The 279,020-nt window shown below is 42.7% G+C and overlaps 4 protein-coding genes, 1 long non-coding RNA gene and 5 pseudogenes across 6 annotated transcripts; 5 read left to right on the plus strand and 5 right to left on the minus strand.

The window, feature by feature from the left end:
* Positions 1 to 960: 960 nt before the first annotated feature.
* LOC115117588 (serine/threonine-protein kinase STK11-like) lies at positions 961 to 57,237 on the minus strand. Its single transcript, XM_065005564.1, is given in 12 exon segments — positions 961 to 2,601; positions 3,257 to 3,481; positions 7,080 to 7,270; positions 11,532 to 11,589; positions 14,408 to 14,535; positions 21,673 to 21,739; positions 21,742 to 21,808; positions 21,983 to 22,115; positions 30,489 to 30,578; positions 36,166 to 36,249; positions 55,168 to 56,168; positions 57,010 to 57,237. Coding segments are annotated over 10 exon segments (1,296 nt in total). The 5' UTR covers positions 55,452 to 56,168; positions 57,010 to 57,237; the 3' UTR covers positions 961 to 2,601; positions 3,257 to 3,287.
* Positions 57,238 to 65,708: 8,471 nt separating this feature from the next.
* Positions 65,709 to 72,419, minus strand: LOC135562705 (uncharacterized). Its single transcript, XR_010460060.1, has 3 exons — positions 72,338 to 72,419; positions 65,966 to 66,054; positions 65,709 to 65,862 (listed from the first exon to the last, which is right to left on the minus strand). It is a non-coding gene; the product is annotated as an uncharacterized LOC135562705 (long non-coding RNA).
* A 5,585-nt stretch (positions 72,420 to 78,004) lies between these two features.
* LOC115115278 (SURP and G-patch domain-containing protein 1-like) lies at positions 78,005 to 88,570 on the minus strand (annotated as a pseudogene).
* Positions 88,571 to 88,699: 129 nt separating this feature from the next.
* On the plus strand, positions 88,700 to 90,964 carry LOC135562996 (E3 ubiquitin-protein ligase RNF126-like). Its single transcript, XM_065005565.1, has 6 exons — positions 88,700 to 88,784; positions 89,508 to 89,566; positions 89,701 to 89,761; positions 89,881 to 90,119; positions 90,262 to 90,333; positions 90,462 to 90,964. The coding sequence occupies exons 1-6, from the start codon at positions 88,710 to 88,712 to the stop codon at positions 90,514 to 90,516; spliced, it is 561 nt and encodes a 186-aa protein (XP_064861637.1). The 5' UTR covers positions 88,700 to 88,709; the 3' UTR covers positions 90,517 to 90,964.
* LOC135562994 (SURP and G-patch domain-containing protein 1-like) lies at positions 89,286 to 110,082 on the minus strand (annotated as a pseudogene).
* A 928-nt stretch (positions 110,083 to 111,010) lies between these two features.
* LOC115101537 (SURP and G-patch domain-containing protein 1-like) lies at positions 111,011 to 123,276 on the minus strand (annotated as a pseudogene).
* On the plus strand, positions 111,806 to 114,048 carry LOC135562995 (E3 ubiquitin-protein ligase RNF126-like; annotated as a pseudogene).
* Positions 123,277 to 123,330: 54 nt separating the features above from the next.
* LOC115102711 (E3 ubiquitin-protein ligase RNF126-like) lies at positions 123,331 to 127,840 on the plus strand (annotated as a pseudogene).
* Positions 127,841 to 134,834: 6,994 nt separating this feature from the next.
* On the plus strand, positions 134,835 to 200,910 carry LOC115102712 (potassium/sodium hyperpolarization-activated cyclic nucleotide-gated channel 2-like). Its single transcript, XM_029622943.2, has 8 exons — positions 134,835 to 136,009; positions 145,304 to 145,727; positions 157,972 to 158,133; positions 174,754 to 174,972; positions 196,872 to 197,018; positions 197,095 to 197,335; positions 197,643 to 197,807; positions 199,333 to 200,910. Exons 1-8 carry the CDS (start codon positions 134,835 to 134,837, stop codon positions 200,406 to 200,408), a joined length of 3,609 nt encoding a protein of 1,202 aa, XP_029478803.2. The 3' UTR covers positions 200,409 to 200,910.
* A 62,095-nt stretch (positions 200,911 to 263,005) lies between these two features.
* Positions 263,006 to 277,036, plus strand: LOC115102713 (spindlin-1-like). 2 transcript variants are annotated; one of them, XM_029622944.2, is made up of 5 exons: positions 263,006 to 263,133; positions 264,079 to 264,120; positions 264,715 to 264,980; positions 271,776 to 272,009; positions 273,820 to 277,036. In XM_029622944.2, exons 2-5 carry the CDS (start codon positions 264,101 to 264,103, stop codon positions 274,023 to 274,025), a joined length of 726 nt encoding a protein of 241 aa, XP_029478804.1. In that variant the 5' UTR covers positions 263,006 to 263,133; positions 264,079 to 264,100; the 3' UTR covers positions 274,026 to 277,036. The 2 variants fall into 2 exon arrangements, with proteins under 2 accessions (XP_029478804.1, XP_029478805.1); XM_029622945.2 differs by lacking the exon at positions 263,006 to 263,133 and adding an exon at positions 263,177 to 263,726.
* Positions 277,037 to 279,020: the final 1,984 nt, after the last annotated feature.

Below are 279,020 nucleotides of genomic sequence, written 5' to 3' on the forward strand. Positions count from 1 at the left end.
AGACCTTAAAATATTGGGTACTGGTACTTGTTACATTGTTGTTAAGGGATTTTTTTTTAATCTACAATGGCTAATTGTGTATACATTTCAATCAGGATGAATTAAAAGACTTATGTTACTGTACATGTATGAATTTGCGCTGTTGATCTCAGTATTGAATATAATGTAGTCAGGAGTTTAGTACAATGACGGTCTGTTCCTTTGTACAAAGGAATGAACTATCTCCAGACTGTCTAGAATGCTAATCTACACTGACTGACCTTGGCTCTAGGCAAGGCTTGAGATCTATAGAGCCTTTCTACCAGTGTCAAGAAGAGACGGAACATTTAGAAAACGCTGACGTCATTTTCAGTTTATAACCTGTGGCAAAATGTGTATGAACTGAGTACTCTCTTGAATTAAATGCTGTTACCTGACTTAAGACCAGGGCTCTGTCCATTCTTAGAAAATATAGGGTCTTACAAACCCTTCGAATGCATTGACAGAGTGTTTAATTTTGATTGGGAATTGAAACAGAGGAATTTAGAATTCCTTCAACAATTGTTCATTTTATTCTGCAAAACAAAGTGTGAATTCCTTGGTACTGCTACTGGGACCAGGGTTCGAGCTGTTGAACAAAAAAGTCCCCGTCTATGTATAGAAAGAAATATCTGTACAGAGTAGAAACGTTTTGTAATGCCGTGATTCCTAGACTTCCAGGGACTAAGCAATGTACATATTTCTTTGAGAAAAAAAGACAGAAAGAAGAACGTGTGTTCACTTCACTTGAGTCATTGTATAAATTCAAGGTGGCTTTGCAGGGGAGCAGACTGAACGACAAAACAAAATAGCGATGACAGCAATAGATGACTGGTAAACCACAGAGGATGCAGGGCAGACATACACATTGTCAGAGATGCCATCAGCACAATCATGGGAATGGGTTCATTCCAACAGTTAAGAAATAAACTAAGAATGAGGTCAGAAAAGCAGGAATTCTTTATTAATCAAAAGGTATATTGCTGAGGTTTCCCCACTGAGTTTTGCCTGGTCTGGGCTCTGCCAGAGATTCTCTCAGTGCTGGGCTGACGTAGGCAGTGTTTATCTCTCTCCATCTTACGCAATTAGCTGCCCCCATCAGGCCAGCACTAAGAATAGATTACAGAGCAGGTGAGCACGGGGAGGGAGGAGGCGCAAAAGAGAGAGCAGAGGAGATGAGTTGGAGGGATGGAGAGAAGGGGAAAGAGGGGGATAGAGGGAAAAGGAGATAGCAGGTAAGTCAGAAGAGAGGGAAAAAGAGGGAGAAAGACAGGAGAGGAAAGTGCAGGTGAGTCAGACCAGAGAGCAAGGGAGAAATGGAAAGATTGAGGTGGAAGAGAAGTTTCCAGGGATGTGATCAGGGAACAATAAGACGATCAGAGGGGGAAAAAAGGCTAGCAGTGCATCTTTTAACACACAGATGCCCGACAACATATTACTCCAGTTTTTCCATGGTCTGAAGAATCCCATTTTACATTTTCTGATCCCCTCTTCAGTTTTAAAGTTTCGAATCGCCCTCGATCTCCCTTCCCCCTCCATGGAAATGTAGTGTTCCCACTAACATCGTGTTGGTGTGAAATAAAACCACAAGGTTTATTCATATCTATAAATAAAACCCTGCAGTATAATGACCACGTGCACCGTCAGAAAAGAAAAAATGGGAGCCAGAAAACAAATAGGGTTTGGTTGGGACATGTTTTACATAAATAATTAAAATATTTATTGGAAAAAAATCAAAACAAAAACTAATGGAAACAACACCCCCCCCCCCCCCCCCCCCAACTCACCATCAGCGATGGTTGTCAAGGTTTTAGTCCATTTGTCTGTCCTTAACCAAGTAGTTTTCCTTACTCAAAGCTCCGTACAGCATGCAGTTTTACATGGGTAGCACTACCATCATCGTCATCATAGTTTAAATATATACGTGTTCTTTATCAACGTCATTCTTTTTACACATCACAATGTGCATCTTTAAAAACTGCAGTTAGGTTCTGTAAAATAAGAGATGGTCTATAAACTAAAACAAACTGGGGCAGGACTCAGAAAAGGTGGGTCTCACACGGCCAGGCCACACCTCCTTTGGGACAACCAGACAACGGAGGGAGTGAAGGGAAACACAAGCACTTCACACCAAGACCCTCGAGGGTAGTCTGAGCAGTCTCCATTTCTCTCCTTCTCCCCCTTTCCCGCTCTCTGTCAAGCGCATGGCATCCTTGAAGAAGAGTTTGTAGCCGAATGGTTCAGGAGGAAACGTGGGGCACCACATCAGCAGGCTTCTCTTGGCAATGGCCAAGCACTCCAAAAACAGAAGGACGGGAAAAGATGAACCTGGGAGGACAGAGCGAGGGAGAGAGTTAAAGAGAGGAAGGGCAAGCTTCATTTAGTTCATTTTATTGTACGAGACTATGGCATGACAAATAGGACTATTTATGACATACAGCGACTTAAAAAGGATAATTAAGGGCACACTTTTCCTTATATGAGCATCAAAGGCTTATTTGTCAAACCCGCACGCACACACAGTGATCGAGACTTCCCTCTGCCTCCAGCAGCACAGATAAAGCAGCTGAATGATGGCAGACCCTACATGGAGAATGAATAGGGGTTATTTAGGAGAGAGCCGGGGAGGCGGGATCACAGAGAAAATACAGCTGACAGGGAGAGGTAGCGACGGACAGAGAGGGAAACAATATCCTGCCTGCACCCCACTCCATCTAGACCAACGTGAGTCATCTCTAGAACAAATTAATACAGACACTGCTGCACATCCTACCAAGTAGCCCTGCAGTCTGTGTGTGCTCGCAAGAGCTTTATGACTGCTAGCACAAAGGCTAAATGTGTGAGTAAAAGAGAGAGAGGCTTTGTTAGAGGTATGTGTGTGCCATCCTAATGCAGTTGTGAGGTGTGTGTGTGTCCACATCCTTTCTGAACTTCCGTCTCTGAGAGGATGCCTAGGGAGCAGTGTGATGGAGATGACTCATACAGAAGACAGCTGAATCTCATCAGTTTCTCTCCTCCCTTCCCTCACTGTCTGAGGATATGTTTTCCACTCTCCTCCTGTAACTCCCTCCACCGGTCTTCATTTCCCTCCCTCTAGTCTCCCTCAGTCTTCCCTTCAGAAGAAGTCCCCCCCCCAGCACAAATGTCTCATTCACAATCCCCTCCATCACTCAGAGGAGTAAATGCTTTTTGAGAGAGTGCAAAAAATATTACACCTACCACATCCAGAATGACATACCCTTCTCACCAGGTGAGTTGTTGAGGTGCAGTCATTGCTGTTTGCAGTTGGAGAGCTTGCGTATCTTGCTGGCTGTGGATACTCCTTTGCGGGAGGGGTTGGATGAAGACGAGGACCTGCACTCTGGCTTGGCCTTGCTCTCTGTTCCATTCACACAAACAGGCTTGGCCTGGGCCCGGTTCCGATCCACCTCACCCTCGTCTAAGTCCTCCTCTGGCACCTGGCCTGTTGGACAGAGAGAGGGAATAGAGACTGGTCAACACAGAACACTGACAGTCACAAACACATAGTTAGACACACACAGAGAGACATATACAGACCAAGAGCGCTTCTCGTTGCAGCGCATTGTTTTGTAAACAGCTGATAGGCATTTTCCTAATATTTGAGACTTGTTTTATAGATTTTTTTACCTGTTACATTCTGAAACTGTCGTAGTTGTACTGAGCCACGTAAAACTATGGAGGCCCATCCCCACCACAAAAAAACATTAAAACTATTTTATCAGGATATGTTTTTTATTTTGTAACATTGTGTGGTGATTTCAGAGGTGGCAACACAGGTCCCACAGAGGCCGGGGGATGGGAATTGTTTTTCTAGGGCCCAGAGTTTCCTGGTGTGGTACTAGGCTAAACTAACAAACTCAGGACCCTAGCTGTAGGGTATGACAGTAATCAATCAGCTGAAAAAAAAAAACTGACGGGCTATGATGGGACCAGATTATTTGTGTAATCAGGTCATATGGTTTAAAAAATTCCTTGCTCATTAGAGATGAGTAATGTAAACATTATATGAAGTGGCATTGTTTAAAGTCGCTAGTGATACATTTATTACATACATTTTTCCATTATTAAAGTGGCTGGAGTTGAGTCAGTATGTTGGCAGCAGCCACTTGATGTTAGTGATGGCTGTTTATAGAAGCTGTTTTTCAGTATCTCGGTCCCCGCTTTGATGCACCTGTACTGACCTCGCCTTCTGGATGATAGCGGGGTGAACAGGCAGTGGCTCGGATTGTTGTTGTCCTTGATCTTTTTGGCCTTCCTGTGACATCGGGTGGTGTAGATGTCCTGGAGGGGAGGTAGTTTGCCCCCGGTGATGTGTTGTGCAGACCTCACCACCCTCTGGAGAGCCTTACGGTTATGGGCGGTGCAGTTGCCATACCAGGCGGTGATACAAACTGAAAGGATGCTCTCAATTGTGCATCTGTAAAAGTTTGTGAGGGTTTTAGGGGCCAAGCCAAATTTCTTCAGCCTCCTGAGGTTGAAGACGCGCTGTTGCGCCGCCTTCATCACACTGTGTGTGTGGGTAGACCACTTCAGATCGTCAGTGATGTGTACGTCGAGGGACTTGAAGTTTTCCCATCTTCTCTACACATCGATGTGGATAGGGGCGTGCACCCTCTGCTGTTTCCTTAAGTCCACAATCAGCTCCTTTGTTGACGTTGAGTGAGGTTATTTTCCTGGCACCAATCTCCCAGGGCCCTCACCTCCCTATAAGCTGTCTCGTCATTGTTGGTAATCAGGCCAACTACTGTTGTGTCATCTGCAAACTTGATGATTGAGTTGGAGGTGTGCATAGCCACGCAGTCATGGGTGAACAGGGAGTACAAGAGGGGGCTGAGCACGTAAGCTTGTGGGGCCCCTGCGAAGAGGTGTTGTTTCCTACCTTCGTTTTTAGTCGCAGTTTGCTTTTACCACATGTAATGATTTTCAAAATATCGATACAAATTTCAGCCACACCCGTTGCTGACAGGTGTATAAAATCTAGCACACAACCCTGCAATCTTCATTGACAAACATTAGCAATAGAATGGCCTTACTGAAGAGCTCAGTGACTTTCAACTTGACACCGTCATAGGATGCCCCTTTTCTAACAAGTCAGTTCATCAAATTTCTGCCCTGGTCAACTGTAAGTGAAGTGGAAACATCTATGAGCCACAACGGCTCAGCCTGAGAAGTGTTAGACCACACAAGCTCACAAAATGGGACCGCTGAGTGCTGAAGAATGTAAAAATCATCTGTCCTCGTTTGCAACCCACACTACAGAGTTCCAAAACATCTCAAAGCAACATCAGCACAAGAACTGGAGCTTCATGAAATGGGTTTCCATGGTTGAGCATCAGCACACATGCCCAATATCCCCATACACAATGCCAAGCGTCGGCTGGACTGGTGTAAAGCTTGCAGCCATTGGACTACAGAGTGGAAATGGCCCCTTAGCTCCAGTGAAGGGAAATCTTAACGCTACAGCATACAATGACAATCTACACAATTCTGTGCTTCCAACTTTGTGGCACCAGTTTGGGGAAGGCCCTTTCCTGTTTAAGCATGACAATGCCCCTGTGTGCACAAAGCGAGGTCCATACAGAAATGGTTTGTCGAGATCGGTGTGGAAGAACTTGACTGGCCTGCACAGAGCCCTGACCTCAAACCCATCAAACACCTTTGGGATGAATTGGAATGCCGACTGCGAGCCAGGCCTAGTCGCCCAACATCCGTGCCTAACCTCACTAATGCTCGTGGCTGAATGGAAGCAAGTCCCCGCAGCAAAGGGGGACCAACTCCATACTAATGCCCATGATTTTGGAATGAGAGGTTCGACGAGCAGGTGTCCACATACTTTTGGTCATGTAGTGTATTATTAGATAAAGTTAATCACCGCCATTCAAGTTCTCTGCGGCTCCATTGAACAATTTGATTTTTGTAGGTCATCATACTTCAGTGGCAGGGAATACGGCGGTTATATTATCAGTCCCTTTGTTGCCAAGCAAGACTAATGAAAATAAAGAGAAAAGTCTAGCTAACAAAATCAGAATTCTTCAAGCACTAGGTTTAGGTCCTCTTAAGCCATTATAACCAAGACTCAGGAAAGATATGCATTTATTGATTTTCAAGTATAACAACTGTCCAAACTGTGAGGCTTGCCCAACCTACAAAATGTCTTTAGTGCAGTAAGTTAATGGAGGTACTATGTTATATTTCCAGTTGAATGGTCCCCCCCGAGCTTTGAACGTTTAACAGTCTAAACTGGTAGCATCAACTTAAAAAAGGACATGGTTAAGCCCAGTCTTTGTGGCATACAGTATTCGAAAAACAACTGAAACATGTAAAGAGAAGGCTGCAACACTGTTCCCCCACAAGCCTTTTAAAAACAAACTATAGGCACGTGAAGTTGTGACGACCCTCCCACTCTGTCTGCCGTATTCTCTCTTTGTTCTTGTTTCCTTATTAGGATGCCGGTGGGCGGAGTTGGGAGGGTCGTCAGCTTCATGGGAAACACCTGGGCCAGGTGTCTCCCAGGATAAATAGACCTCTTCCACATTCATGGAGGAGACTCTCTCCATGCAGACACCTTTGTAGATTGTGTTGTGGTTCTTGGTGGCCTTTTGTTTGTTTGCTTTGGCACCTTTCAACACCCTGCATTATCACATTCATGCATGCAAAACACTCACTTACACTACTGATTACTGATTACACACACCATTGTATATTTTCTTTAGTTAATAAATATATATTTTTCTACTCCTTATCTCCACGTTGTCTCCCTTTGTTACGGGCTTTGAGCCGGTTCGTGACAAAGTTCTGATCTATTTTGCTTCCTACTGACTGTAGTCTGAACTCTCCATGCCTTTCCTGAGCCCGCCACCAATCCATGTGTGTGTCTGTTTCTATCTCGCTCCCTCTACCTGGCACAGGGAAGTCATATACAGTGTCTTCAAAAAGTATTCACTCCAACTATTTCCACATTACTTTGCGTTACAACCCAAATTTATTTTTTTTGTCACTGGCCTATAAAGTGGAATTATGTAGGGCTCCTCCCTTCTTACCTGGCACAGTAAAGTCCTGAGTGTAGATGATTGTGTCCTCCTGGTCGTAGAGCTCGTCGTCGTCCTCCGTGTACCCATGCAGGTCCTCCAAGTAGGGCACCACCGTCATGCTGCGCCACACGTCCCGGCTCTCCGGGCTGGCAGGGATCGGCACCGGTGGTTCTGTTGGCGGGTGTTTTTTACGTACCCAGCTAAGGGCAGAAGGCAAAGTGGGTGGTGGTGGTGGGGGGGGGGGGAATTGTATGACTAATTACTAAACACATCTTGGCAAAAGGTAAGCCAGTATAGCCCGATACCTCTCCAATAGGCTGACCCACATGTTTGTATCACAACTTAAGTCAGTTTTCATATGCCGACATTTAGCTACATTTTAATGCAACCCAACCAGATATAGAAAGTGTATTTCAGTGTGTGACGGGGGGGGGGGGAATTCATGTATGCTTCACTGCTTATATACCCAGCACCATGCTGCTATAAAGAGTTTAAATGAGGCACCAGAGTCAGTTGTGGGGGGTGTGATTAGGGTTTCTTTCTCGCCCCTCTTGTTCTCTCCCTAGGGTTACTTTCTTTCCCTAGAAAAAGGATGACGTATTAGTAACCATGGAAACTGAGTCATCAAAGTCATTGGAGTTTATTTTAGTCAAGTGTCAGAATGCACTTTGAAAATACTTCTCTCTTCCGGTCTCTTTCACACACAGAAAAGGAGAAAATTGATTTCAGCTTGCCTGTAGACCAGCTAGTGTTGAAATATTGAATAAAATGATACTTGATCTTACTCTGCCGATTGTCCGTGGTGTCGGTCCTTCAGCTGATAGAAACGTGAGGCAATATCTACAAGAAAGTATTGTTTACCTTTTCAGAGCACCGGTACAAATGAAGAAATTGCAATTACCTGGAACATGCCCAAAACCAAGAAAACATCTGCAAGACTTCAGTGAGTATGCATGGTTCGCATGCGTGTACTTCAGTATTGTACATGTGTTTTGCTTATGACTGTAGGCGCATCTTGATTGCCACACACATAGACCCACTTTTGAAATCGGTGTAGTATTACTTTCCTGTTGATATATTGATCTCAAATTTTGACCAGCTGAGGGACCAGACAATCAGCAGATTAAGTTTAAATATAATTTTTTTAAACATACATTAGATAAGTTGAAGGCACATTTGGTAACTAGACTTCAGCATGCTTTGGCCAGCCTCTCTCCCTCTATTCTTCCTCTCCCTCCATACAGTTTATACTAGAAGTCGACAGATTAATCGGTAACCTGCCTTTTTGGACGCCGATTATGGCCAATTACATTGCAATCCACGAGGAGACTGCGTGGCAGGCTGACCACTTGTTACGCAAGTGTAGCATCAAAAGGACCTTGTGGCTGCAAGGAAGCTTTAAACTTATCTAATTAAAAACAAAACAATGAATTTTCACATAATCACTAGTTAACCTAGTAATATTATCAACCATGTGTAGTTAACTAGCTTGTTTCGCATTGCATATAATCAATGCGGTGCCTGTTAATTTATCATCGAATCACAGCCTACTTCAACTTCGCCAAACGGGTGATGATTTAATAAAAGTGCATTTGCGGAAAAAGCACATACGTTGCACAAATGTACCTAACCATAAACATCAACGCCTTTCTTAAAATCAATACACAAGTATATATTTTTAATCCTGCATATCTAGTTAAAATAAATTCATGTTAGCAGGCAATATTAACTAGGGAAATTGTGGCACTTCTTGCGTTCTGTGCAAGCAGAGTCAGCAGCAGTTTGGACCGCCTGGCTCGTTGCCAACTGTGTAAAGACAGTAATTCATTTGCCAGGATTTTACATAATTATGACAACATTGAAGGTTGTGCAATGTAACAGCAATATTTAGACTTACGGTTGCCACCTGTTCGATAAAATACGGAACGGTTCCGTATTTCACTGAAAGAATAAACGTTTTGTTTTCGAAATGATAGTTTCTGGATTTTATCATATTAATGACCAAAGGCTCATATTTCTGTGTGTTTATTATATTAGAATTAAGTATATGATTTGATATTTGATAGATCAGTCTCACTGAGCGGTGGTAGGGAGCAGCAGGCTCGTAAGCATTCATTCAAACAGCACTTTACTGCGTTTGCCAGCAGCTCTTAGCAATGCCTGATGCACAGTGCTGTTTATGGACTTCAAGCCTATCAACTCCCGAGATTAGGCTAACAATTCTAAAGTGCCAAATAGAACATCCAATGGTCAAAAAGTATATGATATACAAATGGTATAGAGAGAAATAGCCCTATAATTCCTATAATAACTACAACCTAAAACTTCTTAACTGGGAATATTGAAGACTCATGTTAAAAGGAACCACCAGCTTTCATATGTTCTGAGCAAGGAAATTAAACGTTCGCTTTTTTTTTTTAAATGGCACATATTGCACTTTTACCTTCTTCTCCAACACTGTGTTTTTGCGTCATTTAAACCAAATTGAACATGTTTCATTACTTATTTCAGACTAAATAGATTTTGATGTATTATATTAAGTTAAAATAAAAAAGTGTTCATTGTTCACTCAGTATCGTTGTAATTGTCATTATTACAAATATATATATATTTTTTAAGTTGGCCAATTAAATCGGTATCGGCTTTTGTTGGTCCTCCAATCGGTATCGGAGTTGAAAAATCATAAATCGGTATACTTTCCTAGCCCACTGATGTCATCGGAGCATCTTGTCGGTATCAACGAGCATGCAACAAATAATAATATTAAGCATATGTTTGGAGGTCTAATAATTTCAAGGCTATTAATTTCAGAGGAAAATACAATCGTATGCACACGCACACACGTCACAAGGATGAAATAGACCGTATTACAGGGCTTGAAATAAACTTTTTTTGGCCAATTTGGAAAAGTAGGACAGATTTCTGACTTTTCCAAAAGCTCAAGTTTCTTGTCCCCCAACAACAAATGGTCCAACACCGTGAGCCAAAAAGGTGACTGAAAATTTGAATTATTATTACTGATATCGACTTCAACGCAAGGTAGCCAACTAAGACATGTGTGTTGATCTATTTGTATGCTAAAATATTCTGTTTTCATGAAGATCTTGACAACATAGAAGTTACTTGTCAAGTAGGCTATTCTAAAAATATTTCCGTTACGGCCAGTATTGCATAGTGGAGAATTCCAGCTTTCCAATGGTGTCAGAATTATTTAACGACACCAGATTTTCAGCACTTGAGACAGTTTACAACCAGAGTGTGCAGCATTGGTTTCATCAACTGCACACTCGTAACAACTGAGTGTCTGCCATTTGCAGTTATACACAAGTGGCGGTGGAAGGTTTTTTAGGACATCAGACATGACAATGATATTAATACATGCGAATAGCTAAATAGTTAACTAGCAAGATAACCAATTCAAAACATTGTGTAGTTTGGCTGGTTATCTTGATAGTCTGTTGTAATATCATTATTTTACCTGCTACTGCAATGTCTCTCTCGCTCTCTCTTTTGGCAATGGCCCACACCCAGGTGATGCACACACCATTACTTTTTCATTGCTGACCAAACATTTGCTACAACTGGTCAACTAACTCACTAACTAGCAATGAATATCAACAAATGTGCACACTTTGATCTAGACTAACTGACAATAAAACCCATCTTGCGACTTCATATCATTGAAAGACCGCTCGTGCCTATCAGTGCTGGCCTACAATAATTCTACTCCGATAAGCTCTGGAGAGATTGGGAGGACAGTGCGCAACACATTGCATCCAGAGGACACTATGATCGAATTGTGATTGGAGCAGCCTAATTGTTTGATATTGTGATTGAGTGATTTATTTGATTTGTTCATTCTGACAACTTAAAATCTATAATTTGCTTGTCCCAAAGAAATGGTACTTTCCCTGGACAAGTGTTATTGTCGAGCCTGCTTATTGCATACTAATAAAAACAAAGATCTATGACTTCTCGGTTTCTAGCGTACCATTACTTGTTTATTTCATTTTGAAGCATCTAGACTGCACCATAAGGTGTGCTAACATTCCTATTTTCTGAAGAAGATATCTACATTTTATATCTGAACTCTCCCCAAGGCAAAAAATCTAATTGTCTGAGGTTCTTAGAGAAACTCATAGCTTGAGATGTGTGATATAAAGTGCCCATCATCCCTTTGCCTCCTCAGGTCTCAGGCAGTCTGTCTTTGATGCTGGAGCAGTAGAACCAGAGAACCACAACAGAATTATTCTAATTCTCTGTGTGGAACACTAGAACAGTCTGGATGAACAGTGACAGACTTCACAGCATAGCTGAGGGCAAAGAGGGCACATGGACTGGAGTATTGTCAGGATTAATTCCATTTCAGTTCAATCGAATCAGAAGATGAATGGAATCGAACTGAAGACTTGGAAGGTGTCATTTAGGCTATTTTCAACATGGATTACTTCAGTCACTTACTTGTGTTGCCTTATGTGCTGTATTGAAAACCTCTTGACAGGATCATATTCAAGCATTCCTGGAGAAGACAAAGGAGCTAAATGTAAGAACACAGGAGTGGAAAAGGGAGATAAAAAAGGGAGAAATAGGAATAATTATAAAGAAGAAGAGTACACATTTACAGTGCATTCGGAAAGAATTCAGACCTCTTCCCCTTTTCCACATTTCCTTACGTTACAGCCTTATTCTCAAATGGATCACACACACAATACCCCGTAATGATGCGAAAACAGAATTATACATTTTTGCAAATTTATTAGCTTACTTAGATACATTTTCAGACCCTTCGCTATGAGACTAGAAATTGAGCTCATGTGCATCCTGTTTCCATTGATCATCCTTGAGATGTTTCTACAACTTGATTGAAGTCCACCTGTGGTAAATTCAATTGATTGGCCATGATTTGGAAAGGCACACACCGGTCTATATAAGGTCTCACAGTTGACAGTACATGTCAGAGCAAAAACCAAGCCACGAGATCGAAGGAATTGTCCTTAGAGCTTCAAGGCAGGATTGTGTCGAGGCACAGATCTGGAAGAAGTTTGGAACCACCAAGACTCTTACTAGAGCTGGCCCGCCCAGTCAAACTGAGCAACTGGGGGAGAAAGGCCTTGGTCAGGGAAGTGATCAAGAATCCGATGGTCACTGACAGAGCTCCTCTTTAGAGATCTTCAGAAGGACAACCATCTCTGCACCAATTAGGCCTTTATCTCAGAGAGGCCAGACGGAAGCCACTCTTCAGTAAAAGCACATGACAGACCGCTTGGAGTTTGCCAAAATGCACCTAAAGTCTCTCAGACCATGAGAAACAAGATTCTATGGTCTGATGAAACCACGATTGAACTCTTTGGCGTGAACGCCAAGCGTCACATCTGGAGGAAACCTGGCACCATCCCTACAGTGAAGCATGGTGGTGCCAGTATCATGCTGTGGGGATGTCTTTCAGCAGCAGGGACTGGAAGAATAATCAGGATCGAGAGAAAGATGAACGGTGCAAAGTACAGAGAGATCCTTGATGAAAACCTGCTCCAGCACGCTCAAGACCTCAGACTGGTGCTAAGGTTCACCTTCCAACAGTACAATGACCCTAAGCACACAGCCAAGACGATGCAGGAGTGGCTTCGGGACAAGTCTCTGAAAGTCCTAGACTGGCCAAGCCAGAGCCCAGACTTGAACCCGATCAAACATCACAGTAGAGACCTGAAAATAGCTGTGCAGCGATGCTCCCCATCCAACCTGACAGAGCTTGAGAGGATCTGCAAAGAAGAATGAGAGAAACTCCCCAAATACAGGTGTGCCAAGCTTTTAGCGGCATACCCAAGAAGACTCGAGGCTGTAATCGCTGCCAAAGTTGCTTCAACAAAGTACTGAGTAAAGGGTCTGAATACTTATGTAAATTTAATATTTATTTGATTTATTTGACCTTTATTTTACTAGGCAAGTCAGTTAAGAACAAATTCTTATTTTCAATGACTGCCTAGGAACAGTGGGTTAACTGCCTGTTCAGGGGCAGAACGACAGATTTGTACCTTGTACCAGATTTGTACCTTTCGGTTACTAGTCCAACACTCTAACCACTAGGCTACCCTGCCGCCCCAATACAATATCAGTTTTCTATTCTTAATACATTTGCAACCATTTCTAAAAACCTGTTTTGATTTGCCATTATGGGGTATTGTGTGTAGACTGATGAGGGGAAAAAAAACAATTTAATACATTTTAGAATAAGGCTGTTGGGTAACAAAATGTGGAAAAAGTCAAGGGGTCTGAATACTTTCCGAATGCACTGTAGGCCTGCCTAAGTTACGGTATTAAGACTAAACAGGATGGGCTATTAGGCCTACAGCTTGATGGTGGTTATACAAGGCTGCTCTAATAAGCCTATTAATGATAATGACATTACTTATTATTATAATGATGATGATCATAATAGTAATTATAACAATAAAGAGAAATATCAAACCAATTTCTGACTATTTTTAAGCTTGCATTGCTTTGACTAAAAAGAAGTTTAACAAAGGGGAAAAAATACTTCTGTTCTGAATCTAGTCTCGTTCACAAAATGCGTGTGGGTCTTTTGCAAAAGCTATGATGAGCTTGCAGACAAACCTCATCTGCATCAGAGATAAACCTTTGACCTGTCCTACACTACCCATTGCCATTAAATTAATTGCCTAAACCCTTCAATATCAATCAGATCAACTTTGAATGTCAGAGGAAAACACTACTGTATACGCACGCACACGTGAACTTACACACACCCCGGGGATGAAATCATTTTTAAGTATCTAGACTGTACCACAAGGCATGCTAACATTCCTCTTTCTGAAGAAGATATCGCCCTTATAAGTCTCCAAGGCCAAATCTCATTGTCTGAGGTTCTACCATATGCGTAGTCCACTTCTGTTCCTATGTCAATTGGAAAGTGATAGCGGCAGGGTTGTTCAGAGGAATTTCAATAGAGTGTATGATAGGTTACAGGCCTCTGATGCAGAGGAGACAGATGGAGTCAACGTCATGGTGCCATCTACTGGACAAGCTCAGAAAATACCACAGGGCATTTCTCAATGTATTCCAGTGATTCCCCTAACACACAATGGTGGCCAACTCCTGTCTGGGATAGATAGCGGGTGCAGGCTTTTGTTCCAGCCCAGCACTAAACATTCAATTTTAGGCCATCAGTAGTTGAAATCGGGTGCATTTGTGTTGACCTGGAAGAAAGCTCTCACTTTACTCTCCATGACCGGAGTAAGCCACTGACTGACTAGCGGCTGTGTAAAGCCTCGAGCTAAATCAACCTTTAATTCAGAGATGGTCTTCATCATGGTCATCCTCACCTTGCAGTAGGCCTGACAGGGCAGGCCCGCACTCTTCTGGAACACTGTAGTCTCCCTTCCCAATGTTCTCAAATAGCTTATAGATGTTGTCCCCTTCAAACGGATAAAGACTCGTCGTAATGTTGTATCTACGGCATGGAAAAAGGGAAACAGGCAAGACATCACATATGAGTTTGAGACGTCATATCTGAGATCTGTTAACTTGCATGGTCTATGACCTGGTATAATTACCTCTCAAAATGATAATACAAAGAATGCCGTTGAAAATACACAGTGTAAAAAACATTAAGGACCCCCCTGCCCTCAGAACAGCCTCAATTCATTGGGGGAATTTGTATTTCATGGGATCCCCATTTGCTGTTGCCAAGGCAGCAGCTACTCTTCCTGGGGTCCAATCACATTAAGGCACTTACATCACACACAAAAGACAAACAGTAAATCATAACAATATTACACCACTACAATATAATACCACTGTGCGTGTGCTAGTGTGTGTGCTTGTACCAGTGTGTGTCGCTTTAGTCCCCGCTGTTCCATAAGGTGTATTTTTCTCTTTAAAAAAAAAATAAAACATCTGATTCTACTGCTTGCATCAGTTACTGGATGTGGAATAGAGTTTCACGTAGTCAAGGCGCTATGTAAAACTGTGCGTCTCCCATAGTTTGTTCTGGACTTGGGGATTGTGAAGAGACCTCTGGTGGCATGTCTTGTGGAACATGCTTGTTTGTAGATTAAATTTAGATTTTGTAGATTAAATAGACAAGCTCGGTACATTCAGCTGGTAAAAACTTCTTACAAAAACAAGTAGTGATGAAGTCATCTCTGCTCCACTTTAAGCCATGAGAGATTGACATGCATATCATTAATGTTAGCTCTCCGTGTACATTTAAGGGCCAGCCGTGCAGCCCTGTTCTGAGCCAATTGTACATTTCTTAAGTTCCTCTTTGTGGCACCTGACCACACGACTGAACAGTAGTCCAGGAGCGACAAGACTAGGACCTGCAGGACCTGCCTTGTTGATAGTGTTGGCAGAGCAGCGCTTTATTATGGACAGACTTCTCCCCATCTTAGCTACTGTTGTATCAACATGTTTTGACAATGTCAGTTTACAATCAAGGGTTACTCCAAGCAGTTTAGTCACCCCAACCTGCTCAATTTCCACAACATTTAGTTGAGGTGTAGAGCTGAGTGAATGAGTTGTCCCAAATACAATGCTTTTAGTTTTTAGAGATATTTAGGAATAACATATTCCTGCCACCCATTCTGAAACTGCAGCTCATTAAGTGTTGCAATAATTTCAGTCGCTGTAGTAGCTGATGTGTATAGTGTCGAGTCATCTGCATACATATATTATTTTACTTAAAGCATGTCATTAGTAATTATTGAAAAAGTAAGGGGTTAGACCACTGCCCTGGGGAATTCCTGACTGTACCTGGATTATGTTGGAGGCTTCCATTAAAGAACACACTGTGTTCTGTTAGCTGTCTAACTCATTATCCAGAATAAATCAGGGGGAGTAAACCAAAACACATGTTTTTCCTGCAGCAGACTGATCGATAATGTCAAAAAGCCACACCGATGTCTAACAAGACAGCTCCAGCAATCTTTTTATCATCAATTTCTCTCAGTCATTTGTGTAAGTACTGTGCTTGTTGAATGTCCTTCCCTATAAGCCTGCTGAAGCCTGTTGTCAATTAAACATTTACTAAATCATTTTAGTCAATTAGATTCTTGCTACGTAAGCTTAACTTTCTGAACATTCGAGACGTGTAGTCCACTTGTCATTCCAATCTCCTCTGCATTAGCGTAGCCTCTTCTCTAGCCTGTCAACTATGTGTCTGTCTATCCCTGTTCTCTCCTCTCTGCACAGACCATACAAACGCTCCACACCGCATGGCCGCGGCCACCCTAATCTGGTGGTCCCAGCGCGCACGACCCACGTGGAGTTCCAGGTCTCCGGTAGCCTCTGGAACTGCCGATCTGCGGCCAACAAGGCAGAGTTCATCTCAGCCTATGCCTCCCTCCAGTCCCTCGACTTCTTGGCTCTGACGGAAACATGGATCACCACAGACAACACCGCTACTCCTACTGCTCTCTCTTCGTCCGCCCACGTGCTCTCGCACACCCCGAGAGCTTCTGGTCAGCGGGGTGGTGGCACCGGGATCCTCATCTCTCCCAAGTGGTCATTCTGTCTTTCTCCCCTTACCCATCTGTCTATCGCCTCCTTTGAATTCCATGCTGTCACAGTTACCAGCCCTTTCAAGCTTAACATCCTTATCATTTATCGCCCTCCAGGTTCCCTCGGAGAGTTCATCAATGAGCTTGATGCCTTGATAAGCTCCTTTCCTGAGGACGGCTCACCTCTCACAGTTCTGGGCGACTTTAACCTCCCCACGTCTACCTTTGACTCATTCCTCTCTGCCTCCTTCTTTCCACTCCTCTCCTCTTTTGACCTCACCCTCTCACCTTCCCCCCTACTCACAAGGCAGGCAATACGCTCGACCTCATCTTTACTAGATGCTGTTCCTCCACTAACCTCATTGCAACTCCCCTCCAAGTCTCCGACCACTACCTTGTATCCTTTTCCCTCTCGCTCTCATCCAACACTTCCCACACTGCCCCTACTCGGATGGTATCGCGCCGTCCCAACCTTCGCTCTCTCTCCCCGCTACTCTCTCCTCTTCCATCCTATCATCTCTTCCCTCTGCTCAAACCTTCTCCAACCTATCTCCTGATTCTGCCTCCTCAACCCTCCTCTCCTCCCTTTCTGCATCCTTTGACTCTCTATGTCCCCTATCCTCCAGGCCGGCTCGGTCCTCCCCTCCCGCTCCGTGGCTCGACGACTCATTGCGAGCTCACAGAACAGGGCTCCGGGCAGCCGAGCGGAAATGGAGGAAAACTCGCCTCCCTGCGGACCTGGCATCCTTTCACTCCCTCCTCTCTACATTTTCCTCCTCTGTCTCTGCTGCTAAAGCCACTTTCTACCACTCTAAATTCCAAGCATCTGCCTCTAACCCTAGGAAGCTCTTTGCCACCTTCTCCTCCCTCTTGAATCCTCCTCCCCCTCCCCCCTCCTCCCTCTCTGCAGATGACTTCGTCAACCATTTTGAAAAGAAGGTCGACGACATCCGATCCTCGTTTGCTAAGTCAAACGACACCGCTGGTTCTGCTCACACTGCCCTACCCTGTGCTCTGACCTCTTTCTCCCTCTCTCTCCAGATGACATCACGCGTCTTGTGACGGCCGGCCGCCCAACAACCTGCCCGCTTGACCCTATCCCCTCCTCTCTTCTCCAGACCATCTCCGGTGACCTTCTCCCTTACCTCACCTCGCTCATCAACTCATCCCTGACCGCTGGCTACGTCCCTCCCGTCTTCAAGAGAGCGAGAGTTGCACCCCTTCTGAAAAAACCTACACTCGATCCCTCCGATGTCAACAACTACAGACCAGTATCCCTTCTTTCTTTTCTCTCCAAAACTCTTGAACGTGCCGTCCTTGGCCAGCTCTCCCGCTATCTCTCTCAGAATGACCTTCTTGATCCAAATCAGTCAGGTTTCGAGACTAGTCATTCAACTGAGACTGCTCTTCTCTGTATCACGGAGGCGCTCCGCACTGCTAAAGCTAACTCTCTCTCCTCTGCTCTCATCCTTCTAGACCTATCGGCTGCCTTCGATACTGTGAACCATCAGATCCTCCTCTCCACCCTCTCCGAGTTGGGCATCTCCGGCGCGGCCCACGCTTGGATTGCGTCCTACCTGACAGGTCGCTCCTACCAGGTGGCGTGGCGAGAATCCGTCTCCTCACCACGTGCTCTCACCACTGGTGTCCCCAGGGCTCTGTTCTAGGCCCTCTCCTATTCTCGCTATACACCAAGTCACTTGGCTCTGTCATAACCTCACATGGTCTCTCCTATCATTGCTATGCAGACGACACACAATTAATCTTCTCATTTCCCCCTTCTGACGACCAGGTGGCGAATCGCATCTCTGCATGTCTGGCAGACATATCAGTGTGGATGACGGATCATCACCTCAAGCTGAACCTCGGCAAGACGGAGCTGCTCTTCCTCCCGGGAAGGACTGCCCGTTCCATGATCTCGCCATCACGGTTGACAACTCCATTGTGTCCTCGTCCCAGAGCGCTAAGAACCTTGGCGTGATCCTGGACAACACCCTGTCGTTCTCAAATAACATCAAGGCGGTGGCCCGTTCCTGTAGGTTCATGCTCTACAACATCCGCAGAGTACGACCCTGCCTCACACAGGAAGCGGCGCAGGTCCTAATCCAGGCACTTGTCATCTCCCGTCTGGATTACTGCAACTCGCTGTTGGCTGGGCTCCCTGCCTGTGCCATTAAACCCCTACAACTCATCCAGAACGCCGCAGCCCGTCTGGTGTTCAACCTTCCCAAGTTCTCTCACGTCACCCCGCTCCTCCGCTCTCTCCACTGGCTTCCAGTTGAAGCTCGCATCCGCTACAAGACCATGGTGCTTGCCTACGGAGCTGTGAGGGGAACGGCACCTCAGTACCTCCAGGCTCTGATCAGGCCCTACACCCAAACAAGGGCACTGCGTTCATCCACCTCTGGCCTGCTCGCCTCCCTACCACTGAGGAAGTACAGTTCCCGCTCAGCCCAGTCAAAACTGTTCGCTGCTCTGGCCCCCCAATGGTGGAACAAACTCCCTCACGACGCCAGGACAGCGGACTCAATCACCACCTTCCGGAGACACCTGAAACCCCACCTCTTTAAGGAATACCTAGGATAAGATAAAGTAATCCTTCTCACCCCCCCTTAAAAGACCTAGATGCACTATTGTAAAGTGGCTGTTCCACTGGATGTCATAAGGTGAAAGCACCAATTTGTAAGTCGCTCTGGATAAGAGCGTCTGCTAAATGACTTAAATGTAAATGTTAAATGTTACTGTTAAATAGCATTGTATCTGGTCAGACAATTGTTCCAAAAGTTTACAAAAACGTTGGTAATAAGGCTGATTGGTCAGCCTTTTGAGCAAGTAAAGGGGGCTTTACTAGTCCTGGGTAGCGGAATAACTTTTGCTTCCCTCCAGGCCTGAGGGCACACACTTTCTAGTGGCTTATATTGAAGATATGGCAAATATGAGTGGCAATATCGTACGCTATTATCATCCAAATTGTCAGATGGCTTGTCATTGTTGAAAAACAACAATCATTTTTTCACCTCTTCCACACTCAATTTACAGAAATGAAAATTACAATGCTTGCCTTTCATAATTAGGTCAGTTATACTTGGATGTGTAGTGTCGGCGTTTGATGCTGGCATATCATGCCTAAGTTTCCCAATCTTGCCAATGAAAAATCATTACAATAGTTTGCAATATCAGTGGGTTTTGTGATGAATGGACTCTACAGGGTGTCGAAAGTGTTTCACAGGTATGCTAGCCCATGTTGACTCCAAAGCTTCCCACAGTTGTTTTAAGTAAGCTTGATGTCCTTTGGGTGGTGGACCATTCTTGAGACACACTGGAAACTTGAGTGTGAAAAACCCAGCAGCGTTGCAGTTCCTGACACATGGTGCGCCTGGCACCTACTACCATACCCTGTTCAAAAGGTACTTAAATATTTTGTCTTGCCCACTCACCCTCTGAATGGCACACTCCATAGCAGTGATTGAATACCCATACTAACATACTGTATACTACATACTTAGTAGGACCTGCCTTGTTGATAGTGTTGTTAAGGCAGAGCAACGCTTTATTATGGACAGACTTCTCCCCATCTTAACTGAGTATATACTACAAGTACATTTTTGTATACTGTAAATGAACATTATGCTTTCAGTTGAGCGTATTAGCTCCTCACATGTCTACCGGAAGTTGATGCTGTTGCTATGCAACCTTTTGCTAGCTAGTTAGCATAACAAATGACTAGTTAAGACATTTTATCTATTCAATCTGGAGTGCCAGAGTACGCTCATATTCAGAGCGTTGTCAGTTTGCAAATTCAGAGCCTTTCCCTGTCGGAGCGCACACACTGGACGCTCGGGCTGAGAAGTAGAGTTTATTTGAGCATTCTGACCATACAATGGCAGTCAAGCACCCAAGCTAACGTTGGCTAGCTTGCTAGCTACTTCCAGACACAAACGAGACCACTCTGACCATTTTACTCGCCCTAGCAGAACTGGTAGTTTCATGTTATCCTGGTAACATGTTGGTGACTGTGCTGCTGGCAACAATTTAATTACTTTTCCCCCAACGTTTAGTGACACCGGCTATATTCAACGGGTGTTGAGAGCTCATAATTTAATTATTCTGCGCTCTGGTACACTCAGACGAGAGTCCTCTGAAATTGTAGTAGATAGCCAGAGCAAATTTACGAAAGCAACCGAATGTCAATTGCGAACACACACCGACTATAAAATTTAGCTAAGCAAAGAATGATGGGAATAATCAAGTCAATAAACGTTGGGGAGTTAGCCTATAGTTAATATACTGCCAAGTTCGATGTATAAGTAGCCAACTAACGTTAGCTAGCTAGCTAACAACATACCAATACATCCTGCTGTAACACTATGTGGTTCGTAAGGACAGCGCAGCTAACAAATTGTCAGCCAATAGCCAATAAGGTAACCTGTTTTAAAAGGCATTACTTTATTACATTGCTCAACATTCTTAACATCTGTCATAATTAGTTAAAGCAACTCATTTGTATCCGCTCTCGTATTTCGACTGCCTATTTTCCGATATATTCTTCAAATCTGGAAACGATGTGAAGCCACGACCATTTCCTGAATTATGGGCCCTATAAAGTACGGAAATAGTGTCCTCTGCGTGTATACTTCATATTTTGGCGAATTTAGTACGACATCCGGGAACTTTTGGCATACTAACTATATCCATACTATGACCAAAAAGCATACTAAATACTCAATTCATGTCACAAATAGTATGGTTAGTGCAGTTAGTACGAACATTCGAACACAGTTCATGTCTTAATTGCCTAAAGGCTTAAAAATACTTATTTAACCAGTTTCCTCCCCTTCATCTACACTGATTGAAAGTGATTTAACAAGGGACATCAATAAGGATCATAGCTTTTACTTGGACTCACCTGGTCAGTCGATGTCATGCAAAGAGTAGATCTCTTGTACACTCAGTGTATGTTGGACAGATAGGTAATCAAAGCGCTCGGTGGAGCTATTTTCATTACCATTGATTATCCTTCCAGATCAACAGAAGGTGCTGAGCTAGGGGTCAGGGTGGACTTGGACATTGCAATGGCTATTACTCACAGTGTGATGCCTGCGGACCAGATGTCCACTTTGAACCCTGAAAAGGTGTCCAGGCCATTGGCGATCTCGGGGGCTGGAACGCCGGCGAGCCCTGACTCGTACGACACGTGTCATCCTCTGCAAACGGGTGCAGAGCCTAGTGTGGGGGGGGGGGGGGGGGGGGAGAGCAAGAGATAGGGAGAAAAGGCTCAAACTCAGCACACTCAGAGGGAAGAATGATGTCTGCATAATATAGTTAAGAACATGCATATCCCTAACAATAGGTAATATACAGGTAAAGGTGACTGAGGTAAGTGAGATGACATCTCACCTCTGCCACGCCCAGGTCGGAGATCTTGAGTGCCCCGTCGGTAGTCAGAAGCAGATTTCCTGGTTTAATGTCCTTGTGAACGATTCCCTGGCTGTGCAAATATTCAAGGCCATCTAACAGCTGTAAAAAGTACCTGAGAGGGAGGGAGGGTTAATAATAAAATCCTACAAGACAAGTCAGTACACCACATTAGCTCTACGGTGAATCCTAACTTGAGATCTGTGCACCCCACAAACAACTTGATATTTTGCATAAATCAAAACATCAGTGCATAATTTACACGACACAAGTGTGAGCTCAGCCATACACGATGTATTGATCCAAGCAATCTAATAGTTCTTTTAATCAAGTGTGACTATAAATGAGTGTTTAAAGGCCCAATGCAGCCGTTATATATCAACTCATTTCTGGGTAACAATTAACCCTCATACAACCGACTGGGGTCATTTTGAACCCAGAGGCATATTTTATATCATAGCCAATAGGTGGTTTATTCAATTCTTCAAAATGTTAATGACCTTGTCAATGAACTTGTTCTTAATAAATATACATAAATTGCTTAGTGTTGCTGTATAAAGACTTCAAATGAAATAAAAATCCAGTCCTTTGGGGTCATTTTGACCACAGCCAAAAATGTTCTCCTCGGGCCTGAAAATTAGAGCCCGGTACTGACACCACAAGCTGACATCACCAATAATATATGCAGAAAGAGCTGGGGAACCTGGGCATGATTCTCCCCGTGGTGTCAGAAATAAACTGCTGACTACCACCCTGTCTCAGGCCATAGACATCACTGCTTTTGCAGAAACAATCAGCCTCATCATGGCCATGAATTTCTCTGGCCCAGCCTGGTGAGCTGAAGCCCGAGCCCAGGCCCAGTCCGACATCATAGAAATGTAAATGAGCCCAAACAGCCTGATTTCTAGAAAACAGTATATTGATTTAAACTGGTGTTGAGAACAATGAAGTGGGCAGCAGTGGAGTGAGGAGACCAGGAAACCGCCAGTCTTAGAAAAGCACAAAGAGAGGAAACAAGTTGCTAGAATGTTATGTAACTTAAGTGGATTTTGCTCTTTACTCAAAAAAAAGCCTGTCTGATAATCAATGTGATTTTGTTTCACTGAATCTCCGTCTATATATTTAGTTAGGCTAATTGATCTCTGGCTGGGAAAATAAGTTGAGGTGGTAGCTCATTTATTAATCTGCTTACAGTGCATTCGGAAAGTATTCAGACCCCTAGACTTTCTCGAAATTGTTACATTTTAGAATAAGGCTGTAATGTATTAAATCATTTCCCTCCCCTCATCTACCCACAATACCCCATAATGACAAAGCAAAAACAGGGTTTGGGAAATTTTTGCAAAAAAATACAAAAACATATTTACATAAGTATTTAGACCCTTTACGCAGTACTTTGTTGAAGCAGATTTGACAGAGATTACAGCCTTGAGTCTTCTTGGGTATGATGCTACAAACTTGGCACACCTGCATTTGGAGAGTTTCTCCCAAATAACTAAGGGAGAATGGGAAGGGATGTGGTATTCTGCAAGTGAAGCTAAACCAGGCTACACACCGCCTAATAGATATATATATATATATAGCACGGCCCTGCAAGAAATGGAAGCCAATTTAAGAACTATTGCAGCTAGGTGATGGTTTTGTTTTGTGTCAACGACATTTGGACTAGCTGAAAGGGACACTTTCCTGGGGATTGTCGCCAGTTTTATTGACGGAAACTATCAAGGACACGCAGTGTTGTTGAGCTGCGAGCACATACAAAAACACCACACAGCAGAGGCCATTTAACAAAAATAGTGGACTGGAATAGTGGACTGGAACGTGCAGCGACAATTAATACGAGTGGTGACTGACAGTGCAAGCAACATGGTCGAAGCCTTCAACCTACCTTGTTTTGAGGAGACCAATGATGATGGACAGGAGGAAGATGAGGCATCCGATATGGAGGGCACACCACCTGCGATCTCAGTTCCAAACTGACCATATAGCCAACAATGTGGACATGATGGTAAACCAGTACTTCAGAGTCAAATATCCATTTACGGTGCCCAATTCACATGCTTCAGTTCGCAACAAAGGATGCCATTAACATGCATGATGGGGTTAGCGGACTGATCCAGAAACTGGAAAAACTTCTGAAAGGTGTTAGGAAGTGTACATTGAACACAGAAGAAAGTGACAGATTGGGAGTGCATCCCACAACAGCATGTATGACAAGAACAGCCAATTACGCATGATTGAGTCTGTATAAAGATGTTCTAAAGAGACCCACTGTGGCAAAACAAACTGAAGTCTACCTCTGATGATGCAAAACTCACCCTAAACGAAATGAGTTGGCTACAGGTCCTGGTGGAGGTACTGACAGCACAAGCTGACCTCACCGATAATATGCAGAAAGAGATGGGGAACCTGGGCATGATTCTCCCCGTGGTTTCAGAAATAAACCGCTGACTACCGTGTCTCAGGCCATAGACGTAGCTGCTTTTGCAGAAACGATCAGATAACGTTTCCACTCAGTACAGGGGGTATTATAATGATAAACATCTTGTCCTAACTGCCATCCTGGACTCCAGGTTTAAAACTGAGCGGGTGATAAGGGATGAGCTGGTGCGTAACCAGCTTGGAGAGATACGCAAACTCCTTGTGAAGGAAACAGAGGCTATCAATGTGCCTCCGGCAGGTGCATTTGCCGTACCAGCAGCACCCAAACCTGCCCTTGAGCAAAACAAAGTGCCCAAAAGACCGCACATGTTCAGCTCGTCATTCAGCAGCAGCGGTCCCTCTGTACAATCAAAAGCAGAGGTAAAGGAGTACATAACGGTCATGAGAAGAAACGCAGACGTTATCACCTTTTGGAAAGACATCTCCTCATCCCTTCCCTGCCTGGCAAGAGTGGCTGAAGGTTTCTTAGCATCCCCAGTGGCTCTGCAAGCACAGAGAGGGTATTTTCCGCTGCTGGCCTACTCTCAAGGCACCATCGCATAAGCCACAGACTCTGGCCAAAATCATGTTTCTCAAAAGTGAATTCAAAGGCACGGTAGACTGAGCCAAATAAGGAATTTTTCCATTTCATTTAATTCTAAGTAAGACACAGCCTATATGTGCAATTTATAGACTAAGGATTTAATACAACAAAGTGTTTAAATGCTGAGGAGCTTAATGTTCCTGCCAGCTTAGTTCGTCACACTCGCTTCAAAGTATTTATTTGTAGTCTATAGCATTGATATAGACTAATAATATAGCCTAAATAATTCATTTTCATTGCTTCTTAGGCCATCTGTCTGGCTCATGACCTATTTAGAGTGTTTATGTGCTGCGTAATATGACATATAGCTTTTTTGAAATGATGAGTGCAGTCACCTTTATTATTTATGCAAATACTTTCCATTTAAAATCATATGGTTTGCTTTCAAAACTTCAAACCCAAAATGGTAGGTCCACTTAGTCAAAGATAAATAGGTGTTGGTTAAATGGTGATTTTAAACAAAACATTTCTGAAGCTAATTTGAAGCGAGTTTTTCCCCCCTTCCTGTAAGCGTGTTAACGGTTTTTAGCGGAGTGGCTGGAAAGGATGTTGAGCTCAACTCCGCTCAGATACTGTGGCTAGGCTGTATCGGCATTAATAGATGCCATTGGAATATGGGCTTCTCCTGATTCTGAGATGAGCTGTCTGTGGTGGTCTTGTGGATCATCATTCTATCGAATGCACTCCAACCTATTCATATTGCAATATGAAACATTTCAATGATCAGAAAAAAAGCTTCATCATGGCCACAAATTTCTCTGGCCCAGCCAATATCGGAATCCTGACGCCGCTAGTGCCTGCTGCTCAGAGAGAGCAGTAGTGAAAGGTGCACAGACACGCACAGTTAAGAAAGATTCACACAGCACCGCAAACCCAAAACACAGTATGAGGCCCAGCAGCAGTTGGGCCCCATCGGGTTCGGACTGAGAATGAGAACTCTTATACGTCTGCTAATGGTATACAGTGCATTCGGACAGTATTCAGAACCCTTGATTTTCTACACGTTGTTACGTCAAAGACTTATTCCTCATAACTCTACCCCTTAAATGATAAAGAAACTAGTTGAATTTTTTACAGATTCAAAAAAATATATATTTAAAAAACTGAAATATCACATTTACATAAGTATTCAGACCCTTTACTCAGTACTTTGTTGAAGCACCTTTGGCAGCGATATCAGCCTCAAGTCTTATTAGGTATGACAGTACAAATCTTGGCACACTTGTATTTGGGGAGCTTCTCCCATTCTTCTCTGCAAATCCTCAAGCTCTGTCAGGTTGGATGGGGATTGTCGCTTCACAGCTTTTTTCAGGTTTCTCCAGAGATGTTCGATTGGATTGAAGTACAGGCTCTGGCTGGGCCAGTCTAGGACATTCCGAGACTTGTCCCGAAGCCACTCCTGCAATATCTTGGCTGTGTGCTTAGGGTCATTGCCCTGTTGGAAGGTGAACTTTCGCCCCAGTCTGAGGTCCTGAGCACTCTGGAGCAAGTTTTCATCAAGGATCACTCTGTACTTCCCTCTTTCCCTCGATCCTGACTAGTTTCCCAGTCCCTGCCACTGAAAAACATCCCCACAGCATGATGCTGCCACCACCATGCTTCACCGTAGGGATGGTGCCAGGTTTCATCCAGACGTGACGCTTGGCATTCAGGCCAGAGTTCAATCTTGGTTTCATCAGACCAGAGAATTGTTTTTCATGGTATGAGAGTCCTTTAGGTGCCTTTTGGCAAACTCCAAGCGGGCTGTCATGTGCTTTTTACTGAGGAGTGGCTTCCATCTGGCCACTCTGGCAAAAAGGAAATGATTGGTGGATTGCTGCAGAGATGGTTGTCCTTCTGGAAGGTTCTCCCATCTCCACAGAGGAACTCCGGAGCTCTGTCAGAGTGACCACCGGGTTCTTGTTTACCTCCCTGACCAAGGCCCCTCTCCCCTGATTGCTCAGTTTGGCCGGGCGGCCAGCTCTAGGAAGAGTGTTGGTGGTTCAAAACTTCTTCCACTTAACCTGTCTACGACCCCGTTCCGCTAGCGGAATCCTTCGCCAACAGCCAATGAAATTGCAGGGCGCCAAATACAAAATCAACAGAAATCTCATAAATCAAATTTCTCAAAATATTAGGCACCATTTTAAAGATACAATTCTCATTAACCCAGCCACAGTCGGATTTAAAAAAATGCTTTACAGCAAAAGCTCCACAAACAATTATGTTAGGTCACCACCAACACACAGAAAAATCCTGCCATTTTTCCAGCCAGAGAGGAGTCACAAAAAGCACAAAGAGATAAAATTGATCACTAACCTTTGATGACCTTCATCAGATGACACTCATAGGACTTCATGTTACACAATACATGTATGTTTTGTTCTGTAAAGTTCATATTTCTATCCAAAAATCGTATTTTACATTGGCGTGTTACGTTCAGTAGTTCCAAAACATGCAGTGATATTGCAGAGAGCCACATGAATTCACAGAAATACTCATTATAAATGTCAATGAAAATACAAGTTTTAAACATGGAAATATAGATACACTTCTCCTTAACCTGTTACTCCTACCCCCTACTTTTTCGAACATTCTGTTAAAAATCGCGCAACATTTCAGCGCCCTGCTACTCATGCCAGGAATATAGTATATGCATATGATTAGTATGTGTGGATAGAAAACACTCATACGTTTATAAAACTGGCTAAATCACGGCTGTGACTATAACAGAACGTGCGTTTCATCGAAAAGTGCAGGAAAATCTGATCACTGAAAATGGAAAAATATATCCATGCGCCACTTCAACCCATTGATAAAGGTGAACCACATTAAATGGGGCCCCTTTGGCAGCGATATCAGCCTCAAGTCTCAACTCGAGGTTGCAATTACCTACAGCTTCCACACGATGTCAACAGTCTTGTCATTTGCCTAGTATTTTTTTCTTGGTCAAACTGACGCAAGGCAGAGCCTTTCTTCCGGTCTCTGACCGGATATTTTGGTTGAGATTTACCCGGACATTATTTCCAGACGTACAGCTATAGAATATACATCGCCTCGTGATCAATTTACATTTGATCGCTTATTAACGTTTACTAATACCTAAAGTTGCATTACAAAAGTATTTCGAAGTGTTTTGTGAAAGTTTATCGTCAACTTTTTTAATTTAAAAAAATGACGTTACGTTATAAAACGCTATTTTTTTCCTTGATCACACAGTCTTCATAGATCGATATCTAGGCTATATATGGACCGATTTAATCGAAAAAACAACCCAATGGTGATGTTTATGGGACATCTAGGAGTGCCAACAAAGAAGATGGTCAAAGGTAATGAATATTTTATATTTTATTTGTGCGTTTTGTGTAGCGCCGACTATGCTAATTATTTTGTTTACGTCCCCTGCGGGTCTTTTGGGGTGTTAACATGCTATCAGATAATAGCTTCTCATGCTTTCGCCGAAAAGCATTTTAAAAATATGACTTGTTGCCTGGATTCACAACGAGTGTAGCTTTAATTCACTACCCTGCATGTGTATTTTAATGAACGTTTGAGTTTTAACGAGTACTATTAGCATTTAGCGTAGCGCATTTGCATTTCCAGATGTCTAGATGGGACGCCTGCGTGTCAGATCGGAGCAAGAGGTTAATGCAACCGCTGTCAGATTTTTAAAAAACTTTACGGAAAAAACATAATCTGAGAACGGCGCTCAGAGCCCAAACCAGCCAGAGAAATATCCACCATGTTGGGTAATCAACATTATTCATAAATAGCATTATAAATATTCACTTACCTTTGATGACCTTCATCAGAACGCACTCCCAGGAATCGCAGTTCCACAATAAATGCTTGTTTTGCTCGATAATGTCCATCATTTATGTCCAATCGGATTTGGTAAACAAATCCAAATGCGCGATCTGGTCCATTCGGAAGAAACGTTCAAAAAGTTATATTACAGGTCGAAAAAACAGTGGGATATTGGTTGAGTTCAAAAACTACAAACCTCAGAATTCACACTTCCTGTTTGGATTTTTTCTCAGGTTTTTGCCTGCCATGAGTTCTGTTATACTCACAGACATCATTCAAACTATTTTAGAAACTTCAGAGTGTTTTCTATCCAATACTAATATGCACATACTAGCATCTGGGACTGAGTAAGAGGCAGTTCACTCTGGGCACGCTATTCATCCAAAAGTGAAAACGATGCCCCCTATCCCAAAGAAGTTAAGAATGATGGAGGCCACTGTCTTCTTGGGGACCTTCAAAGCTGCAGAAGTGTTTTGGTACCCTTCCCCAGATCTGTGCCTCGACACAATCCTGTCTCGGAGCTCGAAGGACAATTCCTTCAACCTCATTGCTTGGTTTTTGCTCTGACATGCACTGTCAACTGTGGGACCTTATATAGACAGGTGTGTGCCTTTCCAAATCATGTCCAATATACAACAGGTGGACTCCAAACAAGTTGTAGAAACATCTCAAGAATGATCAATGGAAACAGGATGCACCGGAGCTCAATTTCAAGTCTCATAGCAAAGGGCCTGAATATTTATGCCAATAAGGTATCTTTTTCATAAATTTGCAAACATTTCTAAAAACTCGCTTTGCCATTATGGGGTATTGTGTGTAGATTGATGAGGAAATTGTTTTAGTGAATCCATTTTAGAATAAGGCTGTAATGTAACAAAATGTGGAAAAAGGGAAGCGGTCTGAATACTTTCCGAATGCACCGAATGATGCCGTATAATGAGTACATACAGTGCCATAACTGTAATGACAGAAAAGTAAATGCTTCATGTCAAACGATTTCGGACAAATCCATAAAAACACCAACCATGATAAAGGGTTAAACATAAGTTAAATAAACTTGTGAATTTGATTGAATATAGCCATGATCCCACCTTCCCCATATCTTAACGTAATGACTTGAAACAAATTAGCAGATTAACAAGTAAAAAAAAAACAATGGATAACCCTATTTACATGTCTAATGAAGTTTTAATGAGAATTAAGTTGATATTTTGCTATGACTGTTGCTTTTTCCAACAGTTTCTTCTTGGGGTCAAAATGACTCCAGTTGGTAATCCATGTATGTTCAATATGGTGGTAGTATGAGGGTTAAGTACCTTACTGTAATAGAACTCTAAGAGCAATGGGTAAAAATTACTTTTAGCAAAAAAACTCAAGCAATAACAAAACAGTCTTCGCTTTATCAGCAATGGAGAGCTCTGCAGTCCAGGGCCTAAACTTTGTCTTGGAGTAGACTCTGCACAGAAGCTCAGACTAATAAAATAAAAATAAAAAGAGGGAGAGAGAGATGGTGCAATTGAACAAGAATGGGGGGGCTAGAGGCAGAGAGAGAGATGGAGAGAAAGATGGCAAAATAGATAAAGGGCGGGCGAGAACAATAGAGAAATGGTGAGCAAGAGATAGCTGTTGAGCTAGGGAGCTGCCGAGAAAAAGAGCGCGAGAGAGAAAGAAACTTACCCGTGAGCTTGAAATACTGGAAATCTTTTCTCTGGGACGCTGTCCAGCATTTCTTGCATCCCACATACGCAATACTCCATCACCATATACGTAAGATGGGCAGTCAAGGGAATACTCAAAACACAACAGCGCAATGAGAAGCATTTACACATTAAAAGTTCCATATTAAACAGCCATTAAAATACAACAGAAAGGGAAAGACATTTTCCTCTTAACAGAATGCATATAGGTAACAGGGACGGCAGGTACCCTATTAGTTAGAGCGTTGGGCCAGTAACCGAAAGGTTGCCGAATCAACTCCACGAGCTGACAAGGTAAAAATCTGTCCTTCTGCCCCTGAACAAGGCAGTTAACCCACTGTTCCCCAGTAGGCCATCATTGTAAATAACAATTTGTTCTTAACTGACTTGCATAGTTAGATAAAAGGTTAAATAATTTATTTATTTTTTAAATTAAGAAACACTGTCTCAGAGTGGGAAATTGATTAAATATGGCATTTGTTTTACTTTAGGTGAGTTTCTCCAAGGCTTTGAACCAGCAGCAACGCGGGTTATCTTGGAACTACAAGATAAATTGATAAGGCAAAAACTAGATATAAACCAATTAGATATTATCTTCAAGAAAACCTAGAGGTCAGGGATGGGCAACTTTGATGGGGGTCACAAAAAAAAGAATCTATTCTACATATTTTGCCATGGGCTGTAGAGAAAATGCTGCAGTTTTAAAGCAAGTTTGCGGCAATTCTACACATTCTGCCATGGGGCGAAGAGAATATTTTGTAGTTTTATATATATATATATAGCGAGAGAGAGAGAGAGGCCTGGGGATGACGCAGAGCTAACTGCGAAGTCATGTCTGCGTCAGGAGTCTCTCCACTGCTGCAGGGTAGAGAAGGGAACACACACACTAGACACACTAGACCCTACATCGGGTCAGATACCCACAGTTCCCCACAATTAACCCACAAATAAGTGTATACTAGCTACAGCTTCTCAATATGGATAAACAGTACTATGGCCAATTTTTTCTCTCACTTTTATAAGCCCAGTTATGGTACATTGTTAACTAATTAAAAATACATAAAGCTGACAAATAAAAACTGTATAAAATATCTAGATGAAAAGTCTTCTCCAATTGCATTCATCTCTCTACTCAGCCCATCTGCCACCCTTTTTATTTGTCTTGATGTGAATCATTGCTAGTGAAGCACAGCAATTGTATCAAATGTATCAACAAAGGTCCAGCTGAAGCTGTTGCTTGCTAACTTGCAACATTGTATCAACTAGCCTATTCCTGGCCCTTGTAGTTTCCCCATGTCAGTGAGTTTGGGACAGACAGCGGTCTTTGAGCAAGGGAAAAGTGTTCAGGTATTATTTCCACTGGAGATATGGGATGATCAGATAATGATTGGTCTTTTTTACCGAGACTTGGTGATTGAGGCCGGGAGAATGTCGGAAAGATTTTTGAAATAATGTGAGGAACTATTATGATTCGCAAAAACTCAGCTTTTAAATGGTGGTTGTGGTGAGTTAAGAATATCAGAAATCAGATATCCCCAAATTGGCACTTTCCTACATTTTCACTCAGCAAGCCAGGTACTTCTATGCATGCTCAGGCACACGCTCCCTCATCATGAACAGGACAGTGAAACCAAACATGCTCATATGGAGCACTCAAAAAAAGACAATTAAAAAACAAACTTGTAAACAACGGTCATTAAAATAAAACTTGTCTCTCACAAGTGTAGCTTGAGAACGGTCATTTACTGTAATTAGTACATGCTTTGTTTTGATCCCGCGGACTGGGATATGTTACGGGTAGCCTCTATGAATAACATTAACGAATACACTGATACAGTGACTTTGTTTATCAGGAAGAGTATAGGAGATGTTGTACCCACTGTGACTTAAAACCTACCCTAACCAGAAACCGTGGATAGATGGCAGCAATCACGCAAAATGGAAAGCGCAATCCACCACATTTAACCATGGCAAGGTGACTGGGAATATAGCCGAATACAAACAGTGATGTTATTCCCTCTGTAAGGCAAACAAACAAACAGGCAAAATATCAGTAGAGATAAAGTGGAGTGGCAATTCAACGGCTCAGACACGAGAAGTATGTGGCAGGGTCTACAGACAATCACAGACTACAAACGGAAAAGGGAGTGTGTTGCCAGGAAAATAACCTCTCACTCAATGTCAGCAAACAGCAAAGCTGATCGTGGACTTCAGGAAACAGCAGAGGGAGCACGCCCCTATCCACATCGACAGGACCACAGTGGAGAAGGTGGAAAGCTTCAAGTTCCTCGGTGTACACATCACGCACAAACTGAAATGGTCCACCCACACAGACAGTGTGGTGAAGGCAGTGCAACTGCACCTCTTCAACCTCGGGAGGCTGAAGAAATTTGGTTTGGCACTTACAACCCTCACAAACTTTTACAGATGCACAATTGAGAGCATCATATCGGACTGTATCACTGGTACGCCTGGTACCTCTCCAGAGGGCGGTGCGGTCTGCCAAATGCGTCACCGGGGTCTAACGGCCTGCCCTCCAGGACACCTACAGCACCCGATGTCACAAGAAGGCCAAAAAGATCAAGGTCAACAACCACCCGAGCCACTGCCTGTTCACCCCGCTATCATTCAGAAGGCGAGGTCAGTACAGATGCATCAAAGCGGGAATTGAGAGACTGAAAAACAGCTTCTATCTCAAAGCCATTAGACTGTTAAATAGCCATCAGTAGCACCTTAGAGGCTATTTATCTGCCAAAGGGTGCTCTTTCAAGAGTTTACATAGACTTGAAATCACTGGCCACTTTAATTATGTTTACATATTTTGCATTACATCTCATATGTATATACTGTATTCTATTCTACAGTATTTGAGTTTACGCTGCTCTGACATTTCTCGTCCAAATATTATTCCATTCCTTTAGATGTGTGTATTGTTGTGAAATTGATATCTATTATTGCACTGTTGGAGCTAGAAACACAAGCAACACGCACAATAACATCTGCTAAACGCGTGTTACACTAGAAAAATTCTACAAGCTCTGTCAAGGTGGTTGTTGATCATTGCTAGACCATGAGTCAAGACCTGCAAGATGTGGGACAGACAAACTGGCAGCCATTTTCAGGTCTTGCCATAGGTTTTCAAGTATATTTAAGTCAACACTAACTCAGGAACATTGACTGTCTTCTTGGTAAGCAACTCAAATTGTAGATTTGGCTTTCTTTTTACATTATCGTCCTGATGAAAGGTGAATTGATCTCCCAGTGTCTGGTGGAAAGCAGACTGAACCAGGTTTTCCTCTAGGATTTTGCCTGTGCTTAGCTCCAATCCGTTTCTTTTTTATGCAGACTCCTCAGATTGGCCCCATAACATATCACTTTGTATTCAGAACAAAACATGAATTGCTTTGTCACAATTTTTACAGTATTACTTTAGTGCCTTGTTGCAAACAGGATGCATGTTTTGGAATATTTGTATTCTGTACAGGCTTCCTCCTTTTCACTCTGTCAATTAGGTTAGTATTGTGGAGTAACTACAATGTTGTTGATCCATCCTCAGTTCTCCCCTATAACAGCCATTAAACTCGAACTGATTTAAAGTCACCATTGTTGTCATGGTGAAATCCCTGAGCGGTTTCCTTCCTTTCCAGAAATTGAGTTTTTTGTAGTGTTTTTGTAGTGACTGGGTGTATTGACACACCATCCATAAGGTAATTAATAACTTCACCATGCTCAAAGGAATATTCAATGGCTGTCATTAAAAAATAAAAACGATCTGCCAATCGGTGCTCTTCTTTGCTAGGCATTGGAAATGGGGGGACTTTACAGATAATTGTATGTGTGGGGTATAGAGATAGTCATTCAAAAATCATGTTAAATGTCCTTGCAACATATGTGACTTGTTTAGCATATTTTTACTCCTGAACTTATTTAGGCTTGCCATAAAAAAGTTGCTGAATACTTACTAACTCAAGACATTTCAGCTTTTTATTTTTAAGACGTAAAAAAAAAAAAAATCCACAGGCCCAAAGCATGATGTTTCCACCCCCATGCTTCACAGTAGATATGGTGTTCTTTGGATGCAACTCAGCATTCTTTGTCTTCCAAACACAACCAGTTGAGTTTTTACCAAAAAGTTATATTTTGGTTTCATCTGACCATATGACATTCTCCCAATCTTCTTCTGGATCATCCAAATGCTCTCTAGCAAACGTCAGACAGGCCTGGACATGTGTCCCCCTGCTTAAGCCAGTACGTCTGGCACTGCAGGATTTGAGTCCCTGGCGGCGTAGTGTGTTATTGATGGTAGGCTTTGTTACTTTGGTCCCAGCTCTCTGTAGGTCATTCACTAGGTCATTCACTAGGTCCCGTGTGGCTCACCGTTCTTGTGATCATTTTGACCCCACGGGGTGATATCTTGCATGGAGCCCCAGATCGAGGGAGATTATCAGTGGTCTTGTATGTCTTCCATTTCCTAATAATTGCTCCCACAGTTGATTTCTTCAAACCAAGCTGCTTACCTATTGCAGATTCAGTCTTCCCAGCCTGGTGCAGGTCTACAATTTTGTTCCTGGTGTCCTTTGACAGCTCTTTGGTCTTGGCCATAGTGGAGTTTGGAGTGTGACTGTTGTGGACAGGTGTCTTTTATACTGGTAACAAGTTCAAACAGGTGCCATTAATACAGGTAACGAGTGGAGGACAGAGGAGCCTCTTAAAGAAGGTCTGTGAGAGACAGAAATCTTGCTTGTTTGTAGGTGACCAAATACTTATTTTCCACCATAATTTGCAAATTAATTACTTAAAAATCATACAATGTGATTTTCTGGATTTTTTTCACATTTTGTCTGTCATAGTTGAAGTGTACCTATGATGAAAATTACAGGCCTCTCATCGTTTTAAGTGGGAGAACTTGCACAATTGGTGGCTGACTAAATACTTTTTTGCCCCACTGTATTAGCCACACACCCTTCCCCTTCTTTTAAATAATACTCAAGACACATCTTCACACATATTTTAGTCACTTTTCACAGACAGCTAATCAGCTAGGCCTATTGTCATGCGCCCTGCCCAAATAGAAATAGGCAAATACGCACTATTTTTTAAATAATGAAAATAATATTTTATTCCTAAATCATGCTCTCTGGTGAAATATTTTGAATGAGTTCATTAATTTCTGTATAGACAGGAGTAATTATATACATTTTGGCAAATGTATTTCAATGTACTTTAGGGGAAGTTACTTGACACCCCCGCCTATGAAATACCTCGTATGCCATTTCTCTCCTCTTCTATTAGTTTTCATATCAACTTTCTTTCGTTGTCCAGAAGCCAAGTCCTAGTTGTTACATCTTCAGATTCCCCGTTTCTATGTTCCTAAATAAGATTTTTATATATGTCACATATGAACCGCTAGCAGAATTGCTTTTTGGCAAATGTTTGAACATTTTGTATTATTGGTTTCTTCATTAGAGGAGTTATATGTTCTGTTAAGATGCATTACAATAGTCTAAATGTGATTTGTCATTCTGAGCACAGTGGGTGGACGCCCTAAATGGGATACAATCCAATGCCGATGGTCAAATTTAAATCTCCCAGGTCACGTTGGCCAGTGTCACATTTTCCTAACAGAAACCCTGGCGTGCACAAACACAGAAGGATATATTTTTTGCTTCTCTTCATTGTACAACACATCCACCAAATGGATCACATTTTTGTGCTGGAGTCTCCGTAGCAGCTGGATCTCCCTGAAACACAAACAAACCAACAGACAAAAAAGGTTAGAGATGTTACAAATGAAACTCCCTCACAGGCATCACAACTGAAACATTGGTGAAATTGAAAAATCAACAAATAAATAGCACATCGTAAAATAAATGATGCGTAGACTTCAGGGGGAACGAAGCATTAAGGTGAATATAACAGCATAATAAAGGGTGAACGACACATTGGGGTGGCTAAGCTCATTGAGACAGCTCTATAAACTGGCGCTGGAGGGGGAACTTTAAATCACCCCAAGCACCACCATGTCAAACCCCCAGGAGACTCCACATTCATCTGCTACAGACTAGCCAGCCTGCCACTAATGACTACAGCAACTACATGAAGGGAGCAAACACAAACGAGGCAGGCCAAAAGTGTTAGTGTATTTATGCCTCAGTCTACGTCACAGAGAAACATCCCCTTTCAAAACAAGAGTCCTTGTTTTTAAAACGACTGGGTTTGAATTATCCATGTCATTCAACTGGATGGGAAGGAAATCTCGGCTACATTTGAAAGTGCATTTTCATGAGTAAATGTTCTCATAGTAGGCTAATCTTAAGTGTTGTACAATAATAGGTTAGTTACAGAGGGGCTGAACTTACTGATTTGGCCTAGTTTTTCAGCTTGGTCATTAATAAGAAATGAAGAAGCCATGACCGAAGCCAAACGAGGGTCGTCTTTGGGGCGGGGGGGGGGGGGGGGGTTAATGTGGGTTTCGTACGTGGCAAGAGTTTATACATTCTCTCTGCCAAAACAGTACACAGTCACAAACTACTCTAGATAACTTGAAACCGTCTAACCAAGTCCTGTCTTGAAGTCGCAGAGCAAACTTCTTTCGGCTATTAGCTTCAGCCAACTGGGGTTCCGACCGTGGCAAAGTTGGTTTGACATTGGATAGCCCATCTCTGGGACAAGTTACGGTTAAAGGGTTGGGAAATTTCCGGAAATTTTCCATGGGAAGTTAAGCCCGGGAATTTTTCTTAAATTCATCAAATAAAGTTAGCTTATAACAGTGAATCTTTTTTGTGGGATACACAAGGCAGCATATTTTGGTTAAACTATCCCCAATTCAATGGATTTGCAACCCCTCTGCATGCACATTGCATTCTTCCATCACATGTACAGCTAATTCTCAAGCTCTTACACACTAATGAGATGCTATTGAGCCCACACTACTACACTGTCTGAGCCAAGGACTTCATGCTTTCTGATAAGTTTTGATTACAATATTGGGTGGGGTGAATATATTTTATGACACACATTTTTTGTTAACTAGTAAATAGTAGCCTACAGCAAAGTGTGTTTAAATAATTTCTAACTTGTTAACAATTTCTGCGAGTTCGTTTTTGATAACGTGGGTTTTAGCTCGTTTGAGCCTGCTAACTGAGGAGTGTTAATTCACCTGTTTCCATACAGGTTTAATTTTATAACATTAATTTTATAACATTAATTTTAATCTAACTGTTTAACTATTTATCTGTACATGGAATTGTATTTTGTTTTACTCATTTTTTCTAATCTTTACAGGAAAATGCCATTGGCACTATCTGATGTGTGGAGACATATCACTACAGCTAATGTAATAGGAAAAGCTGTGTACATTTGCAAATGTTGTGCTAAATCATATGTGAATAATGCAACAAAGATGCAGAATCTGGCCAAGTGCATGAAGTTCCCTTCGCGCTCACAACAAGCAACTGACAAAAGTATGTGAAAGGTCATCAAGTTATAGCAGCAATCTACCTCACCAAGCAAAGTGAGAGGAATAAGAGAACCACATTGAAACTGGCCAGCAACACCCGCTGGGGTGGTGTTGTCATCATGCTTAACGGTCTCCTGGAGGGGAAGGAGTCTCTCCAAGAAATGGCATATCACAGTCTGCCGATATGGACAGCCCCATCAAGAGGATCCTCCTGGATGATGTATTTTGGGAGAGTGGTAAAAGCAACCTGAAACCTATAGCAGTAGCCATTGCACAGATTGAAGGAGACAATGCCACCCTGTCTGATATTCAGACTCTCCTTGCAGATGTAAGAGAAGAAATCCATACAACCCATCCCACTTCACTGTTGCTCAAAACAGAGGAAACTGCAGATCTGAAAATAATCAAAAAGCGTGAAAACTTCTGCCTGAAGCCCATACATGCCGCAGCGTACATGTTGGACCAAGCATGTTGGCGAGAGCAACCTGTCTGGTGCAGAGATCAACAAGGCCCGACAGGATGCTCTCGATTGTGCATCTGTAGAAGTTTGTGAGTGCTTTTGGTGACAAGCCAAATTTCTTCAGCCTCCTGAGGTTGAAGAGGCGCTGCTGCGCCTTCTTCACGATGCGGTCTGTGTGGGTGGACCAATTCAGTTTGCCGAGGAACTCCAAGCAAGGGCCTAAGTATGCAATATGGCAGTCGTGCCAACATATCTCATCAGCCACCTGGTGGAAGGGACTTTGTGGATCTGATGCTCTTTCCCGTTGCCTCCATCATCCTCTAAATCCCACCCAACATCAGCCGCCTCAGAGTGCAACTGGTCCTTGTTTGGGAACGCACACACCAATACAAAGGTTGAATAATTGGTGGCCATCCTGGCAAATTTGAGGCTTTTTGAGCTTGACAACGAGCCATCCTCAACAAGGTTGGAAAGTGACAGTGAAGATGAGGCCACAGAGTCTGATGTTCAAGAGGTGGACATTGAGGAGGTTCAGGGAGAAGACATGGAGGCCTGAGAGGAAGACAACCAAGCTTTAGTTTAGACTATCATTTTACAGATGTATGTTGAAAACATTTTTTGGGAGATGTGATGGATCATTGGGGATTATTCAAGATTGTATTTATTTTGTTGTTCAGTGGAATCATCCCATGTGAAGAGTCAACTCATTTAATTAAAGTTACATTCCTAACTACATTTTTATTTATATTGGAAGGACTTAACCATTTGCAATTATGTCAATTGTGATAAGGTAAAAGGTTTATGTTTCTGTCTCCATATGGTAAATATATATGGCAAATACATCCATTGGGAAAAAAACCCCTACATTTAAAATGATATTAATATTAATTCCCATGTAAAGTTTCCACCTCGGAATATTTCCCAAAATGTGCAACCCTACGGACCTTCAATAAATTACAATGTAAATGGGACAATATTTTCATGGTGCACATCTTTTAGTTGTATCATTAAATGCTTTCAATATTTGTACATAAATGTATAGTTATTTTGAAGTTGTAAAATGTATAGTTGTTTTGAAGTTAATTCGTGGAAATTAGGCACTATTGACCTTATAAAATATTGTCCCATGTACATGTGTAATTTACTGATGGTCCCTAAGGCTCCAAAAGGATATGGACTGTCAAACCAAATTGACCATGGGCATTAAGATTCGAGTCTCCTGCAGCTGCGCTCTGAATTGATGATTACTTTTGCTGCCAGCTGTGTGAATGTGTGCAGGATTGAAATAAACACAAGAAAAAAATAAACTGTTACAGTACCCTTCATTTCATGACAAAAAAGTATCTCGTAAATCTCAGTTTAGGACGAGACTGACTTTATGACCAAAATTATTCTATTTACACGTTGTAGTCAATTTTGGCACTAGAATACATGTTTCTGACTCAGACGCCACATAGGCAGTTATACTTTTTAGGGGCAGTCAGTCTTTAAGCCAGTAGTTCAGTGCACAGCGTTGGGGTGCCTGCATTCTGCACACAGCTTATTGAAAACACCATGTAGGGCAGGAACGCGCACACACCCTCTTTCGCTAGTCTAAGTCGCCAGTCTCTCACACACAATCTACACACTGTACTGTAGCTCTCCCTCTGTGGTGTGCCCGTTTCACTCACCATACTAGCCTGCAGTCACAGGCTGGCCCAGACCTTTGCTATATACCCAACAATTACTGCCTGCATCACAACTGACTGAGTCAGAGAGACATCCCGCCTGCAAGCAGCCACACACACAGCAAAAGGGACAAACACTGCTGCAAGGGATAATGCATACATGCCAGACCATTTTTTTAAAAGTCAGGGAAAAGAAAGCTGCTTTAATCATACTAGTACAGAGCAACACAAAAATGTGTTATTGTTTTGGGATACCATCTTCGATGTAAATATAGGCCTATGTTTATCAGAATTGTGGTCACTTCACTTCCTAGTACTGAAAAGGCAATTGATAAACCTTTGCTGCATCATCACTCTCATTCAAGGGTAAAAACATTCCGCATTCAAGTTCAACAAGAGCAGTTAGCAGCACTGCTGTTCTCTAGGACAGAAATTAGAGTGTCAGCTTTGTGACGTCTAAAGCACTGGACTGTGTCCGCTGCGTAGTGAGAGTATCTGCTCTGCAGTGGATCAAATGTCTCTGTGGGATGCTGTCCAGGAGGACGGAAACCTGCATTTTTACAAAACAGTTGTGCCTGTCTGCTGTGAAGGAGGAGTTTGTCTTTTCGGACAAATGAAATGGTTCAAAATGGGAACATTTTGCCTACCTCATACACAGGGCTTCTGAATCAAGTGCACCTACTGCGAACAGCGCAACACACACACACAAAAAGAAGAGCGCAAGCCTTTATAGTTGGCTTTTCGACAGAAATATTAGGTGATCGACTAGGAATGCCTTGAAGATCGACCGGTTGGTGACCACTCCTTTACACATATAGCTTAAACTTGGCCTTAGCTACATTCTACAGCTGCCGGTGCACTAATTCTAGGCTTATTCATTATGATGACAAACTTCTTAAAATGTTACCTGCTAGAAGTCAAATGAAATCAATGGACTCAAAGAACGTGACCCCACACACAAACACACCTCCCCATCTCCCCACTCAGGAGTGTGCGTGCGGCATTCCAAACCATGGCTCGGAATTTCGGAGGCATCGCCCAAGCAACAGGAATGGTCATTGCGCAACAGCAGAGTGTGAGGGTGTCCATCCCCGTGGCAACCCCGGGCAGTGAAAGCAGGAAGTGTTTGGCAGACAGGAATGTTAAGCGATGGCTGCTGTGAGTGTGAATGGAGAGAGAGAGAGGGGCTCAGGGTAGTACTGTACTATGGCATCCAGGGCCAGGCCTTATAAGGCTAGGTATGGCTCTCACACATGCTTAAAAAAAAAAAAGATATGCACAGTCTGTTGGTGGGCCCAAACATATTACAGATACTGTTCCCACCAAAAGTGTGAGAAACTCAGGCATGTGCACAACAGCACATAGGACACACACTGGTGTGCTTAGTACTAGACCGTAATAATTAGAGGGTGTGAGTACAATACAAGACAGAACATTGCATCACTGCAAATCAATGCCCCATCCACAACAAGGCTGGTAGCCTAGACAGCAACACTAACATAATCAAGTCAATTTAAAATCACATTCGAAATGGGCTAATTGCATCTAACCGAAATAGAACTTGCAACAAAAATCAATAGAAAAATGTACAGAGAACGTGTTCTACAAGCAGCCTAAACTGAGTTGTTCCTCCATCTCTCTAAATACTTCCCACGGTGAGAACTCACTCATTTGACAGTTGCATTAGCTCGCTCCTCTATATTTAGACACGCCTGCAGCTCATCACAAGATTATTAAATAAACTCCACTGTGTGATTAAAACCTCAGCTGTGGTTCGAAAACAACTGCCATTTTATAGAAAGAGAGAGATGGTTACAGTAAGGCATGCATGCATTTTATCATATGGTGGCCCCAGCAGGAATCAAACCCACAACCCTTTGCATTGCAAGCGCCACTGACGGAGTTACACAGGACTGTGGACGATGTGGGTCTGGGTCATCCAGTTCATGACACCTATTCAAGTGATCATGGTGATGCTCTGAACAAAACCAGGAGTGCCAAGGGCTTAGCCTATGGTAGAGCAAAATATTTAGGTTAAGTGTACCTATAAAAACAACCAAAATCTAATTTGACATTTCTAACATATACTGCCCTAATTCTAGTAATAAGAGATAATGAAAAATGACCCTCTTGAATTTGTATGACTTTACCATATAACACACACTATCGTTCAAAAGTTGGGTCACTTAGAAATGTCCTTGTTTTTTAAAGAAAAGCACATTTTTGGTCCATTAAAATAACATAAAATTGATCAACAATACAGTGCAGACATTGTTAATGTTGTAAATGACTATTGTAGCTGGAAATGACAGATTTTGTATGGAATATCAACATAGGCATACAGAGGCCCATTATCAGCAACCATCACTCCTGTGTTCCAATGACAGGTTATGTTAGCTAATACAAATGCATCATTTTAAAGGCTATTAGAAAACTATTTTGCAATTATGTTAGCACAGCTGAAAACTGTTGTGCTGGTTAAAGAAGCAATAAAACGGGCCTTCTTTAGACAAGTTGAGAATCTGGAGAATCAGACTTGATTAGTGTAGTGTTAGCTAGCTACATAGTTGTCTTTGCTGTCTTCGTATCCAAGATAATTGTGTAGTTTAGAGTGTGTAGTTTTAGAGTGATTATCTTAATTTACCGAGGTTAGCTAGCCAGCTATTTGTCGTCCTTAACGTAGGAGACACTGCTAGCTAGCCAACAGCTAGCCAACGTCTACCGAACAGAACTTCCGCACTCAACAACCCGGTCGCATTTCGCTTCGCTCCACAGGTAGTATCACATTTTTCATTTCATTTCATTACAGTACAACGGCTTGATTTGTTTGATCGTAGCTAGCTACATAGCTAGCTACATAGCAGTCTTTGTATCAAAGATAATTGTGTAGTCTAGAGCGATTTCCTAGGTTAGCTAGCCAGCTATTGTCGTTCTTTTAACGCAACGTAACGTAATCAACACTGCCAGCTAGCCAGCTAGCCCCGAATAGCAGCACAGTAGAAACTATTACACTCAACGGAACGACTTGATTAGTGTAGTGTCAACAACGCAGCCACTGCCAGCTAGCCTACATAGTCAACAACGCAGCCTCTGCCAGCTAGCCTACTTCAGCAGTACTGTATCACTTTAATCATTTTAGTCAATAAGATTCTTGCTACGTAAGCTTAACTTTCTGAACACACGAGACGTGTAGTCCACTTGTCATTCCAATCTCCTTTGCATTAGCGTAGCCTCTTGTGTAGCCTGTCAACTATGTGTCTGTCTATCCCTGTTCTCTCCTCTCTGCACAGACCATACAAACGCTCCACACCGCGTGGCCGCGGCCACCCTAATCTGGTGGTCCCAGCGCGCACGACCCACGTGGAGTTCCAGGTCTCCGGTAGCCTCTGGAACTGCCGATCTGCGGCCAACAAGGCAGAGTTCATCTCAGCCTATGCCTCCCTCCAGTCCCTCGACTTCTTGGCACTGACGGAAACATGGATCACCACAGACAACACTGCTACTCCTACTGCTCTCTCTTCGTCTGCCCACGTGTTCTCGCACACCCCGAGAGCTTCTGGTCAGCGGGGTGGTGGCACCGGGATCCTCATCTCTCCCAAGTGGTCATTCTCTCTTTCTCCCCTTACCCATCTGTCTATCGCCTCCTTTGAATTCCATGCTGTCACAGTTACCAGCCCTTTCAAGCTTAACATCCTTATCATTTATCGCCCTCCAGGTTCCCTCGGAGAGTTCATCAATGAGCTTGATGCCTTGATAAGCTCCTTTCCTGAGGACGGCTCACCTCTCACAGTTCTGGGCGACTTTAACCTTCCCACGTCTACCTTTGACTCATTCCTCTCTGCCTCCTTTCCACTCCTCTCCTCTTTTGACCTCACCCTCTCACCTTCCCCCTACTCACAAGGCAGGAAATACGCTCGACCTCATCTTTACTACATTTACATTTAAGTCATTTAGCAGACGCTCTTATCCAGAGCGACTTACAAATTGGTGCATTCACCTTATGACATCCAGTGGAGCAGCCACTTTACAATAGTGCATCTAAATATTTTAAGGGGGGGGGGGGGTGAGAAGGATTACTTTATCCTATCCTAGGTATTCTTTAAAGAGGTGGGGTTTCAGGTGTCTCCGGAAGGTGGTGATTGACTCCGCTGTCCTGGCGTCGTGAGGGAGTTTGTTCCACCATTGGGGGGCCAGAGCAGCGAACAGTTTTGACTGGGCTGAGCGGGAACTGTACTTCCTCAGTGGTAGGGAGGCGAGCAGGCCAGAGGTGGATGAACGCAGTGCCCTTGTTTGGGTGTAGGGCCTGATCAGAGCCTGGAGGTACTGAGGTGCCGTTCCCCTCACAGCTCCGTAGGCAAGCACCATGGTCTTGTAGCGGATGCGAGCTTCAACTGGAAGCCAGTGGAGAGAGCGGAGGAGCGGGGTGACGTGAGAGAACTTGGGAAGGTTGAACACCAGACGGGCTGCGGCGTTCTGGATGAGTTGTAGGGGTTTAATGGCACAGGCAGGGAGCCCAGCCAACAGCGAGTTGCAGTAATCCAGACGGGAGATGACAAGTGCCTGGATTAGGACCTGCGCCGCTTCCTGTGTGAGGCAGGGTCGTACTCTGAGGATGTTGTAGAGCATGAACCTACAGGAACGGGCCACCGCCTTGATGTTAGTTGAGAACGACAGGGTGTTGTCCAGGATCACGCCAAGGTTCTTAGCGCTCTGGGAGGAGGACACAGTGGAGTTGTCAACCGTGATGGCGAGATCATGGAACGGGCAGTCCTTCCCCGGGAGGAAGAGGAGCTCCGTCTTGCCGAGGTTCAGCTTGAGGTGATGATCCGTCATCCACACTGATATGTCTGCCAGACATGCAGAGATGCGATTCGCCACCTGGTCGTCAGAAGGGGGAAAGGAGAAGATTAATTGTGTGTCGTCTGCATAGCAATGATAGGAGAGACCATGTGAGGTTATGACAGAGCCAAGTGACTTGGTGTATAGCGAGAATAGGAGAGGGCCTAGAACAGAGCCCTGGGGACACCAGTGGTGAGAGCACGTGGTGAGGAGACGGATTCTCGCCACGCCACCTGGTAGGAGCGACCTGTCAGGTAGGACGCAATCCAAGCGTGGGCCGCGCCGGAGATGCCCAACTCGGAGAGGGTGGAGAGGAGGATCTGATGGTTCACAGTATCGAAGGCAGCCGATAGGTCTAGAAGGATGAGAGCAGAGGAGAGAGAGTTAGCTTTAGCAGTGCGGAGCGCCTCCGTGATACAGAGAAGAGCAGTCTCAGTTGAATGACTAGTCTTGAAACCTGACTGATTTGGATCAAGAAGGTCATTCTGAGAGAGATAGGGGGAGAGCTGGCCAAGGACGGCACGTTCAAGGGTTTTGGAGAGAAAAGAAAGAAGGGATACTGGTCTGCAGTTGTTGACATCGGAGGGATCGAGTGTAGGTTTTTTCAGAAGGGGTGCAACTCTCGCTCTCTTGAAGACGGAAGGGACGTAGCCAGCGGTCAGGGATGAGTTGATGAGCGAGGTGAGGTAAGGGAGAAGGTCTCCGGAAATGGTCTGGAGAAGAGAGGAGGGGATAGGGTCAAGCGGGCAGGTTGTTGGGCGGCCGGCCGTCACAAGACGCGAGATTTCATCTGGAGAGAGAGGGGAGAAAGAGGTCAGAGCACAGGGTAGGGCAGTGTGAGCAGAACCAGCGGTGTCGTTTGACTTAGCAAACGAGGATCGGATGTCGTCGACCTTCTTTTCAAAATGGTTGACGAAGTCATCTGCAGAGAGGGAGGGGGATTCAGGAGGGAGGAGAAGGTGGCAAAGAGCTTCCTAGGGTTAGAGGCAGATGCTTGGAATTTAGAGTGGTAGAAAGTGGCTTTAGCAGCAGCGACAGAAGAGGAAAATGTAGAGAGAAGGGAGTGAAAGGATGCCAGGTCCGCAGGGAGGAGAGTTTTCCTCCATTTCCGCTCGGCTGCCCGGAGCCCTGTTCTGTGAGCTCGCAATGAGTCGTCGAGCCACGGAGCGGGAGGGGAGGACCGAGCCGGCCTGGAGGATAGGGGACATAGAGAGTCAAAGGATGCAGAAAGGGAGGAGAGGAGGGTTGAGGAGGCAGAATCAGGAGATAGCTTGGAGAAGGTTTGAGCAGAGGGAAGAGATGATAGGATGGAAGAGGAGAGAGTAGCGGGGGAGAGAGAGCGAAGGTTGGGACGGCGCTTTATTATGGACAGACTTCTCCCCACCTTTCTATAGAAGGTCCCACAGTTAACAGTGCATGTCAGAACAAGAACCAAGCCAGGAGGTTGAAGGAATTGTCCGTAGAGCTCCGAGACAGGATTGTGTTGAGGCACATATCTGGGGAAGGGTACCAAAAAAAAATGCAGCACTGAAGGTCCCCAAGAAGACAGTGGCCTCAATCATTCTTAAATGGACAAAGTTTGGAAAGAGCAAGACTCTCCCTAGAGCTGGCCGTCCGACCAAACTGAGCAGGGGAGAAGGGGCTTGGTCCTGTCTCGGAGCTCTACGGACAATTCCTTCAACCTCCTGCCTTGGTTATTGTTCTGACATGCACTGTTAACTGTGGGACCTTATATAGAAAGGTGGGGAGAAGTCTGTCCATAATAAATCGCTGCTCTGACCAAGGACCCGATGGTCACTGACAGAGCTCCAGAGTTCCTCTGTGGAGATGGGGGAACCATCCAGAAGGACAACCATCTCTGCAGCACTCCACCAATCAGGCCTTTATGGTAGAGCGGCCAGATGGAAGCCACTCCTCAGTAAAAGGCACAGGATAGAACGCATAGAGTTTCCCAAAAGGCACCCATGAGAAACAAGATTCTCTGGTCTGATGATTGAACTCTTTGGCCTAAATGCAAAAAGTCAAGTATGTGTTTTAATCAAATCAACTATATTCACTGAGCTTGTCTGATGCTTTAAGCCAGTGGTCACCAAACTACGGCCCGCGGGCCGGATACGGCCCGTCAGCACATTTGGCCCGGCCCTCTGAACAATACCAGAGAAGCTATCGAATTTTTTTCCTATTTGGCCTCCAGAAAAAAAATCCTAGGCCCGGCCCTGTCAAAGAGAGAACGGAATAATGGCGAAAAGGTTAGGTAAGAGAAAAATTGATTCAGAATGCAGGGTATTTAACCTGCAGTGGACAAACGATTTTTTTTTGTTCAATGCAAAGAAAAGGCTGTTTGTCTCATCTGTCAAGAGACGGTGGCGGTATTCAAAGAATACAATCTTCGCCGACACTATGAATCCCGTCACAAAGACAAGTACGATAGCTTGCAAGGCCAAATACGAGCAGACAAACTCTCAAAGCTAAAAAGTGGACTACTATCTCAGCAGAATACATTTGTACGCCAAGCTCAGCTGAACCAGGCATCCGTTCGGGACAGCTTTCGGGTTGCTAAACTGATAGCAAGAAGCGGTAAGCCTTTCACTGACGGAGAGTTTGTTAAGAAATGTATGGATGCTGTCGCGGAGGAGGTGTGTCCCGAGAAGAAAGATGCATTTAATGCCGTAAGTCTGTCGGCGAGTACAATCACCAGACGCGTTGAAGAAAATCGGGAGTAATGTATATGCCCAGCTGCAGCAGAAGACGAAAGAATTTGACTTTTTTTCATTAGCACTGGATGAGAGCACGGACGTGCAAGACACAGCGCAACTGCTCATTTTTATTCCCAGCCTTCATATCAGTTTGAGTTGGCTGAGTTACAGAACTGTGATGTTCTGAAATACGCATTCAAGCCCAACAGTCTCATTGACTTCTATGCCGCCCTCCCAAACGACACATATCCAAACATCAAAAAACACGCAATGAAAATGTCCACAGTTTTTGGCAGCACGTATATCTGCGAGAAAACCTTTTCTTGCATGAAACTGCTGAAAACCCCGATGAGATCAAGATTGACAGATGAACATTTGCATCAGTGCTTGAGACTGGCTGTAACTAGAATGGAACCTGATATTCAACTTCTCACCAGCCAGATGCAGGCCCACAGTTCACACTGATGAACATACATAGGTAAGCTCACTTTTCTGACTTGAATGAGTCATTCTGAGCATAAACAAATATAATCATAATAAAATCTACTGGGATAAAATCCATCTTTACAACCATACTGGTAGTGAAATGTATTGTGCTGTGTAGGTGCTGTATCACTTAGTTCAGTTTCTCAACCTGCTTCTTTTGTGGTTTTCACAGGGAAGTTGATGAGAGAGAGCTGCAAACAGCGGTGTCTACAAGCCTACTGGAACCTACAAAAGGATTATAAGGAAGGAACACAAGAACTTTAAGAGACTGCTCATATGTGTCAGAGAGATTCTGCTCTGACAACTGAGCTGAACTTTTATCTGTTAAGATTGTGCATGGCACGACAGAAAGTTAATGTTCCATGGCTTTTTTTTCTATGAAGAACCCAGAGAGAGTTATTTAGTTATTATTTATTTCCTGTTTTTTCTGTGAAGAACTCAGAGAGGGTTATTTAGTTATTATTTATTTCATTAATAGTGTTATTATTTGTTTCCTGACTTTTTTTCTGTAAAGAACCTGGAAAGGGTTATTTGGTTATGTGTGGCTTTCTGGAAAACAATAAATTTTTTAAGCTCCCCTACGATCGTCACACTTTTTCTGTTACAAACTGACACCGGCCCCCCATCAGAGAAGGGAAAAGTTATGTGGCCCTCACAGGAAAAAGTTTGGGGACCCCTGCTTTAAGCACACTATGATTAAATAATTAAGGCACACAAATGACTAGAGGGAGTCCGACCAGCAATTGATTTGATTGTGCCGGGCCAGAGTCATATTTGCTGCACTGCTAAAAAATATGTTTTTGAAGTGTGACTGACTAGCGCCCGTTGTCACCCTCTCCTCCCTGCTGCAGCAACCACCACAGAACATTTGTGTTTCCCACACTGTCCGTGTTTCTACATATGCAACATAACTACAGCCATTTCTGACTAAAAAGTTCAGCTACCAAAATTCCTGATTTGTTTAGAAAAAAAACATTCCCTACTCACTCAACCCTTGCTCTCTTTACGTGGCACATGTATGCATGTGACCAAAGACCTATTTGCATGGGACTAGCATTACTAGAGAACGTTGGTTATGTTATTATTACTTCAGAAAGTCCGTTATTCCAGAGGATGATTCGGACGGGATTCGTTTTTTCCAAACTGCCCCCTGTAATTCTTTAAGAATACAGACAGACATACAGTTGAAGTCGGAAATTTACATACACCTTAGCCAAATACATTTAAATTCAGTTTCACAAATCCTGACATTTAATCCTAGTAAAGATTTGCTGTTTTAGGTCAGTTAGGATCACCACTATTTTAAAGAACTTGAAATGTCAGAATAATAGTAGAGCGAATGATTTATTTTAGCTTTTATTTCTTTCATCACATACCCTGTGAGTCACACACTCAATTAGTATTTGATAGCATTGCCTTTAAATTGTTTAACTTGGGTAAAACGTTTTGGGTAGCCTTCCACAAGCTTCCCACAATACATTAGGTACATTTTGGACCATTCCTCCTGACAGAGCTGGTGTAACTGAGTCAGGTGTGTAGGCCTCCTTGCTCGCACACGCTTTTTCAGTTCTGCCCACAAATTTTCTATAGGATTGAGGTCAGAGCTTTGTGATGGCCACTCCAATACCTTGACTTGGTTGTCCTTAAGCCATTTTGCCACAACTTTGGAAGCATGCTTGGGGTCATTGTCCATTTGGAAGACCCATTTGCGACCAAGCGTTAACTGATGACTTGAGATGTTGCTTCAATATACCCACACAATTTTCCTTCATCATGACGCCATCTATTTTGTGAAGTGCACCAGTCCCTCCTGCAGCAAAGCATCCCCACAACATGATGCTGCCATCCCCACAACATGATGCTGCCATCCCCACAACATGATGCTGCCATCCCCACAACATGATGCTGCCATCCCCACAACATGATGCTGCCATCCCCGTGCTTCACAGTTGGGATGGTGTTCTTCGGCTTCCAAGCCTCCCCCTTTTTCCTCCAAACATAACAATGGTCATTATGGCCAAGCAGTTCTATTTTTGTTTCATCAGACCAGAGGACATTTCTCCAAAAATAATGATCTATGTCCCCATGTGCAGTTGCAAACCGTATTATGGCTTCTTTTAATGGCGGTTTTGGAGCAGTGGCCTCTTTCTTGCTGAGCGGCCTTTCAGGTTGTGGATATAGATACTTTACTTGTTTCCTCCAGCATCTTCACATGGTCCTTTGCTGTTGTTCTGGGATTGATATGCACTTTTTGCACCTAAGTACATACATCTCTAGGAGACAGAACACGTCTTCTTCCTCAGCAGTATGACAGCTGCGTGGTCCCATGGTGTTTATACTTGCGTACTATTGTTTGTACAGATGAACGTGGTACCTTCGGGCATTTGGAAATTGCTCCCAAGGATGAACCAGACTTGTGGAGGTCTAAAAAAATATATAAAAAAATCTGAGGTTTTGACTGATTTCTTTAGATTTTCCCATGATGTCAAGCAAAGAGGCACTGAATTTGAAGGTAAGCCTTGAAATACATCCACAGGTACACCTCCAATTGACTGAAATGATGTCAATTAGCCTATCAGAAGCTTCTAAAGCCATGACATTTTTGGGAAATTTCCAAGCTGTTTAAAGGCATATAGTGTATATAAACTACTGACGCACTGGAATTGGGATACAGTGAATTATAAGTGAAATAATCTGTCTGTAAACAATTGATGGAAAAATTACTTGTGTCATGCACAAAGTAGATGTCCTAACCGACTTGTCAAAACTATAGTTTGTTAACAAGAAATGGTTGAAAAACCAGTTATAATGACTAACCTAAGTGTATGTTAACTTCAACTGTATGCACACACACGCACCAGTCAAAAGTTCACACCTACCCTTTCAAGGGTTTCTTTATTTTTTACATTGTATAATAATAGTAAAAAGACATAAAAACTATGAAATAACACATATGGAATCATGTATTAACCCAAAAAAATTAATATGTCAACCAGCTTCATGAGGTAGACTCCTGGAATGCATTTCAATTAACAGGTGTGCCCTGTTAAAAGTTAATTTGTGGAATTTCTTTCTTAATGCGTTTCAGACAATCAATTGTGTTGTGACAAGGAAGGGGTGGTATACAGAAGATAACCCTATTTGGTAAAAGACCAAGTCCATATTATGGCAAGAACAGCTCAAATAAAGCAAAGAGAAACAACAGTCCATCATTCCTTTAAGACATGAAGATCAGTCAAAATCGGATCATTTCAAGAACTTTGAAAGTTTCTTCAAGTGCAGTTGCAAAAACCATCAAGCGCTATGATGCAACTGGCTCTCATGAGCAACGCCACAGGAAAGGAAGACCCAGAGTTACCTCTGCTACAGAGGATAAGTTCATTAAAGTTAAAGCCCAAATAAATGCTTCAGAGTTCAAGACACATCTCAACATCAACTGTTCAGAAGAGACTGTGTGAGTCAGGCCTGCATGGTGGAATTGCTGCAACAACAAAAAAAACACGAATAAAAGGACGCCAATAAGAAGACGTGCTTGGGCCAAGAAACACGAGCAATGGACATTAGACTGGTGGAAATCTGTCCTTTGAGTCCAAATTTGAGATCTCCTGTGTCTTTGTGAGATGCAGAGTAGGTGAACAGATGATCTCTGCATGTATAGTTCCCACCGTGAAACATGGAGGTGTGATGGTGCTTTGCTGGTGACACCGTCAGTGATTTATCCAGAATTCAAGGCACACTTAACCAGCATGGCTACCGCTGCAGGCTACCGCAGCAATACGACATCCCATCTAGTTTGAGCTTAGTGGTAACTAATCATTTGTTTTTAAACAGGACAATGACCCAAAACACCTCCAGGCTGTGTAAGGGCTATTTGACCAAGACGGAGAGTGATGGAGTGCTGCATCAGATGAGCTGGCCTCCACAATCACCCGACCTCAACCCAATTGAGATGGTTTGGGATGAGTTGGCCCAGAGAGTGAAGGAAAGGCGGCCAACAAGTGCTCAGCATATGTGGGAATTCCTTCAAGACTGTTGGAAAAGCATTCCCCATGAAGCTGGTTGAGAGAATGCCAAGAGTGTGCAAAGCTGTCAAGACAAAGGATGGTTACTTTTAAGAATCTCAAATATAATTTGATTTGTTTAACACTTTTTTGGTTTCTACATGATTCCATATGCATTTCATTAAAAATCAATGTCCTCCAAATCAGAGTTTCACAATTAATGGCACCCATAAAAATGACTATAAATAACATCTACCATAATTAAGCCAGGATTTAAATTCCACTTAAATAAGTTAAACTCTTAAGCAACTATTGAGCCATTACATCACTTCCTGTTTTACTCGGGTATAAAAAATAAAAAAAACGAGATAACATGCATGCAATATCTCTTTGTCATCCAACACCATGAAGAAAACAAAAGAACTGACAGAGAGAACAAAAGAGAGAGATGGTCGTTGACCTTTATAAATCTGGTAATGGCTACAAGAAGATTCACAAACGACTGAATGGACCACTGAGCACCGTCAGGGCAATTATTTCAAAATTCTAAAGATATGGAACAGTTGAAAACCTCACGGGTAAAGGACGCATTTGCCCCCCAGGAAGGGAGGAGGATGGTGAGAGAAGCAACAAAATCCCCAAGAATCACAGTGAAAGAATTGCAGGCCTTGGTGGCGTCTTGGGGTCACCAGGTTTCAAAAAGCACCATCAGACGCCACCTCCACAACCACAGGCTGGAAGTGTTACCAGAAGAAAGCCCTTTCTGAACCCAAGACACAGACGCCAGCGCTTGGAGTTTGCCAAACGTCATTTAAATTTTAACTGGAAGAAGGTGCTCTGGTCAGATGAGACCAAAATTGAACGTTTTGGTCAGATACAGCATTGGCACATTTGGCGTCGAAACAGAAATGCCTACAAGGAGAGGCACCTCATACCCATGGTGAAATATGGTGGTGGGTCAGGGATGTTTTGGGGGTATTTTAATTCCAGAGGTCCAGGGGCACTGGTTAAGATTGTGCCATCAATGAATTCCACCAAGTATCAGGCCATTTTGGCTGACAATCTGGTTACCTCTGCCGGAAGGCTGGGCCTTGGCCATAGGTGGACTTTCCAACTAGACAATGACCCAAAACATACCTCAAGATCCACACAGAAATGGTTCTGTGACAACAAAATAAATGTTGTGCCAAGGCCATCTCAGTCGCCGAACCTCAATCCAATCGATAACCTGTGGGCTGAGTTGAAGAGGGCAGTTGATCAGCGCAAACCCAAGAATGTGAAGGATCTTGAAAGGATCTGCATAGAGGAATGGTCCAAAAATCCCTCCAAATGTGTTCCTTAGCCTTGTCAAACATCACAGGAAAAGACTCCATTCCGTTATCCTTGCCAGAGGTGGTTGCACTAAGTACTAAATGAGGAGAGGCAATCATTATGAAACCTTGATTTTAGTGAAATGTAATTTGTATTAAATAATTGTATGATTTGGGTTGGTTCCATTGAAACATTAATAAAGTACAGTATTTCTCAAATGTTGGTATTTTGATTTTCTCTATAATTATATTGTTTATATATTTTTTAAGTATAGTTTGTGCATTGCCAGTCAGGGGTGCCAGTAATTTTGGAGCCCACTGTGTGTGATATATATAAATAATTATTGCTACTGCCCGACTAAAGAAGTCTCGGTCGACCAACAGCCTGTAGACCAAACAATCAAACCAGCCGACGAAATGGAGTCAGCCCTAAAACAATATTGAAGTAGTTGGCAATATCAGTGGGTTTTGTGATGAATGAGACATCTGATTCAATGAACGAAGGAGCAAAGTTTGCCATTTGCCCAAGATTTCATTTAAGGTGCTCCAAAGCATTTTACTATCATTCTTATATAATTTCTCTTTGTTTCATAGTATAGTTTCGTCTTTTTACTTAATTTAGTCACATGATTTCTCAATTTGCATTACATTTGCCAATCGGTTGTGCAGCCAGACTTATTTGCCTCATCCCTCAACCGTAACCTTTTTAAATTACTCATCAATCCACAGGGATTTAACAGTTGTTATACCTCAGTGGGCTTACAAAAGGGGGGGCAGGCCCGGCAGTTACACATCCCTGCTTTAAACATACGGCGACAATTTCAGAATAACCGTCTTTTCCTGGAAAATGCCTATACATTTTGGCGGTTTCAAAAACGTCACTCGGCTATGAGTGTTGGGCTCAACGAGACAATTCTGTTTATACTGACCTGCTTGGAGGGGGCAACTGTCAGGCGAGTGTAGTGCTCGACCTCCGGAGGTAGTGGTCTAGATGTGACAAATTCACATTACCGAAAAAGGTCTGGCCGAGGGTATTTTCTCAAAATCTCTAGGAAATCTCTCGTAGTCAGAAAAAGCCCTATGGTGCTGCCATGTAGGGAAAGGGACTTATTTGAATAGGAGAGCGAAATGCAAATGAAGATCCAAAGTGTTGTTGTGCACTTTAGACAGGGGGGACGATGGCGAGTCATATATAGGGAAAACAGTTCATGAGACACTGTAGGTGTGAACACAGTAATAGACTATGCACACGCTAATGATAATCAGAGACACAATCTTAAGCGTTACCCAGGCAATCATCCTATAGCAGTGACATTTAAGCAATAAGGACTAAGGGGGTGTGGTATATGGCCAATATACCATGGCAAAGGGCTGTTCTTTTACACACAACGTAATAAGGAGTGCCTGGACACAGCCCTTAGCTGTGGTATATTGGCCATCTATCACAGACCCCCAAGGAGCCGTATTCCTATTATTAACTGGTTACCAACACATTTAGAGCAGTAAAAATAAATGTTTTATCATACCTGTGGTATACGGTCTGATATACCATATGCTGTTAGCCAATCAGCACTCAGGGCTCAAATAAGCCTGTTTATAATAGTTAATAAATACTTGAGCTTGACAATGCATGACCAAGAGTGTAAACCAGAGGGAAGAAAAGAGCAAAAAGAAAGATAGGGAGAGAAAAAAAATTAATAAAAATCCACCACCACACAAACTACCATCCCCCAAAACTTACTTCTTCACATTAGCCTCTCCGTTGGGGATCCGCCTCAGCTTCTTCTTCTTGAGGATCTTGACGGCCCTGCGACACAGCGTGTCAGAGTCCAGCATCTCCTTCACCTTACCATAGGAGCCCTCCCCCAGCAGGTCTCCCATCAGGTACTTCCCAATCAGCTTGGCCCTCTTCCTGCGTGGCTGGTAGATCACCTCGGTTGAGTCGATGCGGTGAATGAACGTGTCCATGCCCATCAGCTCATTCTCAGTCAGATAGTCCAGGTGCTGCAGCTCCCCGTCACTCATGTTTAAATCAACTTAGTTAGAGCTTAGTCACTGCAATGTGCTCTAGACAGTCCAATGCAACTGCACCAAGCCTTTGGCCTGGCTGTGTGTCGTGGTGGCTCAGGGATACAGTTCAATTAGAAAAAATTAAGGGACATGGGAGGAGGTGTGGCCAGGTCTGGGCATTGAGAGAATCTGTTGACGTTGGGATAGAGTAGGTCTGTAAACATGAAGGGGTTCGTTTTGGTTGGTGGGAAACTGTAGGCTAGCTGTAACAGTTACCAGAGAGGTGTAGGGCAGTTAGCTAAGACTCAATGAGTTCAAGGTCCAGGATGAAAATATTTGTGGAGAGTTCAGGCTGTGACAGGTGCTACTGAGCAGAGAGCGGGATCTCTGGCCGAGATTACATTTCACTGCTTAGCTCCATGTCACCTCCATCTGTGATCTGATATGGGATGGTGACAGGCAGGGGGAGAGGTAAATGGTCCCGTTTCAAACCCAAGCCCTGTACTTCGGCCATAGGTCCTGGTAGCGATCCATGGTCTCTACTTCAGAGAGGGCACCATCGGTTTGCCTTGATCTAAGTCCAGATGCAATAGCTAAATACTCTAACCAAAATGAGTCCTTTCAGTCTTTAGTTTCGTTATTACTGCTCTGAATCCTATATTTTTTGCCAGCTCTTCTAGTGAGTCCACTAGCCTTTCTCAACTGGCAACTCAGGATTATGTTCCAGGGAACCTGTGGGTGAATAACGACATCAACAGTCAAATCTCTCAGTCAAATCTCTCAGTAATCAGGTGGGATATTAGCCTAATTTTCATTTTGTAGAAAGCGAGTGACTACTACAGGATAGGTCCACAAGGCTGGCTGGCTATGCGTTTTACGCTACTTCTGCCCGGTCTGCTGTCAAAATACTAAATCATAAGATCAGCGTTTCAGAACGCAAGCAAACAATGAAAATCGATTATGAAATGTTCTTGTCAGACAACTGGCTGTCGCACGACTCAGTAAATGCGTGTCGCACATAGAAAAGCTTGCAACCCAAAAATCTGCGCATGCTTATTTTGTGTTCCAAAAAAAAAGTCTGCGCATGTTTATGTGTTGGCTTGAGCTAGCTAACTAGTGAACGTTAGCTAGCCTCGGGTATTTTGCTGTTTGTTTCAGTACAGTACCATAGTTGCCTTCCTCAACTGACGAGGGTAGTTTTCCAAACAGATAGTTTCGGTGTGACTACACCGGGTAACATGCTTTTAACACCTCAACTCCTATCGTTCCGAACCCCAGCACAAATGTAACGTTACACTTTCATTCAACTAGCATTTCTGTAGCTAGCTAACGACGTGCTAGATAACGTTAGCCATTTAACTCGGATAAGTAATCGGTGTTTATTTAGTTTTGTAGGCTATGCTCAGAATCAGATAAAAAGTTACTAACAAACAAGACGAGTACAGTAACAGTAAGTTAGCTACGTCATCCCTACAGTGTTTACAAACTGCAAAAAGCTACAGTAGTTAACGGCTAACGTTAAATACAGATGGTAGGTTAGCTAAACGTCGGCATTTTGGTAAACAAGTCTCACCTTTACATTCAGACTGAATCGAAGTCGATGGATGTCCTGTTAGTTATGTAGTCTTCCTCTGTATTTTTTTTATTTGTGTCTGTTTGCACAAATATGTGAGGTTTGCTATTTTTTATGCAGCTGCTATCAGGTTGCCGCCATGTTGTTGCTCCAGATGAATGAAAGCCAACCTCTCACTTTGCGGTCAACGCCGAGTCAAAACGGGGCGTGGAAAAACGAAATTGCCGTTGTTCGTCTTTCGCTTCTGAATTTTACAAACTAAAATCGACTTGTTTTCTCATTTTTTGTGTACACCCTATGCACTTTTGGAGTTTTGATTGGAGATTTAACTTCAACATAGGGTGGGAGTTATTATCAGATTGATTACACCTGTCAAATAATCTCAGATCGCCACAAATGCATAGATTTTAGGGAATGATTAGGGATTGACCCCCTCTATGCAAATTTAGTTTTTAAAGACCATTTTTAAGATCAATTGTTGAACTGTAATTTCTCAAGTTGTCATATTCAATAACACTTTCAGATAAAAAAAAGGTAAATCTATGTAAAAAAAGTGGGATACAAAAGTCTGTCTACCTCTATTTTTTATACAGTATGTTTGTGTTTATTTACACTTATCATCTGTCATTTCAAGGTTCTATGTTCAGGTCTCAAATGGTTAACATGGTTAAAATGGTTAACAGCTCGCTACTGTGATCCAGAGGATTTTAAAAGCTATTACATGTAATTGAACTTAATTAAATTAGCATTTTTCTGAAATGTTGATAAGAATGCCAAAAATCTTTGTTTATATTCATGAAAGCACACATTTCTTTGGTTATCAATACCTTGGACAATATGGATAGCCGTGGGCATGAAAAAAAAACACTTGTTATTTTTGGCCCAAGAAACAGGTGCGAAGAGTCTGAATCAGAATGATATCTCCTGAAATAAACTGTAATCAATAGACACAATTCAATATTAAGATAATTGTGTCATCGCTACAATAACTTATGACATGTGACCTTTCCTATAATGAGAAGTTGTTCAGGGGTCCGGTCCTCAGTGCTGAAACAGCAGCTGCATCTACTGATCACATAGAGGGACCTGATCAGTGATCCTAGATCAGCAATGTTGCCCTGACACTTTGGGGGGAATTCATACCTGAGTTAAGCGCACTGAAATTGAATGGAATTCCCTTTTTATGCACTTGTCTCTTTGCATATTCTGACAATTAACTTAAGCATGAGAATAGCATGCTATTCACCCGTTATTCGATTTGGGTGGCGATCAAAGAAATTAAGGTTATGGCGGAGGAGTCTACAGATATTCTGACCTAGACTTAATTTCCTCATAGTTCCACCACCTTACGCGCGATGAAACAATGAATAAGGCCAAGCAACTTGTCACTTCTACTTTATTTTTTCAGATAGATATAACACTATTCTCCATGCACTGTAATTTACAAATTGATAAGAGCTATCGATAAGAGCAAGGTATTTGAGTAAGCTATTTAGTTAAGGGGATTCTAAATATAAATGGCAATTGTTTTAGATATATTTTATCTTATGATCGCTGGAGACAAATATAACTTGCAAGGATGACATTTGGAGACCCAAGCTATAGGCTTCTGTAGCCATGCACAAATGACAGTATAGCGCCAAATCTACTGAGTTGATTTAGGATTTCTATAATATTTTATTTACATGGCCAGACTTTTCACTTTATTTTTTACAATTTGTATCATGTTAAATATTAGCCACAATCGGTAGCCACAGTCAGTTATACCCACATACATTTACAACTGTTGTTTTAGTGTTAGTTTCCTTACATTTTGCATCATTCCATGACATAGTTAGTTTAGCTTTCTTTCATCTGTCACGTTCATGTTGTTGTTCCTGAGGATTGCTAGCGCTAGTGGATCATATTAGGCTAATTTATTACAAGTTGTGCTATAATGTTGGACATGCAGCCTATTTGTATCATTATGGAATGCAGACCATACATAACAGTTTAAACCTGGAGCCTGGTGCACGGTTCATAACTGCTGGACTTGAACCGTAGTCATCACAGTTCCATGATTAGAGCGGATTATTAGGGTTGATTTAAAGGACTACTGTTGAACCCCTATTGTGCACTTTTTTCACCTTCCAATATTCATTGGATTGAACAATTGAATAAGGCAACTTTCAGGATGAATCAAACCACTGTATATTTTGATTCACCAATATATTGTGTACGTAAAGGCTGTCCAAAACAGTTTTGTATTATTATTCATAAATAGTTGCCTAACTGTAAATAACATACAAGATCAGAGTCTTTTTAAATCCAGGTGGTGCTAAAAAGGAAACAAAAATATAAGTGTATTTAGGTCTACATGGCTTTCTTTCATTCTTTCATTAATATTCTGAACCGTTCTCTCCATATATTCCAGTGAGTCTGGTGAGAAATTTCAAATTAAAAGGTACACCAAATTTCAAGGGATTGCTTTAGATAAATGTACTGAAACCCCTACTGGATGCAAAGAGCAACAGGAGATGCAGGAGATGTTTGACATGATCATGAAGCATAAGCGTGCCATGGCAGAGATGCAGGTGATGTGGGAGAAGGCGGTGAGGGACCACTCCCACGAGTACGACAGTGATGAGGAAGTGGACCAGCAGGCTGGCACCTGGGAGCACCGCCTACGGCACATGGAGATGGAGAAAACGCGTGGTAAGATTCATGAAGACAATGGCCATGTTCGAGATCATCAACACCGTGATGTATCATTGGTAAATTCTGACTGACTGATCTATAAATAATATTGAGTAGTTATTTATGATACAAGGAGATTTGTAGCTCAGTCAGTCTCAACTGACTACTAATGTGTGTTAAAAAGTGAAAGGACTTTTGAATGTGAGGTTTGATTCTTGAAAATATCAGTTTACTACGAGAATTTTTGTTTAATCAACGACTACTTTCAGAACATTTTGTCAACAATTCATTAATGAACTCTGAGAGATACTTCTTCATATTAACCTGGCCTCGTTCAATCTGAATGTTCAAAACGTTGCAGCCCGTCTGGTGTTCAACCTTCCCAAGTTCTCTCACGTCACCCCGCTCCTCCGCTCTCTCCACTGGCTTCCAGTTGAAGCTCGCATCCGCTACAAGACCATGGTGCTTGCCTACGGAGCTGTGAGGGGAACGGCACCTCAGTACCTCCAGGCTCTGATCAGGCCCTACACCCAAACAAGGGCACTGCGTTCATCCACCTCTGGCCTGCTCGCCTCCCTCCCACTGAGGAAGTACAGTTCCCGCTCAGCCCAGTCAAAACTGTTCGCTGCTCTGGCCCCCCAATTGTGGAACAAACTCCCTCACGACGCCAGGACAGCGGAGTCAATCACCACCTTCCGGAGACACCTGAAACCCCACCTCTTTAAGGAATACCTAGGATAGGATAAAGTAATCCTTCTCACCCCCCCCCCCCCTTAAAAGATTTACATTTACATTTTACATTTAAGTCATTTAGCAGACGCTCTTATCCAGAGCGACTTACAAATTGGTGCATTCACCTTATCTTTTAAATATCCCTTAAATATCCCTTTATCCCTTAAAAGATTTAGATGCACTATTGTAAAGTGGCTGTTCCACTGGATGTCTTAAGGTGAATGCACCAATTTGTAAGTCGCTCTGGATAAGAGCGTCTGCTAAATGACTTAAATGTAAATGTAAATGCAAGGTAAGTCTGAATACCAACTACTGAGAAGTGTGTTGGAAAGGTGTAAATATCCTAAGTCTGAATCAGGCCCCAAGTGAATACAGACTTAGCTCTTCCTTGAATTGTATGTGTGTAAGTAAGTGGGGGCACAGATACAGGTGTGTGTGGTGGTCTGGCTAGTCATTTGTTAATGGGCTGTAGCCTCAGGCCTTTGCCTCTTAAATCTTTATTTTTTGTGCAATCAAAAGGAATATTCAGACCAGACCTTCAACTGTGTGGTGAAGAATCCAAAGCCGTGGATCGGACAGTGAGGAGACAGGATGTTCTGGTGCTCACCTCTCTTAGAGGCTTTTATTTACAATATTAACAGGTGCAGGATTAATTGACCACTACACTTTGTACAGAAAATAACAATCAGGACTTGAAAAAAATCAAAGATATTCTCAGTATAAACTATTGCCTATTGCCTATTACTCAAACTCAGCCTGCTTTCCCCAAGGCATAAAACAAACAAAACAACAACAACTGAGTACCTAAATACTATTTCCAGGAACTCCCTTCAAGCTAGGAATGTTCCATCTTGATAGCTCCAAAGCACATTTCTACCATAGATGCGTAATTTCCCATGGACATATACCATCCTAAACTACAGTTTTACATTAACATACACTTCAATAACTTGTACCATACTTTCTTCTTTAAGTCACACAATACGCATTCATTAAGTTATTCACCCCCGGGATAATTCATCACTTTGTTTATTCCAGCCAACTGATAAATGTTCCCCAATGATTCGTAGACTAATTTACGTCAAGCGTAATGCACACTTCAACTTCAACAAGGAAGTAATTTAGCGCAGCGCTTCAGACAAACACACCAGGTAGGTTAAGTGATATGGTTATACTCTACCAACACTTCGGTCTTTATTATAATAATATATTTCACATTGCTAGAGCATGTACTTTTAAAGGGGCAGATTTATACACGATAGAAACATGGTTAACAAGTTACATTGTTTTATGCACAACAAACACTCGACTTTGTCAAAGTACGGCATTGTTGGCAAACCGAATGGGCTATTCAATACAACATTCTCTTTTTTTCAGGATTCTTGGCTATACTTTGAAGAGAAACAATAAAGAATATTTCTCCAACCAATAATTTAAGTGTCATTGTCTATAAATCATGGACATGCGCCCCATGCCAAACTGTATATGTTTAAGATGGAGTGAGTAACAGGAGTTGGGGGCTCAACATTCAGGGAATTTCATGAATTTTGACATTCGCTCAGTACTTAAAAGGTTAATAGACCTCTCACATTACTGCCATCTGGTGAATAATAATTGCACAACACGGGTTATTCAGTAAATACACCGCAATTCAGCCATTTGAGATTTGATGTAGGATTAATGATACTAACTTTCAACTATTGTCAGATTAGAAATATATTGAATAACTTGTGTATACAGTACCATAAGTAGAATAATACAGCCTGTCACATGTTTTTATACTTAATCCTAAACGCTTTACCTTAATTTTAAAACCGGCCTAAAAAAATTGACATGCTTGCTGAAGTGGATGGTGAATGCATTTGGCCAGTAGTGAATAGATGTGTGAAGACAAAGTAACATCTTGAAATCTCATTTTGTCTTAGCTTGTAACTTATAAAATATTACATTAGATTTGATTTTGGATCAATTACATGAATGTTAATTTCTTATCAAGAGAAGGAGGGGAGGGAGTTTCTTCAACTAAACCTATGTACACCCATCTATCCACTCTTTCCCCCCCACACCCCTCCATACAAGTGCCATCTGTCAACTATAAGTAAAAGCCACACTTGAAGAAAATGTATACATTGAATTAAATGGATTTAATCAAAGGGTAGTTGAACAAGAGCAAGCAAAGTTTAGTATGAGGGATGAAGTAATTGATTTTGGCAGCATGGGATCAGTGCCAACAGCAAAACAACTTCCCTTAATATATCATGGAGAGAAAGAAAGAGATGATCGGCTATGAAAAGCCAACTGACATTTACTCCTGAGGTGCTGACTTGCTGCACCCTCGACAACTACAGTGATTATTATTATTTGACCATGCTGGTCATTTATGAACATTTGAACATCTTGGCCATGTTCTGTTATAATCTCCACCCGGCACAGCCAGAAGAGGACTGGCCATCCCTCATAGCCTGGTTTCTCTCTAGGCTTCTTCCTAGGTTATGGCCTTTCTAGATTGTTTTTCCTAGCCACCGTGCTTCTACACCTGCATTGCTTGCTGTTTGGGGTTTTAGGCTGGGTTTCTGTACAGCACTTTGATATATCAGCTGATGTAAGAAGGGCTATATAAATACATTTGATTTTGATTTGAAAGCATGGGGCAGTTGAATTATTTAAATTGTGTAAGAGAGACAGTATTTAAAGACCCATGTAACAAGTAAATAGCCTGATTATGTGGACAACCATTCACAGGCAAGCAATCTGAAAGCGTGTAAGGGTCATCTATAGGTAATACCACACAACATTAGATAATTGAAGAGACACCCCTTGAGAGCATCATGCCTAACAGGAAGTGTAAAGGAGGTTTCCTAACAGGATGTGTAAAGGAGGAGGAGCGTCTCAGCTGAAGTCCAAAAATTCTAATATGTTGTGTCCAGTTGTCCCTCAAACAGGCCTGCGGGTGCCATCAACCAGCATACATACCATCTCTGAGTGAACTGAGGATTGTCAAGATAGAGAGGGAAAGTTAACTGTTAATTTGTGATATATGTTAACATACTGTATGTGACTTGCTCTATCATAAATCAGTCACATTGACCCTAAAAACACATTTGGATTTTTATACAGTGCTGAAAAGAGGCAAATGTTAGCTTTCTAATGAAACCCACACGATCTCTCTACTCCAAATATCAAGTGAGTTGCGCACCGCTACATGCTGAGTGTGATTTTGAGAAAAACGCAGTCAAAGTTTGCAGTTACTTAAGACATTTATTCAAATAATGACTAGCAACTATTTACTTAATACAAAACTGCAGACATAGTGTCTGTTGCATAGTTGTCCGCAAACACGTATATGTGTACATTTGCACGTGTATGCGTGCACACATACGTGTGTACACATACAAGCATCAGAATGTATTGGTTACATTCACTTATTTGCACATGTACAGTACATGCAGATACATATGTATGACATCGAAAAACTCACACCGCACATGTTCATGCCATGATACAGTATGTGCGAGGACTACACGCAGTGTGCACGTGTTTGTGTTCATGTGTACGCGCACATGCATGTACAAATGTCCGCACCCCGTGTAGTCCTTGCACATATGGTTCTGGCCCTTGCCCTGTTGTTTTTCCATGTCAGATTACATTCGAAGATAAGACTAGGGAGGATAAATACATAAGAAATTCCCACGTTAAATAACGTCTCTTATAAATACATGTAACAGAAAAAGTGTACAGCCTATACTCAAACACATTTTTTCCCTGGGTACAGCATACAGTATGTAGATGTACCTAAGCAACCCTCTCACAAACCCAGGACCTGCATTTTTATGAACACTGCACAGAGTAAACATCTGAAAAGAGATAAAACAGGAAAGGGGATGGAGGGGCTGAGAGCTAAACAGGGTCAGAGTAACCTCTGTTCTCTCTAAACAGCAAATCAATTCGAAATGTTAAAGAAAATATGACCACACACACACACACACGTCACCAGAGAGTAATGACTGATGGCCTATTTGGATCCGATTCGTGTGGGCATTGGTTAGTCTTTGCCGCTGGCCCACTTGCTTGAGATGTTGAATGTTGGATTTAGGAAAACACATCAAAAAGTTTTGTACCTGCGCCACACAGAGGACTTGGTCTAAAATGTCAGTAGCACCTGGATGTCTGCCCTCTTAATTCCAGGGATCCATCTTAGGAGCGACATCGCGTGAACATCAACGTTTTTGACATAGTGAACAATTCGCTGAATATCCTCATAAGACATCACCCTTTTACTGGCGTGACGACGACCACCACACCTCTTCTTCCTTGAAGCCACGCCATTTTCCTTACAGAATTTAATCACTGCAGTCAGCTTATCTGTAAAAAAAATACACTTTTTAAAACATGCTTTTAATATGTGCTGAAAGGCACAATGTATTCGCTGCTCTTTTTCCTATTCATGATACAGCCTACTATTTATTACTCATTCTTTCCTCTTCTGGATAGGACCTCTCAATTTCTGCCTAAAATGACATACCCAAATCTAACTTCCTGTAGCAAGGATATGCATATTATTGTTACTATATGAAAGGGACCACTTTTGAAGTTTGTGGAGATGTGAAATTTATGTAGGAGAATATAAAACAATAGATTTGGTAAAAGATAAAAACAAAAAAACATGAGTTTTCTTTTTGGGAATCATTTAGATGCTGTCCACAACAGGGCAACAGTGTGTGTGTAAAGTTTTAGACGACACAGTATTTACAATTATAGTATTTAGAACACCTACAGTCCTCTACACCAGATTGTGCTGCTGATGCCAAGTCCCATAGCTTTCTCTTTCTGCTGTGAAGCAGAGGGTAACAGCACAAGTAGTGCAAGGGATAGTATCTTTTTTTGTGGCATAATGTGTGCTCTTTTGGCCCCGAGGCAAATTCAAGTTTGCAGTTATGTATTTTGGCCGGGCGGGGGTGGGTGTGGAGCCAGAGACTGCAGCAGGGGTCAGACTGGAAGAACCAGTTCCTACGTTTGAATGAGTGGGGGATGGAGGACTTGAATGTGGTCTCTGGCGTTGGCTCCCAGAGGTCATCTGAGTCTCTACCTCTACCTCTTTTTAAATTAAGTTAGAAATCAAGTTTACTATTACTTATTTTATTTAACCTTTATTTTGTCAGGGGGTGAGCCCTGCATCAATATATCAAATACACAACACATATATAAAAATATAATATATTGAGTATGTGTCACGTTCTTTCAAAATCGAACCCAGAAGCAGACCAGGACAAGGAGAGTAGGAAGAAGGTGAGTATTTATTTACAAGTGAATGTGAATGGGTAGATATATCCAGGTGGCGTAGCGGGCAGCGGTGGTGAGTTGATGGGAGTAAATAGGTGGATCCAATGGGGAAGCGGAATCCTCCGACGACCAGGCGGGAATGGGGTAAATGATCCGGGTGAGTAACTAAAGACAGAACAAACGGAGGTAAGTTTAAGGCACGCAATACGTAAAAAAATAACAAAACAAATTCTATCCAACTTGAGGCTGATACTATGGCACAACATACTGTTCATGGCTAACGATCCGGCAGGGAATGGATGTCAGGTCAGAGCTTTTGAAGGGGAGAGGTGATGATCAGGACAGGTGTGCAGATTACTGATGGGATACAAAAAATATCTAGTTAACAGAAGAAAGGAAGACAAAATAAGGACAGAAGAAAAAGGAAAAGAAAAAGGACAACAAAGTGAAACCTCTAAAGAAACAAGAGACCATAATACAAGAAACAGCACTATAGAGAGATAGAACAACAACAACGCAGCCACTGCCAGCTAGCCTACTTCAGCAGTACTGTATCATTTGAATTATTTTAGTCAATAAGATTCCTGCTACGTAAGCTTAACTTTCTGAACATTCGAGACGTGTGGTCCACTTGTCATTCCAATCTCCTTTGCATTAGCGTAGCCTCTTCTGTAGCCTGTCAACTATATGTCTGTCTATCCCTGTTCTCTCCTCTCTGCACAGACCATACAAACGCTCCACACCGCGTGGCCGCGGCCACTCTAATCTGGTGGTCCCAGCGCGCACGACCCACGTGGAGTTCCAGGTCTCCGGTAGCCTCTGGAACTGCCGATCTGCGGCCAACAAGGCAGAGTTCATCTCAGCCTATGCCTCCCTCCAGTCCCTCGACTTCTTGGCACTGACGGAAACATGGATCACCACAGATAACACTGCTACTCCTACTGCTCTCTCTTCGTCCGCCCACGTGTTCTCGCACACCCCGAGAGCTTCTGGTCAGCGGGGTGGTGGCACCGGGATCCTCATCTCTCCCAAGTGGTCATTCTCTCTTTCTCCCCTTACCCATCTGTCTATCGCCTCCTTTGAATTCCATGCTGTCACAGTTACCAGCCCTTTCAAGCTTAACATCCTTATCATTTATCGCCCTCCAGGTTCCCTCGGAGAGTTCATCAATGAGCTTGATGCCTTAATAAGCTCCTTTCCTGAGGACGGCTCACCTCTCACAGTTCTGGGCGACTTTAACCTCCCCACGTCTACCTTTGACTCATTCCTCTCTGCCTCCTTCTTTCCACTCCTCTCCTCTTTTGACCTCACCCTCTCACCTTCCCCTCTACTCACAAGGCAGGCAATACGCTCGACCTCATCTTTACTAGATGCTGTTCTTCCACTAATCTCACTGCAACTCCCCTCCAAGTCTCCGACCACTACCTTGTATCCTTTTCCCTCTTGCTCTCATCCAACACTTCCCACACTGCCCCTACTCGGATGGTATCGCGCCGTCCCAATCTTCGCTCTCTCTCCCCGCTACTCTCTCCTCTTCCATCCTATCATCTCTTCCCTCTGCTCAAACCTTCTCCAACCTATCTCCTGATTCTGCCTCCTCAACCCTCCTCTCCTCCCTTTCTGCATCCCTTGATTCTCTATGTCCCCTATCCTCCAGGCCGGCTCGGTCCTCCCCTCCCGCTCCGTGGCTCGACGACTCATTGCGAGCTCACAGAACAGGGCTCCGGGCAGCCGAGCGGAAATGGAGGAAAACTCGCCTCCCTGCGGACCTGGCATCCTTTCACTCCCTCCTCTCTACATTTTCCTCTTCTGTCTCTGCTGCTAAAGCCACTTTCTACCACTCTAAATTCCAAGCATCTGCCTCTAACCCTAGGAAGCTCTTTGCCACCTTCTCCTCCCTCCTGAATCCTCCCCCCCCCTCCTCCCTCTCTGCAGATGACTTCGTCAACCATTTTGAAAAGAAGGTCGACGACATCCGATCCTCGTTTGCTAAGTCAAACGACACCGCTGGTTCTGCTCACACTGCCCTACCCTGTGCTCTGACCTCTTTCTCCCTCTCTCTCCAGATGAAATCTCGCGTCTTGTGACGGCCGGCCGCCCAACAACCTGCCCGCTTGACCCTATTCCCTCCTCTCTTCTCCAGACCATTTCCGGAGACCTTCTCCCTTACCTCACCTCGCTCATCAACTCATCCCTGACCGCTGGCTACGTCCCTTCTGTCTTCAAGAGAGCGAGAGTTGCACCCCTTCTGAAAAAACCTACACTCGATCCCTCCGATGTCAACAACTACAGACCAGTATCCCTTCTTTCTTTTCTCTCCAAAACTCTTGAACGTGCCGTCCTTGGCCAGCTCTCCCGCTATCTCTCTCAGAATGACCTTCTTGATCCAAATCAGTCAGGTTTCAAGACTAGTCATTCAACTGAGACTGCTCTTCTCTGTATCACGGAGGCCCTCCGCACTGCTAAAGCTAACTCTCTCTCCTCTGCTCTCATCCTTCTAGACCTATCGGCTGCCTTCGATACTGTGAACCATCAGATCCTCCTCTCCACCCTCTCCGAGTTGGGCATCTCCGGCGCGGCCCACGCTTGGATTGCGTCCTACCTGACAGGTCGCTCCTACCAGGTGGCGTGGCGAGAATCTGTCTCCTCACCACGCGCTCTCACCACTGGCGTCCCCAGGGCTCTGTTCTAGGCCCTCTCCTATTCTCGCTATACACCAAGTCACTTGGCTCTGTCATAACCTCACATGGTCTCTCCTATCATTGCTATGCAGACGACACACAATTAATCTTCTCCTTTCCCCTTCTGATGACCAGGTGGCGAAACGCATCTCTGCATGTCTGGCAGACATATCAGTGTGGATGACGGATCACCACCTCAAGCTGAACCTCGGCAAGACGGAGCTGCTCTTCCTCCCGGGAAGGACTGCCCATTCCATGATCTCACCATCACGGTTGACAACTCCATTGTGTCCTCCTCCCAGAGCGCTAAGAACCTTGGCGTGATCCTGGACAACACCCTGTCGTTCTCAACTAACATCAAGGCGGTGGCCCGTTCTTGTAGGTTCATGCTCTACAACATCCGCAGAGTACGACCCTGCCTCACACAGGAAGCAGCGCAGGTCCTAATCCAGGCACTTGTCATCTCCCGTCTGGATTACTGCAACTCGCTGTTGGCTGGGCTCCTGCCTGTGCCATTAAACCCCTACAACTCATCCAGAACGCCGCAGCCCGTCTGGTGTTCAACCTTCCCAAGTTCTCTCACGTCACCCCGCTCCTCCGCTCTCTCCACTGGCTTCCAGTTGAAGCTCGCATCCGCTACAAGACCATGGTGCTTGCCTACGGAGCTGTGAGGGGAACGGCACCTCAGTACCTCCAGGCTCTGATCAGGCCCTACACCCAAACAAGGGCACTGCGTTCATCCACCTCTGGCCTGCTCGCCTCCCTACCACTGAGGAAGTACAGTTCCCGCGCAGCCCAGTCAAAACTGTTCGCTGCTCTGGCCCCCCAGTGGTGGAACAAACTCCCTCACGATGCCAGGACAGCGGAGTCAATCACCACCTTCCGGAGACACCTGAAACCCCACCTCTTTCAGGAATACCTAGGATAGGATAAAGTAATCCTTCTCACCCCCCTTAAAAGATTTAGATGCACTATTGTAAAGTGGCTGTTCCACTGGATGTCTTAAGGTGAACGCACCAATTTGTAAGTCGCTCTGGATAAGAGCGTCTGCTAAATGACTTAAATGTAAATGTAAATGGGATACAGGTGCGGGTGAACATCGATCTCCCAACAAGCTAATTCGCCCGGCAACCAGACAGGGTGCGTTCCAGGACACCGGAAACACACTCCAGGACAGAAACACAGGCAAACACAGACTCAGGAAGCGGGATTCGTGACAGTATGGGGAACACAATCATTATAATTAAATATGTGGGCAAATAGGCAATAAGACATAAAAAAAACAGCCACAGAATGTCATAGCCAACATGACATACACATAGGCTATGCTAATACTTTGTATGCCTCAGGTCTATATATACACAGTGCCTTCGGAAAGTATTCAGACCCCTAGACTTTTTCCAAATTTGTTACGTTACAGCCTTATTCTAAAATATTTTTTTCCCCTTATCAATCTACACACAATAACCAATAATGAAGCAAAAAATATGTTTTTAGAATATTTAGCAAATGTATAAAAAAAACAGAAATACCATATTTACATAAGTATTCAGACCCTTTACTCAGTACTTTGTTGAAGCACCTTTTGGGGTCTTCTCAGGTAGGACGCCACAAGCTTGGCATACCTGTATATGGGGAGTTTCTCCTATTCTCCGCAGATCCTCTCAAGCTTTGTCAGGTTGGATGGGGAGCATTGCTGCACAGCTATTTTCAGGTCTCTCCAGAAATGTTCGATTGGGTCCGGGCTCTGGCTGGGCAACTCCTGCGTTGTCTTGGCTGTGTGCTTAGGGTCATTGTCATGTTGGAAGGTGAACTTTTGCCCCAGTCTGAGGTCCTGAGTGCTCTGGAGCAGGTTTTCATCAAGGATCTCTCTTGACTTTGCTCCATTCATCTTTGCCTCAACCCTGAATAGTCTCTCAGTTCTTGCCGCTGAAAAACATCCCCACAGCATGATGCTGCCACCACCGTGCTTCACCCTAGGGATGGTGCCAGGTTTCCTCCAGATGTGACATTTGGCATTCACACCAAATAGTTCAATCTTGGTTTCATCAGACCAGATTGGTGGAGTGCTGCAGAGATGGTTGTCCTTCTGGAAGGTTCACCCATCTCCACAGAGGAACGCTGGAGCTCTGTCAGAGTCACCATCGGGTTCTTGGTCACCTCCCTGACCAAGGCCCTTCTCCCCTGATTACTCAGTTTGGCCGGGCCAGCACTAGGAAGAGTGTTGGTGGTTCCAAACTTCTTCCATTTAAGATTGATGGAGGCCACTGTGTTCTTGAGGACCTTCGATGCTGAATAATGATCACACAGACATCTGCGTGATCACACAGACATCTGCGTGATCACAGAGACATCTGGAGCAGCTGGAACATGCATGCTTTAGTGTTGCTTGCCTCATAGCATAAAATGCATTTAACTTGTCTGGTAGGCTCACGTTACTGGGCAGATCGCGGCTGGATTTCCCATTTTGTAGTCAGACCAGAGAATCTTGTTTATCATGGGTTGAGTCCTTTCAGTGCCATTTGGCAAACTCCAAGCGGGCTGTCTTGTGCCTTTTACTGATGAGTGGCTTTCGTCTGGCCACTCTACCATAAAGGCCTGATTGGTGGAGTGCTGCAGAGATGGTTGTCCTTCTGGAAGGTTATCCCATCTCCACAGAGGAACTCTGGAGCTCTGTCAGCGACCATCAGGTTTTCGGTCACCTCCCTTCCACCCCGATTTCTTGGTACCCTTCCCCAGATCTTTGCCACGACACAATCCTGTCTCGGAGCTCTACGGACCATTCCTTGGCTTCATGGCTTCGTTTTTGCTTAACATGCACTGTCAAATGTGGGACCTTATATATTCCAAATCATGTCCAATCAATTGAATTTACCACAGGTGGACTCCAATCAAGTTGTAGAAACATCTCAAGGATGATCAATGGAAACAAGATGCACTTGAGCTCAATTTCGAGTCTCATAGCATAAGGTCTGAATAATTATGTATGTAAGGTATTGCATTTTTTATTTTTTTTAACTAAATTTGCAAACATTTCTACACTTTTTTGACTTTGTCATTATAGGGTATTGTGTGTAGATTGCTGAGGAACTTTTTTTATTTAATCCATTTCAGAATAAAGCTGTAAATTAACAACGTGGAAAAATTCTAGGGGTCTGAATACTTTCCGAATGTACTCTGTATATATAGAAATCAAAGATGATTATTTATTTTTTATATGCAACCATTTAAACTCATTTATTCTCATTAGCATGAGAAGCAAAAACATATTTGATCTAAAAGTGGATATTTTCCTTCCAAAAACATTTCTTCCGCGCTGGAATCAGAACTGTGCTCACTCAGAGTCCTCATCCATTAGTTCTGTGTCACTCTCCCGGTCAATTTCTGCAATAATGTCATCCAAATTTGTATACTTGGACTTCGATTTAGCTTTTCCACTCTTACATGCTGACCACACCGCTCGCGTCGTGAAATAAATTAGCAAAATTAATTTACACATAAATGTTATTCAATCATTGCACCAACACTGATCGCGTGTGTCAACGAGCGTCTGCGTAGGTCCACACTCCAATCCAGTTGGTAGTGGTAATGCACATTAAAGTTGGTTGCCAACTGCCATATAAAGTCCAAAGAAGAAGAAGAAGCCTGAAGAAGGCGAGATTACTAGAAACAAACGTTTACCCTTTTATCTGTGGATTAATTGTTGGAGTCGAGGGCATTTCAGGTAAAATAACAACCAAATGTGTATATCCCAGGACAAATTAACTAGCAACAGCAAGATGGCTAGCTAAATTTCCATAAATATTTAATTATTTTCTGTCCCCAAATTAATATAGTTAGCTCAGTTCGTTTTGATATTTCAACCTGCGTGTTCTGATGTGGAAACTGGTCTGGTGTGGGTGGACAAAATAAACATACGTGTGAGCGGTCTGGTCAGCATTTTAGTAGCCATGTTTTACCTTTTCAGTTTTGAGAAAAGATTGAAGAAGATAATTAACTGCTGTGTAACATAAACTACGGTGCGTCCTGTTTGCTTTCCCCTTGAGAATGAACACTGTTGCGCACAGCTCTAGCTTGATGTCTGTTTGTCGTACAAAGGGCATTCACATACTACTGTAAAGCTGAGCTCATTGGCTATCTAGCTAGCTATGTTTCAAAATGACAGGTGGTCATTGGACCAAGACACTGTCAATGAAGTGAACACCCCTCGTCTCATTGGTGAGTAATGATGGCTGACCTTCATGGGCTAATTGATGTGTTGTGTAGCCAATACATAATGTAGAATGATGAAACACGTTTGGTTGCCTTCTAGAGTGTCTGCGGATTGCACAGAAACAGAACTTGACCGGATTGACTAGAGTTTTGCAGATTAGATTTCTTAAATAGTTTTGTTGAAAGAGTCGGAATTAATGTAAAACGCTGTCTACAACATGGATCGTGTTAGGATATAAAAAAATGTATTCTATCAAACAAAACTGTGCTACATTTTATCTCTGGGACCCTCAGGATGACACATCAGAGCAAGATTACTGAATGTAAGTACATTATTTACCGACACAAACCTTCACATTACCGGTGAATGTATCAAACCAGTTGCCTTGATAAAAGCATTTTGTTGTTGTGCACTATCCTCAAACAATTGCATGGTATTTTTTTTTTACTGTAAATTGGACACTGCAGTTAGATTAACAGTCATTTCAGCTTTTTGACGATATAAAACATTTCTATGTCCTGGAAAGTTGGCTGTAGTTTACAACTCCATTCTAGTCAAATAACACATATTGAGCAACAACTGTCCTGATTTCGAGACACTGATCCAGTTGGGGTTAACTACCACATAACATTTTTAATACTGTTGCAGCCCCAACAGAAACCATAAAGTTGTATTCCTCTTTAAGAAAATGTACATGTGTAGGAATTTGAATGTTTCTCTGCAGATTTGCTGACTATCAAAGAAAAATGATGTCCTCTGATGTTTCCTTTTTGTTTTCTCCTTTTTGAGCTGATTGTTTCCTTGCAGACGTTCATGGAACCAGCTATCTTGGCAATGAGCACTAGATGCTTTTCATCTGAAAAACAAATAACAATATACAATTCTTTAACATTCAGTCATCGTCATAATCTATTCTAGCCAATACATTTTCAAGTAATATCAACTCACTTTTTGTAACACTCACAAACTACTTATAACCTGCACTCATTAAAATGCATGGGTGAACACAGACACACACACAAACAGTACACAGCTAGTAACACGTCCCATAAATTACTAGCTACATAGCTAGCTAGGTTGCATGGGCTACACATACCCCACTTCTCTCTCTTTCCCAAGCCACACATTCACTCACACACACACACTTGGCTTTAATAGACTTGCTAGCTGTGCCTCATCACACACATACATAAACTCAGCCACTGACAGATAGACAGACACAGAAACACGCACACATTACTCACTCACAGCCAACTAAACTTGATTAATAGTTGAATGGCAAGCACTTACCATTGGTGAGTTCATTCATCTGGTCACGTCTCTGGACTATCCACTAGCTAACGTAAACTCACCCCATTCCGTACAAATGTGTGAACTATGTTTCTATTCAAGCGTTGATTGACATGGTAATGGCTCTATAGTTTTGGAGAAAAGTTGAAAAGACGGACCCTCCGTTACATCGTGGTGTGTCATGTCGTAACGTACAGCACGCATAAAGCAACTATTTCTGTCTTACAATCTCTCTCCACCAGGTGTAGCACTTCTCTCATCGTTTAAAAACAAGAAATGGACGGTGACGGGGGTAATGGGGGATACCTAGTCATTTTTTTGCGTCAGCATTGCATGCGATCATCATTCTCAAAGCCTCTGCCTGGAAAATATATTTCCTGCACAATTTTTCCCCTCATAAAGCTCTTTTGTGGAATAATTCAGACATAACTGTAAGGAATAAGTCATTGTTCTCCTCCAGCTGGCATGAAAGGAATATTGACTTTGTCCTTGATATTTTCGACAACAAGGGTAATATTCTCACATATGAACAATTTATAACATTGAAAGATTTTCCAATACATTTCAGAGTTTATTTCTGTGATCAAAGCCGTTCCCAGTGGTCTAACTACACTTTATGAAAAGTCATCTTAATTTTGGGAATGATCACAAAGTTTATCCAGAACTCAGATTGGAAGGTGTGGGCTTACTTGAGAAATCTTGCTGTAATAAATATATAAGACAAATTCTTCATTCACAAAACCAACTTACTTGTAAACTTGTAAATTTGTGTCCGAATTTTGGGAAAACCTTGCACGGTACTTATTTACCATTATGAACACTGCCTATAATTTTAACATAAAATATATAATATGTTACTATTGCAATGATAACAAAACCACTAAAATGATTGTTATTTTTTTCATTCTTGTTGCCAAATACTTTCTACACAAACAAAAATTCCAAAATTCTACACCAAAATTACCTATTTTTCTGATTGAATTTAATTATCTTATTAAAACACTAACCCTAGTGAATAACAAAAAGAATAACATCTTCATGAATCATTATAATAAGATATTTTCAGAGTGAATATAATTGCACTTAAATTGTTTATTTTTTGTATTTTATTTTATTTATATTTTTTGTATGTTTGAGCATTGTTAATACCTGTGTTTGGTTTGCTAGACATGTTTGATGTAAGTTGATTTTTGTATTATGAATAAAATACATTTATTTAAAAAAAAATATATATATATTTTTTTTACTTGTAAAAAAAGATATATATAAAAAAAAAAATCAAAAAGCCTCTGTTTTACTTCTAAGATCACTTTAGCACCGCCCTTAAAAACCCGACACAAACCTTCAAATAGGTATGTAATGACACATTATATACACTCTTTGCAGTGTTTTATTTACATTTTAGAGGCGATAAGGTGATAAGTTGGACAGATCGAGTGGAGAAAAAAAACAGTTTTCCCACACGACATCTCTCCTCCTGACTATCACACCTTAGTTTAGCATCCTCACCCGCCATTTTTTTAAAGACCCGACGGGGCTCATTGCCTGCTTGAATTATGCAAAAACGGGCAGCGTTTAGGTCATGTCATTTATTTTGTTGGAAAGGGGAGAAATTGTGCTTTACAATGGTTTTGACATTACAGTTGATCTGGAAGTATTACGTTTTTGGGGCGCTAAAATAAGGGCAATTGTACGGACCAAGGCGATGTACGAGTTTACGTTACTAACTAGCATGACTATAGCCAGTAACCAGGTAGGGCTAGCTAGTCTGCCTGCTAACTAGTCAGTAGCCAGCTAGTGCTAGCTAGCCAGGTAGTGATGGCTAGCTCTTCAGCTAGTGTAAACCAACTTTGTTCAGTGTTTGTTCTATTGGTATGCCAACTTCATAAATTAACACTAGTAAAAAAAAAAAAAGATCTTCGAACAGTCTAATAATTTCTTTATGCTGTAAAATCGTTGTGCTGCCAACCTGAATAAATGTTATTTATTTTCTGTTTTTCCATGTCCAATTTTGTCACAATAAGTAAGAAAACAAGTAGATTTCCAATTTTCAGTTTTTCAATTTCAGAAATGAAAAACAAGCTATTTTACGTATTCCACTCTGTTTTGACTCGTAAATCAAAGTAACAAAAGGTACACAGAAACGGTCAACATTGTCCCAGACTTTTTTTTATACTTCACACCCGCTGCCTTCACAAAATGTACTTTGTCTTTTAATATGTCCTAGAACCAATTTGACGGTTTACACAAAAAACAATTGAGGACTGAAATACATTTAACAATTTAGGACAGATTTAGGGACACAAATATGCACATATCAAAGGCACCACAAATAAAATAAAAACTCCCAAAGAAATAGCATGTGATCATGTAGGGTGTAATCTATTAATTCTAACACACTGAAAGGTCTGCATAATTCAGAAATAAAAGTAATCACTGAATTTTAAATGAATGGACACAGACATTTAAAAAAACAAAACAAGGGTGCTTTCATTGCTGTTGATGTAATCCTTGAACGTTTTACATAATCCACAACATTTTGCCCCATGTCTGGTCACAGGAGTGCAGTCAGTGGTGCTGACCTGACTGCATACTGGCCAACCCTGCCCCACTACACAAGTATCCAGCTACCTCAGCTTCAGAGGCCAACACTTGTGTTGCCATTGGCTGATGTTGCGCTCCAGAGGGTCTCTTTTGCTTAGCTGGCTGATCTGTGTTATATTTAACTGGTGTTAACCCCCAGGGAATGGCAAATTGAAGCTCTGATTTCAGAGATCTGTTACCCTCATTAAATGACTGCCGTGGCTGTCAAACCCTGGGGGTGATAATGGAGGGGTTAAGATACCCCCTCCCATACCTGTATGTATTGGGTATGACTACGAGGATGAAGTTGCAGGTTTTCGAGGAGACCCTATCAGGGTTACGAACTCTTCAACCCCCAGAATAAGATGGGCATCAGGGCCACGTTCAGTAGCCAAATGTTGGAGATAGAAATGGCACGAAGAGCCGATGCGATTCCTTATTCTACATAGCATATTTCTACCTGAAAGTTCCAAAATGTTGCCTATTGCTGAACGTGCCCCAGGTGTACCTCTAGTACACATTATACAACACTAATTTAAACTATTGCTCCTTGCACCTCTGCAATGCCGTACAATAATGCAAATGTGCTATTTGCAATAACAAACATGCTACTTGCTCGGTGAAATAAACATATTCACTAATAGAAGTAATATTTTACACATACTGTGTAATGGACTTTCACTTTATCTTGTAGATAAATATCTTTACTTTACTTTATCTAAACTGTGGAATTGGAGTTTGTCAGAATTGAACAAAAATATTAACTCAACATGTAACAATTCCAAAGATTTTACTGAGTTTTACAGGTCATTTAAAGAAATCAGTCAATTGAAATAAATGTATTAGGCCCCAATCTATGGATTTCACATGATTGGGCATGGGTGCAGCCATGGGTGAGCCTAGGCCCACCCATTAGGAAGCCAGACCCAGCCAATCAGAATTAGTTTTTCCCCACAAAAGGGCTTTATTATAGACAGAAATACTCCTCAGCACCCCTGGGCTGGCGTGGTTACACGTGGTCTGCGGTTGTGAGGCCGTTCGGAAGTACTGCCAAATTCTCTAAAATGATGTTGGAGGCAGTTTATGGTAGAGAAATTAACATTACATTCTCTGGCAACAGCTCTGGTGGACATTCCTGCAGTCCGCATGCCAATTGCACACTCCCTCAAAACTTCAGACATCTGTGGCATTGTGTAAGTGTGACAAAACTGCACATTTTAAAGTGGCCTTTTGTCCCCAGCACAGGATGCACCTCTGTAATGGATCATGCTGTTTAATCAGCTTCTTGATATGCCAGGTGGATGGATTATCTTGACATAGGAGAAATGCTCAATAACAGGGATGTAAACAAATTTGTGCGCAAAACATGAGAGAAATAAGATTGAATATGGAACATTTCTGTGATTTTTTTTACATCAGCTCATGAAAAATGGGACCAACACTTTACATATTGCGGTTATATTTTTGTTCAGTGTAAAATTGGTTTCCACAAGTCAACAGAGGGCAATGATCAGCGACAAGCATACTCTAATACTACACATTCAAGACAATTATTTTTTTTATTGTTCGCAGTGAAGCATTTTACATTCGTTGCTTGAATTTACGATGTGTTAACACTGTGTTCAAATCTTTGAAGGGTGATCAAACAACCATAGCAAACCCATGTACAGAAAGAACTAACTACAAAGCCATTTATTACCAGTCAAATTATGTATTTTGGTTACGGTCATTGTCAAGTATCATCTTAAACATGTGAAGAAATTAAAATCCAAACAAAAAGATAGACATCACAATACAGAGAGGACAGGTAGTGTTGATAGGTCGTTCTGTGTTTTGAATCGTGACTGTAAAATCAGATAAGCCATCACAATTATACCCTAGCCATCCAATTGATCAAATATGATACTTTGATTCTGCAGCTGCGTAAGAACATCAACTGAGTCTTAAGACAACTTAAATCCGACAAATCCGTCCCTCTTATTCTCCAACCTAAACAATTTATCAACAACTATAAAATTCCACACAATCTAGAGGAAATTACTATTACTGAGTGTCCTACAGTTTGTTCCCACAACAAAGTGAAGGGCATAACTGGGCCATCATGCCACTGTCGGTGGTTTAAAAAAGTAAATTTGACAGTCGGCCAAGTTCAGGCCTCTTCATCAGTAGTATGGTCTCCTTGGATTGTTCTGAAAACAGAAAAGACGTGTTACCAAAAACTCTTACCGATGCCAGGTCATCTGAACAGAACAGCTTGCATATTATGTAGTAATTACCAGTGGGTTAGGCCTGAAGCGGTAGGCTAGCATCATCCTCTTTCTGAAAGCATCATACTCATCATCCTGTCCTGAGAGCTCAGCGGGCCGGTCCACGCCAAAACCTGCCCCGTCAATAGCCGTGATTCCCCTGGAGAAAACCAAACCACAGCAGCTGGTTAGCTGTGTATAAGCTGTGTAGAAGACCTTGTATCAGCCAATAGTGTGCGTGTTCATGTTCAGTTTTTACATGTCTTTGTGTGACTATGCCTGAGTCCAAGTGTGTATACTATGTGTCTGTGAATTCGACAGTCCCACACCTGTGGACAGGGGCCTTGATGCCCTGTCCGTCAGAGCCAAGACCATCGCCCTCCTTCCAGCCCATCTTCATGAGCATCTGAAAACCGAGGTTCTCCACCGTTAGCTTAAAATCCTTGTACTCCGAGTAGTCTGGGTCGCGGCCTTCCTGCAGAACACCACAAAACCCAATGCAAGAACATGAGATCATGTGAATAGAGTATGTGTTCCCCAAATGGTGGTTCACCGGTAATTCCTTTTTGGCTGAGGCTAGGCAACGAAGGGGTCAAGGGTTAAGTGGCAAAGAGAAAAGTTGGGGAGAAGATTTGGAACTGACCTTGAGTGCCTTGAAGGTCTCCATGAACTTCTCCAGCTCCTCTGGAGGTAGGAAGTCACCAATGAAGTGCTTCCCCTTTCCCATGTCAGTCAGCGACTCCGCCCACTCTGGAGGAAAAGACAAGTAGCCATTTACGTCAACACAAAATTACGTCAGGGGCGCGTTCAGCAGAACACAACGTTTTGAACATTCAGATTGAACGAGGCCAGGTTAATATGAAGAAGTATCTCTCAGAGTTCATTAATGAATTGTTGACAATGTTCTGAAAGTAGTCGTTGATTAAACAAAAATTCTCGTAGTAAACTGATATTTTCAAGAATCAAACCTCACATTCAAAAGTCCTTTCACTTTTTAACAAACACATTAGTAGTCAGTTGAGACTGACTGAGCTACAAATCTCATTGTATCATAAATAACTACTCAATATTATTTATAGATCAGTCAGTCAGAATTTACCAATGATACATCACGGTGTTGATGATCTCGAACATGGCCATTGTCTTCATGAATCTTACCACGCGTTTTCTCCATCTCCATGTGCCGTAGGCGGTGCTCCCAGGTGCCAGCCTGCTGGTCCACTTCCTCATCACTGTCGTACTCGTGGGAGTGGTCCCTCACCGCCTTCTCCCACATCACCTGCATCTCTGCCATGGCACGCTTATGCTTCATGATCATGTCAAACATCTCCTGCATCTGGGGTGAGAACAAAGGCACACATGCATGTGCAGGCCGGACACACCTCAGTCAAGGTTTCAGAGACGGCTGAGAACGGACGCAACTGAGCCCATCTTGCCTTGTTAGAGGCTAGGTTTGAAGTATGCTGGGCACTCCCATACCAAACTATGCCCAAAACACTAAAATGATTAACACTGCCAAGTCCCCAACAATTCAAACAGTGAAAGTACAATTTGCTGCCATTGTGTATTGTGCTCTGTCTGTCGGTCATGCAGTACCTCCTGTTGCTCTTTGAGCTGTTTCTTCTGGTCATCTGAGAGCTCTGTTACCCCAACCAGGCCCACAGGCTTTCCCTTCTTATAGCCCAGATCTCTCAGTTCATGAACTGAAACACACACCCCGCATGGATGGACACAACACAGGGCCAGGATAGACATACCTTACAAACACTGTTTTTAGTCTAAGATATACTAAAACAACTGTCTTTCCGTTGTAATATTTCTTAATTTTTGGGATTTGCGTGTATTGTTTTGTGTTGTTAGGTATTACTGCACTGTTGGAGCTAGGAACATATTTCGTTACACCCGAGATAACATCGGCAAAATATGTGTAAGTGACCAATTAAATTTGATTTGATTTCTGTGTGATACAAGAGAGGCTGTGTACTATGGTGTGTGTGGGTGTACCAGAAAGACACGGGCTGGGCTCTGGCTCTTCCTCCTTGGGGATGATGATGGGTGGCAGCGACAGATCCACCTTGTCATCCTCTGATCCCCAGCGGCTCTTCCGCTTCCTCTTAACCATGGGGGCCTTGCTACTTCTTCTTTTATCTCCAGACCCGGCTCGAGCTTCACATGTCCCAGCAGGTTGGGGTACTGAGAAGGTGAGGGAGGATAGGTCAGGGAAGAGCAGCTGGCCTCGTGAACCCCACTCCGGGCTCCTGCTTGATTGGGGGCTCTGGTCCCTTTTGGCCTGGCGGTACTCCTCCACCTTCTCCTTGTAGAAGTGATGGGCGGGGCTTTGGAGGTCATAAAGAAAACTGAAAAGAGGAACAAGAAATAAGCCATCTTTAACGGTATTTCGTCCACTTTACATGTTAGGTTTTTTTAATAATGTATGCAATACTATGACAAATCAATTTCTTCTTGGGGATCAATAAAAATGCAATTGGATCAATGCATTAAAACACTCATTACAATATCCGAGACTGTCACTAACCTGAAGGCGGGGTTGTCTTTGTTGTGCTGGGCGGCGATGGCTTCCACCTCGGGCCTCCGTCAGCCACAAAACTGGCCAGCTTCTCGGCCACCCTCTGGGTCTCCTCGTCCACTGGGGGGGAGACTTTAAGCAGCCTATCAGTACTGGGGCTCAACTCACACTACTACCGTACTGTACTCAACTGGCCCTCACACACCAGTCTACAGCCAGTAGGGGATAAGAAGAGGGAGGAGGAGCAGGGGGACATGGTGGTGATTGGGGAAGTGGATTTGATATTAAAATATAGGCCTAATTTTTGAATAAATAACCCCATGAACAGTGGGCATGGTAAATGAAGTCTGTCGTGAAGGACTTAGTAGTTTTCAGTAAATAATTGTGTCTGTCATTTGAAGTGTCGGCCCTCATCGCTTGTGTGTGCAATGGTACCTTTCAAAATAAACTAAAACTCTCCAAGGAGGGCAATATACAGTACCAGTCAAAAGTTTGGACACACTTACTCATTCAAGCGTTTTTCTTTATTTTTTAATTATTTTCTAAATTGTAGAATAATAGTGAAAACATGAATAAACACGTATGGAATCATGTGGTAACCAAAAAAAAAAAAGTGTTGAATCAAAATATATTTTAGATTCTTCAAAGTAGCCACCCTTTGCCTTGATGACAGCTTTGCACACTCTTGGCATTCTCTCAACCAGCATCATGAGGAATGCTTTTCCAACTGTCTTTAAGGAGTCCCACATATGCTGAGCACTTGTTGGCTGCTTTTCCTTCACTCTGTGGTCCAACTCATCCCAAACCACCAGGGTAGCCTAGTGGTTAGAGCGTTGGACTAGTAACCGGAAGGTTGCAAGTTCAAACCCCCGAGCTGACAAGGTACAAATCTGTCGTTCTGCCCCTGAACAGGCAGTTAACCCACTGTTCCTAGGCCGTCATTGAAAATAAGAATTTGTTCTTAACTGACTTGCCTAGTTAAATAAAGGTAAAATTAAATATTTTTTTGGGGGTTGAGGTAATGTGTTTGTGGAGGGCAGGTCATCTGATGCAGCACTGGAGGTGTGTTTGGGGTCATTGTCCTGTTTAAAAAGAAATGATAGTGGGACTAAGCGCAAACTAGAAGGGATGTCGTATCGTTGCAGAATGCTGCGGTTGGAACCAATTTTTTTAAATGACTCAATAGGCCATAGGACAAATTTCAACAGGTGTAATGTTCATTTGCTCGTGTTTCTTGGCCCAAGCAACTCTCTTCTTATTGGTGTCCTTTAGTAGTGGTTTCTTTGCAGCATTTCAACCACGAAGGTCTGATTAACACAGTCAAGTAACACAGTGTTACTTGACCTCTGAAGCATTTATTTGGGCTGCAATTTCTGAGGCTGGTAACTCTAATAAATGTATTCTCTGCAGCAGAGGTAACTCTGGGTCTTCCTTTCCTGTGGCGGTCCTCATGAGAGCCAGTTTCATCATAGCGCTTGATGGTTTTTGTGACTGCACTTGAAGAAACTTTCAAAGTTCTTGAAATTTTCCGACTTTGACTGATCATCATGTCTTAAAGTAATGATGGACTGTCGTTTCTTTGCTTATTTGAGTTGTTCTTGCCATATGGACTTGGTCATTTACCAAATAGGGCCATCTTCCGAATACCACCCCTACCTCGTCACAACACAACTGATTGACTCAAATGCATTAACAAGGAAATAAATTCCACAAATGAACTTTTAACAAGGCAAAGCTTTTAATTGAAATGCATTCTAGGTGACTACCTCATGAAGCTGGTTGAGAGAATGCCAAGAGTGTGCAAAGCTGTCATCAAGGCAAAGGGTGGCTACTTTAAATGATCTCAATTATAACATTTTGATTTATTTCAAACTTTTTGGGTTACTACATGATTCCATGTGGAATATAGTAAAAATAAAGAAATACCCTGGAATGAGTACGTTTGTCCAAACGTTTAGACTGGTACTGTATGTATGCATGCATGTATGCATACATACATACATACATACATACATACATACATAACACACACAAAAACAGTGCATTCGGAAAGTATTCAGACACCTTGACTTTTTCCACATTTTGTTACATTAGACTTATTCTAAAATGTATTAAATAAAACATTTCTCATCAATCTACACACAATACCCCATAATGACAAAGTGAAAACGGGTTTTTAGAAATGTTTGCAAATAAAAAACAGATACCTTATTTACATAGGTATTCAGACCCTTTGTTTTAGACTTAATTGAGCTCAGGTGCATCCTGTTTCCATTGATCACCCTTGATGTTTCTACAACTTGATGCGAGTCCACCTGTGGTAAATTCTATTGATTTGACATGATTTGGAAAGGCACACACACCTACATAACATACAGTTGACAGTGCATGTCAGAGCAAAAACCAAGCCATGAGGTCGAAGGAATTGTCATTAGAGCTCCGAGACAGGATTGTGTTGAGGCACAGATCTGGAGAAGGGTACCACAACACTTCTGCAGCATTGAAGGTCCCCAAAACACAGTGGCCTCCATCATTCTTAAAAGGAAAAAGTTTGGAACTACCAAGACTCTTCCTAGAGCTGACCACGCGGCCAAACTGAGCAATCAGGGGAGAAGGGCCTTGGTCAGGAGGTGACCAAGAACCCGATGGTCACTGACATAGCTCCAGAGTTCCTCTGTGGAGATGGGAGAACCTTCCAGAAGGACAACCATCTCTGCAGCAATCCACCAATCAGGCCTTTATGGTAGAGTGGCCAGACGGAAGCCACTCCTCAATAAAAGGCACATGACAGCCCACTTGGAGTTTGCCAAAAGGCACCTAAAGGACTCAGACCATGAGAAACAAGATTCTCTGGTCTGATGAAACCATTCCTACAGTGAAGCATGGTGGTAGCAGCATCATGCCATGGGGATGTTTTCAGCAGCAGGGACTGGGAGACTAGTCAGGATCGAGGGAAAGATGAACAGAGCAAAGTATAGAGAGATCCTTGATGAAAACCTGCTCCAGAGCACTCAGGACTTCAGACTGGGGCGAAGGTTCACCTTCCAACAGGACAACGACCCTAAGCACCCAGCCAAGACAATGCAGGAGTGACTTCGGGACAGGTCTTTGTACATCCTTGACCAGCCAGAGCCCGGACTTGTGCAGTGACGCTCCCCATCCAACCTGACAGAGCTTGAGAGGATGTGCAGAGAATAATGCAAGAAACTCCAAATACAGGTGTGCCAAGCTTGTAGCGTCATACCCAAGAAGACTTGAGGCTGAAAATTGCTGCAAAAGGTGCTTCAACAAAGTACTGAGTAAAGGGTCTGAATGCTTATGTTAATGTGATATGTTTTACATTTTTAGTACATTTGCAAGAAATTCAAAAAACCTGTTTTTGCTTTGGCATTATGGGGTATTGTGTGTATATTGATGAGGGGAAAAAACGATTTAATCAATTTTAGAATAAGGCTGCAATGTAACAAAATGTGGAAAAAGTCAAGGGGTCTGAATACTTTCTGAAATCACTGTGTGTGTATATATATATTAGTGGTCGACCGATTAATCGGACTGGCCGATTTAATTAGGGCCGATTTCACGTTTTCATAACAATCGGAAATCTGTATTTTTTTTATACCTTTATTTAACTAGGCAAGTCAGTTAAGAACACATTCTTATTTTCAATGACGGCCTAGGAACAGTGGGTTAACTGCCTCGTTCAGGGGCAGAAAGAAAGATTTATATTGTCAGCTCGGGGGATCCAATCTTGCAACCTTACAGTTAACTAGTCCAACGCAATAACGACCTGCCTCTCTCTCGTTGCACTCCACAAGGAGACTGCTTGTTACGCAAATGCAGTAAGCCAAGGTAAGTTCCTAATTAGCATTAAAATGATCTTATAAAAAACTATCATAATCACTAGTTAACTACACATGGTTGATAATATTACTAGATATTTTCTAGCGTGTCCTGTGTTGCATATAATCTGACTGAGCATACAAGTATCTGACTGAGCGGTGGTAGGCAGAAGCAGGCGCGTAAACATTCATTCAAACAGTACTTTCGTGCGTTTTCTCAGCAGTTTTTCGCTGTGCGTCAAGCATTGCGCTGTTTATGACTTCAAACTTATCAACTCCCGAGATGAGGCTGGTGTGACCGAAGTGAAATGGCTGGCTAGTTAGCGTGCGCTAATAGCGTTTCAAACTTCACTCGCTCTGAGCCTTGGGGTGGTCGTTTCCCTTGCTCTGCATGGGTAACACTGCTTCGATGTGGTGGCTGTTGTCGTTGTGAGCCCAGGGAGGAGCGAGGAGAGGGACGGAAGCTATACTGTTACACTGGCAATACTAGAGTGCCTATAAGAACATCCAATAGTCAAAGGTTAATGAAATACAAATGGTATAGAGGGAAATAGTCCTATAATAACTACAACCTAAAACTTCTTACCTGGGAATATTGAAGACTCATGTTAAAAGGAACCACCAGCTTTCATATGTTCTCATGTTCTGAGCAAGGAACTGAAACGTTAGCTTTCTTACATAGCACATATTGCACTTTTACGTTCTTCTCCAACACTTTGTTTTTTGCATTATTTAAACCAAATTGAACATGTTTCATTATCTACTTGAGGCTAAATTGATTTTATTGATGTATTATATTAAGTTAAAATAAGTGTTAATTCAGTATTGTTGTAATTGTCAATATTACAAATGCATTTTATTTTTTAAATCTGCCGATTAAATCGGAATCGGCTTTTTTGGTCCTCCAATAATCGGTATCGGCGTTGAAAAATCATAATCGGTCGACCTCTAATTAATATATATATATATATATTATACACACACACACACGAAGTCAGAAGTTTAAATGCATTTGGCTAAGATGTATGTAAACTCAGTTTATCCAATTCCTGGCATTTAATCCTCATAAAAATTCCCTGTCTTTGGTCAGTTAGGATCCCCACTTTATTTTAAGAATGTGAAATGTCAGAATAATAGTAGAGTAATAATACTCAATTAGCCTATCAGAAGATTCTAAAGCCATGACATCATTTTCTGGAATTTTCCAAGCTGTTTAAAGGCACAGTCAATTTCGTGTATGTAAACTTCTGACCCACTGGAATTATAAGTGGAATAATCTGTCTGTAAGCAATTGTTGGGAAAATTACTTGTGTCATGCACAAAGTAGATGTCCTAACCGACTAGCCAAAGCTATCGTTTGTAAAAAGAAACTTGTGGAGTGGTTGAAAAATGAGTTTTAATGACCCCAACCTAAGTGTATATAAACCTCCGACTTCAACTGTATACTTCACATGTATAAAGATAGATTGAATGGTGTTATTTTCATCTGCAGTCTTTGGAGCTGAGACCAAGCATATATGTGAGAGAGCGTAAGAGAGAGAGAACCGATATAGGTAATCTTACCATTAGAACATGACTGCGTCTCAGGTTTTGGGTTATCCTTTCGTAGTTCAGCAACTCTCTTTCGGTAATAAAGATAGTCCCGGCTGTTCTTATCATACAAGAATCTGTAAAGTGGAAAAGGAACATATCTTTATATCAGGACAAAAAGAGGCCACATTACATACAACACATAATATAAATTCGACATACTGTTAGTTCAGCCATACAGACTTACGAGAAAACAGGGTTGTCCTTGTAGTTTTCCTTGGCCTTCCTCTCTAGCTCAGGCCCTCCCTCAGCCACAAAGGCTGCCATCTTGTCCAGGATAAGTCGTGTGTCTGGGTCCTCTGGGGGAGAAACTTTAAGAGGGCTATGAGTACCTTTACTGTAAAAGGCTATGCAGACTCAGGAAAAGCACTAATCTCAGACAAGCAGCTACTCTGTCACTAGAATACACAGTCAATGACATGGGTGAAATGACAACAACAAGTAGCCTAGTACAGAATCCGACCAGCACCCAGGCTACTGGCAGTCCTTAGATGTCTAAAACCAGATCACTGATTACCTTTGATCTCTAGGAAGCTTAAATCATCAACATCCTCCTCCTCATCATCATCATCATCATCTGGGGAGCTGAATATGCTAGGCCTTTGGGGGCGAAGCAGGGTCTTCTTTGACTGGGAGTAGTTCTTAAACTGGTTCAGCATGCTGCTGATGCCTAGACCGGGACGTTTGCCAATGAGAATGCTCTTCTTCTGGGGCTGAGACACTCCTGACGACAGACTGGGGATGGATGAAGATGGGGCTTTTGTGTCATTGCTGGAGCCTGGAGAGGGTACAGAATTGGGTTAAGACTCACTGCAGTGCTTCCTTAATTGTTTAATGAATCCAGAAGAAACAAGTAATTCATAAATTATTACTGTGTTATTGTTTTACTTCATAATTTCTGTACCATCAAAATAAAGCCCTAACACATTTTCTATTGAAACCCATTAAGACAAAAGAGCTACCCATCTCACCAGAGTCGGGGCAGGGTTTGTCCTTCTGCAGCTTCATAAACTGCTGTAAGAAACTTCCGTCATTCACATACTTGTTATTGTTCGAAGACGGACCCTGTAAACTGGGTAAACTGTGGGGATAAGAAGTCAAAATGAATGGCTGTAGTCAACCAGTCAAGTGGACCAATCAAGTACTTCCAGCTGGGATTAAGTATAGAGGTAGACCTATTTGTAGTGTTTCAGAAACCCAGGTCTGCTGTACCTTGGTGGCAGTGGCCTGTTGGGAGTCTGAAGGCTCTTGGTCTTGGCTTGCTCTGCCATCTTAGCCTCAATCTCACGCTTCTTCTGGGCGATCAGCTCCTCCTGACGGAGAATGTTCACACTCATCCTGTTCTTCTGAGGTGGCCGAACTTGTTGTTCCAGCCTCCTCTCCCTGCAGTGGGAATAAAAGAGACAGTCAGCAGATGAGTTTGGAACACATGTTGTCTGTGTGTACTGTTACCAATAATGTTAGTCACAAGAGGGGATCGCTCTTTGAGAGTATTTTAGTAAAGTCACAAACGTGTTTGTTGCCACAGACAAGAGAAGCAGGCCTGGGTTGGTAAAAACGGGTTAGGTAGTTTTAACTAGCTCGGGTGGCATCAACTCAGGTATTATTCTAGTAAGAAGTAGCTACCAAACTACAACCAATTCTTTCACGAATCTCACATATGCAGTTGATGCTGATTGTGGCAACAAATATGTTTGATGAGTTTTGATGCATCATCAACAAATCCTGTTGATGGGCGGTGGTAGCTAGCTACAAGAACCGGATTTGATGGGGCAATAGTTTAGCAATATTGGAATACATGTTACTTTAGCTATATACAGGTCTATCATTTCAAATATTGCATATTATTGCGAAGTTTTACCTGTATCTCCGGACTCCATAGCTGCAGCTAGCTAGATCTGTATTCGCTGTTATGAGCTAGCTGTTGCTAAACTCGTTTCCGCTTCCGGTCCGTCTTGCAAATCGAACCCGAAGGCAGCGAGTTATGTCTGTTGTCGCTACCCTTACACGTTCCGTCTCGGTTGTCTGGTAAAGAATCAGAAGATGGCTGAAGCTCCCCTACGGCCCTGTCGTTTTTTTTGTCACCAATGTTCAGCAGAGATCGACCCTCGTCTCCCGGTAAGCATTCCATAGAGGTTTTTGTCGTTTAGAAAAGAAAACCATGGCCAGCTAAGTGGGGTTTACGTTATTTCATTCACGATTGCCTCTGACTGAAGCGTGACAGCTAGCTGACGCTAAACGTTGGGTTGTAGCTAGAACGTTCACGTTGACAGGTGTGTTTTTGTCATTTGACAGCTGATTTAATTTATAATCTAGCCAGCTACCAAAATAGCGTGTAGTTTGTCTGTTAGGGTGTTCCGAGACCATGCCTCCGTGACTTGTTGGATTAGTTGAGGCGCTAGCTAAATTAGCTAAATGAAAAAGCTAACCAGTAAATGCTCTTCCAATGACAGCGTGTCTATCTGTTCATGATTCTGACAGCTTGCCAGATAAACAGGGACATTGGTCCCTAGCCCCTCCAAAAGGTAGCTTCGTTTGGAATCCAAGAGAGATAAAATATCTCCCATTAGCAATGGATCATTGAATAGATCATCAGCTATTGTTAAAATGATCAAAGTGTGAGGTCAATAGCCAACTTTTAATTATAAAACAAAAAAAATTCAAGCCACATCTGGTTGAAGTTAGCTAACGATCTTAATTCCCCGGTACTAACATAGCCTCCATAGGTATGTTTTTGTTTTGTTTTGCTTTAGATCAAATAAAAACATGAAAGTGTATGAGACTGACTGATGCAAATGTATGATTATGTTATAAATACGATTTATCTCTGCCTTCCTGCAGGACTACACCTGTCCACAGTGTGAATCTGGCTTCATTGAAGAGCTATCAGAGGAAAGAAGGTACAGTATTATCTGCTTGTCTATCAGAGTTCGAAACACTTTCAGCAGCAATTCTCCATTAACAGTACTGTCCGTGTCCCACATTGGTTCATAGTTGAAGATAAGATGAGACCACTTCTGATATTTCTTTCCAGCACTGAAAATGAGTCCACATCCATTGCCTCCACCAGCGATCAGAACCGTCCGACTTTCGAGGTTAGTGACACAGAACTGATATGTTCCTCAACTCAACATTTGTTCCTCATGAATTTATGCAGCTTGGTTGGACTTCAAGGTAGTGACCGTATGTTTTTCCATTTGTCCTCCCCCCTCAGATTATGGACCACCAGCACATGTTTACATTTCCGCCCGGATACGGACAGTTTTCTCTGGGGATCTTTGATGAGAATTTTGACCTCCGAACGGGGATGCCGACGGAAGACAACCGCGAGACGGAGAACCGGCGGGAACGGGAGATGGCATCACGGCAACGGTACAGTGCCCGGCAACCACGGGGACGACACATCCCACGGCGACAGGGACAGAGACACGAGGGAGTACCCACTTTAGAGGGGTATGGAACATTTTACAGCTTGCTTGCCCTTTTAAGAGGAGATGTGAAAGGAAGGATGCTTGCTTGTTTAGCGACATGGTTCAGTTTCCTTGAGGAAGGAATTCAGGAAATGACTAAGATGTTTCTCATTGTCCCTCTGCAGAATCATCCAGCAGCTAGTAAATGGAATCATAGCACCCACAGCCATGGCTCCAAACATTGGAATGGGACCATGGTATGTGTTATTATATAAATACCCTCATACTCTATGTTATTATATAAATACCCTCATACTCTATGTTGTGTCTGTGAACATACTAGTTGCTTTGTGTTTCTAGTAATTTCTTGGAATATTCTTGATAGGGGCATGCTACACTCAAATCCAATGGACTATGCTTGGGGTGCCAATGGCCAATGACTCCGCCCACTCTGGAGGAAAAGACAAGTAGCCATTTACGTCAACACAAAATTACGTCAGGGGCGCGTTCAGCAGAACACAACATTTAACATTTACATTTAAGTCATTTAGCAGACGCTCTTATCCAGAGCGACTTACAAATTGGTGCATTCACCTTATCTTTTAAGGGGGGGGGGTGAGAAGGATTACTTTATCCTATCCTAGGTATTCCTTAAAGAGGTGGGGTTTCAGGTGTCTCCGGAAGGTGGTGATTGACTCCGCTGTCCTGGCGTCGTGAGGGAGTTTGTTCCACAATTGGGGGGCCAGAGCAGCGAACAGTTTTGACTGGGCTGAGCGGGAACTGTACTTCCTCAGTGGGAGGGAGGCGAGCAGGCCAGAGGTGGATGAACGCAGTGCCCTTGTTTGGGTGTAGGGCCTGATCAGAGCCTGGAGGTACTGAGGTGCCGTTCCCCTCACAGCTCCGTAGGCAAGCACCATGGTCTTGTAGCGGATGCGAGCTTCAACTGGAAGCCAGTGGAGAGAGCGGAGGAGCGGGGTGACGTGAGAGAACTTGGGAAGGTTGAACACCAGACGGGCTGCAACGTTTTGAACATTCAGATTGAACGAGGCCAGGTTAATATGAAGAAGTATCTCTCAGAGTTCATTAATGAATTGTTGACAATGTTCTGAAAGTAGTCGTTGATTAAACAAAAATTCTCGTAGTAAACTGATATTTTCAAGAATCAAACCTCACATTCAAAAGTCCTTTCACTTTTTAACAAACACATTAGTAGTCAGTTGAGACTGACTGAGCTACAAATCTCATTGTATCATAAATAACTACTCAATATTATTTATAGATCAGTCAGTCAGAATTTACCAATGATACATCACGGTGTTGATGATCTCGAACATGGCCATTGTCTTCATGAATCTTACCACGCGTTTTCTCCATCTCCATGTGCCGTAGGCGGTGCTCCCAGGTGCCAGCCTGCTGGTCCACTTCCTCATCACTGTCGTACTCGTGGGAGTGGTCCCTCACCGCCTTCTCCCACATCACCTGCATCTCTGCCATGGCACGCTTATGCTTCATGATCATGTCAAACATCTCCTGCATCTGGGGTGAGAACAAAGGCACACATGCATGTGCAGGCCGGACACACCTCAGTCAAGGTTTCAGAGACGGCTGAGAACGGACGCAACTGAGCCCATCTTGCCTTGTTAGAGGCTAGGTTTGAAGTATGCTGGGCACTCCCATACCAAACTATGCCCAAAACACTAAAATGATTAACACTGCCAAGTCCCCAACAATTCAAACAGTGAAAGTACAATTTGCTGCCATTGTGTATTGTGCTCTGTCTGTCGGTCATGCAGTACCTCCTGTTGCTCTTTGAGCTGTTTCTTCTGGTCATCTGAGAGCTCTGTTACCCCAACCAGGCCCACAGGCTTTCCCTTCTTATAGCCCAGATCTCTCAGTTCATGAACTGAAACACACACCCCGCATGGATGGACACAACACAGGGCCAGGATAGACATACCTTACAAACACTGTTTTAGTCTAAGATATACTAAAACAACTGTCTTTCCGTTGTAATATTTCTTAATTTTGGGATTTGCGTGTATTGTTTTGTGTTGTTAGGTATTACTGCACTGTTGGAGCTAGGAACATATTTCGTTACACCGAGATAACATCGGCAAAATATGTGTAAGTGACCAATTAAATTTGATTTGATTTCTGTGTGATACAAGAGAGGCTGTGTACTATGGTGTGTGTGGGTGTACCAGAAAGACACGGGCTGGGCTCTGGCTCTTCCTCCTTGGGGATGATGATGGGTGGCAGCGACAGATCCACCTTGTCATCCTCTGATCCCCAGCGGCTCTTCCGCTTCCTCTTAACCATGGGGGGCCTTGCTACTTCTTCTTTTATCTCCAGACCCGGCTCGAGCTTCACATGTCCCAGCAGGTTGGGGTACTGAGAAGGTGAGGGAGGATAGGTCAGGGGAAGAGCAGCTGGCCTCGTGAACCCCACTCCGGGCTCCTGCTTGATTGGGGGGCTCTGGTCCCTTTTGGCCTGGCGGTACTCCTCCACCTTCTCCTTGTAGAAGTGATGGGCGGGGCTTTGGAGGTCATAAAGAAAACTGAAAAGAGGAACAAGAAATAAGCCATCTTTAACGGTATTTCGTCCACTTTACATGTTAGGTTTTTTAATAATGTATGCAATACTATGACAAATCAATTTCTTCTTGGGGATCAATAAAAATGCAATTGGATCAATGCATTAAAACACTCATTACAATATCCGAGACTGTCACTAACCTGAAGGCGGGGTTGTCTTTGTTGTGCTGGGCGGCGATGGCTTCCACCTCGGGGCCTCCGTCAGCCACAAAACTGGCCAGCTTCTCGGCCACCCTCTGGGTCTCCTCGTCCACTGGGGGGGAGACTTTAAGCAGCCTATCAGTACTGGGGCTCAACTCACACTACTACCGTACTGTACTCAACTGGCCCTCACACACCAGTCTACAGCCAGTAGGGGATAAGAAGAGGGAGGAGGAGCAGGGGGACATGGTGGTGATTGGGGAAGTGGATTTGATATTAAAATATAGGCCTAATTTTTGAATAAATAACCCCATGAACAGTGGGCATGGTAAATGAAGTCTGTCGTGAAGGACTTAGTAGTTTTCAGTAAATAATTGTGTCTGTCATTTGAAGTGTCGGCCCTCATCGCTTGTGTGTGCAATGGTACCTTTCAAAATAAACTAAAACTCTCCAAGGAGGGCAATATACAGTACCAGTCAAAAGTTTGGACACACTTACTCATTCAAGCGTTTTTCTTTATTTTTTAATTATTTTCTAAATTGTAGAATAATAGTGAAAACATGAATAAACACGTATGGAATCATGTGGTAACCAAAAAAAAAAAAAGTGTTGAATCAAAATATATTTTAGATTCTTCAAAGTAGCCACCCTTTGCCTTGATGACAGCTTTGCACACTCTTGGCATTCTCTCAACCAGCATCATGAGGAATGCTTTTCCAACTGTCTTTAAGGAGTCCCACATATGCTGAGCACTTGTTGGCTGCTTTTCCTTCACTCTGTGGTCCAACTCATCCCAAACCACCAGGGTAGCCTAGTGGTTAGAGCGTTGGACTAGTAACCGGAAGGTTGCAAGTTCAAACCCCCGAGCTGACAAGGTACAAATCTGTCGTTCTGCCCCTGAACAGGCAGTTAACCCACTGTTCCTAGGCCGTCATTGAAAATAAGAATTTGTTCTTAACTGACTTGCCTAGTTAAATAAAGGTAAAATTAAATATTTTTTGGGGGTTGAGGTAATGTGTTTGTGGAGGGCAGGTCATCTGATGCAGCACTGGAGGTGTGTTTGGGGTCATTGTCCTGTTTAAAAAGAAATGATAGTGGGACTAAGCGCAAACTAGAAGGGATGTCGTATCGTTGCAGAATGCTGCGGTTGGAACCAATTTTTTTAAATGACTCAATAGGCCATAGGACAAATTTCAACAGGTGTAATGTTCATTTGCTCGTGTTTCTTGGCCCAAGCAACTCTCTTCTTATTGGTGTCCTTTAGTAGTGGTTTCTTTGCAGCATTTCAACCACGAAGGTCTGATTAACACAGTCAAGTAACACAGTGTTACTTGACCTCTGAAGCATTTATTTGGGCTGCAATTTCTGAGGCTGGTAACTCTAATAAATGTATTCTCTGCAGCAGAGGTAACTCTGGGTCTTCCTTTCCTGTGGCGGTCCTCATGAGAGCCAGTTTCATCATAGCGCTTGATGGTTTTTGTGACTGCACTTGAAGAAACTTTCAAAGTTCTTGAAATTTTCCGACTTTGACTGATCATCATGTCTTAAAGTAATGATGGACTGTCGTTTCTTTGCTTATTTGAGTTGTTCTTGCCATATGGACTTGGTCATTTACCAAATAGGGCCATCTTCCGAATACCACCCCTACCTCGTCACAACACAACTGATTGACTCAAATGCATTAACAAGGAAATAAATTCCACAAATGAACTTTTAACAAGGCAAAGCTTTTAATTGAAATGCATTCTAGGTGACTACCTCATGAAGCTGGTTGAGAGAATGCCAAGAGTGTGCAAAGCTGTCATCAAGGCAAAGGGTGGCTACTTTAAATGATCTCAATTATAACATTTTGATTTATTTCAAACTTTTTGGGTTACTACATGATTCCATGTGGAATATAGTAAAAATAAAGAAATACCCTGGAATGAGTACGTTTGTCCAAACGTTTAGACTGGTACTGTATGTATGCATGCATGTATGCATACATACATACATACATAACACACACAAAAACAGTGCATTCGGAAAGTATTCAGACACCTTGACTTTTTCCACATTTTGTTACATTAGACTTATTCTAAAATGTATTAAATAAAACATTTCTCATCAATCTACACACAATACCCCATAATGACAAAGTGAAAACGGGTTTTTAGAAATGTTTGCAAATAAAAAACAGATACCTTATTTACATAGGTATTCAGACCCTTTGTTTTAGACTTAATTGAGCTCAGGTGCATCCTGTTTCCATTGATCACCCTTGATGTTTCTACAACTTGATGCGAGTCCACCTGTGGTAAATTCTATTGATTTGACATGATTTGGAAAGGCACACACACCTACATAACATACAGTTGACAGTGCATGTCAGAGCAAAAACCAAGCCATGAGGTCGAAGGAATTGTCATTAGAGCTCCGAGACAGGATTGTGTTGAGGCACAGATCTGGAGAAGGGTACCACAACACTTCTGCAGCATTGAAGGTCCCCAAAACACAGTGGCCTCCATCATTCTTAAAAGGAAAAAGTTTGGAACTACCAAGACTCTTCCTAGAGCTGACCACGCGGCCAAACTGAGCAATCAGGGGAGAAGGGCCTTGGTCAGGGAGGTGACCAAGAACCCGATGGTCACTGACATAGCTCCAGAGTTCCTCTGTGGAGATGGGAGAACCTTCCAGAAGGACAACCATCTCTGCAGCAATCCACCAATCAGGCCTTTATGGTAGAGTGGCCAGACGGAAGCCACTCCTCAATAAAAGGCACATGACAGCCCACTTGGAGTTTGCCAAAAGGCACCTAAAGGACTCAGACCATGAGAAACAAGATTCTCTGGTCTGATGAAACCATTCCTACAGTGAAGCATGGTGGTAGCAGCATCATGCCATGGGGATGTTTTCAGCAGCAGGGACTGGGAGACTAGTCAGGATCGAGGAAAGATGAACAGAGCAAAGTATAGAGAGATCCTTGATGAAAACCTGCTCCAGAGCACTCAGGACTTCAGACTGGGGCGAAGGTTCACCTTCCAACAGGACAACGACCCTAAGCACCCAGCCAAGACAATGCAGGAGTGACTTCGGGACAGGTCTTTGTACATCCTTGACCAGCCAGAGCCCGGACTTGTGCAGTGACGCTCCCCATCCAACCTGACAGAGCTTGAGAGGATGTGCAGAGAATAATGCAAGAAACTCCAAATACAGGTGTGCCAAGCTTGTAGCGTCATACCCAAGAAGACTTGAGGCTGAAAATTGCTGCAAAAGGTGCTTCAACAAAGTACTGAGTAAAGGGTCTGAATGCTTATGTTAATGTGATATGTTTTACATTTTTAGTACATTTGCAAGAAATTCAAAAAACCTGTTTTTGCTTTGGCATTATGGGGTATTGTGTGTATATTGATGAGGGAAAAAACGATTTAATCAATTTTAGAATAAGGCTGCAATGTAACAAAATGTGGAAAAGTCAAGGGGTCTGAATACTTTCTGAAATCACTGTGTGTGTATATATATATTAGTGGTCGACCGATTAATCGGACTGGCCGATTTAATTAGGGCCGATTTCACGTTTTCATAACAATCGGAAATCTGTATTTTTTTTATACCTTTATTTAACTAGGCAAGTCAGTTAAGAACACATTCTTATTTTCAATGACGGCCTAGGAACAGTGGGTTAACTGCCTCGTTCAGGGGCAGAAAGAAAGATTTATATTGTCAGCTCGGGGGATCCAATCTTGCAACCTTACAGTTAACTAGTCCAACGCAATAACGACCTGCCTCTCTCTCGTTGCACTCCACAAGGAGACTGCTTGTTACGCAAATGCAGTAAGCCAAGGTAAGTTCTAATTAGCATTAAAATGATCTTATAAAAACTATCATAATCACTAGTTAACTACACATGGTTGATAATATTACTAGATATTTTCTAGCGTGTCCTGTGTTGCATATAATCTGACTGAGCATACAAGTATCTGACTGAGCGGTGGTAGGCAGAAGCAGGCGCGTAAACATTCATTCAAACAGTACTTTCGTGCGTTTTCTCAGCAGTTTTTCGCTGTGCGTCAAGCATTGCGCTGTTTATGACTTCAAACTTATCAACTCCCGAGATGAGGCTGGTGTGACCCGAAGTGAAATGGCTGGCTAGTTAGCGTGCGCTAATAGCGTTTCAAACTTCACTCGCTCTGAGCCTTGGGGTGGTCGTTTCCCTTGCTCTGCATGGGTAACACTGCTTCGATGTGGTGGCTGTTGTCGTTGTGAGCCCAGGGAGGAGCGAGGAGAGGGACGGAAGCTATACTGTTACACTGGCAATACTAGAGTGCCTATAAGAACATCCAATAGTCAAAGGTTAATGAAATACAAATGGTATAGAGGGAAATAGTCCTATAATAACTACAACCTAAAACTTCTTACCTGGGAATATTGAAGACTCATGTTAAAAGGAACCACCAGCTTTCATATGTTCTCATGTTCTGAGCAAGGAACTGAAACGTTAGCTTTCTTACATAGCACATATTGCACTTTTACGTTCTTCTCCAACACTTTGTTTTTTGCATTATTTAAACCAAATTGAACATGTTTCATTATCTACTTGAGGCTAAATTGATTTTATTGATGTATTATATTAAGTTAAAATAAGTGTTAATTCAGTATTGTTGTAATTGTCAATATTACAAATGCATTTTATTTTTTAAATCTGCCGATTAAATCGGAATCGGCTTTTTTGGTCCTCCAATAATCGGTATCGGCGTTGAAAAATCATAATCGGTCGACCTCTAATTAATATATATATATATATATTATACACACACACACGAAGTCAGAAGTTTAAATGCATTTGGCTAAGATGTATGTAAACTCAGTTTATCCGAATTCCTGGCATTTAATCCTCATAAAAATTCCCTGTCTTTGGTCAGTTAGGATCCCCACTTTATTTTAAGAATGTGAAATGTCAGAATAATAGTAGAGTAATAATACTCAATTAGCCTATCAGAAGATTCTAAAGCCATGACATCATTTTCTGGAATTTTCCAAGCTGTTTAAAGGCACAGTCAATTTCGTGTATGTAAACTTCTGACCCACTGGAATTATAAGTGGAATAATCTGTCTGTAAGCAATTGTTGGGAAAATTACTTGTGTCATGCACAAAGTAGATGTCCTAACCGACTAGCCAAAGCTATCGTTTGTAAAAAAGAAACTTGTGGAGTGGTTGAAAAATGAGTTTTAATGACCCCAACCTAAGTGTATATAAACCTCCGACTTCAACTGTATACTTCACATGTATAAAGATAGATTGAATGGTGTTATTTTCATCTGCAGTCTTTGGAGCTGAGACCAAGCATATATGTGAGAGAGCGTAAGAGAGAGAGAACCGATATAGGTAATCTTACCATTAGAACATGACTGCGTCTCAGGTTTTGGGTTATCCTTTCGTAGTTCAGCAACTCTCTTTCGGTAATAAAGATAGTCCCGGCTGTTCTTATCATACAAGAATCTGTAAAGTGGAAAAGGAACATATCTTTATATCAGGACAAAAAGAGGCCACATTACATACAACACATAATATAAATTCGACATACTGTTAGTTCAGCCATACAGACTTACGAGAAAACAGGGTTGTCCTTGTAGTTTTCCTTGGCCTTCCTCTCTAGCTCAGGCCCTCCCTCAGCCACAAAGGCTGCCATCTTGTCCAGGATAAGTCGTGTGTCTGGGTCCTCTGGGGGAGAAACTTTAAGAGGGCTATGAGTACCTTTACTGTAAAAGGCTATGCAGACTCAGGAAAAGCACTAATCTCAGACAAGCAGCTACTCTGTCACTAGAATACACAGTCAATGACATGGGTGAAATGACAACAACAAGTAGCCTAGTACAGAATCCGACCAGCACCCAGGCTACTGGCAGTCCTTAGATGTCTAAAACCAGATCACTGATTACCTTTGATCTCTAGGAAGCTTAAATCATCAACATCCTCCTCCTCCTCATCATCATCATCATCATCTGGGGAGCTGAATATGCTAGGCCTTTGGGGGCGAAGCAGGGTCTTCTTTGACTGGGAGTAGTTCTTAAACTGGTTCAGCATGCTGCTGATGCCTAGACCGGGACGTTTGCCAATGAGAATGCTCTTCTTCTGGGGCTGAGACACTCCTGACGACAGACTGGGGATGGATGAAGATGGGGCTTTTGTGTCATTGCTGGAGCCTGGAGAGGGTACAGAATTGGGTTAAGACTCACTGCAGTGCTTCCTTAATTGTTTAATGAATCCAGAAGAAACAAGTAATTCATAAATTATTACTGTGTTATTGTTTTACTTCATAATTTCTGTACCATCAAAATAAAGCCCTAACACATTTTCTATTGAAACCCATTAAGACAAAAGAGCTACCCATCTCACCAGAGTCGGGGCAGGGTTTGTCCTTCTGCAGCTTCATAAACTGCTGTAAGAAACTTCCGTCATTCACATACTTGTTATTGTTCGAAGACGGACCCTGTAAACTGGGTAAACTGTGGGGATAAGAAGTCAAAATGAATGGCTGTAGTCAACCAGTCAAGTGGACCAATCAAGTACTTCCAGCTGGGATTAAGTATAGAGGTAGACCTATTTGTAGTGTTTCAGAAACCCAGGTCTGCTGTACCTTGGTGGCAGTGGCCTGTTGGGAGTCTGAAGGCTCTTGGTCTTGGCTTGCTCTGCCATCTTAGCCTCAATCTCACGCTTCTTCTGGGCGATCAGCTCCTCCTGACGGAGAATGTTCACACTCATCCTGTTCTTCTGAGGTGGCCGGAACTTGTTGTTCCAGCCTCCTCTCCCTGCAGTGGGAATAAAAGAGACAGTCAGCAGATGAGTTTGGAACACATGTTGTCTGTGTGTACTGTTACCAATAATGTTAGTCACAAGAGGGGATCGCTCTTTGAGAGTATTTTAGTAAAGTCACAAACGTGTTTGTTGCCACAGACAAGAGAAGCAGGCCTGGGTTGGTAAAAACGGGTTAGGTAGTTTTAACTAGCTCGGGTGGCATCAACTCAGGTATTATTCTAGTAAGAAGTAGCTACCAAACTACAACCAATTCTTTCACGAATCTCACATATGCAGTTGATGCTGATTGTGGCAACAAATATGTTTGATGAGTTTTGATGCATCATCAACAAATCCTGTTGATGGGCGGTGGTAGCTAGCTACAAGAACCGGATTTGATGGGGCAATAGTTTAGCAATATTGGAATACATGTTACTTTAGCTATATACAGGTCTATCATTTCAAATATTGCATATTATTGCGAAGTTTTACCTGTATCTCCGGACTCCATAGCTGCAGCTAGCTAGATCTGTATTCGCTGTTATGAGCTAGCTGTTGCTAAACTCGTTTCCGCTTCCGGTCCGTCTTGCAAATCGAACCCGAAGGCAGCGAGTTATGTCTGTTGTCGCTACCCTTACACGTTCCGTCTCGGTTGTCTGGTAAAGAATCAGAAGATGGCTGAAGCTCCCCTACGGCCCTGTCGTTTTTTTTTGTCACCAATGTTCAGCAGAGATCGACCCTCGTCTCCCGGTAAGCATTCCATAGAGGTTTTTGTCGTTTAGAAAAGAAAACCATGGCCAGCTAAGTGGGGTTTACGTTATTTCATTCACGATTGCCTCTGACTGAAGCGTGACAGCTAGCTGACGCTAAACGTTGGGTTGTAGCTAGAACGTTCACGTTGACAGGTGTGTTTTTGTCATTTGACAGCTGATTTAATTTATAATCTAGCCAGCTACCAAAATAGCGTGTAGTTTGTCTGTTAGGGTGTTCCGAGACCATGCCTCCGTGACTTGTTGGATTAGTTGAGGCGCTAGCTAAATTAGCTAAATGAAAAAGCTAACCAGTAAATGCTCTTCCAATGACAGCGTGTCTATCTGTTCATGATTCTGACAGCTTGCCAGATAAACAGGGACATTGGTCCCTAGCCCCTCCAAAAGGTAGCTTCGTTTGGAATCCAAGAGAGATAAAATATCTCCCATTAGCAATGGATCATTGAATAGATCATCAGCTATTGTTAAAATGATCAAAGTGTGAGGTCAATAGCCAACTTTTAATTATAAAAAACAAAAAAATTCAAGCCACATCTGGTTGAAGTTAGCTAACGATCTTAATTCCCCGGTACTAACATAGCCTCCATAGGTATGTTTTTGTTTTGTTTTGCTTTAGATCAAATAAAAACATGAAAGTGTATGAGACTGACTGATGCAAATGTATGATTATGTTATAAATACGATTTATCTCTGCCTTCCTGCAGGACTACACCTGTCCACAGTGTGAATCTGGCTTCATTGAAGAGCTATCAGAGGAAAGAAGGTACAGTATTATCTGCTTGTCTATCAGAGTTCGAAACACTTTCAGCAGCAATTCTCCATTAACAGTACTGTCCGTGTCCCACATTGGTTCATAGTTGAAGATAAGATGAGACCACTTCTGATATTTCTTTCCAGCACTGAAAATGAGTCCACATCCATTGCCTCCACCAGCGATCAGAACCGTCCGACTTTCGAGGTTAGTGACACAGAACTGATATGTTCCTCAACTCAACATTTGTTCCTCATGAATTTATGCAGCTTGGTTGGACTTCAAGGTAGTGACCGTATGTTTTTCCATTTGTCCTCCCCCCTCAGATTATGGACCACCAGCACATGTTTACATTTCCGCCCGGATACGGACAGTTTTCTCTGGGGATCTTTGATGAGAATTTTGACCTCCGAACGGGGATGCCGACGGAAGACAACCGCGAGACGGAGAACCGGCGGGAACGGGAGATGGCATCACGGCAACGGTACAGTGCCCGGCAACCACGGGGACGACACATCCCACGGCGACAGGGACAGAGACACGAGGGAGTACCCACTTTAGAGGGGTATGGAACATTTTACAGCTTGCTTGCCCTTTTAAGAGGAGATGTGAAAGGAAGGATGCTTGCTTGTTTAGCGACATGGTTCAGTTTCCTTGAGGAAGGAATTCAGGAAATGACTAAGATGTTTCTCATTGTCCCTCTGCAGAATCATCCAGCAGCTAGTAAATGGAATCATAGCACCCACAGCCATGGCTCCAAACATTGGAATGGGACCATGGTATGTGTTATTATATAAATACCCTCATACTCTATGTTATTATATAAATACCCTCATACTCTATGTTGTGTCTGTGAACATACTAGTTGCTTTGTGTTTCTAGTAATTTCTTGGAATATTCTTGATAGGGGCATGCTACACTCAAATCCAATGGACTATGCTTGGGGTGCCAATGGCCAATGACTCCGCCCACTCTGGAGGAAAAGACAAGTAGCCATTTACGTCAACACAAAATTACGTCAGGGGCGCGTTCAGCAGAACACAACATTTAACATTTACATTTAAGTCATTTAGCAGACGCTCTTATCCAGAGCGACTTACAAATTGGTGCATTCACCTTATCTTTTAAGGGGGGGGGGTGAGAAGGATTACTTTATCCTATCCTAGGTATTCCTTAAAGAGGTGGGGTTTCAGGTGTCTCCGGAAGGTGGTGATTGACTCCGCTGTCCTGGCGTCGTGAGGGAGTTTGTTCCACAATTGGGGGGCCAGAGCAGCGAACAGTTTTGACTGGGCTGAGCGGGAACTGTACTTCCTCAGTGGGAGGGAGGCGAGCAGGCCAGAGGTGGATGAACGCAGTGCCCTTGTTTGGGTGTAGGGCCTGATCAGAGCCTGGAGGTACTGAGGTGCCGTTCCCCTCACAGCTCCGTAGGCAAGCACCATGGTCTTGTAGCGGATGCGAGCTTCAACTGGAAGCCAGTGGAGAGAGCGGAGGAGCGGGGTGACGTGAGAGAACTTGGGAAGGTTGAACACCAGACGGGCTGCAACGTTTTGAACATTCAGATTGAACGAGGCCAGGTTAATATGAAGAAGTATCTCTCAGAGTTCATTAATGAATTGTTGACAAAATGTTCTGAAAGTAGTCGTTGATTAAACAAAAATTCTCGTAGTAAACTGATATTTTCAAGAATCAAACCTCACATTCAAAAGTCCTTTAACTTTTTAACAAACACATTAGTAGTCAGTTGAGACTGACTGAGCTACAAATCTCCTTGTATCATAAATAACTACTCAATATTATTTATAGATCAGTCAGTCAGAATTTACCAATGATACATCACGGTGTTGATGATCTCGAACATGGCCATTGTCTTCATGAATCTTACCACGCGTTTTCTCCATCTCCATGTGCCGTAGGCGGTGCTCCCAGGTGCCAGCCTGCTGGTCCACTTCCTCATCACTGTCGTACTCGTGGGAGTGGTCCCTCACCGCCTTCTCCCACATCACCTGCATCTCTGCCATGGCACGCTTATGCTTCATGATCATGTCAAACATCTCCTGCATCTGGGGTGAGAACAAAGGCACACATGCATGTGCAGGCCGGACACACCTCAGTCAAGGTTTCAGAGACGGCTGAGAACGGACGCAACTGAGCCCATCTTGCCTTGTTAGAGGCTAGGTTTGAAGTATGCTGGGCACTCCCATACCAAACTATGCCCAAAACACTAAAATGATTAACACTGCCAAGTCCCCAACAATTCAAACAGTGAAAGTACAATTTGCTGCCATTGTGTATTGTGCTCTGTCTGTCGGTCATGCAGTACCTCCTGTTGCTCTTTGAGCTGTTTCTTCTGGTCATCTGAGAGCTCTGTTACCCCAACCAGGCCCACAGGCTTTCCCTTCTTATAGCCCAGATCTCTCAGTTCATGAACTGAAACACACACCCGCATGGATGGACACAACACAGGGCCAGGATAGACATACCTTACAAACACTGTTTTTAGTCTAAGATATACTAAAACAACTGTCTTTCCGTTGTAATATTTCTTAATTTTTGGGATTTGCGTGTATTGTTTTGTGTTGTTAGGTATTACTGCACTGTTGGAGCTAGGAACATATTTCGTTACACCCGAGATAACATCGGCAAAATATGTGTAAGTGACCAATTAAATTTGATTTGATTTCTGTGTGATACAAGAGAGGCTGTGTACTATGGTGTGTGTGGGTGTACCAGAAAGACACGGGCTGGGCTCTGGCTCTTCCTCCTTGGGGATGATGATGGGTGGCAGCGACAGATCCACCTTGTCATCCTCTGATCCCCAGCGGCTCTTCCGCTTCCTCTTAACCATGGGGGGCCTTGCTACTTCTTCTTTTATCTCCAGACCCGGCTCGAGCTTCACATGTCCCAGCAGGTTGGGGTACTGAGAAGGTGAGGGAGGATAGGTCAGGGGAAGAGCAGCTGGCCTCGTGAACCCCACTCCGGGCTCCTGCTTGATTGGGGGGCTCTGGTCCCTTTTGGCCTGGCGGTACTCCTCCACCTTCTCTTGTAGAAGTGATGGGCGGGGCTTTGGAGGTCATAAAGAAAACTGAAAAGAGGAACAAGAAATAAGCCATCTTTAACGGTATTTCGTCCACTTTACATGTTAGGTTTTTTAATAATGTATGCAATACTATGACAAATCAATTTCTTCTTGGGGATCAATAAAAATGCAATTGGATCAATGCATTAAAACACTCATTACAATATCCGAGACTGTCACTAACCTGAAGGCGGGGTTGTCTTTGTTGTGCTGGGCGGCGATGGCTTCCACCTCGGGGCCTCCGTCAGCCACAAAACTGGCCAGCTTCTCGGCCACCCTCTGGGTCTCCTCGTCCACTGGGGGGGAGACTTTAAGCAGCCTATCAGTACTGGGGCTCAACTCACACTACTACCGTACTGTACTCAACTGGCCCTCACACACCAGTCTACAGCCAGTAGGGGATAAGAAGGGAGGAGGAGCAGGGGACATGGTGGTGATTGGGGAAGTGGATTTGATATTAAAATATAGGCCTAATTTTTGAATAAATAACCCCATGAACAGTGGGCATGGTAAATGAAGTCTGTCGTGAAGGACTTAGTAGTTTTCAGTAAATAATTGTGTCTGTCATTTGAAGCGTCGGCCCTCATCGCTTGTGTGTGCAATGGTACCTTTCAAAATAAACTAAAACTCTCCAAGGAGGGCAATATACAGTACCAGTCAAAAGTTTGGACACACTTACTCATTCAAGCGTTTTCTTTATTTTTAATTATTTTCTAAATTGTAGAATAATAGTGAAAACATGAATAAACACGTATGGAATCATGTGGTAACAAAAAAAAAAAAAGTGTTGAATCAAAATATATTTTAGATTCTTCAAAGTAGCCACCCTTTGCCTTGATGACAGCTTTGCACACTCTTGGCATTCTCTCAACCAGCATCATGAGGAATGCTTTTCCAACTGTCTTTAAGGAGTCCCACATATGCTGAGCACTTGTTGGCTGCTTTTCCTTCACTCTGTGGTCCAACTCATCCCAAACCACCAGGGTAGCCTAGTGGTTAGAGCGTTGGACTAGTAACCGGAAGGTTGCAAGTTCAAACCCCCGAGCTGACAAGGTACAAATCTGTCGTTCTGCCCCTGAACAGGCAGTTAACCCACTGTTCCTAGGCCGTCATTGAAAATAAGAATTTGTTCTTAACTGACTTGCCTAGTTAAATAAAGGTAAAATTAAATATTTTTTTGGGGGTTGAGGTAATGTGTTTGTGGAGGGCAGGTCATCTGATGCAGCACTGGAGGTGTGTTTGGGGTCATTGTCCTGTTTAAAAAGAAATGATAGTGGGACTAAGCGCAAACTAGAAGGGATGTCGTATCGTTGCAGAATGCTGCGGTTGGAACCAATTTTTTTTTAAATGACTCAATAGGCCATAGGACAAATTTCAACAGGTGTAATGTTCATTTGCTCGTGTTTCTTGGCCCAAGCAACTCTCTTCTTATTGGTGTCCTTTAGTAGTGGTTTCTTTGCAGCATTTCAACCACGAAGGTCTGATTAACACAGTCAAGTAACACAGTGTTACTTGACCTCTGAAGCATTTATTTGGGCTGCAATTTCTGAGGCTGGTAACTCTAATAAATGTATTCTCTGCAGCAGAGGTAACTCTGGGTCTTCCTTTCCTGTGGCGGTCCTCATGAGAGCCAGTTTCATCATAGCGCTTGATGGTTTTTGTGACTGCACTTGAAGAAACTTTCAAAGTTCTTGAAATTTTCCGACTTTGACTGATCATCATGTCTTAAAGTAATGATGGACTGTCGTTTCTTTGCTTATTTGAGTTGTTCTTGCCATATGGACTTGGTCATTTACCAAATAGGGCCATCTTCCGAATACCACCCCTACCTCGTCACAACACAACTGATTGACTCAAATGCATTAACAAGGAAATAAATTCCACAAATGAACTTTTAACAAGGCAAAGCTTTTAATTGAAATGCATTCTAGGTGACTACCTCATGAAGCTGGTTGAGAGAATGCCAAGAGTGTGCAAAGCTGTCATCAAGGCAAAGGGTGGCTACTTTAAATGATCTCAATTATAACATTTTGATTTATTTCAAACTTTTTGGGTTACTACATGATTCCATGTGGAATATAGTAAAAATAAAGAAATACCCTGGAATGAGTACGTTTGTCCAAACGTTTAGACTGGTACTGTATGTATGCATGCATGTATGCATACATACATACATACATAACACACACAAAAACAGTGCATTCGGAAAGTATTCAGACACCTTGACTTTTTCCACATTTTGTTACATTAGACTTATTCTAAAATGTATTAAATAAAACATTTCTCATCAATCTACACACAATACCCCATAATGACAAAGTGAAAACGGGTTTTTAGAAATGTTTGCAAATAAAAACAGATACCTTATTTACATAGGTATTCAGACCCTTTGTTTTAGACTTAATTGAGCTCAGGTGCATCCTGTTTCCATTGATCACCCTTGATGTTTCTACAACTTGATGCGAGTCCACCTGTGGTAAATTCTATTGATTTGACATGATTTGGAAAGGCACACACACCTACATAACATACAGTTGACAGTGCATGTCAGAGCAAAAACCAAGCCATGAGGTCGAAGGAATTGTCATTAGAGCTCCGAGACAGGATTGTGTTGAGGCACAGATCTGGAGAAGGGTACCACAACACTTCTGCAGCATTGAAGGTCCCCCAAAACACAGTGGCCTCCATCATTCTTAAAAGGAAAAAGTTTGGAACTACCAAGACTCTTCCTAGAGCTGACCACGCGGCCAAACTGAGCAATCAGGGAGAAGGGCCTTGGTCAGGGAGGTGACCAAGAACCCGATGGTCACTGACATAGCTCCAGAGTTCCTCTGTGGAGATGGGAGAACCTTCCAGAAGGACAACCATCTCTGCAGCAATCCACCAATCAGGCCTTTATGGTAGAGTGGCCAGACGGAAGCCACTCCTCAATAAAAGGCACATGACAGCCCACTTGGAGTTTGCCAAAAGGCACCTAAAGGACTCAGACCATGAGAAACAAGATTCTCTGGTCTGATGAAACCATTCCTACAGTGAAGCATGGTGGTAGCAGCATCATGCCATGGGGATGTTTTCAGCAGCAGGGACTGGGAGACTAGTCAGGATCGAGGGAAAGATGAACAGAGCAAAGTATAGAGAGATCCTTGATGAAAACCTGCTCCAGAGCACTCAGGACTTCAGACTGGGGCGAAGGTTCACCTTCCAACAGGACAACGACCCTAAGCACCCAGCCAAGACAATGCAGGAGTGACTTCGGGACAGGTCTTTGTACATCCTTGACCAGCCAGAGCCCGGACTTGTGCAGTGACGCTCCCCATCCAACCTGACAGAGCTTGAGAGGATGTGCAGAGAATAATGCAAGAAACTCCAAATACAGGTGTGCCAAGCTTGTAGCGTCATACCCAAGAAGACTTGAGGCTGAAAATTGCTGCAAAAGGTGCTTCCACAAAGTACTGAGTAAAGGGTCTGAATGCTTATGTTAATGTGATATGTTTTACATTTTTAGTACATTTGCAAGAAATTCAAAAAACCTGTTTTTGCTTTGGCATTATGGGGTATTGTGTGTATATTGATGAGGGGAAAAAACGATTTAATCAATTTTAGAATAAGGCTGCAATGTAACAAAATGTGGAAAAAGTCAAGGGGTCTGAATACTTTCTGAAATCACTGTGTGTGTATATATATATATTAGTGGTCGACCGATTAATCGGACTGGCCGATTTAATTAGGGCCGATTTCACGTTTTCATAACAATCGGAAATCTGTATTTTTTTTATACCTTTATTTAACTAGGCAAGTCAGTTAAGAACACATTCTTATTTTCAATGACGGCCTAGGAACAGTGGGTTAACTGCCTCGTTCAGGGGCAGAAAGAAAGATTTATATTGTCAGCTCGGGGGATCCAATCTTGCAACCTTACAGTTAACTAGTCCAACGCAATAACGACCTGCCTCTCTCTCGTTGCACTCCACAAGGAGACTGCTTGTTACGCAAATGCAGTAAGCCAAGGTAAGTTCCTAATTAGCATTAAAATGATCTTATAAAAAACTATCATAATCACTAGTTAACTACACATGGTTGATAATATTACTAGATATTTTCTAGCGTGTCCTGTGTTGCATATAATCTGACTGAGCATACAAGTATCTGACTGAGCGGTGGTAGGCAGAAGCAGGCGCGTAAACATTCATTCAAACAGTACTTTCGTGCGTTTTCTCAGCAGTTTTTCGCTGTGCGTCAAGCATTGCGCTGTTTATGACTTCAAACTTATCAACTCCCGAGATGAGGCTGGTGTGACCGAAGTGAAATGGCTGGCTAGTTAGCGTGCGCTAATAGCGTTTCAAACTTCACTCGCTCTGAGCCTTGGGGTGGTCGTTTCCCTTGCTCTGCATGGGTAACACTGCTTCGATGTGGTGGCTGTTGTCGTTGTGAGCCCAGGGAGGAGCGAGGAGAGGGACGGAAGCTATACTGTTACACTGGCAATACTAGAGTGCCTATAAGAACATCCAATAGTCAAAGGTTAATGAAATACAAATGGTATAGAGGGAAATAGTCCTATAATAACTACAACCTAAAACTTCTTACCTGGGAATATTGAAGACTCATGTTAAAAGGAACCACCAGCTTTCATATGTTCTCATGTTCTGAGCAAGGAACTGAAACGTTAGCTTTCTTACATAGCACATATTGCACTTTTACGTTCTTCTCCAACACTTTGTTTTTTTGCATTATTTAAACCAAATTGAACATGTTTCATTATCTACTTGAGGCTAAATTGATTTTATTGATGTATTATATTAAGTTAAAATAAGTGTTAATTCAGTATTGTTGTAATTGTCAATATTACAAATGCATTTTATTTTTTAAATCTGCCGATTAAATCGGAATCGGCTTTTTTGGTCCTCCAATAATCGGTATCGGCGTTGAAAAATCATAATCGGTCGACCTCTAATTAATATATATATATATATATTATACACACACACACACGAAGTCAGAAGTTTAAATGCATTTGGCTAAGATGTATGTAAACTCAGTTTATCCGAATTCCTGGCATTTAATCCTCATAAAAATTCCCTGTCTTTGGTCAGTTAGGATCCCCACTTTATTTTAAGAATGTGAAATGTCAGAATAATAGTAGAGTAATAATACTCAATTAGCCTATCAGAAGATTCTAAAGCCATGACATCATTTTCTGGAATTTTCCAAGCTGTTTAAAGGCACAGTCAATTTCGTGTATGTAAACTTCTGACCCACTGGAATTATAAGTGGAATAATCTGTCTGTAAGCAATTGTTGGGAAAATTACTTGTGTCATGCACAAAGTAGATGTCCTAACCGACTAGCCAAAGCTATCGTTTGTAAAAAAGAAACTTGTGGAGTGGTTGAAAAATGAGTTTTAATGACCCCAACCTAAGTGTATATAAACCTCCGACTTCAACTGTATACTTCACATGTATAAAGATAGATTGAATGGTGTTATTTTCATCTGCAGTCTTTGGAGCTGAGACCAAGCATATATGTGAGAGAGCGTAAGAGAGAGAGAACCGATATAGGTAATCTTACCATTAGAACATGACTGCGTCTCAGGTTTTGGGTTATCCTTTCGTAGTTCAGCAACTCTCTTTCGGTAATAAAGATAGTCCCGGCTGTTCTTATCATACAAGAATCTGTAAAGTGGAAAAGGAACATATCTTTATATCAGGACAAAAAGAGGCCACATTACATACAACACATAATATAAATTCGACATACTGTTAGTTCAGCCATACAGACTTACGAGAAAACAGGGTTGTCCTTGTAGTTTTCCTTGGCCTTCCTCTCTAGCTCAGGCCCTCCCTCAGCCACAAAGGCTGCCATCTTGTCCAGGATAAGTCGTGTGTCTGGGTCCTCTGGGGAGAAACTTTAAGAGGGCTATGAGTACCTTTACTGTAAAAGGCTATGCAGACTCAGGAAAAGCACTAATCTCAGACAAGCAGCTACTCTGTCACTAGAATACACAGTCAATGACATGGGTGAAATGACAACAACAAGTAGCCTAGTACAGAATCCGACCAGCACCCAGGCTACTGGCAGTCCTTAGATGTCTAAAACCAGATCACTGATTACCTTTGATCTCTAGGAAGCTTAAATCATCAACATCCTCCTCCTCATCATCATCATCATCATCATCTGGGGAGCTGAATATGCTAGGCCTTTGGGGGCGAAGCAGGGTCTTCTTTGACTGGGAGTAGTTCTTAAACTGGTTCAGCATGCTGCTGATGCCTAGACCGGGACGTTTGCCAATGAGAATGCTCTTCTTCTGGGGCTGAGACACTCCTGACGACAGACTGGGGATGGATGAAGATGGGGCTTTTGTGTCATTGCTGGAGCCTGGAGAGGGTACAGAATTGGGTTAAGACTCACTGCAGTGCTTCCTTAATTGTTTAATGAATCCAGAAGAAACAAGTAATTCATAAATTATTACTGTGTTATTGTTTTACTTCATAATTTCTGTACCATCAAAATAAAGCCCTAACACATTTTCTATTGAAACCCATTAAGACAAAAGAGCTACCCATCTCACCAGAGTCGGGGCAGGGTTTGTCCTTCTGCAGCTTCATAAACTGCTGTAAGAAACTTCCGTCATTCACATACTTGTTATTGTTCGAAGACGGACCCTGTAAACTGGGTAAACTGTGGGGATAAGAAGTCAAAATGAATGGCTGTAGTCAACCAGTCAAGTGGACCAATCAAGTACTTCCAGCTGGGATTAAGTATAGAGGTAGACCTATTTGTAGTGTTTCAGAAACCCAGGTCTGCTGTACCTTGGTGGCAGTGGCCTGTTGGGAGTCTGAAGGCTCTTGGTCTTGGCTTGCTCTGCCATCTTAGCCTCAATCTCACGCTTCTTCTGGGCGATCAGCTCCTCCTGACGGAGAATGTTCACACTCATCCTGTTCTTCTGAGGTGGCCGGAACTTGTTGTTCCAGCCTCCTCTCCCTGCAGTGGGAATAAAAGAGACAGTCAGCAGATGAGTTTGGAACACATGTTGTCTGTGTGTACTGTTACCAATAATGTTAGTCACAAGAGGGGATCGCTCTTTGAGAGTATTTTAGTAAAGTCACAAACGTGTTTGTTGCCACAGACAAGAGAAGCAGGCCTGGGTTGGTAAAAACGGGTTAGGTAGTTTTAACTAGCTCGGGTGGCATCAACTCAGGTATTATTCTAGTAAGAAGTAGCTACCAAACTACAACCAATTCTTTCACGAATCTCACATATGCAGTTGATGCTGATTGTGGCAACAAATATGTTTGATGAGTTTTGATGCATCATCAACAAATCCTGTTGATGGGCGGTGGTAGCTAGCTACAAGAACCGGATTTGATGGGGCAATAGTTTAGCAATATTGGAATACATGTTACTTTAGCTATATACAGGTCTATCATTTCAAATATTGCATATTATTGCGAAGTTTTACCTGTATCTCCGGACTCCATAGCTGCAGCTAGCTAGATCTGTATTCGCTGTTATGAGCTAGCTGTTGCTAAACTCGTTTCCGCTTCCGGTCCGTCTTGCAAATCGAACCCGAAGGCAGCGAGTTATGTCTGTTGTCGCTACCCTTACACGTTCCGTCTCGGTTGTCTGGTAAAGAATCAGAAGATGGCTGAAGCTCCCTACGGCCCTGTCGTTTTTTTGTCACCAATGTTCAGCAGAGATCGACCCTCGTCTCCCGGTAAGCATTCCATAGAGGTTTTTGTCGTTTAGAAAAGAAAACCATGGCCAGCTAAGTGGGGTTTACGTTATTTCATTCACGATTGCCTCTGACTGAAGCGTGACAGCTAGCTGACGCTAAACGTTGGGTTGTAGCTAGAACGTTCACGTTGACAGGTGTGTTTTTGTCATTTGACAGCTGATTTAATTTATAATCTAGCCAGCTACCAAAATAGCGTGTAGTTTGTCTGTTAGGGTGTTCCGAGACCATGCCTCCGTGACTTGTTGGATTAGTTGAGGCGCTAGCTAAATTAGCTAAATGAAAAAGCTAACCAGTAAATGCTCTTCCAATGACAGCGTGTCTATCTGTTCATGATTCTGACAGCTTGCCAGATAAACAGGGACATTGGTCCCTAGCCCCTCCAAAAGGTAGCTTCGTTTGGAATCCAAGAGAGATAAAATATCTCCCATTAGCAATGGATCATTGAATAGATCATCAGCTATTGTTAAAATGATCAAAGTGTGAGGTCAATAGCCAACTTTTAATTATAAAACAAAAAAAATTCAAGCCACATCTGGTTGAAGTTAGCTAACGATCTTAATTCCCCGGTACTAACATAGCCTCCATAGGTATGTTTTTGTTTTGTTTTGCTTTAGATCAAATAAAAACATGAAAGTGTATGAGACTGACTGATGCAAATGTATGATTATGTTATAAATACGATTTATCTCTGCCTTCCTGCAGGACTACACCTGTCCACAGTGTGAATCTGGCTTCATTGAAGAGCTATCAGAGGAAAGAAGGTACAGTATTATCTGCTTGTCTATCAGAGTTCGAAACACTTTCAGCAGCAATTCTCCATTAACAGTACTGTCCGTGTCCCACATTGGTTCATAGTTGAAGATAAGATGAGACCACTTCTGATATTTCTTTCCAGCACTGAAAATGAGTCCACATCCATTGCCTCCACCAGCGATCAGAACCGTCCGACTTTCGAGGTTAGTGACACAGAACTGATATGTTCCTCAACTCAACATTTGTTCCTCATGAATTTATGCAGCTTGGTTGGACTTCAAGGTAGTGACCGTATGTTTTCCATTTGTCCTCCCCCTCAGATTATGGACCACCAGCACATGTTTACATTTCCGCCCGGATACGGACAGTTTTCTCTGGGGATCTTTGATGAGAATTTTGACCTCCGAACGGGGATGCCGACGGAAGACAACCGCGAGACGGAGAACCGGCGGGAACGGGAGATGGCATCACGGCAACGGTACAGTGCCCGGCAACCACGGGACGACACATCCCACGGCGACAGGGACAGAGACACGAGGGAGTACCCACTTTAGAGGGGTATGGAACATTTTACAGCTTGCTTGCCCTTTTAAGAGGAGATGTGAAAGGAAGGATGCTTGCTTGTTTAGCGACATGGTTCAGTTTCCTTGAGGAAGGAATTCAGGAAATGACTAAGATGTTTCTCATTGTCCTCTGCAGAATCATCCAGCAGCTAGTAAATGGAATCATAGCACCCACAGCCATGGCTCCAAACATTGGAATGGGACCATGGTATGTGTTATTATATAAATACCCTCATACTCTATGTTGTGTCTGTGAACATACTAGTTGCTTTGTGTTTCTAGTAATTTCTTGGAATATTCTTGATAGGGGCATGCTACACTCAAATCCAATGGACTATGCTTGGGGTGCCAATGGCCAATGACTCCGCCCACTCTGGAGGAAAAGACAAGTAGCCATTTACGTCAACACAAAATTACGTCAGGGGCGCGTTCAGCAGAACACAACATTTAACATTTACATTTAAGTCATTTAGCAGACGCTCTTATCCAGAGCGACTTACAAATTGGTGCATTCACCTTATCTTTTAAGGGGGGGGGGGGGGTGAGAAGGATTACTTTATCCTATCCTAGGTATTCCTTAAAGAGGTGGGGTTTCAGGTGTCTCCGGAAGGTGGTGATTGACTCCGCTGTCCTGGCGTCGTGAGGGAGTTTGTTCCACAATTGGGGGGGCCAGAGCAGCGAACAGTTTTGACTGGGCTGAGCGGGAACTGTACTTCCTCAGTGGGAGGGAGGCGAGCAGGCCAGAGGTGGATGAACGCAGTGCCCTTGTTTGGGTGTAGGGCCTGATCAGAGCCTGGAGGTACTGAGGTGCCGTTCCCCTCACAGCTCCGTAGGCAAGCACCATGGTCTTGTAGCGGATGCGAGCTTCAACTGGAAGCCAGTGGAGAGAGCGGAGGAGCGGGGTGACGTGAGAGAACTTGGGAAGGTTGAACACCAGACGGGCTGCAACGTTTTGAACATTCAGATTGAACGAGGCCAGGTTAATATGAAGAAGTATCTCTCAGAGTTCATTAATGAATTGTTGACAAAATGTTCTGAAAGTAGTCGTTGATTAAACAAAAATTCTCGTAGTAAACTGATATTTTCAAGAATCAAACCTCACATTCAAAAGTCCTTTAACTTTTTAACACACATTAGTAGTCAGTTGAGACTGACTGAGCTACAAATCTCCTTGTATCATAAATAACTACTCAATATTATTTATAGATCAGTCAGTCAGAATTTACCAATGATACATCACGGTGTTGATGATCTCGAACATGGCCATTGTCTTCATGAATCTTACCACGCGTTTTCTCCATCTCCATGTGCCGTGGCGGTGCTCCCAGGTGCCAGCCTGCTGGTCCACTTCCTCATCACTGTCGTACTCGTGGGAGTGGTCCCTCACCGCCTTCTCCCACATCACCTGCATCTCTGCCATGGCACGCTTATGCTTCATGATCATGTCAAACATCTCCTGCATCTGGGGTGAGAACAAAGGCACACATGCATGTGCAGGCCGGACACACCTCAGTCAAGGTTTCAGAGACGGCTGAGAACGGACGCAACTGAGCCCATCTTGCCTTGTTAGAGGCTAGGTTTGAAGTATGCTGGGCACTCCCATACCAAACTATGCCCAAAACACTAAAATGATTAACACTGCCAAGTCCCCAACAATTCAAACAGTGAAAGTACAATTTGCTGCCATTGTGTATTGTGCTCTGTCTGTCGGTCATGCAGTACCTCCTGTTGCTCTTTGAGCTGTTTCTTCTGGTCATCTGAGAGCTCTGTTACCCCAACCAGGCCCACAGGCTTTCCCTTCTTATAGCCCAGATCTCTCAGTTCATGAACTGAAACACACCCCGCATGGATGGACACAACACAGGGCCAGGATAGACATACCTTACAAACACTGTTTTTAGTCTAAGATATACTAAAACAACTGTCTTTCCGTTGTAATATTTCTTAATTTTTGAGATTTGCGTGTATTGTTTTGTGTTGTTAGGTATTACTGCACTGTTGGAGCTAGGAACATATTTCGTTACACCCGAGATAACATCGGCAAAATATGTGTAAGTGACCAATTAAATTTGATTTGATTTCTGTGTGATACAAGAGAGGCTGTGTACTATGGTGTGTGTGGGTGTACCAGAAAGACACTGGCTGGGCTCTGGCTCTTCCTCCTTGGGGATGATGATGGGTGGCAGCGACAGATCCACCTTGTCATCCTCTGATCCCCAGCGGCTCTTCCGCTTCCTCTTAACCATGGGGGGCCCTGCTACTTCTTCTTTTATCTCCAGACCCGGCTCGAGCTTCACATGTCCCAGCAGGTTGGGGTACTGAGAAGGTGAGGGAGGATAGGTCAGGGGAAGAGCAGCTGGCCTCGTGAACCCCACTCCGGGCTCCTGCTTGATTGGGGGGCTCTGGTCCCTTTTGGCCTGGCGGTACTCCTCCACCTTCTTCTTGTAGAAGTGATGGGCGGGGCTTTGGAGGTCATAAAGAAAACTGAGAAGAGGAACAAGAAATAAGCCATCTTTAACGGTATTTCGTCCACTTTACATGTTAGGTTTTTTAATAATGTATGCAATACTATGACAAATCAATTTCTTCTTGGGGATCAATAAAAATGCAATTGGATCAATGCATTAAAACACTCATTACAATATCCGAGACTGTCACTAACCTGAAGGCGGGGTTGTCTTTGTTGTGCTGGGCGGCGATGGCTTCCACCTCGGGGCCTCCGTCAGCCACAAAACTGGCCAGCTTCACGGCCACCCTCTGGGTCTCCTCGTCCACTGGGGGGGAGACTTTAAGCAGCCTATCAGTACTGGGGCTCAACTCACACTACTACCGTACTGTACTCAACTGGCCCTCACACACCAGTCTACAGCCAGTAGACGAGGGAGGAGGAGCAGGGGGACATGGTGGTGATTGGGGAAGTGGATTTGATATTAAAATATAGGCCTAATTTTTGAATAAATAACCCCATGAACAGTGGGCATGGTAAATGAAGTCTGTCGTGAAGGACTTAGTAGTTTTCAGTAAATAATTGTGTCTGTCATTTGAAGCGTCGGCCCTCATCGCTTGTGTGTGCAATGGTACCTTTCAAAATAAACTAAAACTCTCCAAGGAGGGCAATATACAGTACCAGTCAAAAGTTTGGACACACTTACTCATTCAAGCGTTTTTCTTTATTTTTTTTATTATTTTCTAAATTGTAGAATAATAGTGAAAACATGAATAAACACGTATGGAATCATGTGGTAACCAAAAAAAAAAAAGTGTTGAATCAAAATATATTTTAGATTCTTCAAAGTAGCCACCCTTTGCCTTGATGACAGCTTTGCACACTCTTGGCATTCTCTCAACCAGCATCATGAGGAATGCTTTTCCAACTGTCTTTAAGGAGTCCCACATATGCTGAGCACTTGTTGGCTGCTTTTCCTTCACTCTGTGGTCCAACTCATCCCAAACCACCAGGGTAGCCTAGTGGTTAGAGCGTTGGACTAGTAACCGGAAGGTTGCAAGTTCAAACCCCCGAGCTGACAAGGTACAAATCTGTCGTTCTGCCCCTGAACAGGCAGTTAACCCACTGTTCCTAGGCCGTCATTGAAAATAAGAATTTGTTCTTAACTGACTTGCCTAGTTAAATAAAGGTAAAATTAAATATTTTTTGGGGGTTGAGGTAATGTGTTTGTGGAGGGCAGGTCATCTGATGCAGCACTGGAGGTGTGTTTGGGGTCATTGTCCTGTTTAAAAAGAAATGATAGTGGGACTAAGCGCAAACTAGAAGGGATGTCGTATCGTTGCAGAATGCTGCGGTTGGAACCAATTTTTTTTAAATGACTCAATAGGCCATAGGACAAATTTCAACAGGTGTAATGTTCATTTGCTCGTGTTTCTTGGCCCAAGCAACTCTCTTCTTATTGGTGTCCTTTAGTAGTGGTTTCTTTGCAGCATTTCAACCACGAAGGTCTGATTAACACAGTCAAGTAACACAGTGTTACTTGACCTCTGAAGCATTTATTTGGGCTGCAATTTCTGAGGCTGGTAACTCTAATAAATGTATTCTCTGCAGCAGAGGTAACTCTGGGTCTTCCTTTCCTGTGGCGGTCCTCATGAGAGCCAGTTTCATCATAGCGCTTGATGGTTTTTGTGACTGCACTTGAAGAAACTTTCAAAGTTCTTGAAATTTTCCGACTTTGACTGATCATCATGTCTTAAAGTAATGATGGACTGTCGTTTCTTTGCTTATTTGAGTTGTTCTTGCCATATGGACTTGGTCATTTACCAAATAGGGCCATCTTCCGAATACCACCCCTACCTCGTCACAACACAACTGATTGACTCAAATGCATTAACAAGGAAATAAATTCCACAAATGAACTTTTAACAAGGCAAAGCTTTTAATTGAAATGCATTCTAGGTGACTACCTCATGAAGCTGGTTGAGAGAATGCCAAGAGTGTGCAAAGCTGTCATCAAGGCAAAGGGTGGCTACTTTAAATGATCTCAATTATAACATTTTGATTTATTTCAAACTTTTTGGGTTACTACATGATTCCATGTGGAATATAGTAAAAATAAAGAAATACCCTGGAATGAGTACGTTTGTCCAAACGTTTAGACTGGTACTGTATGTATGCATGCATGTATGCATACATACATACATACATAACACACACAAAAACAGTGCATTCGGAAAGTATTCAGACACCTTGACTTTTTCCACATTTTGTTACATTAGACTTATTCTAAAATGTATTAAATAAAACATTTCTCATCAATCTACACACAATACCCCATAATGACAAAGTGAAAACGGGTTTTTAGAAATGTTTGCAAATAAAAAACAGATACCTTATTTACATAGGTATTCAGACCCTTTGTTTTAGACTTAATTGAGCTCAGGTGCATCCTGTTTCCATTGATCACCCTTGATGTTTCTACAACTTGATGCGAGTCCACCTGTGGTAAATTCTATTGATTTGACATGATTTGGAAAGGCACACACACCTACATAACATACAGTTGACAGTGCATGTCAGAGCAAAAACCAAGCCATGAGGTCGAAGGAATTGTCATTAGAGCTCCGAGACAGGATTGTGTTGAGGCACAGATCTGGAGAAGGGTACCACAACACTTCTGCAGCATTGAAGGTCCCCCAAAACACAGTGGCCTCCATCATTCTTAAAAGGAAAAAGTTTGGAACTACCAAGACTCTTCCTAGAGCTGACCACGCGGCCAAACTGAGCAATCAGGGGAGAAGGGCCTTGGTCAGGGAGGTGACCAAGAACCCGATGGTCACTGACATAGCTCCAGAGTTCCTCTGTGGAGATGGGAGAACCTTCCAGAAGGACAACCATCTCTGCAGCAATCCACCAATCAGGCCTTTATGGTAGAGTGGCCAGACGGAAGCCACTCCTCAATAAAAGGCACATGACAGCCCACTTGGAGTTTGCCAAAAGGCACCTAAAGGACTCAGACCATGAGAAACAAGATTCTCTGGTCTGATGAAACCATTCCTACAGTGAAGCATGGTGGTAGCAGCATCATGCCATGGGGATGTTTTCAGCAGCAGGGACTGGGAGACTAGTCAGGATCGAGGGAAAGATGAACAGAGCAAAGTATAGAGAGATCCTTGATGAAAACCTGCTCCAGAGCACTCAGGACTTCAGACTGGGGCGAAGGTTCACCTTCCAACAGGACAACGACCCTAAGCACCCAGCCAAGACAATGCAGGAGTGACTTCGGGACAGGTCTTTGTACATCCTTGACCAGCCAGAGCCCGGACTTGTGCAGTGACGCTCCCCATCCAACCTGACAGAGCTTGAGAGGATGTGCAGAGAATAATGCAAGAAACTCCAAATACAGGTGTGCCAAGCTTGTAGCGTCATACCCAAGAAGACTTGAGGCTGAAAATTGCTGCAAAAGGTGCTTCCACAAAGTACTGAGTAAAGGGTCTGAATGCTTATGTTAATGTGATATGTTTTACATTTTTAGTACATTTGCAAGAAATTCAAAAACCTGTTTTTGCTTTGGCATTATGGGGTATTGTGTGTATATTGATGAGGGGAAAAAACGATTTAATCAATTTTAGAATAAGGCTGCAATGTAACAAAATGTGGAAAAAGTCAAGGGGTCTGAATACTTTCTGAAATCACTGTGTGTGTATATATATATATTAGTGGTCGACCGATTAATCGGACTGGCCGATTTAATTAGGGCCGATTTCACGTTTTCATAACAATCGGAAATCTGTATTTTTTATACCTTTATTTAACTAGGCAAGTCAGTTAAGAACACATTCTTATTTTCAATGACGGCCTAGGAACAGTGGGTTAACTGCCTCGTTCAGGGCAGAAAGAAAGATTTATATTGTCAGCTCGGGGATCCAATCTTGCAACCTTACAGTTAACTAGTCCAACGCAATAACGACCTGCCTCTCTCTCGTTGCACTCCACAAGGAGACTGCTTGTTACGCAAATGCAGTAAGCCAAGGTAAGTTCCTAATTAGCATTAAAATGATCTTATAAAAAACTATCATAATCACTAGTTAACTACACATGGTTGATAATATTACTAGATATTTTCTAGCGTGTCCTGTGTTGCATATAATCTGACTGAGCATACAAGTATCTGACTGAGCGGTGGTAGGCAGAAGCAGGCGCGTAAACATTCATTCAAACAGTACTTTCGTGCGTTTTCTCAGCAGTTTTTCGCTGTGCGTCAAGCATTGCGCTGTTTATGACTTCAAACTTATCAACTCCCGAGATGAGGCTGGTGTGACCGAAGTGAAATGGCTGGCTAGTTAGCGTGCGCTAATAGCGTTTCAAACTTCACTCGCTCTGAGCCTTGGGGTGGTCGTTTCCCTTGCTCTGCATGGGTAACACTGCTTCGATGTGGTGGCTGTTGTCGTTGTGAGCCCAGGGAGGAGCGAGGAGAGGGACGGAAGCTATACTGTTACACTGGCAATACTAGAGTGCCTATAAGAACATCCAATAGTCAAAGGTTAATGAAATACAAATGGTATAGAGGGAAATAGTCCTATAATAACTACAACCTAAAACTTCTTACCTGGGAATATTGAAGACTCATGTTAAAAGGAACCACCAGCTTTCATATGTTCTCATGTTCTGAGCAAGGAACTGAAACGTTAGCTTTCTTACATAGCACATATTGCACTTTTACGTTCTTCTCCAACACTTTGTTTTTTGCATTATTTAAACCAAATTGAACATGTTTCATTATCTACTTGAGGCTAAAATGATTTTATTGATGTATTATATTAAGTTAAAATAAGTGTTAATTCAGTATTGTTGTAATTGTCAATATTACAAATGCATTTTATTTTTTAAATCTGCCGATTAAATCGGAATCGACTTTTTTGGTCCTCCAATAATCGGTATCGGCGTTGAAAAATCATAATCGGTCGACCTCTAATTAATATATATATATATATATATATATATATTATATACACACACACACACGAAGTCAGAAGTTTAAATGCATTTGGCTAAGATGTATGTAAACTCAGTTTATCCGAATTCCTGGCATTTAATCCTCATAAAAATTCCCTGTCTTTGGTCAGTTAGGATCCCCACTTTATTTTAAGAATGTGAAATGTCAGAATAATAGTAGAGTAATAATACTCAATTAGCCTATCAGAAGATTCTAAAGCCATGACATCATTTTCTGGAATTTTCCAAGCTGTTTAAAGGCACAGTCAATTTCGTGTATGTAAACTTCTGACCCACTGGAATTATAAGTGGAATAATCTGTCTGTAAGCAATTGTTGGGAAAATTACTTGTGTCATGCACAAAGTAGATGGCCTAACCGACTAGCCAAAGCTATCGTTTGTAAAAAAGAAACTTGTGGAGTGGTTGAAAAATGAGTTTTAATGACCCCAACCTAAGTGTATATAAACCTCCGACTTCAACTGTATACTTCACATGTATAAAGATAGATTGAATGGTGTTATTTTCATCTGCAGTCTTTGGAGCTGAGACCAAGCATATATGTGAGAGAGCGTAAGAGAGAGAGAACCGATATAGGTAATCTTACCATTAGAACATGACTGCGTCTCAGGTTTTGGGTTATCCTTTCGTAGTTCAGCAACTCTCTTTCGGTAATAAAGATAGTCCCGGCTGTTCTTATCATACAAGAATCTGTAAAGTGGAAAAGGAACATATCTTTATATCAGGACAAAAAGAGGCCACATTACATACAACACATAATATAAATTCGACATACTGTTAGTTCAGCCATACAGACTTACGAGAAAACAGGGTTGTCCTTGTAGTTTTCCTTGGCCTTCCTCTCTAGCTCAGGCCCTCCCTCAGCCACAAAGGCTGCCATCTTGTCCAGGATAAGTCGTGTGTCTGGGTCCTCTGGGGGAGAAACTTTAAGAGGGCTATGAGTACCTTTACTGTAAAGGCTATGCAGACTCAGGAAAAGCACTAATCTCAGACAAGCAGCTACTCTGTCACTAGAATACACAGTCAATGACATGGGTGAAATGACAACAACAAGTAGCCTAGTACAGAATCCGACCAGCACCCAGGCTACTGGCAGTCCTTAGATGTCTAAAACCAGATCACTGATTACCTTTGATCTCTAGGAAGCTTAAATCATCAACATCCTCCTCCTCATCATCATCATCATCATCTGGGGAGCTGAATATGCTAGGCCTTTGGGGCGAAGCAGGGTCTTCTTTGACTGGGAGTAGTTCTTAAACTGGTTCAGCATGCTGCTGATGCCTAGACCGGGACGTTTGCCAATGAGAATGCTCTTCTTCTGGGGCTGAGACACTCCTGACGACAGACTGGGGATGGATGAAGATGGGGCTTTTGTGTCATTGCTGGAGCCTGGAGAGGGTACAGAATTGGGTTAAGACTCACTGCAGTGCTTCCTTAATTGTTTAATGAATCCAGAAGAAACAAGTAATTCATAAATTATTACTGTGTTATTGTTTTACTTCATAATTTCTGTACCATCAAAATAAAGCCCTAACACATTTTCTATTGAAACCCATTAAGACAAAAGAGCTACCCATCTCACCAGAGTCGGGGCAGGGTTTGTCCTTCTGCAGCTTCATAAACTGCTGTAAGAAACTTCCGTCATTCACATACTTGTTATTGTTCGAAGACGGACCCTGTAAACTGGGTAAACTGTGGGGATAAGAAGTCAAAATGAATGGCTGTAGTCAACCAGTCAAGTGGACCAATCAAGTACTTCCAGCTGGGATTAAGTATAGAGGTAGACCTATTTGTAGTGTTTCAGAAACCCAGGTCTGCTGTACCTTGGTGGCAGTGGCCTGTTGGGAGTCTGAAGGCTCTTGGTCTTGGCTTGCTCTGCCATCTTAGCCTCAATCTCACGCTTCTTCTGGGCGATCAGCTCCTCCTGACGGAGAATGTTCACACTCATCCTGTTCTTCTGAGGTGGCCGGAACTTGTTGTTCCAGCCTCCTCTCCCTGCAGTGGGAATAAAAGAGACAGTCAGCAGATGAGTTTGGAACACATGTTGTCTGTGTGTACTGTTACCAATAATGTTAGTCACAAGAGGGGATCGCTCTTTGAGAGTATTTTAGTAAAGTCACAAACGTGTTTGTTGCCACAGACAAGAGAAGCAGGCCTGGGTTGGTAAAAACGGGTTAGGTAGTTTTAACTAGCTCGGGTGGCATCAACTCAGGTATTATTCTAGTAAGAAGTAGCTACCAAACTACAACCAATTCTTTCACGAATCTCACATATGCAGTTGATGCTGATTGTGGCAACAAATATGTTTGATGAGTTTTGATGCATCATCAACAAATCCTGTTGATGGGCGGTGGTAGCTAGCTACAAGAACCGGATTTGATGGGGCAATAGTTTAGCAATATTGGAATACATGTTACTTTAGCTATATACAGGTCTATCATTTCAAATATTGCATATTATTGCGAAGTTTTACCTGTATCTCCGGACTCCATAGCTGCAGCTAGCTAGATCTGTATTCGCTGTTATGAGCTAGCTGTTGCTAAACTCGTTTCCGCTTCCGGTCCGTCTTGCAAATCGAACCCGAAGGCAGCGAGTTATGTCTGTTGTCGCTACCCTTACACGTTCCGTCTCGGTTGTCTGGTAAAGAATCAGAAGATGGCTGAAGCTCCCTACGGCCCTGTCGTTTTTTTTGTCACCAATGTTCAGCAGAGATCGACCCTCGTCTCCCGGTAAGCATTCCATAGAGGTTTTTGTCGTTTAGAAAAGAAAACCATGGCCAGCTAAGTGGGGTTTACGTTATTTCATTCACGATTGCCTCTGACTGAAGCGTGACAGCTAGCTGACGCTAAACGTTGGGTTGTAGCTAGAACGTTCACGTTGACAGGTGTGTTTTTGTCATTTGACAGCTGATTTAATTTATAATCTAGCCAGCTACCAAAATAGCGTGTAGTTTGTCTGTTAGGGTGTTCCGAGACCATGCCTCCGTGACTTGTTGGATTAGTTGAGGCGCTAGCTAAATTAGCTAAATGAAAAAGCTAACCAGTAAATGCTCTTCCAATGACAGCGTGTCTATCTGTTCATGATTCTGACAGCTTGCCAGATAAACAGGGACATTGGTCCCTAGCCCCTCAAAAGGTAGCTTCGTTTGGAATCCAAGAGAGATAAAATATCTCCCATTAGCAATGGATCATTGAATAGATCATCAGCTATTGTTAAAATGATCAAAGTGTGAGGTCAATAGCCAACTTTTAATTATAAAACAAAAAAATTCAAGCCACATCTGGTTGAAGTTAGCTAACGATCTTAATTCCCGGTACTAACATAGCCTCCATAGGTATGTTTTTGTTTTGTTTTGCTTTAGATCAAATAAAAACATGAAAGTGTATGAGACTGACTGATGCAAATGTATGATTATGTTATAAATACGATTTATCTCTGCCTTCCTGCAGGACTACACCTGTCCACAGTGTGAATCTGGCTTCATTGAAGAGCTATCAGAGGAAAGAAGGTACAGTATTATCTGCTTGTCTATCAGAGTTCGAAACACTTTCAGCAGCAATTCTCCATTAACAGTACTGTCCGTGTCCCACATTGGTTCATAGTTGAAGATAAGATGAGACCACTTCTGATATTTCTTTCCAGCACTGAAAATGAGTCCACATCCATTGCCTCCACCAGCGATCAGAACCGTCCGACTTTCGAGGTTAGTGACACAGAACTGATATGTTCCTCAACTCAACATTTGTTCCTCATGAATTTATGCAGCTTGGTTGGACTTCAAGGTAGTGACCGTATGTTTTTCCATTTGTCCTCCCCCCTCAGATTATGGACCACCAGCACATGTTTACATTTCCGCCCGGATACGGACAGTTTTCTCTGGGGATCTTTGATGAGAATTTTGACCTCCGAACGGGGATGCCGACGGAAGACAACCGCGAGACGGAGAACCGGCGGGAACGGGAGATGGCATCACGGCAACGGTACAGTGCCCGGCAACCACGGGGACGACACATCCCACGGCGACAGGGACAGAGACACGAGGGAGTACCCACTTTAGAGGGGTATGGAACATTTTACAGCTTGCTTGCCCTTTTAAGAGGAGATGTGAAAGGAAGGATGCTTGCTTGTTTAGCGACATGGTTCAGTTTCCTTGAGGAAGGAATTCAGGAAATGACTAAGATGTTTCTCATTGTCCCTCTGCAGAATCATCCAGCAGCTAGTAAATGGAATCATAGCACCCACAGCCATGGCTCCAAACATTGGAATGGGACCATGGTATGTGTTATTATATAAATACCCTCATACTCTATGTTGTGTCTGTGAACATACTAGTTGCTTTGTGTTTCTAGTAATTTCTTGGAATATTCTTGATAGGGGCATGCTACACTCAAATCCAATGGACTATGCTTGGGGTGCCAATGGACTTGATGCTATCATTACCCAGGTATACCCAAATCCTCTACACTTCACAAGGGATTCAATTACATGCAATGACATCAAATGCTGGTGACATTTCCACAACCTAATAATACAACTTTCCCTCTCTGCCCTGTAGTTATTGAATCAGTTTGAGAACACGGGTCCTCCTCCTGCTGACAGAGAGAGGATAAAGACCCTGCCCACCATCCAGATCACAGAGGAACATGTGGGTGAGTCAACAAATCATCAAGCAACCCCAGAGTTCAAAGGTCATATTAAAGGAATACTTCACCACAAAATTGGTTCTCTTTAATTCTAGGTTCCAGTTTAGAATGTCCTGTGTGCAAAGAAGACTACAGTGTCGGGGAGACTGTCAGGCAACTTCCGTGCAATCACCTGTTTCACAATGACTGTATAGTACCATGGCTGGAACAAGTATGTGGGCTGCGTTTACACCACATTTTCATTCAGTTAAATGAAGTGGTGTGAATGTATGTGTTCTCATTGAAGCAGATGTCAGCTGAACCTCTTTTGTCTGTGTCCTACTCTTCCTCCCTCAGCACGACACATGTCCAGTGTGCAGAAAGAGTCTCAGTGGACAGAACACAGCTACAGACCCCCCGGGACTATCAGGAATGAACTTCTCCCCTTCCTCCTCCTCTTCATCCTCCTCCAACTCCCCCAGTAACGAGAACGCTGCCAACAACTCCTAGACCTCCATCACCATCAAACCTCAAAATAACACCTCCTGCAACAACCAACACCTCATCCCCACCCCAGGCAGACTTACACCCCCACTCTACCACTGGCTCAGGAGGGCCACCTGTCTCAGTGCTCTGCTAGGCCCTCTGGGAGAAGCTGCTGGGGAGATGACTCTACTCTGGAGGCGAAACAATAAACCGGTTCAGGGAACACAACTGAAAACCGGAAAATAAAGAAATTATTTGAGGAACAGAACCCGAATCGAAAATGAAACTGATCTATACCGTTCCGGAACAGAACCGTTATTTTAAAAGGATGGGAACCGGTTAATAACGTTCTTTCACGTTCCAGGCATTTTTTTCCAGTCCCACAAAAATTGCAACAAAGCGCCAATACAAAGCCCTCACGTCTGCCTGCCAGCTGGAAATCTTTGCTAGTGCGTGTGTGTAGGCTACCTGCCCCTCCCCTCTGAAGCATAGGTTACTGTATCCTACTGACGACGTAACAAGTGTTTATTTCACTGCTAATGAAGGATACTATAGTTATCATGTTTCACGTTGGTTTTATTAACTACAAAAAGAAAATATGTGTTTTTAATTATAATGCTGCTCTGTACACACAAGCTTGTTAGCTAGCGAGCTAACGTTTGCTCTGGTCTAATTTTAAACCAACTCGGAGGTTCAAAGACATTGAAGGTTCCTCCATAGAAGCCGCTCGTCCGTAGGTATAATTCTGTGGGCCTAATTCAGATAATCCATGTCATAACAAGTTGCCCAGCATTTCAAGGCAAGCTTCCTCCAGCCTCGCTCTCTCTTCACCCTCAAAATGTCAGTTGCATCTTACACCCTACACTGTGACTGGCAGCTCAGTGTGTATGTTTTGTCTTTAATTATGATTAAACCATGCTGTTATGACGAAATACAATTTGCTCTTAACGACCTTCCTGTACAAATTAAATCGGTAACCCGCTCCACAGCAAGCTGCTGTATCCACACTGATTAGTAATTTAATGTTGAGCAAATTATAAATATATATTTAAGATGCTTAAAAAGGAACAGAAAGGAACGATATAAACCAGTACTGTTTTGGTGTTTGAACCATTTCAGAACTCTTCAGAATGAAAAAAATAATGGTTCTGTTCAGAACGAAACAATTGAAAAATAATGTCGGTTCCAAACCCTGCAATAAAAACAAAACGTTTATTTTACCCCCCTTTTTATTGTGAACTTTGAACACAAATCATTCCTCCCCATGAGTGTGTGAACTGGAGTGGACGCTGGCACTGTTCCTGTTACGATGCTTCTGTTAAGGGAAGGAGTGAAGACTAAAATGAAACTGGGGGAAGAGGATGATGAGCACAGGCTGAGGTATAATAGTATCCACAGAAGAACTGAGAGTGCGCTTGAACCGGAATGGACTTCGATTTGACTTCCTGCCACAAGATGGGGAAACATTTTATATTTAAAAGGGATTATTTTTATTTTTTTTACACTCAACTGTGGTGTTTACAGACTTCCATGCCGAAGGAGAGAGAGATGTGTACATAGAGGTATTCATATTAAGAACATAAACAAGCAGGTCAACCACTGTACAGTCAACTAAATCTTAGAGAGAACTGAGTGTATGCATCTGATTTTAGGATTATTTATTTGTACTTTTTGTTTTGCGCAACATTTTGTTTGGTTTCAAGAATGTGACTTTTGGGAAATTACTACTGAGAAAAAATAGTATTGCATCTCTGAACAGTCATTTTAAGGCTCATATTGTGATTCTCACATTAGTCTCAGTTTATCTGCATTTTTCAAAAGTTTTGGTATTCTCTCATTTCTTGTAGGCTATCAATTGACAAGATTATCTTACTATGTCTTTCTAAAATGGAAAGCAAGTTCTCACTACTGTATGTTTCCTCCTTGAATATCCCATACAATGAATTTCAGTTCAATGCATTTTAACCTGTTCTAAGTTGTTGGGGTAAAGGCATAATAAAATATCAAAACTGGACTATACTGCAGTTTTGATCATAGCACTACTACAGTATTAGTAGAAATAGTTTTCTTCTGGAAGAGTCTAGAATGTTTTTTGATTGGTGAAATGTGAGCTGTCTGGAATCGAGTGCCTTGTTCCAATACTTTAGAAACGCACCCTCCCTGCTTCCATCCATTCTCACGGATTATTCCCGATAGGTGAAAGTACAGTAGCACAAATAAGGTAATTTCACCTCAGTAGTTAGTCACTTCAAGGAAGGTTTGAAGCAACCCATCAGGGGCCTGAACTATATTACATATCAATGGCCTTAAGCCAGGCAATGGTCGCATTCCACCGCTTAGACGTTGCATGCATCAACCAATGGTTGCGTGCCATGTCATCGACTGTCATCGACTGACAGATTGCTATAACATATGATGTGGTAAACTGATAGGTAAAATACCTATCCAGGCGTTGAAAGGTCTGGCAAAGTCTAAGCAGTGGAACGTGACCATTATGTGAATCCATTATACAATATTTGCTAAGTGTTGCCATGCTGCAGAACACTGTTACAGCATGCTGATTAGTAACCCAATCAACATGGCTTAATTATGAGCTCAACCATGGAGCCAATCATAGCTCTGCTCCCTCAGGAGCCTTGTCCTGAAGGAGGAAATGGAGGAAGAGTGATGTCCTAGGCCGCAGCCTCTGGAAACATGTGGCCATTTAACACTTCTCACCCTGCCCAATGCACCCTCCTTTTCACTATGCGTATTTTATCGCCTTTTCAAAGATGGTACCTGACGTTGTACTGTTGACTCTTTATGTGCATAGTACAGTGTATTTTGTGTGTTCTTGTGGCCCAGCGTAAATATTCCCCTAACCGCTACCCCTAGGCTTGCACCTATTGTCCCTGAAGGGATCATGGGAACATTTCAATGTTATTTCAGACCAAGCAATGTGTCGATAAAGATTAAAGTATGTTTTAGTGTGTGAAGACCCCCCCCACCCAAGTCATGTCCTTATCAGTCCTGCTGGTGAGACTCATCTGTGTAAACTGTAGCTCTCCTCTCTACTGCTGCAGCCCTATCAGGCTAAACTCATTATGACCCATTTAGAGCAGCCTTATCTTTCTCTCTCTCTGTGTGTGTGTGTGTGTGTGTGTGTGTGTGTGTTTGGAGGTGGGAAATGAGAGAAAGAAGAAAGGGGTGGGGAAAAGAACAAAAATAGAGAGAAAGAGACCACCCTGGCCTGGTGTTATCCACACCGTCATCTGATTGGCTTCCTGAGAAGAACAGGAGGTGGAGGAGGATAGAGAAGTGTAAAGCATTATTCTTGTGTTCCTCTCACTAAACCCTTTCCTGCACATGACTGACATGTTTATTGTTACTCTATGAATATGTTATGACCAGTCTTCATTTACATTTGACGTTTTAGTCATTTAGCAGACTTACAATTCGTGCATTCATCTTAAGATAGGTAGGTGAAACAACACATCACAATCGTATCATGTACACTTTCCCTCAACAAAGAATTTATGATCAGGGACTCCACTGTCCTGGCTAGAGGGAAGCATGTTCCACCATTGGGGTGCCAGGACCGAGAAGAGCTTTGACTGGGCTGAGCGGGAGCTGCCCTCCAGTAGGGGTGGAAGGGCCTAGAGACCAGAGGTGGCAGAACAGAGTGCTTGGGTTAGGATGTAGGGTTTGAGTATAGCATGAAGATAAGGAGGTGCGGTTCCCCTTTCTGCTCTGTAGGTAAGCACTAGGGTCTTGAAGATGATGTGAGCTTCGACAGGAAGCTAGTGGAGTGTGCAGAGGAGCGGGTGACATGGGAGAACTTAGGAAGGTTGAAATCCAGGCGGACTGCAGCATTCTGGATAACTCGCAGGGGTTTGATGGCATAAGTAGGGAGCCCAGCCAACAGAGAACTGCAGTAGTGTATACGGGAACTGACAAGTGCATGGATTAGAGCCTGCGCCGCTTCCTGTGTGAGGAAAGGTCATAATCTACGGATGTTGTAGAGCAGTGGTCACCAAACTACGGCCCGCGGGCCGGATACGGCCCGTCAGCACATTTGGCCCGGCCCTCTGAACAATACCAGAGACGCTATCGAATTTTTTTCCTATTTGGCCTCCAGAAAAAAAATCCTAGGCCCGGCCCTGTCAAAGAGAGAACGGAATAATGGCGAAAAGGTTAGGTAAGAGAAAAATTGATTCAGAATGCAGGGTATTTAACTTGCAGTGGACAAACGATTTTTTTTTGTTCAATGCAAAGAAAAGGCTGTTTGTCTCATCTGTCAAGAGACGGTGGCGGTATTCAAAGAATACAATCTTCGCCGACACTATGAATCCCGTCACAAAGACAAGTACGATAGCTTGCAAGGCCAAATACGAGCAGACAAACTCTCAAAGCTAAAAAGTGGACTACTATCTCAGCAGAATACATTTGTACGCCAAGCTCAGCTGAACCAGGCATCCGTTCGGGACAGCTTTCGGGTTGCTAAACTGATAGCAAGAAGCGGTAAGCCTTTCACTGACGGAGAGTTTGTTAAGAAATGTATGGATGCTGTCGCGGAGGAGGTGTGTCCCGAGAAGAAAGATGCATTTAATGCCGTAAGTCTGTCGGCGAGTACAATCACCAGACGCGTTGAAGAAAATCGGGAGTAATGTATATGCCCAGCTGCAGCAGAAGACGAAAGAATTTGACTTTTTTTCATTAGCACTGGATGAGAGCACGGACGTGCAAGACACAGCGCAACTGCTCATTTTTATTCCCAGCCTTCATATCAGTTTGAGTTGGCTGAGTTACAGAACTGTGATGTTCTGAAATACGCATTCAAGCCCAACAGTCTCATTGACTTCTATGCCGCCCTCCCAAACGACACATATCCAAACATCAAAAAACACGCAATGAAAATGTCCACAGTTTTTGGCAGCACGTATATCTGCGAGAAAACCTTTTCTCGCATGAAACTGCTGAAAACCCCGATGAGATCAAGATTGACAGATGAACATTTGCATCAGTGCTTGAGACTGGCTGTAAACTAGAATGGAACCTGATATTCAACTTCTCACCAGCCAGATGCAGGCCCACAGTTCACACTGATGAACATACATAGGTAAGCTCACTTTTCTGACTTGAATGAGTCATTCTGAGCATAAACAAATATAATCATAATAAAATCTACTGGGATAAAATCCATCTTTACAACCATACTCGTAGTGAAATGTATTGTGCTGTGTAGGTGCTGTATCACTTAGTTCAGTTTCTCAACCTGCTTCTTTTGTGGTTTTCACAGGGAAGTTGATGAGAGAGAGCTGCAAACAGCGGTGTCTACAAGCCTACTGGAACCTACAAAAGGATTATAAGGAAGGAACACAAGAACTTTAAGAGACTGCTCATATGTGTCAGAGAGATTCTGCTCTGACAACTGAGCTGAACTTTTATCTGTTAAGATTGTGCATGGCACGACAGAAAGTTAATGTTCCATGGCTTTTTTTTCTATGAAGAACCCAGAGAGAGTTATTTAGTTATTATTTATTTCCTGTTTTTTCTGTGAAGAACTCAGAGAGGGTTATTTAGTTATTATTTATTTCTTTAATAGTGTTATTATTTGTTTCATGACTTTTTTTCTGTAAAGAACCTGGAAAGGGTTATTTGGTTATGTGTGGCTTTCTGGAAAACAATAAATTTTTTAAGCTCCCCTACGATCGTCACACTTTTTCTGTTACAAACTGACACCGGCCCCCCATCAGAGAAGGGAAAAGTTATGTGGCCCTCACAGGAAAAAGTTTGGGGACCCCTGTGTAGAGCATAAACCTGCAGGAGCGAGTCACTGCTTTGGTGTTTGCAGAGAATGACAGGGTGTTGTCCAGGGTCACACCAAGTTTCTTTGCACTCTGGGAAGGAGCCACCGTGTAGTTGTCACCCGTGGTGGAGAGGTCTTGGAGCGGGCAAGTCTTTCCCGGGAGGAAGAGCATCTCCGTTTTGTTTGAGGTTGAGCTTGATGTGGTGGGCTGACATCCAAGCTGAGAAGTCTGCCAGGCACGCAGAGATGTGTGTCACCACCTGGGTGTCAGAAGGGTTAAGGAGAAAAGTTATGTCATTGTCATTGTCATTTAAAAGGTAGCTGGGGTTTTAGCTTGATGTTGACCTTAACCACAGACCTGAGACCAGATTACCCTAACCCCAGTTTGAACCTAAACCATAGAAGGTTGAAAGAATAGCTGACCTTGTGTCAGTGGTTATAGCTGCAACTTCAAATTCTCACACAACAATGATGAATGTTGACACTGCTTCCAGGTCAGTCCCACCAGACCACCCCACAGCAGAATCTGCTCAACCAGCCTTCCATTCTGTCTCTCTCTGGGATTCCTCAGATCTCGTTGGATCTCTTCCAAGATCAATTATTATTTTTGGAACTCTGCCTTTTATGCAAATGAATCCAGAGCGTCATACTATACCAGGAAGTGGAATTGAGGCAGGCAGCCTCTGCAGAGCGAGAGACACTGTCTTGCAGCTCAGACTGGACCCGGCATCTCACAGACAGCGTCACTGTGAAAAGGTAAGAGACCTGCGGCAAGGAGACTTGGAACACGATAACCTAAATGACCGCAGGGAAACTTAGTTTAGTATCGCTGCATGAGACAAGTTCAGTGATTGCAGACAACCTCTGAATGTCATTGACACAGAGTGTGTGCGATCAGCGGCAGTGATTATGAAGACTGTGTGTGTGTGTGTCCTCTCATGCAGGTCCCATTGATACTGTAACAGAAGAGCAAGGTCTCAAAGTAGAAGGTAAAATATCAGGTTATATATGAAGTTATGTTCCAAAACATGATATATAATTTTGGGGGGGGGATGCTGGTAAATTGACATGAATTAAAAACACATCTTGTGAAAGAGAGAGGGCAATTATTTTCCCATCTTACCATGACATAGGCTAGTGGAAAGACAGACATTATTTTGTTTGAAATATATTGCAAGGTTATTTTATTTTAGAGAGACAAATAATCATGTTTTTGGGGCAAAACATCATATATCCACCCCAAACAACAGAACAATAGTATCCTGATTGGGTTTTAAACGTTACTTGTAATAAAGTAGCTATACTTAAATAAATGTTAAAAATAATCAACTATATTGTGCAAATATCACCTAGCTGATTTATTGTATCCAGAGGGAGCAGTTCTTACCATGTGTGTTTTCCTTAAGGACTTTTAAGCAACTTTAATTTTTTTATAATGGGGATTTTACAGTTTTTTTGATGGATAAATCAAGGGAAGTTTTTTGAGTTTGATTATATAGCCTACACTTTAGGGAAGGATTTTAGGAATAATAAGAACATTGAAAGTATGTCACAATTAATGTGCTGGTCAAGGATGGATTGATTCTTGAGTGACACAGCTCATTGTTTGCAGCCAGTATAGCCCATTATTGTTTTCCGTCGCTAGATCTTGTCTCTCCTGTTCATTCTCTTTTTTTTTTGAAGAGTTCCTCTTTAGACCAACAGGAACAGATATCACAGGCTCTAAACTGTTGAAGGGATCCATAACCAAAAGGTCCACGACACACAACTGCTAAAAGCTAACGTAACTCTAGGTAGCCACCGCGCGAGCACTTGAGAGTGACAGCCTAAACCTGCCAATGGGACTATGGGACTCCCAATCACGGCCAGTTATGATACAGCCTGGATGAGTTGAGTTGAATCAAAAATCACAGCACATATTGATGGGTACACTTCTTGCTTTTAGTTCCTGATTTTAGTTACTGCTTTGCTCCTATGGGTACACTTGCAATGGCCTCCAGTCCACCCATTATGCCATCATTGACTTGAATGGGGATGCCTGTTCTATTGCTTCTATTTGTATGGTCCCAACACTTTGAATACATTGCTCTGGATATAGCAGACTTGGCAATAAAGAAATACTGGCCACTTTTTCCCTAACCATTGATCTCCCTCAAAGGCATCCTTGTCTACTATCAGATCAGGAGTTGGGGTCCTTTTTCAGAGCTGTTCCTTAGTATCCTACTGTTGGTCTGGTTTGAACACTGTATGATTGATTAAATGCAATACGTGCTCAGCTCAGCTCAATGCTTGGATACAATTTGAGATGGATTGAACATTGTTTGTAAAGTAGTCCTGAAATAATAGTGTGGTTACAATAAGTTATATGGTTCTGTTGATGGTGGTAACATCAGGCTATAACTGGAGATAGAATGTAATCCTACCAGAAAGAATCATTTGGTGCCTGCGAACGCTATGTATCTGTTCACTGATATCCTAATCTAAGGTCTGGGTGACTGTACCCCTCTTCTTGGAAAGCTTGGTGTAAGATGAAAGCTGTATCTTTGAAGATAATCTTTAATGAAAACCCAAATATTTAGATTCAAGGACATGCTTATAAAAGATGCACGGCTCGACCCAGACGGCCTCCTCCCCTTATCTCTTGATTTCCATTCCCTGAAAGTTATGGATGCCTATTGGAAAGTTGCTGTTACTGTGGGAGTTCACCGTCTCATCAGTGCAGATGAGTTGAGGTAAAGGAAAAATACTAGTATCACTTTGAGGTCTCTTTCAATGTATTCCACCTGTATGGACACTAGAGGGGGCTACACGCCTGTTTGACATATTGTCATTGAAAACACCCTTAAAAAATATATCATTGGTTCATTATGACGTTTTAATATAGCTTTTGAATGCTGTGAGTCATTGACCCTAAAGGACTCCACATTATGATTTTAGCTGAAAGCTTGTTGAATATTTGGGAAGTTTGATTGATTAGAATTTCATTGCAGGTTAATTAAATAAGGCCTAAGGTTTACAGTATCTTTTGTCGAATGTGACTTAATCACAGAGCAACTGCCATCAAATTTGTATTATATGTGATAAAAGGGAAACTATCTTGAAGCGATGCTTACATGATCTCTGAAAGTGAGCACAGCCACAGATACCTGCTCTTGTAAAGTTTGCAAAGAAGTCACGTCCACCCTCCCTCTCTCTCCTTTCTCTCTCTCCCCTCTCCTTTGTTCCTGATTGGTTTTCTCTAAAGATAAATGGAGGCACAATTTGACATGCCCATGGACAAGAAGGCGACCATGAAAAAGAAGGCTGCGGGCGGAAGCGGATGTAGTCACATCAGCGCGCCCAAAGCTGCCGCGTCCAATTGTAGGAGCAGCAACAGCGGCAATTGTGTTGACTCTGTCCCCGCTGCTGCTGCCAGTCAGAGCTTCCCAAGTGTGAAGCAGCTCGTCGTGGCCAGCAACGCAATCATGGACGAGGTGGAGGATGGTGAGGAGGAGTCCAAGTTTCAGCATCCGCGGCTGCGCCGAGCCGGGGGGAACAGCAGTAGCGGTGGTGGTGGAGGCGGAGGAGGTAGCATCAGAATGAAGAACTTTACGCCAGGAGGGGGAGCCGTGGCCACGGCTACCAGAAATAACTCTACAAACAACGAGCCCAGCCTACTGCAAACGGAGAACGCGCCTGCTGCCACTGAGCCCACTGTAGCATCCAAAGCGATTGATACCACAACGTGTCTGGGAGATAATGCCGGGCGCGGCGAGACCAACAGAGTGGCAGGGGCGGAGACGTCTAGAGCCGCCGTCACACTCGAGGTTTTAAATGCGGCAGCAGGTGATGGTTGCAACAGCACCGCTCCAATTTCAAGAATGAAATGCAACAAAAACGGAGAATGCAGGAGGGACTCCGGGACCGGGAGCCTGCGCTCGATCATCTCCAACAAGACTGCCGGGGCGGGTAGGGCCGAAGACGGAGGGACCCTTAGGCGTGGTGCCTGTAACTCAGCCAGGGCCAGCATGGATGGCTCCATGACAATCTCCACCACGCAGGGCCATGGGGAAGTGGGCGCAAACCCCGGCATCACCCCGGTTTCCACCGGCGTCCCCGAGAAAAAAGACTCCAGGGTGTCCTTCTCCAACGCGCCGAGCAGGAAAGCCTCCTCATCGCTGCATGGCTCGACCCAGACCCAGACGACCCAGCAGCCCAGGAATTCTGTCACCTTCCAGAAGCCCGAGGAGGGACCCCAGATCCAGACCGAGGATGCCGAGCCCGGCGGAAGCACCTTCATGCAGCGACAATTCAGTGCCATGCTGCAACCTGGAGTTAACAAATTCTCCTTACGTATGTATGGGAGTCAAAAGGCGGTGGAGAGGGAGCAAGAGCGGGTTAAATCAGCGGGCAATTGGATTATCCACCCCTACAGTGATTTCAGGTAAGGGTTAAGTGCTGCGGTTGGTATCTGTGAGTGTGCATGTTGGCATTGTCATGGAGGGCCTTTGTTTGGCCCCATAGCACCATCAACAAGTTATAATGAGAATCCAGGGGCCCAGAAGTAGAATGCCTATTATCAATGTGCATTGTGCAACACAGTCTATTGTCATTAGTTGTTATAAACCAGACATAATAACCCATTTTGGCCCACCTGTTCTGGCTGGTATTTTAGACTATACATTTCGATTACATTTTATTGAATGGAACCCATCTATGTAGTGATTTTCATTCAACAATAGGAAATTAACAAAGACAGTTTTTTTAGTCGTGCTTTTTAGTATATTTCAAAGACAACCTGAGCGCAAAGCTTTTTGGCAAGGTATAGGCTTTATGAATAGCGATGATATCGTGTCCTTTCAAGGTTGTAAACAACAGCCCTCTGTTGAATGTCTGGGATAACCAACCAAGCCTCGCATCGATCTCATTCAGAACAATATGCTAATCTTAACCCAACATTATTAAATCACGCCAATTACTAGGCTATTTACCGTGGGGCTAAATTAAAATATGGCTTGTTTCGAGCAGATGTTAGCGTCGTGGCCGGCTGTGCTCTAGATCCTTGACTGACAGGACTGCCGGGGTGTGTGATGGACTCAGTAATGGAATGTCACCTTGAGCAAAGTGTGCTAAAACCTCAAGCATGCTCACTCGAGACATATCCGCCTCTATGACTCCCCAGATCAAGCATTTGAATAATGCTTTCCCTTTTATCACGGTTTTATCAGCGATAAGGAGAATCGACATCTCACGCCTTTTGACATACATATGTGGGTCCTCTCGCCTTTGAGAGGGTCATTTTGATTATGAAATGCTTTACTTTCGCGAAATGGGCCCATTGTATGCAGGGTCATAGAATTGCATCTTTGTGCCACTGAAGTTCGTGATGGACACATTGGGCGCTTCCTTCCCTCGTTTCAGCACCACTCGCGAGTGGACAGCTCCCGTTTAACCAAGAGTGGAGCTGGCAGCTACTTTTAGCTACTTTCGATTCACACATCGCGCTGTTTCTGCTCAGCTCATGTTTACGTATCTGAACAAATAATGTTGATTCAATACAATACTTTATTGATACGTATCCAATATGTATGTTTTGACTGTATAGTTTCGAAGAGAGACCAGAATTACAACACCAGAATTACAAGTCTCTCATAGGAGTAGGCATGCCCATAGTTCTCACAAATAGCGTCACTTACAGGGTTAATCAAATATGATATTATTGTGGTGTAAACTGCAGAGCTGTGTTCACTATCTCTAGGTACACGGTTAAGACCTAGTGCGTCAGTCGCAGTGTAATGACTCAGCGTTGCACCTGCAGCGAGCCCCCTATGACTGCCCGGCCATGAATACTCTTATCAATGAAAACAAGCCTACTAGCCCTGTACTTCTGACTGTCATCATCAGCAGCACCCAACCGTTTAACCCGCTCTTTAAGCCTCGGCTCATTGGATTTTACTGAATTAGTTTGACCAAAATACTAGTACCATTTCACTTAAGCTATTTTCTTTTCCCATGCAGTTTATAGAACTATTCATAAACCTGCAATTAAGGCATATGCTGCTACTGTTGTTGTTGATAAGAAAAACAACATAGGCCTATGTTTACTACAATAATAAAACGCAAATATATACACTACATGACCAAAAGTATGTGGACACCTGCTCATTGAACATCTCATTGCAATGTCTTGGGCAATAATATAGAGTTGGTACCCTCTTTCCTGCTATAACAGCCTCCACTCTTCTAGGAAAGCTTTCCACTATATGTTGGAACATTTCTGTGAGGACTTACTTCCATTTAGCCATAAGAGCATTAGGGAGGTCGGGCATTGATGTTGGCTGATTAGGCCTGGCTCACAGTCGGCATTCCAATTCATCCCAAAGGTGTTTGATGAGGTTGAGGTCAGGTCTCTGTGCAGGCCAGTCAATTTCTTCCACACTGATCTTGACAAATAATTTCTGTATGGACCTTGCTTAGTGCACGAGGGCATTGTCATGCTGAAACAGGAAATGGCCTTCCCCAAACTGTTGCCAAAAAGTTGGAAGTACAGAATCATCTAGAATGTTATTGTATGCTATAGTGTTAATATTTCCCTTCACTGTAACTCAGGGATTTATCCAGAACCATGAAAAACAGCCCCAGACTATTATTCCTCCTCCACCAAACTTTACAGTTGGCACTATGCACTTGGGCAGGTAGCGTTCTCCTGGCATCCGCCAAACCCAGATTCGTCCGTCGGACTGCCAGATGATGAAGTGTGATTCATCACTCCAGAGAACGTGTTTCCACTGCTCCAGAGTCCATTGGCAGCGAGCTTTACATCACTCCACCCGATGCTTGGCATTGCACATGGGGATCTTAGGCTTGTGTGCGGCTGCTCAACCATTTGTAAAACCATTTCATGAAGTTCCCGGTACACAGTTATTGTGCTAACGTTGCTTCCAGAGGCAGTATGGAACTCAGTAGTGAGTGTTGCAACTGAGGACAGACAATCTTTATGCGCTTCAGCACTTGGCGATCCTGTTCTGTAAGCTTGTGTGGCCTACCACTTCGTGGATGAGCCGTTGTTGCTCCTAGACATTTCCACGTCACAATAACAGCACTTACAGTTGAGCAGCTCTAGCAGAGCAGAAATTTGACAAACTGACTTGTTGGAAAGGTGGCATCCTATGACGGTGCCAAGTTCAAAGTCACTGAGCTCTTCAGTAAGGCCATTCTACTGCCAATTTTTGTCTGTGGAGATTGCATGGCTCTGTGCTCGATTTTATACACCTGTCAGCAGCGGGTGTGGCCAAAATAGCCGAATACACTCATTTGAAGTGGTATCCACATAAACAAAAAAAAAAAAAAAAAGAAACATCCTCTCACTGAACGAGCAGTATGGCTGGTGGCATTGTCATGCTGGAGGGTCATGTCAGGATGAGCCTGCAGGAAGGGTACCACATGAGGTAGGAGGATGTCTTCCCTGTAACGCACAGCGTTGAGATTTCCTGCAATTTACAACAAGCTCAGTCCGATGATGCTGTGACATACCTCTCCAGACCCTCCACCTCCAAATCGATCTCGCTCCAGAGTACAGGCCTCTGTGTAACGCTCATTCCTTTGATGATAAACGCGAATCCGACCATCACCCCTGGTGAGACAAAACCACGACTCGTCAGTGAAGAGCACTTTTGTCTGGTGAGGACCTGCCTTACAACAGGCCTACAAGCCCTCAGTCCAGCCTCTCTCAGCCTATTGCGGACAGTCTGAGCACTGATGGAGGGATTGTGCGTTCCTGGTGTTCCTCGGGCAGTTGTTGCTGCCATCCTGTACATGTCGCGCATGTGTGATGTTCGGATGTACCGATCCTGTGCAGGTGTTGTTACACGTGGTCTGCCTCTGCGAGGACGATCAGCTGTCCATCCTGTCTCCCTACAGCGCTCTCTTAGGCGTTTCACAGTACGGACATTGCAATTTATTGCCTTGATCACATCTGCAGTCCTCATGCCTCCTTGCAGCATGCCTAAGGCACGTTCACGTAAATGAGCAGGGACCCTGGGCAACTTTCTTTTGGTGTTTTTCAGAGTCAGTAGGAAGGCCTCTTAAGTGTCCTAATTTTAAGCTGTAAGTAAGTGTCCTAAGTAAGCTGTTAGTGTCTTAATGACTGTTCCACAGGTGCATGTTCATTAATTGTTCATGGTTCATTGAACAAGCATGGGAAACAGTCTTTAAACCCTTTACAATGAAGATCTGTGAAGTTATTTGGATTTTTACAAATGATCCTTGAAAGACAGGGTCCTGAAAAAGGGTCATTTCTTTTTTGGCTGAGTTTACTTCTGTATATACAGTGGGGCAAAAAAGTATTTAGTCAGCCACCAATTGTGCAAGTTCTCCCACTTAAAAAGATGAGAGAGGCCTGTAATTTTCATCATTAGGTACACTTCAACTATGACAGACAAAATGAGAAAAAAAATCCAGAAAATCACATTGTAGGATTTTTAATTAATTTATTTGCAAATTATGGTGGAAAATAAGTATTTGGTCAATAACAAAAGTTTATCTCAATACTTTGTTATATACCCTTTGTTGGCAATGACAGAGGTCAAACGTTTTCTGTAAGTCTTCACAAGGTTTTCACACACTGTTGCTGGTATTTTGGCCCATTCCTCCATGCAGATCTCCTCTAGAGCAGTGATGTTTTGGGGCTGTTTCTGGGCAACACAGACTTTCAACTCCTTCCAAAGATTTTCTATGGGGTTGAGATCTGGAGACTGGCTAGGCCACTCCAGGACCTTGAAATGCTTCTTACGAAGCCACTCCTTCGTTGCCCGTGCGGTGTGTTTGGGATCATTGTCATGCTGAATGACCCAGCCACATTTCATCTTCAATGCCCTTACTGATGGAACGAGGTTTTCACTCAAAATCTCACGATACATACATGGCCCCATTCATTCTTTCCTTTACACGGATCAGTCGTCCTGGTCCCTTTGCAGAAGAACAGCCCCAAAGCATGATGTTTCCACCCATGCAACTCAGCATTCTTTGTCCTCCAAAAAGTTATATTTTGGTTTCATCTGACCATATGAATCAAATCAAATCAAATGTATTTATATAGCCCTTCGTACATCAGCTGATATCTCAAAGTGCTGTACAGAAACCCAGCCTAAAACCCCAAACAGCAAGCAATGCAGGTGTAGAAGCACGGTGGCTAGGAAAAACTCCCTAGAAAGGCCAAAACCTAGGAAGAAACCTAGAGAGGAACTATGTGGGGTGGCCAGTCCTCTTCTGGCTGTGCCGGGTGGAGATTATAACAGAACATGGCCAAGATGTTCAAATGTTCATAAATGACCAGCATGGTCGAATAATAATAAGGCAGAACAGTTGAAACTGGAGCAGCATCACGGCCAGGTGGACTGGGGACAGCAAGGAGTCATCATGTCAGGTAGTCCTGGGGCATGGTCCTAGGGCTCAGGTCCTCCGAGAGAGAGAAAGAAAGAGAGAATTAGAGAGAGCATATGTGGGGTGGCCAGTCCTCTTCGGGCTGTGCCGGGTGGAGATTATAACAGAACATGGCCAAGATGTTCAAATGTTCATAAATGACCTGCATGGTCGAATAATAATAAGGCAGAACAGTTGAAACTGGAGCAGCAGCACGGCCAGGTGGACTGGGGACAGCAAGGAGTCATCATGTCAGGTAGTCCTGGGGCATGGTCCTAGGGCTCAGGTCCTCCGAGAGAGAGAAAGAAAGAGAGAATTAGAGAGAGCATATGTGGGGTGGCCAGTCCTCTTCGGGCTGTGCCGGGTGGAGATTATAACAGAACATGGCCAAGATGTTCAAATGTTCATAAATGACCTGCATGGTCGAATAATAATAAGGCAGAACAGTTGAAACTGGAGCAGCAGCACGGCCAGGTGGACTGGGGACAGCAAGGAGTCATCATGTCAGGTAGTCCTGGGGCATGGTCCTAGGGCTCAGGTCCTCCGAGAGAGAGAAAGAAAGAGAGAAGGAGAGAATTAGAGAACGCACACTTAGATTCACACAGGACACCGAATAGGACAGGAGAAGTACTCCAGATATAACAAACTGACCCTAGCCCCCGACACATAAACTACTGCAGCATAAATACTGGAGGCTGAGACAGGAGGGGTCAGGAGACACTGTGGCCCCATCCGAGGACACCCCCGGACAGGGCCAAACAGGAAGGATATAACCCCACCCACTTTGCCAAAGCACAGCCCCCACACCACTAGAGGGATATCTTCAACCACCAACTTACCATCCTGAGACAAGGCTGAGTATAGCCCACAAAGATCTCCGCCATGGCACAACCCAAGGGGGGGGCGCCAACCCAGACAGGATGACCACATCAGTGAATCAACCCACTCAGGTGACGCACCCCTTCCAGGGACGGCATGAGAGAGCCCCAGTAAGCCAGTGACTCAGCCCCTGTAATAGGGTTAGAGGCAGAGAATCCCAGTGGAAAGAGGGGAACCGGCCAGGCAGAGACAGCAAGGGCGGTTCGTTGCTCCAGAGCCTTTCCGTTGACCTTCCCACTTCTGGGCCAGACTACACTCAATCATATGACTCACTGAAGAGATGAGTCTTCAGTAAAGACTTAAAGGTTGAGACCGTGTTTGCGTCTCTGACATGGGTAGGCAGACCGTTCCATAAAAATTGAGCTCTATAGGAGAAAGCCCTGCCTCCAGCTGTTTGCTTAGAAATTCTAGGGACAATTAGGAGGCCTGCGTCTTTGTGACCGTAGTGTACGTGTAGGTATGTATGGCAGGACCAAATCAGAGAGATAGGTAGGAGCAAGCCCATGTAATGCTTTGTAGGTTAGCAGTAAAACCTTGAAATCAGCCCTTGCTTTGACAGGAAGCCAGTGTAGAGAGGCTAGCACTGGAGTAATATGATCACATTTTTTGGTTCTAGTCAGGATTCTAGCAGCCGTATTTAGCACCAACTGAAGTTTATTTAGTGCTTTATCCGGGTAGCCGGAAAGTAGAGCATTGCAGTAGTCTAACCTAGAAGTGACAAAAACATGGATACATTTTTCTGCATAATTTTTGGACAGAAAGTTTCAGATTTTTGCAATGTTACGTAGATGGAAAAAAGCTGTCCTTGAAATGGTCTTGATATGTTCTTCAAAAGAGAGATCAGGGTCCAGAGTAACGCCGAGGTCCTTCACAGTTTTATTTGAGACGACTGTACAACCATTAAGATTAATTGTCAGATTCAACAGAAGATCTCTTTGTTTCTTGGGACCTAGAACGAGCATCTCTGTTTTGTCCGAGTTTAAAAGTAGAACGTTTGCAGCTATCCACTTCCTTATGTCTGAAACACATGCTTCTAGCAAGGGAAATTTTGGGGCTTCACCATGTTTCATTCAAATGTACAGCTGTGTGTCATCCGCATAGCAGTGAAAGTTAACATTATGTTTTCGAATAACATCCCCAAAAGGTAAAATATATAGTGAAAACAATAGTGGTCCTAAAACGGAACCTTGAGGAACACCGAAATTTACAGTTGATTTGTCAGAGGACAAACCATTCACAGAGACAAACTGATATCTTTCCGACAGATAAGATCTAAACCAGGCCAGAACATGTCCGTGTAGACCAATTTGGGTTTCCAATCTCTCCAAAAGAATGTGGTGATCGATGGTATCAAAAACAGCACTAAGGTCTAGGAGCACAAGGACAGATGCAGAGCCTCGGTCCGATGCCAATAAAATGTCATTTACCACCTTCACAAGTGCCGTCTCAGTGCTATGATGGGGTCTAAAACCAGACTGAAGCATTTCGTATACATTGTTTGTCTTCAGGAAGGCAGTGAGTTGCTGCGCAACAGCCTTCTCTAAAAATTTTGAGAGGAATGGAAGATTCGATATAGGCCGATAGTTTTTTATATTTTCTGGGTCAAGGTTTGGCTTTTTCAAGAGAGGCTTTATTACTGCCACTTTTAGTGAGTTTGGTACACATCTGGTGGATAGAGAGCCGTTTATTATGTTCAACATAGGAGGGCCAAGCACAGGAAGCAGCTCTTTCAGTAGTTTAGTTGGAATAGGGTCCAGTATGCAGCTTGAAGGTTTAGAGGCCATGATTATTTCTCCCAATCTTCTTCTGGATCATCCAAATGCTCTCTAGCAAACTTCAGACGGGCCTGGACCTGTACTGGCTTAAGCAGGGGGACACTTCTGGCACTGCAGGATTTGAGTCCCTGGCGGCGTAGTGTGTTATTGATGGTAGGCTTTGTTACTTTGGTCCCAGCTCTCTGCAGGTCATTCACTAGGTCCCCCCGTGTGGTTCTGGGATTTTTGCTCACCGTTCTTGTGATCATTTTGACCCCACGGGGTGAGATCTTGCGTGGAGCCCCAGATCGAGGGAGATTATCAGTGGTCTTGTATGTCTTCCATTTCCTAATAATTGCTCCCACAGTTGATTTCTTCAAACCAAGCTGCTTACCTATTGCAGATTCAGTCTTCCCAGCCTGGTGCAGGTCTACAATTTTGTTCCTGGTGTCCTTTGACAGTTCTTTGATCTTGGCCAAAGTGGAGTTTGGAGTGTGACTGTTTGAGGTTGTGGACAGGTGTATTTTATACTGATTACAAGTTCAAACAGGTGCCATTAATACAGGTAACGAGTGGGGTACAGAGGAGCCTCTTAAAGAAGAAGTTACAGGTCTGTGAGAGCCAGAAATCTTGCTTGTTTGTAGGTGACCAAATACTTATTTTCCACCATAATTTGCAAATAAATTCATAAAAAATCCTACAATGTGATTTTCTGTTTTTTTTCTTCTCATTTTGTCTGTCATAGTTGAAGTGTACCTATGATGAAAATTACAGGCCTCTCTCATCTTTTTAAGTGGAGGAACTTGCACAATTGGTGGCTGACTAAATACTTTTTTGCCCCACTGTATAATGTATTTTCTACACTGGAGGTGTACCAAAACAAGAATTTACAACAATAATGCTCATTCTCATTCATCAATCATTAATTTTCATATTCCTTCAGGTTATGCTTAAATCTTATACCCCAACCTGAGCACACCATTCTGCCACCTCTGGTCTCTTGGCCGTCTCACCCCCACTGAGGGTCAGCTCCCGCTCAGCCCAGTCAAAGCTCTTCTCTGTCCTGACACCCCAGTGGTGGAACGAGCTTCCCCCTGAAGCTAGGACAGCAGAGTCCCTGCTCATCTTCCAAAAACAACTGAAACCCTACCTCTTCAAAGAGTATCTGAAATAAGACAGCTCAGTCTTACCCCCACCCTATAAAAACATAAATAAAACAAAATTGCGTTTGTCTTTTCCTACTGACACTGACTTTGCTGGTAACTACTTTATTTAGGAAGAATGTACTTACTATGACTGTGATATGTAGTTGTCTAATCTTAAGACGAATGCACTAACTGTTAGTCGCTTTGGATAAAAGTGTCTGCTAAATGACTAAAATGCAAAATGCAAATCGATATTAATCAGCTTAACATAACCCTTCAGCCTAACATATTGTAGGTCTTTGTAGTTTGCTTACGCACTCACCAGTTTTTGTTAGAAAGTCCCCAGTGCCTGTCCGTTTCCCTCCCTTGCCTCTATCACTCTGCTTTTGTCCTCTATTCTATCATTTTCCTCCACCTCCACCTCTCCCTCTCACTTTTACCTTTCCCTCATCCACACACAAATCACTCACTCCCTCACACACACGCACACACACAAAATCTCCCTTCTCTCTCTCTCTCTCTCCCTTTCTCTTTCTCCAGGTTCTACTGGGATTTCACAATGCTTCTCTTCATGGTGGGTAACCTGATCATCATCCCGGTGGGCATCACCTTCTTCAACGACGGGACAACCACCCCTTGGATCATCTTTAACGTCATCTCAGACACCTTCTTCCTCATGGACCTGGTCCTCAACTTTCGCACAGGCATCATCATCGAGGACAACTCCGACATCATCCTGGACCCCAAAACCATCAAGAAGACGTACCTGAAGACCTGGTTCATCGTGGACTTTGTCTCCTCAATCCCCGTGGATTATATCTTCCTGATCGTGGAGAAGGGGATCGACTCTGAGATGTATAAGACGGCCAGGGCCCTGAGGATCGTACGATTCACTAAGATCCTTAGCCTACTGAGGCTCCTGAGGTTGTCCCGGCTCATCCGCTACATCCACCAGTGGGAAGAGGTAGGACAACACTCCACACAGCCCCCCGAAATGCTTCATGGCCTATAATAATTATCATAATGGATTGCATCTATTCGTCACTTTTCACAATAGTTCTCAAAGAACTTGAAAGGGGGGGAACTCAAACTAGCCTCATCAACTATTTATTGTCCTGATGATAGGAGAAAGGATGATAACTATAGTATACACATAGCACCATTCTCCTGGAACTTTGTAAGATGGAAACTCATCTGATCCACTACTAATCTGTAGTACACACTCACAGCATCGTGGCTACATAATACATGGTTTAGGATAGTCACCATAGATAACTATGCTAGAAAGCTACATGGCTATACTAAGTACACGTATTGTCAGAGAGAAGGTACAGTAGGGAGGTGGGGCAGCATTGTATAGAAGCAAGATGAGATAGGCTCACAGCAGCATCATGCAATTTCCCATGACAATAATGAAAATGATAATGGTTGGATTATTATTTTTTTTACCACACTTCCACTGTAGGTCTAAAGTGCTTTACTCTAGATGTAAAGTGCTTTTACATTGTACAGTGGTCAACTCACGTCATCCACTACTAATGTGTAGTTACCCTTGGGAGAAAGTAGGCTAACATCCCTACGTGACCCATGGGTTCAGGGTAGTCACTAAATGGCCATGCAAAAGAGGACAAGTTGCTATTGTCACGGAGGAAGTAGGCTAAGAGCCAGGATCGTGCTATTGCTGATGATTGTAATGAAAGTGGGTAGTGAATTTTAGGCAGTGATTTTGGGTAGTGATGGTTAGTGAATTGTGGGTAGTAAGTTTGGTAGTGAGTGGTAGTGAATTGGGTAGTGAGGGGTAGCCTAGTGGTTAGAGCGTTGGACTAGTAACCGGAAGGTTGCAAGTTCAAACCTCCGAGCTGACAAGGTACAAATCTGTCGTTCTGCCCCTGAACAGGCAGTTAACCCACTGTTCCTAGGCCGTCATTGAAAATAAGAATTTGTTCTTAACTGACTTGCCTAGTTAAATAAAGGTTAAAAAAATAATAATTGTGCGACAGGTTGTCCAGACAAGTTGTCTAGGTGGAAAATCATAGAATGCTCTGCCAAGCATTAAATATTTGACAGGTATACCTCACTGTTCTGTACCCAGGACCTTTTGGTCCCACATCCATTTGGACTTCTTTATAGATTAATATCAAAGCAGACTTTCGTCTAAGTGCTGTCAGTCCCTGAGTTCCATCTAAGAACTTTAGTTGTTGGCTGACAACCAATAAGCTGTTAAACAGTCTGGACCCAGCCCTGCCTGTGTTTGTTCCTAGTCGTTTGTCGAGGGCCAGGAGGTTTACTTTGCTGTTCTTGACCTGTGTGTTGTTGTTGGCAGGAGGGTTTAAACTTTAAAACACACTTTGCATCCTAATCACCATCAGTGCCATCGCTGTCTCCCCGTTTGACCCGCGACTCCCAGAAGGCGTCTGCTCATTTTGATAAGCAACATTTTAGAAGAGGCAAACACAGTTAATAAATGAAGAAGCCGAGGAGGAGCAGGTGGGGTGGTTATATGGCACACTGGAGGGGGTGCTCACTATGATTATATATCTGGCTAATTGTTATTATTATTATAATTCAGTTATGCTAGCGTTCCTCGTAGGTTAGCCTTTAATTGTGTCACCATTCATTTTCTGTCTCTTTGTTAGCTTCGGATGGTACTTGATTGGTTGGTTTGTCCTTTGGCCATTACTAGTTATTCGTTCATCTACAATATTTCTTTATTTTTTTATTTTACCTTTAACTACGCAAGTCAGTTAAGAACAAATTCTTATTTTAAATGACGGCCTAGGAACAGTGGGTTAACTGCCTTGTTCAGGGGCAGAACAACAGATTTGTACCTTGTCAGCTCGGGGATTCGATCTTCTAACCTTTCGGTTAGAAGTCCAATGCGTTAACCACTAGGTAGCCTAATATACCTCTGCTCTATTCATTTTCCCCCTCTACTGTGTTCTCTTGGAGGGGCCTTGGTCTGTCTGGTCCGTCTATCTATCCCTCATCTCACACCGATGCCACAAAAGGTCTAATGGGGATAATGGGATCATTCTAACTTTTCTCTTATGAAAGTATTGGCAGGCCAGGCATAGGGCACAAGCTGGCATTTTACAGTGGTGTGGATGGTGGATGCACTGGGCCCTGTGTGTGCCCCTTACCTTTGGATAATTGGATTTCTGAAGACATGATGCGACAAACAAACAGAGCGATGCATGATGGTTAGAGGAGGATACTTGGCATGCATGGAAGAGGAGTGCTGAGATGGGTTGGTGTTAAATAGGCACAGACAGGCAGACAAGTAAACAGCAGTCAGGTGAACGGATGGAGCAGTTGGCAGATCCTTAATGACTGGCAGATCTATCCCTCAGATGCCATATTTGAATACTTCCGAAATGCATCCTTCCTTTTGATAATCACTGATCTGCATGTAGTTGGGTAACTGAGTTCAAGATCTCTCCACATTTTTGCTCTTATTCATAATGTCAAACAAGGAGGCATAGATGGAATGAAGGAAAATGCTTGTATTAAGTGTTTGTACAGGAATGATGGAATGAAAGAAGGATGCCTGCATTGAGTGTTTGAACAAGGCCATAGAGTGGAGTTTGGAGAGGAAGTGTTGAGAGTCCCTCTCCACTGTTTAGGCTTGAATGGTGTGCCCTTAACTTACGCTGTACTCTCTACTAATGGGATTTGCCATGGCGACATAACTCTTTGTGCTGTGGTAGTAGCAGGTTTGCTTTTGTTGTTGTTATTCACTCGTCCAATTGATTACGTGAGTGTGTATTGTTTTACACACCAAAACAACAACGTTGTTTGTAAGACTTTTTATTTTTTATTTCAACTTTATTTAACCAGGTAAGCTAGTTGAGAACAAGTTCTCATTTACAACTGCGACCTGGCCAATTTAAAGCAAAGCAGTCGACAGAAGCAACAACACAGAGTTACACATGGAATAAACAAGCGTACAGTCAATAGCACAATAGAAAAAAAAGAAAGTCTATATACAACGTGTGCAAATGGCATGAGGAGGTATGGCAATAAATAGGCCAGAGTAGCAAAGTAATTACAATTTAGCAGATTAACACTGGAGTGATAGATGAGCCGATGATGATGAGCAGATGATGGTGTGTAAGTAGTGATACTGGTGTGCAAAGAGCAGCAAAGTAAATAAAAACAATATGGGGATGAGGTAGGCAGATTGGGTGGGCTATTTACAGATGGACCTTGTACAGCTGCAGCGATCGGTTAGCTGCTCAGATAGCTGATGTTTAAAGTTAGTGAGGCAAATGTAAGTCTCCAGCTTCAGCAATTTTTGCAATTCGTTCCAGTCACTGGCAGCAGAGAACTGGAAGGAAAGGCGGCCAAAGGACGGTGTTGTTTTTGGGGATGACCAGTGAGATATACCTGCTGGAGCGCGTGCTACGGGTGGGTGTTGTTATCGTGACCAGTGAGCTGAGATAAGGCGGAGCTTTACCTAGCATAGACTTATAGATGACCTGGAGCCAGTGGGTCTGGTGATGAATATGTAGCGAGGGCCAGACAACTAGAGCATACAGGTCGCAGTGGTGGGTGGTATAAGGCGCTTTGGTAACAAAACGGATGGCACTGTCATAGACTGCATCCAATTTGCTGAGTAGAGTATTTGAAGCTATTTTGTAGATGACATCGCAGAAGTCGAGGATCGGTAGGATAGTCGGATAGGATAGTTTTACTAGGGTAAGTTTGGCGGTGTGAGTGAAGGAGGCTTTGTTGCAAAATAGAAAGCCGATTCTAGATATGATTTTGGATTGGAGATGTTTGATATGAGTCTGGAAGGAGTGCTTGCAGTCTAGCCAGCCACCTAGGTATTTGTAGTTGTCCACATATTCTAGGTCAGAATCATCCAGAGTAGTGATGCTAGTCGGGCGGGCGGGTGCAGGCAGCGATCGGTTGAAAAGCATACATTTGGTTTTGCTAGCGTTTAAGAGCAGTTGGAGAGTGTTGTATGGCATTGAAGCTCGTTTGGAGGTTAGTTAACACAGTGTCCAAAGAAGGGCCAAATGTATACAGAATGGTGTCGTCTGCGTAGAGGTGGATCAGGGAATCACCCACAGCAAGAGCGACATCATTGATATATACAGATAAGAGAGTCGGACCGAGAATTGAACCCTGTTGTACCCCCATAGAGACGGCCAGAGGTCCGGACAACAGGCCCCCCGATTTTACACACTGAACTCTGTCTGCGAAGTAGTTGGTGAACCAGGCGAGGCAGTCATTTGAGAAACCAAGGCTATTGAGTCTGCCGATAAGAATACGGTGATTGGCAGAGTCGAAAGCCTTGGTCAGGTCAATGAAGACGGCTGCACAGTACTGTCTTTTATCAATGGCGGTTATGATATCGTTTAGTACCTTGAGCATGGCTGAGGTGCACCTGTGACCAGCTCGGAAACAGGATTGCACAGTGGAGAAGGTACAATGGGATTCGAAATGGTCAGTAATCTGTTTATTAATTAACTTGTCTTTCAAAGACTTTAGATAGGCAGGGCAGGGTGGATATAGGTCTGTAACAGTTTGGGTCTAGGTTTGGGTCTAGAGTGTCACCCCCTTTGAATTTGACTGCGGCAGCTTTCCAATCTTTAGGGATCTCGGACAAAACGAAAGAGAGGTTGAACAGACTGGTAATAGGGGTTGCAACAATGGTGGCGGATCATTTTAGAAAGAGAGGGTCCAGATTGTCTAGCCCAGCTGATTTGTACGGGTCCAGGTTTTGCAGCTCTTTCAGAACATCTGCGATCTGGATTTGGGTGAAGGAGAAGCTGGGGAGGCTCGGGCAAGTAGCTGCGAGGGGTGTGGAGCCGTTGGCTGGGGTTGGGGTAGCCAGGAGGAAAAGCATGGCCAGCTGTAGAGAAATGCTTATTGAAATGTTCAATTATCATGGATTTATCGGTGGTGACCGTGTTCGCCAGCTAGGAGGAGGTGCTCTTGTTCTATATGGACTTTACAGTGTCCCAGAACTTTTTGGAGTTAGAGCTACAGGATGCAAATTTCTATTTGAAAACTGGAGGGCCTCAGGGAATGAGTCCTTCTAGTGATTACATTTTCACACAGAAACACTGAGAATACGCCTCAAATTGTTTTCTATTACTGCTTCCCTTTGGTTATCTGTTTTCCGTCAGGAAGAACATTGACGCTGTCCATGGTGCTGATTAGAGATGTTGGGTTCTGGGAATATGAAAATATACTTATTCATGTCGCTGATGGAGTGCTGAGGTAGAGAGGGTCTACACCAGAAGTTAAGGGTTACAGGAGGAAGGTATGTAGTCTGTGCAACTAAGCTTGGAATGTGTTGAGTTCAGGGAAGCGATTACATGTGGCAGGCATTTGATGAGGAGAGACGGGTGGAAATCTTAGAAACTAACAATGTCACTGAGGGAAAGTTACATTGTGTCAGGATATGTCATTGTTAGCCATCAGGTATCCTCTGGAAGGAGAAGAGACACGGTCTGGTATCAATAACCATGACAGCCTTGAGTTGGGGAGGAGTGATCACTTTGGGGTAGAGATCAGGTTAGATGATGTGAGGAAGAACCGATATCACTAAGGTTCTGTCTAGCAACAGAGATGCATTGGCTGTTCTGTTGTGAAGGAGGAAACTCAGCTTAAGATAAAGGATTAAATACCAGTGCTCGTGTGAAATATTTTTTTGTATGAATTACAGCTGTGTTGGTTAAGCTTCTCTTGTGTTCGTGAGTTATTTACTCAAAATTAGAACCTAACAGAGCCATACAGTTTGCCAATCAGCTACATGTTGGCACCAAGCGTTCCATTAAAGTAGCATTCTAATCTGCATTCTCTGTAGAATGTAATTGTCTTGGAACCTGTGGGTGCCAACATGCTGCTCGTTCGGATCCTATATCTTAAACCGAGTTAGCAGAACTCTGTATACTGTTAATATGGCTCTGGTACTGTATATTTAGAAATCAAATCAAATCACATTTTTATTAGCATTACAGTGAAATGCTTACTTATGAGCCCCTAACCAACAATGATGTTAAAAAAATATGGATAAGAATAACAAATAAAAGTAAGAAGTAATTAAAGAGCAGCAGTAAAATAACAATAGCGAGTCTATATATAGGGGGGGTACCAGTAAAGAGTTAATGTGCGGGGTTAGTTGAGGTAATATGTACATGTAGGTAGAGTTATTAAAGTGACTATGCATAGATGATAACAGAAAGTAGCAGCGGTGTAAAAGAGGGGGGGGGGGGCAATGCACATATAGTCTGGGTTGCCATATGATTAGATGTTCAGGAGTCTTAAGGCTTGGGGGTAGAAGCTGTTTAGCAGCCTCTTGGACCTAGACTTGGTGCTCCAGTACCTCTTTCCGTGCGGTATCAGAGAGAACAGTCTATGACAAGGGTGGCTCGAGTCTTTGACAATTTTTGGCCTTCCTCTGACACCGCCTGGTATATACAGTGCCTTGCGAAAGTATTCGGCCCCCTTGAACTTTGCGGCCTTTTGCCACATTTCAGGCTTCAAACATAAAGATATAAAACTGTATTTTTTTGTGAAGAATCAACAACAAGTGGGACACAATCATGAAGTGGAACGACATTTATTGGATATTTCAAACTTTTTTAACAAATCAAAAACTGAAAAATTGGGCGTGCAAAATTATTCAGCCCCTTTACTTTCAGTGCAGCAAACTCTCTCCAGAAGTTCAGTGAGGATCTCTGAATGATCCAATGTTGACCTAAATGACTAATGATGATAAATACAATCCACCTGTGTGTAATCAAGTCTCCTTATAAATGCACCTGCACTGTGATAGTCTCAGAGGTCCGTTAAAAGCGCAGAGAGCATCATGAAGAACAAGGAACACACCAGGCAGGTCCGAGATTATCATTATGATATTTTCATGCTCCACTGCAGGTAGATTTTTTTAGAATTGTTTTAAATATCAGGGTTTTTGCATTTACATTGATTAATCAATCTTATGCTACACAGAGATAAATAACAACAAAAAAATCTAATTTAATCCATTCATTTATTTTGAATTTTTGTACCCTTTACTGAAATGGTTGTTCCAGTTTAAATACCTTAGGAAGTCTCCTCACAATGTCCCTAACCCATGGCAGTCATTCTGAATGCAGGTTGCAGGTGAAAAAAAATTCCAGCTGATGGAAAGCCTAACTCTGGCTGGATTCCAATAGGAATTGCACATCACTTTGCATGCCAGTATAATGTGACTTGTAGGTAGGGTCGCAAAATCCTGGTAACTTTCCCAATATTCCCAGGTTTTCCAGAAATCCCAGTTGTAAGATTCCTGGAAATGTGAAGAAATAAGCAAGAAATCCAGTATCCTTCAACCAGGATTTCTGGAAAATCTGGGAATTTGGGAAAAGTTACCGGAATTTTGCAACCCTGCTTGCAGGACTGATGTATCATGGTAAAAGTAGGCCTCAAAATAAGGCCCTATAAAGAGTTTAGTTTTAATGATAACATTTGCCTAGGAACTAATTTGGTGAAGGACACAGGATTGAAAAAATAATAATTCAAGAGCCGTGTCGCTGTCACTAACAAGTATAGTCATGGGGAGGTAACACTACAATGCACTTGAAAAGGCATGGCACACTGGGAAATTATATTGGAGGCATGGCTTAGTGGGGGTGTAGCTTTCAGATATTTCAGTTATTTTTGGCCACCCGTGAGTGTTGTACCAGTTTAAGTGGTCTATGGTAGGGATACATTTTAGCCACTTACAAGGAACAAATGGCTTTGTCAATGTAGTGGTTCCTTATAAAGGCTAAATGTACCTGTTATAAAAGCACACCTTTGTACCTGTGGACTATATGTAAGAAAGGTACTATCTGAGTTTTATTTTTTATTTATTTTATTTCACCTTTATTTAACCAGGTAGGCTAGTTGAGAACAAGTTCTCATTTGCAACTGCGACCTGGCCAAGATAAAGCATAGCAGTGTGAACAGACAACACAGAGTTACACATGGAGTAAACAATTAACAAGTCAAAAACACAGTAGAAAAAAAATGGGCAGTCTATATACAATGTGTGCAAAAGGCATGAGGAGGTAGGCGAATAATACAATTTTGCAGATTAACACTGGGGTGATAAATGATCAGATGGTCATGTACAGGTAGAGATATTGGTGTGCAAAAGAGCAGAAAAGTAAATAAATAAATAAATAAAAAACAGTATAAAAACAGTATGGGAATGAGGTAGGTGAAAATGGGTGGGCTATTTACCAATAGACTATGTACAGCTGCAGCGATCGGTTAGCTTCTCGGATAGCTGATGTTTGAAGTTGGTGAGGGAGATAAAAGTCTCCAACTTCAGCGATTTTTGCAGTTCGTTCCAGTCACAGGCAGCAGAGTACTGGAACGAAAGGCGGCCAAATGAGGTGTTGGCTTTAGGGATGATCAGTGAGATACACCTGCTGGAGCGTGTGCTACGGATGGGTGTTGCCATCGTGACCAGTGAACTGAGATAAGGCGGAGCTTTACCTAGCATGGACTTGTAGATGTCCTGGAGCCAGTGGGTCTGGCGACGAATATGTAGCGAGGGCCAGCCGACTAGAGCATACAAGTCGCAGTGGTGGGTGGTATAAGGTGCTTTGGTGACAAAACGGATGGCACTATGATAGACTGCATCCAGTTTGCTGAGTAGAGTGTTGGAAGCCATTTTGTAGATGACATCGCCGAAATCGAGGATCGGTAGGATAGTCAGTTTTACTAGGGTAAGCTTGGCGGCGTGAGTGAAGGAGGCTTTGTTGCGGAATAGAAAGCCGACTCTTGATTTGATTTTCGATTGGAGATGTTTGATGTGAGTCTGGAAGGAGAGTTTGCAGTCTAGCCAGACACCTAGGTACTTATAGATGTCCACATATTCAAGGTCGGAACCATCCAGGGTGGTGATGCTAGTCGGGCATGCGGGTGCAGGCAGCGATCGGTTGAAAAGCATGCATTTGGTTTTACTCGCGTTTAAGAGCAGTTGGAGGCCACGGAAGGAGTGCTGTATGGCATTGAAGCTCGTTTGGAGGTTAGATAGCACAGTGTCCAATGACGGGCCGAAAGTATATAGAATGGTGTCGTCTGCGTAGAGGTGGATCAGGGAATCGCCCGCAGCAAGAGCAACATCATTGATATATACAGAGAAAAGAATCGGCCCGAGAATTGAACCCTGTGGCACCCCCATAGAGACTGCCAGAGGACCGGACAGCATGCCCTCCGATTTGACACACTGAACTCTGTCTGCAAAGTAATTGGTGAACCAGGCAAGGCAGTCATCCGAGAAACCGAGGCTATTGAGTCTGCCCATCAGAATATGGTGATTGACAGAGTCGAAAGCCTTGGCGAGGTCGATGAAGACGGCTGCACAGTACTGTCTTTTATCGATGGCAGAGTTATGAACTGGGGTACAATTATGTACCTACAGTATATCTGTCACGTGTTCTTCCTTTCAGACCTCTAGGTCACCGGGCATGCTCATTATGGCGCACACCTGTCACCATCGTTACGCGTACCTGCGCGTCATCAGACTCACCTGGACTCCATCACTTCCCTGATTACCTTCCCTATTGTGAGGACGTTGGTAAAATAAAAAATGCAGAGTCAGGCGCAGGACACAGTTCTGAGTAATCATCCAAAATTTACTCCAAAATGAGTAAGATTCCAACAAGGAACAAATACAATAATCCCAAGCACGAACAACATTTGCACAAAACAGAGAGGGAAATCAGAGGGTTAAATAAGGAACATAATTAATGGAATGGAAACCAGGTGTGTATGATCAAGACCAAACAAAACGAAAATGAAACATAGATCAGTGGTGTTTAGAAAGCCGGTGATGTCGACCAACGAATGCCGCCCGAAGAAGGAGAGGGACCAACTTCGGCCGAATTCATGACACCTATATATGTCCCTCCCTTTGGTTCCTTCCCCATGCGTTATTGTTTCTGTTTCTGTTTCATGTCTGTTCTGTCACGTTCTGACCTTTATTTCCTTTGTTTTGTCTTTATTTAGTATGGTCAGGGCGTGAGTGGTGGTGGGCAGTCTATGTTTGTTTTTCTATGTTTGGTTTCTGTTTCGGCCTAGTATGGTTCTCAATCAGAGGCAGGTGTCGTTGGTTGTCTCTGATTGAGAATCATACTTAGGTAGCATGGGTTTCACTTTTGAGTGGTGGGTGTTTGTTTCCGTGTGAGTGTTTGTCGCTACACTGTACTGTTTCAGTTTTCGTTGATGCACGTTATTTTGTTTTGTTCTAGTGTTCTGTTGTTTTTTCGTATTAAACATAATGGACACTTACCACGCTGCGCATTGGTCCTCTGATCCTTCTCGCTTGTCCTCCTCCTCCTCAGCGGAGGAATGGCGTTACATGTGCGTTGTTGGTGTTTCTTGTTTTGTATTATGTTGCGTTTATTTATTAAGACACTCTTCCCGACGCTCAGCGCACTCGTTACAATATCTAGAGGTACAAAGGATGACCTAACAGGGTACCACCCCAGTGACAAGTGTTTGTACCCCTTTAGGAACAAAAATAATAATACATCTAACAGTGTGTCTGACCCTTTCCTCCTCAGCCGGTTAACATGTCACTAATCACGAGTTGACCTCTAAGCAGCAGTTGGACTCTTTATAAATAGATGTGATGAAGTGCAGTATTTTGTCAGTTTCCAGCTCATATTAGACACCAACTGTCACAAGGCCTGAAAGGTTAAAGTGGCATTTCGAAATATCAACTGGTGATTCATGTTCAATCACAGCCCTTGCAGAGATACTGTATGAGGACAAAGTCATCGGTCAGTGACTGTGAGTTAGCAATGCACCATACTCTGACTAAACTGCATTTCGTTTTCCAACTTGTATTTTCTTAATACTTCCTCAGGGGTCATTGAAAGGTGATTGTCCTTGCGGTCAGTTTGGTTTCTTGTGCAGAAATACAGATGTATATGTTTTGGTGAATTTAGTCTAGTTGGGCATAGAGAAGCATAGACAGATTTTAGCTGGTCACCCAATGATTTCAGCCATCACACCAAAGTACTAATAGATGGAGGTCTTAAGTGACAACAATGATCATTGGCTGGCTAAAGTGACAACCTTGTGACTGAAGATGATTGATAAGTGAGATGACGTATCAGGAATCCTGATGGTTTCCTGTCCATCACATAGAGAGAGAGTGTGTGTGTTTGTCTGTGCCTACAGACTTGTGTACTGGTATGTGGTAGTGAGTGAGAGACTCCTGTCATGTGTGTTACATCTCTGATTGATGTGTTGTACCTGGCTGTAACAAATGTCTGCTCTGTTCCTGCTGTGTCTGATGGGGAGCTGTCTTTCCTCTCTCATTAATCATGCTTGGTATGGTCCAACGATACAGCAGGCAACATGGTACTGCTGACTAGAGTCTTCTCATTTAATCCTGCTTCTAGGACTTGTCATCTTGATCACTAGAGAATTTTGCATTAAAACTCTTAAGGATCTCTATAGATCAGTGTCCCAACCGTGGAACATTTGAGCTAATGTGCGACAATTTCCCAAGACATAGACATACCTGGTATTGGCAGAAAGCTTAAATTCTTGTCAATCTAACTGCACTGTTACAGTAGCTATTACAGTGAAAGAATACCATGCTATTGTTTGAGGAGAGTGCACAGTTGTGAACTTGAAAGTTATTATTAAACCAATTAGGCACATATGGGAAATCTTGATACAACATTTTGAACAGAAATGCAATGCTTCATTGGACCAGTCTAAAAATTTGAACATACACTGCTGCCATCTAGTGGCTAAATTGCGCCTGGGCTGGAATAATACATTATGGTCTTTCTCTTGCATTTCAAAGATGATGGTGCAATATTTTTTGTATTATCTTTTACCAGATCTAATGTGTTATATTATCCTACATTAATTTCACATTTCCACAAAGTTCAAAGTGTTTCCTTTTCAAATGGTATCAAGAATATGCAGGTCCTGAGCTACAGGCAGTTAGATTTGGGTATGTCATTTTAGGTGAAAATTGAAAAAAAGGGAGGTTTTAAACATGAAATCTCAAATGAAACAGAATTCCGTGACTGTGATTCTGTCTCTCGCTAGCTTTCTCTCTGTCTATTTCTCTCTTTCTCTCTCACTCTCTCTCTTTCTCTATCTCTCTCTTGCACAGACACACACTCACTCACTCACTCGTCCTTTCTCGCGGCTTGAACTAATTCTCTGTTTCTCTATCTCTGTTTCAGATCTTCCATATGACCTATGACCTGGCCAGTGCGGTGATGCGTATCTTCAACCTGATTGGTATGATGCTGCTGCTGTGTCACTGGGATGGCTGTCTACAGTTCCTGGTTCCCATGCTGCAGGACTTCCCCTCAGACTGCTGGGTCTCACTCAACAAGATGGTGGTATGTGTTTGATTCATAACATAATTTACATTCATAAGTAAAACCAGCGAGTAGAGAGGCAATAGGAAACATCAGTCATGAGCCATTCATGAATCCGTTCTTATTCAGAAACAATAAGAATAGTCTCCAACACTTACACAATACACATATCAGTGGTATTTAGTAACCACAGAGGCATTTCATAAGATAGGCTCAACGCTTGCTTTAATACAGATACTCTAGTTGATTTATCGATTGCTCAAAAGACCTTCATCTAATTGCTCTTGATGAAAGCTTCCTGATGAAGGCTTATTGGGAAAACACATCAATGTGTTTTAACTAGAAATCAATCCAATGAGTTGGATTGATTGATGGTTGTTTGAACTGTCTCCTGTTAGAACAGTGAGCCAGACACAGCCAGCAGAGCCATCTAAGGACGAGCAAGGGAAAGCCCTCTCGTTCGCTCACCGGGGTGGGGTGATGACAGGAAAGATTAAAGGGGTGAAATGGGAATGTGTCCGGACAGCTGGCTCCTTTGTTCCTGTCTCTCTTCTCTGAGAGATAAAAGCCCGCTGTTTATACACTCTTAGAAAAAAGGGTTCCAAAAGGGTTCTTTGGTTGTCCCCATAGGAGAACCCTTTTTGGTTCCAAGTAGAACTCTTTTGGGTTCCATGTAGAACCAACCCTCTGTGGAAAGGGATTTACATGGAACCTAAAAGGTTTCTACCTGGAACCAAAAGGGTTCTCCTATGGGGACAGTCGAAGAACCATTTTAGGTTAAATAGAACCTTTCTTTTCAAGAGTGTAGGTCCGTCCGTCAGCTCAGCCTTTTACAGACCCATGGAAAACTGCCCTGTCTCCCAGGCCCTAGCCACGAGGCACAGCTCTAAATGGGGTTTTAAACGGATCGGGTTCTGTTCCTCTGCCGCCATTGGGCCTGTAAATCTCGTACATTTTCTGTTAGTTAAAATTTTTCCTGCAGGGAAGATGTTGAAGTGTGTTCCTTTTTATGAACGTACAGAACTAATACCCCATCAAATGAGTCCCCCGGTGGGCCTTAAGCAATGAGAAGAGAAAACAAGTATTTTCCTTTCATCCAAGTTGTGAAGGAACGAATCTTGGTTTGTGATGTTCGATTGAATTATGCTAGACTGTTATCTGTGCTGTGTTTTCATCTGTTTGATGTTTAAAATCAGGTCAGTTGATTGAGAAAGGTGATTACGACTTTGGCTCTTGCTTCCCAATCTTACAACCTTGTGAAGTATTGCAGGGTTCAGGTGAGGGGTCAAGTGACCAGAATAGATATTAGTTGATTGACCAGGTAACCATAATCTGAAAGGCTTGTTTGGGAAAGGCTTGTTTGAGAATGTGATGAGAACAGTGAGGATCATGTGGATCGGCCAGGACACTCTCTCTAATGAAAGGTTCAGAACATCACATCCCTCCTGTCAGGAGCGTTATTGTCAGTTCCCATAATTTTGATGTCAGACTGTAATAAACCTGCAATAACCTTCTCTGCCAGATACTTAATGTCATTCATATGACAACCCAACACATGCATTCTGACTGGCCACCTCAAAGCAAAAACTCAGTTTACCCTTCTATGATAGACAATTAGGGGTCCTGAGGACTGTTGTATACTGTATAAACTCCCACATGATACTCTCTCCCACCCTGACAGCTAGCCTAGCTCTGGCAGGCCGTTGACTCCCCCCGCGTAGTATAACCAAGGCCAGGATCTCTCCAGAGGGCTGTCACTCTTTAGCGAACGGCCCAGGTTGGCAGGATGCAGTGTTCCCGAGGCTACCTGAGACCTCCCTCCTATTGAGTGGCTGGCTACTCGTAATATTATCCACTGTGTAGCAGCCAGGACATCCATCATCACTACTAGACCTACACACGCTAAAGTACAGGCCAGTGGAGGTGACAGGAGGGCACACAGGCAGTAACTCATGGAGGGCGAGGTGAGGCAGATGGGGGCAAGGACGGACGGGTTGTAACCCTTTTGAAGAGTATAAACTGCCTGTTCCCTTCTTTGTTGAATGGATGACGTCACATAAGGCTAATAACTCAATCATAGAGCTGTAGAATTCCAAAATACACAATCTAGAACCTAAAGGGGTTCTTTGGTTGTCCCCATAGGAGAACAATAGCAATTACCATGGCAATTAAGCATCGATTCTTGAACATTTTAAATAGACGAATGTTACAACCACCAGGGAACGCTAATCAATTCTAGTCCGTTCTATCAATTTTAATTCTATGTTGGGAGGGATTGTGGATTAACAGTGAGAGATAGTTTGTTTTTCCTCAGCAGAGAGAAAGAGCCATGCGTCACAGGAGTGAAGGGGCTAAATGGATAATGATATAGCGGCAGCAGCAGCAAACAGACAGTCAGGCTTTCAGAACTGTAATTATTGGTGTTGATTAAACACTACCGTAAAGAACAGATGTGCTTAATTGAAACGACTGGCCAAGAAATAGAGGCTCTTGTGTACCTTTACAAAAACTGCTTCCTTGAGACGTCAGTCTCTGCCACAGGAGACTGGTGAATGGAGGAAGGCTCCTAATGGCTTGAATAGATTAATGGAATGGCATCAAACACATGGAAACCATATGTTTGATACCTTTCCATTTATTCCATACCAGCCATTACAATGAGCCCGTCCTCCGATTTAAAGTAACACCAGCCACCACTTCCCTCTATGTGCGTTACTGCATATACAATAACTAGTCTATCCCACACGGCAAAAACTAGTTGAATAAACATTGTTTCCACATAATTTCAACGTCCAAAACCTATGTGATGACATTGAATCAATGTGGAAAACTGATTGGATTTGCAAGAAAACATAAGGGCATTTCATATTTTTAACCTAAATCCAATGATGGTGAGATTTATTTATTTCACATTGAATAACAACTCAACCAAATGTAAATCAAAACTAGATATTGAGCGGATGTCTGTGCCTAGTGGGATTGGACTAGTATGCAGTATCAGGGTGGGCTAAAGTGAGTTTCAGAGTCCGTATCCAACGCTGCATAATTAACTGTGATCAGACCCCCAACAAGTACCGAGTGGAAACAGTCATTTGAAATCAGTGAAGGATTTAGATATGAGTTTGTTGTCACTGTCTGAGAGAGAGGCAAGACAAAGGAAGAGATCATATCTAGCCCCATTAGCTGGTCTTGGTTTTGAGTGTGTGAATAATTCCACCGAAGTCATATGTTCCTGCATGTACAGCAGGGGGTGTATTGGTGGCTATGTGACAGTGCAAGGGGTTTTACACTGTCTAGGGCAGCGTTTCCCAGACTCGGTCCTTGGGACCGCAAGGGTTGCACGTTTTGTTTTTTGAATCAACTGTGTAGTACTAGGGCAAAATACTAAATGTTCACCCCTTGGGGTCTGGAAAACACTGCCTATACCGGACCTCCTAGACCAATGATTTAAAGGCAAAGGAGACAGATGCGCAGTGAAAACAAAGAGGCTTTTATTAAGAAAAGGCTAATTAAATCCTGGCTCTTTCAGAGCTCTACAGGGTCTGATGTTAAATGTAGAAAACAAAACAAAGTCAACAGGACTAGCCAACAGCTTAAACTCTGCTAATCATATCAGTCCTAGCAATACCTCGTGTGACGTGTGCTCTACCCCAAAATGAGCGCTGCACACCTTTAAATCTTTAGGCTGTCAATTAGAGGGCTGCCACTCTCATTAAGGGAACAGCGTTCAGCTGGAGCTTGTTCCCCTAGCCCTGCTGTACCACAAGCCAATACATTCTAACATATGGAGAACTAGGGTTTGCCAGAAAACAACATATTGAAACTAACAGCAACATGGGAACAAACAACTCTGTAGATTTTGTATAGACTATGTATATGATAAAGGGCATATTGGCAAGCAAATTAATCATATAAAGAGAAAGGTTAGCTAAGCTTCTACCACATTGCATGTGGAGTTCAGTAGTCCCATGTTATAATAATAGTGTCTCTCTGGCCTTATCTACTGTACTGTTCCTCTGTGGAACCCAAGTAACCCTATTAGACATATCCATCAGAGCTGCTGTTTCCCTTCCAAAAAAAGGCTTTATGAGAAAAGACTGACGCCATACAAACGGATCCAGACTCCCACACTAGACCCCATCATCATCGAGGCAGAGATAGATAAAAAAGAAAAAAAGGATGCCACTCTTCCTCTGGTGCTGGGAATGAATGGGCTCGGAAAAGAGGATGTCTGGCCTTCTGCTCACAGATTAAACAAATATATTACAATGTTGTGTTCTCCTCCCAGTGGTTTTGATGGAGGGAGACCGATGAGGCATGAGGGGGGGGGGGCAGAAAGAGAGCTAGAGAGATGGCCTGGCTGTCTCTGTCTGTGGCTGGTCACTATAAATTCAGTCAAGCTAGTGTAATAGAGCCTGCGGCTGCAGACAGGGTTGGACTGTCGGCTTCATAACGTGCTGTACTATATCTGCTGATATTTGCTCAGCTTATCGCTCCCCAACTACACGTGTTGATTGTCTCTCGTTGGTTCTCTTTCTTTACGTGCCTATTATGGTCAAGCAAAGCCCTGGCCCCCTTTTTGTTCTGAGAAAGGGAAAATAAATGACAATGTGCCAGCGCAAAGCAAACATACATCTCTGTGTTCTGGGTTCTTTTGTTTGCCTGTGTTGGCTGTGACCCAGTTCCTTTGCGGTGAGGTTGACTGTTTTAAAATATATATATTTTTCACCTTTATTTAACCAGTTAGGCCAGTTGAGAACAAGTTCTCATTTACAACTGCGACCTGGCCAAGATAAAGCAAAAACAGAGTTACAAATGGAATAAACAAACACACAGTCAATAACACAATAGGAAACATCTATATACAGTGTGTGCATATTAGGTAAGATTAGGGAGGTAAGGCAATAAATAGACCGTAGTGGCGAAGTAATTACAATTTAGCAATTAAACACTGCTGTGATAGATGTGCAGAAGATGAATGTGCAAGTAGAGATACTGCGCTGCAAAGGAGCAAATAAATAAATACAATATGGGGATGAGCTAGTTGGATGGGCTATTTACAGATGGGCTATGTACAGGTGCAATGATCTGTGAGATGCTCTGACAGCTGATGCTTAAAGTTAGTGAGGGAGATATGAGTCTCCAGCTTCAGTGATTTTTGCAATTCATTCCAGTCATTGGCAGCAGAGAACTGGAAAGAAAGGCAGCCAAAGGTAGGAATAGGCTTTGGGGTTGACCAGTGAAATATACCTGCTGGAGCGCGTGCTACAGGTGGGTGCTGCAATGGTGACCAGTGAGCTGAGATAAGGTAGGGGCTACCTAGCAAAGACTTATAGATGACCTGGAGCTAGTGAGTTTGGCGACGAATATGAAGCAAGGGCCAGCCAACGAGCGCATACAGGTCGCTGTGGTGGGTAGTATATGGGGCTTTGGTAACAAAACGGATGGCACTGTGATAGACTGCATCCAATTTGCTGAGTAGTGTGTTGGAGGCTATTTTGTAAATGACATCGCTGAAGTCAAGGATCGGTAGGATAGTCAGTTTTACAAGGGTATGTTTGGCAGCATGAGTGAAGGATGCTTAGCTGCGAAATAGGAAGCCGATTCTAGATTTAATTTTGGATTGGAGGTGCTTAATGTGAGTCTGAAAGGAGAGTTTACAGTCTAAACAGACACCTAGGTATTTGTATTGTCCATATATTTCTAAGTCAGAACCGTCCAGAGTAGTGATGCTGGATGGGCGGGCAGGTGTGGGCAGAGATCGGTTGAAGAGCATGCATTTAGTTGTACTTGCATTTAAGAGCAGTTGGAGGCCATAGAAAGAGAGTTGTATGGCATTGAAGCTCGTTTGGAGGTTAGTTAACACAGTGTCCAAAGAGGGCCAGAAGTTTACAGAATGGTGTCGTCTGCGTACAGGTGGATCGGAGAATCACCAGCAGCAAGAGCGACATCATTGATGTATACAGAGAAAAGAGTCAGCCAGAGAATTGAACCCTGTGGCAGCACCATAGAGACTGCCAGAGGTCCGGACAACAGGCCCTCCAATTTGACACACCGAAATCTGTCTGAGAAGTAGTTGGTGAAACAGGCGAGGCAGTCATTTGAGAAACCAAGGCTGTACAGTCTGCCGATAAGAATGTGGTGATTGACAGAGTCGAAAACCTTGGCCAGGTCGATGAAGACGGCTACACAGTATTGTCTTTTATCGGTGGCGGTTATGATATTGTTTAGGACCTTGAGCGGGGCTGAGGTGACCAGCTCAGAAACCAGATTGCATACCGGAGAAGGTACGGTGGGATTCGAAATGGTCGGGGGACCTGTTTGTTAATTTGGCTTTCGAAGACCTTAGAATGGCAGGGTAGGATGGAAAAAGGTCTGTAACAGTTTGGGTCTAGAGTGTCTCCCCCTTTGAAGAGGGGGATGACCACGGCAGCTTTCCAATCTTTGGGGATCTCAGACGATATGAAAGACAGGTTGAACAGGCTAGTAATAGGGGTTGCAACAATTGCGGTGGATACTTTTAGAAATAGAGGGTCCAGATTGTCTAGCCCAGCTGATTTGTAGGGGTCCAGATTTTGCAACTCTTTCAGAACGTCAAGATATCTGGATTTGGGTGTAGGAAAAGCTGCAAGTTGCTGTGGGGGGTGCAGGGCTGTTGACCGAGGTAGGGGTAGCCAGGTGGAAAACATGGCCAGCCATAGAAAATTGCTTATTGAAATTCTCAATTATCGTGGAGTTTTCGGTGGTGACAGTTTTTCCTAGCCTCAGTGCAGTGGGCAGCTGGGAGAAGGTGCTTTTATTCTCCGTGGACTTTACAGTGTCCCAGAACTTTTGGGAGTTTGTGCTACAGGATCCAAATTGCTGTTTGAAAAAGTTAGCCTTTGCTTTCCTAACTGCCTGTGTATATTGGTTCCTAACTTCCCTGAATAGTTGCATATTGCGGGGGCTATTCGTTGTTAATGCAGTACGCCACAGGATATTTTTGTGCTGGTCAAGGGCAGTCAGGTCTGGAGGGAACCAAGGGCTAAATCTGTTCCTGGTTCAAATTTTTTGAATGGGGCATGCTTATTTAAGATGGTGAGGAAAGCACTTTTTTAAAGAATAACCAGGCATCCTCTACTGACGGAATGAGGTCAATATCCTTCCAGGATACCCGGGCCAGGTCGATTAGAAAGGCCTGCTCGCTGAAATATTTTAGGGAGCATTTGACAGTGATGAGGATTGGTCGTTTGACCACAGACCCATTACGGACGCAGGAAATGAGGCAGTGATCGCTGAGATCCTGGTTGAAAAAGCAGAGGTGTGTTTAGAGGGCAGGTTGGTCAGTATGATATCTGTGAGGGTGCCCGTGTTTACGGATTTGGGGTTGTACCTGATAGGTTCATTGATAATTTGTATGAGATTGAGGGCATCTAGCTTAGATTGTAGGATGGCCGGGGTGTTAAGCATGTCCCAGTTTGGGTCACCTAACAGTACGAGATCTGAATATAGATGGGGGGGGGGCAATCAATTCACATCTGGTGTCCAGGGCACAGCTGGGGGCAGAAGGTGGTCTATAACAAGCGGCAATGGTGAGAGACTTGCTTCTGAAAAGGTGGATTTTTAGTAGAAGTAAAGTAGAAGCTCAAATTGTTTGGGCACAGACCTGGATAGTATGACAGAACTCTGCAGGCTATCTCTGCAGTAGATTGCAACTCCGCCCCCTTTGGCAGTTATGTCTTGTCAGAAAATGTTATAGTTAGGAATGGAAATTTCAGGATTTTTGGTTGCCTTCCTAAGCCAGGATTCAGACACGGCTAGGACATCCGGGGTATCAGAGTGTGCTAAAGCAGTGAATTAAACAAACTTAGGGATGAGGTTTCTAAATCAAATCAAATCAAATTTTATTTGTCACTTACACATGGTTAGCAGATGTTAGTGCGAGTGTAGCGAAATGCTTGTGCTTCTAGTTCCGACAATGCAGTAATAACCAACAAGTAATCTAACTAACAATTCCAAAACTACTGTCTTATACACAGTGTAAGGGGATAAAGAATATGTACATAAGGATATATGAATGAGTGATGGTACAGGGCAGCATACAGTAGATGGTATCGAGTACAGTATATACATATGAGATGAGTATGTAGACAAAGTAAACAAAGTGGCATAGTTAAAGTGGCTAGTGATACATGTATTACATAAGGATGCAGTCGATGATGTAGAGTACAGTATATACGTATGCATATGAGATGAATAATGTAGGGTAAGTAACATTATATAAGGTAGCATTGTTTAAAGTGGCTAGTGATATATTTACATCAATTCCCATTATTAAAGTGGCTGGAGTTGGGTCAGTGTCAATGTCAGTGTGTTGGCAGCAGCCACTCAATGTTAGTGGTGGCTGTTTAACAGTCTGATGGCCTTGAGATAGAAGCTGTTTTTCAGTCTCTCGGTCCCAGCTTTGATGCACCTGTACTGACCTCGCCTTTTGGATGATAGCGGGGTGAACAGGCAGTGGCTCGGGTGGTTGATGTCCTTGATGATCTTTATGGCCTTCCTGTAACATCGGGTGGTGTAGGTGTCCTGGAGGGCAGGTAGTTTGCCCCCGGTGATGCGTTGTGCAGACCTCACTACCCTCTGGAGAGCCTTACGGTTGAGGGCGGAGCAGTTGCCGTATCAGGCGGTGATACAGCCCGCCAGGATGCTCTCGATTGTGCATCTGTAGAAGTTTGTGAGTGCTTTTGGTGACAAGCCGAATTTCTTCAGCCTCCTGAGGTTGAAGAGGCGCTGCTGCGCCTTCTTCACGACGCTGTCTGTGTGAGTGGACCAATTCAGTTTGTCTGTGATGTGTATGCCGAGGAACTTAACTTGCTACCCTCTCCACTACTGTTCCATCGATGTGGATAGGGGGGTGTTCCCTCTGCTGTTTCCCGAAGTCCACAATCATCTCCTTAGTTTTGTTGACGTTGAGTGTGAGGTTATTTTCCTGACACCACACTCCGAGGGCCCTCACCTCCTCCCTGTAGGCCGTCTCGTTGTTGTTGGTAATCAAGCCTACCACTGTTGTGTCGTCCGCAAACTTGATGATTGAGTTGGAGGCGTGCGCGGCCACGCAGTCGTGGGTGAACAGGGAGTACAGGAGAGGGCTCAGAACGCACCCTTGTGGGGCCCCCGAGTTGAGGATCAGCGGGGAGGAGATGTTGTTGCCTACCCTCACCACCTGGGGGCGGCCCGTCAGGAAGTCCAGTACCCAGTTGCACAGGGCGGGGTCGAGACCCAGGGTCTCGAGCTTGATGACGAGCTTGGAGGGTACTATGGTGTTGAATGCCGAGCTGTAGTCGATGAACAGCATTCTCACATAGGTATTCCTCTTGTCCAGATGGGTTAGGGCAGTGTGCAGTGTGGTTGACATTGCATCGTCTGTGGACCTATTTGGGCGGTAAGCAAATTGGAGTGGGTCTAGGGTGTCAGGTAGGGTGGAGGTGATATGGTCCTTGACTAGTCTCTCAAAGCACTTCATGATGACGGAAGTGAGTGCTTACGGGGCGGTAGTCGTTTAGCTCAGTTACCTTAGCTTTCTTGGGAACAGGAACAATGGTGGCCCTCTTGAAGCATGTGGGAACAGCAGACTGGTATAGGGATTGATTGAATATGTCCATAAACACACCGGCCAGCTGGTCTGCGCATGCTCTGAGGGCGCGGCTGGGGATGCCGTCTGGGCCTGCAGCCTTGCGAGGGTTAACACGTTTAAATGTCTTACTCACCTCGGCTGCAGTGAAGGAGAGACCGCATGTTTTCGTTGCAGGCCGTGTCAGTGGCACTGTATTGTCCTCAAAGCGGGCAAAAAAGTTATTTAGTCTGCCTGGGAGCAAGACATCCTGGTCCGTGACTGGGCTGGGTTTCTTCTTGTAGTCCGTGATTGACTGTAGACCCTGCCACATGCCTCTTGTGTCTGAGCCGTTGAATTGAGATTCTACTTTGTCTCTGTACTGACGCTTAGCTTGTTTGATAGCCTTGCGGAGGGAATAGCTGCACTGTTTGTATTCGGTCATGTTACCAGACACCTTGCCCTGATTAAAAGCAGTGGTTCGCGCTTTCAGTTTCACGCGAATGCTGCCATCAATCCACGGTTTCTGGTTAGGGAATGTTTTTATCGTTGCTATGGGAACGACATCTTCAACGCACGTTCTAATGAACTCGCACACCGAATCAGCGTATTCGTCAATATTGTTATCTGACGCAATACGAAACATGTCCCAGTCCACGTGATGGAAGCAGTCTTGGAGTGTGGAGTCAGCTTGGTCGGACCAGCGTTGGACAGACCTCAGCGTGGGAGCCTCTTGTTTAAGTTTCTGTCTGTAGGCAGGGATCAACAAAATGGAGTCGTGGTCAGCTTTTCCGAAAGGGGGGCGGGGCAGGGCCTTATATGCGTCGTGGAAGTTAGAGTAACAATGATCCAGGGTTTTACCACCCCTGGTTGCGCAATCGATATGCTGATAAAATTTAGGGAGTCTTGTGTTAACATGCATGAAACCAAGGCTTTTACGGTTACAGAAGTCAACAAATGAGAGGGAATGGGAGTGGAGTTAGGCGCTGCAGGCCCTGGATTAACCTCTACATCACCAGAGGAACAGAGGAGGGGTAGGATAGGGTACGGCTAAAGGGTATAAGAACTGGTCGTCTAGTGCGTTCAGAACAGAGAGTAAAAGGAGCAGGCTTCTGGGCACGGAAGAATAGATTCAAGGCATAATGTACAGACAAGGGTATGGTAGGACGTGAATACAGTGGAGGTAAATCTAGGCATTGAGTGACGATGAGAGAGGTTTTGTCTCTAGAGACATCATTTAGACCAGGTGAGCTCACCACATGTGTGGGAGGTGAAACAAAAGGGCTAGCTAAGGCATATTGAGCAGGGCTGGAGGCTCTACAGTGAAATAAGGCAATCACAAACCAAAACAGCAAGGCATATTGACATTAGAGAGAGGCATGCGTAGCTGAGTGATCATAGGGACCCGGGGGTATCTAGGCGAGCTGGAGACACGCCAATTCAGACAGCTAGTGGGCTGGGGCTAGCAGGCTAGCAGAAGGGCCTTAGCGGGACGTCGCGATGGAAGAAGTCTGTTGTAGCCCCCTCGGACGGTTACGTCGGCAGACCAGTCGTGCTGGATCGGCAGGGCTCCGTGTATGTAGTAAAAGGGTCCAGGCCAATTGGCAAAAAATAGGTATTGTAGCCGAAGAAATTGGCTGAAGGTCCTCTTCAGCTAACAGTCCGATATGCTCTAGTGCTACTAGCCGTGGCTTGCGGGCCACGGTGGGCCTACAGGGGACATCTCGACGGAGGAGCCTGTTGAAACCCCTCGGGCAAATTACGTCGGTAGACCAGTCATAATTTTTATTTTATTTGAATTTTATCTTTATTTAACTAAGCAAGTCAGTTAAGAACAAATTCTTATTTTCAATGAAGGCCTAGGAACAGTGGGTTAACTGCCATGTTTAGGGGCAGAACAACAGATTTTTACCTTATCAGCTCGGGGATTCGATCTTGCAACCTTTCGGTTACTAGTCCAACTCTCTGACCACTAGGCTACCTGCCGCCCCAAATGGATCGGCGGGGATCCGTGTCGGCAGAAAAAGGGGTCCAGGCCAATTGGCAAAATATGTATTATAGCCCAAGGAGTGGCTGATGGGCCTCTTCAGCTAGCCGGGAGATGGGCCTAGCACGAGGCTAGGCCCATGCTTACTTCGGGACAGAAACATTAGCCAGGGGGTAGCCACTCTGATAGCAGATATCTAGCTGTGATGATCCAAGTGAAAAGGTTGAGAGCTTGCGGTAGGAACCTGGAGATGTGGAGAAAATGCAGTCAGGTATGCTCTGGGTTGAATTGCGCTGTGCAGACTGGCAGGACTTGCCCGGGCTAAGGTTAGCTGACGACTAGCTAGTAGCTAGTTAGCTGGCTAACTTCTGTTGGGGGTTCCGGTTCTAAAGTATAGAAAATAGCAGATCCATACCACATTGGGTGAGGTGGGTTGCAGGAGAGTATGTTGAAACTGAGGTTAAAAATATAAAAAATATATACAAAATATTTACGAAGGAAAAAAATATATACGGGACACGACAAAACAAAGACAAAGACATCTGAACTGGTACGCCATCTTGGAATCAATTGTACTAATCGAGTATAGCTTATGTATGGTCTGGACAAACTACTTGTGTACAGTGAGCCATCAGTGTCTCAAAGAAAATCAACTTTTAAAATATTGGGACACAGCCCCTAAGGATTCAAGGAGACCCCAATGTCGTCAATTACATCATGTTCTCCTCTACCTACTACTGTACTTTCAAGCCAGGCTCTTAAAACCTGAGCATATAGCCTCCTATCCCTGAAGTGTTTTCAGATGGGAAAGAACCAAATTGGTTTAAACAGTATGGGGGAAGCTCCCCGTAGTCCATAGGAAGTCTAGGTGGAGCCTCACTTGGTGAGGTATCTGTTCAACTATGAGGCCTTTCATAGTTGAACAGATTGTTTATACATGTATCACTTTGATCCTGTGTGCTCCAGTGTGGTTGACCCCTGAGACTTCCTATCACTCACTCACTCTCTCACTCACTCTCTCTCTTTCCCTCTGTGTAAAGGCTTCTAGGAGTAGTGGGTGGAGGAGTCAGGTGCAGAGAGCAGGGTTAGTTCAAACGTGGATCTTTATTCCAGGAACAGAGTAACAGTCACACCAAACACAAGTGCGCATAAAATACCAAGTCCAACAAACAGGACGAAACTGTCCGGGTAAAAGGAATCCACAATAATCCACACACCATGAACAGAAAAACAAGCCCGCACAAAAGCAAGCGGGCCTACCGGGTTTAAATAGCCCAAAACAAAACCCACACAAGAAACAGGTGAAACTAACTGAAACAGAAAAGGGGATCGGTGGCAGCTAGTAGGCCAGCGACGACGACCGCCTAGTGCCGCCCGAACAGGAAGAGGCACCATCTTCGGCGGGATTTGTGACACTTTCTCAGCTGCCTGGGCTATTTTCAAGCCAAAGTGCTCATCATTCATCCATTATTCACTCTCTTTCACTCTACTGTTTCTGTTTCTGTTTTCACATCCACAATTTAGCCCCAGCTCCTGCAATGTGTCCAAGGGTTATTTTAAGAATCTCTCTTCCTTCCAATTTATTACCTGAGTAAAACAGTCCCTCCTTTCCACTCTAACCATTTAATACAGAAAATCCTAGATATGGATCAGCTAGTGCTCAGTGTTCTACTTAATGGATTACTTATTTATTTTACTTAACCTTTATTTAACCAGGAAGGGCTCACTGAGATTAAAATCTATTTTTCAAGAACGCCCTGGCCAAGATAGGCAGCACCAAGTCATTACAAAAAATTACAGACAGTCAACATGAAAAACTACAAGTAATCTAGTAAAAACCATTGAATTCACAAGAGTATTAAAAAAAAAAAAAAAAGCAAATTAAAAACATTGACAGGTCAGGGAATCAGCCTCAAAATCCTTCATCAGTGATTTAAAAACACCAATCGGGACAAGTTCTTCTAGTTTAAAAGTATTTTGTAAGGCGTTCCAAGACGATGGCGCAGAGTGCCCTTTTACCAAATTCAGTTCGAACATTTGGAACAGTTAGCAGGATAAAGTCCAGCGAACGAAGAGAGTACCCACCACATTTCTGAACAATAAAAATGCCCAAATAAAAAGGTAGTAAACCCAAAATGGCTTTGTAAATAAAAGTATACCAGTGACTGAGCCTTCGAGTGACTAGAGAAGGCCAGCCAACCCTGGTATACAAAGTGCAGTGGTGCATAAGGGTTTTGCAGTTTAAAATAAATCTCAAAGTGCCATGGTAAAGAGTGTCAATTGATTTCAAACACTGAGCGGAAGCATTCATATATAAAATATCCCCATAGTCTAGCAAAGACATAAATGTAGCTGATACTTGCCTCCTTCTGGCTTCAAAAGAAAAACAGGCCTTATTCCTAAAATAAAATCCCAATTTCAGCTTCAATTTTTTTGTAAGTTGTTGAATATGCAATTTATTGGGGAGGGAATTTGTCTTGCAAATACAACAAAGCTCTTCTGTTTCTTCTCTTTGTTTTAAACAGCTACATGTACACTCTTCTACTATAATATGCTATGTTTAAACAACATATATGCTCCAGTGTAGCTGATAATGCCAGAGAAGCCAGTGTTTGGAGGATATATTGACACTGGTGTTATTAGGCCCGAGACAAAGTCGATTGCCGGCAAAGCGTGCCAATATATCCTCCAAACACCGGCTTCGAGGGCATTATCAATTTTATACAACGGGTTACTAACATATATTCAAATAATGATGAACATATTTTCATTAAAAACTTTATTTTTATTAATTTATTCATACTATTTCATAGGATATAGTCCCGACACAAATCTAGGGTTTCTACCCAAGCCGGCTGGTCGTTCATTCTATCGGCTTGGTTGCCAGAGACTCGACCCAGTCATTCAGTCTTTTTGTTCATTATCTATGAGATCGAATTTGAATATTGAAACAATGTTGCACATGTCGGGGAGACAGAGAACAAGGTTAATGTAAATCTATGCTGTTGAAAACTAAATGTTAGTCTAAAAGAATTGTGAGATCATGTCTAGATGCTTTTTTTTTGTGGAGATCAAGTTTATAAATTGCTTGGTTGGGGTGGATTGAGACAGTGGATTGCGCAGTCAGATGGAACAGAGTAAATAGTCATTTTAAAGTCACAGATTTAGCCGGAGGTAACTTGTGGAATAGACACCTGCTGGAATGCGGTTTTAACCAATCACCATTCAGGATTAGACCCACCTGTTGTATAATATATGTTGTTTCAGCATAGCATATTATAGTAGAATAGTGTACATGTAGCTGTTTAAAACAAAGAGGAGAAACAGAAGAGCTTTGTTGTATTTGCAAGACAAATTCCCTCCCCAATAATGTTTCTCTATTCTATCATAGTCGATTACATTTAAACCTACACCACTGAATGCAGTCTGGAGGGGAGAGCAGGACGAAGTGGAACATTTTGACTGCAGTCTCTAGCTGCACCCTTTCCCTGTTCTGCTCTGCTGTGTGTCGTGGGCGGTAGAGAAGGGCGTGGGAAATAAGAAATCTATGGAGGCCTTGACTTTGTGTCAGTACAGAACATTGTGTGCTTGGTAGGAATAATGGATAACTGAACTGCTTCTCAGTTGGCCACAAGGTGTTGTTGACATCAGAGGCTCCCTGGATAGGGGCTATGTTCCAACACTATCATCCGGTCCCAATTCGCCCCCTAGCCCTTCCCCTTGGCTATATCCATATGTGTTAGCAATATGGTTGAAGCTCCACCACCGCACTCCCTATACCTATCCAGATGCTTCAGATCTGAAAACGTCAAAGGGTTATGGCCAAGTGGAGGGAGTATGGAGTGAAGTGGGACTGGCTGGCTTCCTCTCCTTGTGACCTTTCTTTCCACTAACAGACAGGTGAAAGGGTTGTAGAGGTCTCTTTAGCTGTCAACGCAATTCAAATAAGAATTCAAACAAGGAGAGGAGGCAAGGAAAGGAAGCTGTTCAAAAGTACTGGGACTTGGCCAGACTATTAGGACGTGGCCTTTAGTTGCTTCTTTCCTGGACATTTTTTGTTGACTACACAGCCATCACTGCAATAAATTGCTGAGATTGTACCAAAAACAAACCGCAATATTTCGAATCGACTGGAGAACACTTACTGTAATACAAAATGAGTGGAATACTGCACCTCTGCACCTTTACAGTATTGGCGCCATCTCATAGACATGCATAAAAATGAATTCTGCTCCACAGCATTGTTTTTATTGGTTGCATAATGTCACCCTGTGTGTGTGTGTGTATGTTGTTGTGGTGTAAAGGAAAATACCCCAAAACTGTTGGTATTTGTTTCATTAGTCTGTTGTTGACATAGTCCCAAATGTTGCTTGTCATTTGTTGCTTGTAACTGAAAAAATACAGAAATCATCCCCGTATGATGCATTTTGCAAAATATATCTTGAAAACTTGATTGCTGACAAGCAAAACATTTTGGGACAATGTCAACAATACCAAAGGTTTTTGGGTGGAATTTTCCTTTAAAGTCTCTGTGGAAATAATCTCAGAACCTCCTCTACCTCTCACTGATTAGGCCTCACAGGATTCCCCCAATATCTCTCTCTTTCTTTGTTTCTCTCTCTCTAACCTTCTATCTTTGTCTTTCTCTCTTTCTTTCTCTCTCTTTGTCTCACTTTCTTTCATTCTTTCTACTTCTTTCTTTCTTCCTCTCTCCTTTCTTTTTTCTTTCTTCCTCTCTCTCTCCCTCTCTGTCTCTAACCCTCTTTCTCCCCCTTTCTCTCCCCCCCTAATTATCCTCCTCGTCCTCTCTATCTCTCTCCCTCTCTTTATCTCCCCTGAGTCCTCATTTATACAACTTCCTCTCCTTGTCCCGTTTGTCCCCAATTCTCAATTTTCTGCCCTCTCTATCTCCTACCCTCCTCGGTCTCTCTCTCTGTGCGTTTTTGTCTCTTACTTTGAGTCACCAACTTCCTCCATTCCTTCTCCTCTCCTCCCCAAATGGGTAACTTCTGTCTTTTATCCATATTTAAAATATTTTCTGTTTAATTTCTCTGTCTTTCTGCAGAATGACACCTGGTCGGAGCTATATTCGTTTGCAGTGTTCAAGGCGATGAGCCACATGCTGTGTATCGGCTACGGTCGGCAGGCCCCGGAGAGCCTGTCTGATATCTGGCTCACCATGCTCAGTATGATCGTCGGGGCCACCTGCTATGCTGTGTTCATAGGCCATGCCACAGCACTCATCCAGTCTCTGGACTCGTCCCGACGACAGTACCAGGAGAAGGTAAGGAGCCTCTCCCTTCATCATCCCCCCGCTATCTCTCAATTCTGTTATAACTACAATCATGTTGCCTGAATGGTGCAGTGAAATTATAGCTTCCTTTCCTGTGAATGAATACATGAATTAATGAATGAATGAATAAATGAACTGCCATTACTCCTTTACTGCTAAGCTATTCTTTCTCTTCATATTACTTCTGATATAAATAATTATACACTTATTATTAGCTATGTAACAATTACATACTAAAATGTAGTGATCATTAATAAAGTAATACTTACTTTATTTTATTATTGAACCACTAAGGACCATTTGGTTTTACCTAGTAGGTAGTAAGGTCATCGCAATAGAAATTTTCTCCATTTGAAAAAAATATAATATTCTATATCAATCTTATTAGTGGTTATGAATTGACCATGTTAAATTTGACTGCACTATTTTATTTGTTTCAAGTTAGCCACAAAAACAGGCTACCTAAATATGGTTCCCAATCAGAGTCAATTCATTTTTGATTGAGAACCATATCAGGCCAAACATAGAAATAGACAAACTAGACATACAACATAGAATGTCCACCCAGCTCACGTCCTGACCAACACTAAAACACAGAAAACACAAAAGAACTATGGTCAGAACGTGACAGTACCACCCCCCTAAGGTGCAGACTCCGACCGCACCGCCTAAACCTATAGGGGAGGGTCTGGGTGGGCATCTGTCCGCGGTGGCGGCTCTGGCTCTGGACGTGGACCCCACTCCATCATTGTCTTTGTCCACCTGCTTAGCGTCCTTTGAGTGGCGACCCTCGCCGCCTACCTTGATCTAGGAGCCCTAACAAAGGGCCCCACTGGACTGAGGGGCAGCTCGGGACTGAGGGGCAGCTCGGGACTGAGGGGCAGCTCGGGACTGACGGCTCTGGCAGCTTCTGGCTGACTGACGGCTCTGGCAGCTTCTGGCTGACTGACGGCTCTGGCAGATCCTGGCTGAATGGCGGCTCTGGCAGATCCTGGCTGAATGGCGGATCCTGGCTGACTGGCGGCTCTGGAGGATCCTGGCTGACTGGCGGCTCTAGCAGCTCATTGCAGACTGGGGGCTCTAGCGGCTCTGGACAGGCGGGAGACTCTAGCAGCTCTGGACAGGCGGGAGACTCTAGCAGCTCTGGACAGGCGGGAGACTCTAGCAGCTCTGGACAGGCGGGAGACTCTAGCAGCTCCTTGCAGACTGGCGGCTCCTTGCAGACTGGCGGCTCCTTGCAGACTGGCAGCTCCTTGCAGACTGGCAGCTCCTTGCAGACTGGCGGCTCTGGTGGCTCCTTGCAGACTGGCGGCTCTGGTGGCTCCTTGCAGACTGGCGGCTCTGGTGGCTCCTTGCAGACTGGCGGCTCTGGCGGCTCTGGACAGACGGGAGACTCTAGCGGCTCTGGACAGGCGGGAGACTCTAGCGGCTCTGGACAGGCGGGAGACTCTAGCAGCTCTGGACAGGCGGGAGACTCTAGCAGCTCTGGACAGGCGGGAGACTCTAGCAGCTCTGGACAGGCGGGAGACTCTAGCAGCTCTGGACAGGCGGGAGACTCTAGCAGCTCTGGACAGGCGGGAGACTCTAGCAGCTCTGGACAGGCGGGAGACTCTAGCAGCTCTGGACAGGCGGGAGACTCTAGCAGCTCTGGACAGGCGGGAGACACTAGCAGCTCTGGACAGGCGGGAGACTCTAGCAGCTCTGGACAGGCGGGAGACTCTAGCAGCTCTGGACAGGCGGGAGACACTAGCAGCTCTGGACAGGCGGGAGACTCTAGCAGATCTGGACCGAGGACATGCACCTCAGGGCGAGTGTGGGGAGGAGGAACAGGGAGTACTGGGGTCTGGACACGCACAGGAAGCCTGGTGCGGGGGGCTGCCATCGGAGGGCTGGTGCGTGGAGGTGGTACTGGATAGACCGGACCGTGCAGGTGCACTGGAGCTCTTAAGCACCAAGCCTGCCCAACCTTACCTGGCTCGATGCCCACTCTAGCCTGCCCGATACTAGGAGCTGGTATGTACCCCACCGGGCTATGCACCTGCACTGGAGACACCGTGCGCTCCACAGCATAACACGGTGCCTGCCGGGACTCTCTTGCTCTCCGGTAAGCACAGGAAGTTGGCGCAGGTCTCCTACCTGGCTTCGCCACACTTCCTGTGTTCCTCCCCCCAATACATTTTTGGGGCTGCCTCTCGGGCTTCCTACCGCGTCGCCGTGCTCATTTCGCCGACTCCATTCTCCTGTAACCCTCTTCACACTGCTCCGGCAAATCCCAGGCGGGCTCCGGCACTCTCCCTGGGTCGACCGCCCACCTGTATCTCTTCCCAAGCTGTATAGTCCAGATTCTGCTCCCAAGTCCAATAATCCTGACATCGCTGCCTCTCCTGCTCCTGCCCGTCACCACGCTGCTTGGTCCTGTTGTGGTGGGTTGTTCTGTAATGGCTTTCTTCCGTCGAAGGAGAGGAGGACCAAAATGCAGCGCAGTTTGTGTTCAACATGTTTAATAAAAGAACAATAATGTGAACACTATACAAATACAAAATAACAAACGTGGCAAAACCCGAAACAGTCCTATCTGGTGCAGAGAACACAAAGACTGGAAACAACCACCCACAAAACCCAACACAAAAACAGGCTACCTAAATATGGTTCCCAATCAGAGACAATGAAACACCTGCCTCTGATTGAGAACCATATCAGGCCAAACATAGAAATAGACAAACTAGACATACAACATAGAATGCCTACCCAGCTCATGTCCTGACCAACACTAAAACAAGAAAAACACAAAATAACTATGGTCAGAACTTGACATTCAACTTCTCAGATAGATTCAGTTTTTAAATTAATTTCTCTAAATTCAGATACAAAACCAGAGACAACATCCTGGGCCCGGTTTCCAAGAGCATCTTAAGTTAGGCTAAGTTAATCGTTAGAACCTTTGTAGGAGCTTCTTTAAATTTCAGAGCTGTTTCCCCAAACCATTGTTGTTAAAGTTGCATTTGAAAACGCTCTGAATCTAACGGCTCCCTCTCAGACCACTCGTAGAACAGCTAAGTGCTACATTTTTTTGGAGCTGATCCGTTGTCAGTATTGTGAAATAATTACAATGTTAAGGAAAGATTTGAATGAAGAAAGCTGATTCGAGAGCAGCGCTTCCTTTCTTTCAATCCTATCAGTATCGACACATGCTCCAACTATGCACTTAGCGACCGTTCTCTCTGCGTGGTGTTTTTGGGAAACGCATGTTACAACTTCGGACTTTGTAGGAAATATGCATTGTTAAAATATTTAAAAGCCTAAGTTACATCGCTATCGGGAAACTGGGCCCTGCTAAGGTAGAGGGGATCAGATAGAATCAAGCACTCTCTCCAGAAGCTTCTGGCGGTTTCTGAAGCCAATGTGGCATGTTTAATATTTTTTTTCCTATGAATTTGGCTCTGGCGTTTGAACCACTTTGGCTATAAGCTATTATGACCGCATTCCTGAAAGCTAAGGCGGGAGACTCTAGCATGATGCTGCCACCACCATGCTTCACTGTAGGGATGTTGTGTTCGAGGTGTTGGGTTTGCGCCAGACATAGCATTTTTCTTGATGGCCAAAAAGCTAGCAATTGTTAAATGTGACTGACTGGGTTAAGACTGTCTTTGCCTGTTGACCTAAAGCCTAGGGGTGAATACCCCCCTTGGCATATTTCCTATTTCATTGCCTTACAAACTGGATTTTTTTTGGAGGGGGGGTTTATCATTTGATTTACACAACATGCCTACCTCTTTGAAGATGCAAATATGTTTTATTGTGAAGCAAGAAATAAGACTTGAGCGTGCATAACTATTCACCCCCGCAAAGTCAATACTTTGTAGATCCACCTTTCGCAGCAATTACAGCTGCAAGTCTCTTGGGGTAGGTCTCTATAAGCTTGGCACATCTAGCCTGGGATTGGGGTTTTTGCCCATTCTTCAAGGCAAAACTGCTCCAGCTCCTTCACGTTGGATAGGTTCCACTGGTGTACAGCAATCGTTAAGGCATAACACAGATTCTCAATTGGATTGAGGTCTGGGCTTTGAATAGGCCATTCCAAGACAATTACAGTTGAAGTCAGAAGTTTACATACACTTAGGTTGGAGTCATTAAAACTCGTTTTTCAACCACTCCACAAATTTCCTGTTAACAAACTATAGTTTTGGCAAGTCGGTTAGGACATCTACTTTGTGCATGACACAAGTAATTTTTCCAACAATTGTTTACAGACAGATTATTTCACGTATCATTCACTGTATCACAATTCCAGTAGGTCAGAAGTTTACATACACCAAGTTGACTGTGCCTTAAAACAGCTTGGAAAATTACAGAAAAGGATGTCATGGCTTTAGAAGCTTCTGATAGACTAATTGACATCATTTGAGTCAATTGGAGGTGTACCTGTGGATGTATTTCAAGGCCTACCTTCAAACTCAGTGCCTCTTTGCTTGATATCATGGCAAAATCAAAAGAAATCAGCCAAGATCTCAGAAAAAAGATTGTAGACCTACACAAGTCTGGTTCATCCTTGGGAGCAATTTCCAAATGCCTGAAGGTGCCACGTTCATCTGTACAAACAATAGTACGCAAGTATAAACACTATGGGACCACGCAGCCGTCATACCGCTCAGGAATGAGACGCGTTTTGTCTCCTAGAGATGAACGTACTTTGGTGCGAAAAGTGCAAATCAATCCCAGAACAACAGCAAAGGACCTTGTGAAGATGCTGTAGGAAACAGGTACAAAAGTATCTATATCCACAGTAAAACGAGTCCCCTATCGACATAACCTGAAAGGCCGCTTAGCAAGGAAAAAGCCACTGCTCCAAAACTGCCATAAAGTCATACTACGGTTTGCAACTGCACATGGGGACAAATATCATTATTTTTGGAGAAATGTCCTCTGGTCTGATGAAACAAAAATAAAACTGTTTAGCCATAATGACCATCGTGTTGTATGTTTGGAGGGAAGAAGGGGAGGCTTGCAAGCCGAATAACACGATCCCAACCGTGAAGCACGGGGGTGGGAGAATCATGTTGTGGGGGTGCCCTGCTGCAGTGGTCCACTTCACAAAATAGATGGCATCATGAGGAAAGAAAATGATGTGTATATATTGAAGCAACATCTCAAGACATCAGTGAGGAAGTTAATGCTTGGCCGCAAATGGTTCTTCCAAATGGACAATGACCCCAAGCATACTTCCAAAGTTGTGGCAAAATGGCTTAAGGACAGAAAAAGTCAAGGTATTGGAGTTGCCATTCCAAAGCCCTGACCTCAATCCTATAGAAGATTTGTGGGCAGAACTAGAAAAGTGTTAGCAAGCAAGGAGACCTACAAACATGATTCAGTTACACCAGCTCTGTCAGGAGGAATGGGCCACAATTCACCCAACTTATTGTGGGAAGCTTGTGGAAGGCTACCCGAAATGTTTGGCCCAAGTTAAACAATTTAAAGGCAATGCTACCAAATAATAATTGAGTGTATGTAAACCTCTGACCCACTGGGAATGTGATGAATGAAATAAAATCTGAAGTAAATCATTCTCTCTACTATTATTCTGACATTTCACATTCTTAAAATAAAGTGGTGATCCTAACTGACCTAACAGGGAATGTTTACTAGGACTAAATGTCAGGAATTGTTAAACTGAGTTTAAATGTATCTGGCTAAGGTGTATGTAAGCTTCTAACTTCAACTGTAAATGTTTCCCCTTAAACCACTTGAGTGTTGCTTTAGCAGTATGCTTAGGGTCACTGTCCTGCTGGAAGGTGAAGCTCCGTCCCAGTCTCAAATCTCTGGAAGACTGAAACAGGTTTCCCTCAAGAATTTCCCTGTATTTAGCGCCATTTATCATTCCTTCAATTCTGACCAGTTTCCCAGTCCCTGCCGATGAAAACATCCCCCACAGCATGATGCTGCCACCACCATGCTTCACTGTGGGGATGTTGTGCTCGAGGTGATGAGAGGTGTTGGGTTTGTGCCAGACATAGCATTTTTCTTGATGGCCAAAAAGCTACATTTTAGTCTCATCTGACCAGAGTACTTTCTTCCATATGTTTGGGGAGTCTCCCACATGCCTTTTGGCGAACACCAAAAGTGTTTGCTTATTTTTTTGTTTAAGCAATGGCTTTTTTCTGGCCACTCTTCCGTAAAGCCCAGGTCTATGGAGTGTATGGCTTAAAATGGTCCTTTGGACAGATACTGCAGCTTCTTCAGGATTATCTTTGGTCTCTTTGTTGCCTATCTGATTAATGCCCTCCTTGCCTGGTCCTCTTGGCAGGTTTGTTGTGGTGCCATATTCTTCAAATTTTTTAATAATGGATTCAATGGTGCTCCGTGGGATGATCAAAGTTTCGGATATTTTTTTATAACCCAACCCTGATCTGTACTTCTCCACAGCTTTGTCCCTGACCTGTTAGGAGAGCTCCTTGGTCTTCATGGTGCCGCTTAGACTCTGGGACCTTTCAGAACAGGTGTATATATACTGTGATCATGTGACAGATCATGTGACACAGATTATACACAGGTGAATGCACCACTTTTCAGGGTTTTGTTTTATTTCACTTCACCAATTTGGACTATTTTGTGTATGTCCATTACATGAAAACAGGAAAAACACCAAGGGGGATGAATACTATTGCAAGGCACTGTATGTCTAACACAAACTAACACAGGTCAAACTTGGTGGGAGATCTGTCAACGTGCCCTTGAGCAGGGCATTGACCCTGGATGCTTCTGTGTGTCGCTCTGAATGAATGACTGGTATGATGTAGTTGTTGGGCGGCTTCATTGCAAGTATATTGTATGTTTTGGATATTCAATAAAAAAACACATGTCAAACTAACCCATCTTCAGGTCTCAGGCAAGGTTTTCATTACATAAGCATGGATCACCAAACCACGCAAGTAACTTTGCTGGATCTTGAAGACTTACACTGAGTGTACAAAACATTAGGAACAACCGCTCTTTCTATGACATAGACTGTCCAGGTGAACCCAGGTGAAAGCCATGATCCCTTTTTGATGTCACCTGTTAAATTCACTTCAATCAGTGTAGATGAAGGGGAGACAGGTTACAGAAGGATTTTTAAGCCTTGACACAATTGAAACATGGATTGTGTACGTGTGCCATTCAGAGGTGACAAAAGATTTAAGTGCCTTTGAACGGGGTGCACCGGTTTGAGTGTCAGGAACTGCAACTCTGCTGGGTTTTTCACGCTCAACAGTTTCCCATGTGTATCAAGAACGATCCACCACCCAAAGGACTTCGAGTCAACGGCAGGCCAGTTGTCGAAAATGGGTCATTGATGAAAGAGGACAAAGAGGCTGACAGGAATTGTGCAGTGCAACAGAAGGGCTACAGTTCAGTACAACATTGGTGCCCAAAGACCCATAAAATACCCATAAAATAATGGGGTATGGCAACTGAGGACCTTACAGAGTTCCACTTCTTTCAGCAAAAAACAAGAAACTGTGGTTGCAGTGGGCTAAGGAACAGAAATACTGGACACTGGAGAATTGGAAAAATATTGGCTGGTCTGACGAATTCTGGTTCCTGCTGTTTCACGCTGATGGGAAGACTAGAGTATGGAGAAAACCACATGAGTACATGCATCTATCATGCCGCATGTCAACATTGTAGGCGTGTGATGGTGTGGGTATGTTTTCATGGCACACAATGAGCCTCTTGATAAAGCGGAGCAACATTTGAATGCCACAGGATATCTGAACAATCAGATGCATCCCTTCGTAGAAGCAGTGTATCCATGTGTGAATGAATTTTTCCAGCAGGATAATGCCCCATGCCACAAAGCTAGGATAGTCTAGGAATGGTTCCACAAACACGACAGTGAATGCAGCTTACTGCAGTGGCCTGCCCAGTCACTAGATCTCAATCTAATTGAGCATCTGTGGGATGAGATGGAGCTAGCTATTCGGAGTAGAGATCCACTACCAGGCAACTAGTTCCAACTGTGGGAAGCATTGGAGTCAACATGTGCCAACAGCCCTGTGGAACGCTTTCGCCACCTTGTAGAGTCCATGCCCAGACAAATTGAGGCTGATCTGAGGGCAAAAGGGGGTGCAACTCAATATTAGGAAGATGTTCCTAATGTTTTGTACAATCAGTGTATATTAGTGTAGCAGATGGGGATCTCTGAAACTCAATCCTCAGCCTGAAGTGTTGCTCCTTACACAATTGAAGAAGGCCTTTTTTGAAATGCTGAAGGCAGTCACGTGAGTTTGAGGCAGAAGTCCTGAGTTCGAGTCACCATATGAACTCAGGGGGAAGTGGTACTCGCTAAGCAGCCAGGGTGTCGTCCTTTACATGAACTTCCTGAACTTATCCCTATAGGCTTTAGCTAAGTGGGCTAACACAGTCTTGTGACATGTAGGAGACCTGGTTCAAACCCAGTCAGTCACAAGAGCAAGATTAAATACGTAAAGTCTATCCTTAGAAGGGCTATGAACGGCATTTCAACTGTATTCTTATCGGGACAAAAATTTTGTTTTTGTGACACTCCCTTCTAATGCAGTCTGTGATTATCACGTCCATGCTCCAGAGAGTCTTAGTTTTTAGGAATGGGGTCATAGTAGCTCATAAGCAAAACAGTACAAATGCTAGAGCCAAATAAATGTTACATGCCACAATGGCTTCAGAAACCGCCGGAAGTTTCTGTTTACCACAGTAAGTGTTTGATTCTATCTGTTCTCCTCTACCTTTCCTGGCTGGCAAAGTACCTGGGCCCGGTTTCCCAAAAGCAGCGTAAGGCTAAGTTCAGCGTTTGATCCTTCGAAGGAACAACGTTAAATCTCAGAGAAGGAGATTCCCCTGAACAGTGTCCATGCTGTGGCAATTCCTCTAGTGGAATGTGCCCAGACACCCAGGGGAGACTGCAATCCCCGACAACTGCATGCCTTGACAGTAGCCTCTACCCAGTGGGAGAGGCTTTGTTTGGACAAAGCCCTACCCCGAGCAGGGTTGGAAAAGCAAACAAACAGTTGGTCACAACTCCTAGTCCTGTCCATGTAAATGCGCAGGGTGTGCACCGGACACAACGTGTTAAGGCCCCGCTGCTCTGGAGAAGAGAATGGTGGAGAGTGGAAGGGAAAGAGGTCAGGCTTGTGAGTCATGGGAATGACCTTAGGAATGAATGTGGCGTTAGGACATGTCGTAACCTTGGAGTAGTCGGGGGCAAACTGAGTGCATGAAGGATGAACCGAGAGCGCATGAAGGTCGCTAACGCTCTTGGCCATGGCGAGCAACAGGTTTGTCTTATTAGACTGTCTTAAGGGGTCCAAAAGTGATCTCCTGTAAGCATATCCAGAACCAGTTGTTACGCGGAGTGGAACAGGGGAACCCAAGAGCCAATTTAGATGAGGAGACTGGGATGAAGTAACCAAGGTATTTATTGAAACACCCCCGGGGGGAGATGGAGTGCAGGTCAGGGGAAGCTCGGGCGGGTTGCTGGAAACCAGGTGCGGCTGAGGCTGAGGCTGGAGCGAAAGAGGGGTTGAGACAGGGTAAGCAGGTCCGAAGAGGAATCCAAGGGAGTTGTAGAGTGCGAAATCCAGGACAGAGTAGCAGGATGACGATATGTGGGACTGGAGACAGGGACCAGAGTCAGAGCGGGCAGAACTGTAGCGGAGAGGAAAACAGCGTCAGGCAAGGAAAACAGGGACAACAGGATAACTGGATCTGAATAGTAACAAATGGCTAGAAACGTAGACTGACTGAGCAGAGATTACAATCTGGCAGCGTGGATGTGGCAGGGCTGAGTATTTGTAGAGGTCTTGATTATGGAACAGGTTGCAGCTGGTGGGGATCTGCTCTGACTGCAGCACACCTGTCTCCGCCCACACAATCAGAGCGAGAGAGGGAGAGGGAGAGAGTACCGGGGGAGTGGCAGCAGGTCAAGGAGACACAGGATGAGCAGTAGAGGGCATTGCAGGAGCAGATGTGACCCCAGTGCCAAGTCCCATGATGGGGAAAGTGTCTTTGCAACCTGACGGAGACGGCGTGCTCCCTTCATTAAAACGATGAACCAGGAGTTGAGTCCTGATCGTCGTCTCAGCTAATCCTACATGACATGCTGATATTGCCGCCAAGTAGACCTTAACGGTGGAAAAAGCCTTGCCCTTGTCAAGTAATTCCTATAGGAAGGAGAGAACGGCAGAGATGGAACACTGGACGGGAACCAACTCGCATCTCACACACCACCTCTCGAGAAGCCCTCCACTTCAGGTCTTAAAGTCCTCTTGTAGAAGGGGCTCTGGCGCTCTGAATTGTGGTAAACACGTTCGGAGGCAAGCCCACCAAGTCTAAATTGGACTTCTCATGGGCCAGGACCAGAGATCCATCAGCTCGAGATGAGGGTGGAATATTTCGCCCTGTGTTTGGGATAGCAGATCCTTGCGCTGAGGGAGGTACAATGGTTGTGCATACAGGAGAGTTACAATCTCCACCAGCCATGGCTTCCCAGGCCAATACGGGCTTATCAGGATGAGGGATTAACCGTTCGATCTTACTCTGTCGAGAGTAGGGGGGATCAGGTCCGAAGGGAGCAGTAGGGAAAAATTGTAATATTTGAGTAAAAGTAAAGATACTTAAAAACTTCTTGACGCTACCCATCCCTTAAGCAGGATAATTGTCATCAGCAACTGCTGAATAGCATAGCGCCTCAGTCAAATAATATTACTAAAAATATTCATATTCTTGAAATCACAAGTGCAATATTGCAAAACACAGTTTAGCCTTTTGTTAATCTACCTGTCGTCTCAGATTTTGAAATTATGCTTTACAGCGAAAGCAATCCAAGCGTTTGTGTAAATTTATCGATCGCATGACAAAACATTATGTACACTTAGCATCAGGTAGCTTGGTCACGAAAATCTGAAAAGCAATCAAATTAATTGTTTACCCTTGATGATCTTCGGATGTTTTCACTCACGAGACTCCCAGTTACACAACAAATGCTCCTTTTGTTCCATAAAGATCATTTTTATATCCAAAACACCTCTGTTTGTTATGTTCAGAAATCCACAGGAAAGAGTGGTCACGACAACGCAGACAAATTCCAAATAATATCCGTAATGTCCACAGAAACATGTCAAATGTTTTTTATAATCAATCCTTAGGTTGTTTTAAAAATATATAATCGATAATATATCAACAGCAAATGTCTTTCACAGTAGGAGAGGGAAAAACAATAGCTGTCCAAATTCTGTTGCGCGAGCAAAACTCATGTGACTACTTGACAAGATGTTATCGTTCTGGCTCATTTTTCTAAATAAAAGCCTGAAACTATATCTGAAGACTGTTGACACCTTGAGGAAGCGATGGGAAAAGGAATTTGGTTGATATCCCTTTAAATGGAGCAATGGGAGGCTATGGAACATAAGCCACTTCCTGGTTTGATTTTTCTCTGGGTTTCGACTGCAATATCAGTTCTGTTATACTCACAGACAATATTTTGACAGTTTTGGAAACTTTAGAGTGTTTTCTATCCTAATCTGTCAATTATTTGAATCCCCAAATTATATGCATATTCTAGCATCTGGTCCTGAGAAATAGGCTGTTTAGTTTGGGGACGTTATTTTTCCAAACATAAAAATAGTTAATAGAAAATGACTCAAGTAAAAGTTAGTCACCCAGTAAAATACTACTTAAGTAAAAGTCTAAAAGTATTTGGTTTTAAATATACTTAAGTGTCAAAAGTAAATGTAATTGTTAAAATATACTTTATTTTATTTTATTTGGATCTCTTTTAAGTCCCCATTTGAACTAATCTTCCAAGAGTCCTTAAACATTAAAATACAATTTATAATACAAACACATTTTCACATATAACACACTATTACAAACATACATAATATACTAACAAAATGACCCAATAAATACTCAATCTAAAAAATATTGATTCTTCATCTACACAAAACAACAATGTCCCACAACATTTCTATGTACTTTATTAAAATTGTTTTAAAATAATGTTTAAATGTATATATTGAAAGGTTTCTGGTTTACTCAGTTAATTTATTCCATCACTTTATTGCTCTAAATTGAAATGTTATTTTGCCTATTTCTCTTTTCTGTCTGGATAACGTATAGATTGTGGACAATCTATTCCTAGTATTTATGGAATGTCTGTCTCTTACCAACTGAATACCATTGTGAATAGAATTGGCCGTTTTAAATTATGTATATTATGAAATAAAATAAGCATGTTTTTTTCAATGATCTTGTCGATTGATGACCAACCAAGAACATTGCGCATGACTGCAACAGAAGAACTATATGTCCACTTTAAAACAATCCTTGCTGCTTTGTTCTGTGCATTCTTCAGCCTCCTAACTTTACTTGACGAAGTCATTCCTCAGACCACAGAACAGTAGTTCACCTGACTCTGTCATGTTCGTCGTATGAATCGGACCAAGGTGCAGCGTTGTATGTGTACATTCTTCTTTATTAAATAGAAGGAACACTGAACAAACGAACAAAACAACAAATTTGTTTACAGACAGATTATTTCACATATAATTCACTGTATCACAATTCCAGTGGGTCAGAAGTTTACATACAATAAGTTGACTGTGCCTTTAAACAACTTGGAAAATTCCAGAAAATTATTTCATGGCTTTAGAAGCTTCTGATAGGCTAATTGACATAATTTGAGTTAATTGGAGGTGTACCTGGGGAGGTATTCCTCTTACCACGCAGCCGTCATACCGCTCAGGAAGGAGACGCATTCTGTCTCCTAAAGATGAACGTACTTTGGTACGAAAAGTGCAAATCAATCCCAGAACAACAGCAAAGGACCTTGTGAAGATGCTGGAGGACGCAGGTACAAATGTATCTATATCCACAGTAAAACGAGTCCTATATCGACATAACCTGAAAGGCCGCTCAGCAAGAAAGAAGCCACTGCTCCAAAACCGCCATAAAAAAAGCCAGACTACAGTTTGCAACTGCACATGGGGACAAAGGTCGTACTTTTTGGAGAAATGTCCTCTGGTCTGATTAAACAAAAACAGAATTGTTTTGCCATAATGACCATCGTTATGTTTGGAGGAAAAAGGGGAAGGCTTGCAAGCCGAAGAACCATATCCCAACCGTGAAGCACAGGGGTGGAAGCATCATGTTGTGGGGGTGCTTTGCTGCAGGAGGGACTGGTGCACTTCACAAAATAGATGGTATCATGAGGCAGGAAAATTATGTGGATATATTGAAGCAACATCTCAGACATCTGTCAGGAATTTAAAGCTTGGTAGCAAATGGGTCTTCCAAATGGACAATGACCCCAAGCATACTTCCAAAGTTGTGGCAAAACGGCTTAAGGACAACAAAGTTAAGGTATTGGATTGGCCATCTCAAAGCCCTGAACTCAATCCCATAGAAGATTTGTGGGCAGAACTGAAAAAGCATGTGCGAGCAAGGACACCTACAAACCTGATTCAGTTACACCAGCTAAAGTTCAACAGTTAAAGGCAATGCTACCAAAAATACGAATTCAGTGTATGTAAACTTCTGACCCACTGGGATTGTGATGAAATAAATAAAAGCTGAAATAAATCATTCTCTCTACTATTATTCTGACATTTCACATTCTTAAAATAAAGTGGTGATCCTAACTGACCTAAAACAGGGAATTTTTACTAGGATTAAATGTCAGGAATTGGGAAAAACTGAGTTTAAATGTATTTGGCTAAGGTGTATGTAAACTTCCAATTCAATTGTAACTCCGAACGGTGAAAACCGACGGAGAGCAACAGACCATGGGTAGAAGTAGCTAATACTACTGGAAACCAACTATTACCAGGATGCCTCCCTAATTCAACTACAATTTCTGTTGGCACTGAAATCACTCCATATTCAAAGACACTTGTAAATTCCATTGAAGCTGTTCTGGCAGTTTGTGGTGCCCCAACGCCCTATTAAGACACTTTGTTGGTGTTTCCTTTATTTTGGCAGTTACCTGTTGGTACCAGAAAGCACCTGTAGTATAGTATTTTAGCGTCATATAGTTTCTCTGTAAATCCCAGGTAAATACCTGCAGAGCCCAGCTAGTAAACTGTAGTGTTATTGAGTAGTGTTGCAGTAGTGTCGCCTGGTGTTAGCAGCAGCGATAGCAACGCAGCGTGAGCAGCTCAGCAGCCTGGCTGTCTCCAAGCAGAGTCTCTGTGGCTGGGGAGATGGGGGAGTGTTACTGCCTCTCAGCAGCCAATCAGAGTGAACGGGTGTGTTCGCCCAGGTAGCTCCAATTCGCCGTGGGCTGGGGCTGGCAGAGGAGGAAGGGGGTTGGGGGGGGATAAGGGAGGGTGGCAGATGTGGGAGAGGAGGGGAAGGTAGGGTGGGCGGTAGTGATATGACGTCCCCCCACCCAGTAGCAGAATTGATGAGACAGCAGACCTGTGTGTCCTGCCGCCAATGTTGTTCTGACATTGGTCCCCTCTTCCGTTTCTCTCTCTCTTATACTTGATTGCCTTTCCCTGCCTCTCCTGCTCGCTCGCTCGCTCTCTCTCTCACACACACACACGCTGTCACTCTCATCCCATTCTGCTAATCTCTCTCTGTGAATCCCTTCTAGCTCTCCATCTTCTTCTCCGTTTTCCTCTTTTCTGTCTGTCTACTCCTCTCTCTCTCTCTCTCCTTCCATCTCTTAATATCGCCCTGCTTTTTTGTCTCCTCTCTCTCTCTCTCTCTCTCTCTCTCTCACTCTCACTCTCACTCTCATTCTCTCTCTCTCACTGGTGGCTGTGTCCTTGAGAGGTGCAGTGCTAACTGGCTGCTACAGGGAGCCAAGTGAGTGGTATAGGAGTCGAGGAAGAGGAGGAGACCTGTGGGCTATAGAGGGTTCGAAATCTCTTACCTCATCTACGTAAGCGTTCTATGCGCGATATGCGATTTTTGGGCATAGTCAGAGATGTCGGAACAATGATAGTCATTCTTTTCTGGGAAGATCCTCTGTTACGGCAATGCTACTTTTCATTTCCTGAATGTAATAACCTAGTTGTAAATCATAACACTTGCCCCTGCTCTCACGAGATCGATGGTAGTGGCCGCTTTTACTGAACCTCCGGACAGCAGACAGTGACAGGGTTTACAACAGACAAAGTATTCTTTAAATCAGACAGAGCAGATGGAAGAGAGGCAGGGTGAATACTAATACAGCGATGACATATCAGAATGTTGGTGTTTTGGAATTTCTGCCTCCCAGCGCAAATGTACTTCCATCTCAAAGTTTTTCAGGAAGTACATTTACACTGGTATACAAATTAAAGTACTCAGGATGAAAAGAACAGAATTAAAGATTTGTAATAGAGTTTTAATAACTCTTTAATTGGTGTGTACTGGTGTATTTTATTTGTATTACTCTCTCATCATTCTGCATCGTTGTCATTCACTCAGCCATGCATTGCAGTGAGGCCAGATCAATACAGAAACTCTCTCTCTCCTTATGATCTGTTGTCAGTTTTTTCCGCAACTCTACTCCTCGTGGGATTATGGTCCCTGAGCTGAGGATGACGTTGTCTTTATTAAAATGTCCAGAGAAGAAATTGCCAGGCCAGTGAAGCTGCTCGCTGTCAGGGGAATTTGCTATGCCTCAAACTATTACCGAGTGTGTTGTTTAAACATCCTCTCTCTGCTGACCCGGAAGAGTTGGTGCTGCCTTGACAACAGCTAATGGGGATCCTAATAAAATACTAAATACTGAGTCAGTCTGTCTGTCTCTGTGGGTTCGTGCTGTAGCACAGTGATGGCCACTACTAGCCAATCCTGGTCCTGGAGAGATACAGTAGGTGCAGAGTTTTGTTCCAGCCCACCTAATCCAATGAATCAGCCAAGAGTCATTGGATTAATCAGGTGTGCTAGTGTAGGATTGGTCACCCCTGCTGTACCATATAACTCTAGACTTAGACTCTGATATTATAGTAGCTTAGTGATAAGCACAGGTCTTCCACAGACCAAGCTGCCTGGCTGAAGCATGTAAGAGGATGGAGGATCCGTCAGCCACAGCAGTGATCTGTGTACTCTGACACATTCAGTGAGTCACTAACCACCTCCATTACTCAAACTGAGGCTGGTTCTACTGTAGCCAGCAGTAGTACGTACTGTATGTATATGTTAAAACGGCAGTACATATACTCTCAGACAAAAATATGCTACCGAGAAGCTAAAAGGTCTCTTCGGCTGTCCTCATAGAAGAACCCTTTTGGGTTCCATGTCAAACCCTTTTCTACTCAAAAGGGTTCTAAACGTCTACAGTTTTACCTGGAACCAAAAAGGGTTATTCCATGGAGACAGACGAAGAACCCTTTTGGAACCTGTATAGCTCTTAGAATAGAAAACCTATTCATGTCACGATCGTCATATGGAGGGGACCAAAGCGCAGCATGGTGTGAATCCATTATTTTATTGAATGACGAAAAACACAAAGAAAGAACACTTAAACAAAAACAACAAAACGAACGTGACGCTATGATAACAAGTGCTTACACAGGCAACTACACACAGACAATCACCCACAACCCACAATGACAGGCGACCTAAATATGGTTCCCAATCAGAGACAATGACTAACACCTGCCTCTGATTGAGAACCATATCAGGCCAAACACAGAAACAGACAAACTAGACATACAACATAGAATGCCCACTCAGATCACAACCTGACCAAACAAAACATATAAACATACAAAGCAAACTATGGTCAGGGCGTGACAATTCAGCCATTCAACGTAGGAAAATACTTGCACAGACAACCATCCTGTGGTCATCAGGTCTCTCAGTGTGAATCTGTGTTATTTTCCTCTTCTGATTTCTTAAAAATCTAATTATAACACAGCTGTGGTGACTTTAATGTTTCTGACAACCTAAAGTGTGTTGTTTTAACCACTGCTCACATCTCCTCTGCCGGGATGGGGGACAGGGAGACAGGCTTTGACTTGGCTGTCATCAACCTCTCTCTCTGATAGATATATTATAATGAAGCGATTTAGGCTGGAATGGATTAATTAGTTATACATTTGAAAGGCTGTCTGCGCTGAACCAAAATTAGAATTCCTCATGGTGGGGAGCGAGAATCCAGGGTAGAGGAAAGGGTAGAGAGGAGAGAGGGAAGAGGGGAGGCCATTGGGCGGGTTTGAGATTAAAAAGCTTTAATTAAAGTACATGTAACTGATGTCACTGAAGCAGACATGAGAGTTGAGTTCAGCTTCAAGATAATGTGTGATGAATGGATTTGACACAACTATTTCCATTGGAAATGGAAGATTGGAAGATGTTTTTTAATGTTTTACTGTAAGGTATAAACAGTGTCACACAATTTGTACCATATTGTATACCCCTGGGTAGATGTGAAAGTGGTAGAATATCCCCCATCCTGCTGTCAACAGTGAAAGGAGAATCATTTCACCACCAAGTGCTAAATAGAAATCCATGAAAGCCAATGTTGAGACCATATCAAGATGTCCTCTCACACTGTTTTGCTGCAGCTTACAGAGTATTCAGATCTCTTGACTTTTTCCACATTTTGTTACGGTACAGCCTTATTCTAAAATGGATTGAATTACATTTTTACCTCATCAATCTATACAATATTCCCCATAATGACAAAGCAAAAACAGGTTTTTAGAAATGTTAGCAAACTTATAAGAAATTCAAAACAGAAATACCTTATTTACATACGCATTCAGACCCTTTGCTATGAGACTCAAAATTGAGCTCAGGTGCATCCTGTTTCCATTGATTATCCTTGAGATGTTTCTACAACTTGATTGGAGTCCACCTGTGGGAAATTAAATTGATTGAACCTGATTTGGAAAGAGACACACCTGTCTATATAAGATCCCAATGTTGACAGTGCATGTCAGAGCAAAAACCAAGCAATGAGGTTGAAGGAATTTTCTGTAGAGAGCCGAGACAGGATTGTGTCAAGGCATAGATCTGAGGAAATGTCTGCAGCATTGAAGGTCCCCAAGAACGAAGTGACCTACATTATTCTTAAATGGAAGAAGTTTGGAACCACCAAGACTCTTCCTAGAGCTGGCCGCCGGCCAAACTGAGCAATCAGGGGAGAGGGGCCTTGGTCAGGGAGGTGACCAAGAACCCGATTGTCATTCTGACAGAGCTCCAGAGTTCCTCTGTGGCCTTTATGGTAGAGTGGCCAGACGGAAGCCACTCCTCAGTAAAAGGCACATGACAGCCTGCTTGGAGTTTGCCAAAAGGCACCTAAAGAACGCTCAGACCATGAGAAACAAAATTCTCTGGTCTGATGAAACCAAGGTTGAATGTGGGGATGTTTTCAGCGGCAGGGACTGGGAGACTAGTAAGGATTGATGGAAAGATGAACAGAGCAAAGTACAACGAGATCCTTGACAGAAAGCTGCTCCAGAGTGCTTATGACCTCAAACTGGGGCAGAGGTTCACCTTCCAACAGTACAATGACCCTAAGCATACAACGAAGCAAGACATCGCAGGAGTGGCTTTGGGATAAGTCTCTGAATGTCCTTGAGTGGCCCAGTCAGATCGCGGACTTGAACCAGATCTAACATCTCTGGGGAGACCTAAAAATAGATGTGCAGCGACGCTCCCCTTCCAACCTGACAGAGCTTGAGAGGACCTGCAGAGAAGAATGGGAGTAACTCCCCAAATACAGGTAACTCCCCAAATACAGGTGTGCCAAGCTTGAAGACACAAGGCTGTAATCGCTGCCAAAGGTGTTTCAATAAAATACTGAGTAAAGGGTCTGAATACTTATGTAAATGGGTTATTTCCATTTTTAATAGATTTGGTCAAATTTCTAAAAAACAGTTTTTGCTTTGGCATTATGGTGTATTGTGTGTGGACTGATGAGGAGAAAAAACAATTTAATACATTTTAGCATAAGGCTGTAACGTAACAAAATGTGGAAAAAGTCAAAGGGTCTGAATACTTTACGAATCCACTGTAGATGCCCATCAAAGTGACACACAGAAAATTAACATCATTTCGACCGTCTTTGGATGTTTGTCAGTCCCCCTCCGGGTGCTGTGACATATAGGCTAACCCTTTGTCTTTCAAAGGCATGTCTTTAAACCGCAGCTATTTTAGCCAATCAGCAGCCAAACAGATAGTGTTCTGCTGACTCATTCTGCTGTATTTAAAAGATTCTAAATCCCTTGAGTCTGGTTTGACCTCTGACCTCTATCATCATCCACCAATCAGAGAGGGCAGAGAGAAATAAGGTTTAAAGGCGCTGCATGGTCAATCCAATGTCTGCATTGGTCGTGCAGCATTTACGGTGATATGGCCTGTGCATAAGTCAGGGCATTCATACTTATTGCGCTTCGCCGAGCAACGCAGAGCTGTTGTGAAGGAAGTGAGTTTGTGATTATACAGGACCTCCTGCCCTCACCTACCGTCAACCAATCATGTCAATGCGGAGCTATACGGAGCCCTCTGCATTGTTACAGCGCACAGCGATATGGTATTGTGCTCGATTTGGCCTCTGCGTGCCTCTGGAGGCTCTGCAATTGCATCACACCCTCCATACGGCACCTCCGACCACATTTTCCGATCAAGCATAAATTGCCTCTTATGATCAACTGAGCCAAGGAGTAGTAGTATGGGGTGGGTATTTAAGTACCATTAGCCACTTAAAATACTCATCCAATTGACATTTTAAGCACCATGGGATACCACTATTCAATTGAACATCATGTTTTCTTGGTATAATCCAAATTTGGGGTGGTATTACAGAGATCATGTAAAGAATATGACTACTGGTATGTATGATAGAACTATACTGTTCTTGCTATTCCATTTCTATGTTCTCACCAGTATGGGAACACTGGCTGCGTCTGAAATGGCACCCTATTCCCTTTATTTGACCAGAGCCCTATGTGTCTCAGGCATCCTCACCAGGACCATTTGTTGTGATGGTTAGCCTGTCAGCCTCACCATTAGGTCCTGGGCTGTTTCTCTCAGCAACACCTACGCCACCACACCTTCAGTTCAGCACCCAGTCTGCCTGTCAGAGAGCAGCAGCACTTACACATCTGAAGTGTCTCATTACGTAACGCCATCATTTAGAGGAGCAGAGCTTTCCTCACCGATGGGAGATTTCACTTCTTTATTTTGCATTTTAATTATTCAACATTTACATTTTACATTTAAGTCATTTAGCAGACGCTCTTATCCAGAGCGACTTACAAATTGGTGCTTTCACCTTATGACATCCAGTGGAACAGCCACTTTACAATAGTGCATCTAGGTCTTTTAAGGGTGGGGGGGGGGGTGAGAAGGATTACTTTATCCTATCCTAGGTATTCCTTAAAGAGGTGGGGTTTCAGGTGTCTCCGGAAGGTGGTGATTGACTCCGCTGTCCTGGCGTCGTGAGGGAGTTTGTTCCACCATTGGGGGGCCAGAGCAGCGAACAGTTTTGACTGGGCTGAGCGGGAACTGTACTTCCTCAGTGGTAGGGAGGCGAGCAGGCCAGAGTTGGATGAACGCAGTGCCCTTGTTTGGGTGTAGGGCCTGAGCTTGTTAGAGTTAGATAGCTGTTCAGTTCCTTGATATGGTAGAAACCAGAGCAGGGTCAAACGGGGTTTGGTAAACCTTTACGGTACTACCGTTTAGTAATAGATTGTTAATAGATTATGAATAAGGCAGTTATTAACGCTCTATTACTTGACCGTAAAAGGAGGCCCTGTAAGTGTTTCTAAGGGCCCTGGCTCCTTTTGCAGATATCAAGGTTGTATTCTATTTTCTCTCATTATACAACTACAGTCACCCCCCAGAACAGAGTTTTTCTGCCTAACAGCCCCCCCCCCCCACACACACACATACACACCCATGTCATGTTAACAAAAAGAGTGACTACATTTATGCTTGTCCTCCTGCTAGGGGGGATAATAGGACAAATGTCTAACAGTTTGCTGACAATATTATTGGTTGCCAGCGTCTTCTGCTGAAGAGAATATTTTGTTTTCTGTTTGGTTCCTAAATGATGAATTAGATTCTGTTTTTGTGAATCTTTAATGGTTTGAGACAAAAGGGAAGGAAAAAAGTATGTTTGTGGGGTGTGTGTTTTAGTGTGTCAGTGCCGGTTAAGATCCAAGCCTGTGTTATGTTTGTGAAGGCTTTATGAGTGCTGGGTGGAGTGGTATGTTTGTGAGACGGCTGAATTGCACAGGGCCTGACACAAGAGTAATCTCTCTATCTCTTAGAGCTCTACAGCTTTTACAACTCCATCAATTTCTTCCTGACTGCCAGGCTGGCATCCTGAGGAGGGTTGCCAGTTATACACCACCCGATACACTTCATCGATTTAGAGTTGGTCTGCTCTGGTTTCCCAGACACAGATTAAGTCTAGTCCTGGTATAAAAAGCACTAGTCCTAGACTAAAAAAGCTTTGCCATGAAGCATGGTATGCTTCATCTGTGAAAACAGGCCCTTAGTTTTCACCGTGGTCGGTCTGGCATCCACTTTAGTAATGGGCAAACTGCTGCAGCAGCAGTTCAACAATAATGTTTGATTGCTTGGTATTGATTAGCTGAATAAATGGGCTAGTTTTGGTCCTTTGCTCGTTTTCATGTTTTGTCCACTTTCAGTGGGTTTCAAACATCAAGCAAATTTCCCTCAATAGTACACAGGAATATGTCACTTTGCCTTCGATGGTGCCCTGATCGCGTGGATGAAATTAACAGCTCTTTGTTTGCAACGGGCCTGTCTACCCACCTCTTGTTATTATTTTTCCAGAAAAATGTAAATCCAGTCATTTTAAAATGGAATGGTGGAAGTTTAAGCTCTGTGTTGACTTTGAGGTAGTGTAAGTGACTTCACTACTTTATTCACTCTTTCAATCTCTATCCTCCTATCCCTCTCTACAGTACAAACAAGTGGAGCAGTATATGTCCTTCCACAAGCTGCCGGCTGACTTCCGACAGAAAATCCATGATTATTACGAGCACCGGTACCAGGGGAAGATGTTTGATGAAGAGAGCATCCTGGAAGAGCTGAATGAACCACTCAGAGAGGTAAGTCCCTTAGTCCCTGCCTGGACATGCACAAACATGCTCACAAACATTACTAACAAACTATGTCTATCTTAAGGAAATTGTCAATTTCAACTGCCGTAAACTGGTGGCATCCATGCCACTGTTCGCCAACGCAGAGCCCAACTTTGTGACAGCCATGTTGATCATGCTCCGCTTCGAGGTCTTCCAGCCCCGTGATTACATTATCAGAGAGGGCACCATCGGCAAGAAGATGTACTTTATCCAGCATGGAGTCTGCAATGTCATCACTAAGGGAACCCTGGGAATGAAGCTCTCTGATGGCTCCTACTTTGGAGGTATGGGCCTGAACCACAACACACACAGAATTAAATATAATTCAGCAAACAATTCATATTTAGTGCCTCCTTGTGTTTTGCCTTACATCTTGGTACTCTATTACCATGTTCTCAAATGATGAAGTGCTTTGTGTGTTGGGGTACTTTTTTGGAAGTGTAAGACAATCCCAGATGGCTGGTAGTTGAACAGATGCAGTGTGGTTTCTACAGTATATTTGAAACATAATTAAATATAACATTATTATATTGTATCCCTGCCACATGTTGCTCTATCTCTGTGTCTCCTGACCCTGTTTCCCTTTTCCAGAGATCTGTTTGCTGACACGTGGCCGGCGTACTGCCAGTGTTAGAGCGGAGACATACTGTCGTCTCTACTCCCTGTCTGTGGACAACTTCAATGAGGTTCTGGAGGAATACCCCATGATGAGACGGGCCTTTGAGACAGTGGCCATCGACCGACTGGACCGCATAGGTACTGAAGAGAGCTCTGGGCCCTGTACCAATGCACCTTGCTTGCGTCCTTCCTCAAAGTAATCACTGGTCTGACATTACTGGATCTATGAAAGCTGTGGAATCGTTGCTTTCACCATCCATTTGTGTTCGATCAGTGAGAACTACGGGAGGAAGGAATATGAATTTTAAAGTAGTTAAATAAGACCTTAGTTGTGCTGCTTCTCTTGCTTAAAAAAGAGAAAGAAACTACCTGTGTGATAGCAGTTTTCATGCTAGTGGTACCCAGGTGGTTCCACAGGTGAAGGTTAATATGTTATATATGTTATATGTTATATTTAAAGGTTAATATATGTTTTTATATTATTAAAATTGTTAGCTTTGTTTGTTTTCAGACCTGATCTGCTAGTTTTTATTCAGTTTTAGTTATATCAAAATATTTATATTTAGTTTTTTATATTACTTAATTTCAGTTTAAGTCTTAGTGTTAAGGATAGAAAGCATGCGTGTGAGTATAGTTTTTTTTGTGTTACTTCTTGCCACTGGGATGCAGTAATACATAAGGTGATGATGGGTCAGGTTCTAGGTCAGGTTTAAATTATAAAGTCAATTCCATTGTGACTTGATTTTAAAAGGAATATTGCTGAGACTGCTACAAAAAATATGGTTGAAGGAAATTCTCCAATGCTTTAAAAAAAAAAAATTAAACTAGTAGTACATGTAAGAAGAATCAAGTTGGCTACCTAGACTATTTTTTCCATGTTAGCTGGTGATATAGCTAGTGATTGTTATGCACAAGCCATTTAAAAAAAATAACAATGTAATGATTGTCATGATGTTTTTTATTTGTATTTTAGTTCAAATTCAATTTCAGTTTCAGTATAAGTTTTCATTTTTCAAACGGGTTTGTAAATTATTTTATTTCAGTTTACTGAATAGTTTTTTCATGATTAGTTTTATTTTTAGTTTCAGTTATAGTTTACTATAATAACCTTGCCACAGATGCTGCAGTCCCCCACTGTTTGCCAGATACATCAGTGTTCCAAATAATCGAGACCTGGTACAGATTTATTAAGTGGATCCACCTGTTATTTTCACAAGCTGGAAGAGGACAAAAACAAGGCTTGAAATATGACACTATCTATATTGATACCTCATATTCATATTAGATCCTAATGTTACGTATTGATATCAATGTTTTTTTATTTTACCTTTATGTTCTATCTTTTTATGTTTTCATTCCCTCTAAGAAATAGCAGATGCAAACTAATCTATGAATATGATCTCTATCCCAGGCAGTCAGTTGAGTAATGCTGTGGCTTCAGCACACTATAGGACAGTGTTAATTGATAAAGTGACACTATGACCCTCTTGTTTTCAGTATTTTCCTTGTGCATTGCTTCTTGCCCCAAAATATACCAAGTTTGAAGGTCAGAATATGCTGTCTGTGATCCCCCCCCCTTATCTCTTAATTTGTTACCCCTACTTCTCCTCTTTCCTCTACCTCATCATGTTCTACTATTCTCCCCCTCCTCCCTTCATCACAGGCAAGAAGAACACCATTCTGATGCACAAAGTGCAGCACGACCTCAACTCCGGCGTCTTCAACAACCATGAGAATGAGATGATCCAGGAGATCGTCAAGTACGACCGTGAGATGGTCAAACTGGTGGACCTCCAGAGACCCCGCACCATGTCCATGACTTCCTCTGTCCCCGGGGGCATGTTCTCCCCTGCAGGCCCTTCCGGGGCTGGGGCCCTCGCCAGCCTCCAGCAGGCTGTGGCCATGAGCTTCTGCCCCCAGGGGATGGGGCCGATGGGGGGAATGGGGATGCCAGGGATGGGGCTGATGGGTATGCCGATGGGTATGGGGACTGGGCCGATGGGGCCAGGTCCGATGGGGCTGGGGATGGCGTCTGGTTCGGGGTCAGGGACGCTGCAGTCCCCCCGCATGTTGCGGAGGTTTCAGGTGGTCCATAGCCTGTCTCAGAGCCCAGTCTCCGCATCCCCTCTCCAGTCCCAGCCACCCCAGATGGCTCATGCAACAGGGGCGTTTGGGTCCGCTATCTCCAGCCCACCAGTCCAGAGCCCTCTGACGCACCAGGGACGGACATTCCAGTACATGGGAGGAGCAGGGCCCTCTGGGTCTCAGCTGTCCCTGGTGCAGCACCATGTTCCCAGTCCCACACACACCATCCAGAGGCCCTCCTCGCACAAGAGCACCCACTCCCTCCACTCGGGCACCCTGAGCCAAGACGCCCGTGCCCTCTCCTCCTCCCAGCTCTCCCTCCCTCAGGAAGGAACCCCTGCCGTCACCCCCAGCCCTCCCCAATCCACCCACCCATCCACCCATGCCTCCTCCACCTCCATCGGCCCTCCTCAGCCCACTCACCCTAGCCAGCCGGGGCCCTCCGGGGTGGGGGTCCAGGTTGAGGGAAGACCCACGGGAGCTCCACAGCGTGTGGCTTTCGCCTCTACTCCTCCCCCAGGAGCACCCGGGATGGGGGCAGCTGTGGTGGCAGCTGGGTCGGGGATTCCGGACTCTGGGGTCCCCAACAAGGATTTGATCGATAGCCTACCGGAGTTAGACTCAGCCCGGAGCCGGCTGTCTTCTAACTTGTGACCCTATAAGAGGTGCAGGATAGAGGCCTTTACGTAGGTGAATCTAAAACTCTGTCTGAAACTGGTTGGCTTCCTTACCGACATGGCCGACAGAATACGGGCCACATCGTCAGTCATTCATAAAGAATGTCTTGTGTGTCGGTCAGAGTCAACAATGAGGAAAGAGGAAAGAGGAACTCTGTGAGTCCAAACAATTAAACTAGTTTAACAAAGGTTAGACTGGACTGTTCTACTGTGCCAGCACCTTTATTCTTAGTAGCACCCCTTACACTGCTTCCAAACACCTATATTGCTGTCTTTACTGTAAAGATATCGAGAAAGAAACTGTTGCATACTGTGTAGAATCCATACAGCGCAATCTAGCAGGAGCTGGACTTAAAAACGAAAAATCAGGGACTTGAATCAAAGGACAATGATGACATTTTACGCTTTCAGAACGTGTTTTTGGGTGTCCTTTTTTTCTGTATACGCTGTTGTAGCAAAAATAAATACGTTGCTCTTCACATTGTTTAAAATAGTGTTTTAGACCGCTGGTCGATCTTACATCGATATGTAAATAGTTGAAATAGTAAAAAAATGACCGAAAGATAATATCTTCATTGTATCTATTCTAAACCAAAGTTGAGCTTGAACAGGAAGTTTGGTTGTGTCTGTATCAACTAAAAAAGAGATCCAGAAGAAAATGCCATTTATTTAACTGCCTTGATTTAGAAGCCATAAATTTGGTGTGTTTGTGTGTGTGTGTGAGAGAGAGAGAGAGAGAGTTGGTATGCATGTTTTTGGTTCCATTCGGTTTTTCCAAGAGAGCTGACATGTGTACTCATATCTTTACACTGCTTTGTCAGGCATGGTTGGTTGGATTTGCTGGCAATGGCACAGGCAATATTTCACAGCTTTTCTGTTCAGCTAAATGTGTCTAGGAAGATATCCACTTGTCATGTTGGCAGAAATATACATAACGTGACACTGGAGGCAAACATGGTGGTAAATTGTCAGCGCTTTATCAAAAAGAACCATCGCAAACAACCCAAACTGTATACTTGCTTGTTTTCTTCCAGGTTTATTGATTAATACATGCAATATAATTCTGCAATACACGTACCCCGCCTATATGTATAAACACTCAGTGGCCAGTATATTAGGTACACCACCCTGTTCACCAAAATGGTTCGCTCCTACAGACAGTGAGTCACATGGCCTTGTTATATAAAGCAGGCAGACAGCCATCGAGGCATTCAGTTACTGTTTGATTTAATGTTAGAATAGGCAACACAAGTTACCTAAGCTACCTTGAGCGTGGCTTTTCATGCACGGCAGTGTCCAGGTTTTTACAGAGAATGGTGTGACAAATAAAAAACATCCAGTCAGCGGCAGTCCTGTGGGCAAAAACAGCTCGTTGATGAGAGGTCGAAGGAGAATGCCAAGAATCGTGCAAGCTAACAGGCAGGCCACAAACAGGCATATAGCAGTGCAGTACAACAGTGGTGTGCAGAATGGCATCTCGGAAAGCACAACTCGTCGGTTCTTGTCTTATTGCAGCAGATGACCACGCTGGGTTCCAGTCCTATCAGCTAAAAACAGTGGGCAATGTGATCACCAACACTGGACAATATTGAGGACTGGAAAAACATTGCCTGGTCCGAGTCAGGATTTGGCTAAGCAGCATAAATCCATGGCCCCATTTTGCCTAGCGTAAATAGTACAGGCGGGTGGCAGTGGTGTAATGGGGAGGGGAATTTTTTCCTGGCACATGTTAGGTCTCTTGATACCAATTGAGCAATGTTTTCTTGCACTGAAGAATTCAGGCTGTCCTGGAGGCCAAGCAGGGTCTGACCCTGTACTAGATGGGTGTACCAAATCAAATGGCCATATACAGTACCAGTCAAAAGTTTGGACACACCCACCCATTAAAAGGTTTTTCTTTATTTTTTACAATTTTCTACATTTTAGAATAATAGTGAAGACTTCGACAGTATGAAATAACACATATGGAATCATGTAGTAACCAAAAAAGTGTTAAACAAATCTAAATATATTTGAGATTTGAGATTTTTCAAAGTAGCCACCGTTTGCATTTATGACAGCTTGCACACTCTTGGAATTCTCTCAACCAGCTTCATGAGGTAGTCACCTGGAATGCAATTCAATTAACAGGTGTGCCTTGTTAAAAGTGAATTTGTGGAATTTATTTCCTTCTTAATGTGTTAGCTGTGTTGTGACAAGGTAGAGGTGGTATACAGAAGATAGCCCTATTTGGTAAAAGACAAAGTCCATATTATGGCAAGAACAGCTCAAATAAGCAAAGGGAAATTACAGTTCATCATTACTTGAAGACATTAATGTCGCAAAGACCATCAAGCGCTATGATGAGGACCACCACAGGAAAGGAAAACCCAGAGTTACCTCTGCTGCAGAGGATATGTTCATTAGAGTTACCAGCCTCATAAATGGCTGATTCACAGAGTTCAAGTAACATACACATCTCAACATCAACTGTTCAGAGGAGACTGAACGAATCAGGCCTTCATGGTCAAATTGCTGCAAAGAAATTTGAGATTTTTGTTTCCAACCGCCGTGTCTTTGTGAGACGCAGAATAGGTGAACGGATTATCTCCACATGTGTGGTTATATTTGATTTGTTTAACACTTTTTGGTTACTACATGATTCCATATGTGTTATTTCATAGTTTTGATGTCTTCACTATTATTCTATAATGTAGAAAATAGTAAAAATAAAGAAAAACCCTTGAATGAGTAGGTGTGTCCAAATTTTGGACTGGTACTGTATACATATATATAGTGTATATGTTTTTTTTTTTTTTTTTACTGTGAAACCTTAAAGAATCAGCAGCTGCCGTGGCTTCACTAGTTGAGATATTGTAGTCCAGCGACCATATTGTTACCTTAACCTAAAATGTCACAGGAAGTGAGTGGATGTAGTTTTTTTGTGGATCAAATGAGGCAGACTGGTTTCAAACCTGTTCAAGGTCACCTGCGGATTTCAGAATGGAGTTATGGAAAACAAGTCCCCAAACTGTCATTTTAAATGACATTTTAAAGTAATATTGTACATTGTAAAGCAAGACTACCTAATCGACAGAATGCATGCCAATGGGAAATGGGGTGGGGCAGAGGAAAAAGAAAAGTATATCTTCACCTGTGTGAGTTTGGTGTTGTATGTACAGTATATTGAGCAAGAGCAGCTCCTTCGAGTCCAAAACTCCACGAATGTCTGTACGACAAGAATTTATTCCTCAATAATTCATCAATTCAAGGCTGTGGCGGGTTGTGACTTTGAAGATAAATATTTAAGTTATTCTAACCCTGGTGTGCTTCAAGCCTTCTCTTGCTGAATGTATGCCATATGAGGGGGAAGACAGCTAATCAGAAATAAACTGCCATGTAAATACAAGGACTGACATTATTACGGGTGACGATGCGAAGGGAGATTTTGCTGTATGTGTTTGTGTGACTTAGGTTTGATGCTTCTCTCGTTTGGGTGTGTTCTGTATGTTTCCCTGTTCTATGATGAGAGAATACACTTTTTATTTATTGGATGTACTGTAGCATAGAGAGTTGAAACCATTTCCAGTTTGTCACTGAGATCCAACCCTTCGGTTCAAAGCAACACAGCAAAGTTGAGTTCAGCATTTAAGCACATTGTGTCACATTAGACGTTTTAAGCAAAGGACAAATCACTCCTTCAGTCTCTTAGAATGATCACGTCTGGTTAAATAAAGGTTAAAAAAATAAAATAAAATAACCTAATAATGTCTGTGGAGAATCTGGGAGAAATTTGGCAACTGGCTCAATGTGCAAAAAACTGGCTTTTGAAGCTTTGAACTTTATCGATCGAGAGCAAAGCTGTTAAATCATGATGATAGACATTTCACTCAGGTTCGCTACCTTTCCGGAAAGATATATAGTTTTAATGATACGTGATTGGTTTACTATTTATTTGTTGTAGGTACAGTTTGTTTATGTTCTTGTAATCAACTTGTTTTCATTTTGCATCAAGTTGGCCTTGAATTCTGATTAATTGCACCAAACACACAGGATATAGTATAATTAATAAGTTATATGTTGAAATAGAATGCAGAAGTTCTAAGCAAAGCCCTATTGACACTTTTGGTTTGATCTCCTAACTTACAGGTGTAGGAGGCCATTTTAGATATTGAAAAAATAACTATGGAAAATAATAGTGAATGTGAATTTCCAAGGGCTTCACTAATTTATGTAAAAGCTTCATTTTCATATACATTCTGGATCATTTGATAACAATATGTATTATTCACAAGTGTATTACTTATATTTTCAGTACATTCTAAGCCACAGTTCAAAACCTTATCCTTTAAGACTATCATTTTTTGACTGTCAAGTCACATATTTGAAGTCAGATCATAGTCCCCAACATATTCATATAATGTTTTGTTGTTTTTTCCCATGGGAAAGATGCATGCCAAAATGCCAATAGAATTATGAATGAGTTAAGTCCAAATAAGTGAATACCTGTTGATGCTTCAATGCTGTTTCAGTGCAATCAATTGGTCCTCTTACCTAATCCTAGTATGTGATAATACCTGAGTTTGCCCTATAAAGCTGCAATAAGGACTGTGCTGATATTATTTGTAAGGATTTGTGTCCACAGTCAGTGAAAGAGAAAGGGACAGAGAGAGAGAAAAAACTCTGCTTTGTTCAGTCAATATCATCTCTGTTTCATTGCAAGAGTTCCCATGCATCCAGCATAACATTTTATTAATGAATGACGACACCTCAGTGAATTTGGTTACCTTTTTCTTGAATCCCTGGCATCTGTTATATCATGCACGAGACACTGTTTTGCAGGTTTTAATTTATTGTTACTTCGCTCTCCATAAAAAAAGAGACTTCCAATGGGATAAAAATTAGATTACCCATGCATGCTTGAAATCGACTGACGATTATTGAGAGACGATTATCTTAGTTTAAAATGTATTTTTTTCCGTACCAGATATTAAGGGTACTAAATGTCTTGGTATTAATGTCTTAGCAAATCAGGGTATTCTCTGTTTCTGTTTTGAGAAGTGTCTTCTTTGTTTGTCTGTTTGTTTTTTGTTGTTGTTTTTCACCATTTGCCCCAAAGCACATGGACTGTGTATACCTTGTGCCTAGTATATCTAGTTTCCACATAGTCTATTTTTGGGGTATATCCGTGCCTGTAAAAATGCAAATATGTGTTTTTATTTTCAACTTGCAATATATGTACAAATGTTAGCTAAAGACGAGTACTGCTGAATTAAAATTATAATGTCAGTATATATCATTTTCCCTGATTTGGGAAACACAAAATTGCACATTTTTGTTGGTTTGAACCTTCAAACACCATGTGCGCTGTACTCTGTTCTCATCTACTGTACGTGTGTTATACACAGAGTTGTGGGGGCACATTGTTACATTTTTACTACAATCTGGTGTCACCAAAGCATTTTGTACAATGAGAGGGTGACGTCAAACAGGCTTTTTGTGAAGTTTATGCAGTCTAGATATCACCTCAGTCAACAGTTTGTGTGGACAACTTGAACTCAAAATTTAACCCAATATATCTAGAATCATTCAATTGAAAATTAACCCCCAACATGTATATCTGAAGACCAGGGGACCAACAGCAGTGCCAAGCTGCTTGAATCATTGTCTTTATGTCTGTCTGTTTGACAAGCCAATGCATTTGCTTCTAACCTAAAGGAGACGTTTGGTTAATAATTCCTCGTGGGACCTTCAAATCTAGACATTGCTGTGTAACCAACTACAATGATTTAAAACGTTATCTAGTCTGACAAATATTATACCTTAATGTTGTAGTTACCGTAGCCTGCTTATCTAAGCCTTCTCTCCGCTTCAGGACTCTCTGTATAATGTGTGTGAGTGTGTTTGTGTGTACCTGTGCCTTTCCTTCTACACTGTTGGTCCCACTTGAGAACACCAAGCTAGGTCTGCTAGCCCACCTCAAGCAAAAACAGACACAGACAGAGTTGGCATCTGAAAAAAAGCTGTTTATTTTGGACAAAATACATTCTACTGCACTGTAGCCAGCGTTCCTAAGAGTGGCTGTAGTACAAAGGTTCTCAGAACTCAAGTAGATACTATATTTCAGCCACTATGGGTTTTATCCTATTCTGGCACTGAAAAGGTTGATTTCTCAGATCATTGTCACTCAGTGTTTGTCGCCCCTTTCGAGGTTGTCGTAGATCCAGCTTGTGTTTGGGTCTGTAAAGGTTGAAGTACTTTAACACTTCACTGAACTCCATACTGTACTCTGTCTGAGCTGATATCTAACTGTCCAATCTCAAACTGACCCTTCCTGTACTCTATATCTGCAAGGAGTGGATAGGTTTACTCAATGTGGTAATAGCTCCTCCTTGTCCTTTGATAGGCTTGATGGAACTTCCACCATAATAGTTCCACCTACCCAGTACTTTCAGATGAACATAAGTACATAGGGGTAGGAGGCCCTAAAGGTGTCTTTGGAACAGGTTACACAGCTGCCCACCAGCTCATCCAGAACACAGAGCCAGGCTCTAGTCTCTCATTAAGCTGGTCTGTCGATCAGTGGCAATGTTGTTAAATTGTCCCTAACCAAACAATTCAGTGTTGTGCAATAAAAAGATGAGCGCATTGGCATATTCACGAGTCATGTTCCTTCATTGATTCGTGTGTTCGAATTCGTGGTATACCTGACAAGATTGATTCTGACAATGATACACACCTCACAAAATGTGTTTTTCAGATATTTCACGAGGAAAATAATGTAGTCTACTTCTGCATGAAGAGGGGGAGGGGGAGATTATCTATACAGGCTAACAGGATCCAAATGAGTTTTTATGAATACCAGTGGAAGACACACACAGGCACATTTAGTCAAATAGTGTAGGTGTTTGTACTTAAGACCATCCATGTGAAACAAATGTTTTTGAAGATAACCGCCACAGTACAAATATATAGGTCCACAAGGACTCACATTCTTTAGATGCCTGAACAGATGTATGGACCTTTGATTTGTTGTTACAAAACAGAAGCAACAAACACAAGCCCAATTAATCATACAAGGGTGCTGTCTTTTTCTCTCTCTCCGCCCTGGATACAAGATCTACCTCTCATTTTTTAAATCCCTCTATCTCTGCAGATAGGGGCTCTTCTGCATCCCTGATGAGGTGTCTGAGTCTGGGAGCCTCCTAACACGTGTGTGCGTGTGTGTGAAGAAACGAGTGAATGTGTGTATGTGTATGTTTGTTCATGCATGCGTCAGAGACGAGGGCAGCCCAAGGATACACTCCTCTGGCGCGGCCCAGGAGCAGCTACAGCACAGCTCCCACCTTCTCTGTCTCTCTCGTTTTCTCTCTCTCTCCCCCTCTCCCAACTATCTCTCTTCTCCTCTTTACCCTTTATCCCTTTTCCACTGTTTCTCTCTCTCTCTCATTTCTCCCTTCTCTTCTTCTAACCCTCTGTGTTTCCCCTTTACCACCATTCCTCTCTCCCCTCCCTCCCTTCCTCCCCGACCCAGCTCCACCACACCTCTCAGGACACACAGAGTGCAGCGATCCAGGGTGGAGCAGAGAGAGAGACTAGGGAGATAACAGGGGCACTGAATTATGAAGAACCATTCCTTGCAGCATAATTTCTCATAAATCTGTTTTATATTGTGAATGAAGACACATACATTGTGTGTATAGCTTTACCGGGATTTGTACAGAAGTGCAATTCCTTCCCTTTCCTTTCCTCTTTGTTGGTAGTCCTCTACAGCGTCCCTGGATGTCCTGCTGGCCTACTTCCATTAATTATATCACCATTCTCACTTTACACTCCCTGGCTGTTTCCCTCCAGAGGGGAATTTGCGTATTTAGTCAGTAACTGGTATCCCCATCCATCCCCTTCTAGTCTCCTTGCTTTGTGAGGCACCTAACAGCAACTTCTCTCTCTTTGTTTATTTTGGAACTAATTGACCCTTTTCTAAGCCCTGAACCCTTGGTTACTATTGCTACCTTGGTCAACATTTTCCCAGGAAGCTCAATTCCCCATTTAAACTACTGGAGAAAACCCCTCACAATATCTCAAACTCACACAACAAAATGAAACACAGGCTACCCCTTGCAGATCAGGAGACTCGGGTATGTTGTGGTGGACTGTCATTCCAATTGCTTCACGGGATCCTGGTAAAATGAATTTGTAGTGTGCTGTCAGCATGCATTCAAGGCTACTAACCACATTCAGAGCTGACTAGGGTTCTCAAATCGTATATACTGATGTCGACAGCAGATTAGAGTTTTATTCATAATTTAGCCAACGTCTTACTACATTGTTGGGTTTTGGAGATTGCAAGAAATGCATTTCACTGTACTTGTGCACGTGACATTAAAACTTGAAACTTATTGGCTAGCTAACATACATTTAGAGAAAACAAGTTATATTGACTGTCTGGCTAGCTAGCTTTAGCAACATGTTTAACGGTGGTCAAAGAGACTAAGAGCTAGTTAATCAGCTAGCAAACAATGCAAAAAGGTATAATTTCAGATTAGAAAAACACTTAATCAATAGGCTCTGCATTTCATAAATCATGGTCACAGTACCGCTGAAGAACTGCTAAATTATTTAGCCATTTAAACAATTATAAAATAAAAATGTAAAACTCTGTCCCTTTATTGTCTTCCATGCGCTTGAAACTGAAGCTTGTCAAAGTGGCGTTGGACACGAGCTTGGTTAACGACAGTTGCTATCCACCGGAGTGCTGTGATTGGTTGTCCAACATTCTGGGATGGGCTTAGCGAAGGGTTTATTGGTACACTCCCCCTCTCCCTACCTACTCCCCAGAATCTCTCTAGTTAGGTCAGGATGGTTAGCTCTCGCCCGACTGCACCAATAGATCTCCCTGGAATAATTTGGTGGGTTCATGTCCTCCTCCGTTGATGTATATATGTATCTTTCTTTATCTACTCAACTGGTTATTCCCTCCAACTGACCTCCAAGGACTGCCAATCAGTCCACAGTTCAATAACAATAACAGTGATGTTCTTATTGATATACATAATGCAGTACGTGCACAAAGACAACGCTTTTGCAACCCAATCAAAACTAATGTTAAAAATCACCCTATGCACAAGTAGGACTATATCATTACACAACATATGATCATGACTTTACAACCCCTATTCATGATGCATCATAAAATGTTGTATCTACTGGATTAACCATATTCAACCTCTCATGAAGGAAAAAGGAAGCTCAATTAAAATGTTATACAAATTGTATTTGTTTGTGATTATGAACCAATACATGTAATCACTAAATCCTTATGAAATGATCAAAATGAAAAGCCAAAGCCAGGATACATTACACATACTGGTCCTACATAATCACCATAGTAAAACATCCCTTTAAATGCTTCTGTGGAGTGGGACATCTGTAAGGGGTGGCGAACAGGGTCAAGTGTTCTGTTACTGTAATAAACACAGCTCCAATGGGAGGAGGGTACTTGCACAACACACTGGAGCCAGGGGACAGCCTCCTGGCAGATGGGGACTGATGAGATGTGTGCAAATAATCTTAGTGCTGTGCTGTCTTCATAGTTTGTTTCTCTTATGGAAAAATCTATAAGTTGTTCATGGCCAGAATGAACCCTTTACTCAGTTGAGTGAGTTTAATTTGGAATTTAAATGACTTTGTTTTTACACTGAACAAATATATAAATGCAACAACATGTAAAGTGTTGGTCCCATGTTTCATGAGCTGAAAAAAAAAGATCCCTGAAATTTTCCATATGCACAAAAATCAGATTTCTCTAAAACGTTGTGCACATATTTGTTTACATCCCTGTTAGTGAGCATTTCTCCTTTGCCAAGGTAATCCATCCACCTGACAGGTGTGGCATATCAAGACGCTGATTAAACAGCATGATCATTACACAGGTGTACCTTGCGCTAGAGAATTTGACAGTATGTCCAACCAGCCTCACAGCCGCAGACCATGTGTATGGTGTCGTGTGGGCAAGCGGTTTGCTGATGTCAAAGTTGTGAACAGAGTGCCCCATGGCGGTGGTGGGGTTATGGTATGGGCAGGCATAAGCTACAGACAACGAACACAATTACAATTTATCGATGGCAATTTGAATGCACAGAGATACCATAACAAGATCCTGAGGCCCATTGTCGTGCCATTCATCCATCACCGCATGTTTCAGCATGATAATGCACGGCCCCATATCACAAGGATATGTACACAATTGCTGGAAGCTGAAAATGTCCCAGTTCTTCCGTGGCCTGTATACTCACCAGACATGTCACCCATTGAGCATGTTTGGGATGCTCTGGATCGACGTGTACAACAGCATTCTCCAGTTCCAGCCAATATCCTGCAAATTTGCACAGCCATCGAAGAGGAGTGGGACAACATTCCAGATTGCAGAATCAACAGTCTGCGAAGGAGATGTGTTGCGCTGCATGAGACAAATAGTGGACACACCTGATACTGACTTGTTTTCTGATCCACACCCCTTTTTGTTAAGGTATCTGTGACCAACAGATGCATATCTGTATTCACAGTCGTGAAATCCAGGGCTTACACAATTAGGTTTTAGCTAAGTGGGCAAACACAGCACTGAGTCACATAAATGCCTTCCATCCCATCTCACAGCGTACAGTATGTACAGATATATGATCTTAATTTGATCACTCTTTGGTCGATAAAAATTTTTCTGCAAACTTGTAGTGTATTCAATGTTTAAAAAGGCTTCTAAAGTTAGTAATTTCCACTTAAAAATGTCAGACTTGATTTGCCCTAAAGTAAAACATATCAACCCCTACAAAAAAAGATCAATGAATTTTAATCCACATAATAATTGACACTTCCTGTTGCTGGAGGATTATTTTCCTGCTTTAGCAAACTGGTAAACACTTCCCATTACGACCCAGAAATATTCATGATCTCCTGGCCGACCGCCGGTGTGGCAGTAATATGGTCACCTCAATAGCCCTTTATAATTATGCCCACCTATGTGGTATTTTCATTTTAAAAATGTAATATCAGGGGGTGGATCAGCTTTAATATTGTGGATAGATTGTTGCTTCCATCAATGTAATTGTCTGCATCATCTATAAATATACATACACATACCCACATATATATATATAAACATTCATACATACACACATACAGTATATATACATATATACACATACACACTTAAAAAAAATAATAACTTCATTTATTATTCCCTGCAAACCCTACCACCCCTCCCCCAATTGGAGTAAACTAATCAACACTAACACTTAGGCTTCTACTTCCAGCTTATACATACTATACACATTTTATAGACACAATCTATTTTACAATAGTTATATAAAATAAAAATGTTTGTCCTGGCCTTCCTCTATTTCGGATGTCAATGCAGTTCTATTTGCCATAGATTTGTAACTGTGCTATTTCACAAAAGTTCTGAACCAAAATACATTTTACAGACCCTGTATGTTTTACATTTGTTATCTTGTTGTTACTAGTCCCACCCTTCAGCTCCATTCAACCCTTCGATCTCTTAACACTATCCAAATTGGATTTTTATTTGCCATGTATTTTTCAACTGTGCTGTGATACTTCACAGAGGTACTGAACCTTTCTATTCTTATAGTTTCTACAGGTTTTAATTAAGTTAAAGATAAACATTTTTGCTAAAATAGTTATTGTATTATTGATCAATTGACTATAACTTTTCAAATCACACAGTATTGCTATCTGCAACGTTAGCTCTGCTACATATGGACAGAACCAAAATAAATTATATAATGACTCTGCCTCCTCGCAGCAAAATCTGCAGAGCTGGGAAGATTGTATCCCCCATATATATAACATTCTATTGGTTGCAAGAATTTTGTACAATCATTTAAATTGAACAATTCAAAGTTTTGAATCCAGCGTCATTTTTGCATGTCAATTCATAAACCATGTGCCATGGAATCGGTACATCGAAGAGCAAACATTTTTGGTCCTTTTAAATGAAACTGGTATATATTTTTATTTATCACAATTTTCTTTAACCAATTTTGTTCTTTAATGCAGGGCAGACTGGTGTCAAGTTCGTCGTATGAATGAGACCAAGGCGCAGCATGAGTAGAGTTCCACATAATTTTAATAAACTGAAACTCATCTAACAAAACAACAAACAAACAAACAAACAAACAAACAAATGAATGAACGAACGAACGAACGAACGAGACGCTATAGAAATAGTGCAGACAGGCAACTATACATAAACAAGATCCCACAACTAACAATGGGTTAAATGGCCACCTAAATATGATCCCCAACCAGAGACAACGATAAACAGCTGTCTCTGATTGGGAACCATATCAGGCCAACATAGACATACAAAAACCCTAGATGACAAAAACCCTAGACATACAACAACTAGAGTACCCACCTTAGTCACACCCTGACCTAACCAAAATATATAGAAAAACAGAGATATCTAAGGTCAGGCGTGACAACTGACAAGTTTTTAAATGTTTGCCCCTTCCACTTTCCTCTTCCATTTTTGTGGTAATGCTGCGATTAGTTGGTTGTAATTTTGGGTAGAGCAGACATTTCCATATGTCTGTGTTAGCTACATGTGTGACAACTCCACCAGTCCTATTTATGATATAATTTACAAAGATTATACCTTTTTTTTAATCAATTTGTATATTTGATTTTAATCACAATATTTGTTGTATTATTTCTTCTGTCTTTTCAGGTGGATTAAACTGAAATTGCAACCAACTTTCTATGGCTTGTTTAAATAATGATGTTTTGGAGATTACTCACAACAACAATACCACACAGGTGGGAATAATTATAAATTCACAGTCAGTATTGGCTAAAATCAAGAGATCCCTGCAGAGGGAGCTGTGGGGGAAACATGAAAATTAAATAAAGATCTATAGACACAATACAAATACATTATGATGGCATTACTTAAATGTTCAGCCTATTTATAACCTACTACAAAAACACACTACAAAATCTAGAAGAATGATATTTCTTATTAAGGCCTGCTGGGGCAAGAGTGCCCAAGCGGTCTATCCATTATGTCTCTTTGGAGAAGTAATTTAACCCCATCTCCTCCCCTATGTGGCGCCTTCACCATTTGAATACCCATGTAACATAAGGCACTTAGGTCATGATTATGGCTATTAAAATTACTGGCAACAGGTTATTTTTCATCATGGTTGTGAATGGAGCTCCTACGCTCACATATCCTTGTCTTAAATTCACGTTTGGTCTAACCCACACAATAACAGTAACGGGAACACTTAAGTAGATACACAACATACTGTATTTCGTGTTACATGTTATTCTACCTCAAACCTTTATCCGATCACCGAAATGGGGATGGATAAGAGAGTTATCTCTGATCATGGCATAACAGTGGACTCAGTTGTGACAGGAGAAATTGCCATCAGGAATGAGAGACATAAAATGTGTTGCTTTTTTCTTAGGCAAATCTGACCTCACTAAGCAATCCCATAAATGTAAGGGTCTCTTTGTCACACCCTGATCTGTTTCACCTGTATTTGTGCTTGTTTCCACCCCCCTCCAGGTGTCGCCCATCTTCCCCATTTCCCCTGTGTATTTATACCTGTGTTCTCTGTTTGTCTGTTGCCAGTTCGTTTTGTTTGTCAAGCCTACCAGCGGTTTTCCCCTTGCTCCTGTCTGTTTCTAGTTCCTGTTTTCTAGTTTTCACGGTTTTGACCATTCTGCCTGCCCCAACCCTGAGCCCGCCTGCCTTTTCTGTACCTATTCACACCACCATGGATTTCTAATCTCAACCTGCCCTTGACCTGTCGTTTTGCCTGTCCCCTGTTCTAGTGATACACTTTTGTTACTTTGACATTGTCTGCATGTCTGGGTCTTCCCTGAAAAGTGACCTGGGGGGGGTTAAACACTTTACCGAAGCTGGGGTCACAGTGTAATATGTGCCAATGTCTATTAACTACATCCTTGAACAACCTTGAAATAGGACTGTAGGTGGACACCAAAGTTGCAGAAGAAGGAGAGGGATTACTTTGAAGTGGTTGCAATAATGCATTCAACTCGGTTTGTTTTACTATCTTAAGGAAATTGTACAATAATTATTCTTCATACCCTCTTGTTTGGATATACAATACCATGTGAAAATGTGTTTTTCACACGTGGAGTTTTCTTATATGTGAATATGCAAATGTTATTTTTTACATGTGATTCAATTTCACATGTGAACTTGCAATTCCACATTTACATTTACATTTCTAGCTAAATAGACTGTTTTACACTCCTTCTTCCAATGGACTGTCGGGAGGTCGAAATAATGAAATTGTCTACCAAATCTATTCATTTTAAAATGTTGATTACTTCTACTTGCCATTATCACTTGGCTGATGATAAGACAATACATGTTGTTGGTTGTTTTTTTGCTAACATCCCTGGGTCACCGGGTTAGCCTGGGTGGGGTCCCTGGGAAAGCAGAGTTCGAAAACATTAAATTACCCAATTTTCACGAATTTGATGATATTAACACCAAGCCCATTCAAAAGATTAGGGGACTGGACCCGGAAGTATAATTTAGGAGGATGTCAGTTGCACATAATATATTCCGTAGTGGACTTTAACATTCCTTAGAGGATTCCAACATTCCATAGTGGGTTGAGTGAAAATTGATGAGTCTAGTGGAGTCTTACATTATATAGAGGATTTAAACGTTCTGTAGTGGAATCCAGCATTCCATGGTAGACTAACATTATGTAGGACTCCAACATTAAGTAGTGGGGTGAAGATTGATGACATCACATGGAGCAGGGTGGCTTATTCTGGGCTGAGGAACACCATGTAGCAGTGGTTTAATTGCCAAGAGAGCAGAGGAGAATCCCCTCAGCATTTATCATCATCATACAGCATGGCACCGGGTCGTAGAGAGAGCACATTATTCCATTCCCTCACATGTTCTCCCCATAGGGTTGAAAATAATGTTATAATGTTACTGACAGTGTATCTAGACATTGTGCAAATAATCCAAAAGGGACTATGCCCAGAGTGCACAATAATAACAACATTTCGTTTTTATATGTACACCCAGCAGGCAAAACTGTCATAATGACATCATTGTAACCAGTTTTCTCTTCTGGGCGGGCTCAAGATCCCTCTGCCAGAAACCCTTTAACATGTCTAATCAGCTATATAACCATGTCATACTTTGTTAACCACTGTTCTAACCATGAATTGAACCTTACTGTGCATTTGGAAAGTATTCAGACCCCTTTACTTTTTCCACATTGTGTTACGTTTTCCTCATCAATCTCATACCTCATAATGACGGAGCAAAACATGTTTTTAGAAATGTTTGCAAATGTATTTTAAAAATATACAATATTTACATAAGTATTCAAACCCTTTACTCAGTACTTTGTTGAAGCACCTTTGGCAGCGATTACAGCCTCAAGTCTTCTTGTGTATGAAGCTGCAAGCTTGGCACACCTGTATTTGGGGAGTTTCTCCCATTCTTCTCTGCAGATCCTCTCAAGCTCTGTCAGGTTGGATGGGGAGAGTCACTGCACAGCTATTTTCAGGTCTCTCCAGAGATGTTCAATCGGGTTCAAGTCTGGGCTCTGGTTGGATCACTCAAGGACCTTCAGAGACTTGTCCCGAAGCCACTCCTGCATTGTCTTGGCTGTGTGCTTAGGGTCATTGTCCAGTTGGAAGCTGAACCTTCACCCAAGTCTGAGGTCCTGAGCGCTCTTGAGCAGGTTTTCATCAAGGATCTCTCTGTACTTTGCTCTGTTCTTTGCCTCGATCCTGACTAGTCTCCAAATCCCTGCCTCTGAAAAACATCCCAACAGCATGATGCTGCCACCACCGTGATACCCCGAATGGGTGGGTACCAGGTTTCCTCCAGAACCTGACGCTTGGCATTCAGGCCAAAGGGTTCAATCTTATTTTCATCAGGTAAGAGAATCTTGTTTTTCATGGTCTGAAAGTCTTTAGGTGCCTTACTCCAAGCGGGCTGTCATATGCCTTTTACTGAGGAGTGGCTTCTGTCTGGCCACTCTACCAAAAAGGCCTGATTGGTGGAGTGCTGCAGAGATGGTTGTCCTTCTTGAATTTTCTCCCATCTCCACAGATGAGTCAAATGATTAAAATGGCGCAGAAAGAGAGGGCTGCCTCGCTTCTAGTACTTAGGAAACTTAGCAGTATTTAGTTTTTTATGTATTATTTCTTATATATTACTTGTTAGATATTGCTGCACTGTTGGAACAAGAAGCACAAGCATTTCGTTACACTCGCAATAACCTCTGCTAACCATGTGTATGTGACCAATACAATTTGATTTGATCTCTGGAGCTCTTTCAAAAGTGACCATCCTGTCACCTCCCTCACCAAGGCCCTTCTCCCCCGATTTCTCAGTTTGTATGGGTGGTTCAAAACTTCTTCCATTTAAGAATGATAGATGTCACTGTGTTCTTGGGGATATTCAATGCTGCAGACATTTTTTGGTACACTTCCCCAGATCTGTGCCTCAACAAAATCCTGTCTTGGAACTCTACGGACAATTCCTTCCCCCTCATGGCTTGGTCTTTCTATTCTGGTTAGGGCCAGTTTGTGCTGTTCTGTGAAGGGAGTAGTACACAGCGTTGTACAAGGTCTTCAGTTTTTTGGCAATTTGTTGCATGGAATAGCCTTCATTTCTCAAAACAGGAATAGACTGATGAGTTTCAGAAGAAAGTTCTTTGTTTCTGGCCATCTTGAGCCTGTAATTATACCCACAAATGCTGATGCTTCAGATACGTGCTATTGGAACACAGGAGTGATGGTTGCTGATAATGGGTCTCTGTACGCCTATGTAGATAACCATAAAAAATCTGCCGTTTCCAGCTACAATAGTCAATTACAACATTAACAATGTCTACACTGTAATTCTGATCAATTTGATGTTATTTTGATGGACAAAAACAAGAACATTTCTAAGTGACCCCAAACTTTTGAATGGTAGTGTAAGTAATTTTTGGATACATCCCGTGTCTGTCTGTTTGTTGACTATGACAGATACACACAGACAGAGGCCTGTTGGAGACAGGGAGCACTCTTAATCAGGGACTTAAACTGATTTGAGTGAGATATGGAAGCAGTTTCCCTCTCATTCCTCAGGCTCAGTTCATCTCCTGCCCTTCCTGCACTGCTGTGACCTCTTCATGACACACACGCATTCACACACACGCACACACACACACACACACACACAAACACACACACACACACACACACACACACACACACACACACACACACACACACACACACACACACACACACACACACTCAAACACACACACACACACACACACATACACAGTATGCGCACACTAACATTGTTTCTTCCCGATTTAACCTGACTCAAACAATGACCAACACTGGTGGAATTTATAAGAACAAAGGAGTTTGAACTGTTTCGCAAACGGTCCTAACCATCCACACACACCTCTGCTCAATCCATTCTCCTCTCTACATTAATGATCCATTCCCTCTATCCATCACAATACCCGGAGCAAGACTGAAGAGTGTGTTTGCCAGGCTGCCAGCAGCCCAGGCAATTTTTATCTATTTTCTTCTCCTCTCTTTTCCTCTCCGCTCCTGTTATCTCCTCTCCTCACCGCAGCACAACACAACCATCCCAGTGTGGGTCTATTTCTGTCCTGCTGGCTCCCCACTGTCAGCGGATGTAGCCGGAAGCATCAGCCAAGGGGAATTGTGAGTGAAGTAAGAGTCTGAATAATATTAGACCACTTTATGTTCCATTAGAGGGCATCAGCATTGACGCTGACATGGCGCTGTGGATAGCGTCCGTTTTACGGGCTCCTGACCAATTCTGCTATTTTGTGTTTTTTATACAGATCTGATCTTTTTTGGTACATTTCTCAGCCATCATTTCCTGTGACTGAAAACAGCTTCTGGACATCGGAACAGTGATCACTAACAAATTCACCGCCATTTCCTTCTGTTCTGCTGGTGAATGTACTGGAGAACAAACTGGATAAACTCAGTTTGAGACTATCCTATCAATGGCACCTGAAGAACTGTAATATCCTATGTTTCTCGGAGTCTTGGCTGAGTAAGGACATGGAAAATATACATCTTGTGGGTTTCTCCATGTATCGTCTAGACAGGACGGCAGCTTTAGATAAGGCTATGGGGAGGGGCGTGTCTCTTTGTTAATTGCAGCTGGAGTGTGTTCTCTAATTTTAACCTCTAGCGACGAGCAATCCCGTATCCGGGAGCGTAATCATAGCCTCAAGCACATTACCATAACGCAACATTTCCTATTCATGAAAATCGCAAATGAAATTAAATAAATATATTGAAATACAAGCTTAGCCTTTTGTTAACAACACTGTCATCTCAGATTTTCAAAATATATGTTACAGCCATAGACAAGCATTTGTGTAAGTTTAGCATAGCATAATGCTATGCTAGGCTGTGCTGGCAGCAGGCAACATTTTCACAAAAATAAGAAAAGCAACCAAATTAAATCATTTACCTTTGAAGAACTTCAGATGCTTTCACTCAGGAGACTCCCAGTTAAATAGAAAATGTTCCTTTTTTCCAAAAATAATATTTTTGGAGGCGAAAAACGTCACGTTTGTTCATCCTTGCTTGGCTGAGAAATCGACCGAAAATACTTAAACTATAACACCAAACTTTTTTCAAAATTTGCTCCATAATATCGACAGAAACACGGCAAACGTTGTTTAGGATCCATCCTCAAAGTGTTTTTAACATATGTATTCAATAATATATCCGTGGAGGCAGTTGGTTTCTCATAAGAAACTATTGGAAAAATGGCTACCTCAGTATTTTACGCAACGTTTTCTCTGGGAGACACCATGCGTCCACTCGCCCTATATTTTCTCTTACAGCCATTCTCCAATGGAAATGCCTAAAAAGACACAATGCTGCAGACACCTTGGGGAAAACGTGGAAAACGTAAGCTGACTCCTAGCTCCTTCACAGCCATTGGCATGAGGCTGTTTCAAAAAATGCGGCACTTCCTGATTGGATCTTTATCTGGGTTTAGCCTGTAACATCAGTTCTGTGGCACTCACAGACAATATCTTTGCAGTTTTGGAAACGTCAGAGTGTTTTCTTTCCAAAGCTGTCAATTATATGCATAGTCGAGCATCTTTTCGTGACAAAATATCTTGTTTAAACGGGAACGTTTTTCATCCAAAAATTAAAATAGTGCCCCCTATATCCAAGAAGTTAAGGAAGCCTCGAGTTTTTGCTCACCTGAGTTAGAATACCTCATGATAAGCTGTAGACCATGCTGTATACGAAGAGAGTTTTCATCTATGTTTTTAGTAGCTGTCTATTTACCACCACAAAACCAATGCTGGCACTAAGACCGCACTCAACAAGCTGTATAGGGCCATAAGCAAACAAGAAAAAGCATAGCCAGAAGCGGCGCTTTTCGTGGCCGGTGATTTTAGTGCAGGGTAACTGAAATCCATTTTTACCTCATTTTACCTGTGCAACTACAGGCAACAAAACTCTTTATCACCTTTACTCCAGACACAGAAACGCACGTAAAGGCTCTCCCTCGCCCTCCCTTTGGCTCTCCCTCGCCCTCCCCTGAGCTGCCCAGTAACGCAAGCCTACGAAACGAGCTAAATGCCTTCTATGCTCGCTTCGAGGCAAGCAACACTGAACCATGCATGACAGAACCAACTGTGTGTTCTCGCTCTCTATAGCCGATGTAAGACCTTTAAACAGGTTAACATTCACAAGGCCAGATGGATTACCAGAACGTGTACTCAGAGCATACGCTGACCAGCTGGAAAGTGTCTTCACTGACATTTTCAACCTCTCCCTGACCATGTCTGTAATACCTACTTGTTTCAAGTAGACCCCCATAGTCCCTGTGCCCAAGAATGCCCAAGTCACCTGTCTAAATTACTATCGCCCCTTAACACTCACGTCAGTAACCATGAAATGATTTGAAAGGCTGACCATGGCTCAAATCTACACCATCATCCCTGGCCCCCTTGGACCCACTCCAATTCACGTATCACCCCAACTGATCCAAAGATGACGCAATCTCTATTGCACACCACACTGCACTCTCCCACCTGGATAAGAAGAACACCTATGTGAGAATGTTGTTAATTTACTACAGCTCAGCATGCTCTCCAAGATCATCACTAAGCTTCGAACCCAGGGACTCATTACCTCCCTCTGCCACTGGATCCTGGACTCCCTGATGGGCCGCCCCCAGGTGGTGATAGTAGGCAACAACACATCCACCATGCTGACCCTCAACACATGGGCCCCTCAGGGGTGAGCGCTTAGTCCCCTCCAAGTACTCCCTATTCACCCATGACTATGTGGCCTAGCACGACTCCAACACCATCATTAAGTTTGCTGACAACACAACGGTGGTAGGCCTGGTCACCAAAGACAATGAGACAGCCATAGGATGGAGGTCAGTGACCTGGTAGTGTGGTGCCAGGACAACAACCTTTCTCTCTCAATGCCCCTATCCACATCACTGGGGCTGTAGTGGAGTGGGTTCCTCTGTGTTCAAGTTTGGGGCTCGTCCGGGATCTTGTTTCCCATGAGTATGGTAGTCCCTCTAGTCACCTACTCTGAAGCTCTGCTGTGCCCAGATATTTTAGTGTTCAAAATACACTTTTGTGGTAGAGTTTCATTCACTGAGATCCACCCTGAGGGGTTATAAGATTGGTTGAATCATTTTGAAAGTTGCATAAACACTTTCATGGACTTTCATGGATGCTAAAATAATGTACAAAGGCGAATACGCTTGTCATTTCAAAGCATTATGACATTAAGGGAGCATCAGGCGATCCAAAAGCAGTAGTCAAAGAGTTGATCTGTACTGCTTTGGTGGAGGAGGAAATCCTTCCGGAGAGGAAGGTTGATGAAATGGGTCCTACGGGTGATAGAGTACATCCCGTAGTGGTGCAAAACATTTGCTTTAAAGGCAAAGTTGGAGTAACACAAATTGGAGATTGAAAACCAGAAATTAGAGCTTGAGCACAGGGAAAGAGAATAAGAACGAGAATGTGCAGCCAGACTAGAACAAGAACAAGAAAGAGATTTGATTGAAAGAGAGGGAGTTGGTGTTCACATCACTAAGGAATTAACATGGTCAGGACACACCAACACAGTTGTGAAGAAGGCACGACAATGCCTCTTCCCCCTCAAGAGGCAAAACAATTTGTCTGGGCCCTCAGATCTTGACTGGATGCAAGGCGCTACAGAGGGTAGTGCGCACGGCCTAGTACATCACTGTGGCTGAGCTCCCTGCCATCCAGGACCTCTATACCAGGTGGTGTCAAAGGAAGGCACTAAAAATAGTCAAAGACTCCAGCCACCCAAGTCATAGACTGTTCCCTCTGCTACCGCACGACAAGTGGTACCGATGCACCGAGTCTGGAACCAACAAGACCCTGAACAGCTTCTACCCCCAAGCCATAAGACTGCTTAATAGTTAACCAAATAGCTACCCAGACAATCTGCATTGACCCACCTTTGCACTAACTCTTTTGACTCATCACATACACTGCTGCTACTGCTTATTATCTACCCTGTTGCCTAGTCACTTTACCCCTACCCATATGTACATATCTACCTCAACTACTTCATACCCCTACACATTGACTTAGTACTGGCACCCAGTGTATATCGCCAAGTTATCATTTGCTCATTGTGTATTTATTCCTGTTATTACTATCTTTCTATATATATATATATTTTTTTCTCTGAATTGTTGGAAAGGGCCCGTAGGTAAGCATTTCACTGTTAGTCTACACCTGTTGTTTACTAAGAATGTGACAAATGACATTTGATTTGATTACAATGAAATTCATATTGTTAAGGAGACTGTGTAGCAGTCTTCAATTACACTTACTGTTATTTAACGTAGCTGCATGAAAGTAAATTTATACATGATACATTTTATGTCTACATTTGCATGTTTTAATTTCAGTTTTTAAATGTAATCATGTCTGACATTATGAAGATGAGATGTTGGCCAACATTTAGTTTCACCCCTGAAGTAATGAGACTAATGGTGATATCCTAAGAAGGGACGAAAGGATTATTCACACCCTTCATCTGGGGAATTGGAAGTAGAGTGTGGTGTTCTCTCTCTCTTCTCTCTCTCCTAAACCTCCTCCAGCTACACTGTAAAAAAAAAAGTTGATTCAACATACAATTAATTGTAAGGCAACCAGCTGCAATAAGACTGTGAGTTTGATCAACATATGGCATATACAGTAGCTGAACCAACAGACATTTTCAAGTTTAATTGTATGTTCACTCAACTTTGAATTTTAGGTTGAGTGAACATACAATTCAACATGGTGAATGTATTCTACCCTGTTTGCATATTTCCCAGTGTAAAATGAAACTATATGACAACACAATACATTTCATGAGGCCTGTTTTTGAGGGCCTAGCTACACCCTAACAGAGTGGTCTGAAAATCCTGGTTTACACAGAATAACGCTGTTTAAGCAATTGGCTTTCGCTCTCATTCTCTCCCACGTGCGCGCACGTTTACACACATGCGCACACACACACACCAGTGGAGCCTCCTCAGAGGAAGAAGGGGAGGACTATCATTAAAAAAAGTTAAACATTTAAAAAGTTATCCTTTCTAGATAAAACTATGCTAAATATATTCACGGCACCAAATAACTGATTAAAAAACACTTTTTTGCAATGAAGTTCTACAGTAGCCTCAACAGCACCCTCTAGGGTAGCACCATAGAGAACAGCTATTTTCATTCATCCTCTGGGTACATTGACTTTAATTCAAAACCTAGGAGGCTCATGGTTCTTACCCTCTTCCATAGACTTACACAGTAACTTTGACAACTTCCCAGAGGACGTCCTCCAACCTATCAGAGCTCTTTCATTATGAGCTGACACCTTGTCCATCCAATCAAAGAATCAGATAATTAATCTAGTACTGAAAGCATAACCTACAGATAGCTAGCACTGCAGTGCGTAAAGTATAGTGAGTAGTTGACTCAAAGAGAGAGAAAGACAATAGTTGAAAAGATTAGAACAAATGAATTTCTTCAAGAGAGAGCTACTTATATTTTGTTGAATTTTTTCTTTCTAGTTTTCCTTCCACTGACTTAGCTAATGCAGCTCATTTAGCCTACTCAACAACCTGACTCAAACAGAGACTCCTATTTATTTAAGCTCCTATTTAAGTTTTATTTCTTTATTGCCACCGGGGCCTGCCAGTGTTACTGATAACTATTTGCTGTACACTGTACTGCATGATTGTACACATGGATTGGATTGTGGGTTCACTAACGTGTTAGTTCTAGTTTGGTGACTATAACATTAATATGGTGACAACGATGTAGGCTGTGTAGCGGTTAGTGGTTATGGTATGAAAGTTTGGTTTGAAGATGTTTTTGTGCCCTGGTCACAGACAGCTGTTGTGATTGTGCTCTGAAGTCCACATTCTAAGGAAAAAGGTGAGGGGAGGAGTGTAGAGGCAAGAATGGCTTTATTTTACAGCAAGCAAATTGATGATGCTGTATGTGGCTGCTATAAAAAGGAACTGTGTTTGCGTGTGATCAGGGGTGTATTCATTCCAGCGATTCTGTTACAAAATGTTAGCAGAAGCAAACGGAATGAAGCAGGGATGGACGTACCTGTATTTGTCCAATATAAAATGTTGTTTTAACTGTTTGGACTAAAGACTACACTCCAGATCAGCTAGATGCAGTCAAGAGTGTGCAAGGCAGTATTGAATGTGTCAATGTCTGTCATCTTGATTACTTCAATTTGTCTCTTGACCTGTGCACCTACGTTATAAACTTAAATTTGTAGGCTAGGTTGTAGTAACCTCATGATGGGTATAGGGCATATACGAGTATCATGTAGTAGCCTAAACTCATTGCTGTTATATTGATTTGGGTAAATGGAATATGAATGACTGTCATCCAATATGCTGTAATAGAAATAAGGACCCCCAAATAATGTGTCCTCATTAATCTTAAACGGCACTGACCATCATTGACATACAGAAACACACAACATTTTTAGAAGTAAATCATTTGTCTTTTGCAGCCGTGATAATATATCACGGATAGGAACAGACTGCTGCTCGACCTCAACTCTCCTCCGAGTCTTCTCCCCCCCCCGGTGTTTATCCCTGCTATCAGCCTCAGAAAACCACCTCTGGGACACGAGTTCCCTTAAATGGGTGGGGTGGGGGGGGTCTCTAAATAGGGCTAATTGAACCATTCTCCTATTTGTTTAAAATGCAACTTGCACTGCTACATTGGAAAATATAAATATTCATACAAATATTAACGTTGATATTAAAGTAAAAGCTTATTACGAATTGAACAAACACCCACACCTCTGTGTCATGGTTAATACAATTCAAGCCATATGGGAGCACTTGTTATCCTGTGGCCCAGTCCCAATATCTCAGCCCTGGCCCAGTCCCAATATCTCAGCCCTGGCCCAGTCCCAATATCTCAGCCCTGGCCCAGTCCCAATATCTCAGCCCCTTTTCAGGTGTTCCAACTTTTCTTTCTACAAGAAAAAGGTTATTTTGTCAGCAAGGCGGATCAGTTCATTCAGGCTACAAGAGTGTAGACCCAAAGACAATCACCGAAGGTCATTACAGTTTTTGGTGTTTCGTAACATGTCTCTTTCCATTCAGCAAATGACATGAGTGCAATGACATGAATGCACTGTTTGGATGCTGGAGTTTTATTTTGGAGTGGATGAAAATTGTCTACTTTTTGAAGTGATTTGTTTGACAAGAAGAGGAAAACATAACTGGTTGTTTTCATGCCTAATTAAAAAAGGAATACACATGTTTTACCGTTAAATGACATGTCTTTACATGGTCAGCCATTATCATTGAAAATGTAGCCGTCAATAAGGACGTGTCTGTAGACGCAGTACACAGATTAATAGACAATTTAAATAAAATGATAGCCCACACCATAGAGATACAGTACACACTGAGGGTACAAAACATTCGGAACACCATCCTAATATTGAATTGCCTTCTTCAGGGTTACATAATGAAAGCTTAAACCAAACTTTTTACTGAACCATTAGAGAACCACCAAGCTCAGAGGATGAGTAATAGAGTATGATTCAGGACTGTATAGTCTGAGGACCTTGGATTTAGTGAGTGATTAAAGAATTGAGAGACAGAGACAGAGAGAGAGAGAGAGAGAGAGAGAGAGAGAGAGAGAGAGAGAGAGAAAGAGAGAGAGAGAGAGAGAAGCACTCTATTAATGATAAGTCCATACAGTGGTAGGTGTGTGTGTGTATTTGTGCCTGGGTGCATGCATACCTACGTGCGTCTGTGTATTCGTGCGTACCTACGTGTGCGCACCCATGTGTGTGTGTGTGTGTGTCTGTAAGAGAGAGAATACAGTAGACGGCACACGTCAAACGTGTGATTTATGACCCTATGTCATGGGTTACGTGTGTATGCCAATGTATGGGCATCCTGTCAGGACATCCTGGTGGGAAGTTATCACGTGCTCTAGGGAGTGCCCATATATGGGCATCCTGTCAGGACATCCTGTCATCCGTTCTCACGCCTTAGAGTGTTAATTTATGCATATAGTGCATCTATTCCTTTGAAGCTGTCACGCTTTAGAGTTAGTGTTTATTTAACAAGATAGTGCATCTGTATATGTTAAAGCATGTGTTTGCAGTTGATCTATCCTGGGGTGTGCGTGCGTGTGTGTGTGTGTGTGTGTGTGTGTGCGCGTGTGTGTGTGTGTATGCAATTGCGTTTCAAAACAATGTTTTTTTCGGGATGTGTGTGTGTGTGTGTATGTCTCTGCAGGGGTGTTTGAAACAATGTGTTTTTATCTAAACAATTCAACAATAGGAGGGCATATATACATAACGATACCCAAACAAAAGGTGATAGTTCCTAGGTTGGGGTGACCCCCCCCAAAAGGTTTACATCCCAAAGGAGAGCTGCTCTCCAGGGGGTGGCTGTCACAGTCAGTCATGCCATCCTCTTTTTGAAAGGGTTCCTAACCATGATGAAAAAGCTGGACAATCTTTTCCAAAATCGTGAACAATTACGCCGCTGGCGCTTCTATCCTTAAGACACAACCAGGGCCTAAGTGCAGGACGTATGAACTAGCCATGGATTGAAAACTTATGTAACGTGGAATGTGCGGGATATCTAGCGAGCAAGAGAGCCTGTCTTGACTGTACTAATTATAGCATGTTTTAAAAGGTCTGTACTAAATTTTTTGAATTAAATAAAAGTTGAAATATCACGCTCCCTCTCTCCCTGGGTGTCTGAGAAAAAAAAGGCTTTCAGGAAAGACGGGTGTGTGTGCGTGTGCGTGTGTGTGCGTGTGCGTGCGCATGCGGGCGTGTATGTGTGTGTTTCAAAAACAATGGGTTTTTCGAGGGTGTGTGTCTGCATGGTGTGTTTGGAACCAGGTAGGCACTTTTGTGTCATTAACACACAAGCCTTTCAAATCCTAATTTATTTCCACCCCCCAAAGGATGTGGGGGCTCAAAAGTCAAAACCCACAGCCACAATATAAACAGTCTAGACACCCCCTATGGTTTAAAAACAATGTTATTTCTAATCACCACCGGTACTAACGGTTCATTATGCATACTGGGTGTCCCCAAAAACAGCAGGCGTTATATCCCCAGAGGATGTAGGAAGAAAAAGGCATTGCCGCCATCCCTGCATATAAAAGGTCTAGACAGCCCCCCCTAAGGTTGAAAAACAATGTTTATTTTCTAAACAACCCATTTAATATCGGTTCATTTTTGCATAGAGGATGTCGCCCGAAAAACACTAAACTCCCCCCCACGCTCTGTAAATTCATTCCATACTATGCCTCAGTCAGGACAGAGGTCCTGATGAAAACTATTTTCCTGCGTTTCTGCAAGCCTATACAGATGGAGAATTTTGAAGGTGAGGATATTAATATAATCGATTGTGGGGTGTTAGGAATTTTATGAATAATGAATAAACAATATCTATATTTAAATAGAACTATAACGAATTAAACTCGACCCTGTTTTACAATATCTGATTAATAATGTTAGTTCCTAAGAAAGAGGTTATGTAGCATGGATAAGGGGTAATTGGAAATGATTACCATTGTGTAGGAAGGAATGTGTGTGTGTGTGTCTTAAGTAAGCAAAGAGGGTCATTAACCTATGTTTGAACCGACTCAACTATAACTCTGTGGCGATCAAATAAGACAGCGAGAGCCTCTCCAGGTTTTCCATATCTGGAACTGTCTGCTAAGTGGTAATAAATTATGGTAAGACTTCAGGAGTTAATCCAGTTATATTGTGTGTCATGTATGTGCGCTGGTGAGTTGGAATTAACTTTTGAACCTGTTTTGTCCTGATCGAGAGGAGGAAGGACATTTTCAAACCTATGATGTCATATTTGATATATAAACTGTTGTACCGGGTTCTTTGAGCAGCGCGCTCCGAGAATAAATACAATTGGCTAATTTTGATAAGACTGGTCTCTGTCTATTTTATGCAAATAATGATCTTACAAATTCTTATAAACAGACAGAGTGAATTTAATTGAATTGGTTAATGAACACATATAGGAATTGTTAAATTCCCAAGACAATTTGGTCCTTCGAGCGGATTTCCAAAAATCTGTCCCTGTCGTCCTAAGGTAGTACGCCGAAAACCGTGCATGGTCATTGACCCGTAAATTAAAGACCTGGCCCCTGAATTGGGGTTCAAAGAACAGGCTGGTATATATATATCTAAGGTCGACAGAGACGGTGACGGAATCTCACGAACATTGCTTTTCCCAGTCTACAGGACAACGGTAAATAGTCTTTATTCTCGAATTTGGGGGGAATGATGTAAGTTATCTTTGATTTGATGTTCTAAAAATGTTTAGAATTTATCAATAATAGGAGCTTCATTATTCCAAACAGATTAACAGGGTTTTGTATGACCGATATACACAGTTGTAACAGTTCCGTGATGACCTGAGGTAAGGTGCGCTACCATAAATAAAACTAAACTTAATAACAGAGGCATGTTTGCCCGAGATTAAGCCCGGATACTAAATGCGTGTTGTTAGGTAGGACGGAGGTCTTGTACAAATAATAACTAACAGGATAATTTAACCTACTCAGCACATGGATAGTGTCCAAAAAGGAGGAGAGGGAAGCCTAAAGTAGTGAAGGGAGATACGAGATATTGGTGTACTTTAAAAATCCTCCGACACAACCCGAAATAAGAAGTTAACTAGGGGTTATGGTAATGGCTTATAGTTGTAAAGGTAAGACCTAATATCCGATCGACAGCAACGGTATAGATAAAGTTTCCAGGGAAGAGAAAACATATAGATCATACACATAGATTGTAAGCATTAAAGAGACACAGACATAGTCAGGCAGGAGATCAACCATAGTGACTAGGTAATGGTAAACAGCACATACTGTACATATATCATAGAAATATATACACCTAGATTGTGAGAATATACTGTAGAATATATCTATAGTAATTGGATAGCGGTAGAAAGTGGGAACACACATATAGAAGGTAAAAAGCACATACACATAGAAGAAGATTACATTTACATTTACAAAGATGAGACAGAAAAGGATTGAGCAGCTGTAAAAGGAAGAAGGGAACCCCAGGACAGGGGGCAGCGGTGGTTTTACAGTAGGCTGTAGATAGAGAGAGAGAGTAAGGAAAATCCTCGCTGGGGAAGAGCTTAAATCTTTGATTTGGGCTATTTTTGGGGAATTGTCTCAGTGCCTGAATTTGCGACTACAGACAATTATAATAATAAGTGGTTCAGTGGCTGCCTTCCAAGCTTGAGACCCGAGTTAGATTCACAGTAAATACTCTGACTAAAATCTTAGTCTTTCATTGTAATTAAACCATTTGTATGTTTTGCCTAGAAAGATACGGTCGCTAGGGTTTGTGTAAGATTGTCTAGGTTAAATTGAGAGACTAATTCATTCAAAAATAATAGCGAAGCGAATTTCGTTGCAAGACGGTGGCTGTTGCCTAAATGATCTGCTTGAATAACGTATTGGGAATGGAGTCGTATTTAACCATACTGGATCATAGAAGAGACAGTTACCTAAATCTAATGAATTCCAAATAACAACGAAGAGACAGATTTGTGTCCATTGAAATGTTCTTATAAATTTAGCGAAGTACATGGTGCGTTCACATTTTGGAGTAGGGAAAGTTTGATTTTACTTTTACGATAGAATTAAAGCAAAACTCAATCCAAATAAGGGATATATCTTTACCAAGAGGTAGGTTGAAATGTTGCGTGATAACGTAAAACTGCGTCATTACGTTGGATATACAATAACGTTACTCAAATTGTTTTGACCGTTGTTCAGGTACACTCTTTTCTGTACTTCTGGCAGTACAATTTTGATTGAGAGATGTTGATTGATGTTGTAAGTTCTATTCAAGATCCAACATTTGTGATAAATTGGCTGCTGCAGTTAGCCAACAATCATTTGCAATTCGTTGAAAGTTGCTGCGGCTTGGGCACGGGTTGAGCGCCTGTTACTGACATCACTCACAGTGCACTCTTGCCGCCAGGCAATGATGTTGTGACTGAGGGTGACAGAGAAAATGGTTTGTGTTATTTAGAGGGAAAATGCATGCATTATAGCTTTGAGTCACTTTTCAGAAGTTGTTAAAAGTTCCAAATACATTTTTAAAAGTAGCTGAATATCGTCAGGGTAGTCTGAAAAGATGCTAAAACTAGCAACAAAATTGCTAGGTGGCCATCACGGATTGGTGGCGTTCACTGGGCTATATTTGGCTATACGAGAGGGAGGTCTGAATAGTTGAATCGTAAAATGTTGTGGTAGTTCCCGGTTATTGATTTTTGGTTTGATTGTTTAGGTAACACCAGTGAATTTGAACAAGAAGTTAACGTATTCTAAACATTATCTGTTCTCATTCTGGGGAACAATGAAAGGTCCGCAAAGTGGATTGCAGGCTGAGTTTATTTTATTTTAAAAGGGACAGTGCACGTTTATCACAGTTGTGTGGGTCTAATGGCAGGGTATTCCTATCAAGCATTTTGGAGGAGACTATTTGGAGAAAGACTGAATTAAACATTGAGGAAATTTAAAACAAATGATTTGAAGGAGTACAATAGGATTATCATAATTATTAGGTTTTGTTTGTAGTAAACGTTTGTGTTTAAGGGGATTTCCATGTTTCCCAGAGACAATAAATCTTAAAGGGGCACACATATGGAATATTAGGAGTTTTATTTTATGAGTTTTAATTGAACAAGTGAATTCTTTAGATTAAAGGGTTCTTTAATATGTCTAATATGATATGGAGCATGACTATAAAAGGGTGGTAAAACCTTTGACCTCTATCATGGCTTTCCCTTGTGGTCTGATCAGCCACAGGGGAGGGCCATTTGGATAATGAATGTGTGGTTATTTGGGATACTAGTTTTAAGGTAAATTAATTATAATGGAGTTTATAGCTCTTGGACATAATTATAGTTTGAACCACAGAGGAGAAAGTGGAATTGAGGCAGGACAAATTATGGGGAGCGGGGGAATAAACTCTAGTGAGGGAGAGGAAGAGGTTCAGGATTCTGTTCTTAAACATTGGCTGTGAAGGTTTCGAATGGGCTATTATTGATTTGGTATTACAACAGGAAAAAAATCCTATTTATCATCAATAATAAACAGGGGAAGATATGGTACATTGAGGTTTGGACAGGAAATATTTTAAGCCAATAGGGCTGGAAAATAAATAGAAAAATTGTGATTTTATAATCATTAAAATTATTAATGAAAATAAATAAGTTTCAGTTCTTAGGGATGGTAAATTACTGTAGATAAGGTATCCCACACTATGCAACATATATTAAATTATTGATGAGACTGAGTTTAAGGTTAACCCATGTTATTGTTAGGTAAAATACAGTGGACCACTGAAGGAGAGAGCTTATTAGTACAGAAAGGATTTGATATGGTTCGCATTTGTTTTGGCTTTATTTGACCATTAGAATTTTTTTATTTGAAATAGTATTATTTGAAATAGTATTAAAGTTGTCTGTGGTGATTCAGGATTATTGATAGGATTGAGATAGGTTGATTAAGGTTATGTAAGGACTTTAGAGATTGCCACCATAGACATGTTTTTTCTCAAATCCATGATTTTGGATAAAGCCAAACAATGAGACACTTAGTTAATATTTGTAAACAACACATAATCGTTACTGACTGTTATGGGAAAAAGAGCTACAGACAGAGAGGGAAAAAGGTAGACAGAGGAGCCCTCCCCGCACTGCTGAGACCTTGAAGGTTTAAGAAAAGAGAGGAGTAGGGGAGCCAGGAAATGAGCAAGATAGGATTTAAATAGATAAACATATATATATTTAAATGGAGCAAAGGGAGGCTATGGAACATGGAGTTTTCAAAATAGAAGCCACTTCCTGGTTTGATTTTTCTCAGGGTTTCGCCTGCAATATCAGTTCTGTTATACTCACAGACAATATTTTGACAGTTTTGGAAACTTTAGAGTGTTTCCCATCCTAATCTGTCAATTATATGCATATTATAGAATCTGGTCCTGAGAAATAGGCTGTTTACTTTGGGAACGTTATTTTTCCAAACATAAAAATAGTGCCCCCTAGCATCGAGAGGTTAATACTTCTGGTCCCATCCCAGAATTCAGCAGGTGGTAACTTGACACATTGTTAGACAATGAGCATTTTGTATTAACCAAGTTTTCAGTTTTTTATTGTTGTAGCATCATCTTTCACATGTACTAGAATAGCCACACAGTCAGATAGGATGCTGGAGATCATTTTGATGGATGACACAAGAGGGCAACTGTAGGTGTGCAAAGTTTCAGACTGATAACTTCAGGAATGGGTGAGCTACATGACATTTAGCATGAAGTCACCCAGGTGTCCCACACAAGTTGCCCGAATGTACCCAAGTGACCGAATTGGTGAAATGACCTATAACTATATACAACAGTGCAAATAACTACATATCAAAAAGCAATTCTAACACACACACAAATATATATATATATTAGAAAAAAAATATTTTTAAAAAACTGTACACCCTTTGGAAGTCCTCTACACAACATTTTGCTACCTGTGCCATGTCCCATAGCAGTCTCTTTCTGATGTAAAGCAGAGGCAAACTGAACAACGACACCTCCATGCTGTGCCCTTTTGGCCCTGAGGCACAGTCATGCCCGCAGTAATGAACTGTGGCATATGAACACCACTGGGGACAGAGGTAGAGCGGGCAGCTTGGCACCGGCGGCTCCCAGTCACTGTGAAAGAAAATGTTTAAAAATACTTGTATTGTATTGTATGAGCCTTTTATCATCACATAAAATAAACAGATATGTATTGTATAGAGCAGAGGGAACAGTCACTAAGGTGAAGTGCTGTTCCATTCAACTCCGGCCATTGTTGTGGGCCTGCCCTCCCCTGAACAGCACCCAATGGCTATTTCATATGGAAATGGAGAGGAGTAGCAGGCACAGTGGCCATGTGTGTGTTTGCTGTTCTACTCCATTCCATTTGAATAAAAAAATGGAAAATATAATCTGATATGGAAAATATATATATAGAATATATATATATATATATATATACACATACACACACACACACACACACACACACACACACACACACACACACACACACACACACACACACACACACACACACACCCAAACAAACCAACACACACACACACATACACACAAACAAACCACACATTTGATTGCAAAATATATATATATATATTTTATTTTATTTTTTGCACAAAAAAAAAATATATATGTATATTTATATTTCATAAAATGGCATTAGCACTTACCCGTCCAGAAGTACGTCCTGTCCTTGCAGAAACAGCTCCTCAGTTCCTGTTTGAATCATAACACTCAAAGACTCCTCAAACAAAAAAAATCTGTCTCACTTTCACTTTTTCACTTTCACTTTAGACTTTGACTTCGCTTTTCCTGATTTATTCGCTATGATATCTTCAATTAAATTGTTTAAAATACAACTTTCCGAAATACTGCTGCGCGTAACAAGCCTCACAGCAACTCCTCTGATAGTCAAGGCGAGAATGGAGTTCCTTACGCGTGCATTTACAAACAAGGAATGGTGGTCCAACCCAAAACCATTACATACTGGCGTTTACCTCAGCTCATCAGCTACCCCCCTACTTTTTTCAATTTCCGCCTGAAGAAATTCCCAAATCGAACTGCTTGTAGCTCAGGCTCAGAACCAAGGATATGCATATTCTTGATTTCATTTGAAAGAAAACACTCTGAAGTTTGTGTAAACGTGAATTGAATGTAGGAGAATATAACACAATAGATCTGGTTTAGATAATACAATGAAAAAAACATAAGTGTTTTTCATTTTTATTGTTGTATCATCATCTTTAAAATGAACAAGACAAAACAAACATTCAGATAGGATGATGGGGACAATTTCAGTGAAAAACATAAGATGGCAACAGTACTTGTGCGAAGTTTCAGAATGATAACATCCAAAATGAGTGTGCTACATGACATGTATCATGAAGTCACCCAGGTGTCCCACACAAGTAGCCCAAAAGTACCCAAGTGGCCAAATTGGTGAAGTTATACATTTGGAATGGAATAACTATATACAAAATACCAAAATGGTATTCTAACACACCCCCCCAAAAAATGGAGAAAAAACATGAAAATAAATATATACATTTACAAAATAACATCAATATTTGGAAGACCCTCAGTCCTCTACACAATATTGTGCTGCTGATGCCAGGTGCCATAGCAGTCTCTTTCTACTGTAAAGCAGAGGGTCACTAAGCATGTGGTGCAGGTGATGGGGGACATTTTGCAAAGAACACAGCGATGCCTCCATGCTGTGCCCTTTTGGCCCTGAGGCACATCCATGCCTGAAGAAATACATTTGGGCAGATGAACACCACTTGTGGCAGGAGCTGGATGAACCAGTTTCAGTGGGGGATGGACACCTCGGCACTGGGGGCTCCCATTCGGAGTCAGTGTCACTGTGAAAGAAAATGTTCAGTTAGAATAGTTTCACATATGAGCCCTGTATAAACAGGTATAATAAACAGATACATATAGAGTACCGGGAACATAAGGTTGAATATATTATTATAGACCTGCTAGATCTACTGTCTCATTTATATTATGACAGACCAGCTAGATCTACTGTCTTTATTATATTACAACAGACCAGCTGTATCTACTGTCTCCATTTCACTTTGGCCATTGTTGTGGGCCTGCCCTCCCCTCAACAACCTCAAATAGGCTATTTCATGTGGGGGTGGGGTGGGGCGGCAGACACACGAATCTCACATTTCATTACATTACATTTTTATATATTTCTACAAAAACAAATCACAAATAATATTTTATATTATTAATTTCAAACAACGGCATTAGCATGAGAAGAACTTACTAGTCCTCCAATTGGGAATCGCTAAATGAATCGTCCTCCAACAATCTCTGTCTCACTTTCCCGATCAATTTTTTCTAAAGTTGTGTGTACATCTGTATATCTAAACATAGATAAGCATGCTCCGTTCAAAAAATGCAGAACTAAGAGCAGATATAGCTCTTGGTTCACTCCAGACCTGACTGCCCTTGACCAGCACAAAAACATCCTGTGGCGGACTGCAATAGCATCGAATAGTCCCCGTGATATGTAACTGTTCAGGGAAGTCAGGAACCAATACACGCAGTCAGTCAGGAAAGCAAAGGCCAGCTTCTTCAGGCAGAAGACTAACTAACTCCAAAAAGTTCTGGGACACTGTAAATTCCATGGAGAACAAGAGCACCTCCTCCCAGCTGCCCACTGCACTGAGGCTAGGTAACACGGTAAATCCATGATTATCGAAAACTTCAACAAGCATTTCTCAACGGCTGGCCATGCCTTCCTCCTGGCTACTCCAACCTCGGCCAACAGCTCCACCCCCCCGCAGCTACTCGCCCAAGCCTCTCCAGGTTCTCCTTTACCCAAATCCAGATAGCAGATGTTCTGAAAGAGCTGCAAAACCTGGACCCGTACAAATCAGCTGGGCTTGACAATCTGGACCCTCTATTTCTGAAACTATCCACCGCCATTGTCGCAACCCCAATTATACCAGCCTGTTCAACCTCGCTCTGGATAAGAGCGTCTGCTAAATGACTTAAATGTAAATGTAAATGTCTTTCATATCGTCTGAGATCCCCAAGGATTGGAAAGCTGCCGCAGTCATCCCCCTCTTCAAAGGGGGAGGGCACCCTGAGAGAGAATAAAGTAGACGGCACGGGTCAAAATTTTGATTTATGACCCTGTGTCCATGATGACGTGTACATGTCCAAATATGGGCCTCCGGCCAGGCCATCCTGTTCCTGTGGTCACGTGTTAGAGGGTGTGTTATTTTATATCTATATTGCATCCTTTGAAGTTGTCATGCTGATTGGTGTCTAGGGACCTGGTTGAACTGGGGGGGTTCAGTGTTTGAACTTTTGAAAGCCCCCCACCCCCAGTTTTATTGCCCTTATGGTTGTTATCTGATGAAGCAGGAATGTCCGGGGTATTGGCTGTGGCAGACGCATTATAAATAAGTCCAGAACAAGGCATGCGACCCCAGAACAGTAAACAAGATTTTTAAAATAAAGCCCAGAATATTAAACATAAAAATATGTCTCCTAGGCCAATTCTCGGGGTGCTCTGCAGCTCATGTCATGAACCCAATGACAAAAGCCTGGAGGATGTTTTGCGTGAGGCTCCAGAATGTTTTTAAGTAGTTTTGGGTACGAGTGAGGGACATATGTCTTACATATTCCAACCTGAGGAATCTACAGTTAAGATATTCACAGACAGCGCCCCAAACGCCTTTATCGGGCAGAACCCGGGAGTTTTTCTCCAGCGCTAAGGATGAGAGAATGGCTTAAGATAAGACTCGCGCTGTGTCAAATTGAACAGGCCCTGAGTGCTTCAAGTCTACCCGGATATGCGTTGGAAGAACTGGTCTGCGGACGAAGTGATCTGATGGCCCTAAGAATCGCTTCAATGGCGTATACCCCTGACTCCAGAGTGACAATTTTAGCATGTGAACAATTTGATAGTGCAAATGTAACGAAAACTGTCAGTTCATATGTATTTTCCAAAGCATGCAAGGATGTAAACGTCTTTATACCAGTGTTCAGTTTTAAATGGTGTGATTATCATATTTTCCGAACACTGATGAATAAGCTGGACAGTCTTTTCGAAAATCGTGAACAATTACGGCGATGGCCGAGGTTATCGTTGAGACATACCCAGGACCCACAAGGCCGAAGGAGGATCTTTCCCTGGAGTGAAAACGTCCGGAGCTTCGATGGAGCGGGCAAGCGACTTTGCATTAATGAATTGGAAACGGATAATGGTCAGGGCTAACCGGACCCTTTATCTGTAAGAAATAGTAAAAATGTTGAATTATAACGTGTGTTAAAATGTATGTACTAAATATTTTGAAAATGTATCTCACCCTTTAACGAAAGGGGAAACTGTCTTTCAGGGTGTTGCATACATGATATCTCCTGAAAAAAATGCCAACACGGCCCTGTAAACTCATTCCGTACATTCGCTAGTTAGGGACAGAACGCGGAGCGAGTCTAGTGTAGCATATATTTTAATTAACACTATGTTAGCACAGCTTTAGCGCAAACCCACAGCCCCGAATATTTAGCTGCCAGGACAGATTAAAAAATATATTCTGAATCCCTCCTAATGGATATTTCTGAAGGCTACTGGACATAAGTGATTGGGAAGCGATCAATTTTCGGCGTAAGTCCAAATAATCACATACCCAAGAATATTTATATATTCAAAAACGAAAAGTGGGCACTCTGAACGACTTAGATATTTGAACGACTTGGATACTCTGAACGAATGGATATTTCTGGATGTGAGTAAGTGAAAAATATATTTTAAGTTTTGTTTGAATATTATCGTGAAATTATTGTAATATTAAACACGAGTTATTTGTGTTTTTCAGGCCAAATGCCCATATAAGTTAAAGTGTATATATATCGTATAACTGTTAATATTATCTAACGTTTGTTAGGCTCCCCAACATATACCCAGCTTTTAAGAGGTTTAACAGATCTGGAACACAATCGCCATCAGCATATTTTCGACGTAAGTCCAAATAATCACATACCCAAGAATATTTAGAAATTTAAAAAACAAATAGTGTGTACTATTTTAAAAGTCATTTTTTTGTATTTACAGCAGACATACATCCAAGAAGGATAAAGGCATCGTTATGGACAACTGACACAACGGGTGACTTGGATGCAATTCTCCCATTCTGCACAAACAATTTTTCCAGCACACTGCGAACAGAGAATTTAAAGTCCCGACAACTCCCCCGGGAACCTCAACCCACTCGCTACACATTCCATGTCCCAACAACCAACGCATAACTGTGGCCCAAGTGCATTGCGCAGAATCACCCCAGGGCTACAGGGCTGAAAATGTACGGATTCAAGAACTGGAGCTCTATGGATACGGTATGAGACCATTATACATTTGTTATTAGTTATATGTCTTTTATTAGTTAAACCTCTTTTGATAGAATATGTTAAAACAATGTCAAATAATGTTTTTTCAGACTCCAACGAGACCGGCCCTGCAGAATCGGGAATGCTTGATGAAAAAAGTCTAGAGCCCTCGGTATCCACGATTCGTCAGAACAGCCAGCGCCAAAAAAGCCGAGGTATTTTAACTATGTATTGTTAATATATAGTATTATACCTGAAATGTATTTGACATTTTATGTATCTAACATATTTTTATATTTAATAACCTATTGTGTATGTATTATTTTCTTTCAGACTCCTCCCCGGCGAAAAACGGCACAGAAGGCCACATACAGCTGGGGGATTCCGGCTCACCGAACATTCCCAATGAAACAACCAAAGCGGAGGATATCCCTGTTTTTAATGACATTTCAGAGGTTGACGACCAGTTATTCTGTGATGCGGCCAACCTTCTTGACCCCGACAATTCTATGGCGTCAACATCAGGATCTGAAATAGAACAAGCAAGGTTTTTCACAGTCTTTTCCAGGGCTTTGAAACCGAGGAACGTTTTGCTATACAAACGACTGGGGGTTTTACTTGAGAGACAGTAGCGAGACGATATGTTATTCTGGCATAGAACAATTCCACGCATGTTAACCTCTTCAGTCGACATTTTGTTAAAAATCGCGCAACATTTCAGCGCCCTGCTACTCATGCCAGGAATATAGTACGTTCATATGGTTAGAATGTGTGGATAGGAAACCCTCGGACGTTTTTAAAACTGGTTAAATCACGACTGTGGCTATTACATAACGTGCGTTACATCGGAAAGCGCAGGAAAACCTGATCACAGAAAATGGAAATAAATATCCTTGCGCCACTTCCAGCAATTGTTAACAGTGAGCCGAATTAGATAAGACCGAGCATTCAACTCCCACAGCATCCCCATGTTGTCTAGAGTCTTGTGAATTTAATCATCTTTGATTCTTGGTTGAACCGAAAGAGGGGCACCGCTTACCTCGGGTCTCCGCCCAGATCATTCCGGAAGAGCTCTCTCCTGAAATTTTTTACAAGACGACAGCTAATGATATTTACATCGCCTACGGATGATTTTTATCGCTTATTAACGTTTACTAATACCTAAAGTAGCATTACAAACGTATTTCGAAGTGTTTTGTGAAAGTTTATCGTCTACTTTTTGAATTTTAAAAAATGACGTTACGTTGTGAAATCGCTGTTTTTTTCGTTTATCACACAGTCTACATATAACGATATCTTGGCTTTATATGGCCCGATTTAATCGAAATAAAGACCCAATAGTGTTTATGGGACATCTAGGAGTGCCAACAAAGAAGATGGTGAAAGGTAATGACTGTTTTCTATTTTATTGTGCGGTTTGTGTAATGCCGAAATGCTAATTATTTTGTTTACGTCCCCTGCTGTGCTTTTCTGTTGTAGTGTATTGGTGCATGCTATCAGATAATAGCTTCTCATGCTGTCGCCGAAAAGCATTTTAAAAATCGGACTTGTTGCCTGGATTCACAACGAGTGTAGCTTTAATTTGATACCCTGCATGTGTATTTTAATGAACTTTTGAGTTTTAACTAATACTATTAGCATTTAGCGTAGCGCATTTGCATTTCCAGAGCTCTAGTTGGGACGCAAGCGTCCCAGGTAGAGGCAACAGGTTAAACAGAAAACCGATTAAAAAACGCAAATACAGGCGCTAAAATCCTATATGTAACACGGATTATTCCAGAAATACCCAAAAACGCACATCCTTAATTATCCAAATGGCAGAACCACAGGAACAAGTTGAGACAGTTGAAAGCCTCTTAGCACAGATACCGCCAGAACTCCTAGAAATGATTAAACGTATGAACGAGGCGGGGGTAACAGACATAATACCGATAGATGAAAGCATATTATCACAGATTCCAGCCGAACTCCTAGAAATGATTAATCGTATGAATGAGTCAGGGACGCCCGATGAAAACCTGTTATCACAGATTCCTTGAAGCCCTCATAACCCTAATTAATCGGATGAACGAGAGCCGGACATTTTCGGCACCCGCTACACCAACAGCGACATCCCAACCGTTAACGCCCATGTCCGTAGAGTCTGAAACGCCACATGATGTTTTTGGGGAATTGGAAAATTGTCTAATAAATCTGGAGGGAGATGGTATTGATAGACGTGTCCGGGTTGTGTACCGGAATAAATTCAACAATACAGTTATTCGACCGTTTTTCAATTTCCTATGGGTGAATCAGAATCTTGACTATGCTGTGTTTTACGTAATGATATTGGACACTCTGAACGATCTGTTAGACAGGGCAAGAGATTATGGTGAACCACGTGATGTCTTACAGTTGGAAATTTGTGGAGATAGCCTGCATAACACAGTATCTCTAATTTTACCCAATGGCGAAGCAGATCTTGAACAATTTATAGCACTGCTAGAACGCCTTGTTCAGTCAAATTTAGCCGTCATAGCAGATCGGACCCTCGAGCTTGTAGTGCAAATAATACGTCAACCCCAGGGTGGGCAGAGAAGGAAGCTTGATAGCCTAATGCAGTCAGAAATCATAAGCAATAAAAGGGCCTACCTCATAAACGTTCACAATCCAGGTAATAAGCTATGTTTTGCAATAGGCCTAGCGCATTTACTTAACCCTGGATGTACTGATCTGACGGCATTGCAAAAGTCTAGAGAGCTCCAAACGGCCGTGGGTCTCGGTATACAGGATGCTGTGGCTTTCTCTGACATAGTCAAATTTGAAAACTTTCTGAATATCAAGATTGTGGTTTTGTACCACAGTAGAGCTAATGCAGCTCTCTTGAAGTTCCAAAACAACCCCCAAACGCATCCTCAGATTCTGTACTTTTATGTGCAAAACGAACATACTACGCCGTTACCAACATCACGCCATTCATAGGGGCACCATATGTGTGTCCATCCTGCCATACCGGCTACACCCGAAAAGGGGGCACTCGTGCCGTTATAACTGTTCAGTATGTCAGGATGCAGATTGCCCAATGCAACCCTTAAACTTGACACCCTGTGAGGATTGCCACCGCACATGTCGTTCGACCTACTGTTACGAAAAACACAAAATTGAAACATGGCACCCCAAGGCATGTAAATCTGTAAGCAGTTGTGACATTAACAAGAAATGCCCAAAATGTCATTGCAATTACAACCTTAAAATAGATAGCACTAAACCGCATGTGTGTGAAATCATACATTGTCCAATCTGTAAAGGGCCTTTGAAAAGCAGAGACGCTGAAGTGGTTCAAGAAGTGCCACACGAGTGTTATATTCAGCCCTTGGCTGAAGATGAACATTCAGAGAAATATGTGTTCTGTGATTTTAAGACAAATCAGCAATCGGGGGTTCATTTACCTATTTTTGTATCTACCATGACTTTCAAGGGTGAAAAGTGGTCGGCAGAGGGATCCAATTGTGCACTGCTCTTTCTAAAACACTTTAGAAAACCCCATTAATGAAACTTCACGTTTATAGCGCACAATGCTAGAGTCTACGACTCCTACCTTCTTCTGAACCCCTTGATACAGCAAGGCGTGGCACCCAGTGTCATAGCTCAAGGTAGTAAAATCTTGTGTTTTGTAGACCCAGCCTTCAACCAGAGATACATTGACAGTTTAAGCTTCTTACCCATGAGATTGGCTCAAATGCCAGAGGCCTTGGGTTTTGAAAACTCTGTGAAAGGCTGGTTCCCCCACTTCTTCACATCTGAGGAGAATCTACATTATGTCGGATCATATCCCAGCCCAGAAATGTACGGTGTGATCAAATGTCTCCCAAAGAGCGTGAGAGATTCATGATGTGGTACGAGACAGTAAGACATGGCACCTTTGATTTCCATAAAGAGATGGAATCATACTGTGACAATGATGTGGTTATACTTCGTGAAGGATGCCTCAGATTCAGAGAAGAGGTAATCAAAGATGCAGGCATTGACCCCTGGAGTTGTACAACTATTGCATCGGCATGCATGAAAACCTATCGTATACACTATCTGCCTACATCCTCTATAGCAATTCCCACACCTGACAACTACCGACGCCAATTCAAGTCATACTCTAGTGGGTACATTCAATGGTTGGAGTATATGGCCCAGGATAAATACTTTTTTATTCAACATGCTTTGAATTGGGGGGAGAAGGCGTTTGGCTCTTACCATGTAGATGGATACACCCAGATTGACGGGGTTGAGACCGTGTATGGGTACAACGGTTGTAAATCTTGCTTTGTGCCCCACGCCATGTGTGTCCTAACCCAAAAGACTTTTGGGGAAATATACCAAGAGTTTCAAGACAAATTGGATTCTTTACAGGCTACTTACGGGCTAAAAGTGGAGGTTTTGTGGGAACACGAATGGGCCGCCCTCAAAAAGTCTGATCCTCATGTTCAAGCCTTCCTTTCCAGCTATGACACACCAGAACCCCTGGAACCACGACCGGCCTTGTATGGAGGCCGCACCAATGCTTTGACCTTGCGGTATGTAGCGCAACCCGACGAGACAATAGGATATGTAGATTTTACATCCCTTTATCCTCATGTAATGAGTTCCTCATGCTATCCTATGGGGCATCCTGAAATTATTCATCACGATTTTGACTTACCTCAAAACTATTTTGGTCTGATCAAAGCAACTGTCTACCCTCCTAGGGGTTTGTTTAATACCAGTGTTGCCTTACAGGTGCCCTCAAGGAAAACTTTTCTTTCCCCTTTGTCGCACCTGCAGTGAAAACAAACAGCAAACCCCATGTGATCACTCAGATCAAGAAAGAGCCCTGACAGGGGTTTGGGTCACAGTTGAATTCTCTAAGGCTTTAGAGATGGGGTATCGTGTGACCAAAATCTTTGAAGTGTGGAACTTTTCCAAGAAATCAGACACTCTTTTTAAAGAGTACATCAAGACCTTCTTGAGATGCAAGCAAATGGCTTCAGGCTATCCTGCATCGGTCACAGATCAAGAGAGCAAAAGACAGGTACATTCAAGACTATCACGACAGAGATGGCATACTTCTGGACCCTGACAGAATAGAGGCCAACAAAACCAAACGAAATGAGTCGAAATTGTACTTAAATTCGCTTTGGGGCAAATTATCGCAGAGATGTAATATGCTAACTACGTCGATTATTAAAGACCCCGAAGAATTTTTGGAATTCGTTTTTTTCGGACCAATACGAAATTTCACATTTTTCATTCTTGAGTCAAGACATTGCCCTGGTGCAATGGCGACGTAACAAGAAGTGGGTTCTACCCCCGGGTAATGTAAATGTGTTTCCTGCAGCATTTACCACGGCCTGTGGCCGACTTGAACTGTACACGCTCATGGAGCAGCTTCAGAGGCGGGTTCTTTACCACGACACAGACTCTGTGGTCTATGTAAGCAAACAGGGGGATTGGAGCCCTCCACTCAGCAACTATCTGGGTGGCTTAACGAGTGAACTCGAAGAGGGTGACCATATCTCAGAATGGTCCTCCTGTGGTCCCAAAAGCTATGCTTTTAGGACTAAAAAGAATCACGTGGTGTTGAAAGCCAAAAAGGCGTGACTCAAAACTATGAAAATGCCCCACGTGTAAACTTGGAATCAATCACACGCTTGGTCGAGGGGTTCATAAATGACAGGAATAGTGACTTGGAGATTTTGAGCTCCTACAAAAAGATTGTTAGGGATAAAAAAAGGGCTTCCATCTGAGGAATGCCCCACTTACTAAAAGATTCAGGGTAGTCTATGACAAGAGACTGCTTTTGCCTGACGGGACCACATTGCCCTTTGGCTACTGACTTATGCTACAAGCCGCAGTGTGTCATTAAAGCTTAAGATATAATGACTGCTGTAGAAGGTTTTGACCCCCGGTTGCAACTACCATTTTCGGCCTTAATCGCAGGGCCGTCTAATAGTGGTAAAACTTGTTTTGTAAAAAGTATTTTAGAGAATTCTGAACATGTGTTATCTCAAAAGCCTGATAATGTTGTGTGGTGGTATTCTTGTTATCAACCTCTGTATGATGAATTGTTGAAGACAATAAAAATCAAGTTTGTTGAAGGAATACCTGAATCCCTGTCTGATGATGAACTTTTACCTCCTCATAAAAACAATCTGCTGGTTTTGGACGATATGCTATTTGCAGGTAGCGAACATCCCGAAATTGCCAGAACGTTTACCCAATATACTCATCATAGAAACCTGTCTGTGCTTTACTTGGTGCAGAAGGTAAAAATAGCCACACCATCAGTTTGAACGCCAATTACATGGTTTTGTTCAAAAATCCTAGAGACAAACTACAAATTAACACTCTAGCTCAGCAGATGTACCCGGGAAGGAAATCCTACTTTATGGAAAGCTACAAGGACGCTACCAAAGCGCAATTTTCTTATTTAATCGTGGATTTAAAAGCAAATACTCCAGAACACCTGAGGCTACGAACAGGTCTGTTCCCGTGGGAGTGGCCGGCTGCGTACATTCCTAAAAAGTAACCGCTATGTCTCTGCGTTTAAAAAGAAACCTGCCCCTCTTGAGAAGCCTAGTTGGGGCTACATCTAATGAATGGAAGGCCATCTTGGGTCACTGTTCTTCAGATCTCATATTATCCCTATGTGAGATTGCTTTGAATCTTCTCAAAGGACGCATTCCACTCACCCTGACCCAATTGAAAAAATTAAAGAGACAAAAGACCGCGATCAAACTCTTTGCCAATAAAAGGGTCAGTCTTCAAAAGAAAAGACATAGCATACAACATAGCCGTGCCCTTCATCTCCAGCCTTATTGCTGCCAGACATGGGGGTTGAACACAGAGGGTGATGGCCAATAAAATGTATCTGGTGCCACAACAAGAGTTGGATAGACTTAAAAAACAAGTGCAGGGTCCTGAAAATATCAGACAAACAGCGGTAAATGATTTGGATACGGCCATGAAGGATATTTTGAATAAAAAAGGATTGAACCCCTATGATAAGGTCCAAAAATACACAAACCTCTTGCAAATGTATTTGGCCTTGGTGAAACAAGGGGAGAGAGAGACAGGCCATGTAACTATTTCCCTACAGGACCCTTTAAAAGATGACGAGCCTAGCGAGAGCCAAGCCCCTGTAATGCCTGTACCTGTGAGCATACCGTCTGAAGATCAAATGCCTGTTGAAGATAAAAGTTATGCATGACTTGTTAACCCATGTTCCGGCACGTACTTGCTGTAGTATATCTTTGAGCCGTTTTTGGTCAAAAATTCTTTAATAGATTTGGGGAAATGTGAAAAACCGGGGGGAAAGCCACAGGAATCCGTAGGATTTTTCTTCCTCCTTCCTCTTCTAATGTCACAGCTAGCCAATGTTCACCCGGCATGTGTTTAGGATGGGTATTGACAATAAACATGGCAGGCCGCTCCGTCCATTTCTCCATAGGTAATTCACCACAAGCCAACACTCCGCAAAATTGTTTTCCAATCAGTCGGCTCATGAGCCCTTCCAACTCTTGGGTATTCATGTCTTTGCTCAACAATCCTTAATAATAATCTACTTAAACCTGTCTTCGGCTATTCACTTCCAAGATTGAATCAGAGCATGCATAAACAATCATGCTAACGGTACAGGCTAAAGGTGTACGGAAACGCATTTCCAGCCTGAGGTTACCTTGGGACACCACCGAAAGATTTCCTGAGGTGTCATCATCAGGTGATAAATTGAAAGCATACATTGTGTAACCCTCTGCAAAATAATTTCTGTCAATTAGATGCCTCCCGGTAGCCAGGAATAGATTGTAAAATTCTCGCACAGATATGTTGTTATTAAATTGCGGTTGGAAAGCCTTAGCAGGGACCTGACGTCCGTCCTGACACAGAGCTACATACTCTGCATTGAAAATTAAATGGGGTTTTATTTAAGCTGCCCGTATTGGAGGCGTGATCAACCAAACCTATAACCACGTATCGTGGTAAAGGGCCTAGAAATAGGTTTTCTTGACTGCAGATTCTGCTGCCCACAAGTATGCTAAAGGTTTTCATGGTAATTCTTTGGAGAGGGTAAAGGACATTGCCTTTCATCAAAGCCTGTGAGTGACCCAGACGAACTGCCGGAGATACAGACACTTTTTTAATAAAAAGCGTGGCCCCCAACACTTTTAAACTAAAGTCCCCGTCCTGTGCAGACATTAGGCAAAACTCATCCTTGGCCCTGGTTAATTTTAGTCTTAAATCAACCGCATTTAAGAGTAAACGTTCTTGAAAGAAAATGTCAGAGTGTATAGGGCCTAGCAGATGAAACTCTCGAGATTCGGCACAGTAGCGAGCCCGTGCCTCCAGTCCTTTGTTTGCACCGGTGGAAGGGTCTGTCGATTCCATAGAGACTCCTGCAGTATCCTTGCTAAACAGCCCGGCGCTGAATTGTGTCTTGAGAGTGTCTTCAGAGTAGTTGAGTGAGCACTCCATGATGGCCCTATATGGGTATGTGGCACTGCTTTGACTGATTAGACGTTCACCCAAAGTCACATCCACTTGGGAGAAGATGGTGGCCACTGGGTAATTAATGAGACTCGCTTTGGCATCGTTTGCAATATTAGTACCATCTCTTTTGGTCACTTTTAGACGCAAATGCACCAAGGTGTTGTTGAAGTCCAGATAGTTGTCACCGTGGCCTGGTATGAAAAACTCTATGGGACCGTTGTCTGTAATGGCAGAGAGTGGGGCTATCTCCACATAACTGGACCTCTCTACTGAATGTTGGGTTAAGGGGGCCGTGAAAAGATTGAGCTCTGTCTTTATAGCTTCAGAGGACGTGCGGTGTAAAAGAGCCATGGTGCTTGTTCTTTTCGAAAATACTTCAGAGTATTCTTTTTACCGTTTTTGGTCCAGACCTCCTCACTTTACCCCGTCTTTGACTAGCTGAGTTTCTTTTAACCGTTAACCTATAAGGTATAAGCGTTAACCGTTAACCTCCGGGTATAAGCCTGCGCCTTATACCCGGAGGTCTCTTTTTTGGTCTTTGAGACAACATCATCAGCCCCGAGCCTTCTTGACGCTCGACATCTGGTGACGCCCATAGCATTGGTCATAGCATTGGCTACAACCTCACTTACTATATTTTTTGCTGTAGGCTTATAACTCTATAGGCTTTAGAAAATTGGTTGTATAATTCGAACTCTGATTATTACGATATATATGTGCGGACGCATTACTGGGGAGAGTCAGGTAGAAGCCGCTGTGTTCCATGATGCACTCCTGTGTACACGTGAATGATGATGTATTTTATCATGCATGTGGGTTTAAATTAACCCCCGATGCCTCCACCACATCGTGCTCTAATACCCAACGATTGAACTTTTTGGGACCAGTTTTTCCAGCGGACCAGCACCCATTTTTGACCTTTTTCTCTCTTTTGATCTAGAATCTCCTCCACGTGAAAGACTTTGTCTTTACCCAACTGTACCTTCTGTAATTCCTTCTCATAAAAAGATCCCTCTATAAGTTCCCCGTCATAATCTTTTAATTTGTAGACCGGGGGTATGCGCGGCAGATATTCGGTAACCATGAACAACTCATCGCTGTAGCCTTGCTCATATTTTTTGTCGAAAACACCCCTCAACTTGGATATACGCACCAAGTCCCCCACAATGAATTTAAAATGTATTTTTTTCTTACGGCAAACCATACAGATTTTTAAAGACTTGAAAAGAGTTTTCAGAAGAGACCTCGGAGGGTTTCATCCGTATACTCTTATGGTAACTATTGTTGTACCCCATTACTAAATCTTGAACTATATCGATATTTCTATGCGTGTTGTGAGCTGTAAAATAGCGCCACATCCGCTCCTTCAGAGTTCTGTTAAAGCGTTCAACAACTGAAGCTTTCAAATCTGAGCCTGTAGCAAAATGTACTATATTGTGCTTCTTCATGAGTTTCTGAAAAGTATTATTAATTTTCCGCCATCAGTCTGCACTTTCTTGGGGGCTCCTCCTTCCTTCAAGATAGAGTCAAAGGCCCGGGTCACCTCTGCCCTGCTCTTATTTTTTAAGACCCTGACAAAAGCTATTTTAGAGAAAATATCTATAACCGTTAGCATGTAGCGATTTCCATCATTTTTATCTGCAAGGGCCTGCATGTCACATAGATCCGCCTGAAATTGGGACAATGGTTGGGTACAAAAAAAAACTTGGAAATTGTTTTCTTATGGGTTTATGTAGAGTGTGCGCATCTTGCTCTGATAACCTCTCATTCACTTTAGCATCGCTTAACCGGCTACCGGTTTCTTCGGCTATAGCTCTCTGTAAACGTTCCTTACCCCCATAAGACCCAGGGTTAGAGGGATTATAATAAATGTTTTTCAACATCTGCTCTGCCATCCTTCTTGCCTCTCTGAGGTACAATAACGTTAATGAGCCACTTTCAAATAACGACAACATTTAATTTTCCTTTTTTGAATTTTATTTTCAAGAAAACATTATGTATTACATATACAGACAATTCAGAATTCGTTGCAGGATACATGTCCCCGTTTTCTCAATGATCACATCATGCAACACCCTGTATATTTGGTTTAGATTTAACAGGCTTGTGTCGCTGAATTTTTAAGACGAACACATCCGCTATATAAGTATATAAACAACAAATATGATACATGTTACAATTAAATGGTGTTTCAAACAAATAAAGTAAAATCTTAGACAAAGTTGTTTCTAGTTCTTCAGAATCATCCCCAAGACGGGATACCAATTGTGTCCATTGTAGACTCTCGCCTGCATGTCGTACATGATTCATGATTTGTTCCATTTTTAGCACACGCTCTACATTAGTCCAGGAATTGTGGGTTGTGTAGAACGATACATTGTTCACTTTATTTTCAATAATTTGATGCATAACATTTGTAAGTTCTCTCAAAAGAATATACACATAGTTACCCATTGCTTTACATCTAAATAACAAAATGTCACTCGGTCTCTTGGGGTTTATTGAGCCAGAAAGTCATCACATCAGCCACCACAGCTTCCCTGTATTTGTCATCGTCCACCAGGGTGTGTCAGAATTATTTGAGTTTCTCGTGGATGTAGATCGCCTCCTTCAGTTTTAATGTAGGAAAGCCTCGGTTACCCCATAAACTCTGGGGATAGACGGCACAAGACCCATAGACTCCAGGGCTCTGACCAGCGATGGTATAAACCTGCAGGACCAAAGTCTTTTCACCAGCGCCTCAAAATGGTTGAAGAAGTAGTATCTTGGGGGTTCGTATAGGCAAGGATGCCTGCGCTGGCTGGGGTGATTGATCTCACAACCGATGCATTTTTCTCGTATATACTCTCCAATCACCACGTCTAAAAGCGTGGCTACAGAGGTCTTGATGGTGTCCACAAAAATAGTACTGACCACCCCATCAAACACGTCCTCAGGCTGTGTACATGTAGGGGGTGTTGTGGGTCTTGCCAGGGGGGAGTAGAATGTTGGGCTGCGAGGCATACAATCCTTAGGGTCGGGCCCCCATGACGTTTTGGAGTCCTGGTATGTGGTAGGAATATCCATGGTTAATGCGTAAGTGAAGAACTGTAGGTTTTAAGGACCCTCCTTTTATTGTTGAACCAGCCCTCTGGATATCAGAGCCGCGTACTTCTGACGATGTACCTTCTTGGGGCTCCTTTGAATCATAATCCTCGGGATTCGTATATATTATGCACTTCTTTAGCCGAACAATGCTCTGTCGCTGTTGGCTCTGTACAAACAGAGCGTCCAACAACTCCAACATTTTCAATTCCATTAAATCCCAACTTTTAAAAGGAATAAGCATGCACAACCTAAAATCTCCAGTCAGGCCTCCATCACGAATGTTTTGGTTGCGGATTTCCTCGTTGCTGATATAGAACTCCACGCAGCCACATGGAAGTCCATTCTTTCTTTGTATTTTCACCCTGTGAAATACTCTTCCTGAGGAGTCAGGGGTACCTTCCCAATGGGTCTTGTAGCCTGTGAACAAGCTATTATACCCCTTGGTGATAAGTCTCAGTTCGGGACATAAAACCTGGCGAAAAACCGTCCAGTCTTCAACCCCATAGTCCACTCCTAATGTCTGGTCGGTATATTCTTCTCCTTCGGCTACCGTATAGAGGTTCACTCTACAGGCCAAGTAATCAAACAGATACCCCCATTGCTGTCCATTAGACATCAGCACTTGATCTTTCAGCGCAGTTGCGGGCGGTATCTGAGTTCTATACACACTTAGAAACCACTTTTTGGGCGCATCGTATATTGCGGCATTATACTTGGCCCTTTCTCTATGTTTCAGCCGCGGTCCTGCTTCCTTTGTTACAGTCATCACAGCTTTGCCACTGATCACAAAATCCATGTTTAAAAATCTTGTTTACTGTTCTGGGGTTGCATGCCTTGTTCTGGACTTTTATTTATAATGCGTCTGCCACAGCCAATACCCCGGACATTCCTGCTTCATCAGATAACCATAAGGGCAATAAAACTGGGGGTGGGGGGCCATACACTTTCAAAAGTTCAAACACTGAACACCCCCCAGTTCAACCAGGTCCCTAAACATCAATCAGCATGACAACTTCAAAGGATAAAAATAAAATAACACATAAAATAACACAACCTCCAACACGTGACCACAGGAACAGGATGGCCTGGCCGGAGGCCCATATTTGGACATGTACATGTCATCATGGACACAGGGTCATAAATCAACATTTTGACCCGTGCCATCTACTTTATTCTCTCTACCCTGGACCCAAACTGTTACAGACCTATATCCATCCTGCCCTGCCTATCTAAGGTATTTGAAAGCCAAGTCAACAAACAGGTCACTGACCATCTCGAATCCCACCGTACCTTCTCCGCTGTGCAATCTGGTTTCCGAGCCGGTCACGGGTGCACCTCAGCCACGCTTAAGGTACTAAACAATATCATAACCGCCATCGATAAAAGACAGTACTGTGCAGCCGTCTTCATCGACCTGGTCAAGGCTTTCAACTCTGTCAATCACCATATTCCTATCGGCAGACTCAGTAGCCTCGGTTTTTCTAATGACTGCCTTGCCTGGTTCACCAACTACTTTGTAGAAAGAGTTCAGTGTGTCAAATCGGAAGGCATGTTGTCCAGTCCTCTGGCAGTCTCTATGGGGGTGCCACAGGGTTAAATTCTCGGGCCGACTCTTTTCTCTGTATATATCAATGATGTTGCTCTTGCTGCGGGCGATTCCCTGATCCACCTCTACGCAGACGACACCATTCTGTATACTTCCGGCCCTTCCTTGAACACTGTGCTATCTAACCTCCAAACGAGCTTCAATGCCATACAACACTCCTTCCGTGGCCTCCAACTTCTCTTAAACGCTAGTAAAATGAAATGCATGCTTTTCAACCGTTCGCTGCCTGCACCCGCACGCCCGACTAGCATCACCACCCTGGATGGTTCCGACCTCGATATGTAGACATCTATAAGTACCTAGGTGTCTGGCTAGACTGTAAACTCTCCTTCCAGACTCATATCAAACATCTCCAATCTAAAATCAAATCTAGAGTCGGCTTTCTATTCCGCAACAAAGCCTCCTTCACTCACGCCGCCAAACTTACCCTAGTAAAACTGACTATCCTACCGATCCAACGCAGTTGGATTAGCAAGATTCTAGGCTTTCGAGTCATGTGAGACACTTGTATTTTCATGAATGTTTAATATGACTATTTATGTTGTCGAATTTCATCCCGCTACCGGGTTCCGTGAGCAGAGACATTAAGGTATTTCCTGTCATCCTCAGGACATGCACAGATGTCAAATTTCGAAGTCAATCTTGAGCATTCTGCCTGGACAGATATCTGGAGATGTGAGATGGAGGGAGTACTCTATTTTTGTAGCCGAGATTCGCAGCATGCCCCTGGGAAGAACGCCTCCACGGGATCCCCTTCTTGAATAACACTGCTGGAGGAACCTCTTAGCAGCAGAGACAGTAGCAGATAGTTAGCTGGCTATTTAGAGATGCCCCCTCCCCCCATTTAGGAGGACTCATGTCTCATTCAGGGAGGGCTGAGACTGCTTGCCACAGAGGTGTTTTTATGAGGCTTATGAAGAGCTAAATGCTGGGAAGGGAGGAGGAGGAGACTAGGAGGAGAGTTGAGCTCGAGCTGCAGACTGTTCCTATCCTCCATTATCATGACAGCAAAAGACACAAATTATTTACTTCGAAAAACATTTATTTGTGTGTGTGTGTGTGTGTGTGTGTGTGTGTGTGTGTGTGTGTGTGTGTGTGTGTGTGTGTGTGTGTGTGTGCACATGTAATGTGTCAGTGGCGGTCGGTGCCGATTAAGATTAATGAGGACACATTTTTGGGAGGCCATATTTCTATTATAGCATATTGGATGATTGTCATTCATATTCCATTCAACCAGATCAATGTAACATCAATATGTTTAGTCTACTACATGATACTCGAATATGCCCCTATACCCATCATGAGGTTGCTACAACCTAGCCTACAAATGAAAGTTTATAACGTAGGTGCACAGGTCGAGTGACAAATTGGAGTAATCAAGGTGACAGACAGTGACACATTCAATACTGCCTTGCGCACTCTTGCCTGCATCTAACTGATCTGGGGTGTATTCATTAGTCCAAACCGTTAAAACTACATTTTATATTGGACAAATTCAGGTACGTCCCTCCCTGTTTCATTCCTAGCATTTTGTAACAGAATCACTGGAATGAATACACCCCTGATCACACACAGTTAATTTTCATAGCAGCCACACATAGCATCATCACTTTGCTTGTTGTAAAAAAAAATAAGCTACACTCCTCCTCTCACCTTTGCCCTTTGAATGTGGACTTCAGAGAAAAACATAACAGCTGTCTGTGACCAGGCACAAAAACCTCTTCAAGACAAACCTTCATACCATAACCGCCACACAGCCTACATTGATGTCACCATATTAACGTTATACTCAACAAACTAGAAGTAATGCATTAGTAAACCCACAATCCAATCCATGTGTACAATCACGCAGTACAGTTGTTACGGATACAGTTATCCTGTGTGTGTGTGTGTATCCTGTGTGTGTTTCTTTTCTCTCCTTCTCCCCTCACAGGTGAAAACCATCACTCCCCAATCAGTCAACAATCAATCATCAATCAGAAGACACACCTCCTCCTACTTCCTATCCTATCACAGTTCCTTCCCCATGGTTTAAAAACCCCATCATTTGTTTGTTCTGGAGCAATCTCTAGCTCAATCTCTCTGTAAATGCCATGTCTGTAGGTCTCTGTGTTTCACTCTCGCTTTGTGTCTTAACCTCTCTTTTGTTTAAAGCACCTCCATAGCACTTTGTCATCACCTGTGAGTATTGTTTTTGGGTTATGGTGTTTGTTTGTTTGCTGGTGGGAAAGGGGAAACCAAGACAAGTCGCCCATGGGCATACACTACCCGTAGGTAAACTTTGTTAAATACACTAGTTCGAACTGGGTGGACCACCCACTGTATTTTTGGTTAGTTAGTTAGCTGTTGTTAAAGTAGGCTAGTCTAGCTTAGGGGTGTTTTGGATGCTTATTGTTTCTTTCCTTGGGTCCAGCTCAGCCCCTTTTCCTGCTCCCCCCATTACCGTGTGTTTATAAATAAACCTAGAGTTTGACGGTAGATTTCTGTTGTCGTGGTTATTTCGTGCACACTTTTACTTTGTCACAATAATAATTTGCATGAGTTATGTTACGGGTCTCATTACCATCCCCCCTAGACTGTCGGGCCAAAAGGGATTCGTAACATAAGTGCACAGCAAATAGTTTAGCAGTTACACCGGCAGGCCCCGGTGGCATTACTTTTATGAAATTGAAAGCTTACCTTGACTTGGAAGATTTGCAGTGTTGGTTAGCCTTAGCCAACTAGCTAACATAAATAGCATTCTCTGTTTGAGAATGCTATATTTTGTCAGGTTGTTGAGTAGGCTAAATGAGCTGCATTAGCTAAGTCAGTGAAAGGTAAATTAAAAAGAAAAAATATAGGCAGCTCAACTATTGTCTTTCTGTCTCTGAGTCAACTACTCACTAGACTTTATGCACTACAGTGTTAGCTCGCTGTAGCTTATGCTTTCAGTACTAGATTTATTGATTCTTTGATTGGATGGACAAAGTTTCAATTCATACTACAAGAGCTATGATAGGTTGGAGGATGTCCTCCAGAAGTAACTACTCATAACTACTGTGTAAGTCTATGGAAGTGTGTAAGAACCATGAGCCTCCTAGGTTTTGTATTGAAGTCAATATACCCAGAGGATGAATGAAAATAGGTGTTCTCCAGCTACACTATAGTGCTGTTGAGGCTAATGTAGAACTTCATTGCAAAAAAAGGTGTGTTTTAATCAGTTATTTAGTGACGTGAATATATTTAGTATAGTTTTATCTAGAAAGGCAAACAAAAAAAAATGTTTCTCAATTTTTTTGTAGGATGGTCCTCCCCTTCTCCAACTGAAGAGCCTCCACTGGTGTGTGTGTGTGTGGTGATGGAAACAAGGCTCAAAGGCTACTTTCTCTCCAGACTTTTTAGGATTGGGCTAAGCTACATGTTTATAAGCAGTGGTTCCCAAACTTTGTAGGTTAGTGATGTGAGTGATCCAGCCATGACCTGCCACTGGGTCCTGGATCCCCCTCTGGATTACCCCTTTGGATTACCATTGGATTAAGAGTGAATATGATGCGTACTATTTCCAGTACTATTTTCAGTTATAATATTTAAGATTCATCCTTACTCTTACCCTCATAAAACTGACCATCTTACCGATCCTCTACTTGGGCGATGTCATTTACAAAATAGCCTCCAACACCCTACTAAACAAATTGGATGCAGTCTATCACAGTGCCATCCGTTTTGTCACCAAAGCCCCATATACTACCCACCACTGCGACCTGTACGCTCTCGTTGGCTGGCCCTCGCTTCATAGTCGTCGCCAAACCCATTGGCTCCAGGTCATCTACAAGACCCTGCTAGGTAAAGTCCCACCTTATCTCTGCTCGCTTGTCACCATAACTGCACCCACCCGTAGCACGCGTTCCAGCAGGTATATCTCAATTCCTCCTTTGGTCGCCTCTCCTTCCAGTTCTCTGCTGCCAATGGAACGAACTACAAAAATCTCTGAAACTAGAAACACTTATCTCCCTCACTAGCTTTAAGCACCAGCTGTCAGAGCAGCTCACAGATCACTGCACCTGTACATAGCCCATCTATAAATAGCCCAAACAACTACCTCTTCCCCTACTGTATTTATTTATTTATTTTGCTCCTTTGCACCCCAGTATTTCTACTTTGCACACTACTGTCAAATCTACCATTCCAGTGTTTAAATTGCTATATAGTAATTACTTCGCCACCATGGTCTATTTATTGCCTTTACCTCCCTTATCTCACCTCATTTGCTCACATTGTATATAGACTTGTTTCTACTGTATTATTGACTGTATGTTTGTTTTACTCCATGTGTAACTCTGTTGTTGTATGTGTCGAACTGCTTTGCTTTATCTTGCCAGGTCGCAGTTGTAAATGAGAACTTGTTCTCAACTTTCCTACCTGGTTAAATAAAGGTGAAATAAATAAAAAATGTAGTGGACCAAATTAACTGTAAAATATAATAAAGTCATATTTTATTGAACTCTCATTTCCCTCCCAAGAAAATATTTTGCACAGCACCGACTTTGTGTGGAAAATGAAAAGCAGGAGAAAGTCAGAATAGCATCGTCATCATTCTGCTTCACTCTTACAAATATGAATCAGTTATCCTATTAGTCAAGACAACTTCAATGCCATAGTGTCCTCTAGGCTCACCACAAAGCTCACAGCCCTGGGACTGAACTCCCTATGCAACTGGGTCTTGGACTTCCTGACGGGCCACCCTCAGGTGGTGAAGGTCGACAACATCACCTCCTCAGCACTGATTCTCAACACGGGGGCCAACAAGGGTGCGTCCTCAGGCCCCTCCTGTACTCCCTGTTTACCCACGACTGTGTGGCCTCACACAGTTCCAACTCCATCATCAAGTTTGCTGATGACACCACAGTAGTAGGCCTGATTTACAATAAATTATGTGACGGTCTACAGGGAGGAGGTAGGCAATCTGACGGTGTGGTGCCGGTTAAACAACCTCTCCCTTAATGCCAGAAAAACAAAGGAGCTGATTGTGGACTTCAGGAGGAACCAGGCTGGGCATGCCCCCATCCTCATCAACCGTGGAGACGGTCAATGCGTACACATCTCTGAGTGGCTGAAATGGTCAAACCACGGGGAAACTGTGGTGAAGAAGGCCTAACAGCGACTCTTCAACCTCAGGATGCTGAAAAAATGTGGCCTGTCTCCGAGGGCCATCACAGTGTTCTACATGAACAGGCTGGTACGGCAACTCCACCGCCGCGAACTGCAAGGCGCTACAGAGGGTTGTACGCTCAGCCGAACACACCGGGTGATGCAGGAAGGCCAATGAGATAATCAGGGACCCCAGACACCCGACCCATTGCTTGCTCTCCCATTTCCATCACTCAGTATAGGAGCATCATGGCAAAAACTGTAAGACTGGCTCCATCCCCAGCCACCTCAATGGACATTTTTACCCTGTCCCCACCTCAATGGACATTTATCATGCTGAATAGCCACCGCTTGTCAGCTACCTACACCCCATGTACTCTCTCCTGCTCCCCCGGTATTCTTTTATTTAAATTTGTCCTGTATTGTTGGAGTTCAAGAACTTTGCTGTACCCCTGTAATTACATATGCAAAGGTGTAAATGTGACTATTAAACTCTCTCATCTCTAAAAATGTTCAGCTATTTGGTGAAACAACATAGCAGTGTAGTGAACTAAGGCTTTCTGCTCCGTTGCTGTGACAATGACGGGCAGCCAGGGACGTGGACAGGCAACCTTGGGCAGCAGGAATGCTTTGTACACAGCCACAGAGGACACATTCTGTCAGTTTAACATATTAACTTTCTGACCTACCCCCACACACACTGACTAAACATCTGCACTGTGTAGAACTGAAGACATTGTGGTAGCACTTTACTCATAGTGTTAGGTGTTTGGCTGATATACAGAGTTTCAGTTTCTGACATCAGAAAATGCACTTTAGGTTTACTCTTTCATGGGGCGTACATGGCAGTTCCATTATAATGTCATGACATATTTCCTAAGCTGTCATGACTCATGACAGTTGACATAAGATGACATATGTTGTAATAACGCATGACTATTCATGACAACATCATTATAAGGATGTAGGCCTTATGACAAAGGCCTTATGAAAGTATTTTACTTGAAATGTTTTACCAAAATGATATATCCTTGTGTACCAGGCTTTTAGTTTCTCTAGTCAGGCCAGGATGATCCTCATACAACAACAATCACCTCTGTTGTTCAGTGTCCTGTGTCCATAATGATGAATGGCCGAGGGGGAGGATTGTATACCATCTCAGCTTTAGCCAAACCCACAGACTTCTCTGGACAGATCCAGTCTTGCTGAGCCAAGGCTGAGGCACACAGGCATCCAAACCACAGAGAGAGAGAGCAGTCCATGGCCCTGTTCAAATGAATCTTTCCTTCTTCCCCTCCTTTGGAGTAATCACTGATCCAACACGAAAGGGAGGTGAAAGCGAGAGAGCTTTGTGCGAGGGAGCTTAGATCATTCATGTTAGAACAGGGATTACCTCAAGAAAGGGAGGAAAGAAAGAAGGATGCATTGCAAAAGTATTGTGACAGGGCACAGGGTATATATTACGCTGGATTATGGGAGAGAGATGGGATAAGACTGACAGTAGAATGACACATCTGGGTGCATCTCAATAGTCTAAAGTTCATTTTCCTCACCTGGTCTTCTTGTGTGTGCACTGACAAGCGAAACCACATTCTTCGCAAATATATCAATGTATGTTGCATTCCCCTAGCCTGTGTTCTCAGACCAGTACAGGTGAAGGGAACAAAAAGAAGAGGCCACTTTAGACTGTTATATTTACACATCAACAAATCAGTGCTTCCTTGTACTCATTAATAGCACACAGTTTAAGTGTCTGCAAGCTCTAGTATGCTAGGGTACATAAAGATGGCGTAGCATTGCAGACGTGGTTTGTCGTCCTCTCGCTTACTTTTTGTATTTTTCGCCTTTTTTTGTATATATTTCAATTTATTTTCAATCTCTTTTCCATTTTTAAATTAAATATACCACAGCCCTAGCGAGAACCTCAGACAGAAGCTAGCCATCAGGAGATAACCAGCTAATTAGCTACTAGCTATTTAGTCATTGTTAGCCACTGCTAGCGGCCTTTACCTTCTGCACAGACACCAGACGTTTTTTTTAGCCTGGATAATACTTGCCAGTCTGCCCGTATCGGACTGTTTTCTCCACTACAATTCCGGATTCCTGCCATAAACCCTGGACCATTACTAATGATCATCACAGCTAGCTAGCTGCCACCGAGTGACCCACCCGCAGAGCTAGCCCTGAGCCAGGCCCACCTCCCGGCCTACTCTGTGATCACTCGGCTACTCAGCTGATGCCTCCCGGAGCTCTGGACCTTTGCATCGGATCATCGCTGCTAGCTAGCTGCTACCGAGTGGCTATAGTGGCTAATGCCCCTGCCCCGAAGCAAGCACCAGTTAGCCGCAGGCCAGGCACATCTCCCGGCTAGCAAACAAAATTACTACAACTACAATACCTCTTTCGCCATCTGGTCCAGACCCAATGTCGACACGACACCCCGAAGTACCACCACGACTGGTCCGCCGACGTAACTCCACCCGCTGTGCCCTCAACCGGCCTTTGCCAGATGTCGGAGCAGAAGCTTCTACTTACCCCAGCCTGCTAACTTTAAATGCTGTGTCTCCAGCGTGCTAGCATAGTAACGACTACCCCGCGACTTCCCTGTTCCATCTATTGCTGTTCAATGGACCCTATGATCACTTGGCTACATAGCTGATGCCTGCTGGACTATTCATTAATCACGGTACTCCATTTTGTTTATTTTTTTGTTTATCTGTCGGCCCAAACCTTGAACTCAGGATCTCAGCGATCACTGCCTCATTGCCTGCATCCACTACAGGTCCGCAGTCAAATGACCACCCATCATCACTGTCAAATGCTCCCTAAAACACTTCTGTGAGCAGGCCTGGTTGTTCTTTAAAAGTAATTTCCTCACCATCTTACATAAGCATGCCCCTTTCAAAAAAAATAGAACTAAGAACAGATATAGTCCTTGGTTCATTCCAGACCTGACTGCCCTCGACCAGGGAAGTCAGGAAAATGCACGCAGTCAGTCAGGAAAGCAAAGGCTAGCTTTTTCAAACAGAAATTTGCATCCTGTAGCTCTAACTCCCAAAAAATTTGGGACACTGTAAAGTCCATGGAGAATAAGAGCACCTCTTCCCAGCTACCCACTGCACTGAGGCAAGGTAACACTGTCACCACCAATAAATCCACAATAATTGAGAATTTCAATAAGCATTTCTCTACGGCTGGCCATGCTTTCCTCCTGGCTACCCCAACCCCGGCCAACAGCTTCTCCTTCACGCAAATCCAGATAGCAGATGATCTAAAAGAGCTGCAAAACCTGAACCCATACAAATCAGCTGGGCTAGACAATCTGGACCCTCTCTTTCTAAAATTATCCACCGCCATTGTTGCAACCACTATTACCAGTCTGTTCAAACTCTCTTTCGTGTCATCCGAGATCCCTAAAGATTGGAACGCTGCCACGGTCATCCCCCTTCAAAGGGGGAAACACTCTTGACCCAAACTGTTACAGACCTGTATCCATCCTGCCCTGCCTTTCTAAAGTCTTTGAAAGCGAAGTTAATAAACAGATCACTGACCATTTTGAATCACACCGTACCTTCTCTACTGTGCATTCCGGTTTTCGAGCTGGTCACGGGTGCACCTCAGCCACGCTCAAGGTACTAAACGATATCATGTCCGCCATCAATAAAAGACAGTACTATGCAGCCGTCTTCATCGACCTGGCCAAGGCTTTCGACTCTGTCAATCACTGTATTCTTATCGGCAGACTCAACAGCCTTGGTTTCTCAAATGACTGCCTCACCTGGTTCACCAACTACTTCTCAGACAGAGTTCAGTGTGTCAAATTAGAGGCCTGTTGTCCGGACCTCTGGCAGTCTCTATGGGGGTACCACAGGGTTCAATTCTCGGGCTGACTCTTTTCTCTGTATATATCAACGATGTCGCTCTTGCTGCGGGTGATTCCCTAATCCACCTCTACACAGACAACACCATTCTGTATACATCTGGCCCCTCTTTGGCCACTGTGTTAACTAACCTCCAAACAAGCTTCTATGCCATGCAACACTCCTTCCGTGGCCTCCAGCTGCCCTTAAACGCAAGTAAAACCAAATGCATGCTTTTCAACCGATCACTGACCACACCCGCCCACCTGACTAGCATCACTATTCTGGACGGTTCTGACTTAGAATATGTGGACAATTACGAATACCTAGGTGTCTGGCTAGACTGTAAACTTTCCTTCCAGACTCATATTAAAGATCTCCAATCCAAAATTAAATCTAGAATCGGCTTCCTATTTAGAAAACAAAGCATCCTTCACTCACGCCGCCAAACATACCCTCATAAAACTGACTATCCTACCGATCCTCGACTTCGGCGATGTCATTTACAAAATAGCTTCCAATACTCTACTCAGAAAACTGGATGCAGTCTATCACAGTGCCATCCATTTTGTCACCAAAGCCCCTTATACCACCCACCACTGCAACCTGTATGCTCTAGTCGGCTGGCCCTCGCTATGTATTCGTCGCCAGACGCACTGGCTCCAGGTCATCTATAAGTCTATGCTAGGTAAAGCTCCGCCTTATCTCAGCTCACTGGTCACGATAACAACACCCATCCGTAGAACGCGCTCCAGCAGGTATATCCCACTAGTGTGTGTGTGCGTCCCACTGACGCACACACACATGCCACTGCGGAACTAAGAAAGGTACTCAGAGCTCTAATAGAGGATAGGTTGTCAGAGAAGCCCTCTGAAACACTCAATCATTTGCTTTGTACAGTTAATCCATGAAAGTCTGTCCAACAAAGTCACTTTAACTATACATTCATGTACATACTACCTCAGTTAGGCCGACCAACCAGTGCTCCCGCATATTGGCTAACCGGGCTATCTGCATTGTGTCCCTCCCTCTTTTACGCTACTGGGACTCACTTTAACCATATCTACATGTACATACTACCTCAATCAGCCTGATTAACCGGTGTCTGTATGTAGCCTCGCTACTTTTAGAGCCTCGCTAATGTATATAGCCTGTCTTTTTACTGTTGTTTTATTTCTTTACTTACCTATTGTTCACCTAATACTTTTTTTTGCACTATTGGTTAGAGCCTGTAAGTAAACATTTCACTGTAAGGTCTACACCTGTTCTATTCGGCACACTTGACAAATAAACTTTGATTTGATCATTATGAATGGTCTGCTGTGACATAGACTGTGTCTGACATCTAGTGGTAAAAACTAGAACTTATAAAACTAGAACATCTAGTGGTAAAAACTAGAACTAGAACAGTATCGTTGGAGGAGTTTGTTGAGTAGGCCAAATTTGATCAGATGTAATGGTTTATCCGGCCTCCTTAGCAGCTAACAGTACAGAGTATTTTTCTTATGTCATTTATTTGACAAGGCAGGTATTTGTTTAATCTGTCACAGGACTTGGACTGGACAGTGGTTTATGATCCTCCACCCTCAACATGATTAGACTCTTATCTCCTGCCATGTTTGGCCACTGGAGGAGACCAGGGAAAACGGAGAGATGTGGAAACTTATGATCCCTATTACATCATCGTTGTTACTGTAATGTAACATTTATTTTACTTGGTTTAGCCTCCTTGACATGTTGAGAGATACCTGACGGGGGAAAATTGTACGTAGCCTACATTTAAGCATGGTTTTAATTAATACGCTCAAATGATAAAATGAATAGTACACCTGTATGCATATTATCTGTTCTAAAATACTGAGATGGGAGACAAAGTTCTGAGTTAAATAAAACACAATAAATAATTGCTGCCAGCCAACAGTGGTGTTGTCTGGCAGCAATCTACTTAAGTAGATTTCTGGGGTATCTGTACTTCACTTGACTATTTATATTTTTGACAACTTTTACTTTTACATCACTACATTCCTTAAGAAAATAATGTACTTTTTACTGCATACATTTTCCGACACCCAAAAGTACGTTACATTTTGAATGCTTAGCAGGACAGGATATTTGTCTTATTCACACTTATCAAGAGAACACCCTTGGTCATCCCTATTTCCACTGATCTGGCGGACTTCTGGCAGATATTTTAGCAATTACATTTACTTTTGAAACTTAACTATATTTAAAACCAAATACTTTTAGACTTTTACTCAAGTAGTATTTTACTGGGTGACTTTCACTTTTACTTGAGTCATTTTTTATTAAGGTATCTTTACTTTTACTCAAGTATGAGAATTGTATACGTTTTCCACTATTTGAGTAAGATATTTAGGAGCCTCCTTTTGGACATGACTGATGACATCCAATTGAGATTCAGAGGTCCTGTGTCAGGTAGCTGCCTTTTCTGATCAGTCTGCTCTGTAGCTCTAGTTGATTATGTACAGTACGGACACAGCAGTCGGATTGTGAGAGGCGGAGAGAGATAACGAATATTGGGAAAGACAATTCCCAAATGTATTGCATGGTGGGAAATGTAGGTTAGTTCAACCTACGTAGCCTATTGGCCTCAAAGTTTACTAACAGATAGGCAAAATAGATACACACGGAATCTTTAAATGCTTGCAAAAGCCACACTGTAGATGTATGCTAAATTAAAACATGTCCGCTCCTTTGTGAGATACAGCATCCAATCACTTTCCATGGCTTTATGGTGAGTGACGTAATGGACACCAACTCCCAGCGTCCTTTGAGAAGTACACGGATTTAATGAACAGTTCGTTGAGGCATAGACCTGTCCTGGTAGTTGTAGTTTCCGTACTAACACTATTTCCTTGTAGCTTTCATGAGGTGGATTCTGCTCAGCAGAGGGAAGTAGATATGAAAATAGTGCCCAGGTAACTCTGTTTAAATATTTATTCTACTTTAATAATCGTTTTACTACACTAGAGTATAGGCCTGCCGTAATTCAAGCCCTCCAGTGCGTCAACTTCGCCTGTTGCGTGCGCTATTGTAATGCAAATGTAAATACCGCAATGGTCGTTTTACTGTAGACCAGAGGTCAGTTTTATGTCACAAAACAACCTCACTGTAGCCTATACATGATTACATGACGTTGATTGTTACATCGACGTTAATGTCGCCAATAGGCACGCGCGCCTTTGAAAAACAATTGTCAACATCTGAACAAAAATTACGAATGTGAAAAGCTACACCTCTGCTTACAGGATGGCTTCAACTTGATTATGTCTGTCGCCAGGTATATTTCTTGTCTAGTCCAGAAAAATCTAATTGCTACAATTTTTCGAAACTTGGTCGCAGCGAAATGACACTAGAGACGCGACATGATTGTATAAGAAATTGCACTGGCAGAAGTTGAAAGAGGTTATACAGCGAGAGGGAGGGCGACATTGTTGTTTGTTGACATCCGGTATGGCTACAATGTAACAACGCCTGTGGTCTACTCGCGGGAAACTACTAGGCTACATGGGTAAAATAACCAATCCTGTAGGACTACTTGTAGACTACATTGGTGGGTGTTGGTTGTGGGGGACAGCATAATTTACGTAACCATAATTATGCGATATGATAACACTGTAATTTAGGCAATATTGTTATGAGTGTCCAGAATCCCCAGGTAAATTTGTGTGCATTCTCCCTTTGTAACTTGAATATAGGTCTTTCTGCTCCTCAAGACACTGTCCATGTGTTATCCATATAACCTAGTAAAATATAAACTCATAATCCAACACACAATACAATTGTATCAAGTTACTTTCTCAAGATTGAGATTATTAAATGTTTTTGTGTTGTAAAATACACTCTTTGCCCTCTACCCACAGGATTGTGTGAATTTATGGAAATATGTCCAAGAAAAGGGGCAGGTAGGTTGAATCACTTGTTGGTTATTTCACTGATATTCTAGTACTGTTTTGTGTGTTTCCTGGTTTGCTTGAACCCGAACTTGCCCACTGGGCATACGATGGTTGAATTAACGTTGTTTCCACCTCATTTCAACAAAATTACGTTCAACCAACGTGGAATAGACTGTGAATTGACATCTGTGCCCAGTGGGCTGAATTTATTTGACCCATTTTACATTTACATTTGTCATTTAGCAGACGCTCTTATCCATAGTGACTTAAATTTAGTGTAAAGATGGCTAAGTGAGACAACCCCATATCGCAATCATAGTAAGTTTTACCTCAATATAGTTATCAGCAAAGTGCTAGTATGAAAAAAGTAATGGCACTAGCCAACAAAAGACAGGGCAACAACTGATTAAGACAAATAACTGATACTTAGCTACTCCTGGAGAGGGCAGAAGTCCTCTAGCTACAGATTACTTTTTTTTTTATTAGGATCCCCATTAGCCGACGCCAATGGAGACAGCTAGTCTTACTGGGGTCTGACACATAACGAAAAAGACATTACAGACATAGATGAAGAGCCTATATTCTTCTCTCCCTACCCCTCAGAAAGCGTAGCAGCGGTGAGCTGAGTGAGAGTTCAGGTTCGTCTCTGTCATCGACCCTGGACCCTAACAACCTGCTGGGCATGCGGATTGAGCACATCTGGAGGGAGAAGGGCAACCTGACCAAGTGGAAAGGCACAGTGCTGGAGCGCCTCACCGTCAACACCTCCCTCTACATGGTCAAATACGACGGATTCGACTGCGTCTATGGCATTGAGCTGTTCAAGGATGAGCGAGTGTCCAACCTCCAGGTTTTAACAGAGAAAGTCGGTGGGTTGGCTTGCTATTTGAGTATGTTGAAGCTTTTATTTAACCAGGTTGATCACGAGTAGGGCTATGGCGGTCACTAAATTTAGTCAGCCGGTGATTGTCAAGCAAATAACTTCCGATCTCACGGTAATTGACTGTTAATGAACATAAACACATTTAGCCTCTCCTGTCTTCCACACGTAGTCTACAAGCCACCGCTGGAGAACTTTGAAACATCTATATTATAGAAAGTCTAATAAATCCCTGTAATATAGCCTACACCTTCACAATAAATCCATTATTTATTTTAGAATGGTCTAAAGTAACATGGTATGAAGAAATTTAGTCTATTTCAGAAGAACAGAACAGCATACTCTGAGTTGTCCTTATGTTAGGTCCTGATCTGGCAAAAAACTTTAATGTATACAGAAATTGGCTATTTAGGAAAAAAGAATCTGATGAAAACCTTTGAAGTATACAGCTTACCGTGTTGCATCTTCCAAGCTTTGAAGATACAATTTACAACCAGGAATACAATTTTTTGTAAATTGCCATTTTTTTAAATATTTTTTTAAATCCAGAATAGTTCCTGTTTTCTTTGCAACATTTTAGCAAACAGTATAGCTCTCAAATCATCATATACAGTACAATAAAATGTGCACTTCATTCTCAACTGCCCAAATCCCAGATAGTACATAGTCGCTCTTCTTCATCAATGGCATTGAACCTACGTACTTCAAATTGTCAGAGGCAGTATCCTGGTTCTTTTGGTTCTTGTTTAGGTGAGAGGTGACATAAGGTCATAGATCGTAGCTGCTTTTGATCTGGTTGTAAGTTCAGAGTTTTGGTTTAGCCATATGTCCGTTTACCAATTTTCATTGTAGCTAAGGGTTAACTTGTGTTTGATCATACTGCATCCTAACTTGTTTCTAAAGTGTTGTAGATCAGCTTCCTTAAATATGGCATAGGTTCCGTTGTCCAAGGGTAGTTGTGTGTTTTATCCCAGTTGAAATAAATTTTTGTTATTCTGTCCACTGGAATATTGATATGGTTGTTCCATAACCTAATAATTTCACCCCTCTTGTCTTATTTCACAGAGCTCCCAACCCATGTCTCCTTGAATAGCAAGGCTTGGAGCCAACTTACACACTCCCAGAATACATTGTATGGCTATATTCTGAATAGTCTGCTGTTTTGGATTCTATAAAAACCCCTGATTCCAGCAGCATAGTTCAGTATAGGACACAGATGAACTAAAGAGCTGTGAATATGTACAATAGCCCAGGTCTTTACAGACTTTCAGTGTACTTACGACACTGCTATCTGCAGAATCTAGTACATACTTTATACCCTCTTTAAAGGGCATTCATTCATCAAAAGGAAACCAATATGAGTTAGTGTTTTTTAGGGGCATTGCTTCAAAAGAGAATATGAAAACTTCTTACTGTCTCATTAATCATTCATCTCCATTTGGTACACCAGAGATTGACTGTGTTCTGCATACATTGCAAATCAAACTCGCTTTCTGCAATGAGAACAATATCATCCGGGTACAATGGTAAAAGACAAAATAGAGTCTGCAGTAACCTAGTAGACTTTAGGACTTCATTTGGCAACTCTGCTATTCTTATTGCTTTTCTTATTTTGCTTTCTCAACAGCCTTCCTAACTTCCTCCAAAGTCAATTCAGGAGCACGTTTGAGGTGTATCCAGCCCTATTCATCTCAATTTCCAACCCATTCTTTAAGTTACATGTATAATTTATAATTAATCATCAAACACAGATGGAATATTATTGCCTGTAAATAGGTTAACAAAATCCTTCTCCCAGTTATCTAATACAGAATTCTTCTTATGTTCAAGTTGATAATTTTCCAGTATGATTTCCATTGGAATTTTCACAACTCTTTTCGGACCCAGTTTATTGATTTCAGTCCAAAATTGCTGAGGGTTGTTACTTTGCAGTTGTTCAAGATGCAGTGCTTGGCCCCTTCTGAATCTCCTCTTCTAGAACTTAGCTTGTTGTCAAAGATATGTTGACACTGTTTAAACTCTTCCCTTAAACCTCTTCTCATTGATTGGTCGTTACATTTTAGAAACATATTTTCTGCAACACTCATTACAAACCATAAATGACTTAACTCTTTATTCCAGTAACGGTTTACCAATTTCTTGAGGTCTCAGGCTTGGATGATACTGATTTTTTAACAGGTAAACACTTTTCCATTGCATCATGTAGTACATCACAGAACCGGCCATACCACTGATCAATATTATATTGTGTTTTCTGACAAGCTTCCAGTTTATCAATAAGGTCCATAAGAACAGTACAGCACATGTCAGATGAAAGAAAATGGTCAGCTAGGTTTCTAGGCCTTCTTTTGGTCTGATTTGCACTTGACTTTGATAAGCCTACACCACCTTCCTCCCCAGTATAGTTTCAGAAACAACAATGAAGGATCAGGCCTCCAATCAGGCCAATACACTCAGGACCTTTACTTTCCACAAGCTCAGTTGAGGTAATCACATTCAACTCCACACATGAATTCAGACAGTCATGAGGTGTTATAATATAGTCGACGACTGCTTTTCACTTTATTGACAAAATTATCATTTTGTGGTGATAATCTACCATCTAGAATGCAGAATTTGGAATCCTTTTGAGAACTCATGCCTATTTAAACCTGTGTCTAAAGCAACTTTAGGTGCAATAACATCAATGTCAATTAAACCATTTTTCAGATCACAGATACGACTGTTCAGGTCACCGAATATATACAGTACCTTCAGAAAGTATTCATACCCCTTGACTTATTCCACATTTTGTGTTACAGGCTGAATTCAAAATGTATTAAATATGCATTTTTCTCACCCATCTACCTCACAATGACAACATGAAAACATGTTTTAAAACATTTTGCCAATGTACTGAAAATGAAATATCTAATTTACATAAGTATTCACACCCCTGAGTCAATACAATCACCGTTGGCAGCGATTCTTTCTGGGTAAGTCTCTAAGAGCTTTGCACACCTGGATTGTACAATATTTGCCCATTTTTTTATTTTTTGAAAATTCTTCAAGATCAGTCAAATTGGTTATTGGTCATTGCCAGACAGCCATTTTTAAGTCTTGCCATAGATTTTCAAGCTGTTTTTTTGAAAATATGAAGAGGGTATTGTGTGTAGGCTCGTGGCACAAAATTCCAATTGAATCTATTTTAAATGCAGGCTGTAACACAAGAAATATTGGAAAAAGTCAAGGGTTGTGAACACTTTCAGTGTCCAGAGAATACACCTGCGCCAACAAGTGGAGAGTTCCCCTTGTAGAACCCTCCGGTGGTAAATAACAAGACAAAATAATGTTTTTTTATTTAACTAGACACACAGTGTTCAAATCTTACACCAATTTTTCCATCCATTGACTTGTCCACAATGTTCACTCTATATTGTTCAATTTGTTCCTAAAAAAAAGTCAGATGCCACCTGAAGCTTTAGGGGCTCTTGCTCTTATATGAACGTTTCAGTTGTGTCCATACCAAGAATAACCATCCAAGTCAATAGTGGAGTCGCCAGACAAATGAGTTTCATTCAGATGAATAGTCAGGGTGTAGGGCCTGTAGTAGTAATGTTCTAAGAGTAGAATTTGAGGTCGTCCATCCAGTAACGGTCCAGTGAATTAAATACAATTGTTAAGCCGGGACATGATCTGTTAGTCCCGGCGTCTGTGGTCGCCCTAGGGATCAGAAGAACTGCTTCTCTCCCATTCCCCGAAATGTAGAAATCTTGAAGTTTTTAAGATTTTGATTATTCCATTATTCGATGATGCTTTAGCCGGAGGACATCCCCTTTATCTTTAATGTGACCTTCACGACTCCTGGTCCCCAGCCTCTTGCTCTCATTCTTTCGGTGGCCAACAACTATGGCACCCTCGGTGACAGCTCCCCTCCTTTCCTGCCGTGTCTTTGTTGTCCTTGTAAGGTTACTATTATAGATGCGTCTGGGTCAAACTGTTTAGTTGGGTTCTTGTTGTGTTACATTTTTGTCCTCGATACTGCCCATTCTTGAACTCAGGAGCGCTATATCCAGGTCAATATCTTCACAGATTTATTTCGCTTTCTGCTCCAAATCAGTTTATGAGATTTTGATTTTCTATGACCAGCTTCTCCATGTTGTCACGAAGGCTGTCAACCTTGCTGTTTATTTGCTTTTCAAGAGTCATTTGCATTGTGACCATTTTCGCATTGAGCATCTTCAATTATTCCATTATATCGTCAGTCTCGTTTTTGTCAAAGCGAATCTCCATCCGGGTTATTTTCTGCCTTAACGGTAGCGTAGCAGACGTCTCCCATATGGTTAAGATAGCCTGCTGAGTAATCAATGTAACTTTAGGAAGTTTAAAACAACGTATTTACATTTTGTTTTCAAAGTTTTTTCTCAGTTTGCTAAACACTGTTCACCAATTGGAAGTCCAGTCAGTCTATCTACAAAATACACAAGAGCTACTGTGTGTGCAGGTCTTTGCTCCAGACCAGCATGTACATAACAGATGAATTTTAACAAATCAAATGTATTTCTATAGCCCTTCGTACATCAGCTTATATCTCAAAGTGCTGTACAGAAACCCAGCCTAAAACCCCAAACAGCAAGCAATGCAGGTGTAGAAGCACTGTGGCTAGGAAAAACTCACTAGAAAAGGCCAAAACCTAGGAAGAAACCTAGAGAGGAACCAGGCTATGTGGGGTGGCCAGTCCTCTTCTGGCTGTGCCGGGTGGAGATTATAACAGAACATGGCCAAGATGTTCAAATGTTTATAAATGACCAGCATGGTCAAATAATAATAATCACAGGCAGAACAGTTGAAACTGGAGCAGCAGCACGGCCAGGTGGACTGGGGACAGCAAGGAGTCATCATGTCAGGTAGTCCTGAGGCATGGTCCTAGGGCTCAGGTCCTCCGAGAGAGAGAAAGAAAGAGAGAATTAGAGAGAGCATACTTAAATTCACACAGGACCCCGGATAGGACAGGAGAAGTACTCCAGATATAACAAACTGACCCTAGCCCCCGACACATAAACTACTGCAGCATAAATACTGGAGGCTGAGACAGGAGGGGTCAGGAGACACTGTGGCCACATCCGATGACAGGAAGGATATAACCCCACCCACTTTACCAAAGCACAGCCCCCACACCACTAGAGGGATATCTTCAACCACCAACCTACCATCCTGAGACAAGGCCGAGTACAACCCACAAAGATCTCCGCCACGGCACAACCCAAGGGGGGGCGCCAACCCAGACAGGAAGATCACATCAGTGACTCAACCCACTCAAGTGACGCACCCCTCCTATGGACGGTATGAAAGAGCCCTAGTAAGCCAGTGACTCAGCCCCTGTAATAGGGTTAGAGGCAGATAATCCCAGTGGAAAGAGGGGAACCGGCCAGGCAGAGACAGCAAGGGCGGTTCGTTGCTCCAGAGCCTTTCCATTCACCTTCACACTCAATCATATGACCCACTGAAGAGATGAGTCTTCAGTAAAGACTTAAAGGTTGAGACCGAGTTTGCGTCTCTCACATGGCAGACCATTCCATAAAAATGGAGCAATAGGAGAAAGCCCTGCCTCCAGCTCTTTGCTTAGAAATTCTAGGGACAATTAGGAGGCCTGCGTCTTGTGACCGTAGCGTACGTGTAGGTATGTACGGCAGGAACAAATCAGAGAGATAGGTAGGAGCAAGCCCATGTAATGCTTTGTAGGTTAGTAGTAAAAACCTTGAAATCAGCCCTTGCCTTGACAGGAAGCCAGGTTAGGGAGGCTAGCACTGGAGTAATATGATGAAATTTTGGGGTTCTAATCAGGATTCTAGCAGCCGTATTTAGCACGAATTGAAGTTTATTTAGTGCTTTATCCGGGTAGCCGGAAAGTAGAGCATTGCAGTAGTCTAACCTAGAAGTGACAAAAGCATGGATTCATTTTTCTGCATCATTTTTGGACAGAAAGTTTCTGATTTTTGCAATGTAGATGGAAAAAAGCTGTCCTTGAAACAGTCTTGATATGTTCTTCAAAAGAGAGATCAGGTTCCAGTGTAACGCCGAGGTCCTTCACAGTTTTATTTGAGACGGCTGTACAACCATTAAGATTAATTGTCAGATTCAACAGAAGATCTCTTTGTTTCTTGGGACCTAGAACAAGCATCTCTGTTTTGTCCGAGTTTAAAAGTAGAAAGTTTGCAGCCATCCACTTCCTTATGTCTGAAACACATGCTTCAAGACCTTAATGATTAGCATAATTGTATAGAAAAGCCTGTATAACCTTATCTCCCTTTACTCTCATTATCCCCAAGTTAATGTCCTACCATTGCCTCATCATGTGTAATTTCCCCTCATTGATAATTGTATTCTTCTAACGTACAGCAAACCACAACTCTGTGCAATATAATTGTACTCAATCCCATTATGAACCCTAGCACCTCGCTTCTACTGTATATGTGTCAATGTGGAAAGATTGTGTAGGATTGGACCTATACAGCTATCCATGCCATTCAGATCTACACAAGTGCTTAGGAGTGGTTTTGAAATTGAGTATTTGTGTTTCCACCTCTAGTCACCCCCCAAAGTACACAAAAAAAGCAATGCTATTCCCTCTACCTTTCCCAACTTGGGGAACTATTTTAGTTGCCTGGTGGAATCTGCCTTGTCTTGCGAAAGCTCACATTCTGTTTAATTTTAAACCAAAAGTGAGCGCAGCATTCGGTCTGCTTAACCATGTTGCTATTTGATTTATTTTCAACACTATAAAATCTGTGGTTTACCCCTATAGTAAACAACAAGATCAAGGTGCCCCATGATGCGCCAGAGCTGGTGGGGAAGGCTGTGGAGCACCTGTTTGAGAAGGAGGACGGTGAGAAGAACGAGTGGCGGGGCATGGTGCTGTCTCGCGCCCCCATCATGACCAACTGGTACTACATCACCTATGAGAAGGACCCTGTGCTCTACATGTACCAGCTCTGGGACGACTATAAGGACGGAGACCTCCGCATCCTCCCTGAAGCAGGTAAGAGCTTTTATTTGTTTTGGGGTATTTGTTTTAATTTTCTTTGGTTGGAATCAGCTAATTCCCTAATCCTGTAAAAAGAGGGAAGGGCAATACAGAGAGACAGAAATGGAGAGAGATAATCGGTCCACTGATAAATCTGGACTATACAAATGAAAGATTAAACATTCTCAGACACTGCCAGAGATAATTTTCATTCCCTCTCAAATAGCCTATTATGATAATCTCAGGATTTATGCAATGTTAGTGCTGACCAAAGGGAAACCTCATTTAACATAGTAATGGGGATGGTGGTCCTTTTGATTGTCAAGGGTACACTCATGTTGGTATAGCTCTACAGTATCTTATCTTCTTAAACTTCTTGGCGCACACATCCCGTTAGCGGGATCATTTTTTGTCAACATCCGCTGAATTGCAGAGCGCCAAATTCAAATTAAATTACTCAAAATATTACATTTTCATGAAATCGCAAGTGCAATATAGCAAAACACAGCTTAGCTTGTTGTTAATCCACCTGGTGTGTCAGATTTTAAAAAAAAGAAGCTTTACAGCAAAAGCTATCCAAGCGTTTATGTTAGGACATCTCTCTCAGCAGACAAAACATTACAAACAGCAAAGTAGATTGGTCACGAAAGTCAGAAAAGCAATAGAACAAATCACTTACCTTTGATGATCTTCGGATGTTTGCACTCACGAGACTCCCAGTTACACAATAAATGTTCCTTTTGTTCCATAACGATTATTTTTATATCCAAAATACCTCCATTTGGTTAGCGCGTTTTGTTCTGAAATCCACAGGCTCGAGCGGTCACGACGGGGCAGATGAAAATTCCAAATAGTATCCGTAAAGTTCGTAGAAACATGTCAAACGTTTTTTATAATCAATCCTCAGGTTGTTTATAATCGATAATATTTCAACCGGACCGTAGCTTTTTCAATAGGAGAGAGAGAGAAAATGTCTGCTCCAAGCTGTTGCACATGTGATCCTTCTCGCTCATATTTCAGAATAAAAGCCTGAAACTATGTCTAAAGACTGTTCACACCATGTGGAAGCCATAGAGAAAGGAATCTGGTTGATATCCCTTTAAATGGAGGGAAGGCATGCAATGGAACAGAGACGTTTCAGGAAAAACAGCACTTCCTGGTTGGATTTTCCTCAGGTTTTCGCCTGCAATATCAGTTCTGTTATACTCACAGACAATATGTTGACAGTTTTGGAAACTTTAGAGTGTTTTCTATCCTAATCTGACAATTATATGCATATTCTAGATTCTGGGCCCGAGAAATAGGCAGTTTCATTTGGGTGTATTTTTCATCCAAACATCAAAATACTGCCCCCTACACTCAAGGTTTTAAGAAGGCATAGTACTGGAGTTTACTGCGTACAGCACTGAAGTTGGAATAGGGACATAGGAAGAGAACGACGTCGAGAGTACTATGTCCACCTGTGGTGAAGTAATTGTTGTGAAGCTAAATGGAAGCCAGGTGACTGAAAGCATATGAAAAAATAGGAGGTCATGTAAATCTTGTGAGGCTACTGGGTGAAATAGACTTGAGTTTTTAATTGAGCATGAGAACTGGAACACACATACATACCTTATGCTCATTCCCTGTTCAGGATGTTATTGTAAAATAGTGTGTTCTCAATTACTTACCTGGTTAAATAAAGGCAAATAAATAGCTTAGCTTATGAGCAGGAACTATTTGTTTTGGTATGTGAAGTAAAAGGGCAGACGACAGCATATGCAAATTCTATTTTTTCATTCTCTCTGTTCTTTCTTCCTCATCTTATTATTTTCTTGTTTCCCAGAGAACAAACACCTACTGCCTGCAGACAGGAAGCCAGGCGAGGAGACCGAGAGCCTTGTGGGTAAGCAGGTGGAGTACGTCACGGATAAGGGCGTGAAAAGGACGGGGCTGGTTATCTACCAGGTTCCAGCCAAACCCTCTGTCTACTACATCAAATACGACGATGACTTCCACATCCACGTCTACGACCTGGTCAAAACCACCTAGAATACAACTCTACCCAGTCAAAGCCCCCTAGAAAGGACTAGGCCCCCCTGCCTCCGACCCTCACACCTGTACACTCATCTTAGGTTGAGGCCTATTTCAACTCAGTCAATTCAGGAAGAGAGTTGAAGTTCAGTATTCACCAAAGTCGAAATATTGGGAAACTTAATTCATTATTGGAATGTCAATCCATTTCCTGAATTGACTGGATTGAAATAGAACTCTCTGCAACCATGACACTACCCTGCCATTATTGTGGACATATTCCCTGCCCTGTGTCTTGTCCAACGTCAGAAGTTTGCTAAAAGTGTGAACTCTGTGACTCATATTGACTAGTGTTTTGTAAACAGTGCAAAGCTTGCATGTATTTCCTTTGCTTTTAAGAAACAAGTGATTAAGCAGTTATGTTTGATTTTGTTTGGCTAAGAAGTACTAATTATAAATCGCTCTGGATAAGAGCGTCTGCTAAATGACTAAAATATAAATGTAAGGAAGTAGATATTATCAATGAAAATGACCTATGTTGATGTTCAAATGTGTTGCTAGAATAAGTGCAATAAAAAAATGATTTAATAGAAATTATAAACAACTGCCAAGATTTGACTGCACATGTCTCAGAATAGCCAAACACCAGCTGAGGTCAAATTATTAGACCTACTAGTTTCATGAGTACAGAGAAGTCATGTTTATTTGAGCCAGACATTTAAATACTATTGGCTGTCACTGCAAGACATTTTGGATTATAATCTACCCTTAGTCATGGTTGAATAATCAAATATTTCTGTCACGTTAGAACGCTGTGAACGTAACTGTACTTGCTTTTGTAAATACCTGTATTGTGAGGCATTCTTGAAAATACTGCAAAGATGCTTTGGTATGATTTGCTGTTAAATAATGCATGATTTAGAGATTGCAGCAATTGTTGGTTAATTATTGTTTGTTTCATTATGGTGGGTAACCACCCCAGTTGGTAAAGCAGCACAATATATACAAAAAGACAGAAGGACAAATGGTTTCTCCATCATTTAATCCTCCCCCCTCCAACATTTTAAATAAACATTTAAAATCAAATCAAAGTTTATTAGTACAGAGATTAGCAGATGTTAAAGCAGGTGCCGCGACAAAACAAAATACAAAATAAACAAGAAATAAAGAAACGAGCAATGTCAGAGTCCGGAATATTAATACAGGGTGTGTATAGACAATATCTACAATATACGGTGTAAGTAGTAAAAGGGTATGTACAGCAGTAGTTGTGTAGGATGAGCTATGTCAAGAATACAGTATCCCACTAGGCACAAATGTCAATTCAACGTCTTCCACATTGGTTCAATGTAATTTCATTGAAATAATGTAGAAACAACACCTAAAGTGGACATTGCTCTTGGCTGCATGGAGTCGCATTAACAGTAATCCCATGCAGCCTTGTTTACAAGTTTGAACACTGGAAGATGACATTTAATTTACACCTTGATTAGGATGATAGAGCGTAATTATTTCTATATAGCTTATATTCTCCTTCTAAACTTCTAACGCAAGTGGGGCGGGTGTGGCTTCATGACAATGATGGCAAGAGCAGCTGCTCACCTATTTTACCCAATGCAGTTCCACCTCCAACACCGCCAAAACATCCGCTATGCGGGTGTCTGCTATCGCCAGTTAATGCTTGATCTGATTGAATCTAGGCCGGCTAGTGATGACTGTTTAACAGTGATGGCCTAGAGATAGAAGCTGCTTTTCAGACTCTTGGGGCCAGCTTTGATGTACCTGTACGACAGGGGGCCTGCTAGATGGTCGCAGGGTGAACAGGCCATTGCTTGGGTGGCTGAGGTCCTTGATGATCTTCTTTGCCTTCCTGTGATACCCGGTGCTGAAGGTGTCCGGGAGGGTAGGCGTTGTGCCCCAGGTGATGCGCTGGGCAAGACCGCACCACCCTCTGGAGAGCCCTGCGGTTGCGGGAGGTGCAGTTGCCGTACCAGGCGGTGATACAGCCCGACAGAATGGTGCTCAATGGTGCATATGTAGAAGTTTGAGATGGTCAAACACGACTCCAAGCCAAATTTCTTCAGCCTCCTGTGGTTGAAGAGGTGCTGTTTCCCCTTCATCACGGTATCAGTGTAGCGGTACCATTTCAGGTTTCTCTGGAGGAACTTTGCACTCCATGGAACTTGAAGCTTTTGACCCTCTCCACTGTGGCCCCGTGGATGGAGGCGTACTCTCTCGGCTGTCTCCTGTAGTCCACAAATAACTCCTTCGTTTTCTTGACATTGAGGGAGAGGTTATTTTCCTGGCACCACTTCGCCAGGGCTCTCACCTCCTCCTTGTAGGCTGTCTCGTCATTGTTGGTAATCAGGCCTACCACTGTGTCGTCAGCAAACTTGATGATAAAGTTGGAGACGTGCATTGCCATGCAGTCGTGTGAATGGGGAGTACCTTCACCACCTGGAGTTGGCCCATCAGGAAGTCTAGTTGCACAGAGAGGGGTTCAGACCCAGGGTCCTGAGCTTAGTGATGAGCTTGGAGGGCACTATGGTGTTGAATGCTGAGCTGAAGTTGATGAACAACATTCTCACATAGGTGTTCTTCTTGTCAAGGTTGGATAGGAAAGTATGCAGTGCAATGGCGATTTCGTCTTCCATGGATCTGTTGTGGCGGTATGCAAATTGTAGTGGGTGTCGGGTAAGGTGGAGGTGATATGGTCCTTAAATAGCCTCGCAAAGCACTTCATGAGGCAGGGGTGAGGCTGTGGATGTTTGTATGTCAGCATGTTGTAATTTTTGTGTATGTTTTGTATTGTATAATAAAACGTCTTTCTTTTTTTTACAAAAAAGAGCACTTCATGATGACATTTAGATCAGTAACCTTTGCTTTCTTGGGTACAGGAACAAAGGTGGACATCTTGAAGCAAGTGTGGACAACAGAAACCCATTTTGTAATATGATTCTAGCAGGTAATTACTGATTGTTAGAAATAGTTCAATTGAGCAAAAGCTTTAATAAACACATTAAACCACACTTTGAACAATTGTTGTAAAATGAGCATTTCCTTGTTTTAGCAATGACTGCGTAGCAAACACGACTCCAACACCATCATTAGGTTTGCTGACGACACAACAGTGGTAGGCCTGATCACCGACAACGATGAGACAGCCTATAAGGAGGAGGTCAGAGAACTGGCAGTGGGGTACCAGGACAACAACCTCTCCCTCAATGTGAGCAAGACAAAGGAACTGATCGTGGACAACAGGAAAAGGCGGGCCGAACAGGCCCACATTAACATCGATGGGGCTGTAGTGGAGTGGGTTGAGAGTTAAGTTCCTTGGTGTCCACATCACCAACGAACTATCATGGTCCAAACATACCAAGACAGTCGTGAAGAGGGCACAACAAAACCTTTTCCCCCTCAGGAGGAGGGGGGAAAAGATTTGGCTTGGGCTTGGATCCTCAAAAGGTTCTACAGCTGCACCATCGAGAGCATCCAGACCGGTTGCATCACCGCCAGTACCGGTACCGGTGCCCCCTGTATACAGCCTTTATTCTTATTCTTATTGTGTTACTTTTTATTATTACTTTTATTTTAGCCTACTTGGTAAATATTTTCTTCTTCTTGAACTGCACTGTTGGTTAAGGGCTTGTAAGTCAGCATTTTACTGTAAAGTCTACACTTGTATTCTGCGCATGTGACAAAGTTTGATTTGATTTGACTTCTATAGTGGTTTTAGTCCATTCTTATACAGTTCAAGTGATTGACTGTCAATGGGTTGTCATTAGAAATACAATTCCGAAGGAGATTTGTTGAAGAACCTGGCCAGGTTCAGTAATAAGGAATAAGGAATGAAACATAAAATGGTAATAAAAACGTTTAATGTTTCTAGCTTACCTTTTGTTCTTCGTTCACCTCGGGAAATAACAGGTGTAAAAATTGCACAGACCTTTCTAAAGCTGGACATTAGGTTTTAATGGGGTATTTTTCTACAGTAAGAGGTTGATGTTGAAATTGACTTTTGAAACTAGCTTTTGTTTAGAAAAGTTGAAGATAAATACCTTCTTAGTCATGTTCTCTTAAAATGCCATTTTTAATTTAACTCTGAAATTATACATCCCATTTTGAGACTTGTCATTTCTCTCCTCTTGCTCTATTATTCTCGCTGTGTTTGCTAGCTATTGAAACTGTTGTTTCTGTCATTATGCCAGTCTATCAGTCAGTGGCATTCAAAATCTCTGTTTGGAATAAAAAATGTATTTGTAATGTTCTCTCCTCCCTCTCCTTCGTTGTTACAGTGTATATATAGTTTGCGAGCTTACAGGACTGTCAAGGGCTTCTGAGGAAATATATTTGCAATGTTATTTTGCATCTTTCTACAAAAGTGTATTATTTAGTAAGCTTAGAAGTGTTGAATTCTCCGTCTTATCTGTTTGTGTAACAACACTATCATGGATAATAAAAAGAATTGCACAAGGTGTGTATATGTTCCCAGCTCCTGGTACATAGCTCCCATTTCACTGTTCATGGAAATAGGGTGAGAGGAAGAAGTAGAATGAATAAAAGGAAGAGGGAACACAATTACATAGTGCTTGGAGGGTACTATGGTGGGCGGCAGGGTAGCCTAGTGGTTAGAGCGTTAGAGCGTTGGACGAGTAACCGGAAGGCTGCAAGTTCAAACCCCCGAGCTGACAAGGTACAAATCTGTCGTTCTGCCCCTGAACAGGCAGTTAACCCACTGTTCCTAGGCCGTCATTTAAAATAAGAATTTGTTCTTAACTGACTTGCCTAGTTAAATAAAGGTTAAAAAAAAAATGGTGTTAAATGCCGAGCTGTAGTCGATGAATAACATTCTCACATAGGTATTCCTCTTGTCCAGATGGGTTAGGGCAGTGTGCAGTGTGGTTGAGATTGCATCGTCTGTGGACCTATTTGGGCGGTAAGCAAATTGGAGTGGGTCTAGGGTGTCAGGTAGGGTGGAGGTGATATGGTCCTTGACTAGTCTCACTTCATGAT

Source organism: Oncorhynchus nerka, linkage group LG20, assembly GCF_034236695.1.
Source record: "Oncorhynchus nerka isolate Pitt River linkage group LG20, Oner_Uvic_2.0, whole genome shotgun sequence".
Lineage (NCBI taxonomy): Eukaryota > Metazoa > Chordata > Actinopteri > Salmoniformes > Salmonidae > Oncorhynchus > Oncorhynchus nerka.

Bases quoted from the DNA above. Each gene is read 5' to 3' on its own strand.
- LOC115102713 (XM_029622944.2), top strand. From the start codon at position 264,101: ATGTCCAAGAAAAGGGGCAG. The intron at 264,981-271,775 runs GTGGGTTGGCTT...TTACCCCTATAG, and splicing joins GGTTTTAACAGAGAAAGTCG to TAAACAACAAGATCAAGGTG. The intron at 272,010-273,819 runs GTAAGAGCTTTT...CTTGTTTCCCAG, and splicing joins CCGCATCCTCCCTGAAGCAG to AGAACAAACACCTACTGCCT.
- LOC115102712 (XM_029622943.2), top strand. From the start codon at position 134,835: ATGGAGGCACAATTTGACATGCCCATGGACAAGAAGGCGACCATGAAA. The intron at 136,010-145,303 runs GTAAGGGTTAAG...CTCTTTCTCCAG, and splicing joins CACCCCTACAGTGATTTCAG to GTTCTACTGGGATTTCACAA. The intron at 197,019-197,094 runs GTAAGTCCCTTA...GTCTATCTTAAG, and splicing joins TGAATGAACCACTCAGAGAG to GAAATTGTCAATTTCAACTG.
- LOC135562996 (XM_065005565.1), top strand. From the start codon at position 88,710: ATGGCTGAAGCTCCCCTACGGCCCTGTCGTTTTTTTTGTCACCAATGT. The intron at 89,762-89,880 runs GTTAGTGACACA...CTCCCCCCTCAG, and splicing joins AGAACCGTCCGACTTTCGAG to ATTATGGACCACCAGCACAT. The intron at 90,120-90,261 runs GTATGGAACATT...GTCCCTCTGCAG, and splicing joins GGAGTACCCACTTTAGAGGG to AATCATCCAGCAGCTAGTAA.